This window comes from Notamacropus eugenii, chromosome 6 (genome assembly GCF_028372415.1).
Source record: "Notamacropus eugenii isolate mMacEug1 chromosome 6, mMacEug1.pri_v2, whole genome shotgun sequence".
Lineage (NCBI taxonomy): Eukaryota > Metazoa > Chordata > Mammalia > Diprotodontia > Macropodidae > Notamacropus > Notamacropus eugenii.
This window is the reverse complement of record NC_092877.1, coordinates 207,904,569-208,116,546: the sequence shown is the minus strand read 5'-3', so window position 1 is coordinate 208,116,546 and position 211,978 is coordinate 207,904,569. Positions and strand designations below refer to the sequence as shown.

General features: G+C 38.0%; 3 protein-coding genes across 11 annotated transcripts; 2 read left to right on the top strand and 1 right to left on the bottom strand.

Moving 5' to 3' along the window:
• Nucleotides 1–13,069: 13,069 nt before the first annotated feature.
• On the top strand, nt 13,070–44,978 carry PROZ (protein Z, vitamin K dependent plasma glycoprotein). The gene is made up of 9 exons (XM_072621915.1): nt 13,070–13,177; nt 18,555–18,710; nt 20,133–20,296; nt 26,168–26,192; nt 28,004–28,117; nt 34,852–34,983; nt 35,677–35,762; nt 39,958–40,075; nt 43,853–44,978. The coding sequence occupies exons 2-9, from the start codon at nt 18,641–18,643 to the stop codon at nt 44,365–44,367; spliced, it is 1,224 nt and encodes a 407-aa protein (XP_072478016.1). The 5' UTR covers nt 13,070–13,177; nt 18,555–18,640; the 3' UTR covers nt 44,368–44,978.
• A 15,697-nt stretch (nt 44,979–60,675) lies between these two features.
• PCID2 (PCI domain containing 2) lies at nt 60,676–118,171 on the bottom strand. 9 transcript variants are annotated; one of them, XM_072621906.1, is made up of 14 exons: nt 118,034–118,171; nt 100,444–100,533; nt 84,518–84,591; nt 83,459–83,524; nt 82,251–82,292; nt 80,718–80,772; nt 79,327–79,430; nt 67,763–67,838; nt 67,390–67,531; nt 63,709–63,809; nt 63,056–63,129; nt 62,793–62,918; nt 61,538–61,661; nt 60,676–61,191 (listed from the first exon to the last, which is right to left on the bottom strand). In XM_072621906.1, exons 3-14 carry the CDS (start codon nt 84,535–84,537, stop codon nt 61,102–61,104), a joined length of 1,020 nt encoding a protein of 339 aa, XP_072478007.1. In that variant the 5' UTR covers nt 84,538–84,591; nt 100,444–100,533; nt 118,034–118,171; the 3' UTR covers nt 60,676–61,101. The 9 variants fall into 9 exon arrangements, with proteins under 9 accessions (XP_072478007.1, XP_072478010.1, XP_072478005.1 ...); XM_072621909.1 differs by lacking the exon at nt 118,034–118,171 and adding an exon at nt 117,070–117,097; XM_072621904.1 differs by lacking the exon at nt 118,034–118,171 and adding an exon at nt 115,590–115,838.
• On the top strand, nt 117,321–175,816 carry CUL4A (cullin 4A). Its single transcript, XM_072621914.1, has 20 exons — nt 117,321–117,623; nt 119,349–119,464; nt 128,906–129,009; nt 132,046–132,115; nt 133,660–133,733; nt 144,437–144,599; nt 149,784–149,873; nt 151,868–151,950; nt 153,634–153,701; nt 155,098–155,216; nt 157,970–158,162; nt 159,818–159,922; nt 160,214–160,324; nt 160,444–160,529; nt 160,646–160,753; nt 162,315–162,428; nt 163,902–164,007; nt 167,427–167,599; nt 171,129–171,281; nt 174,197–175,816. The coding sequence occupies exons 1-20, from the start codon at nt 117,458–117,460 to the stop codon at nt 174,290–174,292; spliced, it is 2,298 nt and encodes a 765-aa protein (XP_072478015.1). The 5' UTR covers nt 117,321–117,457; the 3' UTR covers nt 174,293–175,816.
• Nucleotides 175,817–211,978: the final 36,162 nt, after the last annotated feature.

The following is a 211,978-nucleotide window of genomic DNA, read 5'->3' as shown; positions in this document are numbered from 1 at the left end:
TAGAACAACTACAAAGAAGTAACTCACGGCGAATTCTGCACCCAGAGGCCACAGAACATTGGAGCGAGGGAGATTTCTGTCCCGGAGAGACCTGCAAACCTCTCGTAAAAGGTCCTTCGGGCTGCGGACTGGGCGCCGGGACTGGGAGCTGAGTACAGCCCTGCCGTGGCCGTGGCACCGAGAGGAACAGATCCGAGCGGGCTTCAGGGACGGGATCTCCAGCGGCCGCACAAGTACCTCCACCCACAGGTGACGGGGGTCTGTGAGAGAGTCCCTTTGGCGGGTCGAGGGGGGAGTGGGGTGCCCCCATGGCTCGGGCCCCCTCGGGAGACAGAAGCTGAGGGGCAGCGGCAGACCAGGGCTCTCCAAGCAGGCAGGAGCCTGGATCCATTGTTGAAGGTCTGTGCATAAACTCCCTGAGGGAACTGAGCCTGAGAGGCAGCCCTGCCCTCACCTGAGCATCTGAATTTAATCTCACACTGAATAGCAGCCCTGCCCCCGCCAAAAGCCCTGAGGCTGGAAGCAGCATTTGAATCTCAGACCCCAAACACTGGCTGGGAGGATCAGGAGGTGAGGTGGGTGTGAGGAAAATATTCAGAGGTCAAGTCACTGGCTGGGAAAATGCCCAGAAAAGGGAAAAGAAATAAGACTATAGAAGGTTACTTTCTTGGTGAACAGGCATTTCCTCCCTTCCTTTCTGATGAGGAAGAACAATGCTTACCATCAGGCAAAGACACAGAAATCAAGGCTTCTGTGTCCCAGCCCACTCAATGGGCACAGGCCATGGAAGAGCTCAAAAAGAATTTTGAAAATCAAGTTAGAGAGGTGGAGGAAAAGCTGGGAAGAGAAATGAGAGACATGAAGTCAAAGCATGAACAGCAAATCAGCTCCCTGCTAAAGGAGACCCAAAAAAATGTTGAAGAAAATAACACCTTGAAAACTAGCCTAACTCAATTGGCAAAAGAGGTTCAAAAAGCCAATGAGGAGAAGAATGCTTTCAAAAGCAGAATTAGCCAAATGGAAAAGGAGATTCAAAAGCTCACTGAAGAAAATAGTTCTTTCAAAATGAGAATGGAACAGATGGAGGCTAATGACTTTATGAGAAACCAAGAAATCACAAAACAAAACCAAAAGAATGAAAAAATGGAAGATAATGTGAAATATCTCATTGGAAAAACAACTGACCTGGAAAATAGAGCCAGGAGAGACAATTTAAAAATTATGGGCCTACCTGAAAGCCATGATCAGAAAAAGAGCCTAGACATCATCTTTCATGAAATTATCAAGGAAAACTGCCCTGAGATTCTAGAACCAGAGGGCAAAATAAATATTCAAGGAATCCACAGAACACCGCCTGAAAGAGATCCAAAAAGAGAAACTCCTAGGAACATTGTGGCCAAATTCCAGAACTCCCAGGTGAAAGAGAAAATATTGCAAGCAGCTAGAAAGAAACAATTCAAGTATTGTGGAAATACAATCAGGATAACACAAGATCTAGCAGCTTCTACATTAAGGGATCGAAGGGCATGGAATAGGATATTCCAGAAGTCAAAGGAACTAGGACTAAAACCAAGAATCACCTACCCAGCAAAACTGAGTATAATACTTCAGGGGAAAAATTGGTCTTTCAATGAAATAGAGGATTTTCAAGCATTCTTGATGAAAAGACCAGAGCTGAAAAGAAAATTTGACTTCCAAACACAAGAATGAAGAGAACCATGAAAAGGTGAACAGCAAAGAGAAGTCATAAGGGACTTACTAAAGTTGAACTGTTTACATTCCTACATGGAAAGACAATATTTGTAACTCTTGAAACATTTCAGTATCTGGGTACTGGGTGGGATTACACACACACACATGCACACACGCACACACACATAGAGACAGAGTGCACAGAGTGAATTGAAGAGGATGGGATCATATCTTAAAAAAAAATGAAATCAAGCAGTGAGAGAGAAAGATATTGGGAGGAGAAAGGGAGAATTGAATGGGGCAAATTATCTCTCATAAAAGAGGCAAGCAAAAGACTCATTAGTGGAGGGATAAAGAGGGGAGGTGAGAGAAAAACATGAAGTCTACTCTCATCACATTCCACTAAAGGAAAGAATAAAATGCCTACTCATCTTGGTATGAAAACCTATCTTACAATACAGGAAAGTGGAGGATAAGGGGATAAGCAGAGTGGGGGGGGATGATAGAAGGGAGGGCATGGGGAGGAGAGTGCAATTTGAGGTCAACACTCATGGGGAGGGATAGGATCAAAAGAGAATAGAAGTAATGGGGGACAGGATAGGATGGAGGGAAATATAGTTAGTCCTATACAACACAACTATTATGGAAGTCATTTGCAAAACTACACAGATTTGGCCTATATTGAATTGCTTGCCTTCCAAAGGGAAGGGGTGGAGAGGGAGGGAGCTAAAGAAGTTGGAACTCAAAGTGTTAGGATCAACTGTAATGTTCTTACCACTAGGAAATAAGAAATACAGGTAAAGGGGTATAGAAAGCTATCTGGCCCTACAGGACAAAAGAGAAGACAGAGACAAGGGCAGAGAGGGATGATAGAAGAGAGAGCAGATTGGTCATAGGGGCAATTAGAATGCTTGGCGTTTGGGGGGGGAGGGGAGAAAAGGGGAAAAATTTGTAACCCAAAATTTTGTGAAAATGAATGTTAAAAGCTAAATAAAAAAAAAAAAAAAGTAAAAAAAAAAAAAAAATTTGAGTCCCCAAAGTTCTCCCTCCCACCTGCTCCTCTCACTCTTTGAGAAGGCAAGCAATATGATATTGATTACACATGTGAAGTCATGCAAAACATATTTCAATATCAGCTATGTTGCCTAAGAAACACACACACACACACACACACACACACACACATACACACCAAAAATAAAGTGAAACAAGTATGCTTCAATCTGAACTCAGAGTTCATCAGTTCTCTCTCTGGAGATGGATTGTATTTGTCATCGTGGGTCCTTTGGAATCGTCTTGGATCCTTGTCTTGATCAGAGTAGCCAAGTCTTTCACAGCTGACCATCACTCCAATATTGCTGTTACTATGTACAATGTTCTCCTGGTTCTGTTCACTTCACTTTGCATCAGTTCCTGTAAGTCTTCCCAGGTTTTTCTGAAACCATCCTGCTCATCATTTCTTATAGTACAATAGTATTCCACCCAATCACATACCACAACTTCTTCAGCCATTCCCCATGGACAGATTTTAAGAATGGAAATCTTTCAAGAGTTTAGAGGGGCGTAATTATGATGGTTAGAGGGTTAGAGAATAAGATCCACATGGAAATATAAAAGGAAATGGGACTGTTCAGCCATAAGATAAGATTCATAGTTCAACAACAAAACATTTGCTTCGCAGATTATGGAACAGATTATGCAGCAAAGAGAGCTTAGTGGTGCAGCAGATAGATGTTGGACTTGGAGTCAGGAAGACATGACTGAGTTCAAATCTGGCCTCAGACACTCAGTAGTGTGTAACCTTGGGCAAATCATTTAACTGCATCTGCTTCAGTTTCCTCATCTTTAAAATGGGGATAAAAGCCATCACCTCTCAAGGATGTTGTGAGAATAAAATCAGATATTTATAAAGGGCTTTGCTGTCCTTAAAGTGCTATATGAATGCTAGCTATTATTAACATGATGAGCTGTTGTTCTCTGCCTCCATTGAGGATAGATAGACCAGTATTAGTTTAGAGTTGGAAGTTGGAGAGAGGTAAGTCTAATTCTCCTGCTTCTATCAAATTCTAAATTTTTCTATGTATTTCTTCCATCCTACCAACAAAATGTAAACTTTGTGAAGCCGGGGATAGATCATTTTTTTCCTCTTTTTATCCTCCAAAGCCTTCCATATAGTAAGTATGCAATTACTGTTTATGTAATTGAATGACTTTCAGAAGGAATTTATGGTATCTTCTTCCCAGAAGTCCCCCAAAATGACCGACAATGATCTATCTTCAGTGCTGTAGACAGAGAAACTTCCTATTTGTAGAACAAGGTATTGATGATGATATAAAAATTATATTTTAGAGTTGCAAAGGACCTTAGACATAATTTAGCCAACCCTCCCAAATTACAGATGAAGAAATGGAGACCCAGAGAGGTGAGTGAAATGACTTGCCCACAGTCACACAGCTAGTCAGGACCAGAGCCTAGAGTAGTGCTTGGATCTCTTGACCCCTGGTCCATTGCTCTTTCTATTAGACCAATGGAATCTCTCCAAGGAGGCTGTTACTGTTGTCGTTCAGTTGTTTTCCATCGTGTCTGACTCTTCATGACACCAATTGGGTTTTTCTTGGCAAAGATACTAGAGGGGTTTGTCATTTCCTTCTCCAGCTTGTTTACAGATGAGGAAACCAAGGCAAATAGCGTGAAGTGAATTGCCCAGAATCATACATCTAGGAAGTGTGTGAGGCCACATTTGAACTCAAGAAGATGAGTCCTCCTGATTCCAGACCTGGTGCTCTATCCACTTTTCCACTTAATTGTCCACTTTCAAGGATAAGGATCCCTTTTGGCAGACTCTTCCAAAGAATTAATATCTGCTGGTTCCTAAAATACATGATTAATTCAATTCAATAAGCATTTGCTAATATTAATTTAGTGTTAGGCATTATACTATGTATTTGGGAAATAAAGACAAAAATGAAACAATTCTATCCTTAAAGATAGAATCCTATTGACGAAACAACATATAGAGTTATCCCTTCTATGTCGCGATTTTCCCCATCACAGTCTTGCTATATCATGGGTTGACATAAGAAATTAAATGAGGATGTTGGGGGAATGTAGATGACATGCAAAGGCCAGCAGATGACACAGAAAAAGTTTAGAAACTCAGAAATGCATAAAATATATGTATAGTATTGTATAATATAGCCTATGACCAAATGCTTAACCCAAATTTTACAATAATACTGTAAACACCCCTTAAACAAAAAGAAAAAAAATTCAGACTTCTTTCATATGAAGGGAGAAGCAAAAAATTTTACACAGATTTTCCAGATTAGGGAGGGAGGCAACGTGGAAGGAATACCTGTACAAAGATAAATCGGCCAACTTTATTTTTACCAATTTTATTTACAAAGTAAAGTAAAAGCACCCCAATCCTCAAGGAGTTTACATTGTACTGAGGAAGAGCACGTGTAAATACTCAAATACCTGCACAATAACTGGGAGGTAATGTTAGAGGAAGGCTCCGGAAGCCATGCGGACTAAGAAAGACTTCCTGTAGAAGGTTCCATTTAAGCTGAGTTTTGAAGGAAACTAGAATGAAGTGGAAGCAAGGTGAGGGTTCATTTCAGGTACGGGGTACATGCAAAGGAACAAAGATGGGAGACAAACGTTACGTACAATGAACAGGATGTAGCCCAGTTTGGTTGAAAGCTAGAGTACATGAAGGAGAGGAATATTCAATAAACTTGGAAAAATAGGTTGAAGCCTACATTGTAAAGGGCTCCAAAGAGGGCAGTTTTTATTTCGTCCTCTGGATAAGGAGTCACTGGAACTATCTGAGTATTTCTTAATGGTAAAAAGTTACTATGTAAGTATTGTTTCCAAGTGAATCTATATTTTGAAAATCATAACACATATTTGAAAATATAGTAAAAATTATAAAAATATAGTAGAAATATAATTTTAATATATTATATAATGTATAATATAATATATAAAAATATCTTTTAAATGTGGTAAAAAAATTTAATTCATTTATTTTATAATGGGGGACTGACCAGGGAACCCAGTCCTTCTGAGCATGCCCAGAGTGCCACCAAAACAATTCCCCTATGTGGAAGGGATTGGGAAGCCTGCTTCCTGAAAAGCTGAGGTGACTCGTACTGGAAGGGTCTTGGAAAGACTTTAGAACATACTGGAACCTGGTTGCAGTCTGCAGGAGCCTTTTTGATTAGTCACATAGTTGCTAGATGGATGAGACCCTCTGCCATTCTCTTTACTTTAACTGCCTCTGGAATAGTGAGTCTAGAGATACCTGAACATGTTCAAGACATATTACCAATATTTAGAGCTGGAAGGGAAGTTAAGTAGTATAGTAGATTAGAACACTGAACCTGGAGTCAGGAAGACCTGAGTTCAAATCCTGCTTCAGACACTTACCAACTACATGAGCCTGGGCAAGTCATTTAATCTGTTTCAGTCTCAGTTTCCTCATCTATAAAATGGAGATAATAGCACCTACCTCCCAGGGTGGTTGTGGGGATGAAATGAGATATTTATAAAGCTCTTAAAGTGCTTTATAAATGTTAGCTATTATTATTATTTTGAAAAAGAAACTTAGATGATGTTAGTTTATTTATCATATTGAGTCATTTAATGAAATGGCTAGTTTATATATGATTTTAAAGGCGCTGTCTAATTCTCCCACAACCCACATGCAGAGAACCCCCTACACTAGACCTTGCTAAGCAAAGAGAAAATAAGACTCAAAAAACCTACATTTTACAGATTATGTTCTAGTTTATGTTTAATTACCAGGTCCTGTGGATATGCTGACATCAAGTGGTTGACACAAAAAATGAAAGTAATCTGAGCTGCTTCAAGTGAAAAACATAATCAGCTACTTATTCAGTTCCGAAGTCCAAGTAGAAAAAAACAAAGTTGACCCAAACATTGGTTGAAATGAGAGCAGCCATGAGAAATCAGAAAATCAACACTTTTTCAAATAACAAAAATCTTGAATTTCAAGTTCTTTAAGTGGAGAATTAACTGATCTGTATAATCCACAGCATTATTATCAACATTGCACTTAGCCCAAAGAGTGATGTTAGCACAATTCCTCCCACCCTATAAACTTTTGCCACATTTATAGAAAGGTCTGAATTACTGGACATGGTTCTTGGAACACTTGTCATATTGGCTGACCTAATAATTGACTTGATTACTATGGTTTAGAGGGATTTCTCTTAGAAAATGCTTTCTTAGTATTAGAAGGAAAGTTTAAAGAGGAGACCCTGTCCCAATTTAAAAAAAAAAAAAAGGTAAAAAAAAGTTGCCCAATTTGTGGATTACAAATATTGACTCTTGTACAAAGGTACAAATACTGCCACCAGCAGCTTTGCCAGATGTTGCAGGGGGAAGAGAGAACAGGACAAGGAGAGCTTTTCCTGAGAAAATCTACTTCTTTGGTATTTGGAGGGATTATAGAAAGATTGGCATATTAATACAATGCTGGTGAAACTGAGTATTCATCCTTTCCAGAAAGCAATTTTGAGTTATGGTCCACATGTGTCTTAAAACACTCATTTCCGTTAAGCCAGAGGTCCCACGACTAGGGAGACTCCAAGGAGGTCAAAGACAGAAAGAAATACACCAAAATATGTACAGCAACATTTTTCAGTGGTAAAGGACTGCAAACAAACTAGGCACCCATTAAATGCAGAGTGCTACTAAGGAAAAAACAAAAAATAAACTTTTCTTTGTGATCCAGAAGGAAAACTATGCAAGTGGGTTATGCACACTTTTGTTTGTTTCTAGAGAGCACGTGAGATAAAGCAACACCCTCAATTTTATCCCTAGTCAAATGAACCCGAGACAATTCATTCCAGAGGTCAAATAAGAAAAAAATTGTCTGAATCATACATCTCATTATCAAATCTTTGGGTGAAACATTTGAATGTCACACCATTAATGGGGTTTTTTTTCTGTCTTTGTAGTATTAAGTAGATCAATAAATTGACTTGTTTTTCCCTTTCGCCTTTCTTCCTTTCTATTTTTCTCTTTTCAGCCCTCTAATTTGAAAAACTGTAATGCAGTCATGATTGGTCACTGTCTAAGAACTGAATACCCTCTAATTCATAGTAGCTTCTTAAGAGTAGCAGAGACAACTGAAATATTTTCTCTGCCCCAACATGAGCTTTTCTTTGAACACTGTTTATTTTCATTAACAGGAAAGCAATTAATTCTTCTCCATAAATTAATTAGGTTCATTTAAATGTGGACAAAATTAATCATTTTGATGTTAGGTCCCTCTTAAGTTAATTTGACTGGAGCTGACTAACAGGAAGTACTGTGCTTTTTTCTTATTATGATTTTGATGGGGTGATAGGACCTGGACCTCTAAAACAAAAAGACCATGTCTTTGAAAGCAAACCAGTCCCTAAATTTTCCCATACATCTCAGCAACCCAGATCACTGGCACCTCTGCCCAAGATCTGGCACACCTCAGTCCACCTAGATCACTTAATTGACTCAACAATCTTTTCACTGTCTTTTTTATATAAAAACATCAGTCTCACCCCATTAAGAATCTCAATCGCTCCTGCTGACATTACAAAAACTGTCCCTTGACTGTGAAAAGGTTTGTGTGAATTCATTCCAGGCAGACCCCTTCCCTGTACCCTGACATTTTGGGGTTCCCAGCAACCCCAAACCATATCAATTCCCTCTATCATCTAGGTATTTTTCAGCATTTCTTCAGATGTGTGGCATAGTAGAGATTCTAACCTTGCAAAAGAGGTAAGAAGGTATATTTACTGAGCTCTCGCACTGGTTATACCAAACCCTTTATCAAATAAAATAAGACTGATGCCTGCTAGCTATATTCTGCAAAAGTCAACATCAATAATTTAGGGAAATGTAATTTAGCACAAGAAAGATAAATATCTTGTACAAAGAAACCTGGTGGGAGCAAAATGAAATGAGTAAACATTTGTATTAGACATAGGTTTGACTAATGCTTTTGAATTTGGAGATAGAGGGTAAATGTCACAATGGGTAATAAGACAAATTAAGCAAGTAGGCTTTGGGGGCCACTTTGAAGGGGAAAGGGGAGGCAAAGTAGTGAAACTGGAGAAAGAAGGGATCCTTCCAGGTATACGTAGCTACATCAAACTGGGAAAACTAGGTCAGAGGAATTATTGGTTATTTTGACTTTGCAAAATAAGTGGAAAAATAAGAGAGTTGAGAAGTTAACTAGGCCTGGGAGATTGTGAAGATGAATAGTATCATCCAAAGATCCAAGAGTAATGTGGTGGCAAGAGAAGGAAAGAAAAAAGAAATAAGATAAATAAATGAATTATCTGTTGACTTCTCTGAGGATTCCTACTAGAAAAGGAAGTAAAACTCTGGCTGGAGGGGAAAGTATTAAACTTTGCTTAATTTTATCTGGCTATTTGAAAGTATTCTAAAATTAATTCTCTTTTGGGGACCTTTCCCTATATGTTAGAGATAGGGACTAGACCTATGGTTTTGTTACTAAAGAGAATTCCCAGATGAGAAAACTCACTCTAGCAAAGCAAGTGAATATCTTCCCTACAATTTATAGTTGTAGACAGTTGCCTAAGGCCCTGGGCAGTTAAGTGACTTGACTGGGGTCACATGACTGGTATGTGTCTGGGGTGGAATTTTAATTCAGGTTTTCTTGGTTGAGGGCTACCTCTCTATCCACAATGACAAGCTAAATTTATATTTATTCATTTCTATTTAAAAAAACTTTTTCTTCTGTGTATCAGTTAGCATGAACTAACGTACCCCCAAGTAGGATATATATATATATTTATGTTCGTATAGATAATGTGTGTTCGTCCTTCATCGCCGAAGAAGATCATGATGTCAGAGAAATGATGACATGACTTGCACTTGACTTTGTTTTGAGTGAGGGAGGGTTGTGCAGGTCACCAGCCTCACTTCTCCTCCAGAGCCATCTGAATCCAGTGATCAGATAGTCATCAGGATGACTGAAGATGACCCAGGATGAAGCAGTTGGGGTTAAGTGACTTGCTCAAGGTCACACAGCTAGTGAATGTCAAGTGTCTGAGGTGAAATTTGAACTCAGGTCCTCCTGACTCCTGCACTGGTGCTCCATCCATTGTATCACCTAGCTGCCCCATGCATGCATATATGTGACTATATATGTTTGTATATGTGTATATATGTCTTTGTATGTATATATGTGTGTACATATATATCTTTTTACTGATAATTTATTTCCATACAAGTGACTCTCCTCAGTTATTAAAGCCCATTTTTTCCATAGTGGCATAAATAATTTTTTAAAATATCTATATTAATATCCAAAAAATCCACAAGATGGGTGTGTTGCCCCAGCAAAGGGGAAGTTTTTCTTTGTGGTTCAGTCATATAACTAAATTTCACTTCTTGGTAAAAGAAATGAAACACAGTAATCTAGTTTTAGAAAAAGAAAATATAATAAAATCTAGGAACTGAGGGAAAATGAAAATTTTAAATATTAGTAAATATTATGATTGGAAATTTTCTCTAAATTTCTGATTAAAAGTCAAAGAGAAATTGATGCCAAGTTTCAAAATACTGAGCCCACATGGAGAATGTGGCAACACAGAAAAATTAAAAGAGGTAAGCCAATGAGAGGAAAAATTCATTTTTCAAAAAATGGAAAAATCACCTAACTGAGGAAAACAGGGCTTTCCACAAATTATGACAGTACACGCACAAAGTAGAAATTAGAAAAGTGAAAAAATAATTGATGGTGGATGAAAAAAGTCCACTTCTTTCCCTTTATCATTCCTCTCCTCCCCATCTTTCCCTTTAGATCTTCTTCTCTCTCTTGTTCTGTTCATTTTTCCTCGATGATTCTCTCTGCTTCTGTTTTGCCTTGTCCTGGAATTCTTCCCTTCTTTCCTTCTCTCCCTGAACTGTTCACAATATGAAATTGAAACACAGTCTCTAATTTGTTGTATTTAAGTAGATGAATTGAATATTTTCATTGATTTATTGAATTTAAAAAAATTCTCTATCCTTTCATCTATTGATCCATTCAATCAAGTAGTGAGCAAACATTTATTAAGGGTTTCTAAGTGCTAAGTACTGGGGATTTAGAAGAACTTTGAAAAATAATGTACGAAATGTAAAAAATCATGCCAGATAATTGTACTATATTTTAGACAATCTAGGTTAGATGAGCAACCTAGAAGAAAAATAGCTTAGCTAAACAAAGGACATAGTGACTAAAACAATGTAAATAGAAAGAAAAAGAAGGTAAGGGGAAAAAGGAGGAGAAAGGGATAGAGAAAGAGAGGAGAGAAAGAGAGAGGGAGGAAGGAAGGAAGGAAAGAAGGAAGGAAGAAGGAAGGAAAGAAGGAGGGAGGGAGGGAGGAATGAAGGAAGGAGGGAAGGAAGGGAGGGAGAGAGGGAGGGAGGGAAGGAGGGAGGAAGGAAGGAAGGAAGGAAGGAAGGAAGGAAGGAAGGAAGGAAGGAAGGAAGGAAGGAAGGAAGGAAGGAAGGAAGGAAGGAAGGAAGGAAGGAAAGGAGAGTCTTTACACCTGCTTACATTCTAATGGAGGAGAAAACATATAAATAAGCAAATACAAGACAAACAGTAGATGAAAGACAATGTTAGAGAAGGTAGCAACAGCAGCCGGGGACTCAGGAAAGACCTTCAGTGACAGGTGGAGCTTGAACTTTGTCTGGAAGAAAGCCAGGGATTTTAAAAGGGCAAGCTGAAGAAGGAGAATATTCAAGGCATGGGGGAAAGCCATCGTAAAGGCTCACAGATGAGAACTATGTGTGTGAGAACAGCAAGGATGCCTGAATTGCAGAGTATGTAGAGAGGAGTAATGTGTAGGTAAAGAAAAGTAGGGGCCAGGCTGTGAAGAGATTTAAATGACAAAGAAATGTATGTTTGACCCTAGAGATCATGGAAAGCCATTAGAGTTATTGAATTAGGAGGTGACGCGCTTAGACCTGCACCTTAGGAAAATCACCTTGGCTATCAATCAATAACCATTTAAGTAACCAGTACATGCCAGGCACTGTGTTAATAACTGGAGATACAAAAAGAGACAAAACACAGTCCTTGACCTCATGGAGTCTAATGGGGGAAAAAATGAGAGGTGTGTGAAGTAAAGAAAGGCATGAGGCAAGGAATCTCTTTAGAAAACTATTGCAACCAGCGCAGCGTGAATGAAGTAGAGCCAAGAAAACGATATACACGATAAGTACATCAATATAAATGGAAAGGAAAAACATCAAAAACGAATAATGCGTTATTCAAAACTAGCATGGCACAAAAGAAGAGCTAGTGTAAGACGCTTCCATTCCTTTGCAGAGGTGGGAGGTACACACAAGTGTTGGACGTTGAAAATAGTTAATGACTTTTTTGATATGTCAATCCGCTATGCTGATTTCTCCTTTTTTTGTCTTTAAGACATATTTATTATATGGGATGACTCTCTGGGAGGGGGAATGATACTAGAACAAACTATAGTGATGTTTTTAAAAATACATCAAGAAAATATTATTTTAAGAATAAAACCACTGTAATAATTCAAGTGAGAGGTTGTGGGAGTCTGAACTAGGGTTGTGGCTGTATGAGTAAAGAGAAGATGTTTGGAGAAAGAAATTATGAGATTTTTGCCCCTTGCCAAAAAAGAAAAAAAATAACCCATAAAGCCTCTAAATTACTTTTTATTTGTTTGTGATTTTTGCATATATGCATCAGTGGTTTACCTTACTTGTCACTTGAGAATGAGCCTGAATTTCCAGTCTTTAGTTTTTGTACATATAAGGTGATTAGGAAAGTTTCCAGATCAACTTGACAAGCTTGCACTATGATAAACTCTTACCATGGGATCGCTGATTCATTGAAGTGACCTCATAAGTAATCTATTCTAACTTCCTCATTTTACAGATAGAAAACCAAGACCTAGAAAGGTAAAGGGACTTGCCCATGTCACACAGAGAGTAAATAGGAGAGTCTGGATTTGAATGGAACTGTTCTGACTCTTTCCACTGTCTCCACATGGGACTTGAGAGCATCTCCCAATGAAGGTTTGAGCATTATCTATTGAAAACTTTCTGGAAAGAATTAAGGACCTTTTCTGGGCATCAGATATGATTTCTTTGGCCGGGCTATTGTGGCTAGGAGCCACCTTTTTGAGCTGACTTATAAAAGGATGTCATAGCCTCTGGGTTTGGGTGGATTTCTTAATTTGCCTTTTCCCTTTCCTGAGCTCCAGTCAGAGACCATAGATCTGAGAGTAGACTTTGGTCCCTGGCAGATACCTGTGCATTATCAGTACAATCACCCCCAGAGACAAACAAGTAATCCTCTTTCAGTCTCAGAAATAGCAGCTTCAGCTCAAGAGATTAGAGAAGCTGCGACAGAGAATTCCTAGACCAAGACCCTCCACTGTGAGTGTCTGGACCCAGCTCTGAAAAAGCAGTGGCAGAGGTAAACGTGTTCTCAGTCACTCAGCAGTGATGGAAAGGGGAACTGTGGTCCTTTTGGTGAGAGTCCCTAAACCACAGCCTCTTGGAGTGAAGGGGAGAGGGGGAAAAGGACAGAATTATACTTCCTGGGCAATGCAATCCAAGAATTCAGTCTTCTAGCAAAAGAAGAGCAGCTTCTTGGGTAGAACTAGTCTCAGTGCCTTTCTCTAGCAATCCCAAAATTTAAGAGTTTCAGGATCCAATTTGTACCTTCTAGAGAGAGGAGTATATACAGGTAATGACAACCTTCAATTAATAGCAAATATTTGTTAAGTGTAGTACAATGCAAGGCACTGCACCAGAGGCAGAAATATAAAACTGAGAACTTACACATTCTACCGGGAGGGTGTACAGATGGATGAGAGTATACAGGATAGATACAAAATGATTATGCCATGAGGGGAGAAATGGGGGACTAACAACTGGGAGAATCAGAAAAGACCTTTTGAAGGAGGTGATACTTGTACTGAAACTTGAAGCAAGTTAAGGGAATCAAGAGGAGGAGATGAAAAGGAAAAGTCTTGTAGGAACTGGAGAAAGTTTGTGCAAAACCATAGAGGCAAGAGACAGTGATGGATAGGAAACAGGAAGTAAGCCAGACTATAGAATGTGTCATGGGGAACAAAGTGTAATAGGTTTTAAAAGATATGCTGGACTAAAATCAAAAGGGAAATCTTTAAGTGGGGGGAAAATCTTGTTAGCAAATTTCTTTGATAAAAGTATCATTTTCAAGATTTAGAAGGAACTAATTCAGATTTATAAGTCATTCACCAACTGATAAATGGTCAGAGAAGATATGAATAAGCAGCTTTCTAAGGAAGAGATTTAAGCCATCGATATCTATGTGAAAAAATGCTCCAACTCACTAATAATTAGAGAAATACATTTGCAATCATTTTCTTGAGAGATTCCTTGCCTCATGTTTTTTCTAACTCCGGCTTACTCCTCACACTGTCTGTTTTCTCCTCCATTAGATTGTAGACTCCTTGAGGGCAAGAACTATCTTTTGCCTTTTTTTGTGTCCCCAGCACTTAGCACATTGCCTGACATATGCTAGTTATTAGAAGTAACTCTGAGGTTCCACTTCATATATATCAGTGTGGCAAAGTTGACAAAAAAGGAAAATGACAAATGTTGGAGAGGCTATAAAAGCAGACATGTTAATGCATTGTTGGCGCAAATGTGAATTGGTCCAGCCATTCTGGAAAGCAGTTTGGAACTGTGCCCCCCAAAGTAACTAAATTGTGCATACCCTTTGATCTAGTAATACTATTACTAGATTCGTGCTACAGTGAAATCAAAGAAAGAAGAAGTGATATGCACAAAAATACAGCAACTTTTTTTGTGTGTGGTTGCAAAGACCTAGAAACAAAGAAAATGCCCATCCATGAGAGAATTACCAAATAAATTATGGAATAGAAATGTAACGGAAAACTATTGTAATGTAAGAAATCAAAAGGGATAGGTTCAGAGAAATTGGGGAAGACTTGTACTAACTGATACAAAGTGAAATGAGTAGAATTAGAAGAACAGCTTATACAATAAGTACATGGTAAAGGCAAACTTTAAAAGACGAAAGATCTCTAATCAATGCAAGGAATGACTATGACTGCAGAGGTCTGAAGATGATCTGTGTTACCTACTTCCTGACAGAGAGGTGGTGGAATCAAGAAGTGGAACAAGACATACATTTTTTTTTTACATTGTCATTGTAGGAATTAGTTTTTCTTGACTAGCCATATTTGTTACAAGGGTTTTTTTCTTTAAAATTGAAGAGGATGGATGCTCTCTGAAAAGAAATGCTTGTTAATTGAAAAATATACACTAATGTTGTAAGATTTATGAAAGAGATGGTTTCTGAGAAACCTGGGAAAAGCTGGGGAAAAAAATAAAGTGATGCAGAGACCAGGAGAATAATTTGTATGAAAACAGCAACATCAGAAAAACAAAGAACTTTGAAATATTTAGGAATTCTGATCAATAGAAAGAACAATTATGAGTCCAAAGAATTGATGATGAGGTAGTAAATTCACTCACTATCTGAGAGCCAGGCTGGCTACATCTCCCCTTCAGGGTCCTAGGGATACCCCTGATGAATAAGGGTGTCTTTCTCTAATGCTATGGCCTTGAATCCCACTTCCAGATGTGTTTCCTCCTCCTGTTAGACAGTTCCCAATGACTAACTTCCCAATTCCATTTAGCTAACTAACATCAACTGACTTTTACAAAGGGATATTTTCTTCAAAGATATGGTCACTGAGCATTCAAGTGACTTATTAGTGGCAGAGCAGAACTTCAACCTACACCTTCCTGACTCAGTGGCCAACTTTCTTTTTCAGGGGAATGGGCAAAGAAATCGGTATTAAGTGACTTGTCCAATGTCACACAGCTGGTAAGTGTCTGAGGCTGATCTTTTGCCTCAATTCTTACCTAACTTTTAGCCATTAAACGACAGTTGCCCCAGATAAACTGAGACCTGGGAAAGACCTTAGCTTTAAAAGATCAAGGTCTTCCATTGCATCTCCAGTCATCCTGACCTATATTTTGCTACTGGACTCCTGACCCTGGAGGAGAGAGTGAGGCTGATGACTTTGCATAGCTCTGCCTCACTTAAAACCAATTCATTTGCAAGTCAAGAAATCCCCCTCCCAATGTCATTGGTCCTCTTTGAGAACAAAGAACAAACCTCAATTTATTTGACCATAACCTCCCTAGTTCTCCCTTTTACCAAACTCCTCAAGCTCATTTGCTGTCCCCACCACAGTCTCTGATTCCCTGGCTCTCATCCTTCTCTGGCCTCACGCTCTTACCTGCAGAATTCTGATGGTTTGGTGAAGCAGTTCAGCTTTATACTGTTCTCAATCTTTGAATTCTTTTTTCTCCATTTTTTTCTTGTCACTTATCTATTTTCAGATTCCAACCTTGGATTACCCTATCTGCCTTCTCTGTGTCACATTGCATACGGATGAATATTGTAGTAATAATTTAATTAATTAGTAATAATTTAATAATTCAATTGGACTACTGACTGAATCTACTACATATTTATATTTTGGAATCTCAGCAGGAACCAGACTGATGTGCGTCAATCCTTTTAGTTTTCCATGATTCTCTACTGTATTTTCCATAGTAGTTTCAAGTCTTTTATATTCTCAAGCACCATATCCCCCTTTCCCTGTCTTATATGTCACTAAAAGAATTGAGACAATCTATCACAAACTCACTTTTCTTCACAATTTCACTCTTTAAATCACCTCATAGTTATACCCACCCTCTCCTCATTTGCTCCAGTCTCAGACATTGAGGAAGTCCTTCTTGACAATACTAACCCCTTATACTTGTGCCCTTGATCTTATCTTTTCCAGTAATCTCCAGGATTTTAATGACCTCTTCCTTTTAAAAAAAAAATGTTTTTTAATTCTTTCTCTCAAATAAAGAAATTTCAGAGTTATGGATTGTGGAGGTGGAATCCTGGCAGGTGGCAGTGATCAAGGTTATGACCATATTCGCTATGGAGATCATAGGAGTTGAGGGCATTAATTAAACTAGAAGCAAGAGGTTTTTACGAGATATCGACCTGTATAAGGACATGGTTGATAATAGAAAGGAAGACTGAACTCTAGAAATAAGGAAGGACTTGAGGGCCTCTAGGAGAAATAAGAGGATTCTGTAATCCAGACTTGTGTAAGAGAAAGGAGTATTCCTAAATTCTCTAGGTCAAAATTAGAAGGAATAAGTGGAGGAGTAAGCATATGGCTCCAAGAACTAGAAGATAAGCAAGGAACCAAAACCACAACATGGTAGAGCCAAAGACCTGGTTTTTGTCTTGTGCTGTCATTGAGTTACTCCGACTGACAGCTCTAAGAGGAAAGGAGTTGACTCTCTGGCAACTTCAGGTTTGTTTTCCTTCTGGGGGGAGTCAGTCAATAAGCATTTATTAATCACCTACTATGTGCCAGGCACTATGCTAAGAGTCTACACCCTCAAAGTAGTCTCCAAGACTAGATGTCTGTTTGAGTCTCTAGAGATGATAATGGGACTCACCAATATGCCAGAGGAGTCATCGGTCTCAGCTCTAAGTACAGTGCATGCCCTTTGATCCCGCAATATTGTTACTGGCTCTGTTTCCCAAAAAGATCATTAAAAAAAGGAAAAAGGACCTACATGAAGAAAAATATTTATGGCAGCTCTTTTTGTGGTGGCAAGGAATTGGAAGTTGAAGGGATGCTCATCAACTGCGGAATGGCTGAACAAGTCTGGGTATATAAATGTAACAAAATACTATTGTACTATAAGAAATGATGAGCAAGAAGATTTCAGAAAAACCTGGAAAAGCTTACATGAACTGAAGCTGAGTGAAGTGAGCAGAACCAGGAGAACACTGTACATGGTAACAGCAATATAGTGTGGTAATCAACTCTGATAGACCTAGTTCTTCTCGGCAATACAATAATTCAAGACAATTCCAAAGGATTCATGATGAAAAATCCTATCCACGTCCAGAGAAAGAACTGATGGAGTCTGAATGTAGATACAATTTTCACTTTCTTTGGTTTTTCCCTTTTGATCTGTTTCTTCTTTCACAACATGATTAATGTGGAAATATGCTTAACATGATTGAATATATATATCCTATATCAAGCTGCTTGTCATCTTGGGGAGGGGGGAGGAGAGGGAAGCAGGGAGAAAAATTTGAAACTCAAAATCTTATTTTAAAAATGTTGAAAACTTTACATGTAATTGAAAAAAATTAAATACTATTTACCAAAAAAAAAAAGACAGAAAAAAGAATAAGAAAAAAGTATATTGATCTTCTGAGAACAGTCCAACTCACAAAATTGTATTTTGAGTTTAGAAGAAGACTAGAGGATGTTAGGATAATAAGGGATTCACCATAGAGAATAAATTGCTTTGATGTTTACAGGTTACTGTGAGGGCTTTATATGTTTTCTGTGAGACAGAATAAAGAGCTGTCCTGTTCTCAAAACATTTACGTTTAGTTACATTGTTACACTGTTACATTTACATTATTAATACATTGTTACATTGAGTACACGCACAGAAGCTGGGGACCCTTTTACCCACATCTGTGAAGACCTAGACATGAGTTAGATTTAAGCTATATTCTAAGATTTTTCTGGGTGAGAGAAAAATGAGCCAAAGATAGAGTGATAAAGTGAGGCTGCCTGGTTCCCCTAAACAGAGGTCCACAGGTGCTGAATAAGTGACCAGTTATGAAGCCTATTTTCTGAGATAGTAAAGAGATTACTGGCTGATCACCCTGCAGCAACAACAGTCTTCTTTCCTTCCTCCCTCATTCCCTCCCACCCCCATGACAGTGAACTTTGAACTTTATTTGCTGAACTCTCCTGAAAGACCCACTGATTTGCAGTTGTACTGCATCGGACTAGCCCAGACAATCAGAATGGCGGGTTGCTTTTGGATGCTGCAATTATGTTTCCTTACCTTCTGTCTCCATCAGTCAGAACAGTCAGGTAGGATGTTTGATTCTACTGTATTACTATCTTCATTTGCCTTTGTCCTGATGGCTTTTTTGAGACAACAGATCTGAGAGGTGGCGATTTTTTCAGGGAGCAAATTAGTTAGGACACTGTCTTTTTTTCATTGTGTGAAGGATCCTTCCCCCCCTACCTTTTCCCTTTCCATATCAATTTCACTGAAATCCCCTTTTAAAGTCTGTGAAACAAAAGTATCTGGAATCCTGTCCAAATGGTAGCCTGAGCAGTATAAAAATCACATTTTTCTTTACAACCTGCCATTTTCCTCTCTCTCTCCCAAATGGTCTAAGAGATTTTCTCATTTAATTTATAATTACTGAACTGATCTGAGCCCATGGTCAGAGACAAGTGTACTTTTCTGCTATAACAAAATGAATAAAAGACGAAAGGAGAGAGAAAGGAGAGACCAATATATTCACTGTCAATTTATTAACTTTGAAAAGCAAACAGGAGAAATAAGGTCTTATGTTTACCAAAATGATTAAATATTTTCAATAACTCAAGTGATTAGAATCGTCTCATTTGAAATAAAATGATACTGATTATAAGATAACAGCAATCTTCTAGATTACAAATCTCTGATTATACATTTCCTATTCACCAAGAAATTAAATATCTCTATATTTCACACAAAATAGAATTACAGGATGTTAAAAGTAAAAAATCTTACCATATATTCTAAGAAAAAGAAAATAGTTAAGGAAAACACTTAAAAATATATAAAAAGAGTAAAGACGGAAGTTCAGAAGGATACAGACATTCTTTGTTTATGAGTACATATATTTTATGTTATATATAGTACATATATATTATGTTAATGAGTACGTATATCTTATGTACACATGAGTACAATATAATATTATCTTGTTAATGAGTATATATGAAGCTTATATGTTAAGAGAAGTACATAGCTTCATATATACAACCCATTTTTCAGTTTTTCTTATTGAAATGTCAGTGCTTGTTGAATTCATAGTAAAGGGGGAAAAAACTTTGAATGACAGATCTAGTCCAGAACCCTCATCTTACAGATGTGAAAACTGAGGCCCACTTTGAGAAGAAAGTATAAAAAATAAAGTTACACTAATCATACTAAATTACAAAAATTTATGAGACTTGCCCAAGGTCACAAAGGAAGTTAGTGTCAAAGTCAGGAATACTTCCTTGGTATTTTAAATTCATGTCATGTTTTAGTACAGATTCATCTTTCTTTAATTGAAAAAATGAATTTAAATGAAAGAAAAAGGTATTTGCATTAGCACAAATGTAAATTAGTTGTAGGATTTTCTTATTTTCAAAACATCCATATATTCTGGATTTTTTGAAAAGAAGAGATCTAACAATTCTTGAATGATCTCTAAGTGTTGACCTCATCTACTTTCTCACCCTGCTTTCCAGTATTTTGGCCGGCTTCTAAGGCAAATGAAGTTATAGTAAGAACGAAACGTGCCAGATTCTTTATTCTGGAGGAGATTTTCAAGGGAAATTTGGAAAGAGAATGCTTTGAAGAAAAATGCGTTTATGAAGAAGCAAGGGAAGTGTTTGAAAACAATGAAAAGACTGTATGTACAACATTTTTTCTCCATTTCTAATCATTTCATCTTTTGCTGTCTTGCAGAAATTTCATATCTCAAAGGAACAACATTTGGTTAGTTATATATTTTAGAAGGGACGTTTCCTTCCACTACTCCAACAAATTATCAGGTGAATTACTCTAGGATCTGTGCTTGAGACCCTAACTTTTAATTAGGTCAGCCACAGAATCACACTGAACATAAATGTATATGGAGAGAGCAAGGCCAACTTTATTCAAGTATAGCAATCTTTCTTTCAAATTTGGCAAGTTAACAGCATCGGTTAGTTTTAGACATCATGCATAGTAAGAGATTTTTTCCTGCTATGCTAGAAATTAATATGTTTAACAGAAAGGCCTATTTGTCTCAAAAAGGTCAACCCATTTTTGAGAACAAAATAACCTTTCTTAGGACTAGCCTCCTACATAAAAATTTCATCATGATTTACTATTTGGATTAGTTATATTGCCTTGACACATGTGACCAGGTATGCATTGGAAGTAGTCCAAGTCAGGGGCATATCCATTTTAAACAACTCCCTAGTTCACTGGAAGGTAGTAACAGGATGGTTAGCTTAATTAGTGTGTAAGGTGAGAACATTCCTGGTTGTTAATGGTAAAATATTTAATTTACATTTTGTATTTTTCCTACTATATATCCCTGAGAAAACTATTTTGACAGTTCATTCTGAATAAAGGTTTCCATCTGTGACTACAAAGTTTGCTTTAGCAATTTTCCAAGCGTTCTGACTCCCTTACATGTCCATATGCTGTGAACTCATCTGAAGTGGGCTGTGTTCACTTGTGGTTATGAGAAATTTATAGTGTATGGCTCTGATTTCCCTTGGAAGGGGCCCCATATATTTGCAACTCGTATTTCCTACCGAGATGTCATAAAGCAGAGGCAGGAACACACATTGGTGTGTGCTGTGAAGGTTGGAAAACGTGTTCTCTGTGTTCAAAACTGTGTTCCAGGCATTGCGCTATTCTCTGAAGGCTTTCTGGCTTCCCTATAATTCAGATAACTTTATTTATTACCAAAATACCCCCAAAACAAAAACAAAGAAAAAGAGCTACGTATCATAGAGAGCGGAATTCTCTGGCATTCAGGTTATGTGTATTTTTTTTTTTAAACAATCCCTCATTTAACCCTAGTTATCAGTCTACCTTTTTTCCTCAGTTCCTTCTATCTATCAATCAACAAGCATTTATTAAGCACTCACTAAGGACCCACCCTGTTAGGTCCTGAGGATCCAAAGACAAAACCAATTGGTCCCTGACCTGAAGGGGCCAAGGGAGATAGTTGTATTTGTGTATACACACACACACACACACACACACACACACACACACACACACTGCACTGCACTGCACTGCACCACACCGCACCACACCATATACATACACACACATTGAGCAATAAACATTTATTAAGCGCCTTATTATGTGTCAGGTACTAAATGGGGGAAGGTCTCTTAATGTCAGTATTCAGAGCAAGATGAAACTTGGTGGTTGTTTTTATACCATTAAATCACTGTTAAGTTCTAAAGAAGTAATTGCATATTCAAACCTCAGTCAGACTTCCTGAAGGACTTTGCTGTCACTGAAGAGCTAGGAACAAACAACTTTTGAAAGAATTTAGTATATTCAGAACCCTAAGCAAATAGGATCAGAGATGTAGAAGGAGGGATGTAGTGGTAAATATTTAACAACAGGTCCATAATCAGGAAGAGTCATTTTCCTGAGTTCAAATCTGACCTCAGACACTTCCTAGCTATGTGACCCTGGACAAGTCACCTAACCCTGTTTGTGTCAGTTTCCTCATCTGTAAAATGAGCTGGAGAGGGAAATGGCAAACCACTCCCAGATCTTTGCCAAGAAAACCCCAAATGTGGTCACAAAGAGCCAGACACTACTGAAATGACTGAACAACAACAACTGGAGGGGATGTAGACTGTACTCACATACTTTGAAATTTAATCTGCCTTATTAACACTTTTTGAAATTCAATCAACAGAACAACCAATCAAGCCCTTATTTAAAGCACTTAATGTCAGCCAAAACATAACAATGCCTGTCTAACTGGGATTAGAACTGGATGCAGAACATCCTTCTGCAGAAAGAATTTGCATGATTTAACACATTCATTTTACAGATGGGGGACCTGAGACTGGCTCATCAGAAGGCTAAATGCCACTCATTTTCAGAGTAAGGGTCCACTCCCCAACTTCATGTTTTTATTTTTTAATTGATTTGTTTTTAAATCATTTTAATTTCCATACATGTCCCACCCTCAACTAGAGTTATTCCTTCTAACAAAGGTTTTTAAAAGAAATAGGGGAATAAAGCAATTCACTATAACCAATCAACATATTAACTAAGTCACATAGCATACATAATGTTCCACACCCCGAGTCTTCCTTCTGCTTCAGTAGTTTAAAAAACAAAAAGAAACCTCACTGCTATCAATTTTCTTTGAGGTATCTTGGTGTTGTTCTTTCCCCATCCCTCTAAGTTGTTGCTAGGATACCAATAAAAGGAAGAAATTACATTCAGCTGCTTCACAGCTGAATTTGAGACTGTCCCTGGTGATTTTTCATGATTTAGAATTTTTTCAGATGATAGTTGACAGCTTGTATTTTTTCCTTTGACAACTGTTCATGCATTAGAGTATATCTCTAGATTATATAATATATATATATATATTTGTACCACTTCTCTATAGATTTTGAAGGTCAAACTTTTATTATTTATTGCAATTATTTCTTTCCAACAATGTCTTTTATTTTGATTCTAACTGTACTGATTAATTTGTACAAAGGTTCTTTTAACTTCATAGTATAAAAATTATCTATTTTGGCTTTTATAATCTCATGTTTGAGAATGAATATTTTTCACTATTCATAATAGAAAATACTACTTTACTGATACTATAGTGGATTGCTTGAATTCAAGAGTTCTAACATGCAAAGTCAGAACAGAAGCCAATCAGGTGTCCAAACTAAGTCCATTATCAACCTGGGCTGGGAGTGTTGGGGGAGGGGGGAAGACAGATTTTTTAATGGCTTTCCTAACTTGAAATGCCCTTTATGAGACTTGAATTAGAGTTTTATCCTAGTGTTTGTCGTAGGTTTCTAAAATGTCTTTCTTCCCCCATATATGAGTCCCATCTATGAAATTTAGTCATTAATCTGGAATTCACAACATTTCTTGGGATTTTTTCAAAGGACTATAGATAACTCCAATTCAACTCAGGTCAACGATTATATATTAAATGTCTATTTTGTATAGAGCATGGTGTAGGTGCTAGGGGATAAGCTATGACAAGCCCTCAAGAAACTTATAACGTAGTGGGAGAATTGGATATAGATATAACTATAATACATGGTGCTCTGTGATAAGTATACCAGAAAAGTACAGCATAAAGTGATATGAGGTACTAGAGAGAAAAGAGTTATTGGCCAGGGAGAAATCAGAGAACATTTTATAGAGTTAGTGGTATTTAAGTTGGATTTTCCCTTTTGTTGTGGCCCTAAGCCAAACAGCCAGGTAAGTCACACGAAGAGTCTCCAGTTTTAATGGGGATATAGCCTGGTTATATCATTAGCCAGTGCCTCCCTTCTTTCATCAGATATAAAGGAAAAAGGAAGTCTCAGATACTATGAATGAAAGAGAGCAAGACTTGGAGTTAGGAGAGTCCTGGGTCTAAATCCCACCCTCTGCACTTAGTGGATGGGTGGCCTAATTACCAACCATTTAACCTCTCTGAGTCTGAGTCTTTCATCTGTAAAATGGGGACAATAATAACTATAGTATCCACCTCACAAGATTATTGTGAAAATAAAATAAGGCAGTATATGTGTTTCTATATCTATATCTAAAATACTTTGCAAACCTTAAAGCACTGTGCAAATATCAGCTAGCATTTATTATTATTAGAAATATACTTCTAAGTGTAGTAGGACTCAAGGAATCAGACTGTGTAGCCTGGTTTAATCTAATGTTTACTCTGTCTTCAGATCTTTAACCATGTCTTGCCAACAGATGTGCTTACTACATATACCAGGCCTCATGGTTTGGGTCTTTTTAAAAATTAGTTTACTTTTTCCCATGAGTCTTAACTGATAATAAAGTGAGTAAAAATAAATACCCTCCTCTGGCACAAATTGCTATTCAACCTGGGCAAGTAAAGGAGTGTCACGTTCTAAGACTATCTGAAAGGGTCAGTAGTATCTGTCTTTACATACATTATAATACACTGATTGTCCCCACTTTCAAAAATGCCCATATAGGTTAAATGAGAAAATCAGTCTTTCATCTTTTTGACTAATATAGCGTCTGACTTTCAAAGATGAAGTCCTTTGGTTTTCTCTGAACTTCACACCCATGTTACACCTCCCCAGAGGACATTCAGAATCTGCTTAGTGACTTCAGAATCAGACCCCACTCTTTTATGGTTGTTGTTCAGTCACGAATGACTCTTCTTGACCCTATTTGGGATTTTCTTGGCAAAGATACTGGAATGGTTTGCCATTTTCTTCTCCAGCTCATTTTACAGATGAGGAAACTGAGGCAAAGAAGGTTAAGTTGACTTGCCCAGGGTCACACAGCTGGGAAGTCTCTGAGGTCAGATTTCAACTCAGGTCTTTCTGATACTAGGCCCAGCACTATCCATTTCACCATCTAGCTGCCTGACAACAGCCATGCAAAAGTAAAAGTCCTTAAGATAGTTATACATTCATTATATCCTCTATTGTACAATAGATAGTGGTGTGTGCAACTTATCACCCCTAATAGATTATAAACCGCTTAAAGATAGGCACCAGATCTTATTTATCTTTGCATCTCTCTTAAGCATCTTGAACATATGATTCTTGCACACCATGACCCCAGAAGGTCCTCCTAGGAATGATTATTATCTCCCCTTCAAATTAGCTTCATCATCCTAACAAAATAAGAATTTGACTATGCTGCTGGAGAAGCCACTTCAGACCTGCTTAAGACAACAGATCCAAAAGAAGATGAACAACTGCAGAATTAGCTCTTAAAATATTGTATTGACATGTTGCCAGGTAGCAGATTGAACAAACATTCATTCAACAAACATTAATTAAGCACATAATATCTGTAAACAACAATGCTAACTAGTATTTATTGAATTGGGTTCTCCTAGTCACAGAGGGGAGGCTGAGTAAGACAAAGTAATTGTGTATGCCCACCAAAGAGTCCTGGCTCTTGAGCTATATAGCCTGGCATAAGAAGCAAAATTGGGGGAGGAGGTCATAGGGATGGAACCAAAGAGCCAGAGACTTGCCAGATTCCCTTGAAGTAGCCCTGTGACTCACCTTTCCAAAGGACAATTTTCACCACTGTTGCTTTGTGAGGATGAGTATAATAGCTGTGATTCTTTACAGACAGTGAGATACAAGGCTGTTACCCTCAAAAATCAAAGAAGGTATAGAGGTAACTCTCTTGTTGTCTATAACATATTGTCTCTACCCCCATCCCTTGATGAATGTAGGAAACTGAATTTATTCCAAAATAGTAGTGTCAAACCAAGCAGTGGTCACCTGGAGAAGCAAATGCCAAGCATTTGTGGTCTTCATGAATCCAAGATGTTTGGATGAACAATGAAAGCTTCAAACATTCTATTTTTTTTTAATTATGATCTTAAATATTCATTTTCACTGCTGCATTTTGAAACATCCAGATGAATACCAAAAATCAATTCTACTTTTGTCATCTTAGTATTTTGGCATATGTTTCAATAAATATTTTAACAAATAAATGCTTTTGTGGAATGGAGACTAGAGGGGAGAAACTGCCATTTTAAATATTTGTATTTGTTTTTGTCTTCCAGCATGCATTTTGGAGCCAATATATGGGTAGGTGGCTTTCTTTGATTTGTCTTGTCGATGTTTACTTGAATCATAGAATTTTAGAAATAGAAAGGAACAATAGGGGATCCAACTCCATTATCTTGGAGATAAAGAAAATAAGTCCCAAACAGGTGAAGTGATTTAACCTAGGTCACATTACTTGCAAACCCAAGTGTTATGACACCAAATTCAAAGCTCTTTCCATTAATAACTTACTGCCTCTATGCTGCATTTGAGAGCATAATTCTTCAGTTCATCTTCAGGTTGACCACAAGTTTTTTGGTCAAAGTACCTCTTGAAGGTTACCTATAAAATTATAGACAATGCTCAGTCTATATTAGTGGAAGGAACTTCTTTCCATACTGGGGAAATTACTGAGCTTTGAAGAATTGAGCCAAAGAATTGTCTAAGCATTTAGTTTTCAAATTCCTCATTCCCTAATGACTTCTTAGATTCCCATACATAATGCTAAAGTTGTTGGGATGTACTCTTCAAAATAGCTGGCATCAAAAATTTCACACCTGTTCTACATCTTTTAAAACCTTGGAGAAATGACTCAAGTGAAGTCATCTAGGTGGTAGATTTCCAGTAATGTGACAAGGTAATAGATTCACCACCAACGCCGGTCACAGTGGTAGAACATGATGAATCTTATGTCTGTGGATGGGGTCCTAAGGAAGCCCAGTTATTTATTAGTAATGAAGTCTCCAACTTGGTGTCATCAAAGAGAGAGAAAAAGAGAGACCTTATTACAGGCTAAGGAGTTAAGTTTAGGGCAATTGGTATCATAGGGTCTCTTTTTGTTTCCCTCCCTCTCCCTTGCATTGCCCGTTCTGAGGAGGGTTTATATTTAGTAGTCTCAATCTAGCAAAGAAATGTGGAGTCAGAAAGGAGTTTTATATGTCAAAGGAGGAATTTTTAAAATGAAGAAGGGAAAAAAAGAAAGAAAATATAATGTAAGCTTCTTGAGGGTAAGTTTCTTGCCTTCATATCCATAGTGTCTTGCAGTGTACAGAATAAAATCTTTTTTTTATACATAAGATATAGTGTTTTTCACTCAGATTCAAAGTGGAAGTAATTTTTAAATAACATTGATCAGAAGAATACATTTGTCTTTTTTGGCAAAAAGAATAAATCTCTTATAAAATATCCTTCAATTTATGTAATCCCCAAAGGGTGGCATCCGAGTTATGAATAGGATGGCTGGTATCAATTCAATTAAAAACTCTTCATTATAACCTAACTAGTGAAAGTTGCCATCCTCTTCGTGCCTTGATTGGACGGGTCTGCATGCTTCGAGTTTCTCCCTACTCCAATACAACCAGAGTAAATTCTTCATAAATGTTTGTTGAATTGAGTTTAGAAAAATAAAACATTCTCATGAATACCATTTGGGGTAAAGAAAAAGGGCAACCTTCAAGATTTTAATGTTTAGTTTTCTCATCTATAAAGTGGGATAGGGGTACAGGGAGTGTGTCTAACTCCATAGCCATGAAGGTCCCTTCCATTTCTAAAGCTATGATCCTTAATTACCCCTCACCTCTAGTTCTATTTTACCCTTTGACTTTGTGTTTTCTGGCCGTCTTACTAATTGAAAGAACCTCATCCAGAGAGCGGAGAGAACAGGGCCAAAAGTCAAAATATAAACTTGCCAAGGTTGCCAGTTTTTAAAAGCTCTCATAAAAGTATTGTCTAAGGCAGAAGTTGAGACTAAAATGAGGTTGGAAATAATATCCTTTATTGTAGATGATTACATTCCATAAATGTTCTGGAGTTCTTAAATCCTGCCATGTTTCATTAATGAGGTATTCTTACAGCTGGCACTCCGTGTGTCTCTCAACCTTGCCTGAACAATGGAACATGCCAGGATTCCATCCGAAGTTACACATGCAGCTGCCCTGAAGGGTATGAGGGAACGAATTGTGAATACGGTAAGAGCCAAGGCTGTTACTTAATTTTGCTCCTTTCATGAAATTTTCAGGCCTATTCTCACGTCACATACCATTCACTTCCTTTCCTCTCCTCATTCTCTTTCTCTCATTGGTCCTTATTTTCTCTGGTCAGAAGCTGTGATTTGATGCTTATAGAGACCTCCCAGTGTAGAAACTCTCCACCATTGTGGGTGGGATGCTCATTGGCAATTTAATAAATTGGCATTATGTTCATTTTGTAACAAAACCAAAGTGATTCCTCCTCTAGTGACATCTAGGATTATCGGATGTCACCTTTAGTAATAAGCACAAGTGAATGCTTATTATATAGCGTCCTCAGTACTCTATGTATAATATATATAATTTATAGAATAAAACATATAGATTATTGGGTACTCAACATGTAAAGTACCTATAAATACTGTATAAAGGAGGGGGGAAAGTGTTATTGCTATTTTTAGATGGAGGAAGTGCCAAAAGTGTCAATAAAATATAGACAGAGCACATATAACCTTGCCTCTACCAATGTTATTTCGCAATAACATCATTAATAGATTATCAAACCTCATCGTAATGTCTCAAAATGGCATTATTTGGCTGAGAGTCAGAGGTACAGACTGAATGATTGAACACAACATAAGCTTGTTCAGTCATTTCGGTTGTGTCCGACACTTTGTGACTCCATTTGGCGTTTTCTTGGCAAAGAGACTGGAGTGGTTTGCCATGTCCTTCGCCAGCTGATTTTACAAATGAGGAAACTGACACAAACAGGGTTAGGTGATTTGCCCAGTCACACAACGAGCAAATGTCTGAGGCTAGATTTGAACTCAGATCTTTGTGGTTCCACATCCAGTACTCTATCCACCAATCCACCTAGCTGTCTCCTGTTCACAAAACAGTGATCATACTAGTACTTACTTCCCAGGGTTGTCATTACCATCAAATGAGAGCTATGTAGAGCACTTTGCAAACCTTAAAGTGCTTAGATAAATATTAGCTGTTATTATTATTGAAGGGAAAGAGTTTGGGATCAACCAACCTTAAAGTGCAATAGGAACTGTTGCTGTTTCCCTACCAACCTGATTTAGTTATTTTTCTTTGCCTCATTAAAGAGGCCATCCCCTGACTACTGCTCAAACAGGCCTATTCACTGAATGGGTGTTACCTCACCCTAAGTGAGTACCTGCACAGACCTTGGCCTAAAAGGGCCAAGGTTCCCCCTTGCATCCTGGGCCACCTCCAGTCATCCTGATGAATATCTGGTCACTGGATCCAGATGGCTCAGGAGGAGAAAGTGAGGCTGGTGACCTTGCACAGCCCTCCCTCCCTCAAAACAAAGTCCAGTATAAGTCATATCATTATTTTTCTGATGGCATGATCTTCAGCAAAGAAAGACAAACACAACAAAGTGCTTATATAAATATTAGTTATTATTATTATTATTGAAGAAAAAGAGCCTGGAATGATGTAGCTGAAAGATACCACAGAGATCCAACCTACTCATTTTCAGAGGTAAAAACTGAGCTCCAGAGAACTCAAACGTCTCGTCCAAAGTTACACAACTAGTTGGTAGACAAGTCAGAACTTGAACTAGTCTTCTGACTCCCTGCTATATACCTTTCTAATAGAGATCATTGTCTGTGGTGTTAGTGTGTGTGTATAAAAATTGTTTTTGCTTTAGATTTAGGCTTCTCATTATAGAGAATCAACCATATTACATTTGAGCTGAATAACACCTGAGACATTGTCTAATCCAGTCTCTTCATTTTTGGCTGAGGAAACTTACTGATAATAAAATGAGTTTGCCTTCCCTGGATTTACGCTGAGAAATGGTGTGACTGGAGGGTAGCTGACAAGTGTCTGAGGCCAGTTTTGAACCAAAGTCTTCTTGACTTAAGGTCTCGTGATCTATCCACTGACCTACTTATGACTCATTTTATCGCTTGTGCTATTTGGTCTGGCAGAATTAAAAAGAGAAAAACGTATCTATGAAAGGTACCTAAGTTATTCCCTTGTAGTAGGTGATTCTCTTAGGGACGCACATAAACTTCTAGGCTACTTTAACCCCATCTGCACTAAAAAGGGCTATGGAGGGAGGGACTTAAGAAGTTCAGAAACCCAGGGTCCTTTCCCTCACCTTCTCGCATCAGTAGAACTAATGAAAATAGCATTTAGTGGAGTAGATAGGCATTATAAGAAAAGAAAAAGAAGCAAAAGAATTTAGGAAAGAAAAATCAACTTCTGCTTTTAGCATATGACAATAGAAGACTCAGCAAAGCTGCTACTAGTGTTCTTGCTGCCAGGCAGGGGTTCTTAATCTGTGGCTATGAATCTGATTTTTAAAATAATATATTTCGATAATTACATTTCAATATCACTGGCAGAGAGGCAAAAGAAGGATTATAAAAGCATTGCCTCACTGCAGAGAGAACTCAGTTAAAGTTAAATAAAAATTCATTATGTACCTAAGCACAATTGCCTGATTTCCTCAAGTTCCATTCTGAGGCATTTGAGTAGGAGTAAAGAAAAACCAATAATGGATGCAATCCAAGGGTGGATTTTAGCAAGAACTAAGCAGCAATAGAGTAAGGGATGAGTATATGAGGGTAGAGAACCGTGGTGAATTGGTTAATCATAGGATCAATATTGGGAAGAGAGAAGTTACAGAAGGGCAGTAAGTACTCAGAGGGTGGAGGGATAGGAGCTTGCTTTGAGAGTGAGGAATAGGGAATGTTAGATGGTTATGGTCAGACAGAAGGTTCTCAGACTTCTCTAATCAAAGAAGGAGGTGATGGTGAAACTTCCTGAATATCTGAGTAGAATATAATAGTACTTTGAGGAGACAGAAGAACTGGGAGGTTAGGAATTAGAATCCCTAATGTCTAACCTAAGTGCATGGAAGTCAGAGGCTGAAGTGAAGCATTCTCTGCCATTAGGGAGCTTAACATCATACATTTCCTATTGCAGAACAAGATTCTTCGAACAAGATGAAAATAATATAATTAAGAGCTACTTTATATGACATATAATATAATTAAGAGCTAATTTAAGACAAAAATTATCTTCACAATAGAACTGTAAATAATTAATAATGAGTGCTAGCATGTTCATCAGGATAGCTTTAAGCATATTCCTAAGTAATATAGATTATATTCCTAGATTCACATGTTCCTAGGTTATAAACCTGCATAAAATATAAGGCAAATTATTTTTCATTATGAATAGGCAGATGAGGAATATATTTTAGTGGTCTAACCCTCTTAGAAAGGAGAGCTGCTTTGGCATAAGTTTGTTTGGGGTTTTTATTTTTTTTATTCCTTGTGTATATTCCTTGTGTATGGCTATGTTGAAATTTTCTTTTTCATTTATTTATTTTATTTTCTACCTAATAAGTATTTTGTAGTTTTCAATACTGGCATAAAGTTCTTCTGTACCATTTATAATGATTCCAGTGGGAGTGCTTGCAGTGAAATAAAGGTCACTCTGAATGCAGCATGAAGACGTAGTAAACAGCTTGTCTTTATATGAAAGAATTAAAAGAAATTATCTTATGTAACACTAGTGGGTGTCATTGTGAAGGGTAGAGGTGGCCAGGTGGTATTTGATCCTTTCTGTCCTGCCTCACTTCTAAAAGTAGAGCTGTACATTCCCAAGTCTTGCCTATCTTTTTCCTAGAGGTTGCTTTAGGGCAAGATCTTTCCCTTGGTCACTCTCCTCTCTTCTGAGCTTCCTTTGTCTCAGATTTAATCAGGACTTTTAGCAGAAACATTTTTTATTGTAAAATTTTTAGTTTTTTGAAGTTTAGAAAAATTTTAAAGTTAAAATTTTTTAAAAACTTTTGAAGTCTCTGGAAGCAATTTAAGGATCCTCAGGTTTTCAAAGTCTCTTTCTCTGTTATTTTTTAGAGTATTTATTTTTTAGTATTTTAGAGTATTTAATATTTAGAGTATTTATGCTAAAAAGTTAGTATAATGGCTCAGATGCCTGAGTTAGGAAAATTTTTTAAATTCATAGAGAGATTTGGTTCTCTGTTCTAAATTAAAATTTGTGTATTTCAAGTTACCTCCTCCCCTTTTCCCAGAATGACTAAGTGTATAATGCAAACCTTAATTCCCAAACCTAATTTCTTTACACATGAAGCAAAATCACGATACAAGTAAGATTCAAATAAAAGCAGTGAAAAGAGTACGTGATAGCACCTGTAACTTCAAAGGGGAAGTTGGGGAAAGTAGACTTTTTGGAACTTTTCCATCAGCTGCTTTGCTCTAAGGTGCCAGCAGAGACCCTACAATTAATTCATCTCAATCTCTTGCTTCCCTGCTATATGTAGCTTAGGTCTCCTTTCTCTTTTTCTCATCCCAGTTCACTTTGTTAAAGCCCAGAAGGGACTGAGGGTGCCATCTCACCCATGGTTACTGTTGCTCGGCTCAAGCCATCCTTACTCCTTCCCAGTCTGTTCTTTTGCATAAAGTGTGCATATTTTTAAAAAATCCTGGATGTGACTCAAATTCACCTTCTGGCTCAAAGACTGTGATCGTTCAAATCACATTCCAGGCTCAGAGGAAATGCATATCCCTCTGAACCACAAATATCAGAATGCCAGTCAGTCCTCAGCTCTCTACTCCACTTAGATTAATGTTATACATCTTGTTTAGTATGTCACAGAGTCCCTGTGACCTCAGTTATAAAATCTGTAAATCTATGACCTAAATTCAGGGCAGAGTGTTGTAATAGATAGAGACCTACCTTGGAGTTAAAAGGATCTGATTTTCATGTCCGGCTCTGTGACTATGGGCAACCCGCTTAACCTCTCAGAGCTCTGGGCACCAATCTGAAGCTATAAATTACAGAGCAATTGCTGATAGGCATTGACAGAGGTGATTTCCTTGCTAGGAAGCCCCTCTCCTAATGAAATTACATGTCTGAATCAAATAAGATTATCTGAGTAATGGCTGGTAGAAAGGGAGGTCACCACTTGAATGAGGTCTTCCGTGCACTCATTAAATGGAGCTCATTCTTCCTTTTTCTTTTTTTAAAGGATTCTGTTATTTGATTAGTCATTCCTTGGAGGCCTATGATTTTTATTCATTTATGAGTTTACTTTTAGGTGGGGGCCAGGTCAAAGGGATGGGAGAAAAATGGGCAATTGAATTCAGATTTGTAGATATTTATATAATCCTAAATGAAACCAGTAAGCAAGGTACAACGGGACAGAATGTATACATCTGCTCTTTGGGATTTGTAGTTAAAATACAAAAATGAAGGTCCTTTGCCACTTCAGGAGAGAACCAATGGACTATTTACTTAAGCCTAATGTTACTGGTGCTCATTCCTTACTATGGTTGCTATTATTACAAATAATCTGATTCATTATTATTTTGTTACTAAAAGTATCTTTAGGCAGCTAGGTATCACAGTGGAAAGAGTGCTGGACCTAGAGTCGGGAAAACTCATCTTCCTGAGTTCAAATCTGGCCTCAGATACTTACTAGCTGTGTGAGCTTTGATAATTCACTTAACCCCATTTGCCTCAGTTTCCTCATCTGCAAAATGAGCTGGAGAAGGAAATAGCAACCCCCTTCAGTATATTTGTAAAAAAAAAAACCCATTGGGATCATGAAGAGTTGGACATGCCTGGAAACAACTGAATTAAACAACAACAAAATTACGTTCAGATTGCTTGGCTTTTCAACTGAGCATTAAAGAGAGAAATTCCATACGGTTCTGCATCCTTTTAGCTTAATATGACATTAGGAAGTGTGGCAGAGTAGAAAGAGCATGGATTGTGGGCTCAAGTCTTAGTTCTATTTACTTATTAGTTGTCTGCAACTTTTTGCAAGTCATTTACACTTTCTGAACCTCAGTTTTCTCATCTGAAAAATGGGGATAATAATCCTTGCTCTATCTTCCTTAGTGTTAGTGTGAGGAAAGTGTTTTGTAAACCCTGAGTGTTATACCAATGTTAATTACTTCAAAAGCAATTGGGGAATCTTAAGAATGATAGCTGGCCTTTATGTTATGCTTTAAGGTTTGCACAGTGCTCAGCCACCCTGTGAAGTAGGTGCTACTGTCATCCCCATCTGTAGGTAAGGAAATGGAGCTGAGAGAGGTCCAATGTCTTGTTCAGGGCCACAAAGCCAGGAAGTGTCTAAGAACAGTTTTAAACTCAGGTCTTTCTGACTTCCTGATTCCAGGAAAAGTACTTTTTTTTTCTTCACTGCACCACCTATATGATTGTGTACTGGAATAGGAAAAGAGAAAGGTTTATTAGGATTCTAATCCCTGGAAATCTGGAAATCTCTTTTGCCTAAATATTTTAGACTAAGAATAGTAGAATAAAAAAAAAATGCTGACTATCTTCCCAATTATTTAACTCTACTAACATTACTGTTAAAATAAAGTTATAATAATCTATATCAAATTGATTGCCTTTTCAAGAAGGGGAGAGGGGAGAGAGGGAGGGAGAGAATTTGGAACTCAACATTTTTTTTAAAAAATGAATGTTAAAAACTATTTTTGCAAGTAATTTGAAAAAATAAAATGTAAAAATTTTCACTTTAAAAGTACATTATAGTTGATTTTATGTAGTTCTATGTGTTCTAAAAAATGTTTGTGTGAAGAAGAAACAATGGGAAAATGTTTAAAACTTCAAATCTGAGAATATGGGCATAAGGAAATTATAAATGAGATTGTTTTTCTGTGCTCACATTAATGTTTATGACTTTTCCTTTTCAGCTAAAAATGAATGTCATTCCAAGAGAAGTAAAGGATGTGACCATTTTTGTCGTCCAGGGCAGGAATTTTATATGTGCAGTTGTGCAAAGGGTTATAAACTTGGAAAGGATTACAGATCATGCATTCCAAATGGTAAGTAGACAAATTAGAGAGAAAATAGTAGCTTAGACTAAAGGTGTCAAAGATGCAGCCCACAGACCACATGTGAGCCACAACACTCCCAAGTGTGGCCTGAACCAGATTAAAAGGTAAAGGGGAAATTTTTAAGAAAATAAATGAAAATATAAGACATAGATAATATTCCATTTTAAACTAAGTCAATATGAGACCTATAGCAATCCTTATATACATTTGAGTCACCCTTGTTTATATTTGAGTTTGACACAACTAGGTTCGACAGTCTCTTATCTATATGTGCCAAGGTTCATCCCTTCTATCTTATAAACGGTGATCTAAAGATCATGACCTTTTAATTGTAATGAAAAACTGTCCTTCCTCATGTCCAAACAACACCAGTAAACTTCAGTTTTGTGATGGGAGAAAAAGGATCCACCAAATTCTATTAATTGATTATATTATAATTATATTGATTTTTATAACATTGTTGTGTGACATTTTATTACACTATAGCTTATTATACCATGTTATGTAAGCTGCAAACTCTCTGAAATTTCATGACTAATATTGTCTAGATCCTATAAAAGAATAAATAAAAGCCAGAATTAGATTTTAAATATTAATGAATAAGTGTTTTATATCTACATAAGAGGAATTTACCTTTGACCCCGATTTCAATGACTTTTCTTCATGTTCTTGTTATTAAAGAGAAGTGCGCATGTGGAATCCTCAGTTCTAAAAGTAATGTGACATTGACGGATGCTAAGCTGACTCTCCAAAATTTTCCATGGCAGGTAATAGAAAATTATCCTTAATAAACACTGAAGATTCTGTGTACTTACATGTGTATACATATGTGTTGTCATTTTTCAGTCATGTGCAATATTTAGGGTTTCCTTGGTAGAGATACTAGAATGGTTGCCATATCCTTCTCCAGCTCATTTCACAGATGAGGAACTGGGACAAACAGGGTTAAGTGACTTCCCCAGGGTCACGCAGCTGGGAAGTATCTGAGGACTGATTTGAATTCAGAAAGATGAATCTTCCTGACTCTAGGCCCTCCACTCTATCCACTGTGCCACCTAGCTGCCCCATACATATGTGGTGTTGAGTATTTCATATTATTAAAATTTCCGCTGTCTTTGCCAAATGAAAATTTGTCAGAAATGTGCATCACAATTTAATATGACATACCATAAAAATAAAAATATACTTGTTTTAAAAATACAAATACTTAAGCAAAACCAGACTGTCAGGTGTTTTCAAAGTTCTTTCCAATATAAGACATGAAAAACAGAAAAATGACAGAAGACCTTCCCTCCACTAGACTTTTTGTCTTTACTTCAGAACAACATTAGCGTTATCTTTCTTAAAATAAAAGCATGTTGAAGCAGTGTCCGATACCCATTAAATTTTTGAGTGCTTTTACCCCCTTGTAGAGCCAGTGTGATACCCACAGCAGCCACTATGGATATGCAGACATATTTCCAGGGTAAATTTGCAAAATATAAACTTTCTTCCTCAAAGACGAAACTAAGATATTTATTCAGATACCAGAAAGCTAATTCCACCATGCTAACAACAAAGTTTGTACACATTACCAACAGAGGGAGGACTGCCATCCCCAAGACTTCCCTCCATCAGGCCTCCCAACAAACAAGCTCCCTTAGGCAAAATGCCCCTCTCTCACTCATGCTAGCTGCTCTGCTCTGCTCCGCCTGCTGTCTCTCTCTCACCTCCACCTCACTCTCTCTTCCTGCTGCACCCTTCCTGCTCCATCCATTCAGCAAGCTCCTCCTGCCATGGGCTTTATGTGACTCAGGCTCTGGGCTGGTCCAAAGTTCAAAGCAGGTCACATGGGCCTCTTAAGGAGCAGGGAAGATGTTCAAATTTCCTTAACATTACACCCCTGAAGTGAGACTCCTTCAAAATTCTGGGTTTGGCAACTTTCCGTGAATGTATCTAGCCAAGAATAAAATAAGGTAATATCTACTTCACATTTGTGAGTGACAAAAACAAGGCTGGAGTAAAATATTGGTACTTCCTCGTGCCCCAGTTGGCCTTTTTATCATCACTATGTCGATTTTGATATTGTCTGCATTCTCAATGTCCTATAGCTATTTCTATGCAATATCAAGTGGTTGTGGTTTGTCCTACGATAATGGTCTTTTAAGGCCTTTGAGGCTTCCCTATTTAATGAGATAGCAGTTTTCTCAACGTAGGGTGTGTGCCACAAGACCAGCCAGTCAAGCATAGTAGGTAGATGCTCAAGCCTGGTTTTCTTCCTGCCAATCTAATTCCTCTTACATCATTCTTCTTCTTTTGATCATTCATTCTCTCTATACTTTTCCCCTTTCAGTATTATCTGTTCCCACAACTTCAATATCCCTTCTATGAAGATGATTCATAATTCTATAGGATCACAGAATGAAGAGATGAAAAGAACCTTAGAGATCATCTAGCCCATGGGGTTCTTAAACTGGGGTCCAAAGCATGCCTGAGTAGATCTCAGGGAGCCTGTGAATTTAAACAAGAAGAAAATTATAGCTTATTTATTTTAGGGAGGCAATGGTATTAAGTGACTTGCCCAAGGTCACACAGCTAGTAAATGTCTGAGGCTAAATTTGAACTCAGGACCTCCTGACTCCAAAGCAGGTGCTTTATTCACTGTGCCACCTAGCTGCCCCTTACATCTTTATTTCAATATAATTGGTTTCTTTTGTAATTTTATTTTTTGTATTTTAAAACATCATTGTGAGAAAGAGTTCACATGTTTCACCAGCGTGTCAAAGGGGTCCATGACACAGCAAAGGTTAAAAACCTTAACTTAAGAATCTAGCCAAACCCTAAGTGTTATAATGACAATGTAGTGATACGGTGTGTGTGTATTGTGTATATACACATACACATATGTGTGTACATATAGATATATAGATGTGTATCACACTCTATATATAGTGATACATATACATCTATATATTTATATGTACACACATAAATATGTGTAATATATGCATATATAAAGTGATACACATCTGTATATGTATGCATACATACATATATATACAGATGTGTGTAATATATAGAGAGATACTTATATATTTATATATACACATATAGATGTGTGTCATGTATACATATATAAAATTATATACATTTATATATGTATACATATGAACATATATATATAAAGTGATACACATCTATATATTAATATATACATATAGATATGCGTAATATATACATCTATAAAGTGATACTTATAACATCTATATACATATAAGTGTGTGCAATATACACATATCCAGAGTAATACTTATAATATCTCTCTATATATTTATATACATATATCTATATAGGTGTATAATATGTACATATATAAAATGATACTTACAATATCCATGTATTTATATATACACATAGATATATGGGAGAGAGGGAGAGAAAGAGAGAGAGAGAAGAAGGGAGGGGGAGAGAGAGGGAGAGGGAGAAAGCTGGTGTCCTAATTAGCAGGCAGCATTGGAATCCCAACTGTGACACTTACCAGCTGTGTAACCATACACAAATCTTTCAGGGTCTGTTTCTACATATGTAACATGGAGATAATAATACTTGAAATAACTAACTCACAGAGCTGTTGTGTGGAAAGTACTTGGGAACCCTAAAAGTGCTATAAAAATGCCAACTATTACAGAACACCTAGACCAACCCTTTTCTGAACAGAAATGCCTCTAAAACATCTCTGACAGATGTTTTTTATTTGAATACCCCCAAGAGATATGGAATTCATACACTCCTGAGGTGGCCAAGACACTATATTGTCATTCTAACACTTAGGGTTTGGCTAGATTCTTAAGTTAAGGTCTTTAACCTTTGTTGTGTCATGGACCCCTTTGGCACTCTGGTGAAACGTGAACTCTTTCTCACAATGATATTTTAAAATACAAAAAGTAAAATTACAAAAGAAATCAATTATATTGAATTTGTCTTGTGCATTTCTTCTTACTTCAAGCTAAAATGTTACTCTCTGTTAGCCATTGCTGCAGAGTTGTCACTAAAAAGAGTTCAGTGAAGTCACTCAGAATCACCCAGGAAAGCCTGTTCTATATAATAGAGATTGGCAGCTTCATATATAATCTCCTCCTTTTCTACAATGTATGTAGAAATGCTCACTTATTTAGATTTTTAAAAGGAAAAAGAAAAGAACCGCTTAGATCAATATTTTTTAAAGATTTAGAAATTTTTGATTATAGGCACATTTAGTCAGTCAACTAGCATTCATTAAGTACCAAGTAGGTGCTAGGCACTGTGCTATTTTCCTTCTTATATAGTTCTGGTTAAAAAGCATGGTCATTGAATTTCATTATGTTTTCCTAAGCAGTTGCATTTTTCTTCATTTAAAGGTAACTGCAGAAAGCAAAAGTCATTTAAATTAAAGTACCACTTAAACTTTTGAGTGCTTTTTTTCTCCCTCTACTGACTCCCTCTAAATTCTGAATTTGGTAACTTTCAGTAAATGTACCTATCTAAGAATAAAAAAGGCAATATCTATTGAATACTTATAAGTGACAAAAATGATCCTGGACTAAATTTTTGGAGCTTCGCCCCCCCCCCCAAAAGTAGTCCTTTTTTATTATTACTATATTAATTTTAGTATTGGCTGAATCTTCAAAAATAAATCATTTTTAAGAGAAAAATGTGGATCATAAGATTTCCGTTTTAAAATTGGAAGAAACTTTAGAGAGTTCATCAAGGTCAATCCCCTAATTTTACAGATGAAGAAATAAAGTCTGTAGAGGTTAAATAACTGGCCACAGTGAGCAAATGTCTGAGACGTCAGGGATTTTGACATCTTCTAATGAAGGGTGGCCACTAAGTCACAACTTTGGGGTTTGCTACAAACTAAATTGAAGAGAGGACAAAAATGAGACCTCTATTATACGTTGTTGTAAATAATGTTGAATAATTAACTATGTATCTTTTTTAAAGGTCAAATTAACAAATTCACAAGGAAAAGACTTCTGTGGTGGTGTTATAGTACAGGAAAATTTTGTGTTGACTACAGCAAAATGTTCCCTCCTACATGGAAACATCAGTGTGACGCTAAGTAAGTCATTACTATTCTCACCTCATCAATTTTTACAAGTGCTCGTTGAAAGTAAAATTAATTTGGAGTAACAAAAGTTCTATCATCTTCCAGACTTAAAATTATACTGTATTGTAGCAATCATCAAAGTTATTTGATACTGATTAAAAAATACAAAAGTAGACAAATGGAAGAATTTAGATAAGCAAGAATCAGAAATGATTGATCTCAAGAAACCAACAATGGATAAATTCAAGAACATAAACTACATGAGGAAGAATTCCCTACTTAACAAGAACTACTGGGAAAACTGAAGTTTGACAGAAACAAAGTTTAGAACAACAACTTATACCACATCCCACAATAAAACTAAAAATGGAGATACAACTTGAATATCTTTGTGACATAAATCATAAAAAACAGAAAGGAAATTAAATAGATTACCTTTCACAACTATGGTTGGGGCAGAATTCTTTAATTTACATTTTTTTGTTGCTTCTGGAATATTCTTTCTCACGGATGTTGATAGCTTACAATTCTTTATTTGAGAACTGATTTTTCTTATCCTCAGAAAAATCTGTTAGGAAATGGCTTATATATTTATATCAGTTACCCATATCTTGGATATCGGACTTTTATTAGAGCTATTTTGTGGAATTGTTTTTTTTTTTTTCCACTTTACTGCTTCTTTTTCTAATTCTAAGCAGTTAAATGAGTAAAAAAAATCACAAACTAATTTTGATAAAGATCTGATATCTAACATACATAGGAAATTTACATAAATATGAAAGAAGAGTCATACCCTAAGAGATGTGCTAAAGGATAAGAAATAAGGGATAGATTGATTTTAATAATAATAAACAAGGAATAGATTGATTTTAGTTGTATAAAGGGTTTTCAGTTTTATCTTCTCTAATAACCTCTATCCCTTGTTCTCACTCAGTCACAGTTGTGAAAGTTATTGCTATCCCTTGTCTAACTTTAAAAAATAAATAAATATAACCTTTTATATTTGTCTCATATCTGTTCAGGAATATATGGTATAAGATATTAGTCTGACCCTAATTTCTACCAGGATGCTTTCCAGTTTTTTCAGCAATTTTTGTTGAATCTGGGTTCCTAACTCCAGTAATTGGTGTCTTGGGTTATATGGAATACCTTGATCCCATGTTCCACTTCTTCTGGATCTTGTTTATTTAATATGTTCTATTGATCAAGTATTGTATTTTTTAGCCTACTCAATACCTTTGATGATTATTTCTTCATAGTATAGGTTGACGTTTAGTCATACTAGACTAGAATTATTTTTTTCTCTTTTAACAGCATTTAATTTTTTTCCAATTACATGTAAAAACAATTTTTAACATTCATTTTTAAAAAAAATTTGATTTCCAAATTTTCTGTCTTCCTCCCTAACCTCCCCCCTCACTAAGATGGTAAGGATTTGAAATAGGTTATATATGCACTATCATGTAAAACCTATTTCTATATTGGTCACATTGTGAAAGAAGAAACAGCCCAAAAGAACAAAAACTAAGAAAGTGAAAGTAGTACGATTTCATCAACGTTCTGACTCCGTTAGTTCCCTCTCTGGATGTGGGCAGCATTTTTAATTACGAGTCCTTTGGAACTGTCTTGGATCATTGCATTGCTGAGAGTAGCTAAGTCATTCAGTGTTGCTGTTACTATATACAGTGTTCTACTGGTTCTGCTTCCTTCACTTAGCATCAGTTCATATAAATCTTCCCAGGTTTTTCTGAAATTCTCCTGCCCATCATTTCTTATAGAACAACAGTATATCATTACATTCTTATACCACAACTTGTTTAGCCATTCCCCAGTTGATGGGCATGCCCTTAATTTCCAATTCTTTGCCATCACAAAAAGAGCTGCTATGAATATTTTTGTACATGTGGCTCCTTTCCCTTTTTTAAAGATCTCTTTAGGATATATACCCAGTAGTGGTATTGCTGGCTCAAAGAGTGTGCACAGTTTTATAGTCCTTTGGGTATAGTTCCAAACTGCTCTCCAGAATGGTTGAATCGGTTCACAACTCCACCAACAGTTCATTAGTGTCCCAATTTCCCCACATCTTCTCCAACATTTTCCAACATCATTTTCCTGTTTTGTGATATTAGCCAATCTGATAGGTTTGAGGTGGTACCTCAGAATTGTTTTATTTTGCTTTTCTTTAATCAATAGTGATTTAGAGCATTTTTTTTATATGACTATAGAGAGCTTTAATTTCTTCATCTGAAAACTGCCTGTTCATATCCTTTGATCATTTATCAATTGGGGAAAGACTTGTATTCTTATAAATCTGAGTCAGTTCTCTATACGTTTGAAAAATGAGTAGGCTAGAATTCTTAGCCAAATTAATTTCATGAAGAAAACCAATACAACTAGGATAAGAGGAAAAACTGTTGAATGGGAAGTAAATCTTTGCCTCAAATATCTCTGAGAGAGGTCTGAAATTCATGATGCATAGGGAACTAACATAAACATCTAGGACCATTCTTTAGTGGATAAGTGGTCAAAGAGTATGTATAAATAATTTTGAAATAGTTCCAGATTGCTTTCCAGAATGGCTGAACTATTTCACAGCTCCACCAACAGTGCATTAAAGCACCTTCTTTCTCATAGCTGGGCTAACACATCATTTTCTGTTTTTGTCAACTTTGCCAGTCTAATGGGTATAACTATCAATAAAGAGAGGCAAGTAGGTAATATAATGGATAGAGTGCTGTGCCTGAAATCAGGTAGCTCTGAGTTCAGGTCTGGCCTCAGACACTAACTGTGTGACCATGTGCAAGTCACTTAGCCTGTTTGCCTCAGTTTCCTAAACTATAAAGTGGAGATAATAATTGCACCTATTTCTCAAGACTGTTGAGAGGATCACATGAGATACCACATAGTGGGCACCATATAAATTTTTATTCTTCCTCCTAGTCTGTGAAAACTGCCTGTTCACATCTTTTAACCACTTCTCAATCACCAACTGGCTCCTAGTCTTACAAATTTTAATCCTTTGGAAATGAAGCCTTTATCAGAAACTTATTACAAAATTTTTTCCAGTTAGTTTTCTTTCTAATCTTAGCCATAATAGATTTGTGCAAAAAAAAAAAAACTCAAAACTTTCTATAATCAAGATGGTCTATTGATAATCTGCAAGATTATCTTTGTTGCTCCGCTAATTTATTTATGATGTGACGTTTTATCTAGTTCATAAATCTTTTTGGAGTTTATCTTGATAAATGTGGCATTGGTTATAATTTAAGTTATAAGCATATATATAAAAGCATATATATACTTATATAGAAGTATGATATAATATATTATATATTATTATTATTCTATTATACATTATAATTCATATTATTATAATAATATATAATAACTATATTCAGGTTTTGATTTTTCCTCCTCCCAAATACTTGTTAAACATTCCATCATTCCAAAAATGAATTCTCAAGGAGGGGATGGAACTGTCAAATCTTATTTGCTTTTAATTCTGAGGAGGATGAGGGCAGGGGAGAGAAGAGTAACAAAAGAACATTTGGGCTTTTATTAAATCATAACAGACCTCTACCCTGTATAAACGGGTGCCGCAGGGTTAGGAGACTGCTGACTACCGACCCATATCTCTATTTGTCACAGATTTTAGTAGTCTCTGTGAATACTGCAAGATTAAAGCCAGGACCATATAATAAATAACAATTGTTTATATTGAATTCCCTTACCTTTGGAAATGTTTAATACTTTTCTAAAGTAGCATGTGATTGTGTCATCACTAAACAGGTGAAGCTAGTGCACCAGGAGCCCCACTGGAGGTAAAAATAAAGAACAAGTACACACACATGAGGTATGACGAAGAAATGCGGCAGAACGACCTAGCGCTGCTAGAGCTTGATGAGTCCATTCAGTGCGGCAGCGATGGACTTCCCATCTGTATACCTGAAAAGGATTTTGCAGAACACATTTTGGTTCCAGAGAAGATGAATGTTGTCAGTGGCTGGACACTCAATGGAACAGAACTGGGCGATTCATTGATTGACTTTCCCAGTGTATACTTTGATAATGAGAAATGTGAAAAAATACTCAATGTTACAGTTACAACAAGGCTGTTTTGTGAGAAAAGCAAAGCAGCAGTGCACTGGCAGTTGGTAGAAGGAAGTATTGTCATCGCTGAACACAAAGGGACTTGGTTTTTGATTGGCATTATGGTCTCTCTACCAACTGAAAAGCTGGGACCACTCTATCTTTTCACCAAGATTTCAAGATATTCAATGTGGTTTGAACAAATAATGCAGTAATGGAAAAGTAACTGAATAGAAAGAATAAACTTTATGGAAAACGTCCAATTTATAACTGTGATCCTGAGTTGATCATAAATTAGCAATATACTTGGAATACCTTACTCTTCCCCAAACCCCATTTCTGCCTGGTGCTCATTCTTTATAGCCTAGCTAACATGCCAAACCTGGTTTTAACAAAAACAAAATAAAACAAAAAACAACCCTTGTCATCCAATCAGAAATTATCTTTGTTCAGACCTCACCCTCCAGGAGGGTGGGAAATATGCCTAATGGATATTTTTATCCCTTCTCCCTCCCCCCCCCCCCCCGCCATGCTTTTTAGTACTTAAAAATTTGTTGAACCAAACTAGCAGAGATACTGTAAAACAGATCTGGTAGAAAGCTGTGTGATATTTATTTCTTCTTACTTTGCATTACAATTCATATGAGATGAAATTAAAAATCTTTTAAAACTACTAAAATTCAGCATCCCCTAAAATGAAATGTTTATTATTAACTATACATTCTGAAAAGATATAAACAGTATTTATCAATGTACATTTTTTTAAAGTGCCACATTTCAAATATGCAAAGAGAAAAATAAAGCATACTTTTTATCCTCCTCTAAAGTCTGACATTGATGCTTCACTGTGTGGCATGGAGGTGATCCTGGGTTCTCAAAAGCTATCTCAGTAGAACAGAAGCTTATCAGTTCGAACCAAACTAGAAAACTTTAAGGGTGAGCCTGGCAATAGATTATATGTCTGTTATCAGAGGAACATGTTAGCTAAGTGAGGATGACTCATTATAAAGTTGTGCAATAAGTCATGATTTTTTTCTCCAAGCTGTAGCAACTTTTGAATTAAATAAAGTATTGAATGGTCATGATTAATAATTTGTATTGGTGGGGGACTACCCCTACCTATAAAATCATGGATCTGTGAAGCATGAAAGCAAATACACAACATGAGAGGTAGTATGGCATATTGGATAAGGAGTCTGCCTCAAAGACCTGGGTTTGAATCCTGCTTTTGATATATATTGACCATGTAACCCTAAGTCACTGTGCCTCTCAATGTCCGAGGAAACTCTCTAAGACTGTACGTTGCTGATCTACAATGATAGAGGAATTGCTTCACCCAAAGTTCTGTTAACACCATTGAAGTCCCAATACCATTCCATGCCTGTAGATACTAAAGTCAATCAATGGAAAGCATATGAATCTAATTATGAAAAAAACTAAGAATAATAATAGTTAACATATATACAGTTATGGTTTGCAAAGGACTTTACATATATTATCTCACTTGATAACCAGCGCAGTAGTTGCTATTATCCCTATTTTATAGATGGGAAACTGAGTATTAGAGAGGTTAAGTGATTTGCCCACAGTTATGTAGTTAATAAGTAAGGCAGATTTCAAACTCAGGTCAAACTTCTGCTCAATCCACTGCACTAGAGGTGCCAAACATGAAGTCTATGATACTCACAAGTTCAGAAACATTAGAATGTAACTGGGAAATATTTAACAAAATAAAAATACAATGAAACATAGATAATGTTAATGTATGGTTTTCTAAGTCAATATGCACCCACAGAATCTTCATACATGGTTTAATGGTCTCAAGTTCTATTAGTTTGACACCATTTACACTATGCCATCTGACTGCCTAATACCAGAAAAGAGCAGAAATAATTCATGGGAACTGAGAGATGATTCATTGTTTCTAGGGATGAGATAATAAAAATGGAACTGAGTTTGACATACCCAAATATGAATGCTAATTTTGGAACTGAGTAGAGGCAATAAGGTAATTTTTACACCCTAAGAAGTATGTTCATCCAGATACCCTGGATCAGATTGGAACTCCGAATAGTGATTCTAAGTGGGAGAAGATTAATATAGAATGGGGACAAATAAGTTATTTTTAGAAAGACAAGGTTCAGAAAGTATGGAGCGTGGTGGTGGCAATGGATCAAAAAGAGAATAGTGAAGCATCTCTTAGAATTTTGTCCTTTTATTCACTTCTCCATCTCTTTTCTTCCCTTTTTCTCCTCTTCCTCCTATTCTTATGTCTTCCCTCTCCTCTCTTCTGTCTCTCCTTGCTTCCCATGTCCTCCCTTTTCTTCTCTTTTCTATTTTATTTCCTTTTCTGGGAAGGATCTGTATCACCAAGGCAATATTCACAGCATGGAGGATGACTATGAATATGTCAGCGTAGTTCTGAATTGCAAAGTATAACAGATTCTCCATATAGAATGAAGAAGAAAAACATCTATTCAGGAATCCAAATCTCAACACTAGAAATTCAAATCCATCATAGTAACCAAGAAGTCAATACGCATTAGCACTGTAGGGTATAAAGCCATTCTGAAATCTTCCCCACCCCTTGCTAGGGACTTCTCACAAACACAACACTATGTGTGCCTGCCTGCGTGCATCCTCTCTCTTCCACACCTAATGGCTCTTACCAACTTCTTCCTAGTTCTGCTCCACCCTTTCAGTTCCACCTATTCAGCAAGCTCCTCCCACCACATGTGATTTATGCTTCTATGTGATTTAAGCATGGGTCTATTAATGGGTGGGAAAGATCTTCCCATTTAAATTACCATTACAGGACCCAGGAAAGTCACTAAGTAAGGTTTGAGTGGCTGAATGGAACATGGAAGTAAAATCCTTTTTGCCATTATACCATTTTCTTTTTTTTAAATTTTTTTTAAATTAAATTTATTTGTTTAAGTTTTCAATATTCATTTCCACAAAATTTTGGGTTCCAAATTTTCTCCCCATTTCTCCCCTCCCCCACCTCTAAACCCCAAGCATTCTAATTACCCCTATCACTAATCTGTCCTCCCTTCTAACAACCCATCCTTCCCTTATCCCTATCTTCTCTTTTGTCCTGTAGGGCAAGATAATTTTCTATACCCCATTACCTGTATTTCTTATTTGCTAGTTGCAAAAACAATACTCAATAGTTGTTCCTAAAACTTTTGAGTTCCTACTTCTCTTCATCCCTCCCTCCCCACCCATTCCCTTTGGGAAGGCAAGCAATTCAATATAGGCCATATCTGTGTAGTTTTGCAAATGACTTCCATAATAGCGTGTTGTGTAAGACTAATTATATTTCCCTCCATCCTATCCTGCCCCCCATTTCTTTTATTCTCTTTTTTGATCCTATCTCTCCCCAAGAGTGCTCCCTCCTCCCACTGCCCTCCCTTCCATTGTCTCCCCCACCCTACTTATCCCTTTCTCCCCCACTATCCTGTATTGTAAGATAGGTTTTCATACCAAAATGAGTGTGCATTTTATTCCTTCCTTTAGTCGAATGTGATGAGAACAAGCTTCATGTTTTTTCTCTCACCTTCTCCCTTTTTCCCTCCACTGAAAAGTCTTTTACTTGCCTCTTTTATGAGAGATAATTTGCCCCATTCCATTTCTCCCTTTCTCCTCCCAATATATTTCTCTCTCACTGCTTAATTTCATTATTTAAAGATATGACCCCACCCTATTCAATTCACCCTGTGCTCTGTGTGTGTGTGTGTGTAATCCCACCAACTACCCAGATATTGAAAAAAGTATCAAGAATTACAAATATTGTCTTTCCATGTAGGAATGTAAATAGTTCAACTTTAGTAAGTCCCTTATGACTTCTCTTTGCTGTTTACCTTTTCATGCTTCTCTTCATTCTTGTGTTTGAAAGTCAAATTTCTTTTCAGCTCTGGTCTTTTCATCAAGAATGCTTGAAAGTCCTCTATTTCATTGAAAGACCATTTTTTTCCCTGAAGTATTATACTCAGTTTTGCTGGGTAGGTGATTCTTGGTTTCAGTCCTAGTTTCTTTGATTTCTGGAATATCATATTCCATGCCCTTCAATCCCTTAATGTAGAAGCTGCTAGATCTTGTGTTATCCTGATTGTATTTCCACAGTACTTGAATTGTTTCTTTCTAGCTGCTTGCAATATTTTCTCCTTGACCAGGAAACTTTGGAATTTGGCCACAATGTTCCTAGGAGTTTCTCTTTTTGGATCTCTTTCAGGAGGTGATCTGTGGATTCTTTCAATATTTATTTTTACCCCTGGTTCTAGAATATCAGGGCAGTTTTCCTTGATAATTTCATGAAAGATGATGTCTAGGCTCTTTTTTTGTTCAAGGCTTTCAGGTAGTCCCATAATTTTTAAATTTTCTCTCCTGGACCTATTCTCCAGGTCAGTTATTTTTCCAATGAGATATTTCACATTATCTTCCATTTTTTCATTCTTTTGGTTTTGTTTTGTGATTTCTTGGTTTCTCATAAAATCATTAGCCTCCATCTGTTCCACTCTGATTTTTAAAGAACTATTTTCTTCAGTGAGCTTTTGAACCTCCTTTTCCATTTGGCTAATTCTGCTTTTTAAAGCATTCTTCTCCTCATTGGCTTTTTGAACTTCTTTTGCCAATTGAGTTAGCCTATTTTTCAAGATGTTATTTTCTTCAGCATTTTTGGGGTCTTTGTTAGCAGCTGTTGACCTACTTTTCATGCTTTTCTTGCATCTTTCTCATTTCTCTTCCCAATTTTTCCTCCACCTCTCTAACTTGATTTTCAAAATCCTTTTTTGAGCTCTTCCATGGCCTGAGCCCATTGAATATTTATTTTGGATGTTTGGGATACAGAAGCCTTGACTTTTATGTCTTTCCCTGATGGTAAGCATTGTTCTTCCTCATTTGAAAGGATGCGAGAAGATATCTGTTCACCAAGAAAGTAACCTTCTATAGTCTTATTTTTCCCCCCTTTTTGGGCATTTTTCCCAACCAGTTACTTGACTTCTGGGTCCTTTGTCAAGAGTAGGGTATACTCTGGGAATCTGTAAGATCTCAGTTCCTCCAAGGTGGCACAATCAAGCATGTACTGGTTTGGACGCAGAGAGGAATTTTTGTGCCCAGAATCTTAGCAGGCTTTCCTCTCCACAGTCACCTGGCCTCCAGTTCTGCCAAGTCAGCACTAGGGGCTGATTTTCAGATAAGCTGGATGGGCAGGGCCACCATTCAGTGTGAGACAAAGACCAGCTCCTCCAGGGACTCCACACAGGGTGGAAGCAAGAATCAGCTCCTCAGTGCCCCCAGGGTTTTTACGATCCAACAATGGATCTAGGTGCTGCACCTGCGATGTGGCCTCTGAGGCGACTGCCTGCTACTGGAGCTATGGGAAGGCCCTTTTCCCTTCTGGGCCAGCTGAAAAAACCCCGTCACTGACCTTTGGAGCCTGTGGGTAGAGGAATCTGGGAACCGCTGCTACTGGGACTGGGGATTCCAACTGGAGATTCTGCCCCCAAGGGCTGTTCGCAAGCTGCGTGGCCAAGGTTGGGCTGGGCTCCCCATCCAGAGCAACCAACGTTTCCCGTGGACCTTTCAGGTCACCCTGGGCTGGAAATCTCCCCCACTCTGTTGTTCACTTCTGCTGCTCCAGAAGTTGTTGAGAGTCCCTCTCTACAGGTTTTTTATGGGCTGTGTGGGGACAGCCTGCATATGTGTGCCTTTCTACTCTGCCATCTTGGGTCCGCCCCCATTATACCATTTTCAACAGAAAACAGAGTGAATGTATGATCCAAATATAAAAGACTTTATGAGACTTGACTTCAGTAGAGTACAGCAGAAGTAACCTTGGGCATGGAACCAGAGGTCCTGCATTCAAAGGTTTTGCCTGGGAGTAGAGATCCTTGCTTACATGTGAACTTAGGCCAAAATTACTAATACAACTACACTTTTAATTACCTAATTGTATGCACTTTGTACAATGATCTCTCCATGCACCACTGCAGTTTTTGCATTCTAAGTGGCCATGTATTCTAGTAATAGTAATAGCTCTAGCATTGAAATAGTGCTTTAAGTTTGCAAAGTAATTGACAGATATTTTATCCTCACAACAACACTGGGAGGTAGGTGCTGCTCTATTCCCTTATTTTTTATAGAGGAAGAAACTGAGGTAGACAGAGGTTATATGACTTGCTCAAGGCCACACACAGTATCAGAGGTCAGATTTGAAATCAGTTATTTCAGACAACAGGTTCACTACACCACTTAAGCTCCCCATTCTAGGAATATAATCTTTGGGGGAAAAGATCTCATCCTTCGGGTAATAGAGGGGGAAAGCTGTCCAAATTGCAGTGGAACCAGACTAGGACCTTCTTTGGAGCTACAGCAGGCTTCATTTTGTTAAAATTGATACAGCTTCACTCCGATCTTTCCATATGGAGACCAAGGGAAGTGTCTATAAAAGCTAAGGGCTGTTGTATCTTTGTGTATGTCCTTACTATGAGAGACCTAAGTCAATCTCCTTCTGTTAACTATTCAGTGACTTATGAGTGCCTTATTCCATCCTCCAAATCAAGCCTGAACGGGATATGAGCCCTTCTCTAAAATGAGGTAAGGAAAAAGGAATTAAGAAAAGCTTTGTGAAGGGAGGATTTGAAAGGGAAGGAAAGAGAAAAGATCTTGTCAGAACTCAGTTCAGGAGGTCAATTGCATGCTATTGGGCAGCTGGCTTCTCTCGACTTTGCCAGGTTAACATTGGGCAAGAAATCTTCCCAAGATGCACAAAGGTACTATGGTGTATGAGATGTATAAAATTAGAGATCTCTCCACTCCAAGTGTTCATATGGACTATGTTGGGGTCAAGGTACAGTGTGTCTGACAGTGGCTGATCAGACCAAAATGAGCTTGGAAGGCTTTACCACAGGTTGGGCACAAATAGTCCATATGAACACTTGGAGTGGAGAGGTCTCTAATTTTATACATCTCATGTTTCTTTTGAGCTACTACAATTCTGCTTCACTCATACACCATAGTACCTTCTTTGATGAGGGCACACTATGCTGGGTGATCCTTTGCCAGTATCTCCCATATCTCACAATTGATTCTCAAATTCTTCAGAGATCTTGAGAGTGTCCTTGCATTGCTATTTCTGACTTTCATATGTGTGCTTCCCTTGTTGGTTCTCTGTAAAATAGTCTTTTAGGCAAAAGTACATTTGGCATTCAAACAATGTGGCCAGTCCATTGGAGTTGTACCTTCTCTGAATGCTTGGCAGTTCAGCTCAAGAAAGGACCTCGGTGTCTGGTACTTTATCTTGCCAGGTGATTTTCAAATCTTCCTAAGACAATTCAAATATAAGAGATTTAGTTTCCTGGCATGTTGCTAGCATACTGTCCAGATTTCATAAGCATACAATAATTAGGTCAGCATAATGGCTAGGTAGCCTAATACCTCTTCTCTCCCACACTTTCCTTTGGAACCTCCCAAACACTGAGCTAGTGTCAGCTTTATCTATATGTCCATTCCTGGAAAGAATACTGCCAAAGTAGATGAACTTATCCACAGAATTCAAAATTTTTCCATTTGATGTAACTGATGGATGTAACATATGGATGGTGTGGTGTTGGTGGAGAACCTGTTTTCTTGGTGTTAATTGTCAATGAAAATTAGCACAAAAAGCCGAGAATCAATTCATACCCTGCTGCAGCATCTCATCCTCAGAGGCTACGTTGAATATGCAATCATCTGCAAACAAAAAGTTGCACACCAACTCTCCCTCCATTTTAGTTTTGGCTCATAGCCTTTTCAATTTAAGTAATTTAATGTCAGTGTGGTAGCTGCCCTTGATTCTGCTTTCATTCTTGTTGAATACATCTAACAACATCGCTAAAAACATCATACTAAAGATATGAGAACAAGCACACAGTTCCCACTTCACTGCATTGTGAAAATGAGCTTTTCAATGGAAAAATGAAAGAGCATCATCCATTATCCACAGAAGCATGCCATCATGAAACTGGTATACGATACTGATGAACTTTTCAGGCAAATTTTGCCATGATTTTCCATAAGCCCTCTCAATTGGCAGTATCAAAAGCCCTGGTCAGATTAATGAACATTGTGTACAGTTCTCTGTTCCACTCCTAACATTTCTCCTAGAGTTGTCATGCAGCAAACACTATATCAACTGTTCCTCAGCCCTTTCTGAAGCCACACTGGCTCTCTAGTAGATGACCATCTTCCAGGTGAAAGATCAGTCTATTAACGAGGACTCTGGCATGAATCTTGCCAACAATGACTAAGAGAGAGAGAGAAAGACCCACTCACCCCCTGTGATTGTCACAGGACAACTTATTTCCCTTTTCCTTATATAGATAATGGAGACATCCTTGAACTCCTGAAGGATAACCCCCTCTTGCCATATAACCTGGAACATTTCAGTAAGCTTTTATATGAGCAGTGGACCCCCTGCCTTGTAAATCTCAGCTGGAATAGAATCAGTACCAGGTGCTTTACCATACAAGAGGAGTCATTCAAAACCCCTTCATTAGTTGGGAGTCCAGCTACAGCAGAACTGACTTCAACCTGAGGAAAACAGTCAATGGCTTCAGCATTGGTTGATGATGGTCTATTGAGAATGCTATGGAAGTATTCAGCCCATCTCTTCAGGATCGTGTCCTTAACACTAATCAATGTGGCCCCCTCAGTGCTGAGTAGTGGAAACGCACTATAGGTCTTTGGCCCATGGAGAGCATTCAGAGCATAAGAGCACTTTGGATTGTTATTAGTGTAAAACTGAATTTCACCTACTTTCTTACTGAGCCATAAATCCTGCATCTCTCTAAGCTTTGTTTGCACTTTACTTTTGATGGAGTTCAATGTTGCCTTCTTGTGTTTTGTCCTTAGTTTTTGAAGAGGACCATGACATCAGGGAAATGATGACATGATTTGCAATTGACTGATTTGAGTGAGAGAGGGCTGAGCAAGGTCACCAGCCTCACTTTTTCTAAAAGAACCATCTGAATCCAATAGTCACAAGGATTGTTGTTCATCAGGATGACTGGAGATGGGCCAGGATGCAGTGGGAGACCCTGGCCTTTTTAGGCTAAGGCCTTTTCAGATATTCACTTAGATTGGGGTAATGTCCATTCAGTGAATAGACCTCTTTAAGAAGTAGTCAAGGGATGGCCGGAAGGAAGGAAGGAAGGAAGGAAGGAAGGAAGGAAGGAAGGAAGGAAGGAAGGAAAGAAGGAAGGAAGGAAGGAAGGAAGGAAGGAAGGAAGGGAAAAACAAAGAAGGAAATGTAGCCAGTAAACCCTATCCCGATTGTAAATGCAATGGAGTTCATGGTTTTTATTTAGCAGCTTCTGAATTTCCCCATCACTTTCATCAAACCAATCTTGATTTCTGCAAGTGTTCTGACCCGGATTAGAAATGAGGTACTGTACCCCAAATCCCTGAAAGCTGCACACTTTTTTTTCTCCACTGTTACCGTGTTTTGGCTCTGCTTTCTCTCTAAGTTAGCCACAAACTTTTCATGTAAGGAGATGTCCTCTAATTGGTTGACATTTTCTTTTGGTCATTTTGCCTTTGGGGTTGCTGCTTTTGTTGAAAGCAAATGTTTACTTTGGAGAGGATAAGTCTATGATCAGTTCAGCACTTTGCCACACATCACCTTCATCATTCTCACATCCTGTCTGTCTCTTCTCCTCACACTAACACAATCTATTAAATGCCAGTGCTTGCTGGGAGAATAGATCCACAAAATTTTATTGTATTTAGGTAAATGGAAGATAGTGTTGGTAATTAGTGACCATTGCTGTTGCTATTTCCAACTTCATTACTTCCAAGGACTTCACGCTACGTCTGATAATCTATGCCTACTTTGGCATTAAAGGCACCAAAATAACAAGCCTTTTGGCACATTGATTATGAGGATCTCCAGGTCTTCATAATATTTTTTTACCTCATTAGGGTTTGTCTACATTGATGATGGTGGCATAGTGCTTTCCTGCAAATGGCAATCACACTGTCATGAGCCTCTTGTTCACTCCTTTTGGGATGCATACAAGATTGCTAACTAGCTTAGTTTTGATTGTGAAATCTATACTAACTTCACAACATTCCCCATCATTGCAACTACTCCAAAAAAAAAAAATGTAGCCAGCTCTAACTTCAGGAAGCTGGCCTTCATTTGCCAGCCTCGTTTTACTCAGGACTGCTGTTTGGATGTGATCCCTGCTGAATTCTCTTGCAATAAGAGCTGTTCATTTTTTAGGTCTGTTGGATTTCTTGTTGCCTATGAGTATGAACATATTCCATGTCCTAACATTGAGTGGAATCATCTTTGCAAAAGCTTTTGTACATTTATTTTATGTGTTTTGACCACAGAGTGAGATCCTTGCCTGCCAGAGTAAGAAGTCCAGAGTTTGGTGAAGCAGACCAATTTTAGGGCATATTTTCTAGCTTTTTCTTCATGCAAAGAAGTAAGCAATGTGGTCCTTAAGAGGCTGATCAGACACCCAGAAGAGCTGTTGAATCTCACTGCTGCTTCAGTCTAGTGAGAAGACAACCCTTAGGCCTGGGCTGTCTGTGCAGAGCTGTGACTAGGTCCTACTGTATCCACACTTACTGCTCTGTCATTTGCCTGTCATCACGGGACTTTGAGGTAGGTAAAAAACTGTAAAATGGGGACATCTTTACTTGCATATAAGCTCGACTTAAGTAAGGCAGAGTTGCACAGTCATTAACCTTACTCTTTCAGAGTCATTAGAGTCCAATAGCAAGACAAAAGTCCAAAGTATTGGCGATGGCTCAGGATGCAGATCTTGGTGTCTTTCATGTCTAACCAAGCTCTAAGGGCTCCACAGCACCTGACTCAGCTGCCTTCATGACCACTGGAACAAATTGTCCTCATCTTCACATGCTTGGGGTAGACACCCCCCTAACTCATTGATGGGCTTGAAGGCCCTCAGTTACCTTCAACCCACAAGTTTACTGGGGTGTGGCTACTGCACACGTCTTTTGGATACCAAAGATATTTGAGCAGCCCTGAAAAGGATATAAGATCCTTAAGCTTGTTTTACTTCTGCTGTTTTAGCCCTAGCCTTAGCACATAGTAGATATTTATGCTACAACCCATATATACACAATGCATTTAGCGGCAGGCTTACGTAACCCAAATTGTGGGCTACTGCAGGGGTTTGCTTTGTTTTGTCTGCAATGGAGGAGAGTCCAGACTTGTGATTTCACTAGTGTAGAGAACCTTCACTGAGAAATTTAAATCCCTTTACGCATAAGGAACTACAACTAATGGCTGTTTTTATTAGCAGTACTAGGATTATCAATAATTGTAGTGCCAATAAAAGCAGCTAGCATTTACATAGTGCTTTAAGATTTTGAAAATGTTTTATTTAAGTGATCTCCCTTGGTCCTCACAATAACTCTAGGAAGTAGGAAATATAATTATCTCCATTTTACAGATGAGAAAATTAATGACAAGAGAGATTAAATGATTAGTCCAGGGTCACACAGATCACAAGTATCCAAAGCAGGATGTGAATTCAGGTCTTCCAAGCTCAGTACGTTATCCTCTGCACCAAGCTGCAGAGGGGAGTGAGAGATTCAATTACTTATCTATCCATGGCTACATGGTCAATGTGTAAATGGCAAGGCCTGAACCCAGATCTTCCTGATTCTGGACTAGCTTCTTATTAATTTTGCCACACAGCCTTAAACACTTTAAGAAATATTAAGGGCTGTTCAAAAGCAAGTGAAATGTCAATAAACATTTAAAAGAGGCTTATACTGCAAATTCCCAATTTACCTTCATTTTGAACACCGAAATTGATTTTTTAAGAACATACTCAGGTTTTAAAAACCTGGCTTAGAGAACTTAGAAAGGCAGCAAATGACAGCAGTGTGTTCTGATTACTTTGGGCAAAAGCTAAACAGGTTTAACAGATAATGGGAACAGTACATGTACATGGGCCTTTATTTTCAAGGATAACAAGGAAGCAACACAGATCTACTACACAAAGGCAAAATCCGTCCCTAGACTCAAGTTTACATTCCAGCTGGAGAGAAAATAAAGTTTATTATCTAAAAACCCCAAACCTGTATGATAGATGCTTGTTTTAGTAGGAGGCACACTACACATGTGAAAATGCTAAGTCAACAGGAGTTTTTGCTATGAAATGCAGAAAGTATTAAATTAGTGAACATTAATGAGAAAGTGCATTTAAAAGAACACTTTAGGATAGGAATGGTAAAGAGGCTAATTTTTTTTTTTTTTGCTAGAATCAGAAGAAACATTTCTGTTTTGTGCTTTAGTTTCAAGGTTTAGGCCTTTCATAGTTACAAAATGGGGCAAGCTGAGAACTCATAACTTGAGTCTAAAATTAGCCAGTGGAGATTGAGGTTCTGCCCCTGGAAAAGAATACAAAAGGAATCAGATGACATATTAGTGCCCAAAAGACTGAAGAGAATAGACCAGTCACAAAACCAAGGTAAGCAGGCTGGCCCCTACAAGTATCTAGACCAGGCTGCAGAAATACATAGGAAGCAGTTTGGAAGTACAGGGGGAAAATGCCAGGTCTAAAGAGGGTAACATCCAATTTGGAGTTCAGGGTTGATAAATCAATGACCAAATGGAAATAGGGGAGTGCGTTGTGGATAGGCAGGCAATATCCCCAAGGTAGGCAGTATGGCTAAAGTGAGTAATCCGTTGAAGCAAGCTCACTTTGCCTCTTAGAAATGCAGGCCAATGACTATACATGGAAAGTGCTGTTGAAGTAGACAGGTAGAGGCTGGTGTCTAAGAGGTCAGAAAATGAGGACTACGACCCAAGGGAGGAAGTGATAGGGCCAAAGCAAAGATACTGGAAAATACATATCCACGGAATCAATGAGAGAAATAAACATAGTAAAACAAAACAAACATTTAAAAACAAAACATTTCATTTTAAAATATTTTTCCACTCACAATGAATGACAGAACATTTGACATTTTGAGCTATTCATTAAAAAAATAAAGGGATTACTCTGTGAAGATCTAACTCAATAAGCAGGATCGCCTAGTGACTAGGGTGGTACAATATGGAAAGGTCACTACACCAGGAGTTAACACACTTGGGTTCCTGTCCCAGTTATGCTTTTATCCACCTGTATGCGCTATTGCTCATCAATGAAAATGTAAAATAAAGGGATTGGTCCTTTCTACTCTACAACGAACTATTCTGGTTCTCTGACCATCTATAAATACCTTTCTTCCTAATCTACGCTGCATATATAATACACTATGAAGAAATGTGTTCATATGTTTATGAAATCTGCTTAAACTGATCAATTTCACAGTTTTAAATTATAGGTAATCGACATGCATTGTGACTGAAAAAAGCATAGAATCTACAAATGGCTAGTGTCAGTGACTAGGAAAGAAAAGGAAAAAAATAGCTCCCTGAGAAACCCCTTCACATCCTCAAAGTGACCAGAATGTCAAGCGGATCTTAGTAATACTGACAGAGGAAATATCTCGGAGGTTACATTTTAAAATTTCCTCTTTTTTGAAACGAGAAAACTGAGTTTGAGACAGGTTAAATGACATGTCCAAAGTCACACAGCTAGTTAAGATGAAAAAAACTAAGCAGAGCAGACCATATGGGCTTCTGAAATGTTGTTCTTACATTTCTGAATCTTGAATGGTATTCACCATCCTCCCTTGTGCCCAACACATCATCAAAGTATCAAACTTGGTTTGAGGGATTTTTTCAAGTTCTTCATAGAATATCCCCACTACATCATGCTCTGCAACAGGTATCAGTATATACAGAAGCTATAATAATCATCTCTGAGGCAGTCAAGCAAAAGCTTGATTCTGAGGTCTCGCTTGTGGACATGGAGGTGACCTTGGATTCTTGAAAGCTATACTAGGGGAGGGAAAGCTCTGGTGGAGGGGAACCTGGGATCTCAAGGCCACATGTGGCCCTCTAGGTCCTCAAGTGCAACCTTTAGACTGAATTCAAACTTCACAAAACAAATCCCTTGAATAAAAGGATTTGTTTAGGACTCAATCAAAAGGCTACACCCGAGGTCCTACAAGGCCACATATAACCTTAATTCCTTCAAATGTGAAATTTAATGATTAAAAAAATAAAGTGGACAATGAGGAAAACATTTAGGAAAAAAAAGTTTTCATTTTCTTTTAGTCCTCTCACACTTATGTACATAATTTAGATGGAGAAACAGTCTTGGAGAGGATAAAGGATCCTGTCTGTGGTCTAATGGTCATGCTAGAGCAGTGATTCCAATTCAAGTCCTCAGACTCTAGTGCTTATTCACAATACCACACTGTGTGCAAAAGTAACACTTCATATCAAAGAACTGGAAATAAGGCAGATGCCTATAAACTAAAGATGTCCAAGAAAACTATGAGATGATGTAATGGAATGCTGCTATGCAATAAGAAGTGATCAGTATAATGAATACAGAGAAGCACAGAAAGACTTAAATGAAAGGACAGAAAATAAAAAAAGCAGAACCAAGAAAATATACACGAGTACAATATAATTTGAAAGAACGACAAAAAAACTGAAAATGAATGGTACAAAACTACAAATAATAAGCATGCACCCAAAGAAGAAGTGGAAGACAACTCCTTGGCAGAAATGGGAGGTCTAGCAGTGGTGAACACTGCAAATACTGCCATTTTTTTCCCAACATACTGGTAGATTTGCTTTTTTTTTTTCCTTCTGTCTTAATTTCTGTTTTTGGTTACATAGGATGGCTCTCTGGGAGTAAAAGGAACAGGGGTGCAGGAAGAAATTTAGATGATGTAAAAATGAAAAACAGCAATAACATTTTATGTTTTATCTTTTTCAGGCTTTCCAGAACTTATGTTTTATTAGGTTTAGGAGTGGAGTAAGACAAAAACAAGCACAGAGTACTTGGCAACTTCCAGGAGGGAGGTTGCTGGTGACTGATGATCGGAACAGGTCCTCTGCAGGGCCTGAAATGAGCTCTGAAGTAAACTACTGGTTTTACCAGGTAGAGGTAAAAAGAAAGTATGCTGTGACAGCAAATCGCCTCTGACTTTAAAACCCTTTTCTAGCAGTCTTACACTTTGTTCCCCTGTGGCAGCCGGGTGGATGGACCAGCAGGCCTGAGTTCAAAAGCAACCTGAGATTCTTACTAGATGTTGTCACTTAATCTGTCTGCCTCAGTTTTCTCAACAGCATCCTCCTTCCAGGGTTGTTGTTAGGATAAAATGAGATAACATTTGTAAACACTTAGCGTAGTACCTGGAACATACTAGGTGCTTAATAAATGCTTATTCCTTTTCTTGTTTCCTTTCTTCCTTCTCTCTTCTTTATATTCTACAATCCCGCAACACTCGCCTTGCTATTCCTTGTGTAACCCAAGTGGCAAAGATCATTGGTATGGGCCCTGCTCCTTCCTACTGCAGTTCAAAGCCTCATATTTCACGAAAGGTGGGATGGAGTTCATAAAAAGCAGAAGAGAAGACAAATCCTTTCTCTTCAATCCTCTCAGATTCTTCAGTCTCTTCTGGTGCTTCTGGCTTCTAGCTTCAAGAGACAAAACACATGATATCAACCCCATTTCAATTGAGGTCTGTGTTTGTCCTTCATTTTCAAAGTCCATGCCATCAGAGAAATAATGACATGACTTGCATTTTACTTTGTCTTGAGTGAGGGAGGGTTGTACAAGGTCGCCAGCCTCACTTGCCCTCCTGGGCCATCTGGATCCAGTCATGTTTTATTTTTTTTTTAAAGTAATACCATACATTTATAAAGCAGTTCATAGTTTAATACATACATAAAACCAAACTTCTCCAAATGAGGGTACTCGTGGATGTTGGAAAAGTTATTTTGGTACACCAAAAATTTCATTATTAAAATACTTACAGCAGGTTTGCAGTGAGATTACATCCTTTTTTAACTTCTGAATGTTTCTGTGGGGATCTCTATCACAGTGAGAAATGGAGAACATGGGTCATGTAGGTCTGAAACCAGATTGCTACTAGGAATTCCAAGACTATTGGGGGATATGTCAAGGAAAAGCAAAGAGCTAGTTTGAAGCTGTTCCAATCATTCTCAATGCATTCACAATATTGAGGGAGTGAGAAAGACAGTTTTGCCAAAGTTCAAATAAATCTGAAAACGAAAAAGAAAATGAACTAGGGGGTCTACCTTTGCATTTCTAGCATAATAAGAGGAATCTGAACTCTAGAAGGGTCCTTTCCCTGGGATGAAGAGGACTGACAATTTATACAAACTTGTAAGATTGCAACGGATTTGGGGGTCTGGGGACATAATGATTTTCCAAAGCATTTTTCACAGTCAGAAAAAAAAATGTGCTTAACTAGGCTATAATGAGCAAATACAAGGAAAAGAAGAATTCAAAATCAAATGTAATTTGCCTCTTAAAAGAATCGAAGCCTGCCAAGCTGTTATGCACAAAACAATATTCAAATGGAATACTGAAACCCTAATATTCTGAAAGATGACAGAGAACACACCATTTCCATACATCCTGAATGTTTATTTTTCAAAACAGTAATGAAAAAGCACAAAGGCCACTTTATGAATAACACTATGAAAAGTAAAATGTGTAGCTGCCTTAAAAATATTCAAAATACCATCTTTTCAGAAGTTTTATAAAAGATTCATGGTACACAAGGAATGTTTTCTTTTTTCCTACAGAGAAATTTCAGATCATACTGAAGTTAACAGAAGCTGTATTTTATAAAGGAGCAATTCATGTCCTCTAGGTACGCTGCCAAGTTCATAGCCTCTGTGTCCCTGGGAAAGGAGCCATGAGAAGTTTCCAAGATTCCAGTTCCAAATGTAACAGGATTACTTTTGAGTTTCAACTGCATGACTTATTAAAAAAAAGTTTTGCAAGTTTAATTTTCTGCAAAAACTGTTTAGACTTAGTGTTGTAGAATCAACACACAGTTGAAAGTGGAGGAAAGGGGTTTTGCTTGCTAACCACTAGCTTTTGATGCTGATGAGATATGTATCCTTTAATATGACCCTGAAAGAACAGAAAAAAATAAAAGAAGGGTATTTAAAATTGGCTTCATACTTCTTGAAATCACAGTAAAGATGCAAAGTTTAGAATCCAGTTTTTGGCATGATTCCAAAGTCACAATGATCACCCAAGTTACTTGACTGTAACTTGGTATAGGAATCAAAATTACACTACTGCATACTATAGTACATATTAAAGAAAACTGGCTTTACTAAAAGAAAGATACTGAAATGGTTCAACAAAAAAGAATAGATAACTAAGTAGTGTTAGGTTTACTTGAATAAAAAAATGCAAATTCTAAATCAAATTCTATTATGGCCACTGAAATTAAATCAAACTGAATATATACCATGTATATGAGATTGGCTAAAATGCACTGAACTTCATCGATATCAACATCTTCCACTTGCATGAATTTTAAGGCAACTAGAAAAGCATCAAGAGAAAGTTGATGTGTTCTGAGTAATAAATATCTGAAATGAGAAAATATATTTTAGTCATATTTTAATATACAGTAACCTTTGATAAGAAAAAAATCACTGATTACACTGATGGATTAAAACCAAAAATATGCCACTCAGCACACTTTATGTAACAGGTACGTCTTCAATAAAACTAAAAATTATGATGGGAAATAAAATCTATTCAGTCAATTTCCTTTTAAGGGAGGATATAGGTTTAATATTCAAAGTTATCTCTTATAGTTAAAAGGTTTTTATTCCTTCCACATCAATTAACTTAATAAATTTCAGATGACAATCCGAGATTTATCATTCTAACCAAAAGTTGATTTAAAAAAGTAAAAAATCTTATTTTGCTTGCTGACATTCAAACACTCAACTGTCACTGGGAAAACACTCAGAGGCAAAAAAAAGCCCTCTAACAGTACTAACTGTAGGAAAAGTTACAATAGTAACAGATTTAATTTTCATGTGGAGGGGGAAAGCATTATCTGGTTAATTTTTAATAAAAGGAGCAACTAATTCAACATATGCCTAAAGTATGTGATTCATACTGACAAAGTCTTAGAGTCTTCTTTTATTTTTAATACATATATTAAATCATATCATCAAATCCAAATCATAAAGGAGAATTCAATCTGTTTTTTAAGCCAAACACCGACAGCAGCAAGCAGCCGCTGATGAGGCTGGGACAAGCCCACTGTGGGACCGCAGTCCTTTGGATTAGGGAACGAGAGAACTGTTTGGCCAGTTTCATTTCTTTGTCTACGGAGACACAAAAACTTATGGGGCTACAGTCAGAGGATAAACTGACAGGATGAATTCCACATGTCTCATGGAAAATTCTACATGTCTCCCTCTCTTTTTCATAACTTATTTGTATAATATATGATACATTCAGGATTAATCTCACTGATATACTTTTTTAAAAAAAGCTATTGATTTTTTTTTAGCAGATATTGCCCCAGAAACACCCAAACAAACCCAAAAAGTACACTTTGTTTATATTTCAAATGTGAACTGATACATTAAAAAAAAAGCTGTTTCTCCACAAACACCTAAACACCTTACCCCTGCTAAATGTCTCCCCTGGCTACTGTGCAATATCTTGTGTTATTTAACAAAAAGGAGAGACATGCTTACACTTTCTTAAAGAGGTTTCTATAGGTGATGATCTTCAGCTTCTCAAGAATAAGGAAAATACCACAGCGAATAAAGAAGGTTTCATGTTTTGTTAGAGCTTCATTCAGGAGCAGCAGATTTCCTTCACTATGGTGATTAATAGAAAAGATAGACAAGTGTAATTTATTATTCCAGTGAAAATTACCATTTTTTACCTAAGACAAATGCACAAGAATTCATTTTATGCTATTTTAAAAATTAATAGATAGGAGAACATACTATACCTCACAGCTTTGGTTACTTCTGCAAATTGCATAAGATGATATTTTTTCAAAAGCTCAACTGTTGGCATATGACCCTATGAAAAATGTTTACATTTTGTGAAATAAAAATTTTGGTATTTATAAATTGAACAAGCCTTTATAAACTCCTGTCCAGGAAATAATAAAGCAAAACAAAAAAAGTTATTGACCAATTTCTTAAAATTTATTACTCCTAAAGACAGCTGTACAAGGATGTTTTTAATACAGGAAAAATAATTTAATCAAACCTAACAAATACGATCTATTTTTTTTAAAATATCAAAAGTAACTTTAATGGGAAGAAATAAAATACATGAAATAAGAGGTGTTACATTTTCCTTGCGTAGGAAATCAGTCTCGGGTAAGGTTAGCTAAATTACACATTTTGTGAAAATAATAAATGATCACGACAAAGGGGGTCATGGTTTTAAAGGAAGGTAACAGAAGTGTAAAGCTGCTGAGATGTCCCCAAAATATCCATCATATAAATTAGTTCTACCCTCCTCCCAAATCTCTTTTCCTCTATTATTCCAAGGATACTGATAAACTAAGAATATAAAATTAGCAGTCACGGCATCATTTCTTCCACTTCAAAGTCAATAGACCTAGAAAAATAAAGATGCACAACCACTCACCAACAGCATTTTTACTGGCAGCAGATATATCAGAATCATTCTTTTATTTTTCTGACTTGAACGGTGACAGTGCTCAAAGGCAAATGATAGATATTCTTCAGCTGTAGGGAGATAACACCCCCCAAGAATATTTAAATTAAAGGTCATCCTAAACATTTTTCAGTACTTCTTCATCAACATTAGAGTAATATATATTATATTTTATCCCTATTATGCCTAGGACAAAAAATAGTCTCTTTTCCATATACCAAAATGCAGTCTAATTCAATTTCTGTAATCAATGATTTTTCCTAAAGATAGGAAAGATTCAACATGGACTGCCTGAGATGGTCTACTTTCTACAAATGAGAAAAAAAGGTGGGGAAATTATGCCCCACTAACACTGACAACAACTGTCTAAGGTTATTTGGCAAGGCTGCAGCAACATCGTAAGCAGTCTACAAAAAAGGCAACAACACATATACTTGGAAAAAATGAGTATGATAAAAAATGTAGTCTCAGTAGAGACTTCTGAAACGAACATGGTCATGCAGGATAAAAATGGCACAGAGCAGCACCCACTATTCTCTGAAATCATTACTTACAAGCAGACTTAATATGACAGATTTGCAAATATGATGAGCAAATGAACTCAACATAGCTACAAAGTCTAATATGATAAACAGGGTGTCTATTAACATATTCATTCTGGTCTTGGATACCAATGTTAAAAAATGATTCTATTGTATGATTTAATATAATTTATAAATTAAAATTTGAAATAAGTCCTGCTAAAGGCAAAGGTCTACTTTTGGAAGATTTAAATAAAAGACTTGGGAGTGATGGAATGTTTCTGTATTCTTCAAATTACTAAACTACTGAAAATAACATCAGGATTAGGTGATCTCTTTACTTGGTCTTTGATGTCAGACAAACCATGAATGCCGTTTCCTACCAGATACTGGGGGAAATCTGAAGCACAGAACTGAGTGCTGTTACAGCAAACACCTGGGTTGACATTTAGATTCTTAAACCCTGTGCTTTTGAATATCGTAAATATTTTCTCCATGTCTACTAAGTATGAGCCTTTCTGTTGATTTGTCAGGTCTGTACCTTGAAACCAAATTTTTTTCCCTTGGTACAAAACTCTGAAATTATAACTCAATGAAAAATTTTGTTTACTTGACAAAAATTTGTTTTACAACTTAGGAACATATATTTTACTATGTGAGATATACTTATATATTTTAAGATTATCCTTTTAATTTAAATCACATCAATATTAAAGCTATGATGGCTTCAATTATTACTGGGGTAAATTCACTTCTAGAAAATTAGGTATCTTTTTTAAAGTTGAGCACCTGCTCAAAGGAAAAATATTAGTACACTAAATGCTAACTAGAATGAGTTTAAAACAAGTTAATCTACAAATTCAGAGCATTTTTAAAAAAACAACAAAACCTATTCCAGTCATTTTTTCCTAAGTTTCAGCTTGGTTAAAAGATAAACTAATTTGTATAGTCCTGTAGAATGAGATACTACAATTGCTAGTAAAATAAGGAGTTTTTACACTATTACCAAGTATTTGCAGCAGGTTCATTCAACAGATGGCTGGAGTATGATCTAAATGACTTAATAGAAGTGTTATATAGAACTATCCCACTACTGTTAAACAAAAATCCAAAAACAAACAAATAAATAGTGCTGAGAAAACTGATGATGTCAACTAAGGGAGTACAAAATTAGAAAAAACTTAGTAACAATTTTCTCAATGTTGGCTTAATGATTGCTTTGAAATTAAAGACAGCAGAAAACTCTGCATATACATTAATCACTAACAGTAATTAAAAGAAACCACTGGAGAAAAAAGGCACAAAGCTTGCTAACCAAGTATCAATGAATTCAGTGGCTGTGAATTGAACTTTAAAATTCCAATCAACAGACCATGTGACTATAAAATCACTTAACATATCCTTCATATGTCAATTTTATCATCTCAGATAAAAGGATAACCCTAGGTTTGCAAACACAATGTTTTCCAAGCATAAAAGTTATAGTTTATTTTAAGCATATTTACTTCCTCTAAAGCTGAAGAGGTGGAAAACTGAAAGCAAATGTAATCAGTCACAGCCAACTAGCATTTTGCAGTGCTTATTAAATGTCAGAAACCGTGCTAAAGGCTGATGTGAGCTAGCAATAATAGGCTACATATACATATCTATGTGTACTTATATATGTATGTGTGTGTATATATGCACACACACACACACACACACACACGAAGCAGATACATCATGCAATCGAGAGATCAATTAAAGGAACTCTGCTGTTTAACTTACAGGAGTCAAGACTTACTAGGGACATGATAGCTACCTTCATGAAACTGGAGATTAGTCATATTAAAGTGGGATTAAGTTTGTTTTGCACATCTTCAAAACGCAGAATGAAGAATAACTGGATGGTGAAAAATGTATATTACTGCTTGACAGAAGGAAAACTTCCTAACCTGGAGAGCAAGCTGAAGATGGAAAGCGCTGCCTCAGGACAGAGTGGAATGCCCATGACACAAGATTTACATTAGAGGTTAGAAGATCCTTTGTCAGAAATTTCTTGCTCAGGTTCAGGCTGGACTAGGAAAGGTCAAACTTGTCATACTACTCTTAGCTCAATCTCACCCCTGTCTTCTTTATTTCTGTTGATGGAGTCACTCTCCTACTTGTCATTCACAACTTAGGAACAATTTTTTATTCTTCCCTTTCCCCAAACAACATATCCAATGGATGGCCAGGTTCCTATCATTTCTACTTATGGAATCTCTCTTGCATCTGTGCTTTCCTTCTTCCCTACTGCTACCACCCTAGCTCAGGTATTTATTACATCTTCTCTGGATTATTATACAAGTTTCCTGAAAAGCCTGCCTCCAGTCACTCTCTTCTCCACTTCCTTCACATAGATATTATGATCACCTTTTTGATTAACAGATAAGATCACGTCACTCCCCTAGACAAAATCCCAAGTGGCTCATGACTGCTCAGCAGTGCCCGGCTTCCCAATCTTGCCCCACCCTCTCATTTTGCCTTTGCAATCTCCCAGCCCTGAAACAGACTCAGTCCATCTCAACCTGCTGGAAACCTTTCGCTTTCTGCAATGTCCAGCTTAGGTGTCACCACCTTCTCCAAGCCTTTGCCAAAGTCCCTCAAAGGAGTGGTAACTTTTCTCTTTGCCCCTTTTTTATGGCATTTAAAAATGATATTAGAGCTATTTGTATACTTGTCTTATTCTTCCACCAAGAATACAAGCAGGGATTGTGTTGTTTCATCTTTGTATCCAGAGTGTAGCAGAGTATATTACACAAAGTTATCACTCACTGGATATTTGGGAAATTGAATAAGAACTTTAAAATACATATATTTTGTGGTTTTTTCATAAACACATACAAAAAAGAGGAAGGAATGAACAACTTTCAGTCTGTGATATTGGCTGTCAATTCTCTATTGGAGGAGAGAGTGGAGTCTTCTCTTGGCAGTAGCAATGAACTTTCAAATGTTTGATTTTCATTGTTTTTTAAGCAACTTTAGCTCCAACAAAGAACATAATCCAGCACCTGTTAACTGTTGTCCTAATTGGAACTGAAATACAGTAACTGTATTATGTTGTTTTCAATCCCTCTATTAATATCAGTAACTTATTCTATTAGAATACCTTGCTTAAAATCACTGTCAAACATCGCCTTGCGACCAACATAGTACTTGTATGTAACTCTCTGAGCTGTGCTGTAGTCATCTTTCAGATTTGAGCTATCAATTGCTCTAATCAGGGGCTTACAAAGATGAAGCTTGTTGATCTGTAAAGTGGAAATTCAAATTAGCACATAATATACAAAAATTAAATAAGTTAGATAAAATAGTACTACACTATCTCAATAAGAATATTAGAACCATTTTGTAAAACGGAAGTCATAAAACCTTACTTCCACCAACGGGGGTTAAGACAAATGTAATATTTATGAGGTAATCTTCCTAGAAAGAAATGCACTTTATAAATCTATATATCAAATATTAAACTAGAAGCCTACCTTAAAATAAATTTTAAACAGTTGATTGACCAGAAAAAGCATTCCCCACTTCTTAGAATCATCTATACCAGCACGGCTGTTGCAAGAGATTAAGAAAAAAAAGAAGTGAAATTTCAGTAACTAGTTAAAGTGAGAAAAACAAACAATTAAATAAGCTTTTGGCAACCAAGTTGTAAGAGCCAACAAGGGCCTTTCACGTGTCACTACTAAAACGGAGGCAGGAATAAAAAGGCCTTATCTAATATATGAAATTAAAAAGGCTGAGAATCAGGAATTGTAATCCTGATTTACCATCTCTTAGGCCAAGCTGTCCAACCTATTTTATAATGACAGCAATGTTATGCAAAAGCTTAATGGCTAAAAGCAGTTTGGAAAAATAGAGAAGGTTAAGAAATGTCCTATTACATGAACATAAAAAAAAGTTAAGATAGAACACTTTAAATTTTAGTTAAAACTAAGCTACCCATTCCATTGTGCCCTTTACATCCTCTAACTCTACTGTCAACAAATACCCTTCCATCTTCAACTCACTCAAGTTCTGCCTCTTCACTCTAAACAAAACCTTCTTCTCATCTGTGGAGGTCATCTCACATCCCTTGAGACTGTCTCCACTGGAAGTCACTCTTCGTGATTGACAGAGCTATGAGAATTAATGTCCATACTACTCCCTGTTTCTCCACTGACATTTCCAGACTATTCTTCTGCCATTCTCTCTTAATGACCTCTCTTTCAAGTTCCACGTAAGCCATCTGTATGATCTGCTCCCCATATTTTTGTAGGTTGCCTTTATCCTTTACTTTCAAAAAGGAAAACTGTATTTTAAAAACACTTTTATAGAATCACAGGACTTTAGAGTTAGCAGGGACAACAGTAAACCCCTCTCATCTTATAGATAAGAAAACTATTCCAGGGAAATCAGTTGACTTTGCCAAGATCACACAGAGAAGGGAAGGGAAGAGAACAGGTATTTACTAACTACCTACTACATTCCAAGCACTGTTCTAAGCACTTCACAGATACTATTTTAATTGATCCTCACAACAACCTTGTTATGATTACATCCATTTTACAGTTGAAGAAACTGAGGGAAAACCTGCAGATGGTCACTCAGCTAGGAAAAATCTGAGGCTAGATTTGAACTCGGGTCTTCCTGACTTCAGGCTCAGCACTCTAGTGCTGTGGCACTGCCCTAACTAGGACTCAGGTTTCTCAATTCTTGGGATAATGTCATTACTTAATATTGTTATCAAACCCAGATCCTTTTCCTTCCAACATTTTAGTGAGTGTTGGAAAGGAAGTGATATATTCCATTTAAAGTGGGAAAAAATTTAATTGACTTTGTAGATATACATGCTTGCCCCCGAATGTTAAATAACTGAAAAGCCACTGTTTTAGAGTAGGAAAGTCTGCCAATACAAAATAAGAGGCATAGAAATACAAACCATAAACTGTATATTTCTCCCTAATAATGAGCCTTTGTGGGAGGCGACCCGAGGGGCCCGAGAGTGGCGGGCGAGACCAGCGGAGCAGGAGATAAGCCAGGCCGAACCAACGATATCAGCGCAACAGCCTTTGAAATCTTCAGCCTAAAGACGGGACTTCAGTGGGTCACTACTTGAACATCCAGAAGCTGGGATGCCGGAGTGATCAGTAAGTGCTCTCCCCTCCCCCCCGATGACCGTGAGGGAACCATAAAATTCTTCCCCAGATTGATCCTGGATCAGTGGGAGCAGCAGAAAGGGGCGAGTGGTCTCGTAACACCAGAGGCTGGAGAGGTGGCAAAGGGGAATTCTTCCTACCGTGGTGGAGGCTATCTGGAGGGACAGACGACCCAAGGCAGAGAAAAATTCGCACTGAGACCCAAGCAAGCCTCAGCCCGGGAGACGAGCCCCAGGAGGGGCGGGAACACGCATTAGCCTCTAGGCGTGCCCCAGCCCTCCAGGGGAAAAGGGAAGACAATAGGGAAGCTGGGATCACCATCCCCCCCGGACCTTGCCTTTGCCTCAGGCCAGCTGAGGAGATAGCCTGAGACCAGACCACACCTCTCACACACCTATCAAGCTAAACCCAGGGTTGATCTGGGAAACAACAACAACAACAACAAAAAAAGCCTGCTTTTAGCCTAGACAAACATCAACTCAAAAGATCTGTATCTTCTGACTGAAAGAACCAAAAGCTACAACACTCAGCCAACATCATGAATCGGAAAAAGCAGACGAAAAGTGAAAAAACCATAGAATCTTTCTATGGGGATAAGGACCAAAACACAAACACCAAAGAGGTCAGAGCTGAGACTGTACTTCCATCTGAAACCTCAGATGGGACTATGAATTTCTCGCAAGCACAACTAGATTACCTGGAACGTCTGAAGAAGGATATAAAAGAAAAACTGGCCAATGATTTTAAAACCATAAAAAAAGAATTCACTGATGAGAACATCAATCTGAAAAAGAAAATTGAAGAAATGGAAAAGGAAGTTCAAAAATTAACTGGAGAGAATAATTCCCTAAAAGGAAGAGTTAATCAAACGGAAAAGGAAACTCAAAACCTAATAGGGAAAATTGATCAGATGGAAAAGGAAACCCAAAACCTAACTGGGAAAATTGGTCGAATGGAAAAAGAAGTACAAAAATTAAATGGAGAAAATAGCTCCTTAAAGGGAAAAATTGGCCAGATGGAAAAGGAGATGCGAAAGCTAACTGAAGAAAACAATACGATCAAGATTAGAATTGGGCAAGTAGAAACTAATGACTCAATGAGGCAACAAGAGTCAGTCAAACAAAATCTAAAGAATGAAAAGATGGAAGAAAATCTAAAATATTTAATTGGAAAAACAACTGACCTGGAAAATAGATCCAGGAGAGAAAATCTAAGAATTATTGGCCTGCCAGAAACCCATGATGAAGAAAAGAGTCTGGACAATATCTTCCAGGAAATCATCAAGGAAAACTGCCCAGAAGTACTAGACTCAGAGGGCAAAATAGTCATCGAAAGAATCCACCGTTCCCCACCGGAAAGGGATCCCAAACTCAAAACCCCAAGAAATATAGTTGCCAAATTCCAGAGCTATCAAGTGAAGGAGAAAATACTACAAGCAGCCAGAAAGAAACAATTTAAATATCAAGGTCACACAGTCAGGATCACACAGGACCTTGCAGCTTCTACATTAAAAGATCGAAAGAATTGGAACCCAATATTCCGTAAGGCAAAGGAGTTGGGACTCCAACCGAGGATCAACTACCCAGCAAAGTTCAGCATAACATTTCAGGCAAGGAGAAAGTCATTCAACGAAATAAGGGATTTCCAGAGCTTCCTGACCAAAACACCAGAACTCAATAGACAATTTGATCTTCAAATGCAGGTCTCCAGAGAATCATAAAAAGGTAAACAGAGGGGAAAAAACAAAAACAAAAACTTGCAACTCAATTAGGGCAATCTGTTTACCTCCCTGTAAGGGAAGATGCTACCTGTTAATCTTGAGAACTGTGCAGCTATTATGATAAAAGGGATATATGTAGAGGGAACGGGCATAAAGTAAATGATGTCATGGCAAAAATATGATTTAAGTATGAGAAGGGAATGTAATAGGAGGTGTGGAAAGGGGGAAGCAGAAAATGGCAAATTATATCACAGGAAGAAGTACAAAACCATAGTAGAGGGAAGGAGGGGAGGGAGATGAGCATTGTTTGAGAGGTACTCTCATCTGATTTGTTCAAAGGAGGGAACAATAACCTTAAGCAGATAATCCTAACTAGCTCTATAGGTAGTAGGAGGGGAAGGGGGAAGAAAGGGGAGGGTGGCTAAAAGGGAGGAAAGAAGCAATAAGAGTAAAGGGGACTAAAAGGGAGGGGGGCTAAAAGAAGGAGGGGAAGGCTGCAGGAGGAGGGGGAGAAAAGTGAATACTATTGAGGAGGGGAAGGGAGACGGGAGAGTTAAAAGCACAAATGGTGGGAAAGAGGGTGGAGGGAAATACACAGATTGTAATCATAACTGTGAATGTGAATGGGATGAACTCTCCCATAAAACGGAGACGGATAGCAGAATGGATTAAAAGCCATAATCCAACAATATGCTGCTTACAAGAAACACATTTGAAACGGGGGGATACACATAGGATAAAGGTCAAAGGATGGAGCAGAATATATTGTGCTTCAGCTCATGTAAGAAAGGCAGGAGTAGCAATCCTAATCTCAGACAAAGCAAAAGCAGAAATAGATCTAATCAAAAGGGATAAGGATGGAAACTATATCCTACTAAAAGGCACCATAGACAATGAAGCAATATCATTACTAAACATGTATGCTCCAAGTGGTATAGCATCCAGATTCTTAGAGGAGAGGTTGGGGGAGTTGAAGGAAGAAATTGATAGCAAAACTATACTAGTGGGGGACCTCAACCTCCCCCTCTCTGAACTAGATAAATCCAACCTTAAAATAAACAAGAAAGAGGTTAAGGAGGTAAATAAAACTCTGGATAAGGTAGATATGATAGATCTTTGGAGAAAATTAAATGGGAATAGAAAGGAATATACCTTTTTCTCAGCGGTACATGGAACATTTACAAAAATTGACCATGTACTAGGACATAAAAATCTCACAATCCAGTGCAGAAAGGTAGAGATAATCAATGCATCCTTTTCAGATCATAATGCATTAAAAATTACATGTAATAAAAGGCCATGGAAAGAGAAACCAAAAATCAATTGGAAACTAAATAATCTAATTCTAAAGAAGGATTGGGTTAAAGAAGAAATCATAGAAACAATCAACAACTTCATTCAAGAGAATGACAATAGTGAGACAACGTACCAAAACTTATGGGACACTGCAAAAGCAGTTATTAGGGGAAGTTTTATATCTCTGAATGCTTACATAAATAAAATAGAGAAAGAGGAGATCAATGACTTAGGCTTGCAGTTGAAAAAGCTAGAAAAAGAACAAATTGAAAATCCCCAAGTAAATACCAAATTAGAAATACTGAAAACCAAAGGAGAGATTAATAAAATTGAAATAAAGAAAACTATTGAATTAATAAATAAAACCAATAGTTGGTTTTATGAAAAAACTAATAAAATTGATAAACCTTTGGTTAATCTGATCAAAAAAAAGAAAGAAGAAAACCAAATTACTAACATTAAAAATGAAAGGGGTGAACTCACCTCCAATGAGGAGGAAATTAAAACAATAATTAGAAACTACTTTGCCCAACTTTATGCCCACAAATTCGATAATCTAAACGAGATGGATGAATATTTTAAAAAATACAAATTGCCCAGATTAACAGAAGAGGAAGTTGAATACTTAAACAACCCCATCTCAGAAAAAGAAATTGAACAAGCCATCAATGAACTCCCTAGGAAAAAATCTCCAGGGCCAGATGGATTCACAAGTGAATTCTATAATGAGCCTTTGTTTGGTGCCTTTGAGAGCACAAGTTAATATGCAGGAGAGTACATACATAGCCATGCTTGAGTAGGCTTTACCTACCAGAAGGAGATAGGAAAGATATCAAAATTTCAACTGAAGGAGAGTATGTCACCCTTGAATCTAGAAAGCATAACCAATAAGGGAGACTTTTGGGAAGATACAGTTTCTCTTGTTCAAATATTTCAGTCACGTCTGACTCTTTTAACCTCACTGGGGTTTTCTTGGCAAAGATACTGGAGTGGTTTGCCATTTCCTTCTCCAGCTTATTTTACAAGTGAGGAAACTGAGGCAAACAGGGGTAAGTGACTTCCCCAGGGTCACACAGCTAGTAAAGGACTGAGGCTGGATCCTACTCAGGTCTTCCTGACTCCAGGTCTGGTGTTCTCTCCACCAAGCCACTTAGTTTTCCTTGGATGTAAATTACTCTGTAGGGATAAGATCGTCTCAATTTTACCATTTCTCTTAATTAGCACTACAATCTTCCCAATCTCCAATGTAGGCAAAACCCTCAAGTTATCTCTGCATCTTCCCACTACTTTGCATTCACAAATGAAGAAATTTTTTAAACCACTTACTAAATTTGTCTTTCAAAAGATAATAAAAAGTCCTTCACAAGAGCACTGCTTTACAGATCCTGGAAAGCTCCTTAAAAAGCAAATCCATGTCATGGTTCTTATCTCTTGTTCAGAGACCCATTGCCAACTAAGTTTCTGAAATAGGCGAATCCCAGAGGAGTCTCTGTCTACATAGAAGACAAGCTTCTTACCCAAACAAATTTGGGCTAGCTATGGACTTAACCCCAACAATAACAATGGAGTTAATTTTCTTCCTTCATTTAACAATGATTTTAACCTCATTCTCACTTTCTCACCTTTTCCCAAGCCCACTTCTCAACTTTTTCATTTGCAAACTAAAATCACGAGCCAAAAGTCCAAGAGACTTACTGATGCAGTTCTAACTTTTCTATGAACAACTTCCCATGCAGGAGATGTTCTTCTACTCCCTGTCTCCTGAAAAGTAACTTTATATAGTAAGAATGTTTGTGGGATGAAGTAGCACAAATGAGCTGTGTCTGAGACTCTATAGCTCTATGGTTCTGCAATTATATCAAAAATACTAAAAGTAACATAACATAACTAAAAGTTATGTCCTACTCTGTGCTAGGGACATTAGAGAATCTAAAAACAACATAACCCTTCCTGCTGAGGTCAGAACTCAGGAGAATGTCCATCTTCAACTCCCATCACTGTTTAGTCATTTTCAGTCAAGTCAATCTCTTCATGACCTGATTTGGGGTTTTCTTGGCAAAGATTTAATTTATTTAACTTTTAACATTCATTTTCACAAAATTTTGGGTTCCAAATTTCTCCCCATTTGTCCCCTCCTCCCACCCCAAAACACCAAGCATTCTAATTGCCCCTATCACCAATCTGCCCTCTCTTCTATCATCCCTCCCTTCCCTTGTCCCCATCTTCTCTTTTGTCCTGTAGGGCCAGATAACTTTCTATACCCCTTTAGTTGTATTTCTTATTTCCTAGTAGCGAGAACAGTACTCGACAGTTGATCCTAAAACTTTGAATTCCAACTTCTCTTCATCCCTCCCTCCCAACCCATTCCTTTTGGAAGGCAAGCAATTCAATATAGGCCATATCTGTGTAGTTTTGCAAATGACTTCCATAATAGTCATGTTGTGTAAGATTAACTATATTTCCCTCCATCCTATCCTGCCCCCCATTGCTTCTATTCTCTCTTTTGATCCTGTCCCTCCCCAAGAGTGTTGACTTCTAATTGCTCCCTCCTCCCATTGCCCTCCCTTCCATCATCCCCCCCCACCCTGCTTATCCCCTTCTCCCCCACTTTCCTGTATTATAAGATAGGTTTTCATACCAAAATGAGTGTGCATTTTATTCCTTCCTTTAGTCGAATGTGATGAGAGTAAACCATGTTTTTATCTCACCTCCCTTCTTTTTCCCTCCACTAAAAAGTCTTTTGCTTGCCTCTTTTATGAGAGATAATTTGCCCCATTCCATTTCTCCCTTTCTCCTCCCAATATATTTCTCTCTCATCACTTAATTTCATTTTTTTAAGATATGATCCCATCCTATTCAATTCACTCTGTGTTCTCTGTGTGTGTGTGTGTGTATGTGTGTGTGTGTAATCCCAACAACTACCCAGATACTGAAAAGTTTCAAGAGTTACAAATATTGTCTTCCCATGTACGAATGTAAACAGTTCAACTTTAGTAAGTCCCTTATGACTTCTCTTTGCTTTTTACCTTTTCATACTTCTCTTCACTCTTGTGTTTGAAAGTCAAATTTTCTTTTCAGCTCTGGTCTTTTCATCAAGAATGCTTGAAAGTCCCCAATTTCGTTGAAAGACCATTTTTTCCCCTGAAGTATTATACTCAGTTTTGCTGGGTAGGTGATTCTTGGTTTTAGTCCTAGTTCCTTTGACTTCTGGAATATCATATTCCACACCCTTCGATCTCTTAATGTAGAAGCTGCTAGATCTTGTGTTATCCTGATTGTATTTCCCCAATACTTGAATTGTTTCTTTCTAGCTGCTTGCAATATTTTCTCCTTGACCAGGGAACTTTGGAATTTGGCCACAATGTTCCTAGGAGTTTCTCTTTTTGGATCTCTTTCAGGAGGTGATCTGTGGATTCCTTGAATGCTTATTTTGCCCTCTGGTTCTAGAATCTCAGGGCAGTTTTCCTTGATAATTTCATGAAAGATGATGTCTAGGCTCTTTTTTTGATCATGGCTTTCAGGTAATCCCATAATTTTTAAATTGTCTCTCCTGGATCTATTTTCCAGGTCAGTTGTTTTTCCAATGAGATATTTCACATTCTCTTCCAGTTTTTCATTCTTTTGGTTTTGTTTTGTGATTTCTTGGTTTCTCACAAAGTCATTAGCCTCCATCTGTTCCATTCTGATTTTTAAAGATCTATTTTCTTCAGTGAGCTTTTGAACCTCCTTTTCCATTTGGCTAATTCTGCTTTTTAAAGCATTCTTCTCCTCATTGGCTTTTTGACCCTCTTTTGCCAATTGAGTTAGCCTATTTTTCAAGGTGTTACTTTCTTCAGCAATTTTTTGGGTCTCCTTTAGCAAGGTGTTAACCTGCTTCTCATACTTTTCTTTAATCTCTCTCATTTCTCTTCCCAGTTTTTCCTCCACCTCTCTTACTTGATTTTCAAAATCCTTTTTGAGCTCTTCCATGGCCTGAGCCCATGGTATAGTTATTTTGGATGTTTGGGATACAGAAGCCTTGACTTCTGTGTCTTTTCCTGATGGTAAGCCTTGTTCTTTCTCATCAGAAAGGAAAGGAGGAATTATCTGTTCACCAAGAAAGTAACCTTCTATAGTCTTATTTTTTTTTCCTTTTCTGGGCATTTTCCCAGCCAGTGACTTGATTTCTGAGTTTTCTTTCCACACCCACCTCGCCTCCACCCAGCCAGCGCTTGGGGTCTGAGATTCAAATGCTGCTTCCCAGCCTCAAGGCTTTGGGCGCGGGCAGGGCTGCTGTTCAGTGTGAGATTAAGTTCAGGTGCTCAGGTGGGAGCAAGGCTGCCACACAGGGCTTAGTTCCCTCAGGGGGTTTATGCAGAGACCTTCAACAATGGATCAGGGCTCCTGCCTGCTTGGGGAGCCCTGGTCTGCTGCCGCCTCCACTGATGCCTCCCAAGGGGGCCTGAGTTATGGAGACACCACACTCCCCTCTCGACCAGCCAAAGAGACCCTCTCACCGACCCCTGTCACCTGTGGGTGGAGGGACCTGCATGGCCGCTGGAGATTCCCATCTCTGAAGCCTGCTGGGATCTGCTCCTCTCGGTGCCACGCAGCCAACGCAGGGCTGGGCTTTGCTCAGGGTCCAGTTAGGGACGGACCCTTTGTGTCAGGTTTTCAGGGCTCTCTGGAACAGAAATCTCGTCTGCTCCATTGTTCTGTGGCTTCTGCTGCTCCAGAATTCGTTGGGAGTTCTTCTTTCCAGATATTTTATGGGCTGTGGGTTCGGAGCTAGCATATGTGTGTCTTTCTACTCTGCCATCTTGGCTCCTCCCCCCTTGGCAAAGATTTTTGAATGGTTTGCCATTTTCTTCTCCAATTCATTTTACAGTTGAGAAAACGGAGGCAAAAAGGATTAAGTGACTTGCCCAGAGTCACACAGCTATAAGTATCTGAGGTCCGATTTGAACTTAGGAAGATAAGTCTTTCTAACTCCAGGTCCAACACTCTACCCACTGTGTCACTTAGCTGACCATTACCTGACTTTTCTTCCCATTCCTTCACTAACTCACTTGCCCACCCAAAGTATGAGCATCACTACAGAGAGATTCAGGCTCAGCTTCCTATATATCCCTGTCATATTAAGAACATTTCTTTTAATTTGCAAATTCAGACAAACAGTTCATCAAGTCTGTCATGACCAGCTCCTATATACCATTTTTATTCATGCACTCATAACTATCTGTAAACCTAATCTACAAAATGTGCTGTCTGCACATTATGAAAGTAAGCTAAAGAATAGTTGGTACAACCTAGGGACCACTAAGGTGTGGTCCCTTCAGAAAACATCCCCCAACTTCCTCCTTGGGGGATTTGAAAGAATATGGAATTGGTAGCGATGACATCCCCCAAATGCAGCAAATCAGAAAAAAATCCAGTGGAGTGGTATATATCACTTCTGTGCAATAACAGATTCTTAAGATGAGAAGAGTCCTGTTTCAGCAATTCACTGCATTAGAAGAAGCTTCCCTGAAGGATCTTTAATCATCATATGCCAAGAGGGGAAACTTGCAGATTTCTTATGTCTAAAGTAGCTAAGAAGAGCCATGAAGGTATGACCCACGAGCAGGCAAAGGATCCGGTGATCATATAGAACTGGCCTCTACAAGAGCTATGGTGAGAAAACCATACAGGAATCCTAAGAGACGGTGGAAATCAGTCTACAGGGGGGCAACCATTGGGCAAAGGGCAGTAGCCAGGCAAAGAGAGTAGGTTCTAGTACGGAAAGCTCTGTAAGCCAAAGACTGCAACGTTGGTAATCTTAGAAATAAGAAAGAGCAAAGTAATGAGTGAGTGTTAGCAGTGATGTTTGTTAGGAATAAAGGTTTACTTTATGTGGTGACCAGCACACTCTAAAATGGGAAAAGTGTTGGGCTTTTGGGCAGGATGGACTGTCTTGAGGGCTCAAAATGACCTTGACCAAAAGGTAACCATGACTTTTCATGCCCCTTTGACACAAAAGCACACACTTTAGCTGACTTCATGTACTTCAGTTTACTCTCATGGTAATTTATAGTATTGTATGCAGTCATCAGCCATGATACCAGAATGCTATGATGAAGCATGCTATCCACCTTTCTAACAGAGAAACAATGGACTCAAGGTGTAGAATGAGACACATATATGGCCAATATGGGAATTTTTTTATTAAAGGGGTAAAAAAATTTTTTTTTTAATTATGGAAAGGGTAATAAAAGGGAAAGGGTCTATAATGATGGAAAAGGGGAAGAGGGAATGAGATAGGAGAGGAGGGAAGGGAGAGAGTGGAGGAGAAGGAAGAGGGAAAGACTAACAAAGCATTTTCTAAAATGCAAAGAGAACTGAAGGCTAAAAGGAAATGAGACAAGCAAGACAGTTTTTGAAAATTACAAGTTTGGTTAATTATATACTTAAAAGGAAAAGCAAGCTGTCCCTGATAGTCACAGTTTAATGGGCAATACTTTATATTCTAGTCTGCATATCCAGCTGTGTTGTAGTGTTTCTAGAATTTCTAGTGCTTTAAAATAGAATTTAATCTATTTTACCTGCTAATCTATAATTTTTCTTTGAAAATTTTGGGGATATGCACAGCAATTAGAGTGATTAAAGCAAATGAAAAAAATTGTGCTGATTAACAGCCAACCCACTGGCTATTTTTCAGCACCACACAATAACAAGATTAAATAACTCATGAATGACAGCTATTACAAAGAATCCTTAGTGATTACATCTTACTAAATAGTAAATTCCTGAGGGCATTTTGTCCTACTCATCTTGTATGCCTCTTCAATCTCAGCACAGTAATCTACACATGCTAGGCACTCAACAAAGATTTGGAGAACTGAATTAAATATAAACCCAACTCTTTACTTACGTATCACTGGCACAGACTCTAAAACAGCTCATCAGTAATTCAGCTGCTTTTTCCAACATATCCCCAACTTTACTTCTTCCTTTCTTCACCAACTGTTGGTCAGCCTAACAGAAAACAAAGTGTTTTGGGTTTTTCTTGGATTACATTATAAATTCAACAAATCTTCAGAATAACTTTAAAGTATAAAATATCTAGCTTTAAGGCTAAAATATAAATTCATAATTGTAGAATAAACTCTGAGAAGTTAGATGATCTATGCTACCATATTTAAAGCATTTAAAAACAATTTTTTTTTAAAAACTACATAAGACTCAATAGTATCCTGACTCCCCTAAGTAACATATTCCAATTTAACCAGTTTTACCTTCATAATAAATGATTTGAGTGGAAGCATGGTGCAGTGAATAGAGAGCTAGCACTGAAGCCAGATCAAATCAAACCTGGGGCAAGTCAGATACATAACCTCTTAAAATGAATTTTGGGCAATCAGCTGCAGAAAAGTTGCTGACCTACATTCATGGAAGGAGTTTCCACACCACAGAGTTCTTCACATTGATGAAATCACAGGTCCAAACAGGAAAATAAATTATTCAAAATTCAACTAAGGAATTATTTAAGTTATTCCTCCTATCAATCAGTCAGTGAACAAGAATTTATTTATCATTTACTACGTACCAGGCACTCTGCTAAGTGATGGGAATACCAAGAAAAGAATTTAATATGCCTGTGCTGCATTTATAGTTTCATCTTCAGTAAAGACAAAGGATGACTGAGTCAATACTATGGAATAACAGATTTTCATATGTTTAAAGGTCATAAATTGGGAAGTAAAAGGAAAGAGTCCTTGCTTCTTTCCTTTCATATCCTCTGACTATCCTGTCACATGCCCAGCCACCACAGAAGACACATCTGTATAACCTAGCACTAGTCAATGCCTCGCTACACCCATAATAGAGAAGACTTTAGCTGTCCCTTGAATCTATACCCTCCTATGGTATAGTTGCTTGAAAGAGGGCTTATCTCTTGCAACGAAAGAAAAACAAGAGTGTTGTCTCCTAAAGAAGCATTGGCAGAATAATCCCTCTAAAATGAATGAAGCCCCTTTGGTAACTACATGACAAGAATCATACATCTGTGGCTAGCTACACACACAACTATTCAACCTATCCACACAAATATCCTCTCAGAATCCCAGCACTTATTTTTATATATTTAACAAGTCATAAAGTGCATATTAGTCAAAGATTTTCTTCTCCATGCCAAATAATCCTAATTCTTGAAATTTTGGGAAAAATGACAATGAAATTATGCAGGAGCTAATAGTAGATTTTAAGCACTGAGCTGACAGTTTACTAAGCAATCATGACATTCTATATTTTACGGCTACTTACATTATTAGCAAAAACTCGAAGGTCAAGTGCTACAGCATACATAATAGGCAAAGCCCTAGAGAAATAACAATTAAAACTTTTAAGTTTTTACACAAAGTTTTAAGTTTTATATAAAGCAATTTTCTGTTAAGTAATTTTCTCCTAAAACTTTCCAGGTGGTCTACCTGTACTCTACCAAACTATTAACCTTATGTTCCTTAAACATATATGATTTAAGCATGTTCTCTTCTGCTCAAAAATTTTCTACAGTGGTCCATCAAGAAAAGTTAAAACTACTGGCCATCAAGGTCCTCCACAACTGATACCACCCTACTTTTCTAATATTACTCTCACTTACTTTATGCTTTAGCCAAATTGAACTTAACCTCTATCTCCCAACATTCCCTGTGTATCCTCTAGGCTGGAGCTTCTTAAACTTTATGGCATTGTAAATGGATCCCACAGACAGTATGGTGAAGCCTATGGACCCCTTCTCAAAATAATGTTTCTATATACCTAAAATAAACGACACAGAATTACACAGAAAATCAATCACATAGAAATACAGCTAACAAAATGCTGGGGTTTCTTTTTAAAGTTCACAATCTCTAGGTTAAGAACCCCTGCTCTAGCCTTTTGTTTACAACATTCCTTATGCCTAAAATATCTTCCATCTTTCATCTGCTTAATTCCTACCTGTCCTTTAAGGTCAACTTGAATGCCATGTCATGTGTGAATGTCAGTCATGTGCTTCCCCTACCCATCCAATCACCATGATAATTAATAATGTTATCTACTACTTTAAAGTTTGTGAAGGGCTTTACTTACATGATCTCATCTGGCACACTGCATCTCCTTAATGTGTTGATTTAATATTTCATTTGTGTGTGCGTGTGTGCCTGTTTTATCCCCACTACTAGACTATGGCTCTATGAGAGGCAGGGATCACAGGTTATCTGAACTTTGCATATTCTCTAATGCTCAGCAAACTGTTCTGACCAGAGCAGAGATTTACTAAATGTCACATACTACATCCCTAAAAGTAAGTCTTTTCATCTACACAAAGTCTAAAATCAAAATTGGGAGTCAAACGTGCTTATCTACAAAAAAAAGATGAGCAAAAGTATTCTCTTCTTTGCAAAGACAAGGAAATACAAGTGTTGAACAACACTGCATTCTGTCAGAAGTTACTGTACTGGTTAATGTTGAGAAACTGCTTTATTTTTCTCTTTCTCATTTTTTGCTACAAAAATATACATGAGGGGCATAAAAATGAAGGTAGGTAAAACAAAAGAGATTATAAAGAATTTTATATGTTGTCAAGAAACAAAACAGTTCAAAAATTTAAAAGGAGAAAAAAATAAACTGGGAGGGGGGGAACAGTTGAAATAAAAGGCTATTTACTAATAATATAAGCCCCAAATTTTACATGGTAGTCTTGATGGCATGCCAATGAGAAATCCACCAAGAAAATAGACATTTACAGCTTAGAGAAGCATAAGATCCAAAAAATATTTGCCACTTAAAAGTTAACTGTTTTAGCATAGTACTTACCAGTTTTCTTCTTTGTGGGCTTGAAATGCTCGCAGGAAAGATGTGTTTTATTAAGGAAGATATGACATATTCTAGAACTCAAAATATACCACATTTATAGGTAGTTTAAGAAACAGTCATTCATCTTTACCATTTTCCAATTATGTTACTAATACCTTCACAATTCATTTTCATAAACTAATATTACAAGTTACTGAATTTCAACAGGTGTGAATAGTCTAAAATAATTTTTCTTCCCAATTACTGCCCCAAAGTTCAGGATTATGCTGCTATAACAACACTGAAAATCATGTAGTATAATTTCAAAAATTCTATTTGGATTTCCCCACCCTAAACAATCATATCATTATATTCATAATGGCAAAAATTCAGAAGTGTGTTATACAAAAGCTTATTTAATGGATCACAGATTTTAGAACAAGAAGATCTAATATCTAAAGACAATAAAGTTCTAATTTCTTATGATTGTATGTCAGATAGTAAAAGACTGAATAGATTATTTCTCTAGGATAGGAAATAAAAATTAGTTCAATCAACAATCGGAGTTCTGGCTACATGTCTATTAACGAAGCTAATGACCTGTTAGTTTGAAAAACTAAATTTGCCTTAAGGTCTTTTGTCACCATAAAAAAAGTAATGTGTTTTAAATGTATGATTCCATGACTCAGGCTCAACCAACTGATATAATTAAGGACTAAAACTTAAAATTAAACAAATAACTGTCCTTTACCAAGGAAACATTAACAAAATCCTCGATCAGAATATGGTTCAATATTTCACCCTATGACATAATTTTTGTATGAATTTAAATACTTAAGCCAGACAGCACTTCGAGCTTTTCCTGTGTACTTGTATCTTGAAGTGATGTGCATCTTGCTTTTCCTATGTCATATAACGCCTTGCAAAGAGAAGGCATACGATGGCTATTGAATGAATTAACGAAGGAACTATAAGCTATCCACAAGGAAGAACTATGTCATTTTCATGCTTATATTCTTCAGTACCTGGCATAGTGCCTTGTACTATGGTGCTGTTTAATTAATGTTGAATTGAAAGATTAAAATCAATTTACTTCCTAATATTTTTCAATTCCTTTTGAATTAAGATATAGAAAACCCCTCCCAAGCTCTACATTCTTGAACCTGTAATCAAACACTCTAGTTATTATATAATTAATTTATGGGGGAAAAGATATTAAAAAAAGATATTGAACTATCACAGTCTGGCATTTGTATGCTTCAATGAAATCATGGTTTCCTACTGCATAGGTACACCTATTAAAAAAAAGTCTTAGAAAATTTATTCTTAAAAAAAACTGTTTAAACATATCTCCCACCTTTACCACAAAACACCCTATCTTTGTACTGGTTTCTGAATTACAGATGAATGCTCCAAACTCATTACTTAAAGAATGGTTGGAAATGAGAAGAAACAACTGTCTCAGAGATCAGGTCGGACGGTGTTGGGATCTGGAACTACTTTGTGAAAGCCCACAAGGGGACAGTCAGTTCTTTCTGGTGGCTCCTCTACTGTGATGAGTGGCCCTCAGCTATGGTGGTAGGGTTAAGGAGCTTTAAATAGACTTATGTCTAGGACAAGTAATCCTTATCAAGTTTCATCATGCTATTTGAAAGGATGGAACTCCACCAAAACCTGAACAGTGTGTTGAAAACCAGTAGGAAGTGCTGGCTATCTCACTTCCAGGATGAAATCTCCCAACAGCTTATTAGGCCCTTCTCTCTCACTTATTCAGTAACTATATTTAGGCTTCCTGATTAAACTGATCCTAGTTTAAGAATAGTTTGTCCAAATGGATATTTAAGAAGTTAACAATAGTTTTAAGAATTTTTATTAAAAATAATATTTACTTGCTTCCATGCCTGTTTCCCCAGCAGTAAGGCAAGAAGACATTTTTATACAAGTTAATAGTGAAATTACGAATAAAATCATGAATACATTTTCCTCATACTCAAATGAAAATACAATACTTTCTGAAAGATTAAGTGGTGTATTTTATTTTATATTAGATATATGTACAGAAACATAATTACCAACAAACTTAACCATAAAGGAAGTCAAGTTTCTTGAAATAGGGAGAAAATTCTTCAAAGCACTTATAAATGTTAACCTTATAAACTTTTTATAGGAGATGTCATAGTAAGTTTTTTACTAATAATTTCAATTAAAAAAATCCAAAATAAAATCATAAAAAAATATTTAAGAATATTTAAGTGCCTCCCTTCCACCCACCACCAGTTTACTAATACCTTAAATGAGCTGCAAACATTTCATCATATGGAGGTTCCAAAACTTGTTGACACTTCTCTTCTGGAGAGGGAAGCTGATTTATAGAAAAGGGAACAGACTTTTAAGATTTAAAAAATCTGCACCAAAAGTAAAGGATACGTAGAAAAAAATTAAAACAGACCTTTTACAAGAAAAGAAGTCATAATAGTAAAACAAAACAAAAAAACAAAACCACCACCACAACCATATTTAATTCAGGTGTACAAAAATATGCTACACAGAATATTAGGAATCAATATAAACCCAAACATATACTATAATAGAGACCACAATGCTAGTCTGACAGACAACATTTTTCTTCCCTAAACTTCGCAATATCCCCAAATCCTATTAATATCGCTATCATCTCAATACCTGAAACTGAAATATTTGGTGTCATCTTTCATGTTTACCTTGCCACTAAATCTCAAGCATACTGCCAAGAACTGTGATTCTTCCCATCTAAATGATTTGACGTTGGACACATGCCACCGCAGACATACAAAGAAAGTTACAAGATTTTTTTCCTTGCTCAGGAGTCAACACTGGCTCCCTACTGCCTACTACATCCTATCTGTGTGCATCTATCTACATTACTTACAAGGATTTCTAAATCTTACACTAGCGACATCCAATTTCATTTTCCACTATTCCTCAGAATGAACTTTCTGGTCTACTCAAGTTCGTATCCATAATGTCTTCTGCATTTAACATGCTAATTCCTATCTCTCCAGCTTTGTTCATGTGGCTCTCTCACTCTAAAATGTCTTCCCTGCTCTCCTCTGCCTAACTCCTACTTTTCAAAGTCTAGCCCAAGTACCTTCAATAAACTTTCCCTCAACAATTTCAAACTTTGGTCTGAAGGTCTACCTTTTAAGGCTAAATCACTTTCAAGTGAAGGTACAGGCACAAAGATCAGTTAAGTAGAACAAAATGCAATAGTTCTTAGCCTCCAACCCAAGAAATCTGGCACAAAGGCAACACAAATAATAATAAAAAGTTACTGAATCACAGCAATAGCCAAATCCCAGATCTCCCAGGCCAAGAAGAAAATCTGTAAGCAGCCAGAGAAATAATTAAAATATCGTGGAGCTGACAGAGGATTACATAGGCCTTAGCAGCTTCTACATAAGGGGGCTAGGAATATAATATTCCAAAAGACAAAGAAACAAGGATTACAACCAAGAATTACCTACCCAGGGAAACTGAGTACAATCTTTCAGGGACAAAAATGAACCTTCAACAAAATAGAGACTTTTAAGCATTCCTGAAGAAAAGACCAGAACTGAATAGAAAATTTTCAAAAGCTAAAGAGAAGCATAAAAAGGTAAACAGATAAGAGAAAGCATAAGGGATTCAATAAGGTTCAAATGTTTACATTCCTACATGGGAAGCTAATACTTTTAATAAAAGAACTTTATAACTATCAGGGCAATTAGAAGGTGTATGTATGCATAGATACAGTTATGTAGGCAAGGGTATAAAGTTGAGTATGATGGGATAATATCCAAAAATAAACAAACATAAAAAAATGAGTGAGAAAGAGGATTACACTGGGAATAGGGAGGTAGAATGCAATAAATTATCTCATGTGAAGAGGTAGAGAAGAGCTACTACGGTGGAAGGAAAGATGGAGGGGAGGTAGGTAATGTTTGAACTTTAGTCTCCTCAGAATTGGCTCAAAGGGAATAACTTACACTCAGGTGTAGAAATCTATCTAACCATGTAGGAAAATAAAAGGGGAGAGAGATAAGAGGGGGGGTGGGAACTGACAAAAAGGGAAGGCAGATTGGCAGAGCTGGTAGTCAGAAGGAAAATGCTTGGGTGGAGGCCAAGTGAAAGGGGAAAGGTGGGGAGGGAGAGAGAGAGAGAGAGAGAGAGAGAGAGAGAGAGAGAGAGAGGAGATAGGGAAGAAATAAGATGAAGGGAAATACACAGTAATCATAACTGGGAAGGTAATCAAAAACTAGAATACTACCAATATACTGTTTACAACAAACACACTTGAAGCAAAGAGATACACAACACAGAGTAAAAATAAGGGTCTGGAACAAAATTTATTATGCTTCAATTGAAGTAAAAAAAGCAAGGGTAGCACTCATGATCTCAAACAAAGCAAAAGCATCTAACTTAAAGAAATAAAGAAGGAAACTATATCTTGCTAAAAAAGGTAGCACAAATAATGAAGTACTATCAATACTAAACATATATGCACCAAATGGTAGAGCATCCAAATTTCTAATGGAAAAATGAGTTATAGGAGGAAAGAGTAAAACTATACTAGTGGGGGGACCTCAAATTTTCCCTCTTGGAACTAGATAAATCTAACCACAAAATAAACAAGAAATGGGACCAAAACAAACCCAGGACTATATGAACAAAATTATAAAACCTTTTTAAATACACATAAAGCTAAACAATTGGAAAAAATATCAACTGTTAATAGTTAGGCCAAGCCAATATAATAAAAATGTCAATTCTACCTAAATTAATTTACTTATTCATTGCCACACCAATCAAACTAACAAAAAATTATTTTATAGAGCTAGAAAAAATAACAAAATTTATAAGAACAAAATGTCTAGAATATCAAGGGAATCAATAAAAAAGAAGCATTAACGACAGTGGCCCACCTATACCATCACCTCAAACTCTATTAACAAAGCAGTAATCCCAATCTGGTACTGGCTAAGAAATAGAGTAGTGAATAAGTGGAATAAATTAGGTATGAAACACACGGTTGTAAATGAGCGTAATAATCTAGCATTTGAGAAACCCAAAGATCCCAAACTGCCGGGAAAACTAGAAAGTAGTTTGGCAGAAAGTAGGTATATACCAACTTTTCACACCGCATACTAAGATAGGATCAAAACAGGCACATTATTTAGACATAAAGACAAATTAGGAGAACATGGAATATTTTACTTTTATATCTATGGTTAAGTGAAGACTTTATGATAAAACAAGAGATGGATTTATTACACGAAATAAAATGGGTAATTTTAAAAAGGTTTTACACAGGTGATCAGCTACGATTGGCTTAGCTCTCCTCAGCAGTACAATGATCCAAGACAATTCCAAAAGACTCATGACGGAAAATGCCATCTACATCCAGAAAAAGAACTATGCAGCCTGAATGCAGATCGAAGCAGACTATTTATACTTTTTGGGGTTTTTTTAGTTTTTTTTTTCCCTTTTGTTCTGTTTCTTCTTTCACAACATCACTAATGAGAAAATATGTTTAATATGACCATACACATATACTGTCTTATTATCCTGATCTGCCATCAGATTGCTTGCTGTCTTGGGGAGGAGATATAGGAGGAAGTGAGGGAGAAAAAATCTGGAACTCAAAATCTTACAAAAGTGAATGTTGAAAACTATCTTTACACGTAATTGGAAAAAATAAGATACTATTAAGTGGGGGGAAAAAAGGTTTTTCACAAACAAAACCAACGTAGCCAGGATTAGAGGGAAAACAGAAAACTGAGGGAAAAACTTACAAGTTTCTCTGATAAAGGTACTTTCCAACTGAGAAATGGTCAAAGGATATATGAACAGGCAATTTTCAGTATTCTATGATTCAAAGCCAAAACTATTTATGTTCACATAAAAATGCTCTAAATCACTACTGATTAGAGAAATACAAATTAAAACAACTCTGAGGTACTACCTATAAGATTGGCTAACATGACAAAAAAGGAAAATGATAAATGTTGGAGGAGATGTGGGAAAATTGGAACTCTAATGAAATGTTGGGAGTTGTGAACTGATTCTGGAGAGCAATTTGAAATTAAACTCAAAGGATTATAAAACTGATAAGCATCTCCTCAATTTCTGATTCTTAGCCACTACAAAAAGTGCTGCTATAAATATTTTTATACATATAGATCCTTTTCCTTTTTTTAAAAAATCTTGATACAGCGGGAGGAGCCAAGATGGCGGAGTAGAAAGATACACATATGCTAGCTCCAAACCCACAGCCCATAAATTACCTGTAAAGAAGAACTCCCAACAAATTCTGGAGCAGCAGAAGCCACAGAATAACGGCCTGGAGGGGATTTCTGTATCAGAGAGCCCTGAAAAACTGACCCGAAGGGTCCGTCGTGCAATGGACCCGGAGCAAAGCCCAGCCCTGCCTTGGCCACGCGGCACCAAGAGGGATTACACACACGCACACGCACACATAGAGACAGAGTGCACAGAGTGAATTGAAAAGGATGGGATCATATCTTAAAAAAATGAAATCAAGCAGTGAGAGAGAAATATATCTCTCATAAAAGAGGCAAGCAAAAGACTTTTTAGTGGAGGGAAAAAGAAGGGAGGTGAGAGAAAAACATGAAGTTTACTCTCATCACATCTGATTACGGGAAGGAATAAAATGCACACTCATTTTGGTATGAAAACCTATCTTACAATACAGGAAAGTGGGGGAGAAGGGTTAAGCAGGGTGGGGGGATGATGGAAGGGAGGGCAATGAGAGGAGGGAGCAATTTGAAGTCAACACTTGGGGAGGGACAGGATCCAAAAGAGAGAATAGAAGCAATGGGGGGGGAGGGGGCAGGATGGAGGGAAATATAGTTAGTCCAAAGGGAATGGGTGGGGAGGGAGGGATGAAGAGAAGTTGGAACTCAAAGTTTTAGGAACAACTGTTGAGTATTGTTCTTGCATACAACTAGGAAATAAGAAATACAGGCAATGGGGTATAGAAAGTTACCTAGCCCTACAGGACAAAAGAGAAGATGGAGACAAGGGAAGGGAGGGACGATAGAAGAGAGGGCAGATTGGTGATAGAGGCAATTAGAATGCTCGGTGTTCTGGGGTGGGGGAAGGGGACAAATGGGGAAAAAATTTGGAACCCAAAATTTTGTGAAAATGAATGCTATAAGTTAAATAAATTAATTTTTAAAAAAATAAGCATAATTATTGTCCAAAAATAATAATAAAAAAAATAAAAAGGGAAATTTCAAAAGGAACAAGCAGGGCATTTACTATTCATATTGTCACATTTAATGGATAGTCTAAAAAGACCAGCTATATACAATAAAAGTTCCAAATTTCATATACAAAAAAAAAAAAAAATCTTGATACAGACCTGGCAGTGGTATTGCTAGATCAAAGGGTATGTACAGCTTTACAGTTCTATGGAGATAGTTCCAAAATGGGAGGAGCAGTTGATAACCCCACCAACAGTCTTCATCACTTTCACGCTGGAGATCCAGTACAATCTAAATCAAGGATATACTGCACAGATGATCAGTTCTACCAAATGATCCTGTTTACAGATAACATTGTGCCGGCTGGATCTAGCCCTGTAACATTATTGAGTCTTCTGGGCAAGAGCTACAACCACTCAAAGCTCACAGGCCTGCACATGAATACTGAGTTGGGTTTGGAATTGAGCAGGGGAAGAGCAGGTTCTATTGCCTCTGGGAAATTACAAAGTTTCTGTAATAACCTCAAGTCTATCCATAAAACAAAGATTTACCTTAGAGAGAAATCATAAGGGACTTACTGAAGTTGAACCCTTAGAAGGCAGTAAGTCAAATAAGAACCTGCAAAAAAGGAACTGGAGTAAGGATATCATCAGACATGCATAATCAAAAAAGACGATGGATGGATAAATGACAGACAGCTCATGTGCTTAACTGGTATCCTCGTAGTGTCAAAAGAAATTGAGGAAGGCCTGATCAGAATGCTGGGTGGTACTCAGATGACAAACAACATTTATGGGAGAGAATGTGCACATTGATGAAACCATGAATCAGAGTATCTTAAAACAGAAAGAAAAAAATTTGGCCTCAGGAGTCTGAGCATGAAAAAGTCTGACATTTCATTTTAATCCAACTTCTTATCTTATTTACTATCAAGTTATTCTCATAAAGAATGTGGTTAATAGTCAACTTGTGGATATTCTCTCCAGTTACATAAATCACAACCCCTTCCGGGCTGTGTTTACATATCTCCATTAAGTTCACGACTAAGGATCTAACTACCATGCTAGGGACTGCCTTGCTTTCTCTTGACATCACAAAGGTACTAATGGAATATGTGGGCTTCTGCTGTTTCTTTCTCTCCTGTCTTGTAACTAGCCCCTGTTTTTCAATTGTACATTTCTTTACTGACATTCTTTATGCCACTTCTGATTTACTCCATTTCTGTAATATGCTGCAGCTACTCAACTGACCATATACCTTTCCACTGCCCTGTAGGTTATCCTCAACTTCAGTTCTATGGAGACTATAGTATTCTATGATTCATAGCCAAACAAGAATACTTAAAGAATAATGGTACTGAAAAGATGGGTTTTCTATCAATGGGAAAAAAACTAAGTTATGGTACACAATGTAAAGAAATATTACTGAGATCTAATAAATGACACATATGATAAATACAGAGATGTATGGGAAAAGTCATATGAAATGATGCAAAGAAAAGAAGCAGAACTGGGAAAACAGCATTTTCAGTGCCTGCATTGCATATGTATATGTATATATATGTGTGTATATGTATATGTATATTTGCATTGTAAGCAGAAAGAATAAAATAATCAAAACTTAAAACTGTAATGATGAAACATGTGTGTGTGTGCGCATGTGTGTATGAAGGCACCTTGTTTCCTTCTCCACAAAAGTGGAGGGGGGGGAGCTATGAGTATGGAATGGTATAGAAAACAGACGTTATATAATCATTATGTTGGTTTTTAGTTTTGCTCAACTGTTTTTTCTCTTCATTTTATTCTTTGTTATAAGGGATGGCTCTCTGGAATCATTGAGAAAATGTAAAAGTTGAAAAGATGTAGAGTGAAAAATATTTTTTTAAAAGAGGTAAGTCTTTCAAGGCCTGATCAAGAAGATCAAGACCACTAAAAAATTATGATATATCAAAGGCATCCAGTCCTTTTCTCTTCCTTTTATTAAATTCTGGGCCCAACTAACCCATTGTCCATTTTCCAGTATCTGAATAAGGCCATCTGATTATCTATCAATGGATGATCTTTACAGGCTGTCCATTCAACTGAACATCATAGTCTGAACAACAGGTATTTCTTCATCCACTTGGTTTCTATTGTGTGGATGATGAAGTCATATTCTTTCACATAATCATGGATCACATACAGGAAATCATTCTGAAATGGTCCAGAACTTACTCTAGCATAACATTATCTCAAAAAGGAGCACCTAAAGGACCCTGCTTGCCATCCAGAGGGAACTGGTCTTTACCTTGAATTCTGCACTGGCCCTCTTCCATGACTCTGGTGAGTAACTCTGGCAAACATATGTTTCCTTGTTTTATGTTTCATTTGATATTACCAAGAAGGGAAAATAAGATAATCTGTTGTTTTTTATGTTAAAAAAAAAAAACTTAAATCATCTTCACATATGCATGAGACACCCTGTTGAAGACGAAGCCCTTAAAGTCTGCACTTTATTCATTCAAGCTTTAAAAGAAATTGTCAATAATAAATAAGCAGAGCAGAATCTTACATTCTCTATACCTTTCAGTCACTTGTGGTATATAAAGATGGGATCTACTCTCCAATGCACTTACAAAAAGGCTGCCTTGTTTCCCTTCTTATACCCTCATCAAGGATGCCCTTCATATACATGTAGATTATTCTCATAAAAATTTTATTTGCATGAGAAATTAGTTAAACAAATCAGTAAAAACTTTTGGTTGTTTTTTTCTTTTCTTTTTATCTAAGTTTTCAACATTCATTTCCACAAAATTTTAAGTTCCAATCTCCCCATTTCTCCCCTCCCCCACCTCAAAACGCTGAGCATTCTAATTACCCTACACCACCAATCTGCCCTCCCTTCTATCATCCCTCCCTTCCCTTATCCCCATCTTTTCTTTTGTCCTGTAGGGCAAGATAACTTTCTGTCCCCCATTACCTGTATTTCTTATTTCCTAGTAGCAAGAATAATACTCAAAAGTTGTTCCTAAAACTTTGAGTTCCAACTTCTCTCCCTTCCTCCCTCCCCACCCATCCCCACTGGGAAGGCAAGAAATTCAATATAGGCCATATCTGTGTAGTTTTGCAAATGACTTCCATAATAGTCGTGTTGTATAAGACTAACTATATTTCCCTCCATCCTATCCTGCCCCCCATTGCTTCTATTCTCTCTTTTGATCCTGTCCCTCCCCAAGAGTGTTGACTTCAAATTGCTCCCTCCTCCCACTGCCCTCCCCTCCATCCTTACCCCCATCCTGCTTATCCCCTTCTCCCCCACTTTCCTGTATTGTAAGATAGGTTATCATACTAAAATGAGTATGCATTTTATTCCTTCCTTGAGTCGAATGTGATGAGAGTAAGCTTCGTGTTTTTTCTCTCACCTCCCCCCTTTTTCCCTTCATGGAAAAGTCTTTTACTTGCCCCTTTTATGAGAGATAATTTCCCCCATTCCGTTCCTCCCTTTCTCCTCCCAATATATTCCTCTCTCACCCCTTAATTTCATTTTTTTTTTGGTTTGATCCCATCCTATTCGGCTCACCCTGTGCTCTGTGTGTGTGTGTGTGTGTGTGTGTGTGTGTGTGTGTGTGTGTGTGTGTGTCTTCCCATGTAGGAATGTAAACAGTTCAACTTCAGTAAGTCCCTTATGATTTCTCTCTGCAGTTTATCTTTTCATGCTTCTCTTGATTCTTGTGTTTGAAAGTCAAATTTTCTTTTCAGCTCTGGTCTTTTCATCAAGAATACTACAAAGTCTTCTATTTCATTGAAAGACCATTTTTTTTCCCTGAAGTATTATACTCAGTTTTGCTGGGTAGGTGATTATTGGTTTTAGTCCTAGTTCCTTTGACTTCTGGAATATTCCATGCCCTTCAATCCCTTAATGTGGAAGCTGCTAGATCTTGTGTTATCCTGATTGTATTTCCACAATACTTGAATTGTTTCTTTCTAGCTGCTTGCAATATTTTCTCCTTGACCAGGGAACTTTGGAATTTGGCCACAATGTTGCTAGGAGTTTTTCTTTTTGGATCTCTTTCAGGCGGTGATCAGTGGATTCTTTTAATATTTATTTTTCCCCCTGGTTCTAGAATATCAGGGCAGTTTTCCTTGATAATTTCATGAAAGATGATGTCTAGGTTCTTTTTTTGATCATGGCTTTCAGGTAGTCCCATAATTTTTAAATTGTCTCTCCTGGATCTATTCTCCAGGTCAGTTGTTTTTCCAATGAGATATTTCACATTATCTTCCATTTTTTCATTCTTTTGGTTTTGTTTTGTGATTTCTTGGTTTCTCATAAAATCATTAGCCTCCATCTGTTCTATTCTGATTTTTAAAGATCTATTTTCTTCAGTGAGCTTTTGAACCTCCTTTTCCATTTGGCTAATTCTGCTTTTTAAAGCATTCTTCTCCTCATTGGCTTTTTGACCCTCTTTTGCCAATTGAGTTAGCCTATTTTTAAAGATGTTATTTTCTTCAGCATTTTTTGGCTTTAGCAAGTTGCTGACCCATTTTTCATGATTTTTTTTTTTGCATCTCTCTCATTTCTCTTCCCAATTTTTCCTCCACCTCTCTTACTTGATTTCACAATCCTTTTTGAGCTCTTCCACGGCCTGAGCCCATTGAATATTTATTTTGGATGTTTGGGATACGGAAGCCTTGACTTTTATGTCTTTCTCGGATGGTAAGCATTGTTCTTCCTCATCTGAAAGGATGGGAGAAGATATTTGTTCACTAAGAAAGTAACTTTCTATAGTCTTACTTTCTTCCCTTTTTTGGGCATTTTCCCAACCAGTTACTTGACTTTTGGGTCCTTTGTCAAGAGTAGGGTATACTCTGGGGATCTGTAAGATCTCAGTTCCTCCAAGGTGGCACAATCAAGCGTGTATACTGGTCTGGGAGCAAGCAGAGATTTTTGTGCCCTGAATCTTAGTAGAGTTTCCTCTTCACAACCACTTCTCTTCCAGTTCTGTTAAGCCAGCACGGGGGCTAAGATTCAGGTAAGCTGCAGGGGCAGGGCCACCATTCAGTGTGAGATAAAGATCAACTGCCTCAGGGCCTCTACACAAGGCTGAGGTAAGAATCAGCTGCTCAGTGCCCCCCAGGGGTTTTACGATCCAACAATAGAAGCGGGCTGCTGCAGGGGCTGCTGTGGGAACTGCTGCCACCTGCCCCCATGTGGCCTCTGTGGCCGCTGCCTGAGGCCAGAGCTATGGGAAGGCCCTTCTCCCTTCTGAGCCAGCTGAAAAAACCCTGTCACTGACCTTTGGTACCTGTGGGTTTAGGGATCTCTGAACCACTGCTACTGTGACTGGGGATTCCGCCCCTGAGGCCTGCTTGCATCCTCTTCCCAGAGCCAGGCTGTGCAGCCAAGGCTGGGCTGGGCTCTGCTCTGCGTCTAGTGTGACAGACGTTTCCTGTCAGCCTTCCAGGTCACCCTGGGCTGGAAATATCCTCCACTGCTCTACAATTTGTTGAGAGTCTTTCTTTACAGGTATTTTATGGGCTGTGTGGGAAGAGCTAGTATATGTATATCTTTCTACTCCACCATCTTGACTCCACCATCTTGGCTCTGCCCCCTGGTTGCTTTTTTCTAGTAATAATGAAGTCTAAGATTTTCTCCATATCTGTGTTAGTTCTTCCTCCAAATACCTTGAGAATTGATTCAACAATCTCAAAACCAGGATGTCTCCAGCCTGAACCTCCTGGCTTTTTTCATCTTTGCTTTCTTCCTTCAAAAGTGTATCCAGGATTATGATGCCAAAGTCTAAATGTGATGGTTCTATTTTGATTGTAAAAAGACTCTTAAAAAAAAAATTTGTAGATCTCTACATCTTTCACTAGTGTATTTTGCCCTTCTTCCAGCTTCATTTTTAAATGTCCTTAAGGTTAAGTTGGCCAAGTTTTCTTAAAATCGGTTTTTTTCTCTACTGCTTCTTTCACTGTCTTATGAGTAGATATAGCTCATAATCTTCCACTATTCTTCACTGTAAGTTTTTATAAATGACTTTATATTCTAAACCAGTGTTATCCTTGTGGCATTTAATATCACTTCACTTGGCAAGTCAAGTGTTTACTGACTAAAGCAAATTTTAGGTTCTGTTGCTCTCCTTGTTACGGTAATTGTCTACCACTGATTAAAGTTCACTATTAAATCATTATAACTGGTGTCAGTTTTTAAATAAATGAGGTTGGAGTTGTTTTAACTGGACATCATAGCCTTTTCTCATTTTTTTTTTATTCTTTCTTCTAGGTTTACAAGAATGCTGATCATTGTTATGGTCTAACAAGTCAATTTTCTGACTATAAATGGACAGTTAATTCAGAAATGAATTAACATGAATAACAAGTCATTTTCTACTTGTTAAAATATAATTAATTTCATTTTTTTGTGATGTTATCTGTTGTACATTAGGTCCAGTCTTATTTTTTTTTAAATAAAATATTCATAAAGTCTAAGTCTTCTATGTAGTACACTGACCTATGATCTCTTTGATTTCTTACTTGTAAGTCATATTTTACAACCTATTTTTTGCCATTCTCACCAATTTCTGTTTTTGCACTAAAGTATCATAATATCTGGTAATTTAATTTAGAGGGTGTTACTAAGTTCTTCACAGAATTTCTCTATCCTCTGCATTCTCTACAAAATATATAAGTTCACAAAAGCTTCTATTATTTTCATGGTATTCTTTTATTTTTTTTGGAAATAGTATAAGCATCACAATACAAAATGACCAAATTTTCCACTCCCTTTGGATGTACAATAAAAACTAGTTCCTGGGGGTTATCCTTCCATTTAAGAACAACTTTCTTCTGTCTTCTTTCATGTATATCAAAAATGTCAAAATGAGAAAGATTCCATTTCTCCAGTAGGTATGCCTACCCACTGATCTTTCCACAATCTCACATTTCAAATACCAACAGCTGTACTAGTGTTTATAGATGATGTGCCTTTTAATGCCTTCTCCTCCATTTTCTGTCTCACTGCTACCCTCACTGCAAAAACAGAAGAGGTTTCATAGATTGCCATGGCCAAGTGACAGATCACCAACTGGTCAATGTACTAGTCATGAACCTATATGAACCTAAATAGGATAGTTCTTGGAAAGCAGACAAAGTCTGCTGCTGGAAGAGTAATCAATGTTTGGTCAACATGGCAGAACCTGTCAGACTTTACATTACACCAAACAGCCTTCAAGAAACCAACATCATTTCCACACCACAGTGAGACATCCGAATAGGGTTTTGTGAAAGAGAAAGACACTACTGTAATATAAGATAAACAATTCTATATTCCTAAGTAGGAAATAACTAAAATTTTCAACTGCAAAGAATTCTGAAAATATAAAATGCTAAATGAGTGAAAATACTACAAACTAAAATTAAGTGTCCAAATGATAAATTTATGACAAAGCTGTATACCACTTAAGAGTCCTGATGTTGAAATTGAGATGTTATTAGCAAAAGTCCCTTAACATTAAAAAAAAGTTAAAGCTAAAAAACAGTAAAAATGGATTATCCTGAAGTATTTGCTGTTTCACTTTAAGCAAGTATGAGACATTAACTTGTTGAACACTTTCTAAAAAAAATTCAAGTAACATAAGCCATAATTATTAATCTCAGCAGACAGCTGTTTCAGAACAAGGTCAATTTACTGTTGAGAATAATAGGAAACAATAAGGGTATTTATGCTGCTAACAATTTATTTGAATTGCATCTATAGATAGTTTAATGTTGAAATCATTTGTGAAAACTAAGATTTTGAATTAACATATTCAAATTTTACTTAATTTTCTTTAAAATCAGAGAACAAACTCATTTCCAGCAGTCATACAAATTTTAAAGTACAACCACATAGGAAGCAGGGTTGGTAAATAAGGAAAAGCACTGGTCTTGACCTCTAGGGAATGTGACATCAAATACTGTCTCTTCCACTTCCTATATATGTGATGAGAACAAGTTTTTGAACTTCTTTGTGCCTCAGTTCAATTGCAAAATGGCCAAAAATTAATTAAAAATAAAAATAATACTCAGGAGCAGAGAATATTCTCAGACAAGCCTGAAAATGGTAGTGAGGTAGATAATGGAATAGGAACGATCCTCCAAATAAAAAGAAATCATACAATATAACAAAAATAAAAAGAGTAATATGGTATACTATAGGGAAGAGAGAAGAGAAGAAAGGTAATTAGAAAAACCATTTCCTCAATGTAGTAAAAGAACTCATAAAGAACTAGCAATTCAGTGTAGAATTATGCTGTTAGGAATTTATAACATAGGTTTTTCTTTAAAAAATATTACAAATTCTATCCCATGTAGGAAAGGATGGAAGGAAGGGGTGGAAAGGAAAGACGATGGGAGAGAGGGAGGAGGGAAAAGGCATAGACTCACAAAAAAAACAACTGTTGCCCCTAATAAGCACTATTTCTTCAGTCATTGGTATATACAAGATGAAGTCAAGCCCTGATCAGAATATTCAAGAGATGTAGTTTCCAACAAACTTTCTGGACAATCTGTTAAAAATTAGAATTGGGCAAATGGAAGCTAATGACTCTATATTAAGAATCAGTCAAACAGAAACAGAAGAATGAAAAAACAGAAGAAAACATAAAATACTTCCATGGGAAAACATAAAACAACTGACCTGGAAAACAGATCCAGGAGGGACAATTTTAAAATTATTGGTCTATCTGAAAACCATGATGAAAAAAGAGCCTGGAAGAAGAGGAAAGGTGGAGGCAGACAAGGATAAATTATATCACATGAAAAGGCACAAAAACCTGTTATAGTAAAGAGAAAGAAGGGAGAGAGATAAGCATTATTTGAACCTTACTCTCTTCAGATTTGGCTCAAAGAGGGAATAACATATTCCATTAGGTACAGAAATCTAATTTTACCCTATAGGAAGTAGAAGGGGAAAGGAAAAAGAAAAGAGAAGGGGTAGGTAGAATGGAGAGAAGCAGTAAGGGTAAAGGGGAAGTAAAGGGAAGGGGGGCTAACAGAAAAGAGAGCAGACTGAGGGAGGCGGTGGTTGAAAGCAAAACTAGTGAGGAGAGAAAGGGAGAAAGGAAAGAGAAAAGTATAAACGGGTAAAATAGGATAGAGAGAAAGACACAGAGAGTAATCATAACTGTGAATATGAATGGGATGAACTCAGTGACTAGTAATCTACTATCTGATAAATCAGACTCCAGCTTCTGGGATAAGAACTCGTTATTTAACAAAAACTGCCAGGAAAACTGGAAAATAATATAGCAGAAACTAGGCAAAGACCAACATCTTACACCCTATACCAAGATATAGTCAAAATAAGTACATGATTTAGATATAAAGACTGATACTATAACCAATTAACTTTCTGGAAGATGTCAACAGACTACATTTCACAAGCCCACCTAACCATTTCCCACTAACCAACACATCTTGGCATGAACCCAGAAAAAAAAATTTTAACCTGAAATAAGGAAGGATTTTAAACTGTTTTTTCAGTACCCTGGAGTATTCAAATTCTTCTCACTATCTTATTCCCATGTTTCAGGAAAGCTATAAAGAAAACCCCTCCCCTTTTAAGGGAACCTGACACTCTTGACAGCATCCCCAAGCAACAAAGCATGACATTAATTTGTTCCTCATGACCTGAAAACTCCAGCTTACAGACAGTGAAACCTAGTGGTAAAATGCCAACTTTCAAACAGGGCTCCACATGCTGGAATACCCAGGCATAGAGAAAAAGAGTTGAGTGTTGAGAAGCAAACTTCTGGGTGCTTCAAGATTTCCCCTATGCAAGCTATTGTGATGGTCGAGAATGGAGGTGAAGTGTATAAAGAACATGGGGAGATTCCAAATGTAAGACAGTACTTCAGAATGCTCAAACTCCTACAAAATAAACATTAACTACAAGATGAAGATTACAATTCTATCAGGCATATTTCCAATTGCAACTACTAACGTGTATACTGTGTTTTATATTTTACATAATTATGCAACAAAACAACATCTACTTGAAAGTGTATATGACAAGTATTTCCATTTTTGAATAGGGCAACTGAAGCACTGGGGTGAAACACCTTAATAAAACTAGTCAAGGATCAAGTTAGAAGCAAACCAGTATTCAAACGAGATCTTCTGACTCCTAGTCCAGTGTTCTACACATTGTCTCTTTTAAGGCCTCATTATCTTAATCCCTTTCCAAATGAAAATTTTAGTTTAGTCATTTGGAGATTTCTCCCCTGTTCCCACTTTCCTTTACCTTCCTTTTCCTTTAATGCTACAAATAGTGAGAACTGGGGAAATAGGGTTTAATTTTGAAAAGCTGAATTGAATTTTACTCAATTCTTTTATATATGTTCTACTGAAATAACTGAGGAATAAGGATTAAAACTATATTCGCATATTTATTCTATGAATTTAAAGAAACTTGTGGTTAAGAACTCAGAGATGTCTCAGAACAATGGAAAGTGTACGGAATTTAGAGTCCAGAAACAGGGGTCTGAATATACCAGTCACGCTATTTATTGTGTGATACTGGGTATGCTGCTTAGCTTCTCTCATCTATAAAATTAAGCCAGAAAGGACCAGGGTCTCACATTGCATCCTGGGCCATTTGCAGTTGTCCTGATGCATATAATGCCACTGGACCCAGATGGCTCAGGAGAAGAAAGTGAAGTAGGTGACCTTGCAAAGCCTTCCTTCACTCAAATCAAAGTCAACTGCAAGTCATGTCATCATCCTGACATCATGGTCCTCTTCATGAACAAAGGACAAACACAAGAAGTGAAATTAAATGACCACTGTCATTCTTTCCAGCTCTAACTATGATCCTATGAATTAAGAACTCTGAAATTACAGTCAAAGACCTTTTGATATTTCCACATGTGAATTTTTATTCAAACTCTGAAATTCCCTTAGGGTAATGGCTATACTATATTTTTTTCCCTCTAAACATATTCCACCTACCTGAAGCCGAGGATTTGCAACATGAGGATGCTTAAAAGATACCAACTCTGCACAAGATATTCCATCTCTGGTATCAATTGCTTCATATACCTACAAAAATTAGAGGAAAAAACACAAATGAAAGAAGAATCATACAAATTATACACCTGAAAGTTATTAACTTTTATATCAAACTTATGTCTAATTGACTATTAAATTAATTTCCTTAGCAAGAATTTCTTTACCCCAATTGATAAATGGTCAAAGGATATGAACAGGCAATTTTCAGAGGAAGAAATTAAAGCTATCTATAATCATATGAAAAAATGCTCTAAATCACTATTGGTTAGAGAGATGCAAATCAAAACAACTCTGAGGTACCACATCACACCTATAAGAGTGGCAAACATGACAGAACAAGAAAATGATAAATGCTGGAGAGGATGTGGGAAAGTTGGAACACTAATTCATTGTTGGTGGAGCTGCGAGCGCATCCAACCATTCTGGAGAGCAATTTGGAACTATGCCCAAAGGGCTACAAAAATGTGCATACCCTTTGACCCAGCAATATCGCTACTAGGACTATATCCCCAAGAGATCATAAAAATGGGAAAGGGTCCCACATGTACAAAAATATTTATAGCAGCACTCTATGTAGTTGCCAAAAACTGGAAGTCAAGGGGATGTCCATCAATTGGGGAATGGCTGAATAAATTATGGTATATGAATGTAATGGAGTACTATTGTGCCATAAGAAATGATGAACAAGAAGACTTCAGAGAGGCCTGGAAGGACTTATGTGACCTGATGCTGAGTGAAAGGAGCAGAACCAGGAGAACTTTATGCACAGCAACAACCACAGTGTGTGAGAGTTTTTTCTGGTAGACTTAGATTTTTGTAATAACACAAGAACTTCTTACCAAAAAAAAAAAAAAAATCCCAATGGAGGATCTCAAGGCAAAATGCCTGCCACACTCAGAGAGAGAAATATGGAAGTCACTCACATATTGTAGCAGATCATGTTTGTGTATGTGTATGTGTTTGTGTATCATGTTCTGATTTGTTATACGATTTCTTTCATTTATCTTAGTCTGACTACATAGCATGACTATAGTGAAAATATACTCAATAGGAAAGTATATGTAGAATCTATACAGAATTGTATGCAGTCGTGGGGAGGGAGGGGGGGACTGGGGGGTAGGTGGGGGGGATAAAATCACAATTGTATGGCAGTGATTGTTAAACATTACAAAATAAAAAAAAAAAAAGAATTTCTTTAAAACTCATTCATTCATTCAATGTTTTACTAAGCAGGCTATTACATACAGAAGAGTACGCTAGGAACTGGAAGGGTTAAGACATTCTGCTTTCCCTCACAGAACTAATAGACTAGCAGTAGGATTAGTACATACAGAAATAATTATAATCATAAATAACATTACATGATAAGAATATTTGAGAACGGAGAAAATATGTACATTTGAGAAAAATAATGCTGTGGTCGGGTGGGTGGGAGGCTTCATGGGATATGCTGGTTTTCAGTTGGACTTTTTTAGGATGAATAGAGATTCAAGGACAATGAGGAGGGAGAGGAGTCCAAGCATATAGAACAGCAAAAAACAAAGGCAGAAGGTCAAAGGGCACATTCAGGGGGCAGTAGTACAGTTTGAATGGAGTTTAGGATGAATGGAAAGTAATAAAACAAGGCTGGGAAGAAAGGAGTAGTTTCATAGGGTAAAAGGCTTTGAATGCCAGTCCAATCTGATTTACATATACTCATTCCTGTAATGGAATAGTACTGTTATAAAAAATGATGAAAGCAGAGGTATTGGAAAATTCTAGGAAGATGCTTGAACTAAGGCAAAGAAAAATAAGCAAAACCAGGAAGATAACTTACATAATAACACCATAAAGACAACTCTGAAAGACTTAATTTTGATCAACACAATGACCAGAGGATTCATGATGAAACATGCCACCTCAAGACAAGTGATAGACTGAGATATGGGGAGAGGGGCATTTGTATAATTTTTTGACATGACCAGTGTGGAGTTTATAATGCTTTACTTTGGATGTATATTTTTATAAGGTTTTGCTTTTCTTTCTTTTTTTCAATAAGGGGAGAGAATAGATTTTTGTTAATTGAAAAAATATTGAATTAAAAAAAAAAATTCTCATTTAAGTCCTTATGATAGCCTAGAAGTATTTACTGACCCAGGAATTACTCCAACTACTAAGAGCACCCAACTATCTAGGGATAAGGCCACTATGATAGTCAAGTAAGCATTTTAAATGTCTGCCATGTGCCAGGCACTGTGCTAAGTGCTGGAAATACCTCCCCTCCCAAAAAAGGTTAAAAAACCCACTTCACATTCTCTGCGGAACTCACAATGAAAATGACCCTGTATAGACAAGATAATGGACAGGGTAAACTGCAGAGAGTATCAGAGAGCAGGTGTTAAAGTTAGGAAGAACCAGGAAAAACTTCTTGTAAAAGGTAAGGTTTTAGTTCAGACCTGAAAGATGGAAACTGGCTCGGGGTGGAGGAAGGGAATATAACATCTATATAGTACCTACTAAGTGCCAGGTACTAGGCTAAGCAACTTCTAAAAAATATCTCATGTGATCCTCATACAACAACCCAGGAGGTAGAAGCTATTATTATCCCCACTTTGCAGATGAGAAACTGAGGCTGAGGGAAGTTAAGTGACTTGTGGTGCAAGGGGCTGCAGATGGATCTGAACTCTCCTGACTCCAGCGCTTATCAGTGCTCTGACCACTGCACCACCACCTGCCTCTCAAGATACATTAAAAAAAAATGTATATATACATATGTGTGTGTATATGTATGTATACATGCATGTAAGATTAACAGCCATTCGTCAGCAGATAAATGGTAAAAGGAGAGGAAGACACAGTTCTCAAGACTTACAAAATATTCACAACTACTTGAGGGAATGCTCCAAAATCACTAATAAGAAAAATGCAAACTGAAACCACCCTGAAGTTTCACCTTCCATTCTGCAGATAAGAAAAAGAAATGGCAATAGTCAATGTGTGAAGAGTTGCGGAATGACAGGCATGTTGGTGGACCTGGCACAACCATTTTGGAGGGCAATTTGGAATTTTGCAAATAAACGCCTAACACCTTACCTTTTTTGAACCAGAGACTGTTATTTGACTTAAACCTCAAACAATCCTCATATATACCAAAACAGTTATAGCAGCACCTTTTGTAACAGCAAGGAACTGGAAACAAAGTAGATGCCTATTAATTGGGAATGGCTAAACAAATTGTGGTCTGTGAATATAATGGAATACTATGACTGTGCTATAAGAAATGATGTGACATGATGAATACAGAGAATCATGAACAGATTTATTTGAAATGATGCGGAATGAAGCAAGCAGAGCAAAGAAAACAACAAACACTGTAACTATAACAATATAAATAGAATGAACTATGCACCAAAAAAATCAAAAAGGGATATTAACAAAATTATAAAAATCAAGCAGGATTTGAGTGTTATACATTATACATTTTCAGATTTTTCAAACAATTAATCAGTTGTGCCAATTTTTTTCCTCTTTAGAAAATACTATTTGTTACATCGGATGGTAGTTGGGGAAAAAGAGAAAGGATATTTAGGACAGCTATGATAATGTAAGAAACAATATATTAATAAAAACTTCTTTAAAAACGACTTGTATTTGCTATATTGTGGCAAACTGTACTCTATAGCTACAAATCAAGTCATATAACTATCATGGTCAAGAATAATGCTCCATAGCTAAAATTCATGAAAAATCATCTCTGATGCATCAAACTGTGGTTGCTCTAAAGAGGAATAAAGAAGTATACCAAGGCTAATAATACAGCGCATCACTAAAATATGATCTGTGCATAAAAAGTGGTACAAAGATATTATCCAGAGGGGCGGAGCCAAGATTGCAGACTACAAATACACACTTACACAGGGTCTCTCCCCACAACCCATAAAATACCTGTAGAGAGGGACTCTCAACAAATTCTGGAGCAGCAGAAGTGGAGAACAAAAGAGTGGAGGAGATTTCCAGCCCACAGTGACCTGAAATGCCCACAAAAACATTGGTTGCGTGGAGCGGAGTGCGAAGCCCAGTCCAGCCTTGGCTTAAAGGTGTGACAAGACTCTGGGAGGAGGGGCAGAATCTCCAGTTACAGCAGCAGGGCCTCAGATCCCTCAACTCACAGGCGCCAAAGGTCAATGAAGGGGTTTTATCAGCTGGCCAGGAAGGGAGAAGGGCCTTCTCATAGCTCTGGCAGCAGGCAATGGCCACACAGGCTGCATAGCCTGTACAAACAGCTCGTTGTTGGAGCGTAAAAATCCCTGGGGGCACTGAAGAGTTGAGTCTTACCTCAGCCCTGGGTGGAAGCCCTGGCCTAGCCTGTCTTTCTCTCACACTGAATGGCAGCCCTGCCCATCCAGTTTATCTGAAAATCAGCCCCCAGTGAGGACTTGGCAGAACTGGAGGCTAGGTGGCTGTGCAGAGGTAATTGCTAAGATTCTGGACATAAAAATCCCTCTCTGCATCCAGACCAGTACACGCTTGATCATGCCACCTTGGAGGAACTGAGATCTCATAGATTCCAAGAGTATAGCCTACTCTTGACAAAGGACCTAAAAGTTAAGTAACTGGTTGGGAAAATGCCCAAAAAAGGGAAAAAAAAATAAGACTATAGAAGGTTACTTTCTTGGTGAACAGATATCTCCTCCCATCCTTTCAGATGAGGAAGAACAATGCTTACCATCAGGGAAAGACACAAAAGTCAAGGCTTCTGTATCCCAAACATCCAAAATAAATATTCAGTGGGCTCAGGCCATGGAAGAGCTCAAAAAGGATTTTGAAAATCAAGTTAGAGAGGTGGAGGAAAAACTGGGAAGAGAAATGAGAGAGATGCATGAAAAGCAGGTCAACACCTTGCTAAAGGAGACCCAAAAAAATGCTGAAGAAAATAACACCTTGAAAAATAGGCTAACTCAATTGGCAAAAGAGGGTCAAAAAGCCAATGAGGAGAAGAATGCTTTAAAAAGCAGAATTAGCCAAATGGAAAAGGAGGTTCAAAAGCTCACTGAAGAAAATAGATCTTTCAAAATTAGAAGGAACAGATGGAGGCTAATGACTTTATGAGAAACCAAGAAATCACAAAACAAAACCAAAAGAATGAAAAAATGGAAGATAATGTGAAATATCTCATTGGAAAAACAGATGACCTGGAAAATAGATCCAGGAGAGACAATTTAAATATTATGGGCCTACCTGAAAGCCATGATCAAAAAAAGAACCTAGACATCATCCTTCATGAAATTATCAAGGAAAACTGCCCTGAGATTCTAGAACCACAGGGCAAAATAAGTATTGAAAGAATCCACAGATCACCTCCTGAAAGAGATCCAAAAAGAGAAACTCCTAGGACATTGTGGCCAAATTCCAGAGTTCCCTGGTCAAGGAGAAAATATTGCAAGCAGCTAGAAAGAAACAATTCAAGTATTGGGGAAATACAATCAGGATAACACAAGATCTAGCAGCTTCCACATTAAGGGATTGAAGGGCTTGGAATAGGATATTCCAGGTCAAAGGAACTAGGACTAAAACCAGAATCACCTACCCAGCAAAACTGAGTATAATACCTCAGGGGGAAAATTGGTCTTTCAATGAAATAGAGGACTTTCAAGCATTCTTGATGAAAAGACCAGAGCTGAAAAGAAAATCTGACCTTCAAACACAAGAGTCAAGAGAAGTATGAAAAGGTAAACAGCAAAGAGAAATCATAAGGGACTTACTAAAGTTGAACTGTTTACATTCCTATATGGAAAGAAAATATTTGTAACTCTTGAAACTTTTTTTAGTATCTGGGTACTGGGTGGGATTACACACACACACACACACACACACACACACACACACACACACACACACACACAGAGACAGAGAGCACAGGGTGAACTGAATAGGGTGGGATCATATCTTTAAATAATGAAATTAAGCAGTGAGAGAGAAATATATTGGGAGGAGATAGGGAGAAATGAAATGGGGCAAATTACCTCTCATGAAAGAGGCAAGCAAAAGACTTTTCAGTGGAGAGAAAAAGAGGGGAGGAGAGAGACAAACATGAAGCTTACTCTCATCACATTCCACTAAAAAAGGAATAAAATGCACACTCATTTTGGTATGAAAACCTATCTTACAATACAGGAAAGTAGGGGAGAAGGGGATAAGCAGGGTGGGAGGGATGATGGAAGGGAGGGCAATGGGAGGAGGGAGCAATTTGAAGTCAACACTCTTGGGGAGGGACAGGATCAAAATAGAGGATAGAAGCAATGGGGGGCAGGATAGGATGGAGAGAAATATAGTTAGTCTTACACAACATGATTATCATGGAAGTCATTTGCAAAACTACACAGATATGGCCTACATTGAATTGCTTGCCTTCCAAAGGGAAGGGGTGGGGAGGGAGGGATGAAGAGAAGTTGGAAGTCAAAGTTTTAGGAACAACTGTCAAATACTGTTCTTGCTACTAGGAAATAAGAAATACAGGTAATGGGGGATAGAAAGTTAACTGGCCCTACAGGACAAAAGAGAAGATGGGGACAAGGGAAGGGAGGGATGTTAGAAGAGAGGGCAGATTGGTGACAGGGGCAATTAGAATGCTTGGTGTTTTGAGGTGGGGGAGGGGAGAAATGGGGAGAAAATTTGGAACCCAAAATTTTGTGAAAATGAATGTTAAAAGTTAAATAAATAAATTTTTAAAAAAAGATACTATCCAGAAAAGCAAATGGCATAGTCATCTAGGAGGACTGAAAGATAACAAATAAACATCCTCAATGCTGCGTTAATACACACAAAATATTCAAAGAGCTACAGTCAGATGGTCAATAAACACGCATTAAATGCCTGCTACGTGCCAGGAATTTTACTAAACAGTGGAGAAACAAAAAGAACCAAAAGATGGTTCTTGCTATATAGGCCCTCAATTGAGATGATAACTATCAGGAAGCAGTACAGGGAGCTCCTTCCCCTCTAAAACAAAAACAAAAGTTCTCTAAACAGGTCTACAAAATATGGTAGACCAAATTCTGATGGTAAAATTCAAGAAAAAGTCACAGTGAGTCATTCTTCCAGCCCAGTTCAACTAAGGAAGAGGTAGAGAAGTTTGTAGACAATGGTGAGATAACCCATCATGAAGATTGATTTTGGTCTAGGAAACTCCCTTTATCTGGAATTCAATATATCCCTTTTGAAAAGCAGTTGTTAGCTGCATATTGGGCATTAGTAGAGGCTCAACAACTGACTGGCCCATGAGGTAATATTAAGGCTTGGAATTCCAATTATGACCTGGTTAATGAGTACCCCAGCTTCTCACAGAATTGGACATGTGCAAGACGCCAGCATAATTAAATAGAAATCGTATATTCAAAATAGATCTAAAGCAGGCAAAAGTGGAGTTTCTGCTTTACATGAATCTATAACAAACACACTACTGAGGAAAATGATACACCCCCTGAACCAAAGCAACAGTTGGTACAGTCTTTGCCAAAATGGAACAAGGGATGTGATAGATTAACTGAACAAAAGAGACATGCATAGTTTACTGATGGGACAGCAAAATATTTGGGCCACAAAAAGACACTGAAAGTGGTAACCTATAACCCATGTACTAGGCAGACTTTGGAAAGCACTAGGATAGGTGGAAGCAATCAATATGCTGAATTTATGGCAGCACATCAAGCTACTAAAACAGAACAAGGAGGAAAGTATCATATATTCACTGATTCATGGGCAGTAACTAATGGGTTAGCTACATGGATGCCCATGTGGAAAAATCTAAATTGGAAAATAAGTGGCAAACAAGTCTGGGGTGGGGGGGGTGTGTGTGAAGAATTATGGGAAGATATATGGGACATGTCTTTGGTTACTAATATGTCAGTTTTTCATATAGATGTTCATGTGGCCCTCATCATACCAGAATGTGAGTACAAAGCACATGCTGATCAGCTGGCCAAGACTCCTACTAAATGGGTCCATCAAACGGCTGGCCATTTAGGGGTCTAGGCCACACACCAATGGGCACAAGATTAAGGTATCAGTATCACTTATTCATTGTTTAAAAAAAGTAGAAGAGCTATGTTATATATGTTATATATAACTGACATGTTTTATATGTCGTTAGAAAAGGAACAAACTATTCCTCAGGCTGTAACTGGAGACATAGCAAGGGGGAAAGTCTCAGACCCCTATCCCAAGAAAAAGGATGCAAATTTATATGTACTTGTGTTGACATCTATTCAAGTGTACGGTGGCTTGTCCCTGTAAGAATGTGACCCAGAAAAACACCTGTAAAACTCTAAATATCATAAGTCTATATTATGGATCCCCAATGCAAATCCAAAGTGATAATGGATCACATTTCAAAGGAAATGAAATAAGATATTGTGTATGAAACAACACAGAATGGATATATCATATTCCATATTATCCACAAACATCTAGATTAACTGAAAGAATGAATGGACCAATTTAGGAAGTTAAGTTCTAATAATTCTTATCAACACTGGAAAGATAGATAATTTGTTCACTGCTTTACATAATTTGAATAATAGACCATTAGGAGGAAGTACACCTCTAGACAGAATGATAACCCCAAATCGGCAAACACATAAAATCCCAAATATTGAGTATTGGACTGTGAGGCCAGATGTCCCAGTCCCGTATCCAGGGACACCTGGTTTGGCAGGATATGATTTACACTGTTCAGAGGCCTTTAGGTTGGATAGAAAAGAAAGAAGAAAATCATCTACTGGAATATGTATGAGAATTCCCGAAAATCATTTTGGATGGATATTACCTAAATCAGGATTAGCAGCTTGAGGAATATGTGTACTAGGTGGAGTGATAGATTCTAATTATCAAGGAGAAATTATTGTGACATTTCAAAATTTTGGTGAAGAACCCATACATGTAAAAATGATAGAACAATTCAAGCGATTATTATTTCTTGTGAAACAATACCCTTTGTGAAAACTGGCCCACCTTCCCAAATAAGTAGCAGAGGAACTGAAGGGCTGGGTTTTATCAATAAAATTGGGAACTAAAGTATAGGTAAAATGGAAGCCAGACAATGTTCCAAATTTGTTATGTATTATAGCACACAGGAAAGATAATACCATAACCAGTTGTTTATTCAGGAGAAGATGATTACTAAAATGCACCCCTAACTCATATATTCTGCCGTGAATGAGACTATGATAGTGGGTTCATAAACTCTAGAAGCACAGCTGACCTTACCTACCTTGTTTCTGGTTATTGTTTCCTTGTTTTTTTGGTTTTTTGTTTGTTAAATCTGTTTGCTAGATTTGTTTTCTGCAGGCTTAGTACCCTCTATCTGCAGATGCCTGATTGCCTGAGCCGAATCCATGACTGTGATCTGTCACCCCTGGACCTGGCATCAACCAAGCCCTTGATGCCAGTTAAAGAACTGAGTTCTCAATTGGGACTTCTTGGGGCAGTGACTGCTCTATATCCAATCTCAGCAGGAAGCAGCTATAGAAGAAGAGCCCTTCTCCCCTTACCCCAAGATTTTAGGCCCCACTTGTTCAAGGAGGGAATGATGGGGTGCTTGTGCTCAAGTCTCAACTTAAAACAGCTTTATGTGCTTATTTTGTGTGATCCCTGCTATATTCTTGTAAAGTTCTGTTGATACCAGTTGACTGATATTATTTTATATGCTTATTTTCTGTTATTCCTGTTACAATTCTATTGATACCAGTTGCCCCACTGACCTATGTAACGAATATGAAAGATCTGGGGGCCAAATGTAATGGTAATTTAAATGGGAAAATCTTTCCCATTGATTAACAGGCTCATGTGAGCTGCTTAAATCACATGGAAGCCTAAGTCACATACAAGGGAGAAGCTTGCTGAAAGGGTGGAGCAGGACTGAGAGGCAGTTATTGAGAGCAGTTAGGGTGGAGGGAAAGAGAGAACACAGGCAAGTAGACAGCTAAGCTCCTGAGTGTTTCTTTGTTTGCTTGTGGGAAGGCCCCAGGGGGTTGGGGGGAGGGAGGTAAGGCATGGAAAAGTCTTCCAGGGTCCCCTGCAGTGCTAATGTGTATTGACTTCTTGATTACTATGACTGATGTGGTTTTCTGGTTTTGGGATTTGGCTTTCTGGTATCTGAATAAATGCTTTCCTTCTGCTTTCTATATGGAGAGTCTTTATACTTTGTGATTAAGAACTACACTGGCATATTCACAGTCACCACCAATGCTGGGAATATTGCTTTGGCAATGCAAAGGTTGAGCAAACAAAATAAGAATGCCACCATAAAAAGCTATTATGATGACCAAGATACTCAAGACACAACAAAAGAAGAGAATGCTTCCAAAACATCTAACCAGCAAAGCCTCAATGAAAAACATAGTTTTGATATAAATTCAACTAGAATTCTTGGGAGAAATGAGGTTAAAGTTTTTTGAGGTTTTTTTTTTTTTTAAGTTTAAAATGTTTTTATGAATGAGAGTGCTACAAGAAAAAAATTGGAAAAGAAATGAGAGCTCAGTAAGAAATAGAAAGGAAATTAACAGCTTGGCACAAGACATACAAAACCTTGTTCAAACAACAAACTCCCTGATAATCTAAATGGATCATATAGAAGACAATGACTCCATGAGACAATAAGAAATATTAAAGTTAAGTGAAAAGACTGAAAAAAAAGAAGAAAATATAGGGCTTTTCATAGCAAAAACAAATAGATCAAGAAGAAAAACAGAGCAAGGAGAGAAAAAAAAATGTAGTAATTATTAGACTATATGAATGCCAAGACCCCCTAAAAAGAGTCTAGACATCATATTTAAAGAAATCTTAAAAAAAAATGCCCTGATCTCTCAGAAGCAAAAGACAGAGTGGCAATAGAAAGAATCTATCAGTCACCTACTAGAAAAAGGAAAAAAAAAAAATCCCTCCCCCTCCCGAAACATCACAGCCAAAAATCAGAGCTTCCAGGTTAATGAAAAACATACCGCAAGCTGCCAGAAAGAAAGAATTCAAGTACTGTGGACCCGTAAGCAGGATCACACATAATGTAGCGGTAACAACCATAAAGGACCAGAGAGCTTAGAATCAAGCAGAAAACTTACAACCAAGAATAACTTACCCAGCAAAACTGAGTATAATCCTACAGGAGAATAAATGGTTGATACATAGATAGATATGGAGCTATAGCTAAAGATACATATATGTATATATGTATGTGTATATAAACACACACACACACATAAATATATGCATCCTTTAATCAAACAGATGTTTTCTAAATATTCCTAATGAAAAGACCAGACCTGTGTAGAAACTCTGAAGTACAAACACAGAAGTCAGGAGAAGTATTAAAAGGTATAACATGTAAACAACCATAAGAAACTGAACAAGAATAAACCGCTTACATTCAAATATGGGCAGAGGATATATGTGTCTCCACAATTATTAAGGGTCATGAGTCTAATTAGAAAGCATGGAAGTGATTCTGTTATGCCTTGATAAAATAAAAAAAAGAATGGAAAAAGACAGAGAAAAGAACCAACTAAGGGGAAAAGGAAAGAAAAGTAGGGGAAAATTATCTCATGTAATCAGGGTACGCAAGTAGACATTTTTTACAATTTGGCTTACACTAGACCCTCAATCTCATCTGAACTGGTCAAAGGAGGGAAGAATACAAACATACATAGAGCTGGGTAAAGAAACACATTTCACTCAACAGAGAAATAAGAAAGGGAAGAAATGAAAAGGAAGAAGTAGAAGGAAGGCAGATTAAGGGAGGGATCAGTCCTAAGCAAAACAAACTTTAAGGATGTATAAAAACATTTACTGCTCTTTTTGAAGCAACAAAGAATGGAAATGTGGGAAGGTATCCATCAATTGGAGGATGACTGAACAAGTTATAGTATATAAATCTGATGGAGTGCTATAATCCTATAAGACATAATGAAATGGATGGTTTCAAAGAAACCTTGGAAAACTTATATGAATTGATGAAGAGTGAAGTGAACAGAACAAGGAAAACAATTCACATAACACTATGATGAAAAAAAACTATGAAAGATTTAGCAACTCTGATCAACATATAAGGAACCAATTCCAGAGGACTAATTATTAAACATGCTACTCACCTCCTGATACAGAGGTGAAGGAGTCAGTGGTGCAGAAGGAGAAATATTTTTTGGATATGGCAAAAATAGAAATAAGTTTTGGTTGATATTTATATACACATACATATACATATATAAATACACAAACACCCACATATATGTTTGTAACAAATGTTTTGTTTTTCTTTAGTTCTCAATTAGGGAGGGGGTTAGGGGTTAGGAAGAAAAAAGGCAGATTTTTCTAATTAAAAAAATAAAATACAGCATTTTTCAAAGACCGAAGGTCTTCAACATACAGAATGAGAGGGTATAGATGAGTTACTATTTGTACAGGTGAAGTGATTATATCAGTAAGACTATAAATTCACAAACATGCTTTCCACCTCTTTAAATAAAGTTGATGAAGTATAAATGGGTATAAAGAGTATAAATTAGAAATCTGAGTTCAGATACTGATAATGTGCAGATTTACTTTGAAAGACTACTTACTATCAAGGGAAGGTTAGGGGAAGGTGAGGTCATAGGGAGAGGGCAGATAATGAGTGATGTCAAAAAAAGAGTATTGATGAAATGTTAATTCACAGAAGACTGCAAAAGATAAGAGTCCACATAGTTTAGTAGATAGGGTCACTGGACTTGAGTCAGAAAAATCTGGGTTCAAATATTGCCTCAAGCAATTACTAGCTATGTGATCCTCTTATCCTCTATATGCTTCAGTTTCTTCATCTGTAAAAAATGAGGTTGTACTTTATGCCTTTAAGATCTCTTACAATCCTAAATCTATGATCTTATTATCCTAGCACAAAAGGAGAGACATAGACAAGCTGGGTAGTTTTGGTATAGAATTTGTGTGTATATGCATATATACAGATATATGTATGTGTACACATATCTATATATATACATATATTTAAACTGTAATAGAAGTTCAGTTTCTTATACAATACTTTTGTTTGTTTTATTCATTGAAATGTTCATGTTTATTACATTCATAATAAAAAAATTTAAAAATACCTTTACTGTACTTTCAAAAGAAAATGAATTAGCATATTAAAAATTATGCATGTATTAAGATTTAAAAGTGTTCTAATCTGTTAAAAACAGCATAGTTAGGTACCATAAAGAAATTAAGCAAAATGAATTCCATAGAAATAGAATTCTAATCTAAATATGGATAACAGGTAATGTATTTTTTCTAAGTGCAAAAAATTACAAAAAAGACTTTTTAAAAACAAAAGTTTATGCTTCCTTCACAGAATGACAAGGGGAGAATTAGAAGAGAATGCAAAACTAGAAAGAAAAAATAGATGGTTATCATAACCAAAAAAAAAAAGGCAATCATTACTACCAAAATGATCTAAAGATATATCAAGGGTGTGTAGTATACTTGCAAATCCTTGATGAAAATAAGAAAAAGAAAAAGGCTGACTTGTGCTTCTAAAGTAGAGCAGGCACACGACTGTGAAAAATATGTAAAAAATATAAAGCCCCACTGTGTTTACGGAACCCAGAAAAAAAGCATTTGCCACAAGAAGCAAAGACTGCTTGATAGATAAAATCAGAGACAACTTTAATAACCCTGTGATTTTCAGTATCACCGGAGGACAGGAAGACACATCTTCACAAGAGTGCTCATGGCTGTCCAGGAGAGTTTCTCTAGAGATGGCTGGATGCTCCGGGCCGCTGCACTAAGTCTCACGGCTCCTGGGCCTCCCCCATGAGACCCAAGGACATCCGAGAGCCCAGCCCAGCAATCACGAGAGGGCAAACCAAAGGACGGATCCCTGTTATCCAGACTATGACACGAGGTGAAGGGAAGTCTCTCTAGTCTACCACCGTATATCTATGGAGCTCTAACCCAGCTAACTACCACAAAACGTCACAACTGAACCGAGCCACAAGCTGAGCTGCACGTGGGAAGCGATGCTGGACCCCCAACGACCCGGGGCAGCCCCGGACCCAAAGACCCAGCTCCTGCAAACATCACCGAGCGCTGAAGCGCCTACTATGTGCCAGGCACGGAATGCGGCCTGCGGCCCCTTCAGGGAGCATGTGTTCTAAGGAAGGGAACAAGACGGACAGACAAACACAGGGACCATCACGAAAGGCCTAGGGCAGGAGTCTGAAGGAACCCGAATTCTCAGGCGCGCTGCAGGCACCGTGGAGCGGGAGAGCCGGGCGGGAGGGCCGGGGGTGGCACCAGGGTGCGTGAAGCAAAGGCCTGGACAGGCACCCTCTGGGATACCAGTGCTCAGCTCCAGCGGAGGCTGCTATCCCCTTCTGGAAAAGCCTTAAAAGAGAAAAATGCAGGACGGCCAGGGAACCAGTTCTACCCACATACAGTTATCACGGCGTTTTTTTAAAAAGTGCGTGGACTCCAGGTGAATACCTCCTGCCCTATAACACAAAAACAGTGCTTCTACAGGAAAAGAAAACGCGGCCAGTGCAGACACTGTGTGGGAAGGCAGACCCACTACCGTCCTGTGGGTAGAGCAGCGAACGAGGTCCAAAAGGTTCTAAACACAACGTGGAAGCCCGGCCACTACGGCTCACAGAGCCCGGGGAGGCAAACAGCGGCACGCAGCCCCAGGGGCATTAGGGGAATCCGTGCGTGGCGGCTGCACAAAGGCGGAGCGCACGCACCCTAGTAAAAACGAGCTCGGAGCAAACCACCGGCCGCGAGGGAAGCAGAGACCGCACACCAGAGGCCGCCCGCTCGGGCTCGGACGCAAAGGAAGGCAGGGACGCGCGAAGACGGCATCAAGTCTGGCTCCCAGAGGCTAGCGAGAAAGGAAAGCTGTCGCAAAGCCGGTTCTCGCTTCTCCTCCCCGGAAGACCGTCCGCTCTGGCTTTCGGATGAAGGGGACACACCGCCAGGGTCCGAGCGGCCGCCGCCCCCGCTCCCTGGGGAGCCCGCAGCCCCGAGGGAAGGGAGGGGAGGGGAGCCTCGGCGGCGACCCCGCCCCCCAGGCCCGGCCGGGAAGTTACCTGTTGTAAATACTGGTTGATGGTGATGTGCGCCATGAAGGGGACGGCTCCAGGGTCTCGGGAGAGCTTTCTGGGCCAGAAGAAGGAAGGGGAGCGGGCTGGACACCGAGAGAGAGCAACGGCTGCGGCCCAAAGCGCCGGTGGGTAGCGCGAACTTGGTTCCAAGAGGCTGGGGGTCAAAGGTTACGTGGGGACGGACGTCACTTCCTCTCGGGAGCCCCGCCCCTTCGCGCCTCTCGTCGCACGTCTACCGGAGGCGTGCGCGCGCTCCTGTTTTTCTACCGACTTCTGGAACCCAGGCGTCTGAGGCTCCGGTCCGGCATGGGCACGGTGGGGAGCGGGGAGTGCTGGACTACGGATTCACTCCGGGGCCGAGGATAAGGACGCCACCCCGTGGGTGGGGGAAGCAGCAGGGAGGGCTCTCCGCACGCGTGTCTGAGGACTGACCGGGGCCGGAACCAGGGATCGCGGCTGCCGGGGCGGGTAGGAAGAAGGACTGAAAGTTTTCTTTCTGGAGCCGCTTTGGAAGTGCTCCGTGGCCGCGATTTTAGGGCTGGGTCCACCCGAAGACTGAGGTGCCGGCCGGCCGACGCCGCTTCTAGGCTCAGGGCGAATTAAATTTTTTACAAAAAATAACATTGTGTAATGCTTTTGTGACTGACTAAGCTTGCCGTCTCAGAAAGGTTGCCTCCCTCCTCTTCCTCCCCGCCTCTCCATTCGCCTCTTCTTTCCTCTGGTCGCCCCGCCTCTACGTCACCGGAATGGCGGCCGCCAGAGGGGCGGTTCGGCCTTCGGGCGTGCCCGGCTTGACGCCTCGCCCGGCGGGTCGTTAAGAGGGGCCCTTCCTAACCCTTCTCGGCCTTGACACCACCAGCGGGAAAGTCCGGAAGACTCGGCTTCCCGCGTGTAAAGCACACCGTCCCCGCCCCACAGGGCCGGATGGGAACACACAATGGTCGCCGCGAAGAATAGGGCGTCCGGGCCGCTCGCACCTGAGGGAGGGAAGGGAAGGGAAGGGGGAGGGGAGGCGGGCCAGGTGAACAATAGGAAGTGTGTGCGGGGTGTCCGGGTGTGCGCGGGCGCGTGTGGAGGAGCCTGACGGTTGGGGTGGGCACGTGGGAGGCCGGCTCGTGGGGCGTCGCGCGGAAGTCACCCAGGCTGGCGGGGGTGGGGGTGGGGAACGTGTGTGCTGGGGCAGGGGAGGTAGCTGAGGAGCCCGGCCTCTTGGGGGTCGGTTGGCAGCCGCGGGCTTCCCACCCGTCGGCCGCTCCCCCCACCTCGACGCTCTGAGGCCTCCTCGCTGGGCCCCATTTCTCCTGTTCTTCGGAGAAGAAGGAGGTGCCACCTTGTGAGAAGGGCCGGGGAGGCGCCTCGGAGATTTGAACCTCCGGGAGGAGGAGGAAGAGGAGGGGGGCGGCGGTGGGAGGAGACTCCGGAGCAGCCCTGGGTCGGGCCGGCGGTACACCAGTCAGGTCCTCACCCCGTAGCCGGGCGGTAGTAGCACCGATCACTTGAATCATCCAGGGAGAGGTGGGGGGAAAGGGACCAGTAGAGAACCGCCCCTCCCCCACCCGCCCCCCTTACTCCCCCTCCCCCAGTGGTCTCCCGCAGGAGATTGGTTGGAACTCCCCGAGCTGTCCCCCGCCGGGGCCTAGTTCTCACCTCCGGAGGAGGGACCCGGGCACCGGGCGGGGGGAGGAGAAGTAGGCGGAGAGACCGGGGCATTGGGGGAAGAAGGAGGAGGAGGAGGAGGAGGAGGAAGCGAGCCCGGGGCCGCGGCCGGAGGAGGAAGAGGAGGAGGAGGAGGGAACGGGGCCCCGGTGGGGGGGCGGAGCGGCCGCCGCGGGTTTGTTTTCTCGGCAGTAGACATGGCAGACGAGACCCCCAAGAAGGGGAACTTTTCGGCTCTCGTTGGACACACCAATGGCCTCACGAAACCCGCTTCCCTGGCGGCGGCCGCCGTCGCCACGAAACCCGGGGGGGGCGGGGGCAGTGGCGGCTCCTCAAAGAAATTAGTGATTAAAAATTTCAGAGGTAGGTAAGTGTGTGCAAACGAGGTGAGGGCGCGGAGGGAGGCGGGCGGGGAGGCCAGCTCGGGCCGGGCCGGGCCGCGTCTGGGCTGCTCCCCTTTCTCCCCACCCCCAGGGCCCCGGGGAGGGGGGGTTGTTTCCTCCAGACTGACCCGTCCCTTCTCCCCTCCCCCCGCGGTGCGCGCCGCCGTGGAGGCGGGGATCCGCCAGGGTGTCAGCGTGTTTTTTTCACGGGGGCACGAAAGGGAAGGGGGGAAGACTGTTTCCTGCCCCCCCAACCTCCAGGCGGCGGCGGCGGCGGCCCGCTAGCTCGACTCGGCGCTGCCGGAGGATTCCCTGAGCTGCATGACTTCAGCGGCAGCCAATGGGGAAGGGGCTCGGCGGAGGGCCGCCGCCTGCACGCGCTGCGCTGACCTTTGGTGACCTCGTTCAGTCGGCCGGGGCCCTCCCACTCCAGTGCGCTGGCGAGAGATAATCCTCCTCTTCCTTTCTTATTGTCAGAAATAGCCCCGGCCCCCGCCCCCTAAGTCGCTAGTCCGAGGGGTCCCGACTGACTCCCTCCAGCCCTCTGGTTAGGCTCTTACGTAGAGGGAGAAAGCAGACGTTAATAGTGGACCTTTGTGCGTTAAATCATTTCCCCATTTGTGGCGATACTTTGTATCCTTCTGTCGATTGTTAGCGGGAATATTCAGAAATGTCAGTAAATCTTCACAGGTGTTGAATGTGGGAGGGCTTAAGTTTCAGCAGTGATTGTGATGCTGGACAATTTATTTCCTAGTGTGGTGACAATACAAATTGTCATTTCTTAATGTTCATAAGAGGGTCTTAAGGCTCTGTAAAGTTTGTTTTAGATCTCAGCAATAACGCTCATCACTCCTTAAGAGATCATTTGACTTTTTAAAACTGGCTTGGCTAGTCTAAAAGTTTCTGTAATAAAATAGTACTGTGGTAGTGTACTTTAGTTAACAGTGTTTTTATCAAATATCAAATTATTCTTGTAGAGTTGATAAGTGAGCCTAAACACTCTAGATTTGAAACACGTCTAAAAAGGCTTGTTAATTGTGTGAGGCAAATATGTGGTGGATAGTTGACCTTGGAGTCAGTTCAAGTCCTGCGTCTGATACATATTAGCACTGTGACCATGGGCAAGTTACTCAGCTTCTCCGTACCCTAGAAACTCTTAAAAACTTTGAGGGTTGCACTCGGGAAGGGAATTTGCATGTTAGGAATTCCCTACCACAATGAAATTACAAGCCCAGACCATTTCCACTCTCCCAAAAAAGTATCATCCAATACTGTTAATAAGTATCACTATAGCAAAAAAGCAGTACTACTTTCTGTGATGGTACTAGGTACATAGCAATTCACCTTTCTACTACTTTACACAAACTGGCTATAGTGTTAGAAATAAGCCTCTTTAATATGTAATTTATACTAGTAATGGAGTCAGGATAATTTATCCATTACTGAACATTTAAAATCAGTACTTAAATTTTAAATGCTTATTCTTTGGAGCCCAGTATTGTTACAGATTTAAGAGAAACTGTTAACCTGCATTTTGCTTGTACTTAACCCAAGAATCATGTTACTTTGCTAGATATATTTATGAAGTTGATTTCTGTGTTAACCTAACATGCCCATTGTTTTGAATGCATAGTTTGGTAGGCTTTTTAAAATGATTGGCTACGAGCAAGCTATTTTCTGTTTTATTTTGTATCCCGCTTTACAGACAGACCGAAGTTGCCAGATAATTATACTCAGGATACATGGCAGAAACTTCATGAAGCAGTTAGAGCCATACAAAGTAGCACCTCCATTAAATACAATCTTGAAGAACTCTATCAGGTAAGTGCTCAAATGTCAGTGGGGCAGAGTTTTGGAAAAATGTTGGTACTTATTTAATTGAGAATGTCAGATTTTCTTTTACTTGCAGAATGTTTAAGCTTGACCAGGAGAGTATTCTGTTTTTAATGCCAACTCTTGAAAGCTTTGTGAAACTCATCAAATTTCCATTTTCCCTTCCAAAGTATAACAGTAAAAGGTATATTTTATCATGATACAAAAAGATCTTATTCCTCTTTCAGAGATTCAACATAAATAAGCCCTCTGAGCAAATGTAAGGTCTGAGATTTTTCATTGTATTTGGTGCAGAAGTGATAAGTCTCTTGTTGAAGTGTGAACATTGGCAATGGATGATATTTTAATTTGGAGAACAGATTATTCGCTATACTTTTTTTTAATTGTGAAGAACTCAAGAATTCATTATCAACTGTCTTAGACACTTGGAAGAAAGTGAATTTGAAGGACACCTTTCTGGTATAGCTTACCTTGACTGTGGTTTTTATTTTTCAGGCCTGTGATGCTCAGATCTAATGCAAAGCTCCTTTACCTGCTTAGTATGACACTTAGCATGATCTTGCTGGTGATGTCTCACAAATGATATAGAACTCATTTGGAAACTGCAGATTGCCTACATAGGGGTAAATTCTTTTTATAGTGCTGCATGATTGTGTTTTTATTTCACCTTTAAGTATTAAAATCAAATACTTTGAAAAAAATTTAAACATGCAACATTGTAAAAAAAAAACAAACAAACCAATCTAAGACCTATGTGGAGATTGTCCTGGATCAATAGGCAGACTGTAACTTCCACCTAACTTTGGAAACAAAAATGAAGTCACCAGCAGGTAGCATTTCTAGGAAGACATCAGTCTGTCTGAAGATCTAAATCTTGATAATAACATCCCCCCAGAATAAACCATAACTGATAAGTGTGATGTCCCTTTTTACTAAGCATTCAACCTGTAATTCAAAATTCTTTGAAGTAACTACTTTGGAACTATCCTATGAATATTCTACACCATTGCATGAATTTGGCATTGTGGTGTGGAGTAGCTCCGAAAGGGAAATTTCTTGAAACAGAAGTATAGCAATAAGAGATGAAATTAGGACTAATAATACAAAGTACTAGGCTCTCAGTCATGGGCAATAATTTGTGATTTTCACTTTTGTCTTTGTATCTCCAATACCTAGCCTAGTTCCTGGCACATAGTATGTGTTTAATAAATGTTAACTGATTGATTGTAAGAAGTTGCCCTTCATATTTCCAGTGGATATTGATTCTGCAGACTAACTTGTTTGAAGAGAACTGGGAATCTTCTTTTGAGCATCTCTGCAGAATCAGGCTGGTGCTCCAGAAGCACTCAGAGGAAATGCATGAGTGCTTCTCTTCTAATGTTGTGGGTTTAGCTTTAGTGCAATCCTTTAATGTGGACTTTGAGGATTGTAAAATATCAGGGCCCCTGTAGTTGCTTATCCCAGAGTACTCAGTCAGCATGAGGGTCTCAGTTGACAAAAAGCATTTTTTGCCCATGTTGAACATAATTGTTTTCTGTCATCTAATAATTCTTATTAGTAAATTTAGATTGTAGGAATTATTTACACCACCTAAAATTTAGCTGCAAGTTATATTGAAAATAAAGTTATTTGAAGTATACTTAAGTATCTCAGGGATCCTTGATTTCATTTGTAGGTCCCAGTATCAGTCCAAAACTAATTCATTTCTTTTTAGTGCAGATAAGCTTCCAGAGTTGCTATGGCAAAAAACAAAACAAAACAAAAACTTAATCCCTCAACTGTCTTTGATGATTAGTCTCTTCAAACATAGTAGACAGGTCCTTAGGTTACAGTTTACCAAACCTTTGCATTTTGGTAGAGAGCTAACAGAGACTATATTCTGCTTGACATATGAAGACCCTGGTTTACCTGACCTATAATGATACTTTGAGGTGAGACTTTAGTGGAGGATTTTCTAAGCACACAAAGATAAAATACAGTATTAATTGTATGTCAGGGGTATGTGGTGCTCCAGTAAGAGTAAACTTTTGCTTTGAAAACTCATTAACAGTTATTCAGTACCTACCACATACTTAGTCAGCTTTTTGTAGACCAGGTCTTTATTATTTGAACTATATTTTAAAGCTATACTATTTTTATTCCTGTTTGTCAGGCTCCTTAATTTATGATATACTTATCTTCATCTGACAGTTTCCAGTATAATCTTTTCAAAAGTGAACATTTTCTTTCCAATCTTATCATATAGTTTCCATAATAAAGTATCACCAATCCAAGGCAAAAACTAGATCAGTTAAGATATTTGATTCAGTGTTTCAGAATAAAGTTGGGTACTGAGACTCTAGACTCTGTCATGCATTTGAATAAGTACATTCAGGGAATTTTCTGAATAGTATGTTGATTAGGATCAATTTTCTCTGAAGAGGAAAGTTTGAAAGACTCTCAAGAAAAATTTGAGCAATGATTTAAGGGAGACCAAACTGTTCTCTTGGTCTTTCCAAAATTGAAACTTATTCTCTTATTTTCGGTCTTCCTAAGCTTCTTAAGCCTCATGCTTAGTTAAAGTGTTTATGGCAATCTAGAAAAAGAATATTTCTAAATTACCAGTCCCCAGATCTAATAGGGTTTTCCTTGTTTTGTTTCGTAAAAGGTTATTTGAAGAAAAGGTAATGAAAATTAGCAATTTACATTAATTAGAAACTTGCTTGTCTCCCCTAGTATTAAGAAGATCTATTTTGGACAAATCAGTCTTAGACCACAAATTTAGTTTTAGTAAGACCAGGACAAAAACTTCACCACATTTTAGAACAGAGAAAGCTAATAATAAAATAACTCCTGTTAATATGTTGCTTTAAGCTTCCAGAGTACTTGACCCAAAACAACCCTGATGTAGATGTTGTGATGTAGATAGTGGAAGTATTTTTATCCCTACTTTCCACATGAAGAAATGGATGCTCTGAGAGATTGAATCACTTACCCTTGATTAGACAGTGTGTAGGGAAGAATTCAAATCCAGCTCTTCTGACTCTCAAGCCCAACACTTGACCACTATGCCAAGCTACCTCTAACTTAAGCCTAGCGAATTAACTTTAGACTTTTATATTTTCATGCACAATACAGATACATCTAAATACACTAAAGGGCTATACTAATTTTCTTTTGACTATTGGGGTTGTCCAGCAAGATTGTTAGTGATTATCTTGTGATAATGACTGTAAAGATATGTGAGAAAAGGGAAAGTGAGGAGTTATGAATGAACTGAAACTCAGGAGAGAGCCAGGCTGGTTGTTTAACTCTGGGAGTTATTATTGTACAGATAGTGATTAAACCCATGTTAGAAGCTTATGAGGTCATTAAATAAAAAAGAGTGTAGAAGTAAAAGAGGGTCTGGAACAGAGCTTTAGGGTATACCAACGATTAGGGTACATGAGATGGGTAATGACCCGAGACTGAGGAATGATTGGACAGGAGGGAGAAAAACAGTGTCACATAGAGAGGTGTTGAAAGTCTGCAGTTGGAGAAAATGCCATCAGATTTGGCAGTAAAATAGACAACTGTTTATTTGACTGACTTGATATTATCAGAAACTAAATTGCAAAGGATTGAGAAGCAAGGAAATGAAGGCAACAAATACAGACAGTTGTTTTGTTTTAGGAATTTGACTAGGAAAGAGAAGAGATGGTGGGGTCTGGTGATGGATTTTAAGGATGGGGGAACTTGGGTAATCTTCCAGACTCTGGAGATAAAAAGATAAAAAAATAAAACATTACTCTCAAGGAGTTTATAATTTAACTATAATATAGCATATATTCATTAATTTAACAAACATTTCGTACCAACAATGTTCAAGGCATTATGCTAAGTAATGGGGATCAAAACTCAAAAATGTAATGTTTCCAGCCCTCAGAATTCATATTTTACTATTCTGGGGATACTATGGCATGTGCCAATAAATATAAGATAGAGAATTAAGGGGTTAAAGGAAAGCTCAGACAAAATTCTACAGGAATGTTTGAAGAGAAAACAAGATTGCCCTAGGGACTCATGGGAAATCTCTGTGGAGGAAGTTGCTTCTAAGGTATAAGAAACTTGAAAGATGGCTTTGACTACATGCCTACTCCAGAAGAACCCTTAAATTTTCTCCATACCAAATAATGATCAATAAATCCAATGAGAAACTATAGTAAATGACTTTTTTCCACCCCAGACCTGGGCAGGAGGTCTGCCAGAAACCTGAGTGCAATAAGAAAGGAGGCCCCAAGCAGCAAAATCATTGGCAAAGCAGAGGAGTCAGAAAGATACCCCTAGCCTTGGAGGCTCCCCAGTACCTTGTCCTGAGATGCCAAAGCTAGTATTCTGAACCTCCAAGACCCAAGAGGATATAACTGAGGAGGTGGAGCTCAGTACAGGAATCTAGGAGACACAAGGTGACCATGTCACCCACAGGTATATCAGGGGGCAAAACCTGGCCCTACTGCAGAACCACAATTCAGTAACTAAAGGAAAAATGAGTAGATTAAAGAGAATGCCAGCTAGTGTCAACAATTAACTATAAAAGGTCTCCAAAAAGAAAGAGCAACTCTTAGTTGTAAGCAAAGACCCTCCCTGGGAGAAATGAAACATGATAAAAAATGAAATGAAAGCTTTAGAGGAAAACTAGAAAAATAAATAGGTTAGAAGAGAAAATGGTAAGCTTTATCCAAGTAAAAGATTCCCTGAAATCTTAACTAGACTAAACAAATCAAGGACTACGTGAGACAGGAAGAAATATTAGAACAAAAATAAAAGAATGAAAAAAATAAGAAGAAAATGTAAGATACCTAATGTAAAAAACAACTGACTGAAAAAAATGAAGGAAGAGAGAGATGATTTAAGGATCCCTTGGACTGCCTGAAAACCACATTATTTTTTTAAAACTTGCACTATTTCAGTCATAAAACATTTATATGGTGCTGACTCTGTGCTAGGAGCTGTGCTTTACACGTTACCCCATTTGTTCCTCATAACAAGCCTGGGAGGTAGTTGCTATTATTATCCTCGTTTTACAGATGAAGAAACTGAGGCAAACAGGCTAAGTGTAACTCAGGTCTTCCTGAAACCAGGTCTAGTGCTTTATCCAGTGTGCCGCCTATTTCAAAAATCATAAAACCACGTACCTGCATTAGAACCAGAGGGAAAAATAAGATTAAAAAAAGCACACATTGATGACTTTACAAAAGAAACTCCAAAGGGAAAAGTACCGAATTTGTCATAGCCAAAATCCAAAACTGTAACATAAAGCAAAAAAGAAAGGGGGAAAAAAGCATCTTGAAGCAGTTTGAAGTAAATTCAAGCTCTCCTAAGACCTAGTCATAAACAAGAGCAGATCTTGGAATATGATATTCCAAAAGTCAAAAGATGGGGGCTTACAACCAACAACAACTTCCTCCTTCAAAACTGAGTATAATTCTAAAGAAGAAATGGATTGGAGCCCTTTCAAGCATTTCTAATGAAAAGACCAGAGCCCAGTAGATCTATGAAATACAAACATGAATGTCAAGAAAACATGGAATGGTAAATTTATATGAGCAACTGGAAGAGACTGTTACGGTGGTACAGAGTTAACATTATACCAGAAGGGAAAGAAAAATCCAAATTTTTAACATCTAGACTGAAAAGATAGTCTCCTGCCGGAGGGCACTGTTAATATATTCAAAACATGAAACTTTTGGAAAAGCATTAAATATTCTTTGTGTATATGTGGGGGATCTGAAGAAGTTACTTTAGGAAAGAAAAATGTGATAATCTACTGAAAACTTTTTCAGAGTTATAGATTAAAGTAGTGCAGATTTTTTTAATGTGAAAAGGAAAGTTCTAAGAACCTAAAGATAAAATCAAGGAAAAGATATTTACAGGCTCTCTGTGAAAATGGTGAAAGACTAATTTTTTGAAGACCGAATGAACCAAAGTGAAGGAGCAGCCTAGAAATCATTGTTTGAACTGACCAAGAACTACGTAAATTATCAAGATATTTTCCATGGTATTCACAAAGCTTGTGAAGTTGTGGGATATAATGTCATTCAAGATCTATTTCTTGGAATCAGATATGAAGTTAAAAAAATTTTTTTAATTATCAGGCATATAACTTTTCTCCTTCTTATCTCCCCCTCTGTTCCCCCTCCAAAAAACAAACCCTTGTAAACAGATAAGCATAGTCAAGCAAAATGAGTTCCCCTAGTTGCCATTTCCAGAAACCTGTCTCATTCTACATACTACTCTCATTAACTCTCGGTCAGAAGGTGGGAAGCATTCTTTGGAAACATGATTGATCAGTGCGTTGCATTACATTGCAGAGTTCTTAAGTGTTTCTAAATTGTTTTTATCATGTTGGTGTAATATGAGTTGTTCTCCTAACTCTGCTTACTTCATTTTGTATTAGTTATAGAAGTCTTCCCAGGTTTCTCTGAAACCACTTCTTCTTTCAGCACAGTAATTTAGGCCAGGGTCATTACTGTCTGTTACATATAAACTGTGGTTGGTGACAAGTGCATTCCCATATATTACCTCTTTCTGATCTTCTGATATTGCCACTCAAGTGTAAAAAGGTATCAAACCAGAAGGATAGGATCCTGTAAAGTCTACCTTACTTTTAGGGCCTTGGCTAGGGTTATCAGAGTTCTCTGGGCATGTGATCTTTTTTTCTCCTTTTTGCCTTCCAACATCATCAGCAGCAGAAAAAAGAACACAAACTCTTTTTCCTGCAATCTGATTCTTTCTTCCCTGTTGCCAGTCTGTTTTGTCTTTTGACCCTAAACACCCATACGTGGTATATAGATAATCTTTAGGTATTAATGAATCCTAATTTATGACTGCAATGTGGCTCTCTCCATCTATTTTTTTTCAAATGACAAAACATATTTTTAAAATATTCTGCGTATTTGTAAGGATGAGAGTTATCTTTTTTGCCCAGTGAGAAAATGTAGTCCAAAGAGAATAATGCTGGTCTTGGTAGATAAGAGAATCCCTTTGAAATTAATTTGACTGGAATAAAAGGATTCTTGTTAGTCTTTGCAAGGCAAGAAAAGCCAAGTTGTCATGAGCTAGGGTTAACAGTACTGATAAGGAAGAATTGTACCGAATGTAAGGAAGCAAATAACTTTGATATTTTGAGGGATCTATGGTCTCTAATGTTCCCTCCCACATTACTTAATCCATTCATGTCGTTTCACCCTGACTTACTTATGAACTTCTATAACTACTCTACAGGGGGTCCACCCAACATCCTAGTTAGAGTTCTTCCTCTACTTCTCTTGACATTGTATAGCTATAAATGAAGCATTAAGTTGTACGTCAGTTGTCTCTTTTCACATCTAACATAGTTTCTAGTCCTCTGTTTCTGATGCTGTCCTTTATATTCTGCTTCTCCTTTGTCTAACCAACCCATGCTAATTTCTGAATTTGCCTAATACTTTTATTTGAATGAATTGGTCCTTAGAGGTGCCTAGTAATATCTCACAAATACCATTGTTTATGTAAGGAGTGTATTCCATTATCGTATAGTTAAACATTTTTCCACATCATGATGGAGATTTTATTTCTAAACATTAGATTGGGAGCAAATTGATACATATTTGAGAGCCTACTATGTGCAAGGCACTGTGCCAGATTCTGTGGACACATAAAGAAGTAGTTTAAGTATGTGCCTGTGAAAAGATTACTAACAATTCAGAAGTAACAATTCAAATGCTAAATGAGTGATAAAAGAAATAGAATGTAAAACCGTAATTGCCATTAAAATACACACTAAGTACTTGCATGGACACTGCAGAAATCACTTATGTCTCTCCCTGTTTCATGAGCCTCAGAAGGTATCTTCAAACTCTAATATATTGATATTATAGATTGATGTTGATTTTTCCCCCTGGTTATCACAAAAGTTGTCCCCAAATTGTTCACCTCAAAACAGAATAAATTCAGTGTACTTTAATTGTTTATTAAATATTTGTAAGTGGAATTTTGAATGGTGGGAGGAATTGTAAGATTACCTTTGGTAGAAGAATTTAATGGAAAATTTTTGCTGGCTGTATTTGATAAAAGAGCAGCATATATAATGTGTTAGAAAGAGGCGTATACTTACAGAATTTGATCAGATTCTCTTAGAGCATGTTGAGATTGTAAAACTGAGTGTAAATAATTTAGATGAATCCTTGATAATGAGTTTAAAAATGTGAGCAATCCTAAAGATGAAATAGTTTAGTTGTCTGGTGTATCTATATTTACATTTCCATGTATCAGCAGAGTGCCCATATTCAGCACTTTTAATAGGTGTGTAATTTATTGGCCAGCCCTTCCCCTATTTGGAGGCATTGTTTGGGAAGAAAGAGCAGTGTCCATGTACACCGTAGATATATATTATGAATACCACTCCTGTGAACATCTCTATACTCTGGGTTTGTGATCTCATTGATGTGGATGCTCCTTCAAGGGAAATCTTATGATACAGAAGCATTTTTTCCCAGGCAATGCTTCCAGGTGCATTGTCTTGGTGCCTAGCTGTGCAGTTTCTCCTCATGCAGAAAACTCAGCAGTATATTTTACGATGGTAGAGAGCATATTTATGCTCTCAAATCTTTTGTACAAATTCCATTTTTCTTTTTTGGTAATTTCCTTGGAGTATATTCATAGGGAGTCTTTATTTTTGCCAAAGGCTCACTCACCTGTTAACTCCAATTTTCTGTTTGTTAAATATTTGATATTTCTTTTATACGGATTAAAAGTAATAGATTACTAGTATCTGTACTTTGCATGGAATTGAAGTCATATATAGACTGTGGTTCAACTATGGTGCTTTTTCAGCTCATATTTTTTATTGCTTTTGTATATCTAAGAATAAAATTATTGATAATCACATTTAAGTAAAATTTACTCACCTGCCTGCACTTATCATACTAGCTCAGTTCCAGATCCCAACACAAAAAAATGGAGCCAGAGCCAGTTACACCCATGTCAGAAGATGTGTACAAAGCAAGAAAGGGAACCAGAATCATATTCTTGTTTTCCTCCTACTTTTATTAGGAAATTTGAGTGGAGGGGAGGGAGGATATTTTGAGACATTTCAGGAGTGGTGCTAGCTATATCTGTCAGGGAATACCTTTAATGGTATGTAAGCATGTTAGGTATACAGTTGACTTTTGAATTCTGTGTTAAGTTCTCTGCATCCAGTTGCAATTAAGTGATGCAAACTTGATAACATTAAATAATACTTGCCCTAATTTAAATGTAAGAAATAATGAATTTGAGAGATTTTTATCCATGAAGTATTTATTAACCACCTACTATGTGCAGGAGAAATATTTGAACACTATTTTTTTCCTGTGCTATTGTAAATATAAATAATGGAAAATAGACCTTTTTTTTTTTTCATTTTAAGCTCTCTGTTCCTTTTGCTTTCAGGCTGTTGAAAATCTCTGTTCTTACAAAGTGTCCCCAACACTCTACAAGCAACTGCGACAGGTTTGTGAAGATCATGTCAAAGCACAAATCCTTCAGTTCAGAGAATATCCTTTTTTTTTGGTTATACCGTTATATCTTCAAAACCCTCTTTACTCTGTAGAAGAGGATAATTTTAAATTTGTTTTATGTAATGATTTTTTAAAGTAACAATTTTTTTGCAATGGTATTTAGTATAATTTTTCATCACCTGAAGGTTAATAGGATGTTCTTGTTAAAGTACTGGATATAGAAATGGTTGCCAGAAATTGGTCTTGTAGATTGAGCTCTTGGATTTTAACTATTTTTCTTTTGTCCTCACTTACTCTATACAAATTTTATTATTTCACCATATGTGGTTTGTATATTAAATTAAACCGCATGTACCATGATTTGTAGAGCACTGAGATCATCATCTTTGTATTTTTGTGATCTGTCATATTTAACTATGCATTCTTCCACTAATCATAGAACTGTAAAGTACTTCCTTGTATTCTCTCTCTTTTTTTTTAATGATATGATCTTTTATATTTAGATGACTCATTTATTTGGAACTTATTGTGGTATGTAGAATAAGATGCTGATCAAAAACTATTGACCACTGAACTGCTTTATGGTTTTCCTAGCAATTCCTGTAGAATAGGGAGTCCTTACCCCAGTGAGTTGTGTTCTGGTTTTATTGAAAACTAGAATACTAGATTCATTTAATTCTAGAACTTTATCTCTTCTGTTGTACAGATCTACCTTTGCATTTTGTTTTGTTTTGCTTTTTACCAGTACCTAGTTATTTTAATGATTGCTGCTTTATGTTATATTTGGAGGTCTGGTCATGCTAGATTCTCATCCCACATTGAAGAAAAGCTGAAGAGTTTTTCCTTATTTCCCTTGAAATCCTTGTCACATATTGGTATTAACATCCAGAAACTTCCATGGATGAGGTTATAGCTTACAAGCACAACACGGCTTATAATGTTTGGGTTAATTATTGTGATGATTGCTTCCTCAGTGTGTTCATATCATAGGTATTAGGTATCTTCAAAACACAGAATCTTATTTTTATAGTACTGTAAACTTGGGTAATTTCTTAAGTTGGCCTACACAAAAGCATATGGCATGATACCTAGAATTCATACAGTTAGGAGTTAATCATGTCGGATATGGAGGCTTATGTACTCTCTGTCTCTTCCAAATACACTCAGAATCCAGAATGTAGATGGAAGTCTGTGCCCTGGGGGTTTATAATTATGGGCTCTCTACTTCCTTAAAATGTAAAACACTATTAAATTCCTGAAATGTGTTTATTTTTCCTTTAATATGTATTGGGATAGTTTACTTTATAAAACCTAAGGCTTGACCAGATGGTAAGGACTTCATTCAGTTCCGTTTTGCTACAGGCAGGCTATCTGAGAATAGTTTCTTTGTCTGACAGTTTCAAGTTAGTAGTCGAATGTGAGATGATTTTTCATTTTGGTTCTTTCAGTAGCAAGTTATCAGTGGTATTAATATTCTCATGAAAGGAATTTCTTAGATGATAGCAGGATTAAAAAGAAGAGGGTTGGAGTGTCTGGTCCAGGCGCCGTCCTGTTTACAGAAACAAAGGCTTCTATTGCTGACCTGAATACACTGAGAATGTACAATATGTCTCCATTAGGAAGTCCTCTCATTTCTTTCATAGCTGATGTGGATTGATATTTTTGAGGAATATAACTTCTTAGGGATGTTTTGATGTAGATTGCTTATCCCTAGTCATCAGTTGTATATACTGCTATACCCCAGCACTTTCTATTCAGTTCATTTTAGAAATGCCAGTGTATACAAAGGCAAGTTTTGAATGCAGATCCTTCCCATCATAAAACATGCTACCCTTGTTTGTACCTGATTTGAGTGTGATTCTGAGGGAGAGCCTTCCAGAATGCCATTGTTCTTCATCTAGACCTCTTGATTTATTACTTCTGATTAGTATCTGAATAGTTGATCAACAGGTAAAATTCTCTTTCACTTTTTAAGTCAGTTTACCTTTTAGTGATTAAAATCAGTAGTTTTTAACAAAATTACTTTTTCTTTCAGAACCTGAATCTTTATCTTTTTTAATGTTAGTTATCAACTCCTTAGCCGTAGACAGTGAATTTTACTGACACAAATTTGCAATATTTCATTTTAATCTCCAGTAACCTGAATGCATGATTCCATCTGGAACAGAGGTTCTGAGCTTTTCTGTGTGTTCTGGCAGAGCCTCTCATCTTAGAATAATATTCTTAAATACTTGAAGGAAATGCAAAATTTCATTTAGAAATTAGTGAAAATAAAGATATGATCTTTCCCATCCAAATTCATAAAACAGAGGTTAAAAATTCCTGATTTTGAAAAAAAGAGAAAATGAGTTTCTCTTCACTTAAGCCTATTATGACCTTTCCTGGTAGTGTACAAATGAAATCGTCAGTACCCAGAGTACTGTTCTTATTTTCTTCCAGAATTGTGATTTTCTTCTCTTTTAACCTATGTCTCAGCCTACTTCAGAGCATGTATCTTAATCTTTGAGCGTTTTAATTCCAAAAACTATTTGTTCTATAAATCAGATTTCATATAAGTTTAAAGCATCTGTTTTCAACATGAGTCAGAAAATTGGAGTTAAAGCTCCAGCCTTTTTTTTTTGTTTTTACTTCAGGCCTTTGCAGCCCAATCCCAACTATAACCTTTTCCATACTAAAAATAGCCCATCTTACTGCTGATTGTTGTGACAAAGTCTAACTATTTCTAGGGCTTCCGTGTCTCTAATATGAGACCATTGGGCCAGGCCTTATAGAGTTATAAGTACCCTGGTTTTAGTTTTCTGCTGTCAGGGGGAAGCCTGATTGATGTAGCCTCCTGAAAATAGATGATGGGAAGAGGAAACAGAAGCTGGACTAGGGGTAGAGAGGCACTCAGAAAGTAGCAAAGGATATAAGAAAGTAAATGAAGCATCAAAAACGTTAAGATTGACTGTAAAAGAAGGTTGATGGAAGGGGAAATAAGAGCTACTTGGATAATTATCAAGATAATATTTTAGAAGAAAAAAGCTGAAGTTAAGGAGTCAATGTAATAGTTTTCCTTAGCAGGCGCTGCACAGATTCTCTAGATAGTGTTTTATTTTTAAAGAAGATAAACAAATGCTGGCAAGATCATTGCAGACAAATGGTAAGGTTGTTGTGTGTTTCTGGTATGATCATGTATTGTCTACTTTCACATTCTGCTTCAGTTATTGGCTTGTTGCACTAGAACTGCTTGGATTTCAGCTTCTGTTTTTTCAACTCTTCTGTTGTTCCAGTCCAGTTCCTACTGGAGCTGAAATGGGACAAAAAAGAAAACAGAGGAGATCTGAGTAATTGAGCTAGAATTATATCCTCTCCCCTTTCACCTGGTCAAGAAGAAAGGCTCTTTAAAAATCACCCTTATTTCAAATAGTGCCTTCCACCCATTTACAGAAGACGGAAGCCAGACCTAACACTTTGGCTTAGTCCAAGAGGTGATGCTGTTGAGTCTCAGTGTGGATTTGAGCTGAGGAGAGCTGAGTGCGATATGTAAAACAATCAGTACAATTCCTGAGTGAGGTTTTTAAATTAAAAAATGAAACCACACATCCCCAGATTATCATGCTGCATGTACTCAAATGTTAGATACAAAATTTTTATTCCAAAGCCAAACATCAATTTTTTTTTCCATTGTACATACTTTGGGATTACTTATTCTATTGCCTCCCTCAATTAGCTAGTAAAATAGAGGTTGTAATGTAAAACAAGGTACCTGTTAACTTTTTTAAAAGCTCTATGTGAAGAATCTGATTACAAATGGGGTAGGCTTAATTGTATATGAAAGATGAAATCAGCAACTTTATAAGTAATTTTAAAAACCATTTTGGACATAAAAATGATTGTGTGGTATTTATAAGAAAAACAGAAGCTATTATTCAGAGGGACTCTGGTATATTCTCATCATCCTTGTGTTAACTGTTTGAACTATCATTCTTTAATAGTGCTGGGCTGTTGTTAACTTGATTTCCAAATCAATTAAGTTGGAAGTCATATTGAGGTAGCAGTCTAATTATCTTGGCATTTCAATGGCCTTTTTGCTCTTGAAACTATACATATATCCAGTTAAGTTCTGGGTATTACATACCAATATGAAGTCATCGTTGCACCTCTGTACATATATATTTTGTGGTTAGTGTTTATATGTTTTTGGAATGGTAGTGGGAGGAAGGGAGTCTTTCTAAATAATATTGTCTTTTTTGGTTCTGTTAGCATTGTTTTGACTGAGGTGAGTTGGTGCATATATGTACGTATATATGTATATGCTTTAACAGTTAAAATCTTACTGTCTGTAAGTTACACACTATACTACTGTGTGTTAACTGTTGAAAAAAGACTGCACCACATACATATATAAACATATTGGAAAGAGGGGAGGGGAAACAAACTTGTAGCATTTTCCCTGGATAAGATTTACCATGTCTGTCACAGAATGGCTAGATTAAAAAGATGTAATTTATACTAATTACTTGGGGTGCATGCATTAGGACTGTGTTAAATAAAATGAAAAAAATTCAAAATGAGAACTTTCTGGGATTTATTACTAGAAAGAAAGATATAAAACTTGAGATGGTTAATATCTTCTTAGTAACAAAATTAAATGCATTACATTTATTAGAGAAATAAAAATTGGTGTATGTTTTTAATTTATAGATCATGATTAGAAGTATTTTCTTGTTTTTGGATCGCACTTATGTACTTCAGAATTCAATGCTTCCTTCTATATGGTAGGTATCTTTTTAAATTTCTATGGTATAAGTAAATCTACTAAAAGTATAAAAAAATTTAAGTTGTGTTTTCCCAGGTAGTTATTTTTGGTAATTTGATGGTACCTTGATACAAGAACAAAGCTTTTTGACCTCTAAAGTATGACACAGTGTAGCATCGTAAGTAGAGGACTGGCCTTGGAGTCAGGAAGACCTGAGTTCAAGTCCTGCCTCTGGCATGTAATAATTGTGTGACTGTGGGCACGTCGTTTAATGTCTCATTGCCCAAGGCAACACTGTTACAGATGAGTTGCCTATCTGCATTGGTGGAGGAATTTTCCACACCAGGAATTCTCCCTCTACCATTGAAACCACAGGTCCAGACGAAAGGTATAAAGAATTTTTCTTAAAATTCATACTTAATTTTTAAAACATTTTTCAGAATTTTAAAATGTATCCATTATCTGTCTTCTCTGGAAACATGTATATCCTCTTCCAGGAACCAGAGGTCCAGAACAGGATTGGATTTACCTCAACAGGCTTTGGGGAGAAATCCTTTATGCCAGTCACCACTTCTGCTTACCCAGATCTACCCCATGGTGTGTAGACATTGAGTAGCATGTGCCTCTGGCCTCCTTGAATAGAGTACAGGTAGGACTGGCCAGAGCACAGTGAGCAGTCCAGGGGTGCGGTGAACACATCATCGACACCACAGTAACACCCTTTGTGCAGAATACATAGCCCTGTTGTTGATTTCCTGTGAGATATCGGGGAAGAACAGACGAGGCACACCATATTTTCAAAGAGATTGAAATGCTTCATATTCAAAATGTAAAAAAAAACTTAGGTTGATGTATAAGAAGATAAAACTGTGAGAAAATATTAATATACAGTCACTGAAATATATTACAAATGTGACTATATTAAAAAGACTACAACTGAAAGATAGTTTCAGCTTAAATAAAGTAGAAAACTGAAATCATAATCTGATAGCAGAGTCTTATATCATATGTATGCTGAAAATTTTCTAAGCCACAAAAGAAAAATACTAAAGGATATAGAAAATCATTTTAATTGCTTTTTTTCAGAGATCAACAGTCATAATTAAGATGGTGCTTTAAAAACTACTATGTGATCAGATAAAGAATATTTCTTTAAATAGAGCATCTATATTTCATCATAAAGTTGGAATGAAATATCCTTGATGCCCTTGTAGAAGCAGACTATCTGTTTGGCATATGATAAAAGAGTTTCCAAGATTCATTTCAGGTTATACTTTTAAATATGGGGAAAAAATAAACTTTGAAATATAAACTAGAAACAAAAAAATGAGTTATAACTAGAGGAACATGAAAAACTTTGATAATACAAGTAGCAGTGATAGCTCATTCATATAGCAATTTAAAGTTAACATATTTATACAGCCTCCTTTTGAGGCAGGTTCTGTTGCATAATATTATCCATATTTTTCAGATGAGGAGAAAAGCTCAGAGAAGTTAAATGACTTGCCAACGGTCACACATTTATTAAATGGCAGAGCCATGACTAAAACCTATGCCTTCTGCCACCCAGCGTGGTGTTCTTTCTCTTATATGAAACTAAGATACTCTTTTAAAAATACAGACACACACTAATGAGACTTTGAGACTAGGGTGATAAATAAGACATTTAAAATAAACTGAATTATGTGATTGTTATTAATAGGGCCATGTTTAAGGGACAAAAGTGGGAAGTTTAATCAGTGCAAGTGGAATACTGGTTAACAATATACAGTTTGCTTGAATTCTTTTATCTTAGGAAAATGAATTGCAAATTGGCTGAGAATCGGTCCACATGGTCAAATCATGATATCTTCCTCATAATAAACAGACCTGTTCTGAGAGGATAGAGCGCATTAGTTTATTAAAATGTTTAGCTGAAGATGTTATATACCCAAAGCAGCTTCATCTGTGTCTTACTGATAAAAGTTTTAAGTGTCATTTTGTCAGGTACTGTGGTAGGTCCTGGAGACACAAATACAAAAATGAAATGATCCTATCCTCAAGAAGCTTACATTCATTTGGGAGGCGGGTACAACATGTTAGTGGATAAACACAGGTTTTATCCAAAATAAATACAGAGTAGTGGATGACACTAACAGCTAGGAGAATCAGCAAAGGTTTCTTGAAGGAGGTCGCACTTGAACTGAACCTCGAAGGGAGCCAGTGATTCTCAGGTGAGGAGGAAGAGTGTTCCAGATACGATAAACAGCCTGCAAAGAGGTTGTGGGAAACAGCACAAAGGAGTAGTAATGAATGAAATGTTGTGTGTATGGAGAACAGCAGGGGACCTGTTTGGAACCTAGAACCTGTATTCCAGGCCAGAACATAAACTCATCAGGGGAAATAACGTATAAGCAGCCTGAAAAGATAGACTAGAGCCAAATTGTGAAGGACTTTGCCAGCTGGAGAGTTTGCATTTTTTTTAAGGTGATGAGGAAACTTCTTGAGCAGAGCAGTAACATGGTCAGACCTGCACATGAGGAATATCAGTTTGGCAGCCAGGAGGAGGAAGTATGAGGAGGGAAGAGACTGAATGAAGGCAGCCTCTCAGGTGGCGATTTGTGTACTAGGGAAAGAATGAGAGTATTCTTTTTCTTTTTTCCAGTATCCAGGCTAAATCCCACAGTGACACTTTTTAAGAGTAAATAGGAAATTAATGTTATTCCAGCAGATTTGCCATGAATTGTTCCCTAAATCCACATTTCCACAGCTAGCTTTATACTCCAGTTAAAACAGTGTGGAATCCCAGGCTGCTGCCATAGTTTTCACTTGTAAATATCAGCTTGGTTTACTTCACGCTCTGTTAACATTTTACAGTTTGTCTATAAAGCAAAAGTCCTGAACTTTTTTTTGTGCCATGGTCTCCTTTGACAATCTTGTGAAACCTTTGGATCCTTTCTCAGAATAATATTTTTAAATAATTGAAAAAAATTATAAATTTCAGTAAAAGATTAGTGAAAATAAAGATGTACTATTTTAGAATCCCTACTATAAGGGGTTATACTATAACCCTGTACATGATAGCCTGTATGGATCTACTAGGCCACCTAACATATTAATGTTGTCCAGAACCTTGACTCATAGCACCCTCTTGACTTTGTTTTACAGTGTACACATATATTTTTGTATACATATTTAAATAAATGTATGTACACTTAAAATATATCCACGTAAAGAGAGAAGCCTTGGAACGAGAAAATTTCTAGATATCTCTCATTAGTAATGTTACTATACATTCATGTTTATAAGTAACTTTATTTTTCCATTATGAAGTCCCACTGCTACCATCAAGTATGAAGCCATTTACCCCAGATGGGAAACAGAGTGATTTCTATACTGTGGTGGCTGATCAGGGACTGTAAAACTAGACGAATGGATCCGGGCCTAAGGCACCAGCATTCCCATATTCCTTTGCTCTTCTGCAGCACAGTTCAGGTATTTTTATCAGTCTCTGGCCTGATGCTCTGCCAAACCCTGGTTCCTAGACCTGCCCTCTAGCTCTCGCACCTACCCATCTTTATTTTTACCACATCTACTGAATGCAAATGGAATTGAATACATTTTAAAATTGGAGAGAGGATATGAGAAAACCAGAGTATTGACATTAACTTAGCGAGTGCATAACTGGATTGCTCTCTGACTTGCCAGATCTGCCTCGTTTCCCTGAGCAGTTTCCTGTGGCCTGATCCAACATCTGTTGCTGTCAGCATTCCTTATTAAAGACAACCCCCCCACACACACATCCCCTGACATCTTCCACTGTGTTCTTCAACAATTACTTGTTTATTACATACATAGTATTCCTGTGCTACACAATTTAATAGGACTTGATCTCACCTCTTGGGTGAGGTGACACATAGAAGCTTTTGTGTTTTTTACATTACAGTTGTACCAGAAAAGTGTAAGACGAATTTGTGTGATGTGACTGGGGAGAGTAGAGAAGGTCTCATGGAGAGCACATCTCAGCTGAATTTCAGAGGATAGGTAGTATTTCAAAAGGCAGAAATGGAAGGATTTTGAAGGGAAACTGGAGTGGCATTCTGGACCAGAACCTATCAGTTTAGTGAGCTGCCTGAGTGCCCCCTTGTTAGAATGGCTCTTCTCTCCAACTTCCAGTTCCCTAGAGTGCATAATCAAGGATTTATCTTCTTCCTCACTGTCCCTTCCCTTTCCCCACACAAAGCCAACCAGAAATGTCTCAGCATTGTGCGGATCTGATTCTGTGTCCATAAGTTTGTGTTGAGATGTAATGAAAGTTGTATTTGCCCCTCTTACCATCAAAAACCTAGACTTACCATAAATTAAATAGAACCTCATTTCTTTGAGCCATCATGTAGAACAAGTTGTCAAACTGCAAATTGTAGTAAGACAGTGTGGAGTAATGGATAGTGAGCTGAATTTGGAGTCAGGTTACTTGGGTTCAAGTCTCACCTCTGATACACACTGGCTGTGTGACCCTGAGTAAGTCCCTTAACCTCTCAGTGCCCCAGGAAGCTCTTTCTAAGCCTATAAGTGGTAGAAGCAGTACCAGTCTGTGTGGGGAGAGGGGATTTCCTCATTGAGACTTTTTTATACCACTGACTTCACAGGTGTAGTTCAGAACACGCACAAAGTAAAGACTGTCACGCTAGTGAAATTGTTGGAGTGCCTTGAATTCCACAGAGCTTAATTTAATAAATTTTTAATATATGCTTCCTTGCTTAGGTTGACTTTAATAACAAAGGTTAAAAAAAACAGTGAAAGGGAAAGATGATTATCTTAAAAGCAGTAAATTCAAAAGAATTGGTAGCATCCACAGGAAAGGACAGTTCATTGAGTTTGCGATTGGATTTAAAAAGCTGCATCTAGCACTGGCCGCCCATTTAAATCTGACCGGATTCAGTATTATTCTGTAATGGAACATAAAGAGTCATGGTACCTTAGTCTGCGTCCTGTCTCTACTCCTTGTTCTGTATGTGATCTCAAGTAAATCACTTCACCATTCGGGGCCGGTACTTTGAGATTTCTGTATTGTACATTTTCTACCAATCTGTAAAAAGTGGTCATTTTCTGGGAACACTTTAGAGTCTCTCACATGTCCTCACTGAAGGAACAAGAGTGTCTCAAGGTAAAGTAGCTTTGAAAAAAATGTCTAGGGGTTTGAAAAATGCCTGTGATTAATTTATTATTGGTCAAAATTAGGATTTTGAAGACAGGATTTTAATAGGAATACTAGACATAAAAACTAAAACTAGTTTTTTTTTTTAATTTTCTAAATTTCAGATGATTTACATCAGTTTCAAATTATTTACAATTATTGCTGACATACATTCTTAAGAACATTGTCTCAGAAATAAAATATTGCACGTAGAACCAATATGTTGTATTAATAATCTTGAAGAAACAAACTTTTATTTATGGTCTTTCTTCCTCAAGACATATTTTTAAGGTCAAAGGAATTGATTTTGTATACAGTAGCACTTCATTTTTCTAGTCTTTTGAGGGAATGAAGTATTCTGAATGCATGAATTGTTTATTTTTTTTTTTTTTTTAGTTTTCTGTAGCTTACCATAATCATATAAGCACTGGATCTTTTTTGTTTTAATCATTTATCATGAAAATATTTAAAAAGTTACCTTCTTTGTTAAGCAGTACACTAGATTTCATTTTCCTTGATTGGTTTGAGGTATTTATAACTGTCTTTTTTTAGCAGGTGGTTTTTTATCCTCCTTCTTGGCTAGATCTGCTGGCATTGCTCACTCACTATTCTCAGGAGGAATGATTCTTACATATCTCTCTCTTCCTCCCCCTACCTTCCATTACTTCTGATCTGGAGCAGGCCTAAGAGCCATAGGTTGCCATGGTGAACCAGATGACCAATTTTCTTTTGCCAGTAACCTAAATTGTTCACAGGAAACTTGAGCAGTTTGCTTTCTTTACCTTGAGGAGAGTGCATGGGCTTTATGATGGCTTTTAAAATGTAGAACAGTCATCCCTTGAAGCTTCTCTCTACCTCAAGTTGAATCTTCCCTTATAATAAAGCAAAACTAATAAATCCTATGAACTGTCTACCACATTTCACATCCATAGGCTCTACCTCTCTTCTGAGAGGAGAAAGCTGGGTTTCATTATCCAGGATCAATATTGGTATGACAGTTCTTTTCCTTAATGCTCAGCCACATCCACCTCTTTTCCAGTTTGCACTGGAGTGCTGTCTGTGCTTGAGTTTGCCAGAAGTTGGCCAGATAAATGAGGCATTTCTATACGTGAGTGGGGGTGGTGGCAGCGGAGCACCTGACATATCATCAAATGAAAAAAATAAGAAGCCATAGATATAATATTCATCTTTGAAGATCAGTTTAAATTACTTTCACATCATTCTGGAAGTATTGCCCATCAGAACCCAGGAAACTTGATATGCCTGATTTTGTTTTTTTTTAAAGTATAAAATAAAATGCACAGTGTATGTTTAGGCTTTTAAAAGACGTGTTTTCAGTGTGATAGAACAGATTAAAACAATCTCTACCTAAAGGTAAAAAAATTTGCAGCTCTTAGATTTGAGTCATAAATTTTAAACATTTTCATTGTAGTTGCTAACAATTGTTCATTCTGCTTCTGTAGTGTTTTAAAATAATGCAAACTTTCTTGCTGTGCGTGAGAAAGTATTTGTGTGGCTCAGAAACTCTCTTTGGCATTTTGTGATCACTTATTGAAGGCATTTTTTCTGTCTTCAGGGGTATCAAAACCAGGCTCAAAAAGCATCTGTGTGAACAACTGTTTATGTGGGAATGTTCTTGCACTAGATTTAAGCTGTGATGAAATCATTAAAGAAAAATCCTTAGCAAAGGCAATTTAGCATTTCTATTTAACATGAAAATATTAATTCTGTTTAACTAAGAAAAGTATAGGATGATTTTTTTGAGATAATACATTTGTGATTATAGGAATTTACAAGTGTTAAATATATATTAAAATATTTTAGTATATAGCTATCCTAGGAAGTAAATATTCAAATATTAGCCAGGTTTCTTATATTACAAAATTAAATGAAAGTAAATTGTTCTGAATATCTCCTCTCATGATGATGAGATGTATAGCTAGAAAGGCCCTTACTCCAGTCTCCTCCTCTTACAGAAGAGGAAGCTGAATCTCTAGGATATAGTTGAGGACATTTCCTAAGTCATAGGTTGCAGGTGGCAGTGCTAGGGTTCAAACAGAAGTCTTGTGATTTCAAATCCCTCATTTATCTTATTAGAGTGAAGGTGGTGGTGATGGTGATGGTGGGCAAATGCAGTGGATAGCATCTGAGCTGAGTGTGTGTGTGTGTGTCTGCAGACCCGGTAACAAACTGTGCGTCTGTTTTCCAAGGGCCAGCCTAGCTGTGTGTGCAAAGGCTTATCACCGGAAGGTTGGCTACCAGGTGGTGATTTTTTTTTTGGCCATAGCAATCCATGAAATGGACAAAAGCACAGTACTTCCTTTAGTTCTATGCAGTGCCCTTTCGTTTCTGTAGTGACAGAAAGTGGGTCAGAGAGCACCAAAATTCACGGTCCAAGAGCATCTTCAAACATTCGGTGTTGGTACTCTTAATGTGTGATCTTTGTCCGACAATCAAATTGTCACACTACTGAAGGAACTGAACCAGATTCCTATTGGCATTTGCTACGAACGAAACCAGAAGAATTAAAGATACTGCAGCTAAATGGAAGGACAGATCAGAAGTTGTCTTCAAAGACATAAATAAAGGAATTAGTCTCATCATGTACCCAAAAATCAAATACCCTGTGCCTGTATCTCAACATTTTATTTAAGAAGAAGGTTGGAAGGCACTGGATGTCAAGTACATGAATGACATTAAAAAATGAAAACCATTTCATAGAAATGCAGTGGCTTATGAACGGTCACTTCAGAATCTGCATTGTTCATCAAAGTCAAAATAAATACCATTTTAGAAGAAAAGGATATAAGATAAGAAGAAAATGTTTCGTATGATTATAGAAACTCCAATTTTTTATATAAACCGTCAACTCCAGATAATGGGAATCTTTTTACCATTTTGGGGGATGGGTAGGTAATTTAGCCAATAAACAGTCACCACAATTCCAGGGTTAAAAAGAGCCCAGAAATTACCTCAATCAACAAATACTGTTTCTTTGACAAGTGGAAAAATGTGACAGCAAAAGGTATTACAGACTGGTAGCTATTACAGGATCATTTGCCTAATATTATAATGGAAGATGATGAAAAGATGAGAAGTAGTATTGCTTTATGAAAGGCTAAAAAACAATAGAGTAGAAAAGATTTTGAAGAGCTTGGCATTAGATCTGGCTATACCACATCGTTCCTCGGGCATTTGTAGGTAAAATCAGGAAGTTTAGCAAATAGAGATAAAATTCAACAGATGATAGTTTTTTTAATAGTGACATTCATATATATGTATGTGTCTGTGGTGTACACACAGTGATATATTCTCAGCCATGATTTGGATTATACTCTCAGTATATAGTGAACAAGAAAGTGGGAGTGACAAGGAAGAAGGGTTAGACTTGACCAGATACATAAAAGAAATCTTCAGAGGTGACACTAGTCAGTTCTGAGTGATTCCTCAAGAAACTGGAACTGATTTTTCAAGAAAACTTAAAAGAATCACAGAAACTGCATTTAGAGTGAATATGTGAGAAAACATACTGAACTTCCTTACCTTGGGAAATCTTTGTGAGATTAGGCTAGGTTATTCTTTATATAAGAGATGAACCAGTAGAATTAAATGTAAAACAGTTAAGTATATGTAAACCTAAAATGTTTGCTAGTGTCGTGGAAGATGTTCTTTGAAGGACTCCTGTTGATAGCAAGATTCTCCAAATTTTTTCATGTGACATTGTACAAAAAAGTTCTCCTTTGGATGATTTAATTCAATAAACAATATCTGCTTTGTGCAAGGCTCTGCTGGCTACCACTTTAGGGAAAAGAAATCAGGTTGTGGTCATGGTGGACAAATTGATTAAAAATTAACATTGCCAATACTGTGATGTGTGGCTGATTGAGCAGCCTGTTAAATTAGTTCATCTTGACCAAGCAATACAAATGGACAGTTAGCTGAGACGAGAATTGTTTAAGAGGAAACTAGACTGCATTAGTCTTGAGAAACTATATTGCTTTCAGTAATCCCAAATTGCTAAATGCCTCAAAAGGCTACATTTCAAAAACTAGAGTTCTCCCAGATACTGTATGGCCAATGGAACACCATATGCATGGAAGAGCTGAATTACAGTTAATACAAAAGGCAGTGGAAATGTGTGGTGGACATAGATCATTGGATTTACAATTTATGAAAGACCATCTAGCCCAACTCCTTCATCCTGAAGATGAGGAAACAGGTGTTAAGTGATTTGCCCAAAATCACATAGGTAGTAAGGAGTAGAGCTGGAATTTAAATAGGGTCTTCTGACTCCCAGATCCAGTGGCACAGCCCACTGCACCACACTGCCACTTCTAGGCTTCAGCATATTATCAATAAATTGCATGTGATAAGCAATATAAAAAAATACAGATGGACAGTTTGGTGTTTTGATACCTTCGGGTCATTAAAGAGAATGAGAAAAAAGGCCTCCAACATGTTGAGTAGGTCTTCTGTGGAAGATTTATGGAAAGACATGGATAAGAATCACAGGATGAGAAGGCATTGGAAGGGTTGCAATCTGCATTGGTGGAGGGAGTACCCACACTGATGAAATCATGGATCCATCACAGTAAGTATGCGTATGTATAGATTATATGTATAGCAATGGATCTTAGCATATAAGCAGATACAGAACATTTTAACAAAACTGAATAAATTACTGGTATGTATCTGTTATATAAGGATGAAAGTCTTGATCAAGAGAGGCAGAAAGAAATCGGATTTAGAAAAGTTTGATGGGAAATACCAAGAGAAGTAGAAGGAGAAAAAGAACTCTAGTGAAGAAAAGGAAAGTTAGGGACTGGAGAAAGGTAGTAAAGTAAGGACAAAAAGTACTGAATTTCAAGGCCCATAAAATTCATAGCCAGTCATCGAGCAAAAGTAGTTTGAAGTCCTGAATTTAGGTGAGCAGCATTTATACAGGTTTACATTTCATATGGTAGAGTTAAATATTTGCACAAATTATACCAGAAGGTGGGAGTTTATGACCCCATGTTGGAAAATATGACCTGCCATATTCCATTAAAGCAGTACAACCTTGTTTCTTTTTAAGAATTAATAAGCGCTCAAGCTATGTACATGACATTGCGCTGGGTGCTTACAAAGACAAAAATGAAACAATCCCTACCCATACATTGTAAGAGGTTGAGGAAGAGGGGAGGAAATGTACACAGATAATATAAAATAAATTTGGAGAGAAGGGAATATAGCAACAACTAGGAATAAGCTGAACCTGAGAGGAGGGTGGGTATTCCAGGCGTAGCAAGCAGCTCTGTCAGAGGCAGGAGGTAGAGAATGGCAAGGAAAATGGTTGGCAGTATAGAGGGGGTAAAGAGGAAAAACGTGTAATCGTCCTGAAAGAGATACTATTTAAAGGAACTTTAGGTGTATTAAATTGCTAAAGGAATGTTTTTGACATTCTGATGCAGAGAATTAAGTGTCTTCTTGCTGCTAATTCTGTAATATTAAAACTGATTGTACTGACTGACCCCCAGATCTAACTTTGCTCTTTCTTGTTTGCGCAGGGACATGGGATTAGAACTTTTTAGGAACCATGTTATCAGTGATAAGCTGGTTCAAAGTAAAACTATCGACGGAATTCTTCTATTAATTGAAAGAGAGAGAAATGGCGAAGCTGTCGATAGGAGCTTGTTACGAAGTCTTTTGAGCATGCTCTCCGATCTTCAAGTAAGTATGTCATCTAACAGTCCTTTCAATGCAGCTAATAAATCTGACATTCTGATTCGTACCGTAGAATAAAAAAAGACTTGAAAATAACTACAGTTTTCAATAATAAACTCAGTTGAGTTTTAATGGAAAAAGTGGCATTGAGTAAAGGGCTGTTCTTGGGAGTTGGGAAGACATGTCTTGTGTTCCATACTCTGACATACTGTCTCTGTGACCATTGGCAAGTCATTTAATATATCAGTGGCCCAGACAAAATCTTAACACTACAAGTTCCCTTTCTATACCAGGGAACTGAATTCCTATTTTGGAAGTTCATTACACTAATGAAATCACAGATCCAGAACTTAATTACCTCTTTCTCTTCTTTTTTTTTTTTTTTTTATTGGTAGAAAAACTTTTCATTTAAATGTAATTCGATAGATTTTTCTAGAATGCTTTTTTTAAAAAATAGCTTTGTAAGTCTGAATACATCCAAATGCATACCACTCAAAGAGACTTTATCGCTTTTTTGGAATGTCAGTTTTGGGAAGCTAGAGGGGCAGCATTGTGGTATTTTTAATTCGCTTCTAATTCTGTAACTAGATATCACTGTATAGCATTTTCTTTCATCAAATAACATCTTTGGGGAACAAAATGTTTTAAAGGGATGCAGTTAATATTGTCTTGAAGGTGTTTGGAATACTTTGATTATCAATTTTGTTTTTCCTTTTATTAAGCAAAACCAGCAACAGTGTAAACGTAGACCAGTCTTGTTTTTGATTTTCTAACCTCCCCTTTCTCTTTCCCTTTTTCACCTTTCATAGCACCTTCTACAGCCAGTTCTTTAAAGTTCTGGTTGTGCTCTCCCTTATTAAAAACTTCATTTTTAAATTCTGAATTTGATCACCCCACAAAAAATGAGTATTTCCATATTTACGACAGAACACAAAGGAGGATTGGTCTTCATTTCACACCGCTTGCTTCTTTAAAAAGTTTATGATAAATTCCACATGATACTTACACAGTTGTCTTGCTTATCTGTTCTATTCTGTGCATTTTTTTTTAATGATTCAGTGGCATTCTTTGCTTGACATCACTATTTCAAACTCTCCCTCTCCTTTAGATATTTCCTTTCCTATTAAAAGCAGAGGGGGGGAAACTTTTGTAACAAATAAGCTTAGGCAAACACAACCAAGCCTATGGTGCCCAAGTCCAGAGATGTCTCTCCCTGTACCATCAGTCCTCTAACAGAAGGTATGTAACATTGCCTCATTGTAGCTCTCTGAAGACGTATTTGGTCATGGCTTTTATTCAGTTCTCAAGGCTTTGGAAGTTTTTATTTTCTTTACAAGATAGCAAAGATGACATACTTACAACTTGCAAAATTTGTTTTCCTGGTTTTGCTCACTTCACTCTGTATCATTTCCTACTTCCCAGGATTCTCTGAAATCATCTCTTTCGTCATTTCTTAACATTTCGGTGATGTCCCATTGCATTTAGTTAGCCATTCCCGGGTGATTACGGTTCTGTTCTTTTAATCCCTCCTTAAGGATCAAGAAGCTTGTTTTTCTTGTGACTACTCCTGCCCCAGAATCAGGCTCCTACTTAAACCTCCTCCACCCCCACCCATTTTTCCTTCTCTGTTGATTTTGATGTATTTCTACAACAAAATCTGTGTGTGTGTGTGTGTGTGTGTGTGTGTGTGTGTGTGTGCGCACGTGTATGTGTGTTCAGCCTGACTTTGTCCAGTTCAGGTAAGAGTGAAAATTTACTTGATACCTGGTCTTCTCATCTTTTCCTTGAAGTTTTGTAAACTCTTATTCTCACTGCCCTGTTAGGAAAATTGGCAAGTTCCACCTCCTTCTTCCTCCTTTCTTTTCACCTTTACACTTTTAACAGGCCTCAATACAGAACCAGTCCATTTGGAGATACTTTGATTTGCTTAATACCCTTTGAAGACATTTTCTGAAGGAACGCTTGTGTTAGAAATTAACACTGCATCATCGCTTGCTCAGATAAATTTGCTTTTCTAGGTTTCTCTCAACTCTTAACGTTTGCATTTCAAAGTTCCTAATCAAGGCTTTGAACATTTTTCTTTTCTTTACAACATTGTTGTCCTTGCATGAGTATTTTCTTTAGAGCTGTTGGAAAGTTCTCTTCCCTTCATGTTTTATTTTTTTTCCCTTGTAGGAACCGTTCTTACAGACTTCTTTTTGATACCAAATACCTTAAATAATCTTTTGAATTTAGAAAACTTTTTATTTTTGTTCTAATTTTCTTATCTCATAGTCATTGGTTTCTGTTTCATCTATTTCTAATTTTCAGAATCCTTTCTTTGGGTAAGGTTTACTACTTTTCTCTTCTAAGCTCTTCTTCCGATTCTTTCCTCAAGAGCTTTTATCTCATTTTTTTATTGTCTGTTTCATTTCTCCTAGGTTTTCATAGAGTTGTTGTGGAATATCCTTCTTTTCTTCCCTTTGGGCTTCTGCTTGGTATAGTGAAGAAGTTACTCTCTCCTAGATTGAAGTTTGGGGCATATCGGGGCCTACTGTAATTTATTACAGTGGTCATTGGCTTGAGTTTACTCCAAGCTCCAACCTTAGTCCCTAAACTGGGGCTTTGTGGCAAGACCAGGTTTCACCCACTCCTGAAGTTGGAGTTTGTTTTGGATGGGTTGGTCAGCCCTGCTTTGTCTCAACTCTGCTAACTTCTACATCCTGGCAATCTTAGAGGTTCATAGCACAGAATCTTATAGGTTCTCTGTTGTGTATCAGTACAGGTGCTAAAGTGGCATGGAGTTCCCCCAGGCCTGGGGTGTTGTTGAGTCAGACTGGTAGTGATCTCAGTGATGTAGAAAATCCACAAAGGTGGTTTTCTGGCTTCTATGGAGAGCCCTTCGCTGTCGTTGCCCGCGCCACACACACACACACACACACACACACACACACGTATGTACACACACACACACACACACACACACACACACACACACACACACACACACACACACACACACACACCTCTCTCCCGTTTGGCTTCCAGGTTGTTGCCCACATTGACATTAGCTTTGCTGGAGATTCCCTTTTCTGTCCCAGGGACTTCCAGCTGACTATTACTGTGGTTCTGCATTGGAGGATATTACTTCTTATTGGACATCTTGATCATCATTTCACCTGGTTTAGCTTTTTACTGAAATAGGGATGTGGAACTAGGTAGCTTCCCTCCTTTTAAGTAGCCTTTTAAAAATGCAATTGTTATTTGTCATACACAGATTATCCTTTTACAAGAATTAGTGTATGGTAATGTGCACAGTACTGTGCAAACAGTTGTCTCAACTACTCATTCTTGGGTGATCTAGGAAGGACCTTATATAAATAATTAAGCCACTAACTTTGAAATATGCTAAATATCTATGAAAGGCTATTCCGTGCAATACAGGCATTCCTTGTAGAACTAATGAATTATGGAGATGGGGCAGAAGTCCTATACATAGAATTTAAAACTCAGCCTTGAAATTTTAAGAACAAGTGTGATCAGAATCCCTTCTCTTCCACATTTTAACTCAGGGGAGGGGGCAGAATCCTAGCTTAACACTTTGGAAAGTAAGTACTGCTCATTTTATTGTAAAACTCAAGGTTTGCTTTTATGTTTAAATACCCATCTTGCGGGCTTCTGATGCACTGCTACTAGACACAGTTTTTGCAGCTAGAGGCATAAATAGGTTTAATTTAAAGTACTAATTAACCAGAATTGGTAACATGCTACATCAAAACCTAATAGATTTATTTTTCTCCTAAACTAACTATTGTTACTTTTTGGTGTGATTTGCTTGATTATGAATCTTTTTAAGCCAGATGCTAGAAAAAAATTACAACCTGAGCATCAGAACCTTTTTCTAATTACCTGGACTACTCTCCCAAATGTTAATGCAGGAATACACCACATGTAAATTCACTTAGCCAAATAATTTTACAGTAATCTTAATACATTATGACCAAATCTCCCCACGAATTCAAGGTTTGTGCTTTCTTCATTCCTGCCTTCCACCTACCTTCCAGATAGTCCATTTTAGTGGTAGGGTCCGCTTTGAGGCTTTTCTCTATATTTGGATGTTAAACATTACAAAGTAATAAGGAATTTGAAACAGTAATTCATTGATAAAGTTGTTGCACTTAGCATTAGCAGGATGGTATCGGATATGCTTCTGAAAACAGGAAAGAACCAAAGAACACATCTACTAGTGGTTCCGTTTTGAGCCCAACCTCTGCCAGGCTTATTGGTTATGAGAGAAAAGGAATTATGAGGAAATTAGCTCCTAAATGCCCAGGTGTCATTTCTTGTTCTTCCCTTTCTAGTTCTTGCCTTTGAATTCTACATTTTCCGTTACTCTTTTCTTCTGCAGAGAAGAATTATTCCTTACTTAGTGCTGGAATAGCTGTCCTTTAGAAAATACAGTGTTAAAATTCAGCTGATAATTGTCATCTCTAGAAAAATACTGAAATACAGGCTAGGGAATTCTTGAGGAGGAAAATTAGCACTTCCTCCCATCTCTCTAATATCACAAAAATTTTATTTGTTTTTACTTTTATCTTAATCCAAACACATTGTCAAGATCCCTAAGCTCATGCTTTCTCAGGTCTTTCTCTGTAAAGACTGGTTTTTAAGAATTTTATTGTCTAAATTTTGACTACCCAGGAACAAATAACAAATTTTGTAGCATTATTGTTGAGGAACTGCCCTTTGTGACATTGGTTCCACAAAAACACAACCTTATTTGAAACAATAACATCCCTTGCTGAGAAATTTTGACATTTGGAAACCAGCATGTAGGCATATACCTATCTCTGTCTCAGAAATCCATGTTGGTCCATCATGCCTCCAGGAGTTTAAATGACACCAAGAGATCCAGTCTGGCAGATGCCTAGAAAGTTGTAGCCATTTCAGGGGTATTTGAAAGGATTGTTTCAGGGCCCAGCATAGTGGTGGTGCTGTAGCTGAGAGAGGCAGGGGTACAGTGATAGATAAAAGAGCACACGTGTGGAAAAGTAAATGACTTCTTAGCTACTTTTAACTTTTGACTTATCCTTGTTTTTTTCTGAATCTTGGTGCCAATTACATGTTAAAATTTCTTATGTAACCTCAAATTTAAAACAGGAACAATGACTTTTAGTTTTTTGTCACTAAATAATAATATTGCTTTCTTAGGTCTATAAAGATTCATTTGAGCAGAAATTTTTGGAAGAGACTAATTGTTTATATGCTGCAGAAGGCCAAAGACTCATGCAAGAAAGAGAGGTAAAAATATTAAATATAACCATAATATTTTTGTTTCATTTCAGTACTTGTGCTTTTAATTTTGATATATGTACATTTGCCAACACACACTTTTGAAACTTTTCTTACAGCTATGATCTAGCCAAAATAGAATTTTGGTTTTTAGCTAAAAACAAAATTATCCTAAGACTTGATAATCCCTCCCATTAATATAAACTGCATGTTTAATTGAAAACTTTTGTAATATTCCCCAAAACAGAAATTCAGTAAGATAACACAAAATGGAAATAATGCAAAAAATATTTTAAATTGCCTTGGGCAGCTAGTAGGATGGAGCAAAGAACCTGGAGACCTGAAGATCTGACTTCAAATGTGACCTCAGACACTTGTGGCCATGTGAGCCTGAGCATGTCCCTTAACCCTGTTGGCCTCAGTTTCCTCATCTATAGAAGGAGTTGGAGACAGAAATGGCAAATCACCCAAGTGTCCTTGCCAGGAAAACCCCAAATGGAGTCATGAAGAGTTGGACACAACTGAAACAACCCAACAACACCAATAAAAAGATGTTTCTGCAGATATATGAGGAAAAGAGTCTTAGGATCACAGATCTTTAGGAGACCTCCAAGGCTATAACCTCCTCATTTTAGACAAGGCCTTAGATGTGACTTGCCCAGCATCATGATGTATAAGATATATATAGATATATATGTATATATAAGAGAGGTAGGATTTGAAACCAGGTCCTGTGACTCCAGAGCCACAAATGTTGTTTCCATTATACTCTATGAATTGAAATTCAAAAACAAAACACAAACTAAAAATGAACATTTTTCCCAAAAATTATTCTTAGAATCATAAAATATTTGTGTTGGAAAGAACATTCCAGGTTATATAGTTCATTACCTCTCTTTTTTCAGATGATAAAAAGGGCCCAGAGAAATGAAGTGAATTACTCAGGAGCATCTTGCTAATTAGCTGGCCCTGGAAATCGGTCTTCTGAATTCTGGCCTGTCTGTCACTTTTTCAGACTCTGCTAATGCCCTGACAATGGTTTCTTTGCATGTAGCTTGGTTAAGCAAGTCCTTTGAACTTTTCTCCAAAGTGTCACTCATGTAGTTGCCACAGTCTCTGGCTGTGTGGTTTTCTCCTTATTTGGCCGAGGACATTCCAGAACAGAACTTTGCCATCTCTTTAGCTGTTGAGTAGCAAAGTTGTTGCCATTAAAAAGCAACTCTCGGGCTGGTTTGGAGTAGAGAAGAGAAGCCTTATACTGCTTTATGGAGCCTATTTTTTATCAACTCTACATCCAAGCAGATGTTGAATGGGATGAGAAGTCTAACAGTAAGGTCTTATATCTTCTAATTCAATAAATTGTTCAGGTAAACGAGTGTTTTTATCCAGACAGGGGAAGCCCATGGAATTTCACCAAAAAAAACAGAATGTAGATCATCATGCCAAATGAATTCAGCTCTCAGCATCCAACTGATCCTAGGGCAGCGCAACCAAACCAAACCAAACTGTGCTCTTTCATGGCACCGTAATAGAAACAACGTGCAGCAACTTTTCTCAGAATGAATTTTAGTGATTAAGCCAAGAACAAAGAGGGAGACTGTGTTGGCAGTAAAGTTAGCGTTCAGGGGGAGAAGGGGAAGAGGTTGGGAGGGAGCAAATGTGAAAGGAAGAGAAAATAAACCGTTGTTAATTAAAAAATAAGCGTTGGACTTGGAGTCGACGAACCTGAATGTTCAAATCATGACTTACTGCTTAGTACTCTATGTGACTCTGGGCCTCATCTTCTTCATCTATAAAATGAGTGAGTTGTACTACGTCTCTTAACAACTATAATTCTAAAATCTTGGCATTTTGTATCTAGCCTAATCTCTAAATAAATTTTGAGGAAAATGATAATTTTTTTTAATTTTTAACTTTCCAGAAGAAAGTGATCATAGAAATCAATGGTGACTTTAGTGTTACTTCTGTGACATCATTGATCTCTTGGCATTTTTGTTTGAAAGGTCCCAGAATACCTTAACCATGTAAACAAACGTTTAGAAGAAGAAGGAGACAGAGTAATAACCTATTTAGATCACAGCACACAGTGAGTACTATTTACTTTCTCTACTTTTACCATAGTTAAAATTTTCTTCTTTTGGTATATTAATTCTGAGTAGTTCTGGTGGTAGTAGTATAATAATATGTCACATTGTTAACATTTATGAAGCATTCACAAAGCAAACCTTCACTTAGTGCTGTGTCATAATGAAGTGAAATTGGTTTTCAAGGAATCGGCAGCAAGTTGGGTGTAGTGGTGTAGAGGGCTTTGCCATCATCACCTTTGAATTTATACACTTAGAATAGCTACCTACTCTGCCTAATGGTAGATGTTCCCTGTTTTCAAGGAAATTAATTCAGGCCGGGCTATTTAAAAAGTTCTAGGTAAAAAGAGACCAAGTGGTGAGACTCAACTGGAATTTACCGAGTGTTGAATGTTTGAGAGTTTCATTAGGTATACCTCAGATATTGAATCTTCAGTCCCATGTTTATTCACATAATTCCCCCTTTCCTTTTAGGAAAAAACAGTGTCCCATTTCCCCCAAGTTGGAAGCACTCATGAGCTTTATCCCACTACTGCCCAACCCCAGAACTTTGTTCCATTTTCTGACCTAGGCCTGTTGACTCCTCCTTAAGCACCCAGTGGTTCCCTGCTCTCAGAGATTCTCCACATTGATGTTGAATGTCCTTTTGGCACCTCCACAGTGTCCTCTCCCCAGCTCAGGAGCTGTGACAGCCCAGCCACCCACATGGCAGGGGTTACAGGGTGCCCATTCATTTTTCACCGTAAAATAACTCGATGGGCAGGTAGGACATAGAGAATGAACGTAAACTTCCATCTGTTGATGTTGGTGTCTTCATTATTCAGAACCCAAGAATGGGACTGAATGCCTGCAGTAATGATGTGTACCTTTCATTCTTGTGGGGCTTTAGTGTTCTCCCTGATCTCACTCAGGTTTTCTGATTTTACTTCAACCCTTCATTTCTCTCTTTATTTTCTTTTTCTCATCCTCTTGTAACCCTTGGTCTATTTGTAGCCTTACTTTATTTCTTCTTCTGTCAACATCATGAGAGTAAGACTTGTGAGGAATCCCACTGGAGTGTTCTCTTCGCCCCATTTCTGTGTGGTTACCTTTGGAGCTTAGCTCGTCCTCTGTTTTCTGCTGTGCTTTAGGAAGCCGTGTTGTATGCTTGTCTCCTCTGGAGCAGGGCACCCCCCATTTTCAGCTCGTTTATCTCAGTCCCTTTCAGTATTTTGTCTTTTTTTTAGATAGCTGAAGAATAAGGAGATTATCATCCTTTTACTACGTATAGATGGACTTGGTCGACCTATATTGTTTTTCTCCCCATTTGTACAGCTTACCACTATAAGCCCCATTGATTACTTACATAGGTCAGGAGATATATTTCAGAGAGCTAAAATAGAATTTTTTTTTTTAAAACAAGTCATTATGTAGAATGCATTTTGATTTTTTTAATGATTTCAAAAATGACTTCAAGATCTTACAATGCTTCAGTTTTTATGAGCAAACAATTTTCAGCATTATGCAGTGAAAATTTTCTGGTTATTCTAGTTTCCTTATTTGTTATGTTCTAGATTAATGGATATTTTCTATATTTGCTTCAGAGATAGAAAGTTCCACTTGTCACATGGAATAGTCAAGTGTATCAGTTCCTTTAAGGCTTATAATATTTTTGGGGTCTTTAATTTTTTTTTTTCTTTATATAGGAAACCACTAATAGCTTGTGTGGAGAAGCAGCTTTTAGGTGAACATTTAACGGCGATTCTACAAAAAGGTAAAAGTTTCAATATAATAATATAATTTGCTCTGCAGTAATTTGTATAAGTTTGTATAATATAAGTTATATCCTTCATGATCTGCATATTTATTTCATGAATGAGGTAGCTTGATGAAGTGGAACCCAATCTGTGAAATCATAACCTTAATTCAGTTTCAGTTCTGCTACTTGTCGCTACAAAAGTTAGGAATTCAGTTTTCTTACCTATAATATGAAGGACTAGATCTTTGGGTCCCTTCCAGCCCTGATGCTCTGTGAATCAGAGTATTTATTAAGCTCCTACTTTGTGCCAGGTGCTCTGAGAGTTGCTGGGATACAAAGACAAAAACAAACCAAATAAAAAAAAATAGCAGTCCTTGTTCTCAGGGAGCTTACATTTTATCCAAGAGAATACTTAATTAACACAAGTATGCATAATGGTTTTTGTTTTATGAACACTGATCTTAGAATATAGTGGTGATTGCATCATATCTGGTAAAAATTGTAGGTCCTGAGAGAAAAAGAACCTTACATATTAAAATTTGAGGGGGAACTGAAGACAGATGTGATGTAACTTACTGCTAAACTTTGTGCTGAATGATTTCTGTGCTAGAAGGTCTCAAGGTCACCCCTTTGAAATGTGACTGACAGGCCAAAGAACATAAAGAGTTAATGCTACTGTCACCTGATTACTTCAGAAAAGCAAGATGGAAAGATTATCTAATGCCTACATAAAAATTAAGGTGTAGAAAAACTAAAAATTAAAAGTTTTAATAGAGCCATCAAAGAGAAGTAAAACGACCAAAAAGTACAAATTATTGGGATTTGTTATGCATGTCAGACTATGGGTTGAAAAATTATTTGGGGAATGAAAAATGGAATAAACTGGCTCAGGAAGCACTTTATTCATGGGTTTCTTGGTAAGAATTTGTATGACTGCCTGATAGAATAAAAATATAGAGACTACTCTGAAGACTTAATTCTGCTTTTAAAAATTGTTTTCAATTATTTGGATACCAGAAAAGTAAACATTAAAAATGGAATGACTATTTTATTAATTGACAAAAAAAAATTTAAATCTCTTTACAAGATGTTCATGTTTGAAAGAAATATAGAATTATGGGGGGAAATTATGTCATTTTTGTTTTGGCAGGTACGTTTTATGTCTAATCCTAGATTAAAAATGAATTTAATCTCAGTTGAGGCAGAAGCTATAAGGTCTCTTAGGAGTTCACCATATTGGGGCTGAAGTTAGTGTGGCTATCAGTTGACAACCTACTGGAGTGCAGAACTCCTGAGCTGAAGTGATTTTCCAGCCCCAGCCTCCCCAGCAGTAGAAATTACAGCTGTGACTTTTTTACACCCAGCTATTAAATTAATAAATGCATTAATTTTTTTTTTAATTTCATTTTAGGACTTGATAACTTGCTTGATGAAAACAGGGTACCTGATCTCACACAGATGTACCAGTTGTTCAGTCGAGTAAAAGGAGGGCAACAGATCCTACTGCAGCACTGGAGTGAATATATCAAGGTATTTCAGAACAGTGTTGTGGAAAATGCTTGGCACTATTCAAAATTTCTCTATAGTTCTGCTCTTTTCATCAAAAATTCTTAGAATGTCCACTGTTTGATTAAAGGATTTTCTTCTTTATAGGATAATACTCAGTTTTGCTGGGTTAATAATCTTGGCTATAATCCTATATCCTTTGCCATAGTGGTGGCTGCTAATCATGTGTGATCATGTGGCTCCTCTGAACTTGGATCTTCCTGGTCACTTGCAGTATTTTCTTGGTTTTGATAGTTCTGAGTTTTGTCTGTGATATTCCTGGAAATTTTCTTGTGAGGATTTCTTTTAGGAGATGAGCAGTGGGTTCTTTCTGTTTCTACTTAGCCCTCTTGTTCTAAGAAATCTCCATAGCTTTCAAGATTTCTTGACATTGGATGTCTGTACTCACATTCCTATAATCCAGTGATCTTCAAGTTTTTTTATCTGTTTTTCCAAATTATTTGTTTCTGTTTTGAGATACCTTACATTTTCTAAGTTTTCAGTCTTTTGGCTTTGTTTTCATATTTCTTGTTTTCTCATAACAGTCCATTCTCATTTTCAGAGAGTTTGTTTCTTGGACAAGATTTTGTTCCTCTTATACAAGCTATTAATTCCCTTTTTAATTTGTTTTCACAGCTCTCTTTTCTTTTTCAATTTTTCTTCTACCATTGTCATTTCATTCATAAAAACTTCTTTTTAACTCTATCTCTAAAATAATTCTAGTTGAATTTGTTTCCACTCTGTGGTTTTTTTTGAGGCTTTCATTCATTTTCTGGATTTGTGTCTTGAGCATCTCTTTCACCATAATAATTCTTTATGGTGGGGCCATTTTGTTGCTTGCTTGTTCATCCAGCTGACTTCCTGACTCTGGACTTGATGTGAGGCCTGGGTTCTGCATTCTTCTGGGATGGAGGTCTGGACAGGCCTTGCAGCTGCTTTGTGGGGTTATTTAGTGTTGTGTTAATCCCGGATCTCAGGGACATCTCAGGCTGGGGACCTGTAAGCTTTCATTGATTCTGATTGCTTCCCGCCTCGTTTGATCCCTCCAAGCTCCTGACCTGGGGTTAGGACTGGGCAACAGTAGACTTAGTCATGATAAGCCAGCTGGAAGCTCTCTGTTGGTTTGGTGGTACAGAACTGCAGGCTCATCTTTGGTCTGCGACTCCTGCCCTGCTTTTTTTTCCCTGCAGGCTTCAGACCTAGCTAGAACCCGGGAATGAGAACTTATGTGTGCTTCTGAACTTGTTTGTCTTTTATTACACTACCTAAGGCCCCCCTCCCTGGAAACAACACCGGGGCTCAGGACCTCACCTCATTGTACCCTGACTTTGTGACCTAGAAATGGGATACAAGCAACAAATCTGCAAGTTAACACCTGTTCAGTTACTGAGGCCCACTTTTTGAGTCTGGGAATGCTGCACATGCAGCCTGCTGCTGGATAGACCATGTTCCCCATTGTCTGCAGATGTCTCTTTTTCCATGTTCTGACCTGGGCTAGGCAGATTATTCATCAGGATGTTCTCTGGAGTTTCCCCATCAGGATTTTGTCTGGTGCAAAGTTTTGAGGGGATGTTCACTGTGCTGCTTCCTGCTGCTTCACTGCCTTCAGATTTGTTGTTAGATTTTGCTCTTAATCTGCAGAGTTGATGTTAATGAATGTTAACTCGTTAACAGTTGTGATGGATTTCAATTCTTAATTTTCTTAACGTATACTGCTATCATAACTTAAGATGATGTTGCAAATTATTAGTCATTGTTATAGGCACAGATTAAAAGAATTAGGGGTTGTTCTTACGCTGCAAAAAAAAAGATTATTCTTTGTGGCCTTAAACTGGTTTTGTTTTTTTTAAGAGATAGGACTTTTTGTAATTCCACTTATAAAACTTAAGGTCTGCTTATGCCTTTGAGCAGAAAGACCAATGTACAATAACTAACGCAACTAGAAACAGAAGAAAGACGTTGGGGGCGGGGGGCAGGAATCTTTGCAGTAAATTACTCTGAAGGAGGTCTTATGTACAAAATTCTAATGAATTAACACATAAATAAGATTAAAAGCCTTTCCTTAGTTGCCAAATAGAAATAGTTTTCTTCTTTCTTTCCCTCCTTCCCCCTCTTAGTCTGGAAGTACAGTGGCCAATCATAGCCCCGTTCTCAATATTGACTTGAAGGGAAGTTCGGACCTCTGTTTCCAACCTGAGCCAGTTTATTCTTTTGGCATCCTAGGGGTATCCCTTCCCAGAGGCTCACCATATTGTGGCTGGGCTAGACACCCAGGCTTTGCTGTGGCTAAGAGCTCCAAATTTCAATATTCCTCAGCCAGCACTTCAGGTTGTATGCTGCCTCTTCCAGCTGACTCATAATACCCAAAAGAAGAAACCTGTTGAGAAACATTGTCAAAATGGTTAACTTTTATAATGGGAAAGTTGCCTAAGAAATTGAACTCTGAACTTGGCCTTATTTTCGTAACTAGATAAGAATGGCTTAGTTTGGTTAAGCATGTCTTTTTAAGTTTATTTTAATGGATGTTAAAAGACTGCAGAATTTTTCAGCATTTTAAAGTTACTTTAGACTTAGCACTTAAGTACTGAATTTGGAAAGTGGTTTCAATATAAAATGAACTTAGGGTTATTAGAAATTCATTTCTAATCCCCTCTCTATCTTAAATTGTATGTTTAATATAAGTATAAGAAAATAATTGTAGATACCATGTATGATTTGGTATTCATTTGTTTTTACAGACTTTTGGAACAACAATAGTAGTTAATCCTGAAAAGGACAAAGATATGGTGCAAGAACTACTAGATTTTAAGGATAAAGTGGACCACATCATAGAAGTATGCTTTCAGAAGAACGAAAAATTCATTAACTTGATGAAAGAATCCTTTGAAACATTTATCAACAAGAGACCAAATAAGCCCGCAGAACTAATAGGTAAGAAAAAATTATTTCCATAAAAACATCTTTTAAATGTTTAAGAAAAAATAAAGGAAAATTCAAACAAAAGACAAATTAGTTGAAACATGAATATAAAATATATATAAGATTTATTCTACAAAAAAAAATTCTGGAAAAAAATTTGTCCTGCCTTTATTGTCATTTAGACTTGGATTTTCAGAGAAAACCATTGTGAAATAACTCACCACATGAGAATAGATATTCCATTAAAAAAATTTGAGTTTGATTTCCAAAAGTAGAATTACTCAATGGAATGAGGGATAAGTGTTGCCCATTTAAGACTAATTTGAACACAAAATATTTCTTAATTTGTGTAAGTTGTAATAACTTCAGAGCTGCAGCTGATGAAGACTGAATGTGCCAGAATGTATGTGATTTCCCTTCCTGCCAACAGGAGGAAACTTTGATTAGGTTAATTTAATTGAGATGGCATGTTGTATGTCAGATATGAGTAAAACTGTGAGACTCAGTGTCTATTGTCACAGACCTAGTCTCTGTCTTAAGGGGCACATCCTCTTTGCCATCTTTGTATCATATTGTCCACAGAGGGCTTAAATTAGATGAGATTTCACAAGCTAACAAGGTTATCCACTGGGTGTTATTAAAGGTACCCCTGACTGTTTATACAAGGAAGAAGGAGAGCTAACTTTTTTTAACAGCTCTACTTATCACTCTGTACTAATAAATAAGCAGGTACATACTCGTGAGAGCACAATACCTTGAACATTTGTAGTATTTAATGAATGTTTGTTAAATTGAGAGGAAAAATTTCAAATGAAAGCAAATTTTGAATCTGCTTTATAAAATAATTAACTGCTAATGTCAGAATGTATAATTCAGGATTCTCCAGAAGCTTCATTTCTTAAATTTGTGTATCACTCGGGAAAATTATTTGGCATATTATGCACTCCACCATCATCAGTTTCTGTAACTAAGGATTCCTTTGGGTTTTATACTTACCGTCCATCTCTGAGAGCGCTCTTTGTCTGCTTTGTCTCTTGTGTGTAAAGCTTTGCATGCACATGTAGCAGACCGGGCAGTTCCTATTTAACTTTCCCCACCTAAAACTCAAAGAAAGCCCTTTTTTCCAGGTAAGGAGAGGAAGTCATAAATGAAGAAAATATATCTCAAAATCCAACATTTCAGTGTCATTATTAATATATCATGATATATCAGTGCATGTTTACTTATTTAGCCCACTGTATTCAAACCCCTCTTTGAAAATTACTAACATCTTAACAGCCCAAATGAAAAAATATTATAAAATATGAAAATACCTTCCATTTCACAATATATTCTAATACTGTTTGGCCAACATAATGTCACGTATAGAGAACTAGTCTTGGAGTCAGTGAGCTCAAATCTCACTTCTGATACTCTGGGATATCCTGTACAGTCCCCATAACCTCAGTGATCCTCTCTCAAGCTATTAGTTGCAGAAGAGTTGGCTCTTTCTATTGGTGCAAGGAGATTCACCATTCCTCACAGGAAGTTAGTTCCCTAAAATGATGAAATCAAAGATCTGATTCACAAAACTATTTCACAACGATATCTGGTCTAATTATGTTTTTCTTATTTTTATATTTTAAATGCATATGTGAAAATAATTTTCAATTATTTTGATATCTTAGCAAAACATGTTGATTCCAAGCTAAGAGCTGGTAATAAAGAAGCAACAGATGAAGAACTGGAACGAATTCTTGACAAAATCATGATAATATTCAGATTTATTCATGGTAAGAAATAACTTCTTACATTGGACAAAATCGTCTTCAGAAGTGTTAACAGTGCTGGATGGATTGAGTTCCTTTATGTGGGCCTAGGTTTTATTTATAACCACATATAAATCATATCAGTTTTAATAAGAAACTGGAGAAGGAAACAACAGTCGTTTAAGTATCATAAAAAGCTACTTTTATTCCTAAATAAATACTACTCAGGGATCTTTAGATTGAAAATAACTTTGAATGTTAATTTCTCCTTATAACTCATGATGTAATTTCATTCTTGTTTTGACCCATAAATAGGTAAAGATGTTTTTGAGGCATTTTATAAGAAAGATTTGGCAAAAAGACTCCTTGTTGGAAAAAGTGCTTCTGTGGATGCTGAGAAGTCTATGTTGTCGAAACTGAAACACGGTGAGCAATCGCAGCAGTAAGGTTCTTTGCCGTGTTGATTTGTGGGGATTCTTCGCAGGGACTATTTTTACTTCTTTTATACTTCTCCTATTTCTTACAACCTTTTCCTTTTGAGACAGAATGTGGCGCTGCTTTCACCAGCAAGCTGGAGGGGATGTTCAAGGACATGGAACTCTCCAAAGACATCATGATTCAGTTTAAACAGGTACGTTTTGTTGACTAAGTAGATGGGCAGATTATTTTTAAAATGTATTGTCTGTGTTTGAATTATGGGAAAATGAAGTTATTTTTTAAAAAATGAACATCTGTGTTTGTTTTTAGTACATGCAGAATCAAAGTGACCCAGGTAGCATAGACCTGACAGTTAATATACTCACTATGGGGTACTGGCCAACATACACACCCATGGAAGTGCATTTAACTCCAGAGGTAAGTGCTCTAAAAAGAAGTATGATTTATGATCCACCTGTTGATAGTTGGATAGGAAGCAGAGTATGTCTAAAAGCTGCCATCTTAGGGTAAACTCTTCTGTGCAGACATATACTGTTAGATCACCATTCATCCACGATACATTATTTGCCTGTTGAAGTTGTAATATTGTTAAAAGCTTATCTGGGGCAATTTGGAAATGATTGCTTTCTTTTTCCACCAATTTCTATTTCTTTTGTGGTTCGTCACTGTGTGACCTCCTCTTAACCTGATGACTGTAAAAGTAAGAATCATAGATAATGCAGTGACCTCAGACACTGTCTGCCCGACCCTGGGTACCTGGGATCTGCTGCGTGCCTCAGATCCTCGTCTGTGAAATGCTGATAATGAGAGCGCTGCTTCCCAGAGCTGTTGTGAGGATACAATAAAATAGTATTTAATGCACTATCAGAATGCTGACTGTTACTGTTGTTATGGCATTTCTATAAACATCAGCTGCGTGGAGATCTGGGTGCTATACACACACAGCTGCTGTTTCAGAGAGCTTTTAATTTAATTTATGATATTTATAATCTGATGGCATGCCCACAGACTGAATAGATGTTGAACAAATGGTTGTGTTGCTGCTCAGTCGTGACTGACTCTTCGTGACCCCAGATACTGGAGGGCTTTGCCATTTCCTTCTTCAGCTCATTTGACAGATGAGGAAACTGAGGCAAACAGGGCTAAGTGAGTTGCCCAGGGTCACACAGCTAGTCAGTGTCTGTGGCCAGATTTGAACTCAGGAAAATGAGTTTTCTTGATTCCCAGCCCGGAACTCTTGTCTACGTTATTTAAACAAGTTGTGGTGAAAGTAGAAATGATTATTCATTGGACACTACTTCATCTTTAACTTTGTTAGCATACTGACCATGATGGGGTCAAATATAGATAATTCAGGGTAATTAATAATCATTATTTTAAAAAATTAAATTTAAATCCAGAGGATGTTGGGAACTCATAAGTATTCTAAAGCATTGTTCTGTTTATATTTGTAGTAGCACCTTGAAAATGTCAGTTCACTCTGAATAGATTTAAAAATATCTTTTGTACAGCTGCTGAGAGATATTAGCACTATTCAGCTGTATCTAGGGTAACAGAACCTCTCTGTTTTTGTACAGTATTCACCACATAGCAAAGATTCTAGCAAAAGTTTGTTTAAACAAGTTTAAATAGATTCATCTTTTGGTTATCTATTTTTCATAGCATATAATTTTCCGGTTAGACAATGACTGAACCATGCATTGTAACTTTCAGAAATGGGGACATAAGTAGCCAATAACACTTCTGACAATGCCACCATCAAATAGGGGGAAAATATTTTATTTCACCTAAGTTAAAAAATAATCTTCCTAAAAGCTATATGAAGAAGACTGACGCTACTCTAAGTAAATCTGAGATGTTGGGTTTTTCATTTAAATTTAGACTTCTGGAGAAGTCATAGATTTCATCTAGTACAGTATTCTGGGTTTTAGGTAAATAAAATTTAGCATAAGTAAATTTTTTCCTTTTATATTGACAGATGGTTAAACTTCAAGAAGTGTTTAAGACATTTTATCTTGGAAAACACAGTGGTCGAAAACTTCAATGGCAAACCACTTTGGGACACGCTGTTTTGAAAGCAGAGTTTAAAGAAGTATGTTAACTGAGCTTCTATTTCACTTAATGTTGGATTCATAAGCGTGAACATTTTATCGAGATCTTTTAAATTTTTTTAAACAAATGAGGTTTGTCCTCTCCCCCATGGAAATGTTAGTTTGAAATAAAGTGGTGATTTTACTCTAGAACATAAGAAAAGGAAATGATTCAGTAGTGACACTTAATTCTATACCATAGACTGTATTCCTTACCTTAGGCAACATTAGTCATTAAGGAATCACCAAAGAACGGGGGAAACAATACAAATACTTTATCTTTAAAAATAAATTGGTTTCTAATAAATTAAAATTTGGTGTTGTAATATAGTATTTGCAATTAAAATTTTAAAAAAATTGCAATTAAAATTTGCAATTAAAATTAAAACTCATGTCATGTTTCCTAAGGTATTAAATAAGCAAAATGTTCCTTAGTTACATTTTGTTCTGTCTTTATTATTCTATATTAGAAAAAGCAAGAACAGTTATTTTCTGGTTTATCTTAATGAAAATCTACTATAAATTGTAAACATCAAAATAATGGCATGAACTTTGATAACAATTTAATTTTTCGAAAGATGCTTTTGTGTGCATATTCCCAGTAATCTCTTTATCTTCTGTTTTGCAATATGCTTCTGGTACATTGTTTTTGCACAAATTCATTTTCTCTCTAAGTAGGCATGATAAAATAATTCTGAATCAAAACTAGCGCAGATGATCTCACCTGTTTTATTTGGTAAGGAATTATTTCCCAAACCAATTAAGTAATCTCAGAGAGATTTTTTTCTTAGTAGGGAAAAAAAGTTGAAATAAATAAATGGAGCCAAACTGAGCTTGTACTTGGTGGTGTATGTTAGACTTACTTGGGGAACCTGGGCTTAAAGAGTTTCATTCCATTCAGTAGCAGCCTTTGGGAAAATAGTGAGGAAGTTAGTTATCAAGGACCTTTGGTTCCATTGATGTGGGAATTCCTTCCACCTGTACAGATGGCAGCCAGCTGCTAATTTATTGCCTAAATGGGAATATTTAATTAAAATGCAAGTCATTTTTTTCTTCCTTCATAGCTTTGGTTCTCCCTTCTCTTCCTCCATCCCTTCCTTTTTTAAAAAAAAAATGATTAAACCTGTGATTTCATTGGGAACCTCCTAGCAAGGAATTTCCTCTTACAATGCAGACAGGCTAGTTTATTAACATGGTATTAGAGGTATTAAAGTCTAGGAATTTAGATGCTGGGAGATTGATGCTGAATCTAGGTCTTCTTAACTCTGAACTATGTAGCCACTAAGCTACCCCTTCCTCTCTTCTGTCATTTAGTCTTTGATTCCTTTTTAATTCCTGTTGGTTAACTTTTGAAGAAAATGCCCATTGACTTTAAAAGGAACTCAGTAGGACAAGGATAAGAGATTAGCATGAGGGTGGAGGGGTATACTGTTTCAGAAATAAACATTAATTTATTTACCTTTTTTTTCCCTTAGGGAAAGAAGGAGTTTCAAGTGTCACTCTTCCAGACATTAGTGCTCCTCATGTTTAATGAAGGAGATGAATTCAGTTTTGAAGAAATAAAAATGGCTACTGGTGTAGGTAGGGAAAATGACTGTATATTCATGGTATCCAGATAACATCTTCAAAGCATTTATTTGCTTCTGATGCTGCTGTGCTAGATACCCTATTTTCTTGAGGAGTTCACTACCTATTTCACTTTCTCTCCTCCCCAAACTCCTGCTTTGGTGCTATGGGATTGATCTTTTGTGGTGATGCCACCTCAGACTCCGGAGGGAGCCATCTGCAGTCAGCCCGATCTATAGCTTGCCCCTGGAGCCAGATGGCTCTGGAGGAAAAAGTGAGGCAGGTGACTGCACAGCCCTCCCTCATTTCAGTCCAACTCACTTGCAAATCATCGCATCGCTTCCCTGATGTCATGGTCCTCTTGGAGAACGAAGGACAGCCACAGCAGCATCATCCTCCCTAACCTCTCACCTCTGCCCTCTCCTCAAGTCCAGCTACATTCTGTGTCAAGTACTCAGGGAGAGTCCCACCTGGCACTCTCCACGGCTCACTTCTGTGGTCACAGAGTCTGGGAATCTTACGTCCAGCTATGTCTAATCTGTCTTCCCTATTCTTCACTCCTCACCCTCGTAGCAGCTTCTGTCCCTCTACCCTCTGAGCACTTACTGCTCTCCTCTGACTTCTCCTTGCTCCCTTCCACAAACCAGCTCACCATCATCCTGTTCTCTGGTCTCATGTCCTCATCACTTATCGGACTGCTGCTTAGCTCTTGTGAAAATCAAACTTGGGATTGCTCCTACTCCAGTACATCAGAGCAGAGCTTGAGGAAATCAGGAAGTTGTGCTGATTAGGGACATGAAGAACTGTTAGCTGACTTCCTTTGGGCTCTGTCTGTAGTGAGGCAGTGTTTGGATAAACTCTAGTTAGTGTATTTATTTCTTTCCACAGAAGCTCTTCCAAGTTGCCTTAACTTCTCAAGCCTCTGTCCATCTCCTTCTCCTATCCTTCCCACTGAAGAAGACGCCTTCTACTTTACTGAGAAAAGGGTTTTGCAGATGAGTTCTTTGTCTTAATCTCCAAACCTCCACATCACTCGCTACTTGTCTTTTCCCTGCTTCTGATAAAATGGTCCTCCTTGCCAAAGCTAACCCTTCCAGATGTCTTGTGGATTCTGTGCCCTTCTTTTCTTCAGCAGGTTTCGCCCCTTAAGCATCCTTTTTCTCTTTTTGTAATCTTTAAACCTGGTTACTCCCTTTAGACATGTCTAAGTCTCCATTACTCTCAAAAAACCTCCCCCCAGCATATAGTGAATTGAGCAACACGGAAAGAACAGTTAAAAAGACACTTGGTCTTTGGAAGGAAAGCTGTGTCAAATATGGACAGCATGCTGAAAAAGAGCAGGGACATCACCTTGCTGAGAAAGGTCCATATAGCCTATGAAAAAATAAAAGCTGTGGCTTTCCCAGTAGCAATATAATAGGCTGTGAGAGTTGGACTGTAAGGAAAGCTGAGCGCTGCAGAATCAACATTTTCAGATTATGGTACTGGAGAAGCCTTTGTAATAGTCCCTTGGACAGCAGGGAGATCAAATCAATCAATGTTTAAAGAAATTAATACTGGAAGGTCAAGGATTAAAGCCATATAATGAGAAAACATGACTCATTGGAAAAGACCCTGATGTTAGGAAAGATTGAAGGCAAAATGGATAGATAATGTCATGAAAACAGCAAACATAAGCTAGGACAGACTTTGAGAGAGAGTGAAGGATAGAAAGGTCTGGTGTGCTACGGTCCAAGGGGGTCATGAAGAGTTGGACACAAGAACAGCAAAAATGCACAATTTATATAATGAGTGTGGCAACCAGTCCTAACTCCAGAAGTTCAGTGATGAAGTGTTTTCCACCATTTGGTGGAGAAGTGATGGACTGTAGGTGCAGAGTAAATTGGAGAATTTCAGACATAACTAATACAGAAGAAATTTGTTTCGGTATATTGTTATAATTTTTATTTGTGGATGGGGGTTGTTGGGGATAGTGAGGCCGAGAAAAGGGAAACACAGAAAAGAGCAGAAGGAGCTTGAGAAGGGAAGCCCAGCAAGAACAGTGCCGAGCTGCCATGTTCAATGTACGTGCACGAGCGCCTGAGTGCCGTTGTGTTGGGGTAAAGACTTTGACTCGGCCCTCGAGTTTCCTCAGTCTGTGAAGCTCTCTGTCTCATTCCCTCATACCCTGGCTTCTGGCTTGTCCCCAGTTGAAACTGCTCTTTATAAAAGTTACCCATGATCTCTTAATTGCCAGATCTAATGGTCTCTGCTCACTTCTCAGCCTTGGCCTCTGCTGCATTTGACGTTAATTGACCACTCTCTCCTCCTGGACAACTAATAGGGAGTTTCACTACTCTCCTAGGCCACCTCCTACCAGTCTTACCACCTTCTCAGTCTCCCTTGTAACAGAACTCTTAGCTGACCCTAGTTGTGTGACCCCAGGGTAAGTCACTGAATCTCCCTCAGCCTGAGTTTCCTCATCTATAATTTGGGAATAAATTATTTTACCTACTTCACAGATAATCTCTATATAGGCGAATCACAGATGTACAAATACACACACACATACACACACACACACACACACACACACACACACACATATGTAAGCTGTTTTTTATGGCCCTGGCCTCTCCCGTGAGCTTCAGTCCCACATGACCAGCTGCCTAATAGACATTTCAAACTGATAGATATCTCAAGCAGCTATTCTTGCCTTCCAGATCCTCAGTCTCCCTGGTTAATGACCTTTGAATTACTCCCACCACCGCCCTCTCCCTCACCTCACATAATGATTCAGTTTCCAAATCAGGCCATTTTCCCTTCCCCGAATCACTCCTATTTGTCTTCTCCCATGACTTATGTGGGGGCTGAAATGCCCTCTCCACACAGTTACCAGTTTGGTGTGGGCTTGTATTCCCTCTCATCTAGAGCACTGTATCCCTGCTTGGAGTCTCACAGTTGCCAAACTGGTTTTCCAGCAACATGTCTCTGCCTTATCCCTCCTATGCGCAGTCAACTCCAGTGACACCCTATTTCCTCTAGATAAAATAAAAATTCTTGTTTCTCTTTTAAAGCCATTAATAACTTGACCTCACCCTTTCTTTCCACCTTCATTATACCTACTCCCTTCCTGTGCAACGTGATCCAAACAAACTGGACTTTTCTCTGTTCCTCACTCATGGCACTCCATCTCCTGCCCCCCATGCCTGAAATGTAACCCCTCCTCCCCTCCACCTCCTGATGGATCCCTCTCTTCAAGACTGTTCACACAGCACCTTACAGTACCTGGTACATAGGAGGTATGTAATAAAACTTGATTGATATGTAAACCAGGTCCTCTTACATATAAAATGGTGGTTCTTTGGTAGTACTATCAGAATGACATTAAGTAATTACAAATGTATTATGCAACTAAATTTCAGGTTGTAACTACCTTTTTTTCCTATATACAGAGGATAGTGAATTGCGAAGAACCTTACAGTCTCTGGCTTGTGGTAAAGCACGAGTACTGATTAAAAGTCCAAAAGGCAAGGATGTAGATGATGGAGACAAATTCATCTTTAATGGAGATTTCAAGCACAAATTGTTTAGAATAAAGATAAATCAAATCCAGATGAAAGAAACTGTATGTATTAAATTCTGTATTTATTTTTATATTCTTATGATTTACTTATTAAGGAGTCAGTTCATTTATTTTATGGTCAAATTTCCTTGTATTAGTACAGGTCAAAAGTATATGCCAAAGTATACTGTGTCATGACTGCGTTAGATTTTTTAAAATAGGTTTTAATTTTCATTATAACTAATAAAAGCTTAATTTATAACTTATAAGAAACTGATATATAGCCAGTAATGTAATTCACATTGCTGAAGATGAACAGCGCACACACGTAAGGAGATAATCAGTAGTATGTTATCACATACAAACATACAGAGCCTCAATAGTCATTAAAAATAATGTTGTCATCATTATGTAACTATTAGTGATAAAACTCAGTTTGGATGAGGCCTAATAAAAAGAAGAGATGTGGCAAAATAAGTCAGCATTTGTTTGTCTGTTGCCACTGTAAATTAGCACATGCTTTGTGGAAGTCGGGGTAGCAGTGTATAACCATAGTTTGAGGAATATAACCCTAGGAAATGAACCACAAAGGGAAGTTTTAAGGAGTTTGCCAAGACTCCTGGCATTGCTGTTTATATTAGTAATAAATTGGAAACAGTCTGTTTACTGCATGATTGAAAAGTATGAGTTAGACCCCCATCTTCTACTTGAGCCTTGTCCATAGAACACACGTTTGCTCGCACCCCTCCCCTCCCCTCCAGGGGCCCAGCAGGGCGCTATAGTACTACCTACCTGCTGGAAATGATCTTCAGTGTGTCTATCTAGGTTACCATCTTTCTAAACTCTGAAGATCCCAAGCAGATGAGTAGCTTCATGTTCTCCATCTCTGCTACAAGTCGATGACAGCTCCGGGACAAAGACCGCAGTCTCCTTGGACCTAAGGGCTTTAAAGCTTTCCCAGCTGGCCCCTAAGCCAGAATAAGTAGAAATTGATTAACTCCTTTCTCCTTTAGTGATGTTCAGACCTTCCTCCTTCTGTTCAAAACTTGAGGCCTCATTCCTGTGAATCAGTAGTAGAAGTCTTACTCCGTTCCTTAGCTCCTTGGAGACTGACTTTATCTCTGTTGTAGGATTTGCTGTTCCTGAGCTCAGCCCTGTCAGTGTACTTTAGACCTGATTTCCTCCCTAGCCTCCTTAGTTGAGGCACCCAGACTCACTGGGACATTTTTGCCTATTCATTCTCATCCCACAGCATTCTGATGAGAGGGGTTTGCCCTCACTTCTGTGGTGATCTCAGGGGCCCAAGCCAAGGTCATTCCCAAGTTAGGGGTTCTTCAGGAATTAGGGTCCATAGGTGTGGATTTCTAGGTTCAGCCTTAGGCTTTATTCTCTCAGAACTTTCATAACAAACATAAATATGAGAAAAAAATTACGAAAAGTAGGCACTGAGCAGACTTTTTCTATATTAACTTCATGTAATATAGAGAGATGGATACTTCACTATAAATAATTTTAAGTATGTAGACTGTGTGTCCATTCAGGGAAGCGGATGGATGGATGGATGGATGGATGGATGGATGGATGGATGGATGGATGGATGGATGGATGGATATAGATCTATAGAGATAGATAGATAGATATAGATAAAATATGAGAAATAATCCTAAATGGTAAAATTACAATATAAAAAGCACAGGATTTGGATTCCAAGTACCTATATCCAAATTCTAAACCTGTGTGTAACTTACTGCCTGTGTGGTAAATGGCAGGTCACTGTAACCTAGGTTAAGCCCTTTTTCAGATCTCATCTACAAACCTGTGAAAATTATAGTATAGTAAATCAAGATCTTTTCTATTGACTATGAAGTAGAACTTGATTATAAGATATAATGAATTATACTCAGTGCAAAAAAAAAACCCAACAAAACTATCTGGGTACCTCCATTCTGTTTTAGTAGAAATTTGACTTTTTTTAATTAAAAAAGAGAGAATGGGCTTTTTAAAAGGCTTTTTTATCATTATTATTACTGTTAGTTTAATCTAATCTTGGAATTGAAAATAACTCCCCCTAAATATTTTTACTTGGACTTAGCATTTTGTGGCATGTTTATTTATATAATAAAGGCTTTCTACAGGAAAATAAATTTTAGTAAAGTCACTTCACCTAATTCGATGTGGTTTCTAGTTTCTTAAGGTTTATGTCACTTTCTTACATGAATTAAACTAAGCTGGATATGGATTTTCTGATTTTACAAAAAAGTCATTGCATAGATAATTTTTTTAAATGTAGAATTCAAATCATTCAAATATTTGACCACTCTCCTTATTCAAGACACTGATTTATTTATATACCTAGAGTTGTTACAAATGGCAAAATAAAGAAGTTCAGAGAAGAAATACCCTAAAATTCTTCCATAAATAAAAATTAAATTTTATATGTAGATTGCTAGTTTACTGCCTTGATTGAAATGTTCTTTCATATCTCAGCAAGTGCAGTTAGATTTACATGTCCATGTATCAGTGCATAGACATAGGGTTATAAATTCAAAGCAAGAAGGAACCGTCAACCTCACCTAGTCTAACCCCCTCATTTTCATATGAGAAAACCCAGAGGAAGGGGAAATGACTTACCCAAGACCATAATGGGAGTGGTAAGAGCTGTAACTCCAAATTCTGCACTCTTTTCCAGTGTATCACATTCCTACATTAACATACACAGACACACACACGCACACACGTTTTTATTCATGAAGTATTTGGTTGGGATATGTTCAGATTGATTGCTTTAATCTACTTATATGAGAGGCAACAACTCAGAGTGCTAGATTTAGAGTCAAGAAGACCTTTGGTTACATCACCTGCTTCCTACGCCTTGATTTCCTCCTCTGTCAAATGGGGAATGATAATTCACAGGGTTGTTGTAATAATCAAATGAAAAATATGTGTAAAATAATGTATGCAAAATGTGCATATATAAGTATGCATAAAAAATATACGTGTACCGCTTGCTAAGTCTGGAGTGTGATAGGAATGTCTATTATTACTTTTTTTCATAGTAGGCATTTAATCTATTGGTGTTATTTTTTCCCTAGAGTGAGATAAAAAAGGTTTTAAAAGATTGTAATTGAACTTATTTTAAGATATACAGAGGCAGCTAGGTAGCACATTTTTAGCACGTTATATAGGGTACTAGGCCTGGAATCAGGAAGAACTGAGTTCTAATTCAGTCTCACACACTTAACCTGCTCTGTGGTCCTAGGTAAGTCATTTAACTTCTGTCTGAATCCGTTTTCTCAATGGAGGGGATAATAGCACCTCCCTCCCAGGGTTGTGAGGATCAAATGAGTTAATGTTTGTAAATTGCTTAGTGTTACATCAGTTATGTTATTGTTACTTAATAATATATTAGCATATATAAGGTGTTATATAAGTTATATTATTATTAATGAATTAAAATTTATTTCATTAAAAATCTTAATGCAGAACAAAATAATGTATGATTTGTGATTTGACCCATCACGTAGAATTTTTTTCTCTAAAATTCAGGAATGTTAGGGAACCAATTCATTATTGTATTATTATTAAACTTTAGGTTGAAGAACAAGTTAGCACCACAGAACGAGTGTTTCAGGATAGACAATATCAGATTGATGCCGCTATTGTACGAATAATGAAGATGAGGAAGACTCTTGGCCATAATCTTCTAGTTTCTGAATTGTATAATCAATTGAAGTTTCCAGTAAAGGTAAATATAACTTCAAATTGAATTACACTTGTAATACAGTACTAAATTATATTTTATTAATTGACCATTGGTCAAGTATGTTTTGCTTATTTAATTATCAAGGGATTCATAATCTCATTTCACACATATCAACTAACATCTTCTTTTGAACTGAGCATAGAAATGTGCCAGGAAATAATAGTAGGACCTTTAGTCCATATTCTTTTGAATACTATTTTTTCATAACCAATAATGATGTTAAAATTCTGATTTCTAACAGTGAGTCTGCTGATGTTTTCAAACACGGAAAAGATAAATATAGCTTAGTCTTGTGCACGGACTTTTCCTATTGTGTGTACGCTGTGGCCTTCTCAGAGAATTTGGAAGGTCATTGCATGTAGTTACTTTAAAAGTTAGCAGAAGTAACTTGGGTGGAAGGGATTTTCACAATATAGTGTTGAAAATTTCTTCATGTTACATTAGCACCTTCTAGAATATTTTCTATAGAACTAGGGAAAGAATTCAGAGTATAACGGAAGTGATTAAAGGTGAGGAAAATAATGTGGCACAGCAATATTAGTCTCTTTCTGCTCAATCCTAAATCCTCAAGATCCTAATCTGAAGTTTTCTGGCACTGGCTTTTAAATTTTAATTCATTCAGTTTGCAGCGTGCTCTCAGATTTAGTTTGCTCTGTTTGCTGCACAATCAGTTGCAAAAGTAATGAAAGCATCACAAGTAAATTCTAAGTGTATTCATCAGCCTTAAGTATTTTACAACACTAATAGACCTAAGTTCTGGTGTCTGCTGAGTAAAATATTTGGCTGATCTGTTTCCAACAAGGAGCTAATAATTAATCTATAATCATACAGCAAGTAATGTCAGAATTAACGGTGTTGTGTCTAACTCATTCCAGATGGAAAAATATTGGATCACTTAATAGACATGGTCTTATTCAGTCTCTTTTTAGCAGCCATACTTATTGATGACAAAAATTTTCAGTGATGTCCTCTTCAAGGATGTGCAAATTAAACTAAGACAGAGAACATTTAGCCTTCTTCTGAAAATAGTTCCCTACTAAAATCTCCATTACCTCTTTCTAATATCTCTTCTTCCTCCCATCCATCTCATGTCTTTCATATCTCCCTTTCTAAGTGACTCTAACATTTGGTTCTTGTGGAAGAGGTGTTTTATAGAATTGGAATCCTTTAATTGATGATGGTTGTCTATCCTAATGATTCCAAACCTGTGAATAAGCATGGTCCTTTTTAACATGGAAACATTTTATGAATTCTGGCTTGAGTGATAGTTACGCTGTTTTTATCTGTTGTTTAAAAAAATAGATGGCAAAAAACTATTATGAATTCATTTGTGCTTTTTAATCTGAATTACACATTACAACAGCAAAAATAGTGCCTGTGTGTGTGAAAAAGTTTTTAATCTAAAGAAGGTATTGTTTGTTTATTGTTTATCCCATTGATTTGTTTGGGTGGTTTATTCCACTGATTGCTATTTTTAAATAGGAACTTTCCATCACTGTATGTGACAACATATTATCAATAAGGGTTAGGATATGGTATGGAACCAGAGGTTGTTTTCTGATAATAGATATCTATTATATGTCAGTCAGATATATTGTACACCTATAACTCTTCCAAGAACCCATTATTTAAACAACTTGTGAATGCTTCTTCCTCTGAAACGTATTTCAGGCCTTTTTTATAGGTGATTTTTATGAGTTGCTATGACCAGAAAAACCAAATCACATTGTCACCAAACTTAGCCAGTCTCTTATTTTGAAAACTTTTCCATTTGGTGTAGGACCTACCAGGACTCATACTCTGATTTCGTAGACTTGAGACACCCCATGAGGTGTTAAGGGAGTCTGTCATAGACTAAATACTACAAATAAATACAAATGTTTTATATTTAATATGACATAACTTATAGAAACACCTCCATACTTTGGTTTATTTTCAAAAACTTGTAAATTCAAGTACGTAGTTTCATAGCATTATCTCCTCTCATTCTAGACACTATAACTTAGGTTAATAATACATCAGTTTAGATTTGTAGCCCACATATAAGAGTATCACATTTCATCTTAAATTTTATCCTTATTTTTCATGTGCCAAAAAGACCGTTAGGGATTCTTATGTTTTCCAGCATGTTTGTGCTTCCTCCCTGCTTCATTTGATAAGCATACCATATGTATCTTCATCCACGTAATTGATAAAAATGTTGACCAGAACTGAGCTTTGTTCCCTTGTCCTGGAAAGTTCTCTCTGCATTGACATGGATCCGTTCATTAGCGCTGCTTGGTTCTAGGTGTTCAGCCTTTTCCAGATCTACTTTACCATCATTTATGGGAACATACTCTTGGACCTGGATTTTGCAAGGCTTCTCAATACTCTCTGTAACATTTCTCAGTCCTACCAGTATAATAATAACTGTCAAAAAAGACGCAGAGGCTCTTAATGAATCCATACTGGCTCTTTATTGATGTTCACAAATATCCATGGTACCATCTGGCATTTCTGTTATCCAGTGTAAGTATGTGTGGTAGAATAGTTGAAGAAAATACTTCTATTTGTTGACATTTGATACACATGAAAATTAATGAATTTGCCTTTTTAAGAAGTATTTGCCTAACATTTTATGCACCGAATAGTAATTACTACACAGTGTTTATATTTCACATCAGGTAATCATCAACCACCACTTTTATATGGAAAAACTTTCAAGGGAAATAATAACACCCAATTGTAATATGACAAGCTAATGTTTAGCATATGAACTTTGGAGTTAATGATACACAGGAAAATTCACTAATTGTTTTCTCCAAATTCTGAGAGCAAATATAAAGGTGGATATTAATACATTGCTTCTTTTTAATCTATATTAGGAAATCTAACACCACTATAATATTTTCTTATAGCCTGGAGATTTGAAAAAGAGAATTGAATCTCTAATAGACAGAGACTATATGGAAAGAGACAAAGACAACCCCAATCAGTACCACTATGTTGCATAATGAAGACGACGACAGACTGTTTTCCATAAAACACTAGAATGTATCTTCAGGACACTGAAACATACCGATGCTGTTTCCAGACCTACTTTCAGCAGATTTTCAGGTTGATGCATATGGTTCAATCAGCTGCATGCACCACTGTGGATGAAAAGCAAAGGAAATGTTTCTTGGATCATCCTTTACAAGGCTTAGTGATTTTAAGATGGCATAAATCTTTTCTTCCCTGCCCCCATTCCCAATCTTCCTCTTATTCTGTTAGACCATTAAGATTGTTTCTACTGCTGTGTACAAAATAATTTTTGAAGTTGGACAGGAAGATACCAATTAAAAGACATTTCCTCTTGTGGACTTTTTTCCGTGACAAAACACCGAAAGTTTGGTTTGGATTTGTGTGTGATCATGAATGCACATCGTTTAAAAAAAAAAAAGACCCTAAATGCTGCATTCTCTAGCTACAAAGATTACTTAGGTATCTACAAAAACAAGAAACCTTAATTGATGAACACTTAGGCAGAAACATTTCAGTGTTGAAATACACTGACTTTTGAATTATGCACCATGAATACCAGTATCTATTTCAGTTTCATTTATTTTCAGGTAGTTTTAAACTTTGCAGACTGGTTTTTTATAAATCAGGTTTCTAAGTAAGATCTCTGAAGTGCCAAGAGGATGCTTATGTTTAAATATAGTGAACCATCAGATTATTTTAGCTACGGTATTCATTTGTGAATTTAATGTTTGGGATTTGTGTTTTTTGGTTTGTTCTCTTTTGTTTGACATTTTAAGATTGAGTCTAGCGGACCCAGTTTTCTGCATTAGGGTCACTGCTATTTGATTTTATTTACTGTAACTATGTAGTATTGCTACAGTAAACCTTGGTTCTGTTTTTACAGTCATGCACAAGGATAGTAATCATACTGTGTGCTCTACCACTGTAAAAAAAAAAGTTTATCAAAGACTTTTTAAAGTCTTGATGTGAAAGCAGAGGTTATTTTGTCTAGAGAGGCTAAAAGAATTTTGTTGGTATCTTGTTTCATATTGTATATATATGTAAGTGGGTTTGAATTAAAGAATGAAAGTTCTGTAGCTATATAGTATGGTAACTAAGAGCAAGATACTTTTGTGATAACATTACAAGCACCTCTGTACATTTTACCGGATTTGCATAATAGCATGTTTCATTTTGATTAAAAGCTACCAAAGGAGTTTTGATCATGACATAAGTGTTTAAGCAATACTTTTCAGAAAATACTCAATTGATGTGATTTGATTTTGTGCACAATTAAATCCCCTTTTAAAACATGCATTGTTTAAAATGTGACATTAAAGTCCTCGTTCTTTCTTCAGGCATCATCACTTCCATTGCTTTTATTTCTTTTCTTGGTTCTACAGGATATAGTACATAGAAGCCAAATAGATTTCTACTGCATATCTATTAAGTTCAAGAACTATGTCGAGAGATTGTTAATATTGTAATTTAATGTAGACTTATATTTTGAATAAAATTAGTTTAATTTGCCTAAAGATTACAGAAATAAAATTTTGTGATACGTGAAATACAAATTTCTCATAACTTTTTAGCCATCATATCTATATACTTGATTCAAGCACCAGGCAAACAGTTTTTGACTAAGCTCCACAGCTCCACACAGATTTAGAATACCCCTCTCTGAAAAGGAGCAGACAGCATCAGTGACCGTAAAGACCAGTCCTTTCTTCCCTAGTCATATCTTACTGTACACTTGCCTTTGAGGGAAGGAAAATGATGGCAAGGCTGCTGAAAGTCTTTATGTTCCCTATGACCTCAAATACCTATCAGTGCATTTTAATACTCTGCTTTCAGAGGTGACTGTCTTTTTCTTATATGACAGGTAAATCCCCTTTGAGCTGTACACCCTAGTTCCAATTCCAGTTCTATTTTTTCTCAGTTTGTCATTTAAAAATCCCATCCTCCAGTTTTATTTTTTTTTACCAATGAATCAACAGATAACCTGTGACAGTGGAATCCACAAAGTTTGGTTCTCATGAAGAGCACTGTTCTATTCTATAGTAAAAAAATTTCATTGTACATGTACCAGCTCCACTTTTTGAAAAGTTCTGTGTAGTGACAGGTACATTGTTGCATTTCATACTTAAAGATGCCAGGCTTGAAAATGCTACTTTCCATATGAGGGAGTAGCTAATTTCCTGACATATCCTGAAAAACATCATCTCAGCCTTAAATTATATATCCTTTCCCCTCTCCCCGTTTCTGTTTTCATCAGTTTTCTCTTGTTTTATATTTTGTCAAGTCCTTTTAGCAGGAACATAGCACCAGTAAAATTAGATTAGTGCTGTATGCAAACATTTGCATTTTTGAAGGAAAAAGTTTTATCAAGTTACATAATAAAGATAATGCAGATTAGCTCTGTATATAAAAGTTGTCATTTTCTTTTTCAATAATCATCTCAGTAAAGTTATAAATTTATAATTTTATGCCAGGAATGTAAAATTTTCAGTAAAATTCTTACAGTTTTATAGCTATGCTAACATTCAAAAAATTTAAGTCAGTTTTAGCATCATACTTCTAAGATGACTTAACCATTTCTATGCTATCACTGGTGGCACTCAAAAAATATTACAGAAATTGAGAGCATCCTTTTTCCTATGCTAACACCTGAAGACAGAGCGATTTGACAGCGTCAGAATTAGTCTTGAAGGGGCCATTGAAGTCTTTCCTCATCTGTAAAAGGGGGATAATATCTGCATTACCTTACAAGGTAGTATTAACAAATGAAATAATGTATATAAAATAATTTTCAATACCTATAAAAATTTGAGCTATTACTTAAGGAGCAAGAAGAAGAGGATGAACCAGCAAAAAAAGGAGCAAGTGGGCATCGTGAGACTCAGACGACTGTCTCATAAACCAAGAGAAAGGACTGTAGGCATGTAGTTGTCCATAGTCTGAAGTGGTGCTACGAAATGCTCATGGGGATGCTTCAAAAAAGCAATCACACTGATTGTAAAAGATCATTGATGTCCTTTGAGAGAGCCATGTCATGGAACTGGTGAGGTCAGAAATCATAGGAGAGCTAGGACTTAGGCCATGAAAGAGAAGGGGTAGGGGACAAAAAGCCTGAGTGGATGAGAGCATTATTGAAAGGTGTTTTTAGGGGGAAAGAGGGATCCTATGTCTGTCAGTAAGCAAACGTTTATTAACCACTTACTACTGGCCTGACACTGTGTGTGAGCATGTCTGTAGGCAGTGAAGGAACAAGTAGACAGGAAGACATTGAAGAGATTGAGAAAGGAATAATGGATAATAGAATGAAGTCCCAGGAAAAGCCACTCCATCTGTGAGACTGATGGTAAAAGGAAAGGATAAGTGAAGATAAAAGAGAAGCTTTGAAGAGAAAATGAAGAAGCTCAACACAAAGGGTCTAAAATCTCAAAAAGTAAGAGATGAGTCTTGTTTAAGAAGAGGATGGGGTAAGAGTGGAACCTAGGGGGAGATGAGATTTGGGACCATTGTTAGAGGAAATGTAATAGGCAGTCAATTAAATATGTGCATTACCTTGTACAGGTAAGGGCCCAATTGACCCTGAGTCCTTTTCTGCTTTCTCCTTGAGTCATGTGAGTTAGGAGCACAGAAAGCAGTTGATGAGGATGTCCTGGGATTGAAGACTAACAGTGCCTTATAGAACTATTGTTGAGTCTGTGATATGAAAGGAAGAATTAATCTACAGTCCTACTAAGGTTGTGTGGCAAAGGGGGCTAGAGAAGGACTTGAGCTAAATAAGGAAAAAGAAATGATGAAAGTGGCTAGGATGACTTGTGAAGAAAAAATTAAATGTGGGAGAACTTCAAGAAAAGTGGAAGGAGAAAATGAAATGAGAAAAGACTTGAAGAAAAGAGTGTTAAGGAGTAGGTAGTTCATAAGGAAAGGTAAGTAAGTGTAATGATAAAAATGACAGAGCAAAGAAAAGGAGTGAGATCCAGCTGTCTTATTGTTGAGAGAAAGGAAAGGAAGGCATAGCTGTCAAATTCATAGGTTCCCAAAGTGGGCGTGGGGGGCACTGGTATGATCCAGGGAGGGCGGTGGTAGCCTCAGGTGCAGTTGGGGACATTGAATAAAAATAAGGGGGAGGTGGAAATATAAGGAAAGAAGGAAATTTTGAGAAACCATGCATACATGTTTCCATCTACTTTGTAACAGAGTTAAAATCAGCGATTAGATGTTATTTTCCAAATAAACATGCAAAATGCAAGTTATAACTCATCAGTGGTGAAGTCCACCGACAGGTCTAACCAAGCAAGTGTTGGCAGGCTGTGTCAGGAAGTCCAGCATGCATCCTGTAATGACTTGTTTACAGTATGATACTATATGGTTACATGATGTAATACCTCATCATCAAATTCTGAATGCAGGAAAAAGCCCACAAATGTACAATAAATTATCAAATTTAATTTTAAAAATATTTTTTAATTATGCAAATTTTTTTTTAAAAAACCATTAAAGGGTTAAAAGATTGTAGGAGAGAGCTCTGAGTAATTTTTTTTTTTTTTTTTGTAAAGGGGACAGTAGGCCAAATAAGTTTGGGAACCTCTGGTCAAGTTGTTAAGATAAAAGGGTATCAATAAGTATGTAGAGGTTTTAAAGAAGTTCTTACTTGGTGAACAATCCACTGACAAGCAAATTGGAAGAAAAAGCATGGGCAATTTATGTTGCATTCACTGTTTTGTTTTTTGGCATACCAACTGACTAGAGATTAAATATGAGAAAACTTAAAGAAAAGTGGAAGGAGAAAAAGAATTGAGAGCAGACTGGAAGAAAAGCTAGGAGTATGTAGTTCATAAGGCAAGGTAAGTCAAGTGAATGAACTTAAAAAATAAGGTTAGTAGGGGAAGGAAAGTAAATTCTTTCTGTTCCTCAGTCCAGCTTATCTCTGTCTAACACTTTATCAAGCATTCAAAAATAAAAAGATGGAATTGGGGCTTCAATGGAAGATTCTAATAGTATGAACACAAAGGCTTAGGATAATTCTGTAAAAAATCATGTTAGAATGAGCTGGAGCTAACCAGGAAGGCTGAAAACAACCAAAGAGCTTGGGGCTAAGCTACAAAAAAGGATTGGAGCGGTGCTCTGAGGAGAGGGGACTGTGACTGCCTGCCCAAGGCACAGGGTGTGATTTGTTTTTGCCTCTGTCTTGCCAAGAACAGAACAAAAAGGGCATCTGTAACCGTGGACAGCGTTGGTTGTAGAATCAGAAACATCTGAACACCTTGCAGACAGTGCTGTGTGACCCTGGCCATCTCTTGGCCCCTCAGCAGCCCAAGGAACTCGATGGGATTATGAATTCTAGAGCCAGGGCAACTGGCTGTCTTTGGTAGAGGGAACTTCCTCATCGGGACTTCACCTATATCAATAAAATCAGTGGTCTGGGGCTGGGTGAGGAGAGCTAAAATCGCGTATAAATAAGGAAATAGTAAGAGATGTAGAATTCATTTCACCTAGAGCAGATGAATTTCTGAAAGATCGTGAGAAAACAGCAGAGGGCGCTTATGCCACCGAAGGGAAGATTATGTAAACTATAAGCCAATGAAACAGATGGTGTGCAGATACTTGGCCAGATTTTAGAACATCCTAAAGAAATGATTAGTAAATACCTATCAAAAGGCCACTTGGTCTCATCAAGGACAAATGGTGTCAAAGACTAACCTTTTTTGACAGGGTTCCTTAATTAATAGACTAAGAAAATGCTGTAAGATAGAATTTAGATTTTAGTAAAGCCAGACTATGTGCCAAGCACTGCGCTAAGCACTGGCTTTAGAGGGGATCAGAAAAGGCTTTCTGTAGAAGAGATCTTAGCTGAGATTGGAGGAAGCCATGAAGAGGGAAACAATTCTAGTCATGGAGGACAGCAGGTGAAAATGCCTAGGTTCAGGAGAAGATTATCTTATTCAAAGAACAATAAGAACTCACTGTCACTGGATCACAGAGTGCATGGAGGGGATTAAGGTGTAAGAAGACTGGAAAAGTAGAAGGACCATGTCTTGAAGAACTTTAAAAGCCAGAGAGGAGTTTGTATTTGATCCTGGAGGTAATAGGGAGTTGATTGAATAGATGACTTTGATGACTGAGCAGGAGATGTACTGCAGCAGGGACAGACTTGAAGCAGGCAGATTTCAGTAGTCCAGGCAGGAGGTGATGAAGGCCTGCACCAGGAGGTAACAGCTGAGAGGAGAAAAGTGGATGTGGATGAGAAGGTAGAGTCCACAGGACTTGGCAACTGATTGGATATGGGAGTGGTGGTAAGAGAGTGATGAGTTGGGAATGAAACTTGGGTGGCTGGAAGGATGGTGGTGTTCTTGGGAAGTTATGAAGAAGGGAGGGTTTGAAAAAGCTGGTGAATTCAGTTTGGAACTTGTTTAAGATGTTTACAGGACAGTTCAAGATGTCCAATAGTCAAGCATTTATTAAGTTCTTGCTACATGCAAAGAGCTGTACTAAGCACTTGGGGATACAAAGGAAAGCAAAAGACAGCCCCTGCTCTCAGGGAGCTCAGTCTAGTGGGTGAGACAAACCAGAAATATCAGTAATGAACAGAAAGTGGAAATTAGCATTAAGGGAGATCTGGGAAAGCCTTCTTACCGAATGTGGAATTTTAGCTGGGACTTGAAGGAAGTCTGGAAAGCCAGGAAGCAGTTGGAGATGAGAGACGGAAGGTCGAGAGAGATTAGGGCTGGATAAGTAGTTCTGAGAATCCTGATCATAGAGATAATTGAATCCATGGGAGCTGATGAGAACAAATGAAATAACATAACAAAGCCATTTCTTGAGAAAATGATAGAAAGCTGTAGATGTGGAAGAAAAGTAATGTACTTGGATTTTAGCCAAATCTGTCAGCTACATTTCTATTTCCTCCTGCCTTTTCTCCTGCAAGTCCTGCCCGAAAGCAGTTTCTAGCTCCCATTCCATAGTAATTGTGAGACAAAAGAAGAAATTTCACAGCTGGTATTAAAACAAAAACACATAGTTTTAATTAGAGTTCTTAGAATTATTAAGCAAGTGGCCAATGTTAATGTTTACACACACCTTGGAGAAGTTTTCCTCAAACTAAAGGTAACCAAAAGGGATATTTAATTTTGTTAAAATTAAACACTCCCACTTAATTTTGATTTTTCATCAATTCCCTGTACTGATCTCATTCTGTTGAGGAGTGTGGTGTTGTGAAGAGGACAGTGAACTTGGAATTGGACAAACACGACTTCGAATACTACCTCATACTAGCTTTGTGACTCTGGGTTAAATATTTTAATTTCTTACTGCCTCAGTTTCCTCATTTGTGAAATAAGGAGGTTGACTTTGATAGCCTCTAAGAAGTTCCCACTCTACGTCTAAGTCCTATAATCAAGCTGTAGGTTCTGTCTTCCAGAGAATTAAGATCATTCCCTCAAATGGTCAACATACATTAATTAAGCACTTCATATTTGGCAGGAACTAAGCTGAAGAAAGTCCTTGCCCTCAAGGAGCTTACATTGTAATGGGGAAAGACAATGCATAAAACAGGACAGATGGGAGAGGGGTGGGCAGGAGGCAAAGGAAGGTGTCCACTTGTCCACTTCAGGGCACGGCCGCAGAATTTGGAGAAGCAGGAGGAGTGCTGGGAGAGGAATGAAGGGTGGCTGGCCTAGGTCCTTTCTCAAAATGGGGGTTCCAGGAGAAACAGAACAATAAAAACAACGGGCCCCGGGGCCACAAGCTAAGAAAACAGATGAGGCATGATGATGAATCATGTCTGGGGAGTCAGTTGTATCCGGAAGAGGAATGAAGTCCTCCTCAAGAGAGGCCCTTAGGGGCATCCAGGTGGCACAGTGGATAGAGCACTGGCCCTGGAGTCAGGAGGACCTGAGTTCAAATTTGGCCTCACACTTAATAGCTATGTGACCCTGGGAAGTCATGTAACCTTGATTGCCTCCAAAAAAAAAAAAAAAAAAAAAGAGAAGATTTTTTTGTGCTGAGCACAATCTGTCAATTCTGAGGTCTCATTTTGTACCTGTTGTCATCCTTTAGGCTACATATAATGACAAATACAGCACTTGGAGCTTTACAAAACTCTTTACGTGTATTAATTCATTTGATCCAGCAATCCTGTGAAGTGGGTACTATCATCATTCCTATTGTATAAATGAGGAAACTGAGAGAAATTCAGTGACTTGCCCAGAGTCACAAAGCTAAGTATTTGAGGGAGGATTCAAACTCAGGGCTTCCTGACTCCAAGTCCAGCACTCTGTCCACTATATCACCTGGTTCAATATAAAGAAACTGATATCAATAGTTACCCTTAATGATTTGGTTTCTACAAAATCTAGGCAAGAGAATCTGGCCAAAATTTTGTAAAAGAGGTTAGTTAGAACTATCCACATGGGCTTAATGATTAGTCTTTTCGTGTAAAATCATGTCCATTTTGCTGTGGGGTGGCAAATTCTCTTTTAGCTCTGTGAAGTTACCTAGACTTTCACCCTGCCCTTCCATTGCTATGTCAGCTTCTAAAGGGGCTGAGGCATTTTACAGGGTGAGTTGTGGATACAGGATAGAAAACTTGGACTCTTAACAGTGTTGGTGATTAGCAAACCAGATAAGAGTTCCTCCTAGTAGGCTTCCAAAGCTTTCCTTGAAGGACTTTTATATGGACCTAGTCTCCAGATTACAAGAAGTTGGCACTATCTTTCAGGTCATTGGTTGTACATCTAGGACTTGTGAATGGAACCCCTTAACATTTTATCAAGGTCTTGCAATAATTCAACATGTCATAAGCCAAATAAAGATATGCATAAAAGGAGGGTAGAGTGAGGATACTACTAGGATTCTCATCAGCCTTCTCATGAGTACTTCAAGAAGGCTAAGAACAGTTTTTTGGGGTGTATTTCATGTTCAGAAGAACAAAGTAGACAGATTAGATGGATAGATGGATAGACAGATGGATGGATGGATGGATGGATGGATGGATGAATGAATGAATAGATAGATAGACAGACAGACAGACAGACAGACAGACAGACAGACAGACAGACAGACAGACAGATAGATAGATAGATAGATAGATAGATAGATAGATAGATAGATAGATAGACAGATAGATAGATAGATGATAGATAGATAGATGGATGGATGGATAGATATAAAGAAATAGTTACATAAGGTATCTAGACATTTCAGACTGGTTTTGCTATATACTTTGGCCAGCTCATTTTTCAAGATACTGATCTGTATTTTTACTGATCCTACTGATTGAGGATGGTGAGGACAGTGGAAGTGCTACTGAATTTGTAGAGCTTTACAAAATTCCTTAATTACCTGGTCCATGAAGTGAGTCCCTGAATCACTGCTGATGAACAGTGATATTCTATATTGTGACATGAAATCTCTCCAATAGTTTTGTTGTTGTTTTGTTTTTTGTAACTGTTATTGAGTCTGCTTTGGCAGTAAGGTAGAGTTCAATCCATCATAAAAACATAATATGATAATAAGAATATATTTATAATTAAAACCTTTAACTATTCCAATAAAATCAGCTTGAACATTGAGAGGGGAAAAGAGTGTTGCTCTCATTTCGGTTAGTTTCTCAACATTATGGGCCTGACATATGGAGCAGATATAATAATACTCGGGGGTGGCAAAGGAAAATGTGGAGCTTGCCAATCACCTGTTCTCCTTTGAGATTCCATGAAGTATGCAAGCAAATTGGGGAAGGATTACCCTGGACACGGCCAGACCACCATCAGTGGGAATGATCTGGCTGCAAAAGGTGTGCTGCCAGCCTCTGGGCTACCTTTTGTGGAAAGGCAATACTTTCTCTACTGACTAACAGAGGTTGTAAAGGAATTGGAAAATGCCAATTGTGAAGCCTGAAGGCATGAACAGCCTTGGCTGAAGAATCTACCAAGGAATGGACTAGAAGAGAGTCTAAATGGTTGGTTCAGAACTGAGTCAAAGAGTAGTCGGTCATGGTTCCATATCATGCCCCAGGAAGTTGTGCTTAACCCTGAACTCTTTCTGAAACATTTTTTTGGTCAGTGTTTTTGTGAAAGGTAGATCGTTTAAATTTGCAAATGATGCAAAGCTGGGAGTGATAGCTGACAACGAGATTAAAATCCAAAAACATCTCAACAGACTAGAACATCTGCTGAATCTAATGAGATGGAATTAAATAAGGTAAAATTAATGTAAAATCTTATGCTTGGGTTCAAGAAATTGATTTTACCAAGAAGAGTCGTTTGTCTGGGAAAAAAAAACAAAACTTGAGAGTTTTAGTGTATTGACAAGCTCAGTGTGAGTCAACAATTTGATTATGGTAGCCAAAAAATAACCCTACTATGATCTTGGGCTGAATTAAGAGAGGTATAACTTCATAGTCCCACTGTACTACTCTACCCTGGTCAGATCATACCTAAAGTAATCATGTTCAGTTCTGAGTATTAGAGTTCAAGAAGGAAACTGATAAACTGGAGAATATCCAGAGAAAGAAGACCAAAATAGTGAAGGGTCTCCAGTCAGTCAACAATCAACAAGCATTTAAGTGATTATTTTGTGCCAGGCAGTGTATTTGGGTGTTCAGAGAGAATTAGCACCTCTAGTGTGAGGGCTTGCCCAGGTCTTTTCAGGGTGGCTCATCCACCTTTGATGTCTACCATCACTCAACTCTCACCTGTGGCTCCAAGAGGCTGTAATATGCCTGGATGGGCTAAACTAAACCTCACACCCATCAGTGAGTTAGGGGGATGTCTACCCCAAGCATGTGAACACTTCCCCTGGTGAAAGAGGTGGATGAGAACATTTTGTTCCAAGAAGGCATCTGAAGTTCACCGTGGAGCACTTAGGACTTGGTCAGACATTGAAGAGGCCAAGGTAACGCACTACATCCAAGACCATTGCCAGGCTTCCCGATTTTTGCCTTGTCATTGGACTTCAATGACTGGCAGAGATAGGGAAGCTCATGACCTTGTGCAGCTCTGCCTCCTTTAAATTCAAATCAATGTGATTGTCTTCAGAACTAAGGATAAACAGCACAGCACTTTGTGCCAGGCACTGCCCTAGACACTGGAAGTACGAATCCAAGAGGAAAGTCTGTCCCTGTCCTCAAAATGCTAAATGGGGGAAGACACATAAAAAGAAGTTGAAGGTGGGGGGAAGAAAGGTCCCAGACCTGGGGGTAAGTTTGGAGTGAAGCCTGGAGAGGAATGAGACATGGCTGCTCTAGGTGCCCTCCATAAACGAAGATTCTAAGAGGAGCAATCTAATCAGAGAGAAGCTACAAAGGTGGAAGGAATTCCCAGGTGGAAGTAAGTCTTCAGAAGGAAGAGTGGGGCATGGCAGAGGAATTCCAAGTGCAGCCCGGAGAGGAATAAGTCTGTAAAGTCTTAGATGAGAATTGCTTGAAAGAAATAAGGAGATTTAGTCTGCCAAAGAGTTGTCTTCAAGAATTTAAGACTGTCATGTAAAAATCAAATCTCATTGTTATCCTAATATTTCATATAAGTAACCTCTCCACTCACATGGCCACCACCCTTAGATAAGCCCTCATTCCTTCTCTCTCAAATATCACAATAGCCTTCTCATTGTTTGCCCTGCCTCAGCTCTCTCCCTGCTCCAATTCCATCCTCTGCTCACCTGGCAAACTCAAGGTCTTTGGACCCTGTCACTCCCCTACTCAATCAGTTCCCTATATTGAATATAAGGTCTTCTATTCCAACATGTAAAGCCCTTCACAACCTTCCCCTTCCAACCTTGCCAGTCTTCTCACCTTTACTCTGTCTCCTCACCTCTGCCTCTCCTAGCTTCCCTGCCTTCCTTCAAGGTACAGCTTAAATCCCACTTTCTGGAGGCCTTTCCCTATCCTGGTATCATTCCCCAACTCCTAGTACTTTCCTTCTAAGATTGCCTTCTGTTTACAATGTACATATCTTAAGTATTTTGTATGAATATAGTGATTTTCTTGTCACCTTCATTAGAATGTGATCTTGAGATCAGGGACCACGTTTTTGCCTTCCTTAGTATCCCCCATCCAACACTTAGCAGTGTACCTGGTACATACGAAGTATTGAATCAGTGCTTGTTGACTGACTTACTAGTTCTGTCCCAGAAGACAGAACTTGAAACAATGAGTAGAAGTTGCAAAAAAACCATTTAGGCTTGATATCACACACACACACACACACATACACACACACAAAACTTATGATAATTAGTGTCATCCAAAATGAAACAAACTCCTTTGGAAAGTAGTGGGTCCTCCTCTACTTCACTCCCCTCCCAAGAATTTCAGACATTACCTTGACAACTACACTTGTTAAATGTGTTGTAGGAGGTGCTCATTTAGGGATCTGACCAGGCCTGGGAGGTTCTTTCCAACTCTGAAATGCTCTGAATCTGTAAATCCAGAACAGGAATGATGGGCTAGGAGAAAAGAAACCTGGAAGTTGTTATGAGAATGAAGAACAAGAGGAAGAGATGGAAGGATAGGAGACTGGGAATAAATAAGATTTTAGAGAAAGAATTTCACACATTTCAGGTGTGACCACTCCTATGGGAGGCTAAGATAGAGTGGAGTGATAGAGTGAGATAGGAATAGAGGGGAAACAGAGATAAAGGGAGTTAAGACAACCGAATCAAAAATTTTTCTGTTGGAATATTGAAATCACAAAGGAAGATGATAGCAGGGGTCAGAGTTGAGAAATGACAGTTAACCAAGTACTGAACTTTTTGGGAAAGGAGAGTGATCTGAGAATCAGCAGTATCAGCACATGATCTGAATAGACTAGTATTGCCATAGATAATAATACTAACATGTATGTAACATGTGGGGTGTAGGGTATGTTCAGGGAGGACCAGGACCTTTAGTGTGATGGCTGCCAAGCCGTTTTGGGGGCTCTTTCCACCTTTGGTGTTCACCTGTTCCACCCAACTCTCACCTGTGACTCCAAGAAGCTGAAGCATGCACAGCATGCAGACAGGCCAAACCAGGTTGAGGGTAACCAAGGGTTCTCAAACCCATTGGTGAGTTAAGGAGGTGTCTATCCCAAACATGTGAAGACTTCCTCTGGTGGAATGGGTGGATGATTTGTTCCAGTGGCCATAAAGGCAGCTGAAGCAGGCAATGTGGAGCACTTAGAGCTTGGTTAGACACCAAAGATGCCAAGGTCATCCACTGCATCCTGAGCCATCACCAGCCATCTTTACTCTGTCCTGCCACTGGACCATGATGACTCTGGAGGAGACAGTGAAGCTGGCAACTTCATGTAACTCTCTCTGCCTCACTTAAATCCAATTTACGCATGAGTCAAAAGACAGCACTCATGCCTTTTTACTATTATCCACCCCAAATATTCACACAGACTCTCTGTGCCCAACCTGTGGTACAGCATTCCAAGCTCGTATTGGTCTGATCAGTCACAGTTGGACACACTGACACTTCACTTTATCATGCTTATGTCATTTTGGTCTTTGAAAATGAAGGAGAGCAACCAATCAACCAACCAACCAACACTGTCATGTGTAACATGCACATATGATTGTGCATGCATAATGCTAACATCTAGAACAATACGAGTGATTATACAATACTAACTTTATAGAGAATTCCTCATTTGTGTTATCATTTTGTCTCACTTTTAAATTGCTTTGACCACTAACTTCTGTGTTTCTTGAGCATGATTTTGATATATTGCTACCTAGTCTTGTTTGTGAACTATGTAAAAGTACTTTGGCACTTCCTTAGCAACCTCTTCTCTTCAATTATATCAAGAATTACAAATGCAGAAGGGCCTCTGTAGCCAATCATTCCCTTTTTCTGTCCTGACCTTTATCGAGGTATAAAGAGGAACCTGTTCTAGTTCTTCAGCCCACACTCTGTCCTAGTTCCTCAAATGCAACTCCCATGAACTCTGTGTTCGGTCTACCTCAACTATACGAGTATTTAATTCCTTTCATTCATATTCCTTTAAGTAAACCCTTAAAGTATTAACTTACCAGACCGTGTTGTATGTGTACTTTGGGAGATAACATAATGTGGTATGTGTACCTGTTGCATGCGTACTTCGGGAGATAATTTTCCATCCTATCAACTAGACTTCAAAGTCATTTAAGAAAGTCTGATATCTTCGAAGGTTATGAAAACTAGCTAAAGGTTTTAGTTCCCCTTTTTTCACTAAAATCTTTTTAGGATTGTCTAGTGGTTTGAATGCTTCAAGGAAGGAGATGTATTTTATTTAAACTTTCATAGATGAAGAAGTTATATAACAAGATTCAGAATGAGATGTGCATTTCTGGACTTGGAAAATGTGGTTATTTATTTTGCTTGATTACACATATTTGTTACAAGGTTTTAATTTTTTTCCTTTTAAATTGAGGGGAAGGTGGAAGGGAGAGAAAATAAATACTTGGTAACTGAAAAAAAATTAAAGAAATACAATGAAAAAAGAAGTTATATAATGCTACAGAGAATTCACAGTGGAAAGAATTGGAATCAAAGAGATTAAGGAGAATGTTGCATATAGAAATCTTTATAATTAAAATCAGCTTTAAATAAAGAGATACTTATCCTGGAAACAGAAGACTCAGGGGACATCGTGGCTGCTTCCAAATACTTGAAGGCTGCTGTATATAAGAGTGATTAGTCTTGTTTTGTTTGGGCCCCAGAAAGTGGAATCAGGACTCATATGTGGAGGTTGCAAAAGAGCCAATTTAGGGTCAATGTCAGGAAAAACCTAAAACTGTCCAAAAGTATGTCTGCCTTGAAAGGCAGTGCATTTCTTCTCACTGGAGATCTTCAATGACCACTTATTGAGTATGATATGGTGGGGATTCCATTCCTGTGTGGAGAGGGATGAGGAGCCTGCAGTCTCAAGACCACATGTGGCCCTTGAGATCCTCACATGTGGCCCTTTGACTGAATCCAAACTTAATAAAAGGATTTGTTCTATAAAACTTGGATTCAATCAAAAGGCTGAACCCAAAGACCTAAAAGGCCATGGGATTCCCTATATGACCTAAGGTCTCTTCCAACTCTCAAATTCTGTGATTCTGTGAAAATAAGCATATAATTGCTACATATTATTCATCAAGTATGATTTATACCACTCACCAATTATTCTCAACCCAACACTGTAAGTGAACAGTGAGATATTTTGTCAAACAATGTCTTGCTTTTTAAAAATTATATATAAATCTACCAGCTTGGATAATCCTTCACATCACTGGCTTCTGGTCACTTGTGGCTAAGAAAGTGGTATGATTCTCAGATCTCTCAGTTGTGTGTGTGTGTGTGTGTGTGTGTGCGTGTGTGTGTATGTATGTGTGCCTGTGTGTGTGTGTGTTTAACCTTATCTGTGATTTCCTAAGTAGAGGGAGTCCCCAACAGGGAACTTCCTTCACAAATTCTACTTACAGGGAGGGAAGTCTTTGACCTTAGGAGAAACCATAATCCAGGCCAGCTTTTACAGCCAGCACAACACCTATGCCATGAGGAGCCAGGAGTGGTCTTTGGGAGTGATTCATCCAGGACAGGTACCACATCCAGTCAAGAACTTGGTAGGACCGACACTACGTGGAACCTGAGCTACTTAGAGCCTGAGGTAGTATAGGGGAAAGTATTCCCTTTAGGTACTGAAAGTAATGCTTGTACATTTGTTTGTTTGTTTTTTAATCCATCTTTGAAGTAAATATCTCTTGTAAAAGCTGAGTATTAAGTGATTAATTAGAATTAGGAGGCTAGTGAGTGGCCCCCTAAATCGGGAAAGCAGTGGTAAGGGCTAGAGCTGATAGCAACAAGTAAAGAACAGCCAACTCCCAAACCTTCAGATATCTGAGAACCCTGAGGGAGAAGTGTAGTCTGCCTGACTTTGAGAGAGACAGCTGAAGCACACAAGTTACAAACACGTAGCAATCTGGGCTAGGTGGGCAATAAGACATAATGGTTGGTATTGTCTTTGTAAGTAATTAAATCTTTATATAAAGAACACACAAGAACCTGAATTATGTACTATACTGTTCTTTCAGAAGGAATTTGGGTCTGTCACAGGCCTTGCTATTTATTTGATGTGACCACCAAAATTTCAGGCATCATCCATTGCTTGGAGGGAATTATTAATCTCTAAAAGGTTGGCTTTGCATTTCTAAGTGTATTAAATGATCACAAACATCATACAGACATTATGTGGCATCCAGTCAAATGCTGATGTTGGGAAATAGAAATGTATTTTCACATTAAAACAATGTTTTTGATTAAGGTTAGGGACCCTGGGTAGCCTATTAAAGCCTAGCTAATCTATGCTGTGGCTGATATATTGGCCAAGAAAGATAGTTGAAGATATCACAGTGCTAGCAAGAGAGGGTCATAGTCACTCACTACATGAAACAAAAATCCAAAAAACTGAAATAAATTTGTAAATGATTTTTTTTTTATGCAAACGTGAATGATTCTTGAATCGAAGCAGAGTGAAGAGGTAGAGGGAAACTTGGAGAGCTGGCCAAAGTGGCAGCTTTACTCTAGCAAAAACCTAAAATGCACAACAGATCAAATAAGGACTAAGAAGTCCAATGAGTTAACTACAGTTAGTGACTTCATCCACCCCAGAACTGCACAAAAATCAGCTAAAAGCCCACAGATATTGGGGAAGAAGAGACACCAGCAAAGCCAGCACCAGCACAAACAAACAAGCCTTAGCTTCCCAGCAAGATGAGGTAATTTGTAACCTGCAGAGCTTTGTCCCAAGGCAGCAGGGCCGTAAGAGCTCTGCTTTAAAAGCCCCAGGGTGGTTGTCAAGTCACAACTGGGCTTCAGTGTCCAAGGTTCCAAGCATCCTACCCTGAGATGCCATAGAGGACCCTGAAGGTCCAGTGCTCTAAATTCCAGAGATCCAGAGAGACCTAATCCTGGGAGGTAGCAGTCATTGCAAGAACCCAAGGGACCAACCCCTCCAAAAGGGTAGCACAAAGTCCCAGTTCAGAAACTAAGGCTAAAGAGATAAGTAAACCAAAAACCCTAGTATCAAAAACCACTGAAAATCTGTAGATCATTGAAGTAAAGTAGCTAATTCAAAGAAAAAAATGGATTTTCCATAAGGACTACATAGATACCTAAAAGAAGCAAAGGCTAAAAAATTTAAAAGCCCTTGAGGAAAGAATTAGGAGAATAAATAGTTTATCAGAGAAAGTGGTGAACCTTATCCAAGAAATGGACTCCTTGAAAAATAGAATAAACCAAACACACATCAATGACTCAATGAGACTGTAAGATATAATTAGAACAGAATCAAAAAATTGAAAAATTGGGGGAAATATAAGGCATTTAATATAAAAAACGTCCTGGAAAACAAGTCAAGGAGAGGTAATTTAAGAATCATTAGACTTCCTGAAAATCATGATTAAAAAAAACCACCCCAGATTCTACATTTCAAAAATATATTTACCCCAATCTACCAAGAAGAAAGTGAAGATAGAAAGACTCCATTCTTCACCTCGTGGAAGAAACCCCAAAATGGAGAGTCCCAGGAATGTTATCAGTCACATCAAGGAAAAAAATACAGTAAGCATTCAGAAATAAACAATTGAAGTACCATGGAACCACAATCGGGACCACACAGGACTCAGTAGCTTGTACTGTAAATGAGAGGATATTTTGGAATACAATAGTCCAAAATGTAAAAGATTTAGGCTTATAAGGAAGAATTATTCTGTTCTGTTCTGTTCTGAGGATTTTAAGAGGAGAAAGAGAAGGGAGAGTAAAAGAAAAACATGCATTGGAAGGAGGAAGGGGACAGTGGAATGTACAATTTCCCATAACTAGGATGCATGAGAAGATGGAGGACGAGGTGGGGGGAGTGGACATTGGATGAACCTTACTCTGATCAGAAACACTCAAAGGAAGTTTCAGTACACACATACACAAAAAATTTGGTGTAGAAACACCTAAAACCCAGTGTGGAAACAAGACAAGATGGCTAAGAGGGAAGATAATATGCAGGAGGAGATAAGCAGAAGGAGAACACATTTCTTGATCCTGAAAGAGGAACTGAAAAGCAAAGCAATATATAATAAATTAAAATCTAAGGGGAAGGACCTGTCTGAAAATGAAATAAAATAAAATATTTAGAAAAATTATCTAATTTTTAGAAAAATTAATGCTCATTATTTAGAGTGGCTGAATAAATTGTAACATATGAATGTAATGGGATATCAGTGTGCCCTAAGAAATGACAGAAGAGAAGGCTGCAGAAAGTCCACTACAGTTTATCACACTTGTTTTGATTCATACCTGGAATGATAAAAGGAAAGTTAATTTTTCTAAATAGGTGTCTAAGAATCAGAAGAAAAAAGGAAAAAACTTTAAAATGTATGCATGTATGTATGTATGCATAAGAAACTGCTAATGAATTTATAAGGCGTGAAGGAGGAAAAGGAAAGAACAGGGCCTTCCAAGTACCTTCCAAGAGAAGAAAGGGTGTGGCTATGAAAAGATTATCAGATAATTTTTCATATCAGCCTCTAGGTGGTGGTGTTAGTCCAGGACAAATGGGTGGAGGAGGTAAAAGCAGGTTAGAGGAAGGAGAGGCAATGCACTTAGTACATCTTTCAGTAAGAGATATATGCTGGAATTTTATTTGGGTCAAATGTTTCTCAAAATAAGTAGGGCATATAATTTTATGATACATTATGCTGTGGGCTTTAAAAATAGCATTTATTTTAATTGGACATGACCTATTGTTAAATTGAACATGATCACTGCTCTGTAAATGCTTATGTTGACTACTAGGTCAATTAACCTTATCCCAGATTGATAGGGATTCATGCTTTCTAATTTGGGGTCTCTTTTCTTTTTATTACATAACTAGATAAGCTAGCGTATCTTCTATGCTAGCTTTCTACTACTCCATATCTCTAATTAAGATCATAGCTAGGATATTACAAAGATAGAAATGTCAGGATTTGCCAAGTGATTGGATATGGAGGGGAGGGATCTAAATGGCATCTTCATTGGGAATCCAGGGGCCTGGGAGGATACTGGTACCCTTTACAGCAACAGGGAAATTAGGAAAAGGGATAGATTGGGCAAGAAGGGAAGATAATAAGTTTCGTTTTAGATATTTGGGATTTAAGATGTCTACAAGACATCCAGTGCAAGCTGTCCAATAGACAGGAGGAGATGTGAGACTGGAGGTCTATGAACTGGAGAACTTCACGTAATACTCAATAACTACTAAATATTACATTTTTCAAATAATTAGGTACATGGTTTAAAATTGAAGGCTAGAAACTAGCTCAAGTATGTGTAATGTTAGTATTAACAAGCACATACATAATCCCTTTTGATAGTGTTAGTGTTACAGCTAGCCAGCTTTTCTCTGTTAGTTAGCCACACTTATTGCTTTTGATTGACTGCTGCGTAGTCTGGATATACCTGTTCTTTTGAAATGTGCTTGCGCTGTTTTGTATGTAATTAGTCATGCTATCACTGTAGAATCCTTTCAGGTGATGCTCTGAACAGTGTCATGTCTACCGCATGTACTGTTGATGTGTATTTGTTTTATTTAAGTTTCAACCAACAGTTAGTTACCTGAGACACCAGGAAAATCATCCTTGTTTTAAAGTGCTGATGTTTGTGTTTTATATTTACAGGTTTGGGACGTGGCCCACTGGATCTCTGCAAGGGACTGCAAAGTTATTTGTTCAGGAGAGGTATGTAACTCCTTTCCCAAAGAATTGGTAACGGGCTTCTCTCCTTATTGATGGAGACAAATGCCTTGCGCTATATGAGAGGAGAGGCTGAGCTGGTGAGAGGTTAGAGTGCTCTAGCCTTCAACAGTTCCCTTGTGGGACTCTTCAAGTTCCATTTGAGACTATGAATCAAGTTGTTTTTGGTGCTTCTGGCCTCTAGTTTCAAGACAGAAGATGGATAAGGCCAATCCTACTTCAGGTTGCTGAAGGCATGAGAAGAGCTGGTAGTCTCCACCATGTCCCTATTCCTGGCTTGCTACTCTGGAGACTTCAGGGAATTTCCCCTTGAGTTAGATCCAGAACACTCTCTTGATTGAGCTGAGTTATCTCACTCCCAATGGGAAAACTCCTTCACACTGCTGGTATATAGTCTCCTATGCAAAACTTCTCTGATGACTATTTTTCTATTATTTGAATAAATGGATCACTATGCTATTTGCTATATGTTTCATTGTGAAACTGGTATTAGTTGGGAAATGACAAAGCAATAAAAAATTACATGGAACCCAAACCTACCCCCTAGACAAACAACATTTAAGGGAGCAGATAGATGTACTTCTAGAATGATAAGCCCTCTCTCTGAGGAGAACAAGGTGGTGACTTCCAGTTCCAACCTCCTGCTTGGTGAACATGGGGAGAGAAGAGGTGAGGGATGTGTTCTGTTTCTCTCTAAGTCACACAAGGACAGTAACACTGCCTACATGTCTCTGCAAACATAACCCCCACCCTTTTTCTTTACACAGAGTACTCAGTGTCAATGCTTGTTGGTGGTGGGTTTTCAATTTATGCTACTGCCATTCTGTACATTATTTACTTGGCTTTGCTTTAAAAGGAGTTCAAAAACCATTGTATTACACACTTGGTTCATATTCTCCAAGTCTAAATCCCTCCTCCCCTTCAGAAAAGGCAATTAGTTGCTTTTGGACTTTTATTTTCTGTCATAGCCACATTAATATTGAATACCTTCTTTGTTAAATGTTGAGTTTTCTCTCCTATTTTAATAACACGCCTTTCTGTCTAGTAGACATTGCTTTTAGTCTGTAAGAGGGTCAGACCTCTTTTTCTATGAATATTCTTAAAACACACATTTGAACAAATAGAACAGTTTTAAAATATGGTTCCATTATTTCTTTACAATATTTAACAGGAAGGAACAATGAGCAAATTCATTAAAGCCTTTTGATACTCTCATTGTCAAGGCTAATAATTTGCTTTGACTAAGTGTTCAGGAGTAAATGATAGTGCATTTGGATTTCCTAAGAAAGTTTGAAACTGATACGTCTTCATTTCACCGAAAGTAACCTAACCCCAGTTTAAAAAAATAATGAAAAATTAATCTTTCAAGATTATCAAGAACAAAGTAGAACAGCCAAGAAAACATCTCTCCCCATACCGTTGTCAAGGTGAAACATCATATATATTGTCAGTTTTCCAATGTATTGATTTGTTTTGCTCATTTTTACCCCTTTTTCTTTTAAAAAATCTTTGATAAGGGAATGGCTCTCTGGGAGACAAAAGGGAAGTATATAGTAGAAATTTAAAATTTATTATAAAATATGAAAACTAAAGATATAAAAAAATTTTTTATACTGTAAGCTTCTTGAGGACAGGGGTTTTCTTGCTTATGTTTGTATCTCTCCTGCTTAGCATAGGTAGCTCTCGATCGATGCTTTATCATTGTTATTTTTAAATTAGGTTTCTGCTTACTCTAATAAATGACTATACTTCACAAATGTATAAACAGAACCTTGATCACTAATTTCCAGATTTTTATCCTTTCATATCTTTATACAACAGTTCCCTCAGATATTGACTCCCTTGCCCTATTGCTTTGCATTTACTTTGTATGTGTGTATATATGTATATGTTATATATATACATACATATATATATACATACACACAAATATATATGTATATATGTATACATGTTGTCTCCGTGTTCTTTGAGGGCAGAGACTGTAAAATCATTTCATTTTTCATACCCCCACTGTCAGACACATGGTGGATACTTAATCAATGCCTATGGATTGATGTCTGTTAGGAACTAACTAATAATTTCCTCTATCTACAATAACACCAAGAACCAGAAAGTAATTTTAAAAAAAGAAAGACCTCCATCATAAGCATGCATAGAGAAGGGAGATAGTTGGGCAGGCACACCCTGGGATAAACATTATCACTGACCTTCTCTTGGCCTCTGTGCCTCAATGCAGCCAAAGCAAATGGGACAAAAATCCACAAACTTAAGCTTGTGTACTTTACTGATACTGGAGTCAACTGTCTCAAGCCCTCAATTAGAGCCTATTCACCAAAATTGGTTATCAGGTTTTTAAGCCTCTCATAGATCATAAGAAGCAAATTAAAAGGGTCCAGAGGGCTACTATACACAAAGTACTGACAGCAGAAATCAGGAGAAGAAATAGGAAAAATAGAAAAAGCGGATCAAACTGGGCCCTCCAAAGCTATGACTTCGAAGCACAAGACCAGTCTGAATTCTGAGAATCTCACCCCCAGAAGTCTTCTTACCAATTGCTGATTTTTTTTATAGCCATGACAACTCATGAAAATTGTTTGCTGAGAGATAGATGGACTGTGAGTCCTCAAAAAAGGTTATACATTTGGTACCATAGTGAACAAAACAATTCCATTTTGCAGCAGTCTGAATTTACAAAACCTGACTCAACGTCTTCCATCATGCTTAGTTGAATGCACCAACCCCTGCTGTGCTGCACAAGGCACTCTTTAGCTGCTCATGACCTACCAAAGTTGCCCCCAGCTCACAACTGGAGACCAACTTTCCTGGACAGGATATATTCCTTGGTTGTTATTGTTCAGTTCTTTTTCAGTTGTGTGACTCTTCATGACTCCTTTGGGGTTTCCTCTGCAAAGGCACTGGAGTGGTTTGCCATTTCCTTCCCAGTTCATTTTACAGATGAGGAAACTGAGGCAAACAGGGTTAAGTGACTTGCTCAGGTACACATGGCTAGTTAGCGTCTGAGTCCTGATTTGAACTCAGGAAGATGAGTCTTCCTGACTCCAGGCCCACGCTATCCACAGAGCCACTTAGATGCCCTAAATTCCATCCACAGAAGGCTGCTGATTGGCTGTGTGCTCTGAGCAGTCCTGCAAACACTGTATTAGCCAACTCCACATTGGACAGCTGAGGCTCCAAGCAGGCTTTCTTTAAGCACCAGTAAATCACTTTTCCTTTCAGTTTTGAGTCATGTGGTCTTGTTTTTGGGTAAGATCCACCCAGGACTCTCAAGAACCTATCCTGAGAAGTTTCCCAACGTCTCTTTCAGACGTCAGGGAATGTTAGAAAATTATAAAGAAACAATCTGGGTTCATAAGAAAAAGTGCGAGGAAGGGATGCTCCCAACTGCCCTTTGTGAAGGCAGGAGGTCCACAGGTGTTGCACATTTCATGTGTTTTCAGACTTTTTCAATGTTTTGATCAGTTGTTCTGATTTTTTCCTTTTTTTGGTCTTTTAAAAAATACTATTTGTTACATGAATGTAATTTCTCTGAGGAAGAAAGGAAGGATACTGGGGAAAAAACTATTATACTGTGAAAAACAATAGACATCAATAAAAATTTATTTTAAAGTCTTTAAAAGAAGACAGGGAGGTATGTGGCACATTTTGGAAATAATCTCAATCAAAAATAGTTAAAACAAACAAAAATCTTTTGTTATATAAAAAAGTAAACTCTCAGCTATCCAGAAAATTAGATTTATTTCCCACAAGTTCCAGACAGCCAAGATTTTGCTAATACTACATTGTTTGTGGGGAATGTGTGTGTGTGTGTGTGTGTGTGTGTGTGTGTGTGTGTGTGTGTGTGTGTGTGTGTGTGTGTGTGTGTGTGTGTTTTAAGTTCAGGAAAGATAAATACTCCAAGAAAATGAGTTTGTTACCTCTCTGTTCATGGACAGGTGCACAGCCATTACTAATGACTAATGTATTCCAGGCTGTGATTTTGGGTCCTGTTCACTCCTGTTATAGAATCTAAAGCACTTTAAAAGTACTGTCAGCAGTCAAGAGGATGTTATTTTCCTCATTGTCCAACCCTGAAACAATCTCCATGTGGTTAATATGTTCCCTGTTGCAAATACAATGTATTATGAAGAAAAATGAGTAACCAAGCGTCATTTGTATCCTATAAGGAATCTCAGAAATCAGCAAACACCATAACTCAGGCTTTGATTTATTGATTTGTTAATTGTCTGGACTTAAAAAACTGACAGAGAAAAAAATGTTTCTAATGTAGATTAAGCTTAAAAGAATATAATGAACTTTGGAGAACTGGTTGTAAAATATTTATCAACTGGACTCAGATTATACCATGGTGTCCCTTCTGGAGTACCAAAAGTCTCTCCTCACCCCTGCAACTAAATGTATCCTGTAAAAAAATTATTTGAGGGCATTCTCCACTTAGCTTAGTCCAGTCCCATTTTGTGAAGAGGTACAAAATGTTACTTATGGCTATACCCTGAGTCAAGTAAAGTCAAATCAACAAGCATCGTAAAGCACTGTGCACCTATGCTAAGCAATGGAAATACAAGGCAAAAACAGCTTCTGCCCTCAGGAGTTCACAATCTGATGGGGAAGAGATTTTATGCAAACAACTATGTACAAACAAGATGTAAACAAGGAAAACTGGAAATACTCTCAGAGAGAAGGCACTAGCACTAACTGAGATCTGTCAAAGTTTCTCTCAAATAATAGGATTTTAGTTAAAACTTGAACAAAGAGATTCCAGGCATAGGAAATAGCTATTGAAAATGCATTGAAATGATGAGTAGGTGGATTTCAGAAAAACCTGGAAAGACTTACATGAACTGATGCTGAGTGAAGTGAGCTGAGCCAGGAGAACACTGTACACAGTTACCAGCAACATTGTGTGATGATCAAACACGATGATTTAGCTTCCCAGCAATACAATGATCCAAGACAATTTCAAAAGACTCATGATGGAGAATACTATCTACATCCAGAGAAAACGTATGGAGTCTGAATGCAGATCAAAGCATACTATTTTCACTTTTTTGTCATGGTTTTTCCCTTTTGTTTTGTTTCTTCTTTCATAATATGACTAATGTGAAAATATGTTTAACAGGATTGCACATGTATGATCTATATCAGATTGTTTGCCATCTTGGGGAAGGGGAAGGGAAGGTAGGGAGAAAAATTTGAAACTCAAAATCTTATTTTAAAAAATGAATGTCAAAAACTCTCTTTTAAGTAATTGGAAAAAATAAAATACTATTTGCAAAAAAGAAAAGGTGTTGAGTTGGGAGATGAAGTACCTTGTTTGAAGAATAACCAGAAGGCTTGAGTCACTGGAAAGGAGAACACATGAATGAGGGTAAAGTCTAAGAAGACTGGAAAGTTTTGAGAGGGCACAGTAAAGACAAACAAAGGATTTATATCTGTTGCTAGAGGTAAGAGAGAGCCACTAGAGTTTTGAGGAGGATGGAGAGGTGGGAAAGGGGAGATGGATTTTAGGAAGATCACATCAATAGCTGAGTGGAAGATGGACTGGAGTGGAGAAACCTGAAACATGGAGGCCAACCAAAAGGCTATTGTAATTGCCCAAGTATGAGGTGATGAGGTCAGTATCAGAGGAAAAAGGATGTATACAAGAAAAGTTGGAAAGGTAGAATGATCAATAGGACTTGGCGATAGAGAGTGGATCTAGCTGAAAATGACAACTAGATTTTGAGCCAGGGTGAGCTTAAGATGTGTATAGGACACACAGTCCAGAGTCACTTGGAGATGCAAGACTGGAGATCAAGAAAGACATTAGGGCTAGTGATTTTTAGAGTCATAAGGCTAACAAATGCAAGGGCAAGGATTAGGTCCCAGGTCTTCTGATTCCTAAGGCAGGATTCTTGTTCTTTCAGGCTATACTTTATTATCTGGAGTTGAATTATATGAGAAAAGCATAGGGCATAAATCAACTATCAGTCCAACTTTTAGAATATGAATCATAAGTAGAGCTATAAATCAATAATTTTGACAACTTAAGTAAATTAAGTTTGAAAGACCTCAGGGGGGTGGCTAAACTGTGATCATTCCTAATATGGTTGGGACAATATTGGAGACAGGGGTCAAGGTAGTAAAAGTTGAGGAAATGAGAGGTCAAGGTGCTCAGAAAAATCAGAGTTTGGGTGGAGAAGATGGAATATCTTATTGTAGAGGGTGAAAAATGACCTAGCTGTCCATGGGTGACAGCAATATGGATTTGGACAGGACGCAATGAATTCTAAGGGAGAAAAGGGAGTTGTGAGGGAAAAAGGGAGATGGAGGATCTGAAGGTAGCAATGGAAAGCAAGAACTATCTCAGTTCTGCTTTCTGTCCTTGAGTGTCAGGAACTTTGAAAGGAGCGGGCAGCCTTAGAGATAGAGGTCAAGATATGGTAGTATCTTAAATTAGACTTCAATTAAAGCCAGAATATGAAAAGAATTTGAAAGAAGAATAGATCTCAGATGAAGGGGAGTTTATTAACAATAAAAGAGAATACCAGAAGTTACAGTGAAGAAGAAAATAGGGACTAGGGAGAGCTAGGACTGAGTGGCAGCTGATAATGAGCTCATCTGAGATGTTTCATGTGGTTTGGGTCTGAGGGGGGGAGAGAAGCAGCAGCAGAAGCACAAGCAGGAGGAGGAGGAAGATGATGATGATGATGATGGAGAGGAGGAGGCCTGGCCAGCTTTTAAAAAAAGACAATTTTTCATGAGTTTTTTCCATAATAAGAGCAAGTCAACCCTATGGGTACACAATTACAAAAGGAATGGGCCATTTGAACTCAGCTCCTCCCCCAGTGCCACATCATAAGGAAAAGGTAACAAAAGACAAAGGGGATAGGATCCAAGTACTCGCTGCAGACACCTCTCCCAACAGACTGATTAGGGCTCAATGTTGACTAGCACAGAAGACCAGCCAGACTGGAAAAAGTAGAGGGAGCAATGTAAATTCCAATAATTCCATCAACACAAGGAAGGTATCCTAAAGGAAATAGTGCAGGCTTTGTTCCCAATCCCAATCAGCTAAAAGCAGTTGCTTTAGAACTGCTCTGCTCTGCACTTTTCTTAGAGTGAATGGTGCTTAAGTGCTCGCTAGGTCCCAGGCAATGACTGCACACTCACTGCAGCCTCTGAGGCTGAGATGCGACAGAGTATGGATCGATTCTCTGCTACTTGTGCCCATTTTGGCCTGACACCACAAAGAAAACAAGAGGTTCTCCCCCATCTAGGACTACAGCACCCATACATGGAATCATCAGGGACAAGAAATGGGGAAATTTCGAATCCCTTACCTTGGCAGTATACTTTCCAGGGACTTACACACAGATGATGAGACCAACACACTCACTGCCAGAGCTAGCTCAGTGTTTGGGAGGGTCTGAAGTACTGTGTGGGACAGAAGAGGTCTGAGACTAACTACCGGACTAAAGGTCCACAGAGCCATTGCAACAACCTCATTGTTATATGCCTATGAAACCTACTAACACTTGAACTGCCTTAGGAAGATTCTGAAGATCACCTGGCAGGATAAGGTCCTGGACACTGAAGTCCTTTCTCAAACTGAACAGCCCAAGCATTCAAACTCCCCTGCAGGGAGTGCAGCTCTGATGGGCTGGTCACATTGTTCAAATACCAAACTGCACATTTGTCTAAAAGACTATTTTATGGAGAACTCACACAAGGCACGTGCTCACATGGAGGTCAGAAGAAGTGATACAAGGACACTCTCAAATTCTCTCTGAAGAACTTTGGAACTGAGTGTGAGACATAGAAGACACTGGTACAGGATCACCCAGCACAGCAGGCCCAAATCAAAGAAGGTGCTGTACCCTATAAGCAAAGTAGAATTACTCTAGGTCAAAAGAAATGTGGGATGTGCAAATTTAGAGACACCTCCTCTCCAAATGTTCGTATGGACCATTTGCGCCTGACCTGTGATGGAGCCTTCTGAGACCTCCTGATCAGCCACAAATGGACACACTATACCTTGACTCCAATATAGTAATATCATTTTGGTCCTCTTGGAGGACAAAGGACAACAACCAACCATGTTATCAGGCAACTAGGTGGTTAAATGGATAGAGTACCCAGCCTGGAGACAGGGAGACTCATCTTCCTGAATTCAAATCTAGCTTCAGAAACTTTAGAGCTGTGGGACCCTGGGCAAGTTACTTAACCCTATTTGCCACAGTTTCCTCATCTGTAAAATGAGGAGAAGGAAATGGCAAACTACTCCAGTATCTCTACCAAGAAAACCCAAATGGTGTCATGAAGAGTCAGACATGTCTGCACAACAACAACAGAGAAGATTTTTGAGCAGTTAATGAAAGTCTGAACTAGGCTGATAACAACTAGAACGCAGAATAGGGGACAGATACAAGAGATATTACAGAGGTTGAATGAACAGAGTTTGGTAACTGATTGGATTTGGAAGATGAAGAAGAGTCAAAATGCCAAGATAAATGATTACACCACTGTGAAAATACTGGAGGAGCAGATTTAGGTGAGGAAGATAATGAACTTTGTTTAGTGGTCAAAGTACTAGATTTGGACCCATGTTCACAGAACATGGAAAGCTACTTAATCTCTCTAAACTTAGCATTGGAGAATGTTCTTTATTTTGTGATCAACAAACTGTAATTAGGTATAGTGTGACCAGTGAATCCTTCATTAGAGTGCAAACAACAGTACCAGGGTAAGGAGTTTATGTTTTAGGTATAGGTATATAGGGCGTTTTAGGTATAGGCAATAGGAGGTCATGGATGTGACATTGTTGTGCATTGGGAATACTCTTTCATTTTAAGGATGAGTTGGACAGAGAAGATATAAGCCAAATCCAGCAAACATGTATTATTAAGTGCTTACTATGTGTCAGGTACTGGGCTAAGCACTCAAGATCCAAAGCAATAAAAACAAAGCAAAACAAAAACCAGTCTCTGCCCTCAAGGAGTTAATAGTCTAATGGGGGAGTCAATATGAAATATGTACAAACAAGAATATATATATATACACACACACATAAAATACTGTATAATATTATGTATACACATAATAACTTGGAGACAATTTCAGAGGAAAGATACTAACATTATAAAGAAGACCAGGAAAGGCTGATTTCAGAAGGCAGAATTTGAAGGCAGCCAGGGAGGCCAGGAAGTGGAGGTGAGGAGGTAGAGAATTCCAGACCTAGGGAACACCCAGTGAAAATGCCTAGACTTGAAAGATAGAGTATCTTTTGTGAAGAGTGGCCAGAAGGCAAAGAATACCAGATCACAGAGCACGTAGCTGGGAGCAAAGTGTTAGAAGAATGGAAAGGTGGGAAGGGGTCAAGTTCTGAAGGCCTTTAAAAACCAGAGGATTTTTATGATTGATCCAGAAGGTAACTGGAGTTTATGGAATAAGTGGGTGACATGTTCCGACCTGGGTTTTAGGATGATCACTTTGACAGCTGAGTGGAGAAGGTAGTAGAATAGGGATAAAGATATGAGGCTTAGTGGCCAACCAGGAAACTCCTGCAACAGTGAGGTGATGAGGACTTGCACCAAGATGGTGTTAGTGTCACAGAGGGAAGTGGATGTAGAGGAAAGATGTTATAAAGGGAGCTGCCTAAGTTTAGCTAGGTAGCATGAACACTGGGCCCCAAGTCAGGAAGACCTGAGTTCAAATTCAGCCTCAGATGCTTATTAGCTGTGTGATCCTGGACAAATCACTTACCCTCTCTCTGTATCAGTTCCCTCAATGTAAGATGAAGATCATGATGGCAGCTGTTTCACAGGGTTGTTGTGAGGACTGAATGAAATAATATCCATAAAGTGCTTAGAACAGTGCCTGGCACAAAGCAGGTACTTAATAAATCCTTTTCTTCCCTACAATCAACTGGAGAGGTATCCAAGAACAAAAGGGGACTATGTTGGTTACTTTCTCTATCCAAACAGAACAACGCTTAAATTAGAATAATGATAAATTAATAAAATTGTTTCTGGCAGACGTGTGCCTAAAATGTAGAGTACAGTATTATTGTGTTGCTTTGACACACAAATAGGAAAATTAAGATTTAGCAGCTGAGGTCACTGTTAGTCTTTGAGGGAACAGTTCCAGTAAAGTGGTGGTGAGCAAATCCAAATTACAAAGACCTGAGGAGCCAGAGACTGATGAAAAAGTAGCCTCTCTGGTCTTAGTACTGTAGTTGACCGCTTCAATTCTACATATACTGTGAGGATACATATACTTTCTCTTTCAGTGCTTATGACTCAAAAAACCCTAACCCTAGGTCACCCTCACCATCCATCTCCCCTGCTCCTTCTCACTTGAAGAACTCATACAACTCTGCTGAGCTTACTGCAAATGTGTTAGATAATCTAATTTGATTCTCCATTGATCCTGAACCACCCTCTAACTCTTCTCTATTGCACCTCTCTCATTCTAAGTCTCTTCTTTCTCCCTTGGCTTGTGGCCTGACTCTCTCTCCCCTGCTTCTCCTCCTGCCAGTTTGAGAAAGGACTCCTTCTCAGTCCTTTACTGGATAATCATCCATCATCCTACTCTGGAAGGAAGGGGATCCTTCAAGGCTCTGTCCCTTCATTATCTTCTCTTTCATGCTCTGGTTGCTCTACTTTGGTGATCTCATTTGCACCCATGGGTTCAATTATCATTTCCCCCAAGAAAACTACAAAACCTCTATGCTCTTAATCTCTTGTGAACTTCAGTCCCACAATGCCATCTGTCTACTGTCTCTTCACAATTTCAGAGTCACCCTTGACCTTTCCCTCTTCTTATCCAATAGGCTGCCAAACCTTGTGGATTCTTGCTCTACTACTCCTGTCTTATCTTCCCACCTCTCACACAAGTACCACATAGCTATCCCAATAAGCTTCCCCAGGCACTGGTTTAAATATTATGTCACTTTCTTGCTTCAGCAACTTTAAGGACTCCTATTGCATAAGATTAATTACTAAACTTGGCATTTAGCACTCCCCACAACGTACACACACACACACACCCTTCCAGCTACACTGGTTTGTAATAGCTATTCCCTAAATTTGATATCCTGCCTCCCAATTATGGCTTCCTTATGTTTCAGACAGCAGAATTTCAGGGTTCAAGATTAAGTGGATGTGGAAAAATCTTACATGTCATAAGGAGTGACTCCTACTGTAGAGGGTTGAGGTTGAGACTGAGGTCATCTTGAAGAAGCTGATGAACTGGTAGGTCAGTGCATTTAAAGAGTCATCAAAATTAGTACTTACATCACCAAAAATGAGAGTAGAAGCCTGGAGGGCAGGGTGGAGAGGAAGACTGAGAATCAGGTTCTAAATACATTCAAGTAGGATAATGACCTGAAAATCCATAATGATTACAACAAAGATAGGATGGCAGAGTGATTGGCATAAACTTCAAAGAAGGATAGGTTGACCATCAATGGTGACAGAATAATGTAAGGATTTTTAATCCTGTTAAGAATAAAAAATTTTGTTTAAAAACCTCTCACGTTTGTTCTACATGTAATTAAAATGTCACAGTAAGCTTAAATGTGGTAGCTCCACATCTTTCAGAAGCAAGCAGAAAGAAAAGCTGCTGTTTCCACAAAGAGCCCTTTTATATAAATAAATCCTAGAAGTGGAGAGTGTTGGAACCTTAATCTCAAGCCACCCAGTCCAACTGCTCATTTGACTAATACTACCTAAGTTCTGGTTGTGCTACAAGCTCTTTTGGATCTGTTATCTCAAGGCCTCCAGGATACATGCACTTCTTAAATTTCATGTATGACTCTAGGGAAAAAACAAGTTTCCATTAGGGCTTGTATTTGTTGCTGTGATTTAAAGTGATATGCTGCCTCCTAACCTGACAGAGGAAAGGAGTAACAGATTTTTGATACCTTTTAAAGGCTGAAGGTATATGACAGTACTTATTGGTTCAGGGAGTGCCTACCTCATGTTGCCAGATGCAGTAAGTGCTAGTATGAGGGAAAGGATATTGCAATTATTCTCTACGAATCATTTCAGTAAGTACAGGTTGCAACCTTCCTTTGTCTTCATCCTTCTTATATACCACCCCTTTCTACCTGTTGGGTAGTTCTGGTTTGGTGAGTCCTTTGATCCAGCTTGTTACTGTTGGCCCGCAGCCCAGGAAGTACAGAGAAGACTATAGTACTTGGCTATAGAAGTAAAAGTTGTAATAGTTTTAGTAGCTGAATGAAAAAGGATGATTGATGAAACCTTGGAGATGATGCTTGTATATGCTCTTTTATATATTAAACCCCCTAAAGCAGTGATTAACAATTTTTTGGGGTCATGGATATCTTTGGCAGTCTGACAAAGTTTATGAACTCTGTCGGAATGTTTTTAAATTCATAAAATGAAATACATACGATTGTAAAGGAAACCAATATTACTGAAAGTTAGGAAAAAAAATCATTTTAAAAAGGTCATGGGTCAAAAGTTAAGAATGTTGACCCTAAAGGTATACAGTGGCTATATTATGAAAGATCCAAATTCCCCCAGTTGGAGGCAAGAAAGACACGCTTAATAAGTTTTTGGAAAACACAAAGCTGGAAGTTGAATGATAGTCAGGACCTCAAAAGACACAAACACATTCAGAAATTTACTATCCAAATACCTTCCAATTGATCTCCCATTTTTAGTGTTCCCTCTCCAATCTACCCTCCACAAGGCCTTCAAATTGATATTCTTAAAGCACAAGTATGACCATGCTATGCCCTTGTTAAAGATTCTCTAGTACCTCCTTACTAAGATAAAGCACAAAGTGCCAAAAGTCTTAGTGCAACTATAAGCACAAAACACTGAGACTTTTGGGACACTGTATAAACTCTTCCGATTAACACTAAAAGCCTTTCAAGATCAGGCTCCAGCTTTCTTTTCTATGCTAATTGCAATGCAAACTGCATTTCAACTAATCTGGCCTGCTTGCTGTTCACAGGAAAACTGGGAAGGAAATTCCAGGTCATTAAATCTAATACCCTCATTTTACAGAAGAGGAAACTGAGGCTTGCTTGAAACTGAGTGGTTTTCCTCACTCACATCTTGGGTCATCTCCAGTCATCCTGATGAATATCTGGTCACTGGATTCTGGAGGAGAAGTGAGGCTGGTGACCTGCACAGCCCTCCCTCACTCAAAACAAAATCAAATGCAAGTCATGTCATCATTTCTCTGATGGCATGGTCTTCTTCAGCAATGAAGGATGAACACAAACAATCCAAGTTCAGGGCTTTATCCACTCTGCCACCTGACTGGCACTCAATGAGCATTCCACCTCCCTTGTTTGTGCTTTTTGCACTGGCCTTTCCCCCCAGACCTACAACATACTCATTGGTGGGCCTGACTGGTATCTGGTTAGTTCAGATTCAATGCTGGGATGAAAGAGGAGAGCACAGATCACTGAAGAGTTAACATACCAAGGACATGCAACCACAATATTATAACTCCCCTCATCTCCATATGGAAATATATCTGTTCAGCTGGGCAGGCTGTGGTGACTACTGTAGTCTTTGGCATCTACCATGTCTGAAGGACATCAACCCCCACAAAAGTGGGAACTTTCCAATCCCTTAGGTGATCAGGATGCCATATGAACACAAGAGCGCCTTACTCTACCCCTGAGCCAATCAAGTACTGATTTTGTTACCTTTTAGGGAAAATTCAGCCTAATCCATATTTCAGGGAGAGAGGAGGAACCCTAGCATGTGGATCCTATCATAATACTACTTTCTCACTTCTACCTCTAGCTTCTTTCAAAGCTCAACTCAAGTACCAGCAGGTCCTACATGCTTGGATGGCCCTAGTACCTCAGGTACTAGTGTATACCCCAATTACTCTATATTTATTTTGCTTGTGTAAATTTACTCATATGAGTTATGTGCTGTTTCCCCCCAAAGAATGGAAGCTCCTTGAGAATAGGCACTTAGGATATTTTTGCCTTAATATCCTTACCACCTAGCATAGTATGTGATACAGAGTAAACACCCATTGAACAAATAAATGTGAAGGGAGGTAGTGCTTGACCTCTATAAATTAACATTCTAATAGGATAAACAACACAGACAAGATAAGTGTTTAGGCCAGGCATTAAAAAATCAACTTCATAAACATGAGATAGGGACATACGGCAGTCTGGGGGGTTTTAGGGTGACTCAGCAAACGTTTATTCGGTGTCAACTACAGCATAGTTGGGAAACAAACTAGGGATACAAAGGAAGCTCAGTCTAATGAGGGGGACAACATGCGAGCAACTACGTACAAGCAAAGTTATGGACAGGCTACGCTGGAGATAATCAAGCACTGGAAATAAAAGACATCAGGACAGTCTTCCTGCGGAAGGGGGGACTTTAACTTCAGCTTGAAAGAAGCCAGGTAAGCCACGAAGTAGAGATGAAGAGGGAAAGCATTCCAATAAAATGCCAGGATTTGGGAGATGAGTGTCTTATTTGAGGTACCAAACAGGCTAGTTTCACTGGATCCCAGAACACATTTGGATGTGGTGGTGCAAGGTGTAAGGACATTGGAAAGGGTGAGGTGGAGGAGGTGATGAAGGGCTGTGAATGACAGAAGACCAATCAGAAGAGTATTGCAACAGTCTAAGCAAAATCGACAAGCCTTTATAATGACTACAAGCAGGGTGGTGAAGGGGGAGGGTTGGGGAGTAGTGACCTATAGACTTTGAGTCCTGGTGACTGGGATTGATGGGATCCTAATAAAGCTGCCCTCAGCCTCAATATTTTCATTTCTTTAAAGGCCCCACTGAACAGCAGGCCCACTGTACCTACCTAGCTACTCACCACCCCTGACAAACTCAATATCCTAGCTCCTTCATATATGCCTCACTGCTCACTAGAACAACAGGTGTGTCCATGAACTCGTTATTTCTCACAGAAACTGCATATGTGTGTTCATGGGATGGGTTCCCAGCCACTTCCTCTATCTAGCCACTGCCCCCAGACCCATTCTTCATATTCCCCACAGAAAACAGCAGATGTGTCTGTGCACTCAACCACATCCCCATCCGTCTAGTCTCAGACAGGATCATAACATTCGGCTAATCAGAAAACAGCACCAACCAAGATGCCCAAGCAGGATACGGACCCCAAGACAATAGAAGGAACTTTCCCTAAGTAGGTACCTGGACAGTAGTAGTAAAGAACTTACCTTGAGTGAATTTATGACGTAGAGAGGTTTATTACAATATCATTATCATATATATGTACATATATTCCAAATGGATCTTTCTGTATGCATTGTGGGTAATCACATACACATTCCACGGTGGTTGGGACCCCTCCCCTATTATCTAATCTCTTAACAAAACCCTCCTGCCTTTCGAATATTCATAATTTCTGTTATGTAATTGCATCTTTACCCTATAAAAATCCATCTTGCTTTCTCTGAAGTTGCTGGTTTCTCTTGAAACTGAGTCTGCTTCATGAAAGGTGTCAATCTCAAATAAATGCCTATACCTGGATTAGACGTGGTCTGACTCTGAATTCTTTGATTCCACCACAACACATCATGAAACCAAAACCACAACATACTGATGGTGGTAAATAGAGATGTTAGGAAAAGGAGAAGAATGGGGCGGAGGTGGGGAGGGGGAGATTAATGAGTTCAGTTTGGGACATGTAAGCTCCATGAGGTCAGAGGCTGTCTGCCTTTTGAATTTGTATTCCTAGTACTTAGTACAGCATTACGGCTCTCCAGTTATTTGCACCTCAAAATAGCACAGTGCTATATTGTTATTTTAATGTTGGCATTACTCCTGTTCTTCACAAGGGAATTATTATTTTTTTGGACTAGACCAGGAGCTTCTTTGGATAATTTATGGTTTACAATTTATGCTAGAGACAGTGAAGGATCAAGTGACCCATGAAGGGTCACACACTCGGAGGTGGGACTTGAACCCACGTCTTCCTGGCTTTGAAACCAGTTCTCTATCCACTACTCCATGCTCTCTCCCTGCAGCTCTCTCCTACCACAAGACTAAACACAGTAGGCAATGACTAAATACTGTGGAGACCACGATCTTTCTGGTGACCCAAGTTTGCAATCTCAGAGTCATCAAGAGTAAAGAAGCCAGTGTTACTGGATCGTGTAGCATGTGACGGAGAGTAAGGCGTAAAAAGACTGGAAAGATAGGAGAAGGTTAGATTGTAAAGATTTTTGAATACCAATTAAAGGATTTTGTATTTGATCCTGGTAGTGATAGGGATGGTTCAAAGGTTAAAGTGGTGGGCTTAGAAAAGACCTGAGCTCTAATCTGACTTCTTTCACTTACTACCTATGCAAGTAACTTGACAAGTCACTTAACTTTTGTTTGCCTTAATCCACTGTGGAAGGAAAAGGTAACCACTGATCTTTGCCTAGAAAATCCCATGGAAGATATGTTCCACAGGGTCATAAAGAGTCCAGTAACAACAAGAGTAGTGATAGGAAGTCATTGCAGTTTATTGGGGAGGGTGGGGTATGAGGTAGTATGTGTGACATGGTCAAACCTGCACTTTAGGAAAATCTCTTTACAGGTTTAATGATGGATTGGGAGCAAGGAAGAGACTTCCGACAGGCAGACCCAAAGAGCCTGCACTGGCATGGTGGCAATGTCAGAAGACAGATTACCGCAGAGATGTTGCCAGGGTGAAATCGACAGGCTTTGGCCACAGCTGGGGTATGGGGGCTGAGAAACAGTGAGATGAGGATGACTCACTCCTAGGTTTGGAGCCTGAAGGGCAGAAGGATTTTGAAGAAAGATAATGAATTCTGTTTTGGACATCCATTTATTAAGTACCTACTATGTGCCAGGTACTGTGTTAAGTTTTGGGGAGCCAAAGACAAAAATATAACATCTCCTGCCCTCAGGGAGCTTATGTTCTATCACTGCTTCTCTTGAACTTGTCCCCTTTTTTCCCCATTGAAGGATCATACCCTAGTCCAGCAGTTTACCACCTCCAGTATGGGCTATGAAAAAAGCCTCCTAACTGATGTTCCTGTCTCAAGTCTCCACCTCCTCTAGGCAGCTGCCAAAGTGATTTTTCTGAGGCCCAGGCCTGACCACCACTCCCTCTCCCAATAAACTTCAGTGGCACCCTGTACCCTCTGGGATCAAATATAAGCTCCTGTTTGTCTTTTTAAAACCTTCAAAAGCTAGCTCCAAACCACACTTCCTTCCTTGTTAGCTATCAGTCACGTCTTACAGACACTTCACTTTAGCCACACCAGCCACCGTGGGGCATGAGGCTTCATCTCTCGGCCTCTGCACACAGGCCCTCCCTAGTCTGCCTCCTCACCTCTGACTCTGAATCCCTTCTTTCCTTGACAGTTCATCCAAGCTCCTCCCTACATGATCTTGGGCTCCTCCAGGTAGGCACTGTTTCTCTAGTTGTAGCCCAGGCCCCGCAGGGGGTCCTGAATCCTGCAGGATGTTCTCTTTGACATCCCAAGCCCCTCCCAACCTCATCCTTGCAGGCTCTCCACGAGGACCACCCACGGTTTCACACCTCCGCCATCTTTCTCCGAGGCCTTCCCCTCCCGTCCTGGCCTGCTCTCTGGGATCACTTCCATCACTTCCACGGCTTCCACCTCGAAGGCACGCCGCCGTTTCGCACAACGTGTCCTCCGCCGGCACCGGGGCGCCACAGACCAGGGGCCTCTTCTTCCCCCCATTTTTTAGTACTCCCCGGCGAATAAGACAGAGCCTAACACACAGCAGGCGCTTAATCCGTGCTTGTTTTCACTTCTCACCCTCCCCCACCCCGGGGCTGATGCACCACGCAGTAAACAGTTCCCCCTAAAGCCCCCATTACGTGCCGGCGGCCCGGTCCCCTCTCCCATCCCTAAGAGCCCGCGGTCAGGGCGGCGATCGGACCGGAGATCACCGGGGCCAGGCCTCCTCCTCGGAAAAG

Bases quoted from the DNA above. Each gene is read 5' to 3' on its own strand.
- CUL4A (XM_072621914.1), top strand. From the start codon at position 117,458: ATGGCAGACGAGACCCCCAAGAAGGGGAACTTTTCGGCTCTCGTTGGA. The intron at 160,530-160,645 runs GTACGTTTTGTT...GTTTGTTTTTAG, and splicing joins TCATGATTCAGTTTAAACAG to TACATGCAGAATCAAAGTGA. The intron at 171,282-174,196 runs GTAAATATAACT...ATTTTCTTATAG, and splicing joins AATTGAAGTTTCCAGTAAAG to CCTGGAGATTTGAAAAAGAG.
- PCID2 (XM_072621904.1), bottom strand. From the start codon at position 115,625: ATGGCGCACATCACCATCAACCAGTATTTACAACAG. The intron at 100,534-115,589 runs GTAACTTCCCGG...TAATTTTTGTAG, and splicing joins TCAACCAGTATTTACAACAG to GTATATGAAGCAATTGATAC. The intron at 79,431-80,717 runs GTAAGTAGCCGT...GTTTTCTGTTAG, and splicing joins TTCGAGTTTTTGCTAATAAT to GCTGACCAACAGTTGGTGAA.
- PROZ (XM_072621915.1), top strand. From the start codon at position 18,641: ATGGCGGGTTGCTTTTGGATGCTGCAATTATGTTTCCTTACCTTCTGT. The intron at 26,193-28,003 runs GTAGGTGGCTTT...GTATTCTTACAG, and splicing joins ATTTTGGAGCCAATATATGG to CTGGCACTCCGTGTGTCTCT. The intron at 35,763-39,957 runs GTAATAGAAAAT...TCTTTTTTAAAG, and splicing joins TCCAAAATTTTCCATGGCAG to GTCAAATTAACAAATTCACA.